General features: G+C 35.7%; 2 protein-coding genes across 12 annotated transcripts; one reads left to right on the top strand and one right to left on the bottom strand.

Moving 5' to 3' along the window:
* Nucleotides 1-94,731: 94,731 nt before the first annotated feature.
* Nucleotides 94,732-276,632, top strand: R3HDM1 (R3H domain containing 1). Of its 11 annotated transcripts, XM_045560134.1 has the most exons (27): nt 94,737-94,904; nt 156,654-156,862; nt 158,383-158,579; nt 167,721-167,762; nt 168,237-168,326; nt 172,239-172,353; nt 173,639-173,717; nt 182,536-182,595; nt 182,679-182,819; nt 186,809-186,917; nt 187,010-187,105; nt 189,591-189,628; nt 189,712-189,762; nt 189,867-190,093; nt 192,218-192,472; nt 195,262-195,413; nt 199,461-199,562; nt 201,777-202,076; nt 210,243-210,366; nt 223,035-223,189; nt 226,712-226,863; nt 266,833-266,936; nt 267,429-267,601; nt 271,278-271,422; nt 273,946-274,028; nt 274,472-274,556; nt 275,274-276,632. In XM_045560134.1, the coding sequence occupies exons 3-27, from the start codon at nt 158,409-158,411 to the stop codon at nt 275,633-275,635; spliced, it is 3,411 nt and encodes a 1,136-aa protein (XP_045416090.1). In that variant the 5' UTR covers nt 94,737-94,904; nt 156,654-156,862; nt 158,383-158,408; the 3' UTR covers nt 275,636-276,632. The 11 variants fall into 11 exon arrangements, with proteins under 11 accessions (XP_045416081.1, XP_045416090.1, XP_045416079.1 ...); XM_045560123.1 differs by lacking the exon at nt 199,461-199,562; XM_045560125.1 differs by lacking the exons at nt 167,721-167,762; nt 199,461-199,562 and having other exon boundaries at nt 94,732-94,904.
* LOC123644029 (trafficking protein particle complex subunit 2-like) lies at nt 121,783-122,391 on the bottom strand. The gene has a single exon (XM_045560136.1). The coding sequence runs from the start codon at nt 122,315-122,317 to the stop codon at nt 121,883-121,885; it is 435 nt and encodes a 144-aa protein (XP_045416092.1). The 5' UTR covers nt 122,318-122,391; the 3' UTR covers nt 121,783-121,882.
* Nucleotides 276,633-288,358: the final 11,726 nt, after the last annotated feature.

Below are 288,358 nucleotides of genomic sequence, written 5' to 3'. Positions count from 1 at the left end.
TATCAAATTATTTAGTGATAATGAAATACCATTTTTCCACTATGTTTCATACTCATAGAAATAACAATTAATGATAACCTTTAGTGCAAAATGTTTAAAGTTTAGCTTTTAAGCAAGTAGTATTATGACAGATAAAAAAAAGAGTTCAGCTTTTTGGAGGGCTGCATTTCAAAGCACACTCCTGCATCCTAGGCAACATCATAAAATTTTGGATCACTAACGTTAATATTAACATATGTTCCAGATGCATGTTTTGCAAACACACATACACACACATACTCGTTCTCATTCTCTCTCCGCCTCCCTTACCACTCCCACCTCTCTCTCTCCCTCTCCCCACATATAAACATATAGTCATATGGAAAGACAGAGAGTGCATGGAAAATAATAGACACTAAAAACAAGTTGTGTAATTTCATAAAAGACATAAATAACATGAAAACACTTACTTCATCAGCCACCATACACCTGGAAAAAATAAAAACAAAACCAAATTAATTTCTAAATTATCAAATTGAACCATTTTAAAACTTCTGATTAAGTAGCTTGCCACAAAATAGTTTACAAATGCTAAAGTACTAAGCCAGAGAGAGGTATTTATAAGTGTGCATGAGAACATGGGCCAGTGCTGATTTTATATGACTCTCCAGATGCCAAAGGCATATGGCTATGTGGGAGTGTTAGAGCTTCAGCTTCCCACGGCCTACCCATGAAGATAGCTACAATGACCCTTCAAAGATGTGAGCAAAATGGCAAGTGATTGTACCAATAACTTCCGTCCTCATCCTTAAACCCTAAGATTGGTCTCCCCTAGAAATTAGAAGAATGTTGCATTAAAATGCAGGAAAATAAGTGTCAACCACATATTAGCATAACTTAAACATATAACTATATATCCTATAGTATATATGCTAAGCCTATTTTCAAGCTAAGTTTTGATTTCTATTATTTTGCTAAACTTTCTCTTCTCTATTCTTTCTGATTAACATATAGAAGTAAATTCTATCTAATGAACATTTAGACTAGGGGCCATAAACTGAGGTCCTAAGTAGAAGAAAAAGCAAAAAGCAAAGGGAAAGACTAGCAGGCATGGTCAGGATCACCAGGGTCCTGCTGAGACAGCAAGTACATCATGGAGAAAAACTAATCTCTTAACTGAGAAGATTTCCAGGCAATCCAAAAAAGTACTAGAATACTATAAAAATTGGCAAGGAATAAAGTTTTTATTTCTATTTTATTCTTTGCTTTATTCTCAATGGTCTTGACATTATACAATTTTATAAGATTTCTTTTTAAATAAAATATAGATTAAAATTTTGGAGTAAATATATTATTAAGGAATAAGTTACAGGTAAAATGGAATTTAGCTCTAAAAAAGAAAAAAGATGCCAGCTTACATAATAAATACCTTTACAGAAAAAATAAAATACAAATACTTTAGTTGAAACTTAAAACATGTAAGAGTAAAAAATTTATTACATTCTTTGCAAAACTAGATGAGAAAGTAGAAAACCAAAAAGCAATACTTGGAAAAACATGACTTTTTTCCAGGAAGATTCATGTATATACCTACTTTTTCATTTTAAAATCCAAGTCAAATTTGGTAACAATGTCACTTGAAGTGTGTATTATTTATTGAGGACCTACTATGTACCTGGTACTGTTCTAGGTGCTGGGGATATAACAGTAAATTAAAAAGTCCTTTCCTTATGTTGAAGTCCTGTATTTATTTAAAAAAAGAAAAGAAAAGAAAGTCCTTTCCTCATGGAGAGTAACTGGAAGAAGATGACAAACAAACAAATATTTGATTCAAGTGGTGGTAAGTGCTATTAAAAAAACTAAAACAGGGTAAGGCAGAATAGGGAATGTAGGGGAGGGAAGGAACTGTTTTATTATTTATTTTTATTATTTTAGAGTGGTTAGGTGGTTGCCTTTCTGATAAGGCAATTTGAACAGGTTTGAGCAAGACACATTTAATGGGGAAGGGAATCATGAGGAAATCTGGAGTTAGAGTATTTTCAACAAAAAAGATTAGTAAGTGCAAAGGCCCTAAGGTAATATGGTTATTAGGTAGCTAGGGAAGAGCAAGGAAACTAATGTGGCTGAAGTGCAGTGAGCAGGGGAAGTGGTAGAAAATAAGGCTGGAAAGCAGCTGCGGCCCTGATCACAGAGTCTTATAAGTAATGGCATGAAGCTTAGATTTTCTTAAAACTTTTAAAAAGATGACTCTAGCTTATAGAGAATTAACTGTGGAAGGCAAGAGCAGAAGCATGGAGAGCTTCAGGAAGTCACTTCAGCAGACCAGAAGAGAAGCAATAATACACGGATGGGTGGGAGAGACGGAGATATTGAGAAGTAGTTAGTTTAGGGCACACTTTCAAAGTAGAGCCAGTAATATTTGCTGATCAATTGGGATGTGGATACAAAAGTACATGTAAAAGAGAAAAAAAGTCAAGAATGACTCTTAAGGTGTTGGTTTAAAAAACTAGATGTGAAAAATAATGGTGATACCATTTACAGAGATGGGACACAATGGAAGAGGAACAGCTTTGGATGACAATCAAAAGTTCAGTTTCAACATGTAACTACTGTGATATCTGTTAGATATCCAAGTCAGATTGTTGAGTAGGCCACTGTATATGTGAGTCAGAGGGGCAGTAGGGATTGGAGATGTAATAAATTTGAGAGGCATTAGAATGCAAACGGCGTTAAAATGAGTGCAATGAGTGCAGATTCAGGGTATTCTGAAACATGACAACCTGACTGTGGCTTATTCCTCTCTATCCCCAAATCCAAGTTCCTTAACTTTCTAAAGTTAAGCAACTTCTGAGACCTGCAAACTACTGGATAAGACTTAGGCTTCTCATGGGGTACCTTCAGAACAAATTGATATGCTGCATTGCCCTGTGGGTGGCTATGATTGAAAAAGAATGTCAGAGCCCTGGACAAAAACTGAGGGCTACAGATTACTGAATAGCTTGGTTTTCAGGTTATCTTGAAGACCCCATGAGTAAGATCAACTTTGATCCCTCTGAATATGCTGGATTTTCCTAACATGAAGCAGATAGGCCTTTCCAACTTTGGAAACTGGGAGAGTTCTATAAAAGATCAGAAAGCATTAGGCTTCCTTTAGGTATCTCCAGTGAGATTGACTGTCCTTAAACTTTAGGCACTAGGCCTGTTCCAACCTCTTGGATTCCTGCTGTTAAGAATAGTTTAGTAACCAGGCCTGATTGCCAATGAGCCATCAGAGAAAAATAACTGACCATGTAAGAGGCCCCAACATTTGAAAGGAGAGAATGAGTGAATAATCAGAGCACATACCTGGTAAAAGAGAAGGGCTAAAAAAGAAAGACAAATACCTGCACAAAAACTGCAAGAACAATTAAGTCAATCCTGATTCCACCCCCACACACAGAATTCCTAAAGCTTAAAACTATAATATTCAAACCAAAACGAGCAGATGGATTTTTTAAAAAAAGATGATTATTGACAGCTAAATAAGTAGACTGGAGGATGCAGTGCAAGGATTATCTCAAACCACAGAACAGAATGCTAAATAAATGGAAATAGTGAAGGAAGAGAAAAAAAAGACTTGAAGGACAGACCCAGAAGACCTAATATGTGGAAAATAGGTGTTCACAAGGAGAACAGGTACCATATGGATAAGAAGTAACAATTAACTCAATAATAAAGGAAAATTTCTCTTGGTTGAAGAATTACCTCTGGTGGATAAGTGAAAAGTGAAACCAAGTTTCAGGCTGGATTGAAGAGAAAAGGCAAATATCTGCTCATACACTTGTAAAACTCATTTATCTTAAGGATAAAGAAAAAAATCTTGTAAGTATCCAGACAGAAAGAACAATTAACCATAAAGGGAAAAATAGAACTGGTATGGGACATATTATCAGCACTAGAAACTAGAGCACAATGGAAGAGGATCTAGACTACTTGAAAGGAAAGCAGAAGTCTTGAATCTTAACCCAGCTGAGATACCGCCTTATTTGTAAGGGATGACAAAAAGATATTTGAGGCTAACCAAGATCTCCAATATTAAAACATTCAAGCAAACCATCTGAGGAAAAATATCTGAGCAAATAACTAAACAATAAACATATCTTAACACAGATTCAAAATAGGAGAAGATGAAAAGGGAATCTGGTAAGCAATGAAACTTGTTATGTGAGAATTTAATGGATGATGTGTATTCTAAATAAGGGCTCTAGAAACAGAACGGACACAATCTGAAAATCTGAATGTGCAAAACTGAAGGGAGGTAACGAGAGGGGAAGCTGGAAGTATTCTAAAGCAAAATATCAAATAGATGGTATTTAGTCAGAAGACTAGATGAGATCTAGGGAGGAAGGGTACAGAGAGAAGGGAGCAGGAAAAGCAGAGCTGTTTGATGGGTACAGAGTTTCAGTTTTGCAAGATGAAAAAGCTGTAGAAATCTGTTCCATAACAAGGTGCACACACTACTATACTATACAGTTAAAATGGTTGAAACGGTAAATTTTACATTATGTTTTTTATCACAATGGAAAAAATGTATAAAGAAGAGAGAGCCATAGACTGAGCCCTGCAGCACTCCAAAATGAGAGGTCACAAAGAGGAGAAGGATCCAGCAAGGGGTAATGAGAGGGAATGTCCAGTTATGTAGATAGATACCAGAAAAACATAGGGCCCTAGAAACCAAGTAAATACAACTTTCAAAAAGGAAGGAATAAACAACTGTAGCAAATGCTGCTGAGAAGTCTAATAAAACGAGGACTGAGAAATGACCATTTGATTTGGCAAGAGATCATTTGTAGCTTTGACAAGAGTAACTTTGACAGAGTGGTAGGGGACAGAGCCTCACATGAGTGAGAGAGGTACAAAGAGAGAAAGGAGAGACAGTGAGTATGGGTCACTGTCTCAGGAAGTTACCCTATGGGGGAGCAAAGAAACATGAGAATAGCTGGCAGGAAAATTAGGGTCAAAAGAAGATTTTTTTTTAAGATATAGATAACCCAATAAGTATCTTATTGATTCTGTAAGCGTGACATCTGGCAGTCAGAAAAAACCTGAATCAAGCACTTTGGAATCAATTCAAGATAATGAATAAAAATGAGAAAGAAGATGATAATAAAAATAGAAATAAATGAGCTTCTCAAGTGTAAATTGTAGACAGCGATGGGGGAATTTTTCATGGCCACAACCTTGGGAAACGTCCTCCTTTAGAAAACAAAGGAAGGAAATAAAAGTATTCAAGGAGGAGAGTAAAGTTTTGAGTTTAAGAAGCCCAGGTGAAAGACATTCACCACAGAATTAAATGGGTTGACAGTGGCAAATGCCACAAAAAGAGCTAAATGGCTACCATACTAAGTAATTAACAGGTCATTTGTAAGCATCATGCAAAAGTGGTTAAGGAGACTATGGATAGTGAAAAATGAAGGCAACAGATATAAAGTAGTCAGAAAGAAATTTTGGTAGCAAAGAAAAGATTAAAAATAGGACAGTGGCTATAGAATTTGTTGGAAACCTGAAGAGTGAGGAAGGAGTCAAGAGGGAGAAGGAAAGTAAGAAAGATGATTGATGGGCCGGGCATGGTGGCTCACGCCTGTAATCCTAGCACTCTGGGAGGCTGAGGCAGGAGGATCATTTGAGCTCAGGAGTTCGAGACCAGCCTGAGCAAGCGCAAGACCCTGTCTCTACTAAAAATAGAAACAAATTATATGGACAGCTAAAAATATATAGAAAAAATTAGCCGGGCATGGTGGCACATGCCTGTAGTCCCAGCTACTTGGGAGGCTGAGGCAGGAGGATTGCTTGAGCCCAGGAGTTTGAGGTTGCTGTGAGCTAGGCTGATGCCACGGCACTCTAGCCCAGGCAACAGAGTGAGACTGTTTCAAAAAAAAGGAAAGATGACTGATGGAGACCTGAAAGAGCTACTATTATATAATTTAAAAAGGGAAAATATGGCTAATAAAATTTCTCACATTATAAAAATTTTATATCATGTTTCATTAAAATTGAAGTCTACTTTATCAAGGGAGAACTGCCCATAATCACAGCTATCCATGGAAATAAAAATAGCTTTTCCCCCCATTGGAAAATGGCAAATATGATTCAAGTTGTAGGGACTTTAACCTACAGCTAAAAAGAAAACTTCCTTCATTAAAGACTATCCACTGTATTTGCCAAATCTGGTGTGATGTGCCAACAGCTATACAATTCTATCTGAATTTTACAAGCAGCTCTGTTTTCCATAGTTATAAAAAACAAATAATATTCTTTGTTCCAAATTCATTGCTAATTGCTTGAATTGTAATTTATCCAGCTTGGCTGCAGACATCAAAAAGCAACTTTCCATTTCACTGAGTTGTTTCCAAAACCTTGGGGCTCCTTACATTAATCTTCCACTTACAATATGAATACATACTCCAGTGTCTGCAGCACCCATATCTTGGGATGCACATGCTTGATGTTTGCTATTTTTAATCCAAATTCTGATACAGATAGAAAATAGAAAACTGAACAGCATTACACCTTTCCGAGAATCATTTTACACACCAGTTAAATTTCTATTCAAAGACCCAGAGAACTAAACAGTTGTATCCAACTTGAAGCTTTTATTTCTTTACATTAAAAAACCACCTTTTCTACAATTAACACCATATCTCTTTTGAATAAATCATATTTGTAAAAAGATAACAGAACTCTCCAAGAGAATATTTTGATTACACTGAGAATTTAATGAGGTGCACAGATACAGGACAAGCCCTCTTATTCTGTGTGGAATCTTAAGTACAGGATTCAGGACATGGTTTACGAAAACAGGATGTTAATCAATTACCATGCATGCTATAGCCTCAGAAGTAGGCTATTACCTCTAGAAGAATAGTGGCCTTTTGGACACTCATATGTAATCTGTCCATAAGTGGAAATCAGTCGCAACCTATTGTTTAATATGGTATATTTGACCAATGCTAACTTAATGTTAATTTAATAAACTTTACCCACTCTCCCTACAGACCAAGCTACAGAGATCCTGGGTTCAGTGGACCAAGTTACAATATTCTTTCCAGCCACAATATTCTTTCCTCATAACTATAAAAGCTCAACATGATAAAATGACCTTTATTTTTCAGTTTTAATTTAGTTTTTGAATTGGTGGTATATTCATATGTCCACAATTCAAGAGGTACAAAAGTATAAAGTCTCTCTCCAATACCTATTCCTCAAGGGTATAGATACTGGCCACTCTGAAGGCAAAAGTTACCAATTTCTTGTGTAGCCTTCTATAAATATTCTCTATAAGAACAAGTTATTTTATTTACATATATAGTGAAAGTTGTCAGAATCAAAATGGAGTCACATGTATTGAAAACTCTGACAAACAGAGCCAGGGAAGGCCTGAAGGAAGGGTTCTCATGCACAAATGCCTGATAACAAGAACTATCACAAAAGAGTGCAAAAACCACAACCTTACACAAAGGCCATCCAACCTTACATAAAAAAAAACATTTCTGGGAGCACATCTGCCCAGCAACTGCCTGTCCAACCTTGGACTGTCATCATCCTTGTTATTGATCCTTGTGGCCAAGGATAATTATCTCAAAACAATTTCTCATTTAGGACTTGCATATATGTGTAATTCTCCTTATTTTTCCATTAAAAACCTTTGTCTTCCTTTACTTCCCTGAATACACACATAGTTTACTATGGCACACATATTCCCATTACACTGCCTATTCCTGAATAAATATCACTTTCTTTTAGAGTCTTCCTCTCTGTTAATTTAGGTTGTCTCTCTCTCTCTCTCTCTCTCTCTCTCTCTGTGTCTGTGTGACAAATAATGATTTATACCTTTCCTAATCTTGGGTCAAACCCAAAATGTACACAAATAGTATTATAACATCATGAAAATTAAAAAGGAAAAAACTTTGGTTGAAAATGAGAAAAAAAGAACCTTTGTTTTCACTGCTTTGGCAAATGGCAAGTATTAACATATACAGTCAGGAAATCTTCAGCCTTAACTCTTATCTAGCTCAGCGTCATTGTAATATCTCAGATAGAATCACCACTTCCTGGAAAATCTCACCTGGGCCTCTCAGCTGCCTGATTCTCCTCCAAGCTTTTTCTACTGCCTCTTTTCCTTGTACCTCCTCCTCTGCCCACCCTCTTTGGTGTTTAATCTTTAGTTATTTTCACTTCTTGTTCCACCTAAATTCCTAAGCTATCATCCATTCCTATAGTTTTAAGGACCACCCACATACAAGTCCTAAATGTATCTGTGCGTTAGTTAGGCTGTCAGTGTATGCTTCAGATCCACACTGAAAACCTCCTTTTAAGCATTTTCCCCTGAATATTCTAAAGTTATTATAACATACAATGCATGTTGATATTTGAAACTAAAGCTGGTTAAGCCTTAGATTAAAAAAAAAATCTTGGCCAAGCATGGTGGCTCACGCCTCTAATCCTAACACTCTGGGAGGCCGAGGCGGGTGGATCATTTGAGCTCAGGAGTTTGAGTTCGAGACCACCCTGAGCAAGAGTGAGACCCTGTCTCCACTAAAAATAGAAAGAAATTATATGGACATCTAAAAATATATATAGAAAAATTAGCCGGGCATGGTGGCGCATGCCTATAGTCCCAGCTACTCGAGAGGCTGAGGCAGGAGGATTGCTTGAGCCCAGGAGTTTGAGGTTGCTGTGAGCTAGGCTGACGCCACAGCACTCTAGCCCAGGCAACAAAGTGAGACTCTGTCTCCAAAAAAAAAAAAAAAAATCTCTAAAGGGATTAAACAATTGGTTTGAGACTGTGATTTTTACTCTCGGGTAAGAAATTTGTTTAAAATAAAAACTACAAGACAATAATAGTGCAGTTGTCTCTTGGTATCCACAGGGTTCCATGACCCCCATGAATACCAAACTCTGCAGATGCTCAAGTATCTGTTATAAAATGGCATAGTATTTGCATATAACCAAGGTACAATCTACCATATACTTTAAATCATCTGTAGATTACTTATAATACAATGTAAATGCTATGTAAATAGTTGTTACACTGCATTTTTTATTTGTATTATTTTTTATTGTTTATTGCAGTATTATTATATTTTTAAAAAATATTTTTGGTCTGTAGTTGGTTGAATCTTGCGGATATGGAGGGCTGACTGTATTTATTTTGGTTGCATATCAAATCAGTCTGTTGCATTTCTATAAAGGCTTAAAGTATTGCTCTTATTTGCAAGCACATAATTATAAATATCCTAGATCTCTATACCCAATTTCTTAGTCTCATCTGTTAAATAACTAAGCCAAGTAAACTGAGCTGTAATCAAATAAGGTAAGTACTTTGTAAATGCAACGGTACCTAAAACCTTTATTGTTGTTATGATGGTGATATTAAGTTCTGTTCAATATAAACCAAATAACTATGTTCACTGTCACAAATAAATATTGGCAATGGATATAGGGGAACTACAGAGGATGGTAGGTTCAAATGTAACAGTTATAAACTGAAAGAAATGTGATTGACTTTAAAAACTGATCTTATAAACACTATTTCCATTAGGATGCAGTACCATAACAGAAACCCAACTCAAAATGGCTTAATCACTAAAGGGAATTATTATAATATATCACATAATACATAACAAGAGTAGGATGGTTCCAGGGTTGGTTAATTCAGCAGCCTTCTCACGTCATCTTTCTACTCTGCCATCCTTAGCAGCTCAAGACATCACATCCTTTCCCACCAATAGTTAGGAGCACATGGAAGGTATACTCAAATTCTAGAGTCTGTTTCCAGGGATGGAAGAGGAGAAAGGACTTAGGTAAAGCAACTCACGTCTGCTGCATATGTTATAACTTTGAAAAACAAGTTAAAATAACATTTAGTGTTTTGTTTTGTTTTAGTTCTTTTTATCCATTATGAAGGATCAGTCATACACAGGAAAAACATAAAAGCCTGTAATAATGTCAAGGGACATAAAAGATATGGAGTAATACAAATAAATCCTTTCTGTATACCAAAAACCTAATGAATTTTTTAAAAAGAATTGCTGGTTCTACTCATAAGCATTAAAAAAAATTAAACTAGTCTCTAATGCTTGATAATATCTTGAAAATATTATGCTTCATTAGTCTGACTCCATTAGCACAAAATTGTCCTATAACTTTTACTAATAAAGAACAAAACAGGAAATAGTCTCTGTATCTTACTAGATGGTTAGGACAAAAAGGTGTATCTCAGCCATTTTGAGAGAATTATTATTTTCAGTATGTATAATAATTCCCATTGAGCCATTATTTCACATATTAGCTTTTACACAATTATTTATTCTTATTTATAAAACTGCAGGTCAAAAAAGTTGATTATGCCTGCAGCAACTGGTGGAGAATTTTTAGGGCTTACTTAGACAATGACATTTGCCAGAATATCTTGGAGTTCTAAACAAAAATATAGTTTATATAAAAAAGCAACAAAGAATTAAGTCAGGTTTATTTGATCGAGTCTATAATGATTTCATAAGTAGTAAACATGATTTACAGTATTAAAATTACTCCACTAATAAAGATATGAACATAATTGATACTTAACTGTTGATAGAGATATGGAGGAATAAGTCAAATAGTTTTACTACAAACTGAGCACTTCTCTTAGAATATAATAGGACACCTGCTCTGTGCAGTGGCTCACACCTGTCATCCTAGCACTCTGGGAGGCCAAGGCGGGAGGATCGCTTGAGGTCAGGAGTTCTAGACCAGCCTGAGCAAGAGTGAGACCCTGTCTCTACTAAAAAAATAGGAAGAAATTAGCTGGATAACTAAAAAACATATATATAGAAAAAATTATCCAGGCATAGTGGCTCATGCCTGTAGTCCCAGCTACTTGGGAGGCTGAGGCAGAAAGATTGCTTGAGCCCAGGAGTTTGAGGTTGCTGTGAGCTAGGCTGATGCCATGGCACTCTGGCCTGGGCAACAGAGGGAGACTCTGCCTCAAAAAAAAAAAAAAAAAAGAATATAATAGGACACCAGCCTTTTCTTTACTAATCAGGCTTTTTAGTCTGGTTTTTGGATTTATTGAATTATGTGTTAAGAAAACCGAAGCATTTTGGTTATAGACCATCTTGTGGAAACATGGCGAGCAATGAGGTAAAGTCTATATAAAAAATTGTTTTCAATTTCAATAAACATCAAGTACACATTATTTATTTAGTCATTTACCAAACATACTTTTGAGCATCAAGCATAGTGCTAAGCACTTAGTTGATCAAGAGATAATCATAGGAACAAATAAGTGTACCAAATGTTACTGATGATATGGTAGAAGTTTGTTTAGAGGCAGAAGAATGGAGTAGTCATTTTATCCAGATGTGCAATAAAGGTTACAATGGGAAAGACATATTGAACCATTAAAGTATTGGCTGCATTCAAGGTTAATGCATCACCCTAGAGCAGGTCCTCATAAGGAATAATCATCAAACTCACTTCAAAGGAAAATACTCCCCAAAGGCCTCCTTGTTTGTTTAAAATGTTTTTATTATGCTAAATATGTACAAACCAAAATGAGGTAAAAAATCCATAAACATATAGCATTTAGAAAATATTTTTATTAATAAAATGAGAACACATTTACAAAATTAAATAAATGAGCCACAAAATAAAAACAGTTCAATTTAACAATATTAATTTAATATGATAGATGATATTTTGCAGAAACTAAATTGATGCCATTGAGTTTTATGTCGAAAAGAAATAGCTATGTCTATTTAATATTTAAACTTATCCATATCCTGTATTTACTTTTTTTGTTTGTTTGTTTGTTTGGACACAGGGTCTCACTCTGTTGCCTAGGCTAGAGTACAGTGGTGTCATCATAGCTCACTGCAACCTCAAACTCCTGGGCTCAAGTGATCCTCCTGGCTCAGTCTCCCAAATAGCTGCAACTACAGGAGCATGATCAGCTCATTTTTCTATTTTCTGTAGAGTCAGGATCTCTCTATGTTGCTCAGGCTGGTCTAGAACCCCTGGCCTCAAGCAAGCCTTAGCCTCCCAAATGCTAGGATTATAGGTGTGAGCCATTGCACCCAACCCATATCCTGTATTTGCTTTTGTAATGATGGGGAATTGAATTTAGCTATACATAATAATGGCTAAAACTTACATGACTATTTTCCCCTCTCATTAACAGGAGGTTTAAAGGAAGATGTCCACAAGCAGCCGCCAAGAATGTCAAAGTCATACCTGTGCAATCTTCTTGTCCTTTCCTGCCTGGTAGATCACAAGATAGGTGTTACAGTTCCAGGTTTGGCATCACTGTTTGATGCAGGAAGAAAGGAAGAGGACAAAAGGACATGTGCCAACCGAGTGAAAACTATTTTAATAATCTGTCCCAGAATCACCACCTAGTGATTTCTACTAAGGCCTCATTGGCCACACTTTGTCATATAACCACCGTTAGTTTATAGGAAGATTGAAAAAGGAGTGTTTTAACTAGTCACATAGACCTCCACAACCACAGGGTGTGTTAGTTGTGGGAAATGGGAGAAGGGATTTGGGCAAAGCAACAGCAAGTTCTGCCACAGCTTCCAAGGCCAATTTTAATGAGGATGATTTGGAAGCACTACAGCCACGTCTATCACGTAAAAATCAAGTCAGCTCTGAGGTGTTACTGGAATCTGTATGAAATAAGTATCTAACTATGTTTGTAATCAAGTAGAGAAAAATTCTTCATTTCATATTTACTACCATAGTTACTAATAAGGCAGGTTTAAAGTTTAAAAGCTAAAAAAAAAAAATCAGTTCCCTCATGTGTATGATGTTCTGCATGCATGCACCTATACATGCCAGGTGATGTCTTAATTATTCTGCTTTTCTCTAGTCCAACTATTATACAAACTCAGCATTCCACAATAAAAAGTATTTAGTGTGGGTGTATGGGGAGGAAATTCTAGTGCAATCCTAAATGCAAAAGCGACTACAAAATATACATATGCCTGATTTTAAAGTAGTTGTCTAGATGACCCAGAATATACTTACAGTAATATCTTTTGGATTTTAGTCTAAATGAAGGCCCAATACTTAATAATTAACTAAGAGAATTCTGAGTCCCTTAAAACAAGAGTTTGCAAATTATTGCCCATAGGCCAAATCAGGCCCACAAATTATTTTTATAAAGTTTTACTGAACACAACCCTGTTCATTCATTTAGATATTGTCTATGACTGCTTTAGTGATATAAGAATAGAGCTGACAGAGATTGTACAGCCTATAAAGCCCCAAATATTTACTACCTGAAAAGTTTGCTAACCCCTGCCTTAGAATATATTCATGAACCACCTTTTAAGAATTAATAACCTGAAAAAAGTTTCTAATACAGTGCCAAAGGTTCTGACTTTCGTTTGGTAATAAAACCTATTAAGATTGTACGAAGAAACAAAAATGTGGATTTATCAGAAGAGTGAACACATGGAGCCCATATCAATAGGATCTAATTTAATAGGAAAAAATTTGAAGTCCAATGCTTGGGTAGAAAAACTGAATTATTATAAGATCAGAACTGAGAAAAATGCAAAATAATTGTGAAAAAACAAATCAGATCTCACACATGGAAAGAGCGACAATGCCACAGAGATCACCAGTTAGAGAAAAGGTGGTCACAAATTGATAGAATCTTGTGTTTTACTCCCCATGGCCAAATATCAAGATCTTTCTCTTTCAAAAGAATGTTATCAGCATCCTTTACAAATAGCACTCAAACTACAACTCAATTATAAGTGAACAACATAGAATATTAAGCAATGTAATATTTTTATTATAACATTTTTGCCATCATCATCTTGTGACTTAAAATATTTAAAGAAAATAGGCTATCTAACCTTGTATGTCTCTCTTGTAAGAATATAAATTGCATATCTATAAAAAAACTGATGTAAAAATTAAGGTGTAATAGTCATCAAACTCCAGTTTGTATATGCACATCCTCATTCTTTCTTGACTACAGCTTAGTAAATAAGTTTTACTGTAAACCTTGAGTCTGCGATCTTATTTCCTACAACATGGTTCATATTTTTAAAACCTGTGAATTTTAGTTGATGGCATACTTAATATGTTACCCGTTGAATGTACACTTAAAAAAACCAATGCTATCTAAGTTTTTTTTTTTTTTTTTGAGACAGAGTCTCGCTTTTGTTGCCTGGGCTAGAGTGCCGTGGCGTCAACCTAGCTCACAGCAACCTCAAACTCCTGGGCTCAAGTGATCCTCCTGCCTCAGCCTCCCGAGTAGCTGGGACTACAGGCATGCGCCACCATGCCCGGCTAATTTTTTCTATATATATTTTTAGATGTCCATATAATTTCTTTCTATTTTTAGTAGAGACGGGGTCTCGCTCAGGCTGGTCTCGAACTCCTGACCTCGAGCGATCCACCCGCCTCGGCCTCCCAGAGTGCTAGGATTACAGGCGTGAGCCACCGCACCCGGCCCTAAGTTGTTTTTTAAAAACACTGTATTTCTGATCTACATGCACTTATGCTTATAAATTCATAGATCTCTAGAAAGATACTTAAGAAAATGAATCCAGAGGTTGCTTCTAGGAAAGGGATCTGGGAGACTAGGAGACCAGGTGACAGGGTGAAGAGAAACATTTCACTGTATACTCTTTTGTGCCTTTTTAGTGTTTGTCCATGTACATGTATTACCATTCAAGTAAATAAATGAAAAATATCTTTTAAAACCCTTATCTTCTCCAGAATCATCTTCAAACCTAGGTATAGGTCATTTTCAATTCACACTGTCACCAGAGTCACACTTTGAACATGAAACAACCAACAAATGTACCTGTGACAAACCAAAGACTCAGCAAGTATACCCAACACAACATGATTAGGTTCAAGTCACTTTAGGGGAAATACTTTAATCAGTTAGACAGGTATATGAAAATCAGCCTTTTTACATAAAAATCCAACGAGAAATTATCAGTAAAAGAAGTGACAAAAGAAAAGGTTTTTTGTTTTTTAAGAAGCGGGGTGAGAAGAATATGGGCAAAAGGATGCAATGAAATCAATAGCACAGCGCTTGATACCCTTAATAGTGGAAAACAAGAGTCAGAAACTCAAAGATGAAATTAAGAATAGATATGTAAATGGGGAGGGCAAATGGACATATCCTTAATGCTGTAGTTCTCCAAAGATATCAAATGCATATATGTGCAAGATAAGGGGGAAAAGCCACTTCTGCTACATATACACACAATGATACTAAGTCTATATGTCTTCTCTATGTAGATTTTGGCGGGGGGGGAATAAGAGAAAGGGTTACATGGTAACTTCAATGTCATTCTTGATCTAGGGCTGCAAAGCAGCAGAATATTATATCATCTTGAAAGCACAGCAAGCAAGACATTTCAAGACTAAAGCAGAGGACAGGTATGGGAAGCCTACTATACCCCTCACACGTAATCACAGTATCACAGTTACCGATGGAGACAATGGTTACTTTTAGCATCCTTCTTCCCCTCAAAATGACTTAAATTAGAACTGATCTTGGCTGAAGAAATTTAAAAAGATTTCTGGTTAAAGAGAAGTTTGAAGGAGGAAGAAAATGACATGAGCATGTTCAAAGGCCACGTTTAACTAGAACTCTTTCTTATTTCTTCAACAGAGTATACCCATCCTAAGTGACAATAAAGACATTTTTTTTAAAAGATATAAACTCTGGGACGCCGAGGCGGGCGGATCGAGCTCAGGAGTTCGAGACCAGCCTGAGCAAGAGCGAGACCCTGTCTCTACTAAAAATAGAAAGAAATTATATGGACAACTAAAAATATATATAGAAAAAATTAGCCAGCCATGGCGGCACATGCCTGTAGTCCCAGCTACTCGGGAGGCTGAGGCAGGAGAATTGCTTCAGCCCAGGAGCTTGAGGTTGCTGTCAGCTAAGCTGATACCATGGTACGCTAGCCCGGGCAACAGAGTAAGACTCTGTCTCAAAAAAAAAAAAAAAAAAAGGTATAAACCCACAAGGGCAGAAGGAGAAGATAGCAAGTAAATTCCAGAAGGTGGGAAGGAAATGAACAACTGAAAAGTGTCTTAGTAGATGTGAGAAGGGAAACCCTACTTCATTAGGGGATAGACCTGAAAAGCAACCTGATTAGCACTGATTTAACCCCCAAAGGACTTAGAAAATGGCAGAAAAAAGGTATTTCTACAAGTGGGGTAAAAATGGGAAGAAAATAGGATGATTGGTTAAAACTTTAGGTAACAATGAGACTCCCAGATCCCCTACTTGATACAAAGTCCTCTCACACCCTACTAGAAGTCTGAGTTTTTCCTCCGGAGAGGGTTAAAACTGAGTGTATTAGTTTCCAAGGACTGCCACAACAAAGCACCACAAACTGGGTAGCTTAAAACAAAATAAATTTATCTTCTCACAGTTCTGGAGGCTAGAAGTTTAAAATCAAGGTGTTAGCAGGGTTGGTTCTTCCTGGACGTTCTGAGGAGAGTCTGTTCCATGCCTCTTTCCTAGCTTCTGGTGGATGCCAGGAATACTTGGAGTCCCTTGGGCTCCTTGGTTGGTAGGTACATCAATCCAATCTTTGCCTTGCTGTTTACATGGCATTTTTCCCTGTGTCTTTCTGTGTCTAAATAGCTCTCTCCTTATAAGGACACCAGTCATTGGATTGAGGGTCCACTCTAATCCAGTTATGGCCTCATCCTAACTTGATTACTTCTGCAAAGATCCTATTTCCAAATAAAGTCACATTCCTAGGTACTGGGGGTTAGGACTTCACTTTCAGGGGACACAATTTAACCTACTTTACAGAAAGGATTTCTAGACTTGGGGCACCAGGCACAGTGGAGGGTAGGGGGACATGAACTGAAAATAGGAGAAATAGGGGAGAGCTTACAAATGAAATGTTAAAAACCTCCAGGCTTCCTTCCTTCTTTAACGTAGAGAATATTGGCAGTTAGGCTTATACTTTTCAGGCAAAAGTATGAAAGTATCTTCTCTAGGGAATCAGACCAGCCCACAGTAAAAGACCTAAATATACTACTACCAAGAGTTCCTCTAAGAGAACAGCTCAGCCAAATAACCTACAGCAAAGACCACAGTTAATGACCCTTCGACCCCATTCAGTCAGGGTGCGTCTGACCACTCTTAAACTGAAGCAGACAGAGATGGATCACTAGACATTTAAAACAGCTAATAATATGAAACACAGAATTCAAAACTCAGAAAAAAACAGTTGGAGGAAACAGTGATGATTTAAAGAGAAAAGAACTTAAGAAAAGCTGTCATTAATACCATCAGAGAAAAAGTCTCACCCATGAAGAATAGAATGCTAGTAAAAGGAAATATTCAGAAAACAAAAAAGAGCTCTTTGAAATTTAAATATAATAGCAGAAACTGAAAGCTCAATAGAAAAACTGAAGATAGAGCTGAGAAAAATTTTCACAAAAAAGAGCAAAAAGACAAATTGAAAAACAGGATTGAGAGATAAGAACATTAGAAGACCAATCCACGACATCTACTATCTAAACAATGTAGAAAGAAAGAAAACAGAAAATAGGGGAGAATATAAATGAGATTAACAGTAATAATTCCCAAACTAAAGGAAATGAGTTTCTACAATGCATGGATCCAATCAGTGTCCAGCACAAAGTCTGAAAATAACCCTAACCCCAAAGCCACCCCTGTGAAATTTGAGAACAATGAAAACAAAAAGGAGATCTTAAAAACTTCTAAGAAGAGATTTCATACAAAAGATCTTCTATTATACAAAAGACACAAACAATGAAGTATCAGAATAAGAATTTAAGAAGCTTAGAAAAATATGGAGCATATAAAGTCAATGGATTTGAATAGGAATTCATGAAGCTGGAAAATAGTGGGAACAGCACCTACAAATTCTAAGGAAAATAACTTGCAGCCTAGGATTTTACACCCAGTCAAGCTATCAATCAAATATCAGAGTAGAATAAAAACATTTTAAGACATGCAACTTGCTGTATCTTCCATACAACCTGAGCTTCCTGAAATTCACACAAGAGGGAAAGAAAATCTCCAGGATGGTGGGGAAAAGAGAAACCAAAGCAACAGTTACATAGTATATTCCGCAACAAATTGTACTGAAAAACTCAGAAGTCTCTGAGAGAAACATCTGAAAGAAGATAAAAGTGACAAAAATACCTAATGTGTCTAAATGTATTGAGAAGAGATTTACCCAAGTAGGAGACAGTTTATCATTAGTTAAACTAATGATTAAAACATAAAAAGCTAAGCAATCCAATAAGTCAATTATTAACTTCAGGAGAAACAAATATTGTATAAGAAAAAGAAAAGAAACCATAGTATACTACTACATGGCTCTACTGTGACCAGATTTTTACATGGTCAAAATACTGTAAACACTGAATATTTATCTAACCAAAATTATAATAAATCTATACTGAGAAGAGTGTATGAGAAGTAGTAGATGATGTGGAAAGCAGGGTGAAAGAGGGCAAATTTTTCATCTTCCATATTCGATAGTGACTATATAATACCCAAAACTGGAAAAACAAAAACTTGTAACATGAGTATATTATTTTGAGATATGGGAAGTTATAGAGAGAAAAGTTGAGGGAGACTAGAAGATGGCTGTTTTAATAATGAACATTATGTAGCTACTGACTCTTTATGTACATGTAAAACTCTGATAAAAATAAAAAGTAAAACTAATGATAAAAATCAAGAAAATTCCAGTGTCTAAAAATCAAACCAGTTGCAACTTAAATAAATGCAAGGATCTAGAAAGATTCATTTCTTGATTAAGACAGCCATAGTTTCTTAATGATACGAATGTCAAAAGAAGTATGTTTTTTCACTATGTTCAACTTCAGGAATCTGCATCAAAGATGCTAATGAGCAATTATTCCACACAGAGTTCAATTTGTTCCAGTTAAACAGTGTCTATTGAGTTCTTAATATGTTATAAACTATGAAGATAAAAAGACAAAAACATACTAAGATGCAGAGTTCTAGAGCACTGGTCTATAAATTGCACCAATGTGCAAAATTTATAGATAGGAAAATTTCAGTTCAATACTAGAGTTTTCTAAGTATAAGAATGATCCAAATTTCAACATTTACTGTAGCGTTACAATAATGTAAACAACGTTGTATTTGCATAAAATAGATATAGGGATCAATAGAATAAAATACAGTTGAGAAATAAATCCACCCAGGTATGGTCAAATGGGTGACTAATGATGATTCAGATGACTAATGATGTTGACCATGTTTTCTTGTGCTTACTGGCCATCTGTCCCTTTTTGTTGGTCAAGCTTCTGCCCAAATCTTTTGTCCATTTTAAAAATTGGATTGTCTTATTTTTTAATTATATTATAAAAGTTTATATATTCTATATACAAGTCCTTCATCAACTATTATATTTTCTCCTAGCCTGTGACTTGTCTTTAAAGTATCTTTCAAAGAGCAGATATTAATTTTGATGAAATCCAATTTATCAGTTTTTCATGTTTTTTGTGTTTTATCTAAGAAAAAACCTAACTCAAGATCAAAAAGATTTTATTTCCTATTTTTTCTTCTATAAGTTGTATAGTTATTGCTATAGTTTTACATATAGATCTGTGGTAGATGTCTACTTAAATTTTGTATATAGTATGAGGTTTTGTTTTGTTTTTACATGTGGAAGTCCAGTTTTCTATCACCATTTGTTAAAAAGACTGTCCTTTCCACATCAAATTACTTTGGTACCTTTGTCCAACAGCAGAGTGGTCTCTTACGAAGTTAAACATAGATTTACCACACATCCCAGCAACCCCATTCATGAGTATTTACACAAGAGAAATAAAAATGTGTCCACATAAAGATCTACATGTGAACGTTTTCAGTAGCATTATTCATAATTATCAAAAACTTTTAAGAATCCAAATGTCCATCAACTGGTGAATGGACAAATTACAGTACATCATACAATGGAATACTACTCAGCATTAGAAAGAAATGATACACAAAACAACACAGATCAATCTAAAAAGCTTTATGCCAGTGAAAGAAATTAGACACAAATCCTACATACTGTAGGATTCCATTTATATGGCAGTCTGGAAAAAATAAAACTATAGGGACAGAAATCAGATCAACTGATGCCAAGAGTTAGAGGTCAGGGGAGCAAATTAACCACAAAGGACATGAGGGAACTTCCTGTGATGGAAGTCTTCTCCATCTTGATTTTGGTGGTAGTTACACAATTGTCTAAATTTGTCAAAATTGATCAGACTGTATACTTTATTTTATTATTATTATTATTTTTTTGAGACAGAGTCTCACTCTGTTGCCCGGGCTAGAGTACCATGGCATCAACCTAGCTCACAGCAACCTCAAACTCCTGGGCTCAAGCAATCCTTCTGCCTTAGCCTCCTGAGTAGCTGGGACTACAGGCATGCGCCAGCATGCCCGGCTAATTTTTATATATATATTTTTAGATGTCCATATAATTTCTTTCTATTTTTAGTAGAGACAGGGTCTTGCTCTTGCTCAGGCTGGTCTTGAACTCCTGAGCCCAAACAATCCACCTGCCTTGGCCTCCCAGAGTACTAGGATTACAAGCGTGAGCCACCGCGCCTGGCCCAGACTGTATACTTTAAAAGGGTGAATTTCACTTTATACAAATTACAACTCTATACACCTAATTTTAAGAAGTATTTTAATAAATAAATCATTACTGTACTAGAGATAAAGATGTCAGAATGATGTAAATTATTGAAATTATTTATAAAAGTCAGTATGTTCTATATACACAAGTAATTTTTAAGATGAGATAGTCTTCTTGCCTTAAGAATTAAAAAATTAACAAAATTACAACAAGACACCACTTGGCACCCATTAGGTTGGCTACTACCAAAAAATCAGGAAATAACAGGTGTTGGCAAGGATGAAGAGAAATTGGAACCCTGGTGCACTATTGGTGGGAATGAAAAATGGTACAGCTGCTGTGGAAAATGGTAGGGTAGTTCCTCAAAACATTAAAAACAGAATTACTATATAAACCAGCAATTCCACTTCTGGGAGTATACTCAAAAAAATGGAAAAGCAGATATTTGAGATATTTGTACACCTATGTTCATAGAAGCACTGTTCACAATAGCTAAACTGAAGTGTCCACTGATAGATGAATAGATAAGCAAAGTGTCGTATATACATACAATGTAATATTATGCAGTTTTAAAAGGAGAGACATTATGACATATGTTACAATATGGATGAACTTTGAGGACATTAGGCTAAGTGAAATAAGGCAAGCACAAAAAATAAAAAAACTGTATGATTCCACTTACATGAGATATTTAGAATACTCACAATCATAGAGACAGAAAGTAGAATGGTAGTTGCCTGAGCCTGGGAAGAGGGGACATGGGAAGTCATTGTGTTATGGGTATAGAGTTTGAGTTTTATAAAATGTAAAGAGTTATGAAGATGGATAGTGGTAATAGTCGCACATTATGAATGTATTTAGTAACACCGAACTATATATTTAAAAATGCTTAAGATGGTAACTTTTGTTATACATATTTTACCATAATAAAAAAATTGAGGAAAAAAGTAACAAGAGGATGTTAGAATACAAAAATATGAAGCTGTCAGAAAGTCAAAGATATAAAAATAACACATATAAGCATTTTTCAATTACACAATTGGGATGTTTTTCAACTGTCAAAATAATCCCAAATAGACTGTAATAAAAACTAAGGACTCAAATATTTCTACAGAAATTCTAAAAAGAAATATATATTCAATCAAATATATAAAACATTATATGAAAATAAGGATTTTTAGTGCTTTCAACAAGTTATAAAAATTTTCTATTCCAAAATTTTAAGTCAAGGCAATCAATCAACATAAAAACAAAATCTAAAAACTAGGGTAAAAGGAGATTTTATATGAAAGATTTGCTGATAATACTAAGACAGCATGGATATAGAGTTTGGTAATATTTATAGTTTTAAGAGGTAAAGGCAGTTGACAACCTGGACTGATAACACTTATGAATGAATGCCAAGCATTCACAGATGGTAAACTGGGCACTCACGTAGATCTTAACCTTTAAACCAACTATTCTTCCATCCGTTACTCTCCTTTAAGCTTTAGTTAGCCCAAACAGGAATGTGTGCAATGTAGGAAAGTCTTATCTAAAATACCATAACCAAGGTTAGAAAGAAGAAGAAAAAAAGAGAGTTGGAGTTGAAAGACTATGTCTTTAATAGGAGGCCAATATCCTATTCCAGAGGCTGGCAGGAATGTTCCACGTGAACCTGGGGAAAATACTGTCCTGCCTCCTTCCCCCACCACCCAACTCCAAATAGCTGCAGATATTTCGCATTAGGAGTTTGTGCTTCTGGAAAATAAGGCCAAGCTAGACTGAAGTGTTTATTTCTCCCCTTGCTCCAAGGAGAAGCCCTGAGTGAAACAGTAGCTTTGCATATTTTACAGTTGGGGAGACCTTCTCAGGTACCCAGGATTGGTGGCCCAACCTTTGTATGCTGGCCTGGAACTCTGGCAGGTCTAGGTAAATTGAGGCAGTTCACAGGGTATTCTATGTGAATATGGATGAATGAGCCCCCTAAGATAGAAGACCTTGACATATACAAATCAGAGTCAAACAAGCAGTTGACCAAATATGGAATACACAAACTTTCTCCTTCCAGGGAGCACCCAAGATAGGTTTACCATGGGATAGAAGCTTAAAATTCTCACAGTCAAATTAAAAATATCAGATGAATTGGCAAGTGAAGACATTTTTAGGTGGAAACTGATCCAGGGCAACCACAGTCAGGCTGGTTCATGAGAAAACATATGTTAGATGCCTCTAAAATTTAACAAGTAGATGTGAGTCCCCCGCCTGTTTATTAACCACTGGAAATACTTTGACAGGGCAACAAAATCAAACAGCTGCCCCCAAAATGAAACAGGAAGGTTATGAGTAAATGATGCAAAGGCTACAGAGGTAAATTAGAACAGAACTAGGATTTGAGAATCAACACAGAATTAGATTGCATGTCCTAAAGCACTAGAGCAGGAACATAATCCACCAGCTAAAATGGTGATCAATGTATAATGGCACATCTTGAAACATAGGGCTAAAAATGAATATTTAAAGGAACAGTTTCCCTTATAGGTCAGGTATCAAAGTCAAAGCCTGTTAGTCTTTATCTTCTATTAACACCAGTTAGGCTGCTGCGAAACCTGAGGCAACAGAATTTAATTTTTATATATCTGGATTTACTATCATCAATCCTGTTTTGCCATTGAATATAAAGTGTATTTCACAGGCCAATCTGTTCAGAAAGTAGAAGATAAATTAATCTAAGCCTCAGTATCCATAAAGAAGCTGAACACACATTATAAACGCATTTTTTTTTTTTTTTTTTTTTTGAGACAGAGTCTCACTTTTTGTTGCCCAGGCTAGAATGAGTGCCGTGGCATCAGTCTAGCTCACAGCAACCTCAGACTCCTCGGCTTAAGCGATCCTACTGCCTCAGCCTCCCAAGTAGCTGAGACTACAGGCATGCACCACTATGCCCAGCTAATTTTTTCTATATAGATTTTTAGTTGGCCATATAATTTCTTTCTATTTTTAGTAGAGACGAGGTCTCGCTCTTGCTGAGGCTGGTCTCGAACTCCTGACCTCAAGCAATCCACCCGCCTCGGCCTCCTAGAGTGCTAGGATTACAGGCATGAGCCACCGCGCCCGGCCTATAAACGCATTCTTAAAACCAAACCCCACATGGGATTTTGTAAATAAAAAGCTAATTTCTTACTTATTTTCATAATCATTTAATATCTGATTGTGTATGTTTTCCTTGGCAATAGCTCCTAAACTTAAGTTTTAGGCAAATGCACTAACAGAAAACATATGCACAGAATTTTCATAGCAGTATTATTCATAATAGACTAAAACTGGAAACAGTACAAATGTTCAGCACTAGAATGGATAAATAAATTGTGGCATATTCTTAAAACAGAATTCTACTGGGTAATAGAGTAAGACCCTGTCTCAAAAAAAAAAAAAAAAAAGAAACAAAAAAAAGAAAAGAAAAAAAAAGAAAAACAATAGAATTCTATACAGCATTGAGAATGAACAATCTACAACTACATAATACAGGATAAATTTTACAAATATAATGTTCAGTGAAGGAAGTCAAACACAAATGAGTGCATAATATATGATTCTAATTGTATAATGTTCAGAAAAAAAACAAACAAAAGCATTATCCAAAGGTGTTCAAAGTCAAAGTAGTGGTTGGAAGAGGAGGGGATCGTGACTGGAGGGAGTACACCCTAAACTTCTTGAGTTTGGGTAATATATATTTCTCAGTCTGGATGTTGGTTACACAGGACTGTTCTCTTTGTGAAAAATTCACGGAGCTGTTCACTTATGATACGGATACTTTCTGTATATACAATATACTTTAGTAAAAAGTTTACTTAAAAAATCAGTAAGAGACTTCCTAAAAGGGTGGTTTTAAAATTTAGAATTATTTTTTCACACAGAGTAACCACACTCTAACTTACAGATTTCGTAATTTTGATGCTCACAAAAAACATCCTGTTATTACAAAATATAAGAGGTAATGATTAATTTAATGTGTCAACTTGGTTAGGCTAAGAGATGTCCTGATAGCTGAAAAAACATTATTTCTGGGTATATCTATGAGGGTGTTTCCAGAAGAGATTAGCACTTAAATCAGTCAAGTGAGTAAAGATCTGCCCTCATCAATATGGGTGGGCACCATTCAACCCATGGAGAGCCTAAATAGAACAAAAAGGTAGAGGAAGGGCATATTTGCTCGCTGCTTGAGCTGGAATGTACATCTTCTGCCCTGGACCATCTATGCTCCTGGTTCTTGGGCCTTCAGACTTAGACTGAATTATACCACCAGCTTCCTTGGACCTCCAGCTTGCAGATGGCATATTGTGGGACTTCTCAACTTCCATAATTGCATGAGCCAATCCTTCATAATGAATCTTTTTCTATATATCTCCATACATGCTATTGGTTCTGTTTCTCTAGAGAACCCTAACTAATACAGGGAACAATACTTTCATATCCATTAATTTTTTAATCAATGTAGTTCATAGCTATAGTTTTTATAATATTTTTAAAAAGAATATAGTATGGAAGAGCTTATAGTAAAGAATAATCATCCTCACCTTGATCCCTTCTCACCCCCATTCCCAATCCACTCATGAAGGCAACTTGATAAACTTCAATAATACGCTTATTTTGCAACTTCATTATTCATTAACTACAGACATTATCTATTCACTTCTGTGGAAACAGAAAATAATAAGCTCATATTCTTTTTTTTTTAAATCTCAGACTCAGCTCATATTTTTTAATTTCAGCCTGACTAGAAAAATATCTCTGAGGCCAAAGCAGCGAGCCCCAATTAACAGTTGTTAATGAAGAACTATTAAAATCAGGATATATGTCTGTTAATCCTAGAGCTTTGGAAGGTCGAGGTGGGAGGATCGCTTGAGTTTGTGGTTGCAGTGAGCTGTGATTGTGCCACTGTACTACGGCCTGGGCAACAGAGCAGGACCCTGTTTCTAAAAAAAAAAAAAAAAAAAAAAATAGTAACAATAAAAAGAAAAAAAAACCCACAAAACCAATTTTTTTAAAACTCCCCAGATGATTCTAATGCACAGCCAAGGCTGATATAGGCTGAGTCAGAGAATGAAAAGATTGGAATATATTCAAATTCGTATTACTATAAAATTTAAAACAGATCCATAATTATTCTGTACCTCCATTCAAAAAGTTGAGTTTCTACTTTTTTGCTAAAAAAGACAAATGACTACTGAAATACTTAAAGTTTTATTTTGATAGTTCCAAGGACTATTAGCGTATAACCTTGTTTCTAAAATGTTTGTCAGAGGAAACTATATTTGTTAAAATATCTTTTATAGAATACTTTACCTATTCATTACTAAATGTCAACTCTGTTTGCCACAGAAGTTGATTTTAACATCCAGATAATTTATTCATAATGACCTCATTGATCAAGTTTTAATTAACTCAATCTATATAAAAAGATGGTACAGATTCTTATAAAATTAGGAACATGACTAAAGAGAAACTTCCTTTTTGCAAGTAAAATAAAATGACTGACAGAGTAACTTTGAAACAAAATGTAGAATCTTGATTTGTTACCACATCCCACTAGGAAAGATTTGGCTTCCCACTAAAAAAAATCTAGTTCACTTCCAGCACCCTCCTACCTACCTCCTTCTCCTCTTTCCCAATGATGATGGTTTTAAGAATGATTCTACCACTCATCACATTTGTAACTCTAGAGAATATATTTAAGCATCTAGTGCTAGTTCTGTGAACTTTAGAAGACTCATTCTGAAATTTGACTACATACTGGAATCACCTGGCAAACTTAAAAACAAACTAATACATACCCCCTCACACCAAAGGTTTTGATTTAACTGATATGATGCAGTTTGGGGAAGTTTAGCCATCAAGACTTTGAAAGCTTCCCTGGTGATTTTAATATGCAACAAAGTTTGAGAACCACTACATAGAATGAAGATTTTAATAGTAGCAACCATGCATGTCCCTCCCAACTTCTATCACATCTACTTTTTTTCCCTTTTAACTGAATTTCTCAAATGGAATATCACATCTACTTTTGAAAAACATTTTTCAGATTGATAAAATTCAGGTTATATTCCATAATCATAATTCCATCATAATTATATTCCAAATCATAATTTTTTTTTCAGTTCAAACTCATTTCCCTTTTATTAAAGCCCAAGTTGCCATTACATGGTTTGGTACCCAATAAAGGAAAACAGTTTCAAATAAGGTAATATGTTATCATCAGTATTTCCAGGTGACTGTTTACAATCTTCCAGACTTTGGATATAAAGCTAATTCTAAAAAGTAAATAATAAATAAAATATTAAAAATAAAGATGAAAAGTAAATAAAATGAATAAATAAATCAGCATACACAGCCTCAGAGTTTATATACTGGTAGAGCAGAACCAAGCTGTGCTCTCAGGTTACATTCCTTCTTTACTATTCTACATCAAGGTCAGAAATGTCTTTTCTTATACTCCATTAATTTCTCTAAATCATATGACTTTTAGTTTACCTAATCTCTGGACACTAAATTTCTTATTTAGTTACTTTGTTTTCCTGGACTTTCTGTCTTTCTTGAGATTAAAAAACACATCTATTTTACCAGAGTCCAATATTATCCTGCCTCTTATTAATTCTAGTTAACAAATTTTTATTCCAGTCTTCTTGGACACAACAGAATTCCCACTTTCATACAGTCTGGTTGCTTTTCTTGCACGCTGCACAGATATCATCTGGTGATTGTACTCATTGGACTTTTGGGTCAGTTCTGCTGTTTGTTGTAACCTAAATCTTCTCTTGCTTTTCATCCTTGTTTTGCTAAATAAACTCCTCAACTATCTCAAAAGTAAACTTCACTCATCCTATCATTTATCTTCACACATTTTCATATGTGAAAATGACTACTTCAACCTCAGATTTTAGAATTCTAGGTTAAAATTCATTTTCCTTCGAAACTTTGATGAAATTGCCCTACTGTCTTACAGCATCCATGCCCCCACTTATAGTATCCATATTTGCTAATTTATTTTTATTGCTAATTTCCATTTGTTTTCTCTAGAAACTTTTTGAGATCTTTTTTATAACCTTGATATTTTGAAATTTCACAAGAATGTGGTTCCTTCATTCTACCTGGTACTGACAGAGACCTTTTAATCTGGAAATTCATGTCTTTTATCACTTTTCACTAAAAAGACTCTATATTTATTGCAAGCTTATGTGCTTAGCATTGTTTTAGTAATGTACAAAAAGAACAAAAATCCTGCTCTCATGGGGCTAATATTTTAGTGAGAAACACAGAGAGTAAACAAAATAATTAAATGCACGGTGCATACATTTATATTTACATTATAACTGCTTATATAGTGAAAAGTACTAGGGCTAAAAAATAAAGCAAGAAAGCAGAATATCAAATACTAATAAAGAAGGAGCAAAAATTTGGATGGAGTGGCAAAGGTAGCCCTCAGAGAGGAGGTGAATTTTAGATAAAGACCTGAAGTAAGTGAGGAAGCTAGACATGAGTATAAAGGTGGTGAAGGGAAAATAAGTAAAAAGGTTCGGTGACAGATGCATGTCTTGAGGTCTGGGGGAGCAAAGTGTGCTGAGCAAGGGAGAGTAGGAGGAGATGAGATCAGAAAGGTAATGGGGAACAAGGTTCTGTGGGATATGATGAATCTTGGTAAGGACTTTGGCTTTTACTCAGTGAGATAGGGAACCATCCATTGGGACAGTGTGAGTAGAGATATGACACACTCTCACTAATATTTAACAGGATCACTCTGACTGCTCTATTAAGAACAGATTATAGGAGGAAAGGAGAGTTAGAAGAGAATAGTTAGAAGCCTACTTAATAATCTAGGGTAGAGATGATGGTGGCTGGAAATCAGGTGGTATCAGGGAAGTTAGAGAGAGGAAGATCAAATTCTATGGATATTTTGAAGGTAAATTGACAAGATATTCGATGGTATGGACCTAAAGTTTGAAAGGAAAGAGTCAAAAATCAATCCAAGGCTTAGGAAATGGAAGAATGAAGACATCAGTAACTGAAATTAAGTAGACCGTGAAAGAAGCCAATTTCTGGCAGCAAATACCAGAAATTCGGTTTCAGCCTTATTAAGTTTGAGAAATCTATTAGACATCTAAGTGGGATGTCAAACTGGCAGTTGGATATACAGGTCTGCAGATGAAGGAGGAGTACTGGTCTGAAGTTACATATATGGGGGCCATCAGCATATAGATAATATTTAAAATGCTGAGACTTGATGAAACCTCCTAGGGAATCAGGAAAAAAAGAAAAAGAAAAAGGTCCAAGGACTATGCTCTGGGACACTCTATCATTTACAAGATTTGGAATCATGAGCAAAAACCTGCACAGGGACCAAGAAGAACAGCCAAGGAAGTGATGTTCAGTTATGGTGGCATGAAAAGATAAGTGAGTCCTCCCTACAAAAACAAGTATTAAACTGCACAGAATTTTTTAAAACAACTATTTCATGGATGTAGCCTGATAGAGAAAACAAAATGAGAAATGTTCATTCTTCAACATCTGCTAGAGCTTCAGGTAAGAACAGAAGAATTCTGTCTGTGGCCTTTTTGCCTGAGGCTGGTCCCTTCTGTACTGGCCTCCACACCCTCTGAATTCTGTTGGAAAGAACAGTCTTTTGTTTTTATTTTTAATTGTGTTCAAATAAATATAACATAAAATTTACTATTTTTAAGTGTGCAATTCAGCAGTGTTAAGTACATTCACATCATTGTTGTACAACCAATCTCCAGAACTTCTTTCATAATATAAAACTAAAACTCTGTACTCGTGAAATGACAATTTCCCATTCCTCCACCCCACCCAACCTCTGGCAATCACCATTCTACTTTCTGTCTCTATGAATTTGAGTCCCTAAGAGAGTAATTTTACCACCTTGGGGTTGGTAGCGAAAACCAGCAACTTTGATGCCAGAGTCGTTGAACTCAATTTAGAGGTTGGGGACAAAAAACCCTTTAAAAGTGGTGGACTTACATTAAAGTAGTTATTAAACTTTGGCAAGTAATAGAGTGGGATATAAAACAATATAGCAGAACAATATTTTAAAAGTTTTCGTTATACAACAAATATACTGGAATTAACATTAGACATTAACTTTGGTAATATATATGTGAGAACATGTTGGCATTCTGCCTTGAAAGTATATTATTCTTTAATTTAAAAAAGGTTTAAAAAAAGTAGTAGACAAAAAGAAATGAACAGAGGAAATCTGCAGCTCTACTCATCCAAGGTTGCAATCTTAGTAGGGGCAAGCAGCAAACAAACCAGAAAATTTAATGGGAAATCCTGGAAATTAGAGAGTCAAAGAAGGGCTGAGATAAATCCTCAGCACATTCCCTGGGAATGCCTGTGAAACTACAGACACACACATGAGGGGACTACTGAGAGCCTGGTAAAAAGTGAAAACTAAAGAAAACTTGAAAAATGAGTGCAATTTTGAATGTATTCCTCAACCCACATCATATTGATAGGCAGAAGGTGGAAGCCTTAAGGGCTTATGGAGTTCAAACATAATCTCTGCCCAAATACTTAGCTCATGACTACAGTACACAGATAACAAACCAGGTGTTTGCAACACCTAGGGAGCTAGGCTGAAAAAATAAAAATAAGAATAAAAATATTGAGCAGAGATATCACCGGCTATACACTGTGGATGAGAAAGAATATAAAACATAATTCATATCTGATACAATATGTTATCTAAAACGTACAGTTTTTGACCAATAATTACCAGACATACAAATAAACAGAAAAAAAAAATTTAATAAAAATTGAGTAGGCCCAGATGTTGAATTTAGTAAACAAATAAATGTAGCTATTATAAATATGTTCATAGAATTAAAGAAAACTATGTTCAAAGAATTAAAGAAAAATATGACTACTATTCAATTAGGAAATCTTAATAAAAATATAGAAACAATAAAAAATAACCAAAATGGAAATTCTAGAATTAAAAAGTACAATAACTAAAGTAAAAAAATTCCTAAAGGGGCTGTGGCAGGGAGAATTTTATGATGGTTCCCCAAGACTTCACCCCAGCCCCATGGACACATTCTGCTAATCCGCAGGGGTGTGAATACACTGGGTTTTACGCCTGTGATGTTATACACCACAGCTGACCTTAGTATAGGAAGACTATCCACCTAATCACATGAGCCCTTTAAGAGCAGAGAGTTTTCCCTGACTAGTGGCAGAAGACATCAGAGATACAAAGTACAGTTGACTCTTGAACAACACAGGTTTGAGCTATGTGGGTCCACTTCTGCCTCTGCTACCCAGAGACAGCAAGACCAATCCCTACTTTTCCTCTTCCTCAGCCTACTCAAAGTGAAGACAAGGATAAAGACCTTTATGATGACCCACTTTCATTTAATAAATAGTAAATATATTTTTTCTTCCTTAAGATTTTGTTGTTTTTTTTTTGAGACAGAGTCTCACTGTTGCCCCAGCTGGAGTGTTTGAACAATCCTCCTGACTCAGCCTCCCGAGTAGCTGGGATTATAGCAGTGCACCACCACATCAGCTAATTTTTCTATTTTTTGTAGAGACAGGGTCTCACTCTTGCTTAGGCTGGTCTTGAACTCCCGACAGGTGTGAGCCACTGTGCCCAGTCTCTTCCTTATGATTTTCTTAATAACATTTTCTTTTCTCTAGCTTACTTTATTGTAAGACTACAATACATAATATAACATACAAAATATGTGGTTTTTTTTTTTTTTTTTTTTTTTTTTTTTTGAGACAGAGTCTCACTTTGTTGCCCGGGCTAGAGTGAGTGCCGTGGCATCAGCCTAGCTCACAGCAACCTCAGACTCCTGGGCTTAAGCGATCCTACTGCCTCAGCCTCCCGAGTAGCTGGGACTACAGGCATGAGCCACCATGCCCGGCTAATTTTTTTGTATATATATTTTTAGTTGGCCAGATAATTTCTTTCTATTTTTAGTAGAGACGGGGTCTCACTCTTGCTCAGGCTGGTCTCGAACTCCTGACCTCGAGCGATCCACCCGCCTCGGCCTCCCAGAGCTAGGATTACAGGCGTGAGCCACCGCGCCCGGCCCAAAATATGTGTTGATAGACTGTTTATGTTGTCAGTAAGGCTTCCAGTAAACAGCAGACTATATAGTAGTTAAGCTTTCAGGGAGTCAAAAGTTATATATGCAGATTTTTTGACTGCACAGTGGTGGGGGTCAGGGGAAGCACCCCTAAACCCCTGTTGTTCAAAGGTCAACTGTACAAGAAGGATACTATATGCTATTGCTGGCTTGAAGATGGAGGAGGACACGTGATAAGAAATGTGAATGGCCACTGGGATCTGAAATTGACCCAGGCTGACAGCCAGCAAAGAAACAGGGACCTTATTCCTACAAATGCAAGGAAATGAATTCTGTGAACAAGAATAATGAGCTTGGAAGCAGATTTTTCCCCAGAGCCTCCAGATGAGAACTCATCTGGCTGGCACTTTGATTTTAGCCTTGTAATATCCTAAGCAGGGAAGCTAGCCATGCCATGCCTGCCTTCTGACCTATAAAACTGTGAGCGATAAATGAGTATTGTTTTAAGCCACTAAGTTTGTGGTAATTTGTTATGCAGCAACAGGAAACTAATACAGGAATCAAGAGTATATGTGAGAAGAAAGAACTAGTGAACCTGAATATTGAGCAATAGAAATTACACAAACTGAGGTACACAGAAAACATTGAAGAAAAATGAACAAGAGCCTCAGATATCCGTGGGACAATGTAAAGTGTACCAACCTTCATGTAACAGAAGGTCCAGAAGGAGAAAGAGGGCAGAAAAAATATATGGAACAATCATGGTAAAAAAAATTCCCAAATCTGAAGAAAAACATATACTCCAAGAGGCTCAATGAACACCAAGTAAGATAAACACAAAAAGAAGCATATATAGATATAACAGGATCAAACTGCTGAAAGATAAAGACAAAGAAGAAATATTAAAAGCAGCAAGAGAAAAATAACTTGTCATGTTCAGGGAACAATGATACTATTAGGGGCTGACTCTCATCGGAACAGAGGCCAGAAGGTAACGAAATGCCATTCACAGTGTAAAAAGAAAATACTATCAACCAAGACTCCTATATTCAGCAAAACTACCCTTCAAAACTGAAGGTAAAACAAAGACATTCCCAGAAAAACAAAAATAGAGAGAATTTGTTGCTGGCGACCTATCCTACATGGTTGGATATATATCGTACGATGGTAAATATGTTGGTACATATAAATATAAAAGACTGAATACATACATGTGCACACACATATTTTCTCTTTTCTTTATTAACTTCTTTTCAAAATATTTTAAAATCAATGATTTTTGACAGTATATCATATATATTTACAGTATTACTGTCATTATAATATACATGATAACTATACAAAGGAAAGGGAAGGAAATAGAGATATATTGGAACAAAATTGCTATATTTTACCAGAATTAAGTCAGTATTAACCTGAAGTAGACTGGGATCTGTTAAAGATAAATGTGTAACTCCTAGAGTAACCACTAAGAAAAAGAACTTTTAAAAAAGGCTAAAAACTAGCAGAATATTTACATTGGTACACAAAAAGCATTTGTTTAACACAAAAGAATGAAGTACAAAAGAAACAGATGCAAACAGAATCTCTGTGGCATTCTTCCCAAAAGTCTATAACCTCAGTCTAAAATGAAAATGCATCAGACAAATCCAAATTGAGGGATGTTCAACAAAATACTGACCAGTACTTTTTCAAAAGTATCAAGGTTATGAAAGATAAGACTGAGAAACTACCACAGATTGAAGAGACTAAGGTGACACAATTAAATACAATATAGTATAGTAGTCTATATTGGATTAAGAAAATAAAATGACAAGTCACAGACTGAGAGAAAATATTTTCAAATCTCATATTTTATAAAAGATTTGTAAACAAAATATAAAAAGAATTCTTCCAACCTAATAAGACACACAGCCCAATTAAAAACATTATGTTAAATGAAAGAAGCCAGATACAAAAGATTACACAGTGTATAATTTCATTTATGTGAAATTTCTAAAAAAGGCAAACTGTAGAGACCAAAAAAAAGCAGATCAACAGGGTTGCCTGGGTCTCGAGGTGGAAACAAGGATTGACTGCAAATGAGCACAAACTTTTTAGTGCAATGGAAATTCTAAAACTGAGTTCTAGTGATGGTTGCTAAAACTCATCAAACTACACAGTTATGTGTTTAGTTTCTATAGGTAGATTATACTACAGTAAGCTATTAAAAGGGGGGAGGGAACCAGAAAGATAAGAAGTAAACAAATGTTCCAAAAGCCAAGAGAAGTGTTTTCAGAAGAACAGGATCAACAGTATCAAATGATGCTGATAGTTCTGATAAAATAAGAAATGAGCAATGATTACTGGATTTATTCACACTGGAGATCATTAGTAGCCTTGATGAGTATAATTTTGGTGTCATGGTTAGGGGAAAAATCCAACAGGAATAGGAAATTTGAGACAACAAATACAGATATCACATAGAGTTTTGCAATAAAGAAGTAGAAAAACATAGTGGTGGTTGGAAAAGAAAGTGGGGTCAAGAGGTTTGTTTGTGTGATTGTTTAAGGGGTAAAACAGCATGCTTATACGGTAATGACAACAATCAGTAGAGAGTAGAAATTGGAGATGGGAGAAAATCTATAGAATTTCCAGGGAAATGTCCTTGAGTAGGTAGTAGAAGACAGGATCTAATGCACAGGTTGAAGCAATGGTTGGAATTAGATGGTAGGATGAACAAATAGTTCATCCAGGGTAACAGGGGAGAGGATAGAGTATAGGGGTAAAAAAAGCAGAGATGAGTAGATAAAGAGAGGCTCTAATGATTCTTGTCTGATAGCTTCATTTACTTGGAAACTTAGGAAGCAATGTCACCAGCTGGGTGTTAAGACACAGGAGGAGGTGTTAAACGTTTGAGGACAGGGGAGAAAGAAATAGTTGTCAAGGATAATGAAAGAGAATGAGTAAGAGGGCAGTATAGTATGATTGCCAGCCAAAGCATGAATTTAAAGTTAGACCAATCGGCAGGTTTCTCTCCAACCGCAATTAGAAGCAAAGTTGTACAGGTAGAGGTTTGACGATGAGTTGGATTTAAACAGAGTTGTCCCAGCCACATGAAGACAGAAAATCAAGAGAGAACAAGAAATTTGAGGGTGTATTTAAGGGAGTGATTATAATGATTAACCATGGAATTTAACCTAGATATAAAGAGAAGAGACGCTATCAGGACAGTGAAAGACAGTGAAAGATGTAACATGTGAATTATAGGTCCTGGTACAGTTGGCAAATTGTTGGAGTTGGGGTAGAAAGGGTACAAGCTGGGAAAATAAGAAGTAAAAACTTTTCTTATAAAATTTTTTTGATAATCCCCTCAATTTAATTTTTTGTCTTGATCTGTTTTCTCTTTATGAAGTACCTCTTAGCCATGTCTTTAACTTCTTGGATTGGTCTTCTATTTTTATATTTTCTCTATGTTTCTGTCTTTTGGGGTTCCTTGACTTTTTATTTCATCCCTTTACAAAAATTTCAAGAATCACAGTTTTGATTTATAAGAATGCTTTCTTATTCTCAGCCTGCTCATTTTTGATAGCCATTTTTCATTTTATAAAAATTTTATAAATGCTATGCCTTTCTCAAGGTTCTCTATGATTCTCTATTTTTTTAATAGTATTTTTTCTAAATTATCTTCTGTTCCCTGAATAATCTGTTTCTTTTGGGGATGGTCTCTCTTTCAAGAAGCTCATTTGCCTCCCATGATGGTGATCACTGGTGGCTCATTTTTAATAAGAATGAAGGGGTGAACTTATAATTCTGGGCAATATGTTCTGTTTTATCCCCTCTGCTGTTGGGTATGTACAAAAATCAGTCCCAACCTCCACTAAGTCCTCTCCTATTTTGCACTCTGGGCTGAAACTTCTCTTCTATGTCAGCTGTCTGCAGTTGTTCAGAAAGATTTTTGTTGAACATTTTCATTTATAAATGACCAAAGTCTTTTCACTGTTATAGGGTTTCTCAATAACTTTAATGATGTTTTAGTGAGATTTTGAGAGGGAAGGAAGGGAGACAACAGTGGTTACTTGATTTTGTCGTTTCGTATCAGAAGCCGTATTCCCTTTGCTGTACTGAAATTTATTCAACTAGAAAGCCCATTTAGTTATTAAAGCACTTTTGGAAACTCTAGTATACTACACAAAGATGGGGAGTTGGTATATTTTTCCTACCTGGGAAGGAAACAGACCTGACACTCCAAATCTATATGCTAAATTACAAAGGAAAAGATAACAGTTGAACTCCTTTAATATATTTAATATTTTTGAGTTCTTGTTGACTAAATCTCCTGTCTGTTGGGCTTGAGCAAGATTAAAAGAGAGATGAAAGTATACAAATAGACTATATAAGAACTAGGCATCATGATTCTAAAATTGGCACTTGAATTTTTAACAAAGATTTCCTGAGCTCTCAGCTGCACACCAATTTGAATGAAAACCATTCTTGACAATTCATTCTTGACATCAAGAAAATACTGACCTTTCTCTGAACAGCCATACGTTTACTATGAAAAACCTCAAAGGAATTTTTACAAAGAAATTTCAACCACATCAATCTGGAATTTAGTCTTGTTGGAAAGCAATAAACGTTTTAAGGCCGGGCATGGTGGCTCACACCTGTAATCCTAGCACACTGGGAGGCCGAGGTGGGAGGAACACTTGAGGCCAAGAGCTCAAGACCAGCCTGGGCAACAACAAGATCTCAACTCTACCAAAAGAAAATATATATAGCCAGGCATGGTGACACATGCCTGTTAGTCCCAGATACTCTGAGGCAGGAAGGTGGCTTGAGTCCAGGAGTTTGAGGTTGCAGTGAGCTATAATGATGCCACTGCACTCTAACTCTGGCAACAAAGTGAGACTGTCTCAAAAAAAAAAAAAAAAAAAAAAAAAGATGTTTTAGTTGAACAGTCAGGGAAATAGTAAGACATTCACTACAACACACACTATTAGCAGTCACATGCAAAACACAAAACACAAATAAAAAATAGGACTTTAAAGACCTATGCCAATTGCTAATGTCCTCCATAAATACATATGAGTGGATGAAGGGTCCATAACTGATAACAATAAGAAGGAATTTTTATATATTAGTCTCAAAAGGTGGACTTTTTATACTCTGATGAAGGACTAATGGCTCAACTAGAAGCTAGAAGAATGCTAACATCACTCACTGGACAAGGTACTTTAGATAGGGACAAAAAAGCTTACAAAAAGCACACGGAAAACTTCATAAAGGAGGGGGAAAACAAAATGTTTCCATGTATGTAAAAATGCACATGAACAATAGTTAACTGTGGCAGATTGTATTATCTAAAAATAGCTGTACTAATATCTCCCATTACATGTGCTGTTCTTGCAAGGTTACACTGACCCTCATCCCATTAAGAGAGGGGTCTATGTTACCTCCTTTTAAAATTACTGTGACTACAGTTAAAGTCATACTAGGTGATTTCTGAGGCTGATATAAAAGATGATCCTTATCCTCTGGGGATGCTTGATTCTTAGAACTCATTAACCATACTATGAGGAAGTGAAGAGACCACATGAGAAGGGTCCCCAGCACCAGCTGAGATTCCAGCCAAGAGCCTGAATCAGCTGATAGACATTTGAGTAAGAAAGCCTTTAAGATGACTGTAGCCCCTGACACCATCTTAATGCAACTGCTCAAGAAACCCAGAGTGAACCCAGCCAAACCTCTGAAACATAGAGATAATAAAACAATAACTGGTGTTTTAAGAACTGTTTTACGCCACTAAGTTTTGGGGCAATTTGTTATGCAACAATAGATAATCAGAACGGTAATAATCACTGAGTAACTAATGTGTCCTGGGCACTGTGCCAAGTGCTTTACAAGTATCATTTTATTTCATCCATACAACTATTAAATAAGTTTTATTATCGTCCATATTATGTAATGAGCAAAATGAGAGTAAGGGAGGCTAAATAAGGCCACAATAAATGGTAGAGCTCATACTGAAACCAACATCTGTCTCATTCCAAAGTTGGGATCTTTTGCATTAAAAATTTTATTTAAAAATAATAACTCGGCTGGTCCAAAGGTAGTGAGTTACCTTTCTTGATTGTTCACAGTTATAGATTGAACTCTTTGTTCTACTACTTTGCCCCTTCTCCCTACTGCACTTGACTAGTCTTAAAAATAATAATAATAATAATAACTCATTTATTGACAGCTTATATACCAGGCATTCTTTGAAGCCTTTCACATGTATTAACTCTTTTAACTCTCATAAACACCCTATGATGTACAAATTTTATTTTCCTTTTACAGATTAGGAAACTGAGGCACAGAGAGGTTAAATAACTTAATCAAGGTCAAATAGCTTATAGCAGAAGAGCCAGAAACTGATCTTCAGAGCTTTCTCATATTGCTATTACATGTTTCTTAAAATTATAGGAAGAGTTCTAGCCCTGATGGAGTAACAGAGACTAGATTTATCCCCCTACCTCAAACAACTGAAAAAAATATACAAAATATATTAAACAATAGTTTTTAAGACATTTGACACCAGGCAATAAAGGGCAGTATCCCTGAAACACAGAAATCAAAGGATGTGAGCCCTATGATAGCCAAAGCGTATGCCTAGAGAGTTTCCAGGGGGAACTCAGATGGCACTGGTAATCTCCCCAGTTTCCCTGAGTTGAGGAGATGGAGCTGGGAATCTGGGTAGGCCAAGGCAAAGTTCACACGGCAGAGTACCAAAGAGGAGAGAGCTGCCCAAAGAGAGGTCTCCAGAGACCTACAGATCCAAAGATTGCTTTGAATCATTAACCAAGTATTGATCAGTGCATGCCGGTGAGCAAACTACCCAAGTACAAAAAAAGAATCACTAGAAAGATTTGAGAAAACAATTTCCAGACCAGGGATTGTTCCTACTCATAAGTCACAGGACACTGGGTAGTCAGAAGGGTTTTGCTTTCACATCGGGGCAAAATTACCCCTAGGCTAAATACTGCTTTGATCCTACTTGACAAAACTTAAAAAGCAAGACTCAGAAAGATCAAACCATTTAAAAGTAAAGCAGCTGTGTCCTACAAAAAAGCTCAACAATATTCCTAAGAATATAAAAATATCCAGCACCAACATGATAAAATATGTAATGTCTGGGCCAGGCGCGGTGGCTCACACCTGTAATCCTAGCACTCTGGGAGGCCGAGGCTAAATAGAAAGAAATGATCTGGACAGCTAAAAATATATATAGAAAAAAAAATTAGCCGGGCATGGTGGCACATGCCTGTAGTCCCAGCTACTCGGGAGGCTGAGGCAGAAGGATTGCTTGAACCCAGGAGTTTGAGGTTGCTGTGAGCTAGGCTGACGCCATGGCACTCACTCTAGCCGGGCAACAGAGTGAGACTCTGTCTTGAAAAAAAAAAAAAATATGTAATGTCTGGCATCCAGTAAAAAATTACCAGCTATACAAAAGAAGCAGGAAACTATGACCAACAATAAGAAGAAAAATTGATCAATTGAAAACAGTAGAATTAGTAGATATGTACATATGTACATTAAAACTGTTACTATAACTGCATTCCACATGTTCAAGAAGCTAGAGAAAATGACTTAGCATGTCAGGTAAAGATATGGGAAACACAAAAAAATCCAAATTAAATTTCTACAGATGAAAACTCCAATGTCTGAGATAAAAATACATTTGATGTGATTAACAACAGATAAGAAAGTGCAAAAGAAAGACTAGTGAATTTGGAAGACATAGCAAAAGAAACATCCAAAATGAAATAGAAATGGGGAAAAATATGATATAGGAAATATAGAAATTCAAATTATGAAATAACATTGTTTAGGTGGCTTTCATAGACAGTGACCAAGCTCTAATTATTAACTTCTTGGGGCTCTCTTAATGAGCCATTACAACTTAGAATGGAGAAGATAAGCGGGGCCTATTTTCTATTCCCATTATCCAAATCGATCAGTCTTATTACTTTCTGTGATTTTAACCAACAAAGGAGGTACCAGAAACAACAGAAAAATTACATAAAGGAGGTAGAACTTAGGCTTGGTCAAGAAGAATGAATAAATAAATGAAAACTATCTTCATGTCAATTATCTGCTGAAAATCTTTCACTGTGCCCACCCACTGAGTGGAACCACAAGGACTTCTTGTACTTTCTTTCTGCCCTTTTGTCCCACTTTCTGAAAGATTTCCTTATTCAACCTTCTAAGTCACTCTTCAAATGACTCCATACTGCTATTTAACCCAACTATTGACTTTTTAAAAAATTTCAGCTTTCTAATAACTCTAGTTAATTATTGTTTATAGATAAAATATCTCACATCTCCAAAGGATTAATGAAATTATTACAAAATATTGTTTGTTTGTTTGTTTCCTTAAAGTTCTTTTATTTGTTTGGTTCACAACCTCTGTCTGACACAATATTGGCTTTGGTAATTTTTCTTCGTTTTGTCAATTTTTTGTGAGAATTACTGTGAGCCTGTATGTTGGTTAGGGTAGGCTTGGCTGTAAGAGAGGGGTGTTTCTGATTAGCAAGCAGCTCTCCTCTGTGTGATAACTCATCCTCTGCAAATATTTCATTGACTAGAACTCAGCCACATGGCCTCATCTTACTTGTAAGGAAGGTGGGGAAAAGTAGTCTAGCTATAAACTTAATAGAAAGAAGAAATAGATTTTGGGTAAACAGCTAAGAGTCTTGTCATAGCCATCCTGTTAAAGCACTATTTATGATAACATATTTTTAGAGGAGAGATGGGAGGTGCTTTGGGGCAGACTGTGTCAATAGTTAATCTTGTGGGTGAGGGAGTTCTCATTTATCCTGGGAATACCAGCCACCTGAAGCTGTGATGATTTTTCCAAAGGATCCAGAAAGCCCTCACTAATTCATCTGGAGTTAGACTGTTGCATTACTTGATGTCTGACCAAAAATTTTTTAGGTATGTGGAAAGTACAGGAGTGAGGTAAAATGGTTAATTCCTAGAGAACCTCAAATTATCACTCTATTGATTGTCTCTGGATCTCATCCTGATTTAATAATCTGCCACCTCTGACACTGAAACAGTCTTCAAATGATCCCTAAATTCTGAAATAGAGAAAAGACTGTAGGAGAGGCAGATTTGAGGAGGGAATTAGTAAATTTAATAATTTTTTAATTGAGATATAACTGACATGCCATAATATTCACTCTTTTAAAGTGTACAATTTAGTGGGGTTTAGTATATTTACAAGGTTGTGCAACTATCTGTCTAATTCCAGGAAATTTCATATAAATGCAATCATACAATAAGTGGCCACTTGTGTCTAGCTTCCTTAACTCCGCATAATGTTTTCAAGGTTCACCCATGTTGTAGAGTGTATTAGTATTTCATTCCATGGATATGTTCCATGGTATGGATATATCACATTTGTCAATTCATTCATCAGTTGATAAATATTTGGCTTGTTTCCATTTTTTGGATATCATGAAAAATGGTGATATGAACATCTGTACACAAGTTTTTGCAAGCATATGTTTTCAATTCTCTTGGGTATAAGATACCTAGAAGTAGAAGTGATGGATCATATGGTAGTTCTATGATTGCCTTTTTGAGGAACTGCCAAACTGTTTTCCAAAGTGGCTACACTTACATTCCAATCAGCAATGTATGATTAATCCACATCCTTGACAACACTTATTATTGTCTCTCTTTTTGACTATAGCCATCCTAGTGGGAGACACTAAAGATGTTGTGCATCTTTTCACAAGCTTATTGGCAATTTGTATATCTTCTGTGGAGAAATGTCTCTTCAAATCTTTTGGCCATTTTTTAATTGGGTTGTCTTTTTATTGTTGAGTTATAATTTTTTTCTTGTTTTTTTTTTGTTGTTGTTGTTGAGACAGAGTGTCACTCGGTGTCCCTGGGTAGAGTGCAGTGATGTGATTGTAGCTCACTGCAAGCTCCAACTCCTGGGCTGTCAGCGATCCTTCTGCCTCAGCCTCCTGGGTAGCTGGGACTACAGGCACGTGCCACAATGCCTGGCTGGGTTTATTGTTTTGTGTATTTTATTTTTGTTTTTCTTTTTTATTTGGTAGAGACAGGGTCTCCCTGTGCTAAGACTGGTGTCGAACCCCTGAGCTTCAGCTATAGTTCCCACCTTAGCCTCCCAGAGAGCTAGGATTACAGGTGTGAGACACCACACCTGGCCAAGAGTTATAATTTTTTAATGTATTCTTGAAACAAGTCTCTTATCAGAAATAAGATTTGCAAATATTTGCTCCTGTTCTGTAGGTTATCTTTCTACTTTCTTGATGGTACCCTTTAAAGCACAAAAGTTTTTTTATTTCAATGAAATCCAGTTTATATACATTTAACTTGGTTGTCTGCTTCAGGTGTGATATCTAAGAAATCACTGCCTACTGACAAATCATGAAGATTTACACTTATGATTTCTTTTGAGTTTTAGCTCTTACATTTAAGTCTTTGATCCATTTTGAGTTTATTTTTGTAAACAGAGTGAGGTAGGGGCTCAACTTCATTCTTTTACATGTGGATTTATATTTGTTGCAGCACAATTTGTTGAAAAGACTGCTCTTTCCCCCATTGAATTAGGTCAGCACATTTGTTGAAATCAACTGAACATAGTTGTATCCATTTATTTCTGGACTTTCAACTCTATTCCATTGATCATGTATACGTCTTTCCTTATGCCAGTACCTACAGTCTTCATTCATTATGGTAACTTTGTAGTGCTTCTGAAATCAGGAAGCATGAGTCCTTCTTTTTCAAAATTGTTTCAGCTGTTCTGGGTCCTCTGCATTTCATATGAATTTTAGGATTGGCTTGTCAATTCTACAAAAAAAAAGGGCTGCTGGAATCTTGATAGAGATTGCACTAAATTTGTAATATCAATCAATTCTGGACATGTTGCATTGAAGATATGTCTATTAGATATGCAAAAAAGATATTAAGAAGTTTATAGTTCAAAGAAAAATAATTACACTTACTATATACCGTGTTAATTACTTATGAAATTGGCATTTCAGGGACACTGAACTCTACTGATGACAAAAGAAAATGATGCTAAGAATAATAAAAATTATTTATTATGGAATCAGGAAATTTTGTAATGAGGAAATACTGACTCCTTAATATTATTAACAAGAAAAAACAAAACAAAACAAAATCAAAACCACCCAGTATTAAATTCAACAGTATCCCTAATGTTCTATTTTAAAAATTGGGTTGTAGGGTGATAAATGCTGAATTTATTATTTTGCTGTATTAGAAACAATTCAGTATTTTGAATATAATCAAGTATTTCCAAATTTAAAAAGGGATGGAAGGGGAAAAATAAAGCACTGATCAAGAGAAGTTAAATCACTTCCTCAAGGTCAGACACTTAGTTAATATTCAAACTAAAATCAGAACCCAGATCTCCTAACTCCTAGTTTTACAGACACTGTGGTTTGGGTATTATAATCTAGGTTTCTTGACCCCTCTTTTCCTCAACCTTGATATTGCTTATAATCTTCTTTTGGGTAACTGAAAAAAAAAAATGAAAATAATCATGGCTATTTCTCATACATGTGACAAATTCCCAGATTTTCACAGTCCAGAGAGGCCTAATACTGTAATGACAGAATTGGTAGTTAAGCAGAAAGCATAATCATTTTACTTTGTCAGCTCCTTCTGTCTCATTCTTCTCCCGGTTGAAACATAGGACTATTCTAATCTACATGAGATATTTAAGACTATGATGCCATCAATATGCTTATAAAATTCATCTCTTCATCTCATTTTAATACATTTTCAGCTAATTCAGATAGTGTTAGTGCCCAACTTGTCCAGAAAAATTTGAAGCTCAAATAAAAAGACAAAGAAAGAAGCTTACCATACCCAGAGAAGAATGAATATTACTATAATTTCCTCTTATTATAAGTGTCCTATTATTATTATGTCAAAGAGAGGCCCTAAAAGAAGAAACCAGGATCCTTTGCTCCACTGAGGAATTATGTTAATATTTGTCTCTTTGATTAAAACAAAAAAAAAGTTGGCTGGTCTGATGGTAGTAGGTTATCAGAACTTATTAACATTAGTGTCACTAAAGTTGATATACAAGCACCTACTGCTAAATCTGACTGGCTAAAAATAATAATAAAAATAATAAAAAATTATTTTGTATCTCTATCTGCCTTTTAAATTTGAAAAAACATAAAGATTTTTAAAAAGTAAGACCTGAACAAAGAAAAAAGTTTTCATCCAGTTCCAGGGCTTAATGTCTCTATTAATAGATATTCTCCTTACGAAGCAAATCTTATAATGTAGTCAACTTTAGAGGAACCTATTCAGAATGACAATGTACTCTTCTGGAGTACAAACTCTGAAAACAACTTAGAAAAAAGAATCTGTGGGTTGATTTATGTATACTAATTTGACAGTGGCCAAAAGACTTTTTAAAAAATAAAAATAGAATTTCAAGTAACAAATCTTTCAATGATTTATTCCAAACATTAAAGTCTAAAACCCTCACAAGTCTTTTTCTGACTTCCTCATTCTCATAGGTACCTCACTACTATCAGTAACATTTCCCACTATACAAAATCACTTGAAACAGAAAGGAGAACATATCATAATATTCAGAAGGTGGGAAGATGATGAATTCAGGGGTCATGGGTGAGGGAAAAGGGTCAGGTGTGTGAAATTTTACAATGTTTTTTCTTGACTTGGCTCAGAATTGATTTTTCAAAATGTTTTATACATGTAGCCACAAGAAGTCCCTATTCCAATGATAATTTTTAGTTTTCCTGTCTACTGCTTAAATAACAAATTAACCAAATGTCTAACAATTTTTGAACCTGAAATTTTCCACTTATCCAGAAGCATTATCAATTAAGTAATATTTTTAACTTCTTGCATGATGACATTTTACATAAAATAAACCAAAGTTTAGTTCCATGAATTTCTAATAAGACAGTTTTCTCATTTTCTTCAAAAGTATTAGGTACGGACTTTAATAAATTATGCTTATTGTCCCCGTAAGGTTCTCAGAACAAAACTCAATTAAGTATTCAATTTTTGCCCTAAAAAAAATACATTTTATAATATGTATAAATTATATCTAATACAAATATAATCCTATAGAGCTGTGCCGTCTAATATGGTAGCCACTAGTCACATGTGACTAATTTTAAATCTAAATTAATTAAAATAAAATAAAATTTAAAATCAGCCCTTTAGTCATACTAGAATCCTTTTTAGTTCTCAATTGCCATAGTAGTTATCTATATCTGCAAATATAAAACATTTCTATCATGGCAAAAAATTCTATTGTACAGCAACAGAGAAAGGCCTGAAAGTGATCATTAAAGCTAATATTTCCCTTAAGAATGAGAATGAAAAATTTATATAATTTATATCACTCCTGGATAGCTCATGTATACATTATTCATATATTATGCTATGAATAAGAATGGCAGGTAACTACTTGTTCGACCTTCACAACTAAATAAGTGATAAACAACATGCCTGTAAGATATGTTTGGTAACAAGTTCATAAAGCAGGTTTTTTGCTGAAGATAATTATAATCAATAGCTCAGTACTATAAGTATGGGTCTAAAATCGTGAGCTCATACATAAATGGAAAATACTGTTCCTGCATTAACTAGACTGCTCTAAGCAGGATCTTTGGCATTGGGGTATGACAAAAGACACTAGTTCTTAAGCAAAAACAAACAAACAAACAAAAAAACTATTCAAATAGGGGTTCTGACATTTTCTGGCTGAGAAACCTTAAATTCATTAAGCCTAGTTTCTTTCCTAGCAAAAAGTAGACAATAGTACATGTCTCAAAAGATTGTTAGCAGAATCAAATAATTTAAAACATATAAATCATTTAGCAGAGTCTCTAGGCAAAGTAAGAATTCAATAAACATTCTTAGCCTGGAAAAGACTAAATTCCAATAATATGTAAATTTAAAAGTTCTAGAGGTGGGGGACAGAGTTGGACTAGTTCTAAAGAACATCAAAGGGAATTGGATATGAATTCAAAATAGAAGGCAAATACATAGTCAAAGTTCATGTAGGGTGAACAAATAAAAAAATGAAAAACAAAAAAAAAGTGAAAAAAAAAAGAAGGCAAATACAATTTAAAGTAGAATAAAAACATGAATTGTCTTATTTATTCAAGCTTCAGATATACACACTCATACATGCATAGGAATAAACTGCTGTGCCACTAATAAACACTTTAAGAACCAGGTAAAACCATAAAGGAACTGATAAAAAATTTCCCCAACACATGGATTAGCTTAGAAGCCTTCTCTACTTAGGTTGAGTAAGTACTCAAAGCTCCTCCTTCCCTATAAATGAAACCCTGAGAGGCACTTCAAGAACTTCTTCCCAAGGGCTGCATTCAGCTATAGAAATAATCTATGGCTACATTTCCATGTACGTAAGAAGAGTACGCATATTCAAGCAAACATATATACAAGCAAACACAGTATTTAAAGCCATGGTAAATGTAGTCTATTCTCAGGTAGATTTCATGTTATAATAATCTCTCCTTAACCATGAACTTTCTGTAATTTTTTATTATTGTCTTTTCTCCAATTCATTCACAAACAAGTCTTACCTCTTCAAAGGAAATGAACTGAAATAGGCAAACCAAAGTATTTTAGGTTAAATTGATGTAAGTCTGAGGTTTGCTTTAAAAAAATATCCACACTGGCCATGGTGGTGTGTGCCTGTAGTCCCAGCTATTGGGAAGCTGAGGTGGAAGGATCACTTGAGGCCAGGAGTTCCAGACCAGCCTGGGAAACATAGCAAGACCCCATCTCTTAAAAAAAAAAGTCACTAAAAAAAATCCAGGGGCGGGGGATAGGAATTCTTCTTTTATTATATGTATATATATATATATATATATATATATATATATATATGTAAAACATTTAAAACAATGTCAACGTTTTGGAAGAATAATATTGGTAACTAGAAATTTTTATTGGGTCACCTGTAATATTCCTATCTTTCCAGAAAATGCATTAGGTCTTACAACTGCCAGTTAACCCCTATTTTTCCTTCTATTTTTCCACAAAAATGTATAAGAAAGTTTCTCTTGATTGACAGAAGTATACCTTAGAATTGGTCATAAAAAAAAAATAGAGCTTGGGAGTTATTAGCTTGGGAACCAAGTTTAATTTAGAGATAACCAAGTACTTTGACCTTGGAAGGAAAAGTTCTAAATCCATTCATCTATAAAACCATGAGCTTCTACATCTTCAAGTTTGTTGCATGTGTGGAAGATGCAAATGTGCATGACCCTCATAATTTAATTTCAGGAAGTGAAAAAAACAACTAAAAGAAGGGGGGCTGAATTGTAAAATCTCAAGGATGTGCTATGGTCTATTTCAACAGACAGGAAAGGTCAATTTTTTAAAACCAAATTGAGTTATCACTTTGACATAAGCTTACCAAAAAAAAAAAAAGTGCATCTCAGAGGAAAATGGGCCTTTAAATATGAAGAAACACTTTTCCCCTTTAAAAAGCCTAGGAGCTGAGGTAATACATAGAGCTAAATACGTTTCTACCTCCTTTTGTTCTTACTGCTTCTTAATAGACCCAGAGCTCTCAAATGTCTTCAGAGCCTGTGTAAGAATGGCAGTAGTGGCAGGTGGAACACAGTGGAGGCCCAGGGACACATGTCACACTGTTCTCCCTAACGTAGAGGTCACAAGCTGGTAGTCTGGTTTACAGAAGGATTTGCTTTGGCCCCAGAGTGCTTTTTGGAAATTCACAATAGTGGTTAACATTTAAAAATCAGAATATTTCACAAAAAATCTTTGAAAAACTAAAAAACCCAGAAATGTTGGATGGGTCCTCTGGCATGGCAATAATTGGCTGGAGCTGAGTAGCAGCTGTCCCCTTGAGATATGAGGTATGTGCTACTTTGCAATCAACCTGTCACACTCGTATGTGTTACCTGCCCGGTCCCTGCAAGTTGGTTTCAAGAAAAATTGACAGGTGGTTCTGAAGAAGATCTACAGTAAGAAAGGTAACCAAGCCATGTGCTTATTTCACAGCTTGGGCATGCCAGTCATTTGACTGCTGGCTATAAGAATCTTTCTTTCATTTAATATTTTAACAGCTGACACAAGTTGCCAAATGGGAGTCTGTTTAGATGTATTGGCACACCAGCTGTGCTTCAAAAGAAAATTACACAGACTACTCCAATGCCATTTAGTTAGAAGCTTTTGTAGTTTGGACAGGCAGAATGAACTGAAAAACAGCCTCAGCCTGGAGTACACACTATCACCAAGAGGAATTAAAAATGGAGTGGGAGAAGGCATTTCAGTCCACAAGACAGCAGAAGGAGAACAGAATCGAGGAAGTTCAGAACAGGAATGGTATACTGCAGTTCATGATGCATGGTAGGAATTCTGTAAATGATTCCTGCATGCATGGATAAACCACTTCATTCTATCAATGAATACAATGATAAGCAGACTTATCAAAGGACACTCAGGCAAAATATCTTAGACTCAGAAATTGTTAGTTCTGGTCCTGTCTTAAAGCTCATGTAAACCTTTCCCCATTAACTGACAGTTACCTAATTCTGTCATCATTCTATCTACTGGTTTCTATGACAACTTAATGAAATCTATATCTAGGAGTACAAGTCAGAGTTATTAAACATTTATTTTCAACTTCACATACATATTCAGTTTCATATCCTGAAAATTGATTCAATCAACCAAAAGAAAAAACAGGAATTCAGAAAAATATGAAATGTCATTGCTGTATTTGTTCACCAAGTTCCCTCTGGAATACCCAGTCTAATTACTTCCTGAGAATCATGATGAACTGTTACTTGACCTGAATTTTAGACTTTAAAAGGTTTTCATTAAAACATTTCTAAATGAAGAAAAGTTAAAGTAAAATTTAAAGAGGATATCCTGATATAATTTTAAAATAAGGTAATCAAAATTTAAGTTAATAATAGCATATTCACTGAGACTATTTATCTTAACACATCATAAATATTTATTGAAACAAAATAACAAAATTGATAGTTTCACCTCACAGATATTTTGCAGACCAAGTAGCTGACCATTTAAATTAGATATTTGAACACAAATATCAATTACATGATAAGGACTCAGAAGAGACTGACTAGGATAGTGAAGAATCTAAAAACTATGAGATACGAAGAATGGATGAATAAACTGCTATAAGAGGAAAACTGTTGGGAGAGGTGTGGGTCACATTTGGAGGAAACATGGTATGGTGGAAAGAACAGTAAACTTCAAGTTAAGAATCTATGGTTCAAGTTCTGACCTTGCCACTAAAAGCTGTGTTTGGGATCTTGGAAGAATCATTTAACTCCTATGGGTCTCAGTTCTTCTTTACCACTAAATGGTTAATAGTGGGATACAAGGATCCTTCAACTTTAGAGTTCTATGATTCTGTGATCTGAAAAGTCATTGCATATAAAAGCGCTTAGAAAAACTTCAGATTCTTTAAGTGTGATGCTTTTACTATTATTTTTGGTGGCAGGTTTCTTTTCCTTTAAGATAGATGAGCTATAGGAGGTATGTCTCTCTCAGTTCAATTCCTCTTCCTGAGCCATAGACCCAGGCTTGAGCCTGAGTCAAGTGACTTTCTTTCCCTGCTTCCATTTAAAAAATGGAGCAGAGCATTATCTCACTTTTCCCCTTGGACTAGACGGTCAGCTTTCTTCCTTAAGACTCCTAAATACCAACCCTCCTGTCCACATCTTTTATAGTTGTTAAGATTCCCAGATGAATTCCAAGAGAGCTTCTAAACCATATAAGGTTGTTATTTCTGGTGTATCAGAGATCAGCTAAAGGACAATGTGCGGAAGCAAAGCAACCCAAAAGGCTAATACACGAGATAAATTAATCACCTCTAATTTCCCAGTACCAACCATAACTCTGCATCTGTACCATGCTCATCTCCATCCCCCCTAGGCAGTGTTCTTCCAGGCAAACTATTAATATAAATTGGTGTTCTGGGACTGCCCCCGCCTCTGATATTCTCAGATACCTTTAGCACTGATGAGCCTTTCTTTCAGCTGTATCTTCTAATTCTCTCTTTTTGCTGGATAATTTTGATTAGTATTTACACACATTAAACATCACCCATCTTAAAAACAAACAAAAATGCCTCCCTGGTCCTCACTTTGTTGCCTCTTTAGGTTCCAGCCACTCTCACCCACCTCTTCACAGCTGAGTTTCCAGCCTCATTTTGTGCCTCTCCCACTCCCGGCACTTCAGACCCACTGAGCATTTTGCAAGTTCTCTTAGCACTGGCTCTGGAATCAAAGTGTACCCTGGCTCCTCCATTTACATTGGTAAGCTTAGGCAAATTACTTCACCTCTGTGCCTTAGTTTTCTGGCTTGAGAAGTGAGGATACCAGTTCAATATAAATGTTGAATAAATGAATCTTATGCAGAATTTATATTTTGAAAACATATTATTAATATTTCATTATAAAGCTGGCAAATAATCTAGGCATCTCATCCTTTCATTTCCCTCTTATTACCTGCTGTTCAGTTATTTTAGCATTCATTAGTGCCACCCTAATGCTTAGCAATGATCAGAGATGGACAGAAAGTTCAGATCAGTGCAAATACTGCTTGATAAATGCTCTAATTACTGTAAACTTTTACCTAAAATGCAAGAGAAACATGCTTAAAAACATCCTCGGGATTCCTCTTCTGTATATTTCCCTAAACACTGTGTCCCTTTTCCCTGAAATAACCTGATAAAATTTCCCTTTCCATATCCCACCCTGTTCAGTTAGTAAATGCATATTTGTCCTTCAAACCCCAAGTTTAGGCATTAGTTTCCTGAGAAGCATTCCCAGACCACCTTTTTTTGGTGCTTCCCTCTTCAATCAGTATGCCCTATGTACTTTGAACATGCTTCCACTGTGACGTCTATTACATCGTAATAAAATTTCTTTATATATGTTATGCAACTAGGCAATGCATTTTTTGAAGACAAGACAATGTCTTATTCATTTCTGCATTCCAGAGGCCTCTCTCTGTGGCCAAACAGTAGCCACTCAGTGGATATTTATTTGAACTGGCACTAGAAAGCAAACAAGATATTTGGACCCTAGTTTGAGGAACACTGGTTTAAGAAACAAAGTCCAAGCCTATGAAAATGTCATTCCAATGAGGGATTATTACTAAAATGAGTTTTTGCCTACAGACCTTAACTTTTTTATAATTAAGATAAAAAGACAAAATAAAAAATTCTCATAGATCTGAAAGATATATTAGCAAACAATGATTTAGTGGAGAAAACTACGGTCAATGGTCATAAATAGCTTGAATTCTACTTCTAGTTTTGATAACACTGAGATAATCATCAAGAATTATTTACTTCACCCGGGTATGGTGGCTCACGCCTGCAGTCCACTTTGGGAGGCTGAGGTGAGAGGACTGCTTGAGGCCAGGAGTTAAAAAAAAAAAAAAATTAAAAAAAAAAGAATTATGTACCTCAATGTATCTATCTACATACAGTAGGGGTAACACTTATGATGAAATCATAGATGTTAAAGTATAAATTATGAAAAATAAAGAAGCCACATAAATATAAGATATAATCTCCATAGATACAAGTATGATTGATTATAATTCAAAACTAAATTTTTTTTTTTGATACAGAGTCTCACTCTGCTGCCCCCAGGTAGAGTGCGGTGGCATCATCATAGCTCACTGCAACCTCAAACTCCTGAGCTCAAGCAATCCTCCTACCTCAGCCTCCAAAGTAGCTGGGACTACAGGCCTGTGATACCACACCTGGCTAATTTTTTCTGTTTCCGGTAGAGACAAGATCTCGAACTCCTGAACTCAAGTGATCCTCCTGCCTTAACCTCCCAGAGTGCTAGGATTATAGGCATGAGCCACTGCTCCAGGCCCAGTCTAAACTTCTGAAGAGCCTGCTAATCAAATTAAGTTCCTACTGACTAAGAAAAGGCTCAGAAAGAATTACAAATTAATATGTTTCTAAGTATGCAAAATAGCCTAATTAAAATTTGATCTGATATACACAAAACCATGCAGACACAAACATACACATGTATATTCATATATATATGATAAATATACATATCATAGAAATTAGGATTTACTTAAAATTCTTTCATGCTTTCTCATTACTAAAGCAAATCAACAATTCATAAATATATTATTTGATCACAGCTTTAGTTACATGATCAGGTGTGAAAATTCTAAGACAAATAACTAATCTAGAAATAAGGATTATTTTAATCATTATCAATTATGAACATGATTAATAACTTTAAATTCACTTTATAAATCTGGAAAATATAACCATACTAATTTTTTACAGAATTCAGTTTGAATAGCATCCCATTTTGTGAAGATGACAGGTACAAACTGCCTTGAAAGTTTGTTAGATTTCTTTTTGTACTGGAGACTGAGACAAGTATGAAATGAAATAGAAAGCACATGTATGCTACATATGTAAACACCAACAAAAGAGAGAAAGGAAAAATATTTACATACAAATGCAGATATATTATGGTTATAGCACATAAAATTGCAGATCACAGGTTTAAATCCTTAGGTTTAAATTCCAACTTTGCCATTAGGTGGGCAGATTACTTTACCTCTCACAGCCACAACTTTCTCTTTGAAAAACCAGGAATAACACCACCATCACACAGATCTTGTAGTAATTGAATACCACTAATGAAAGTACCTTGTAGAGGGCCTGTTACATAGTAAGAGCTGACCTTCTGCTATTTTCAAATGGAGTTTACATTCTTCTCAACAAAATACGATTTTTTTTAAAGGTTGAGATTCTCAGTCTAGACAAAGAATGTTGGTTGAAAGTGGAATGAGAATTCCAGTAAAACAATAAGGCTTAGTTAGCATGTGGTACAAGAACCTGGGAAGCATTCTTTCAAAAACACCAACAAAAAATTCTCCATACAAACAAAATCTGATTTGTGATATCCAATCAAAACAATATTTTGGATAGTATAATACAATTAAAAATATTTAATATTACTATGCAAAAGATTATCTTCGTCCAGGCAAGGTGGCTCATGCCTGTAATCCCAGCACTGTGGGAGGTCGAGGTGGGAGGATTGCTTGAGCTCAGGAGTTTGAGACCAGCCTAAGCAAAGGCAAGACCCCATCTCTACCAATACCAAAAGTAGAAAAAATTACCCAGGTGTGGTAGTGCGTGCCTGTAGTCCCAGGTACTCGGAAGGCTGAGGCAGGAGGATTGCTTGAGCCCAGGTTTTGAGGCTACAGTAAGCTATGATGATGCCACTGCACCCTAGCCAGGGAGACAGAATGAGACTGTCTCACACACACACAAAAAAGATTATCGTCATTAAAATTTAACTATCTAATGGACTGAATCTGAATTGAGAACATTCCCATATAATATACTGTTTTTGTCAGTAAAACAGCATGACTTGTTTATGAAGACTTGAAATACTATTTGCTAAAAGATTACTTAATTGTATTTATATGGCATTTAACAAATATTCTAAAATTTAACAAATATTCTGAAATACTCTAAAAGTAGACATGTTTTATTCTCTTTATTTAACTAATTTAAAACACTGAAACATAGAGAAGTTAATTACTTCATATACTGAGACAAGCTTTTTGTCCTATGAACAATGATTTTTTTAAAAAAGATAAAAAGTGTAATTCACTTTTTTAATCAGAAAGATATTCACTAAGGCAATGAAAAAATTATACAAATTTCTTTAATGAATACAGTTCCATTAAGCAGCCTGCTGGAACATGGTGTAAAGAGAAACTGCACATATTGGCTTTTTCTAGTGTGGGTGTCCTGGTATTCTTGGGATCTTTCACCCACTCATGAGTCAGTTTTATATAACACTGTAACATATAATTTCCCTCCTACTCACAAGCCAACACTTCAGAGATAACATCTTACCATGAGTTATTTAAAGAATATGTTAACTTAGAACATTTTAATATTTTATAAAATGTGCAAATAACCAAATTATTACTATGTCAGCAACAAGCTCCTTGGCTTCCAAAGAACCATTCCAGTGTGTTTCAGTAGTATAAGAGTTTTGGGAGGATGTTATGATTGTAACTTTATTTACAAATCTAGGTATTTTACCAAATATTAGTTATTTTTATACATAGAGAAAAATCAAGTAATTAGGCAGTGATTTAGTTACTACTTTCTGGGGAATTATTTCCATGGCTACTACAAATAGTTAAGTAATAGGGTTCAAGAAAAGCAGGATTGATTTGGGTTTTTCCACAGTACATCAAATATTCCATTTCTGAAGGGTAATTTGAAAGGGTATATATAAAATCAGTTTACCACAAATGCAAAAGGAATAGCCAGATCTTTTTTGTTGTGTATGCTAAAATTCTTTTGCTTACAGCATTACCAAAAATCAGTTGTTCCATGAATAGACTTTGGGAATCATTTTTATAGTGAGATGTTTTCCATTTAATTATTTATCATGAGAAGACAACTTCAGTTTTCTTTCACTGGAAGGAAGGAATCTCCCAAAGGAAGAAATAAAAGTAGATAGAAATGAAGGAATACAATTTACAACAAACAGATAAAAGAATGAGTCTTCCCTCAGAGACTCATGGCATTATAAAGAAAAGCACCAACTTTCTAGCTGATGGGAAACTAATTTAAGATAAAAAATACTGTAGTAGATAACCTCATGGTACATGAATCATTTCCATCTTATACAGTCTATTCAAATTAGACACAACCTGTTTAAAACCCACAGATGTTACATGAATTTTGGGATTATCTCAGGATTCTAACATTGTCCCTACATGACTCGATTTTGTCCCAGTCTTGAATCGTGACATATCAGAATCTATGGTATAACAGAATGCCATGTCAGTATTTCATTGTAACCTGAATCTGCAATATTCTCATAGAAGGCAGAGTGGCAGAACAGAAAGAGTCAAAGAGAAAGAGGTTCAAATATCAGCTACCTCTTTTATTGGCTTATAAGTTTTCTACTTCAGACAAATTATCTTGAGAGTTGAGCAAACAGGAGGCTGTTAATAAATTTGTTATAAATAACCTCAGTCCTTAGAAACTAAGGTTTGAGCCTCAGTTTCTTTACAGGTAAAACACAGCTAGTAATAAGTATACACCTCATAGGGTTGTAGCCTTATATAGGTAAAGCTTCTAGCATATAATATGTACTTTTGAAAATCACATTCTCTTACATATTTATTCCTATGCCCTAAGAAGGTAGACCATTCAATATTACTAGTACAGGTATACTTTTTTATTATGGTAAAATATACATAACATAAAATATACCATTTAAAAAATTTTAAATGCCAGTTCAATGGCATTAAGTGCATTCATTTTATTGTATAACCACCACCACTATCCATCTCCTGAACTTTATCATCCAAAAACTGAAGCTCCCCATTAAACAATAACCTCTATGACTAGCCACTGCCCCCCTGCCCCCAGCCCCTGGTAACCACCTTTTCTGTCTCTGTGAATTTTACTTTTCTAGCTAACTCATATAAGTGAAATCACACAATATTTGTCCTTCAATTACATATAAAGTGTTAATCCAATGGCATCATACTTAGTAAGAGCAACCCATCTCCTACTAAAAAAACTAAAATAAATATATGTATATATACCAACAGTATAAACACCTTTATATATATTCAATGACTTTGAGCTGGGAAAAGGATATTCATTTACTGATCAATTTTATGGTGTAAATAGGAAACTATTAACATTGCCCACATAATACTCTTTATAAGTACTAAGTAGCAGTATACACATTAAAGGACTGAGATAATGTACATTACCTTTGTCTCAAGATAGTAATACCCTAAAAAATAGGTAGAAAGAGAAAGATAGGAAAAGAAGTAATATGTAGGTACACATTAGATTTTCAAATATGTTTTCATAATATTGTATCATTCTATATCATTAGGTAAGTCAATAACATTATTCTGGTGTCTACAAATAGATAATGATGTCTTGGTATTTGCCTTAATAGAACCCAAGGTCAATGCCAAAGATTTTTGGCACTGGTTAAGACACCATGGCCAACTTTCTTTTTGGCCCCCAGGTGGCAGTGTGGCCCAGAGCAGTAGACATCATTTTCTTAGCTGCAAAGCTTCTGACCTACACAATACAAAAATATCCCCGTTTTATAAAAGAACCTTACCTTGACTGATAGACAAACACACTTATAAAAACTAATCTAGGATAATAAAATAAAAAGCAATTAGTTTCATTTCAGTTTTAATAAAGAACATAAATGAATTGGACTCTGCCAAATGTTTCACTCAACACAACTATAGCCCTGAATTTTCTTTTACAAGAGGTTAGATACTGAAATATTTTCAAGAATACCTATGGTTTGGTTTAAATATAGTTCAGTTACCATGATAAGATGAAAGTTAAATATTTAGGGGCCTAAAGTTATTTGTTTGAAGGTAGGAAAAAAAAGGTTTTTATAGATATTAGTAAAGTATCATAGACCCAAAATTGAGATGCAAGTCAAAAGCGCATTATCTTAATCCCAAACACACCACTCCTGTACTCCCATTCACACAGGGACTTTCAGCAGGATACTGGCCATGTGCCTCTGCCTTCAGGAACAGATATGAACTGTGGCATTTTTGTTCCACAGACTAAAGGGCTGTTCTACCTTATACTTCATTTGTTGGTTTCCTTAGTTTCTAATAATGGAATCAATCATTCATTCTCCCAATGGCCAGTTTTAATTGTTGCTAGAAAAGTAACATATTCTTCTGTATTTTGTCACTATTCCCCAAATTCTAGTTTCTGAATAGAAAAGAAAAGCACCCTTTCTTACAGTCTACACTTAGACATGAAGTATTCACTTAACATTGGGGGTCTCAGGTACTATATCTTCACTTCTAGAATGGAGCCTCCTCCAGCTCTCCATCTACTTCGCCGTCTGCAGTCATTCCGAAAGACTGAGGTTTGCAGAGATGATTCACCTATTTATAAATACTTCAGTAAGTAACTCACAACAATTAAATCTAAAACTTCTCGACTATCTCTTTTGAACTGGGCGTCACATTGTCATGCTCAATTTTACAGAGTTTTAAGAATATGCTCATGATCGTAATGGTAGAATGGATGGAATAGGCAAAACCTAAAGCCAGCTTTGGCCAACCCCCCTGCTCCTTTCGCTATACCCCACAGTTATTAAGTGCTTAGTGCAGTACTGTGTGGATTCACAAAAAAATACTAAGTGTTGATGGATATGTAAATTCACCATAGAAAAAATAAAAGTGGTTCATAAGGCAAACTTGCAAAAGAATCATATTCTTAGTAAGTTTGCTGATCTAACAAAAGTTAAAGAGACAACCAAATTGAATGTGTGAAGCTTATTTCGATCTTGATTCAAACAAACCAACAGCACAAAAATACTTTTAAAATAAGTGGGGACATTTTAATATGGATCAAATATGAGATATAATTCAATTTTGTTAGCTGTGATAATGACATTATGATCATAAAGTAATCCTTATTTGTTAGAGATTAAAAACTGAAGTGACAGCTGGGTGCGGTAGCTTACATCTATAATCCCAGCATTTTGGGAGGCTGAGCCAGGAGAATTACTTGAGCCCAAGAGTTCAAGATCAGCCTGGGCAACAGAGTAAGGCCTCATCTCTACAAAAAATATTTTAAATTTGAGCAAGGCACGGTGGCTCATGCCTGTAGTTCCAACGGCTTGGGAGGCTAAGGCAGGAGGATCACTTGGGCCTTGGAGTTCAAGGTTGCAGTGAGCTATTATCATGCCACTGCACTCTAGCATGGATGACAGAGAAAGACCTTGTCTCTAAAAAAATTTTTTAAATAAATAAAAGATTGGAATATTTATGAGTAAAATATAATTTCTTGAATTTACTTTAAAATACTCCAGGGAAAGAAATGTGTTTGTAGGTAGGGAACTGGGAACAGAATAACCAATAACTAGCAAAATGTTTAGAATTATTAAAGTTGTGTGATAACTACATGGGGGTTCCTTACACTTTTCTCTATACTTATGTACACATTTGAAAATTTCCAAAATAAAAATGTTTTGATAAAAGGCAGTACTGTACTTTGTGCATTTTCTTTCTAGTACAAAATACTTGGTAACTGTGTTGCCAACCTCAGTTGAGAGAAAACATGAAAATTCAATAAATATTTAACTCTCCATATTTCTAACGCCGTAAATTTACTTCACTATTTTAAACGCTTAATCATCATATTTGCTTATAAATCAACACTGTTTTTAATTAGTGGTGATTTTAAATATAGCGTTTTCATTTTACTTGCTGTGTATAAATATACACACCAAAGAGAAAGAAAGAGAAGGATGGATATGTATATGTAACATGAAAATTACCCAAAATGGAACTTCAGAGGCAAAAAGTAATAAGAGGAGGGAAATTATATTCTATACTAATTCTCTGGAAAGAGTTTTCAACAATCTAAGTAGTTGCGCTGATTATTCTACATTTGCTTCCTCCTACAGAAAATTCCTTTGCCAGTTAGCTTCAAATAGGGTTTCATCAATGGAGGTACCAACTGGTGATTACAAAGTAAGAGGCGAGAATGACACAGAAAGGTCTGGTAGTGGCTGGGTCCCTCCAGAACTGCAGGTGCTGCCTGCGGCCCCTGTTCTTTAGCTCTAGTGCTCACTGGGCTACTCTGTGTCTAGGACTGTCCTCTCAGGCCTGGGCGTGATAATGACTGGCTGCTATTGTTTGGTGTCATGGTGGCTCAAACTAATTGTTGCCTCATTTAACCTTACACCACTGATACAGTTCTTCACGCAAGTTTGTTAAGTTGAATCATTTGAGTAAATCTCTATTTCCTGCCAGAACTGACTAATGAAGTAGCATAAGAAAATAGAGCGTTAACAGATTCAGTCTAGAGATATACACACACCCACTCCCACGTGCACAAATATATTTCATTTTTTATTAGAATTTGCTTTGTTTTTGATGGAGTAGCTAAATTACAACTATATCAATAGTAGTCTATGCTTAAAATACATATATACACATGTATATATAAATATAGATACATATGTAGATACATTTAAAAGCAAAGCATATTTAACATCTTTGGTAAACTTGTTACTGTATTAAAAAATACAGAAAATTAAACAAATCTCAAGTGTACACCTTAAGAAAATTTAAGAATTTTCATAAAATGAACACACCTATATAAATAGCACCAAATTTCAAGAAAGAGAATATTATCAATAACCCCAAAAGCCTGTTTTATGGCCATGTCTTTTCACAACACCCTCAGTCCCACTGAAGGCTGGCCACTGCCTGATTTTGAACACCATAGATTAGTCTGTTATATATATTTCACCTAAATGGTTGTATATAAATTAGTATATTTTATATAAATGGATATACATGTTTAATGTGTGTATATAAGTCATCAATATATCTTTACTTTCACTCAACACTATATTTGAAAGATTCATCCAGCTATTATAGTAGCTGTAATTTGTTCAGTCTCACTGTTAAAAGTTTTCTATTATGAGAATATACCACAGTTATTTCCCATTCTAGTGCTAATGGACAACTGGGGTAGCTATTATGAATAGTGCTGCTATGAGCATTCTATTGGTAGAGATAACATATGCACCTACATACTTAGGGGAAGGATTACTGGGTCTCAGAACACATATATGTTCATCTATAGTAGATATTGCCAAACCGTTTTCCAAAGTTGTTGTGCCAATTTCTCCCTTCTACTAATAGTGTAAGAGAGTGATGTCATCTGCATATCTGTTCAATGCTAGAGGTGGGGCTGAGTGGGAGCCTCATGAAAGGCTTGGTGCTCTCCCCACAGTAAGGAGTGAGTTCTCGCTCTATTAGTTCACATGATAGCTGGTTGTTGAAAAGTGCCTGGTATCTCTTCATCTTCTGCTATGAGTGAAGGCTTCCTGAGGCCCTCACCAGAAACAGATGCTGGCACTATGCTTCTTGTACAGCACAACTGTGGGCCAAATAGTCCTCTTTTCTTTATAAGTTATACAGCCTCTGGTAATCCTTTATAGCCACAAAAACCAGAATTAAGAGAGTTACAACTGTTTCACATCTTTGCTGGTATTGTCTTTTTTGTTTGTTTGTTTTAATTTAGCCATTCAGGTGGGTATGCGGTGATACTGCAATGTCACTCATATATATCTCCAACAGAAATTAGTATATATGTTCATCAATACAACTTAATATTATTATACAAATTCACACCCTACGGAATCGTAAAAGGGTACTTCCAGACAAAAAGTCTGATAAAGTAGAAGGTTGATTTAAAATGAAAACAGCAGTTAGGTTCATTTACTAAAAAGTATACCTATTGACATATGCATCAATAACACTTTTAGACATAGGCAGCCAAGTCTCTCTCTAGACACTCTTTCTTACAGGATCCTCTCTGCTTGGAGAGGGGACAAAACAATGACAATATTCTACAACTCAAATTAATACTGTTCAGAATGCCAAGATGTGTTTCTCATAAATTAGATGAGTTAGGCTATATGAAATTAATTAGTAAATTTTTATAACTTATTTCTTCTGGATTTTATACCCTCATACTCAAGGTTCATCCATTGTTAATTAACCTTACTTCATTAAGCTGAGATGATAAGCATGGAAACTTATGCCCTAATATTAACTTAATAAAAAAATCTTCTTGTAGCAGATGTTTCAAAATTTTTATTCATGATGCAAAAATTCAATCTACAGTCAGCCAAACAATTAAGGATATAACGCTACAAAAGCAGCACACCTAAATAAGTAATAGAAAACTTTTCAATTCTAGGAAAGAAAAGAAAACAGTGAAAGAAATTAGGTTGTCATGAAGTGAAACCTTTAAAGAATACACATAATACATACTCTTCTCTTATCCTTTTTCCAAAAGCCTTAAATACCACAAAGTCTTCTCTTCCCCTCTTGGACAATTAAAACAAATTGCTCTGCTAGGATTTCCAGAAGGAATAAAATATATTTTATTTCAGAACAACACCTACGATAAAGGCAACAAAGAAAGTGTATAATGCTTAAGCCTAATAATTCATTTGATGACAGGCTTCTTACATCTCCTCAGACATGAATAAGTAAATGACAGATGACAAATCTTGTTCAACTGTATAATAAAAATTTCATGTGCTAATAAATTTGTTAATTATTCTTAGCCATATATGTTCATAAATACACATATTCAGACATAAATACATGTCCATAAATAATCATTTAATAAATACTTAAGTAATATATCTAGCACTAAGCTTGCTGGAGCAGAGATTCAAAGATTTAATGAATGGTTATTTATTATTTAAAAACTAGGAGACATCTAAAAATCTCACATGAAAAAACAAGAAGATGGGTTAACCAAAAATATTAAATATTTTAAACATCCCCCTCCCAAAATGAGGCTGTATACATAGGCTGTACTTTGGCTATTCATCTCAGGGAAGGAAAACAAAACAGCAGAACACAGTTCCAAAGTAAAAGGAACACATGCACTGCAAAGGCAAGAATCCCCTCTTTGCAGCAACACAAGATGATAGGTAGAATGGCAGCCAGTGGCTGCAGAAGGGAAAGATGCAAGGGTGAATGACAAACCATGAATGCAGAAAGTAGTCATATTGAGGCAGAGGCAGGTATGAGAACCTTTGTCTGATCAGCTACCCTGCCGTGTCAATTTCTTTTGAATCAGGAGACACAGGTGTTATCTCCAAGATAACTGCCAGTTTAGTTCCAGATCACCACAATAAAGTGAATATCAGAAAAAAGTGGGTCATACAGATTTTTTGGTTTCCCAGTGCATTTAAAAGTAATGTTTACACTATATTGTACTCTACTAATTGTGCCATAGCTTTGTCTAAGAAAAATGTACATACCTTAATTAAAAACTACTTTATTGCTAAAAAAAAAAAAACACTAACAATCATCTGAGCTTTCAGTGAGTTCTAATCTTTTTGATGATGGAGTGTATTGCCTCAATGTTGATAGCTGCTGACTGATCAGGGTGGTGGCTACTAAAGGTTGGGGTGGCTGTGGCAGTTCCTTAAAATAAGACAACAATGAAATTTGACACATTGATTGACTCTTCCTTTCACAAAAGATTTCTTTGTAGCATATGATGCTGTTTAATAGCATTTTACCCACGGTAGAACTTCTTTCAAAATTGGAGTCAATCCTCTCCAACCCCGCCACTGCTTTACCAACTAAGTTCATGTAATATTCTGAATCTTTTGTCGTAATTTTAACAATGCTCATAGCATCTTTACCAGGAGTAGATTCTATGTAAACAAACCATTTTCTTTGTTCATCCATAAGAAACAACTATTCATCTGTTCAAGTTTTATCATTAGATTGCAGCAATGCAGTCACATCTTCAGACTCCACTTCTAATTCTAATTCTTTTGCTATTTCTACCACATCTGCAGTTACTTCTCCACTGAAGTCTTGAACTCCTCAAAGTCAACCATGAGGGTTGGAATCAACTTCTTCCAAACTCCTGTTAATGTTGATATTTTGACCTCTTCTCATGAGTCACACGAATGTTTTTAATGACATCTACAATGATGAATCCTTGCAAGAAGGTTTTTGATTTACTTTGTCCAGTTCCATCAGAGGAATCACTATGACAGCTATAGCCTTATGAAACGTATTTCTTAAATTATAGGACTTGAAAGTTGAAATTACTCCTTTATTGATTGGCTTACAGAATGAACATTGTGTTAGCAGGCATGAAAGAACATTCATCTCCTTATACATCTCCATCAGAGCTCTTGGATGACGAGGTGCACTATCAATGAGCAGTGATATTTGTTTGTTTGTTTGTTTTTGAGACAGAGTCTTATTCTGTTGCCTGGGCTAGAGTGCCATGGCATTAGCCTAGCTCAAGCAACCTCAAACTCCTGGGCTCAAGCAATCCTACTGCCTCAGCCTCCCGAGTAGCTGGGACTGCAGGCATGCGCCACCATGCTTGGCTAACTTTTGTCCAGTTAATTTCTTTCAATTTTTTAGTAGAGACGCGGTCTCGCTCTTGCTCAGGCTAGTCTCGAACTCCTGACCTCGAGCAATCCTCCCGCCTTGGCCTCCCAGAGTGTTAGGATTACAGGCGTGAGCCACAGTGCCCGGCCCAGCAGTGATATTTGGAAAGAAATGTTTTTTTCTGAGCAGTAGGTCTCAATAGTGGGCTTAAAGTATTCATTAAACCATACTGTACACAGATATGCTGTCATCTAGACTTTGTTGATTTATTTAAAGAGCACAGGCAGAGCAGATTTAGCATGATCCTGAAGGACCCTAGGATTTTCAGAATGGTCAATGAGCATTGGCTTCAACTTAAAGTCACCAGCTACATTAGGCCCTAACAAGAGAGTCAGCCTGTCTTTTGAAACACTGAAGCCAGACATTTGATTTCTCCTTTCTAGCTATGAGAGTCCTAGATGGCATCTTCTTCCAGTAAAAGGCTTTTTCGTCTCCACTGAAAATCTATTGTTTAGTGTGGCCATATTCATCAAGAATCATAGCTAGATCTTCCAGATAACCTGCTGCAGCTTCTATATAAGCACTTGCTGCTTCACTCTGCACGTTTATGGTATGGAGACGGTATCTTTCCTTAAACCTCATGAACCAACCTCTGCTAGCTTTGAACTTTTCTTCTGCAGCTTCCTCACCTCTCCCAGCCTTCAAAGAACTGAAGAGAGTTAGAGCCTTGCTCTGGATTAGGCTTTGGTTTAAGGGAATGTTGTGGCTGATTTGATCTTCTATCCAGACCACTGAAACTTTCCCCATGTTAACAATAAGGCTGTTTCAATTTCTTTGGTTGTTTTTTTTTTTCTTTTTCTTTTTTTGAGACAAGGTCTCTTTCTGTTACCAATACCAGAGCACAGTGGCATCACTGTAGCTCACTGCAACTTCAAACTCCTGGGCTCAAGCAATCCTCCTGACTCAGCCTCTCAAGTAGCTGGGACTACAGGCATACACTACCACGCCTGGCTAATTCACTTTTTAAATTGTTTGTAGAGATAGTGTCTTGCTGTGTTGTCCAGGCTGGTCTCAAATTCCTGACCTCAAGCAATCCTCCCACCCTGCCCTCCCAAAGTACTGGGATTACAGGCGTGAGCCACTGTACCTAGCCCTGTTTCACTTTCTTACCATTTGTGTGTTCACTGGAATAGCACTTTTAATTTCCTTCAAGAACTTTTTCTTTTGCACTTACAACTTGGCTAGCTATTTGGAGCAAGAGACCTAGTTTTCAGCCTATCTCAGCTTTTCAAATGCCTTCCTCACTAAACTTAATCATTTCTAGCTTTTTGTTTGTTTGTTTTAAAGAAACAAGGTCTCGCTGTGTTGCCCAGGCTGGAGCGTAGTGGTGCTATTGCAGCTCACTGCAACCATGAACTCCTGGGCTCGCACAATCCTCCTGCCTCAGCCTCCCAAGTAGCTGGGACTATAGGCACACACCACCATGCCTGTCTAATTTTTCCTTTTTTTAAGATACAGTGTCTTGCTATGTTGCCCAGGCTGGTCTCAAACTCCTGGACTCAAGTGATCCTCCTACTTCAGCCTGCCGAGTCTAGCTTTTGATCTAAAGTGAGAGATATATGACTCTTTTTTTCACTTGAACACTTATAGGCCATTGTAGAGTTATTACTCAGCCTAATTTCAATATTGTTGTGTCTCAGGAAATAGGGAGGCCTGAGGAATGAGAAATAGGGAACAGCCAGTAAGTGGAGCAGTCAGAACATATACAACATTGATCGATTAACTATCTTATAAGGGCACAGTTCATGGTGACCCAAAATAATTACAATAGTAAAGTCAAAGATCACTCATCACTGATCACCATAACAGACATAATAACAATGAAAATGTTTGAAACATTGAGAGAATTACCAAAATGTAACACATCAACACTTAAGTGAGCACATGCTGTTGGAAAAATGGCACCAACAGACTTGCTCAATGCAGGGTTGCTACAAACCTTCAATTAGTAAAAAGCACAGTATCTGCAAAGCATAATAAAGTGAAATGCAATAAAATGAGGTATACTTAGATAATAAAAGGAAATCAATTACATACAAAAATAGTGTCATAAAGAGAACAGGTGTTAGTCTGTAACACTGCTATGGCTCTCCTGAGATGATCTTTTGCAAAGACCAGGCTCCAGAAAAAATATTCCTCATTGAAAAATGAGCAGTAATTTTTTTTAAATACTATAAATAAAAAGAAGGAAACAAAAAGGAAAATCAAATGGAAAAAAAACGTAGAAAAAATGTTACCACCAAGCAGATGAAAATTATGTTCAAACATTTTGCCACAAATACAAACTTAAAGAAGCAATCACTTCTATAACACAGGAAACATAAAGAGGAGTTACAGATGCTCAGGGAAATAGTAGCCAAAAGGATAAGGAAATAAAATGTGAACTGACAAGTCAGAGAAGAAAGGAAAGAAAAGAAAAAGGAGGAAGGGAAGGGAAAGGAAGGGAAGGGGAGGGGATAAGAGGGGAGGGAAGAGAATGGGAGGGGAGGAAGGAAAGGAAGGGAAGAAAGAAATATTGAAGACAAAATAGAAACAAAGAGAGAACAGGTACTGCTAAAAACAGCAAAGTACACATAGGACAAGATTGAAAAGGACATTCAAAGGGAATTAAAAACCCCAAAAAAGTTTTACAGAAAAAATAAATTAATAACTAAAAAGGCAGAAAAAGCAAATGATGCAGATAATAGGCCAAAATAAATCAACAAACATAAGCATACTTGGTATTCTCAAAGAAGAAAACCAAAATAAAAGAACTTAAAAACTGTTTTCAATATAATTCAAGAAAAGTTTCCAGAAATAAAAGAAAAATGTAAACTAGAAATAAAAGAATACAGCACATCCAGGGAAAAGAGACTCATATTGGTCAAAACCAAGACATATTCTATTTCCAACTTGCTACAGTGGATAGTGAGACAAAAAGTCAATCATTTCTAAGGAGAAAAAAAACAGGGAGCCCTCAGACTCGTCTACAGGAAACAGTGGAGCAATGCCTACATCATCAGCTAGAAAAGAAAGCAGGACTGAGAAATTTCTTACCCAGCAGATTGGTCATTCTAGTACAAAGTCAGTGGGAAGAACTTTTTAAATTGAAAGAGAGAAAATATATCCAAATTATCCATTTGACAAGGAATTAATAACCAGCGTATAAGAGACTCAAACAAGTCAATAGCAAAAAAAAAAAAAAAAAGAAAAAAGAAAAAAAAGAAAAGAAAATTCCAATTAAAAAATGGGCAAAAGGTCTAAATAGACATTTCTCTAAAGAATACACATAAATGGGCAACAGGTATATGAAACAATGCTCGACATCGCTAATCATTAGAGAAATGCAAATCAAAATCACAATGAGATATCATCTCACCCCAGTTAAAATGGCTTTTATAAAAAAAAAACAGGGAATAACATATGCTGGAAAGAATGTGGAGAAAGTAGGACCCTTGTACACTGTTTATGGGAATGTGAATTAGTACAGCCACTATAGAAAGCAGTATGGAGGTTCCATAGAACTAAAAATAAAACTATCAAATGATTCAGCAATTCCACTACTGGGTATATATCCAAAAGAAAGGAAATCAATATATCAAAGAGATATTTACAATCCCATGTTTATTGCAGCACTATTCACAATAGCCCAAATATGGAATCAACCTGAGTGCCAATCAATGGATAAATGGATAAAGAAAATGTGGTGTATATATATGGAATGGAATGAAATGTGGTGTATATATGTATATAATGGATATTATTCAGCCACAAAAAAGAATAAAATCCTGTCATTTGCAACAACATGGATGGATGGAATGAGTAGAGACAGACAGAGAGAGAGAGAGATTGATGAGGCAGAGGTAGGGCTCTTTTTACAGTAAAATGTCAATTAAAAAAATCTTCATTTTATAACCATCATGACAAAATTTGGTTTGAACAGGAATCATCTATAGATGCTAAATCCAAGAGGAGGAAAATTGAATAAGGAACAATATATTTGCATGGTCTTACTATCTCTTCATGTTAGTTGTTTGTTACATAGTCAATAAATGTAAGAAGAAAAAATAGTAACTATATAGTAGTGAAACTGGACCAGCAACCAAAATTAACATTACCAGTGACAGGCTGAAGGACTCAAAATAATACCTTCCGAAGGACAGGACCTCAATCTCACTTATGTACTAATGTAAAAAAGATTGCATAATCTAAATCCCATTGTGAAGAAAGATTAAAAAAATAAACTGAGGAACATTCTATAAAAGAGAATGGCCTATATTCTTCAAAAATGCCAGTGTCATGAAAGCTAAGAAACTTCCCCACATTAGAGGAAACAAAAAGATATCAGTAAATGCAATATGTGATTCTGGACTGGATCTTAATGCTGAAGAAAAAAATATGCTACAAAGAACAGTATTGAGAATAATTGACAAAATAGAGGTCCATTAAAGTATTGCATAAAAGTTAAATTCCTGGCTATGTGCACTGGCTCACACCTGCAAGGCCAAGGCAGGAGGGCTGCTAGAGGCTAGTTAGAGAAGACCAGCATGAGCAACATAGCAAGACCCTGTCTCTACAATAAATAGAAAACAGCCAGGTATGGTGGCACCTGTAGCCCCAGCTACTCTGAAGCTCAGGAAGGAGAATCGATCAAGCCCAGGAGTTTGAGGTTGCAGTGAGCTATGATGATGCCACTGCACTCTAGCCCAAGGCAACAGAATGGGCTGTGGCTATGTAAGAGAATATCTTTATTTTTAAAAAATACATACTATACTATAGTATTGCAGGTTAATGGAGCATGACATATGCAACCTACTATCAAACGGTTTGTAAAAACATAAATACTAATGGATGTACATACTTGTGTGCATGTGTGTAGAGAGAGAGAATAATAAAGTAAATGTGGCAAAACGTTAAAAATTAGTGAATCTAGATAAAAGATACATAAAAATTGTTTCTATATTTTTCTTGTAACTTTTCTCTAAGTTTGAAATTATTTCAAAATAAAAGGTTAAAAAAATAAAGATTGTATCAGGTAACTATAAAAAATTTACTCTGGTGATAGATGTCAGATCAGTGCTTGCCTAATTTAGGACAATGGACTTGCTCAGAAAGAGGCCTACCCTGGGTGATGGAAATGTTCTAGATCTTGACTGAGGTATTTGAAAACACAGAAGTATATAGTATATCAGAACCTGCAGAACTGTGCACCTAAAGCCTGTGTATTTTATTAAATAAAATTATGCCTAATTTTTGAAAGCCAACAAGGAAACTTAAAGCTTGGCATGAGATAAAAATTAATGATCAAAATTCATAAGAAGCCTACCTGAAAATGAATTTGAGATTTGAATCTACATTACCTTTGTGACCTGGAAAACCCCAAGCCAAGAATCTAATTTTACAAATCCTCCCTACAAGAATTCATTTATCATTTAGGTCTCTCAAGATTCCCACAAATTAAGATTACCTAATTATTAAAGTGAAACTTAAAACATTAGCAAATACACTGGGAAATAAGCCATCATATACAACAACAACAAAAGAGAAATTAGCCTCCAAAGGACTTCAAATATATAAATAAGTATGTTCTAAATATTTACAGAAACAAGAGACAAAATTAAAACAAGGCGAAAAACAAGATACTATCAACATAAGAACGCAGATTTGAATTGGATATTCTAAGACTTAAAAATATGCTAACTGAAATTAAGAACAGAAAATAAAATTTCCCTATTCTCCAATTTCAAGAAAGGAAAGGACTACCTTGTTTTTTGACATCAGTTAGCTAGTCCCTTAACTATACACTCCTGTTTTTGAAAGTCTCCAGGTTTCCCAAAGCCCAATACAATTACCAACTCCTTGCTTTGTTTAGAGTCATGTCTAATAAGCACAGTTTTCCCTTGCTTTGCAAGAAAGAAATTGAGTGGTTTTTGGTTTCAAATATATTGAGCGATGGTCTCTTCCATAAAAGAATTCAATAAATTAATTTAATAGCAAAAGATAGAATTAGTAAATTAGAATATAGATAAATCAAAAATATCAAAACCAAAACATAAAAAGGAAGATAAGAGACATACAGTTCACCAAAAAAGGTCTAATGTAGGTATAACTGGAGTCCATGGAGGTCAAAAGAATGAGGCAAAAATATTTGAAGAGACAAAACTGAAAATTTTCAAAAACTGATGAATGACATCAACCCACAGACTCAAGATAATAAATGCAAAGAAAAATTACACCTAGGCACATCATAGTAAAACTTTTGGATAGTCAAATGAAGAGAAAATTTTAAAACAGCTAGAAGGGCAAAAGGCAATTTATAATAGCATCAAAAATATTAAATACCTAGAAATAAATGTATTGATATTATTGATATATGTGATAGATATATTTATTGAAAATTATAAAACCTCATTGAAAAAAATTAAATAAGTAAAGGAATAATTGAGATGAAAACAAATCGAGAGCAATTAAATAAGTAAGAATAATTCAGATTGGGCATGGTGGCTCACACCTGTAACCCCAGCACTTTGGGAGGCCAAGGCAGGAGGATCACTTGAGCCTAAGAGTTTCAGGTTATAGTGAACGCTGATGGTGACACTGTTCTCCAGACTGGGTGACAGAGTGAGATCCTGTCTCTTAAAAGAATAAAAAGAATAATTCATGTTCATGGATTGAAATACTCTGTAAAGATATAGTTTCCTCCAAACTGATCTATAGAAACAATATAATTCCATTCACAATCCCAGTACTTTTTTTGTGACAATAAATGAGTTCTACAATTTACAGGCAATGCAAAGAGCCAATGTTGCTGAGATAATTTTGAATAAGAGTGAAGCTGAAAGATTGATACTATCTGATACCAACATATTTATTATAAAGCTACAGTAATTAAGAAGGATGGTACTGACACAAAGATTGCAAACATACAAGTAGAACAAAGAATCTACAATGGTACTATCCTATGTGTAGGCACTAGACACATGTGACTACTTAAATTTAAATTTTAATTTTAATTAATGTAAATTAGTGAAAATTGAAAATTCAATCCTTAGTTGCACTAGCCATACTTCAAGTACTCAATAGCTATCTGTAGCAAATAGCTACTGAATCAAACATTACATATACAGAACATTTCCACCATGGCAGAAAGTTCTATTAGCACTTACCTATTAATAGAAAGGTATACATGTTACATTACTTGATTTATGACAAATATAACTCTATAATGCAGTAGGAAAAAGTTTTTCAATAAGTTGTATTGGATCAATCAGACATCTCTATGTAAAACTAAATAAATAAATAATCAATCCTGATGCCTACCTCATACCAATACACAATCAATTCCAATGGGATTATAAATCTAATTAATGTAGAAAGTAAAAATAAAGCTTTTACAAGAAAACACAGGAAATTCTCTTAATGACCTTATAGCAGACAAAGACTTCTAAAATAGGATGCAGTAAATGCCAACCATAGAAACAATACTGACAAAGATTATTTAAGATGCCATTAAAATTGAGTACTTCAGCTTATCAGAAGACATCATTAAGACAGCGAAAAGGCAACTTACACCCTGAGAAAATTTATTTGCAATACATATACCTGATAAAAGACTCATATCCAGAATATAAATCTGACAAGGTCTCCTACAAAACAATAAGAAAAAGGCAAGTAGACAACCCAACAGAAAAATGGATAAGGGCCGGGCATGGTGGCTCACGCCTGTAATCCTAGCACTCTGGGAGGCTGAGGTGGGAGGATCACTCAAAAGAGGTCAGGAGTTCAAGACCAGCCTGAGCAAGAGCGAGACTTCATCTCTACTAAAAATAGAACGAAATGATTTGGACAGCTAAAAATATACAGAGAGAAAAAAATTAGCTGGGCATGGTGGCACGTGCCTGTAGTCCCAGCTACTCGGGAGGCTGAGGCAGAAGGATCGCCTAAGCCCAGGAGTTTGAGGTTGCTGTGAGCTAGGCTGACGCCACGGCACTCTAGCCAGGGCAAAAGAGTGAGACTCTGTCTCAAAAAAAAAAAAAAAGAAAGAAAGAAAAATGGATAAGAATGGGCACATAACAAAAGAAGATGTCCAAATGGCTAATAAGCATATGAAAAGATATTAAATTTTATCACCAGAGAAATGTAAATAAAAATCTCAATGTATATCATTATATACCTACCAGAATATCTAAAATGACAATAAAGATAGGCAATTATGAAGTGTTGGTGAGGATGGGGTAGAAGTGGAACTCTTAAATACTGCTGATACAAGTAGAAATTGGTATAATCACTTTGGAAAATGTTTAGTGGTGTCATGGGTTGAATTGTGTCCCCGCGAAATTCATATGTTGAAGTCCTAACCTCCAGTATCTCAGAATGTGGTCTTATCTGGAAATACGGTCATTGTAGATACATTAGGTTATTAACTATAAAATGTCCAATTTCCTTAAGTACTAAGTTTGACAGTTGATATCTCTAGTATTTCACTTTGACACTTCTTGTTTTATGTTTATTGTGAAAGTATGCCCTCAGTCTTGCAAACACACGTTTTGGCTTGTGATTATCTTTTAAATGTTTTTTTAGAGCAATTTTTGTCAAACCATGGATAAGTCAAAAATTCATGTTATTTTCGAATATGAGTTTCATTGTGGAATCAATGCAGTGCAGACAGCTTGAAATATCAATAAATTGTTTTGGAAGGATGTTAAACGCACAGTCCATCAATGGTTTGAGAAGTTCTATTCTGGTGATTTTAGTCTTGAAAATGAGCCACATGGATGACCTAAGACCAACATGGATAATGATGAGCTAAAAGCTGTAGTGGAAGTGAATCCATCTCAACCTATGCATGAATTAGCAGCAAGGTTTGATGTTACTATTCCAACAATATTGGACCATTTGAGACAAATCGGCAAGGTAAAGAAGTTGGATAGATGGGGTTACGCATACATTAAATGAGCATCAGAAGAGAAATCTTGAGGCTTGCCTTTCTTTGCTATCATGACATAAAAGCAAACCATTTCGACATCATATTGTTACGTGTGATGAAAAATGGATTCTTTTTGACAATCACAAACATTCAGCACAATGATTGGATAAAGATGAAGTGCTGAAACACAGTCTAAAAGCAAATATTCACCAAAAAAAAGCTAATAGTGTCTGTTTGGTATTATCCACTACAGCTTCATGAAACCTGATCAATTGATTACAGTGGATGTCTACTGCAACCAATTGGATGAAATGATGAAGATCCTTGTGATCAAGCAGCGGAAATGGGTTACTATAGACACACAAATCCTCTTGCAAGACGCTTGACCACATAATGCACAGCTGGACTTGGAAACTCTCTGTCATCCACGGACCTTGCACAAACTGACTACCACGTCTTCCAGGCTTTAGACCACTTCTTGCAAGGAAAAATATTCAATTCTCTGATTTCATCACCACTCACTCTCCAGGTTTCTTTGCTGCTGGCATAAACAAGCTACCATTAAGATGGCGAAACTGTGTCAATAGTTTAGGCACATACTTTGATTAAGTGTACTGGTTCTGTTTGAGATATAATAAACTACACTTTCGATTCAAAATCAGACATTTCATTTTTAATGACTTAATAATTACTTAAGATGAGGTCATTAGGATGTCGTAAAAAAAGTATGACTTATGTTCTTAAAGAAAGGGAAAATGAGGACTCAGAGACATAAATGGAGAGAAGACAATGTGCAAAGAAATAGGAAGAAGACAATAGTCCACAAGTCAAGGAAAGAGACCTGTAAAAGATCCTCTTTCATAGCCCTGGAGAAGAACTAACCCTGCCAATGCCTTGATTTTGGACTGCTAGCCTTTCAAATTGCAAGATGCTAAATTTCTGTTGTTTAAGCTACCCAGCTGTGGTGTGTTTTTATGACAGCCCTAGCAAACCCATACAGGCAGTAACTACTAAAGTAGAATATATACATACCCTATGACCCAACACATCTTCTTCTTAGTAGATACATATCAGAAATGTGTATTTTTGTTTACCAAAAGATTTGTATGAGAATATTCATATCATTACTATTCATAAGAGCCCAAAACTAGAAATAACGCAAATGCTTGGTAACAGTAGAATGAGTAAGTAAGTTATGGTATACTCACAGAATAGAATTTATGTGGCAATGAGAATGAATGAACTACAATCACATGCAACAACATGGATTGATCTCACAATAATTTTGAATAAAAGAAATCAGACACAAACAAGTACATAATAGATAATTACAATGATATAGTTGAACAGGAAAAAGTAATCTATGGTGTCAGAAGTCATTATAGCGGTTATTTTTGGAGAGGAGGGAGGGAGTAGTGACTGGGAGGAGGTAAAAGGAAAGTTACAGGATACAGGCATTAACCTATTTCTTGATGTTGGTGATGGCTATACTGTGAAAATTCCTCAAGGTGAACATTCATAATCTGTACACCTTCACCTTTCTCCATGTATGTTACTACATCAGTAATAAAAAAGTACTTTTTTTGAAAGTAAGAGATGAGGTCTTACTATGTTGCCCAGGCTGGAGTACAGTGGCTATGCACAGGCAAGATCCCACTACTGATTAGCAAGAGAGTTTTAACCTGCTTCATTTCTAACCTGGGTAGGTTCACCCCTCGTTAGGCAACCAGGTGGTACCCACCTCCTGGGAGGTCAACATGTTGATAGAGAACTTAGTGAGGACACCCGATGGGCATAGTGCACTATAGCCCAGAGCTACTGGGCTAAAGCAATCCTCCTGCCTCAGTCTCCCAAGGAGCTGAGACTAGAAAGGCATACCATGAACCTGGCAGAAAAAGTACTTTTAAAAATTGAATAGGTGGACTAAAGAGCAAATTAAACCAGCTGATCATGAAGAGAGAATTTTGATAACAGTCATAATGTAGCACGGATAGAGAAAATATAAAAGACATTAATGGAAGCATAGGATAGAGTAAAAAGGCCAAGCATAAATCTAATTAGAATTGCAGAAGAAGACAAAGAGAATAGGAGAGAAGCAATATTTGAAAAGGTAATAGCTGAGAATTTCCTAGAATAAGACACAAATCCCAGATTTAAAATGCACAATAATCTTAAGCTGGATAAATAAAAAGAAAACCATACTGAATAAATTACAGTAAAATTGCAGAACTCCAAAGACAAAGAGAAAATCTTAAAATCAGATGATGTACAAAGGAACAAAAATTAGACTGCTTTTTACTTATATTTTTAAAACTTTCCAAATCACAGAAAAGGCAAAAAGAATAATACAACAAATATACTCACCAGATCAAACCACTCACCAGAGTCACGCTGTCAACATATTGGCTAAACTACTCAAAGTTTCTCTGAATATATACACATTTCCCTTTTGGGAAAATATAGAAAGTAGGCCTCAGATAGCACGGTTCTTCCTCTGAAAATTCTTTATCATTGCATTTCTTAGAAACAAGAACATTCTTCTATTCAACCACAACACCATTACTTCATCTAAGATAATCGACTTTAATCCAATAACATCATCCAAATAGAGTCCAGATGAAATTTTCCCAGTTATCCCGAAATTATCCTCTAAAGCTTTGTTTTTTAAACTGATCCAAGATCTAATCAAGGCTTGTACATTACTTTCAGATGTTGTAGTTCTTAGGTCTTTTTCAATTTAGAATATTCTCTCTGCTTCCCTTGGTTTTTCATGTCATTGAATCCTTTGAAGAGTCCCACATTCTAGATTAGTGTGACTATTTCCTCATGATTACCAGGTCAAATATTTCCAGTAACACCATATAGGTAATATTATGTCTCTCCTGTGTACCACATTGTACATGTGGCTGCCCCACTATTAGTAACACCAAGCATGACCATTTTGTAATTTTTCTTTTGTAATGAACAAGTCATCTGTAGAGTGATATTTTATTAATACGACTCAAGAGTATACTTAATGACAATTACACAGGCTAGAAGATAGTAGGATACAACCTTCCAAGTGCTAAGAAAAAAATAACTAATAAAGCAGACCTATATTGCCAATTAAAATATCATTCAAAAAAGAAGAAAAATAAGATATATCCTGAAATTATTTTTTTAATCCTGAAATGATTATCTCATGGTCTAGTAAAAAAAAATTTAATGGGAAACAATACAATATCGTCAACTTTTCATTTCCCAAATGATATAACAAAAAATTTCAGCTACTAACATATTTTCATAAAAGGATAATTCTAACCTCCCAAAAGCAGGGAAGATCTATTAATAAGTCCAAAATAAATCAAAGTTGTTTAGAATGAATAAATTTCACTTTATAAACAGAATACTTATTTTCTTATTTTGCTACATACATGCACATTTGTTAAGATTAGTTAACAGTCCAAGGACAAATGTTTGGAAATTACTAAATTTAGCTAAGCAAAAGGGAGAAGGCATTTTATTTGAGCATTATGAGGAACTCAGTCTTATTTTGTAACTGCAATAATTAGGATTATAATATCAATTTTATAGTTGATGAATCTGAAGTTCAAATTGTCAAAGAACCATGCCCAGCATCACAAAGATAGTAAGTGACTCAGATTTAAACAAAGTCTGACTCTAAAGCATATGTTCTTTCTACTCTGCCACACTGACAAGCCCCACAGCTCAAGTACTAAATACCTAAAAGAAGCTTAAGATGGCAGTTTAAGATGGCATTTGTGACTGAAATCTTCAGGAATTTGAGGACCACTGACATTGTGAATATAGGATGGAATAGTACAACTAGTCTAACTCCATAAAAGCAATGGATATCTACAGAAGTGATGTCCAGGCTAGAAAAACTGGGTAGATGTAGGTATAAAGTAAAAAGCATCAGATTTATAAACTGAGGTATCAATTAATACCTGTAAATACAAATGCATACAATAGGAACAAACTACTAATACATGAAAAAACAGATGAATCCCAGTAAGATTACAGTGAGTAAAAAAAGCCTTTCAAAAATAGCATATACTGTATGATTCTATCTATACAAAGTACTAAAAAACAGGCAAAATAAACCTATGGTTGAAAAAACATTGGGTCGATGGTTGACTGTGACAGTGATGATTGATTGGGGGGAAAATGAGGGAACTTTCTAGGATGGTGGGTTTGGGTTACACAAGTATATGCATTTGTCAAGATCTGTGCATTTCAATTTAACTTCAACAGAAAAAAACCAAACAAATATGAACTCTGGTTAATCATATACATACTTAAGTATTTAGGGGAAAGTACAATAATGTCTGCAATTTACTTTGAAATGAATGAAAATGATAAAATGGATTGATGTGATGAAAGGATACAGGGATGGATAAACAGATAAATATACTCACCAGATCAAACCACTCACCAGAGTCACCCTGTTAACATATTGGCTCAACTACTAAAGCAAGCATGGCAAAATGTTAACGATGGACTGTGGGTGATGGGTCTACCAAGCGTTCACTTTAACATTCTTTCAATTTTGTTTTATGTTTGAAATTTTTCATAATAAAATGTTGGGGAGAAAGTATATGATACACTTGACTACGGAACCATGACAATACTATCCTTAAAAATGTGGAAAAACATGTAATGGCTTGATTTAATGGAAGAGATCATATAACCATTATGAAGTTTGAAAAGAAGAAATATAGACAGTGGTATAAGGTACTAGTAAGACACACCCAGAAGTTGGAGATCTAAGTTGGAAAATGTAATGAATAAAAATGCAATGGAAATTAGATATGTCAATATTTGAGATGCTCAGACTATCTGGTAATTCAAACACTTAGGGTAACCAAGCATACTTTCTTAAGAAATCAGAATTGGTTCAAAATATTTCAACTTGAAGTATAAGTCAATCATAGTAAATGGAAGAAGCTAACTTAGACACAATCAATTCTACTAACGAAACACAATGGATACATGAAAAGAATGGTCTGAACAGAGCTTTGTCAGGAATTTAACATTTTAAACATGTTTTAAAAGAGGTACTTTACCTGCCATCCCTTCTGAGGGCAAAAGTGATGCCATCTTTCTGGAATGGAAGAAGCTTTGCTCTCAGTTTGTCAGGCAAAAAATCCAGCTGTTTATAAGATTCACTTGTCAAACAAGAAATCTGAGGTGTAAGAGACATTTTTATGTTTTCAACTCTAGGCATGATGATCCTAAAAACAAAGAAATCACAAAAAAAGGGACAGGTGAAAGAAATAGATATGACTAAGTATATCACAAAATCACATATGAATAATAATATTAATGTACCTATAAATAGCTTTGACATACCCTCTACATACATATAAACTAATTATTAAAATAAATCATGCTCCCAGAGTAAGCTACAAGGAAAATTCAAAGCACTAAGTCCAAAAGTAATTACTTAATGCACTCTTTAGGAACTCAGCATCCTCTATTTCATTTTGAGCCGTAATATAGCCATATCCCTGCTTAATGCAACAAACGTATTACCAAAAAATTATAAAACAACTAGATTTTCAATAAATTGAATAATGTTTAAAATAAGGGATGAATTTGCTATAGAAAGATGAGTCCTTTTATAATTGATCCTGTCATGGATGCACATTTTCATATCATACCAGATTTTCTAAGAGTGAGGCAAACCTGCATTTAAAAAATTATAAAATACAAGACATTACCTCCAAACTTATAATAATTAAATTAATGCAATATTACTAAATGAGATTGATTTTTAAATATTAAAATTAATTCTTTTTAATCAGCTGAATCCACAGTATAAACTCTCCCTGATCAGCACCTTCCTCACCCACTGGGTTTCCACAGGTGTAATTTTAATTTTCTACCACATAAAAATTTCATGTATCTGTAAATTCTTAGAACTCTGCAAGATTTGTATGTAGATGGCACTTTGCCATCTGTTTATATATAATCTCATTCCATCTTTTTAAAAAGTTTGCATTTTTCTCAATTACATGCACACTTATAAAACCTTAGCTCCCCTTCCCTGCAAAAAGTAATCAACCTCTGTGTCTACTAAGACTCTCAAGAATTTATCAAGTATTTACTTATTAATAACAAATAGGTACTACATGTCACAATCTAGAGCAGCAGGGCCCACACCCTCACAGGGCTTACATTCTTGAGAGGGAAATGAAAAATAAATAAACAAACAAGATGATTAATTATAATATGACACAAATATTACAGGGAATTTAAGAAGGTACTGGCCACTTTAGGCTGACCAGGAGAGGCCTGTCTTAGGAAGTGCTAATTGGCCTATGGTCTGGAGGATGTACAAAGCCAGCAATAGTCAAAATTAAGAGAAGAGCACTTCAGGCAGAGAGCATCAATGCAAAGGCCCTAGGATGAGAAAGGTCTTGGTGTTTTCAGAAAACAGAAAAAGGGCCATGTGACTGAACCAAAGAAGGAAATGGTACAAGATGAAACTATTGAGAATGGTACAAGATGAAACAAGATGAACAAGAGCCAGATCACATAAAGCCTTGATAAGGACTTTGGATTCTATTTTAAGAAGGAAGGAAAGCTAATGGAGTTGTGCTGTCCAATACACCATTAGCCACATGTGGCTATTTAAATTTAATCAAAATTAAAAATTCATTTCTCCAGTTTCACCAGCCATATTTCAAGTGGTCAGTAGTCACATATGATGGTAGCTACCATGTTGAACAGTGCAGACAAAGAACATTTCCATCCTTACTGAAAGTTCTATTGGATAGCACTTACTGGAGAGTTTAAACAGGGGAGTGACATACTGACTTACATTTCAAAAACTACCAGTGGGGAACAAAGCTACCCATAGGAAGGCAGGAGATGAATGTCTCTATAGGCTCTGGCCAGTCAACAAAGCCCCATGGCTTCAGTAGGCAATTCGGTTTAAAAATGATTCAGAACTCACACCTGTCTGAATAAGGTCCTCATAAACACCAGTGAGTGGGCATCTGTAGAACCCTCTCAACACCACCACCACCCACAACAAAACTGAGCAAGGAACAGAGAATGGTGCAAAAAGGGGATAACATGAAAGTGGGAAAACTGTTATCAGGTTGCAACAGATGAGGGAAAAATCATTTTTAGCAGTGAAACTGGAAAGATTCAGGAAATGTATCAGAGGTAAAGCAAACAGCTCTTGCTGATGGAGTACATTTGGAGAATGGGAGAAATGCAGAATCAACATGTGGACCTAGAGCTATGGAGTTAGTGATGTAATTGACTGAGATAGTAAAGACTACGGAAGAAATGAATTGGGAAGAAAAAAAATCAATAATCTTTTAGGAATATATGAAGTCTGAGATAGCTGTAAGATATGAAGTGGAAATTTCGAGTAGGCTTGAAAATACATGAGTCTGGAGCTCCTATAGGGAGAGCTAGATACTGGATACACTGGAAGTATTAGACGCTTCCCCACCCTGCCTTATGGCTACTGGGTTTGCTAATCAGATTTACCCAATCAGGACTTTAATCTAGAAAGTCAAAAGTCAAAGGAGTAGGGATAAAATGAAATCCATTCTGGCAAGGGTAATGGCAGGAGAAAGAGACATGTCCACTTTCCAGAAGTAATAGGAGTTTCAGAGGTGCTTTTCAGGGCTAATGATATAAGGGCTATAACATTTTAGGGTGGAATACCGGCAAGAAGCTAAATTAAAAAAAATTTTTTTTGCTATTATCTTTAAGACTCCTTTATACTTTATTTACTTTGTAATAGCTTCTCTGTATTTTGGCTACGATCAAGTGTAGTATTCACTTTGTAAAAAAATTTAATGGACACCCCAAAAAAAATTGCTAATTGAGGTCACTTTGCAACTTACATGATTTATTTTATGAGTACTGAGTCAGGCACTATATTTGTAAAAATAAACAATGAAACTAAAGTTACCTTAATAAAAAATGTGTTTTAATAGAGTTATAAATAAGAGAAAAAATAATTATCCAAATACAAAAATGAAAGAAGTCTAAAATAGTATGACAATGTTCAGAGAAAATTTCAGTTGAACTTGAGATTACAGTGTGGCTCATTGATGATTCAAGCATATATTTAGATACATAAAGAAGTTAATATGTAGTGGTACAATCTAATTAATAGAACATGAATGTTTCTGTTAACACTAAAAATGTAATAATTTTTAAAAAGCTCTTTCCATTTATATGATCTAAAGTATTACAATTACATTATAATAAAAAATATTTCACGTAGGTTCAGCCATATATAGGTTCAACTGCTGCAAAAAATCAATTGTAACCAACATGACTTTAATAATAGAAGATTCAGATTAAGTCTTCTTTCTAAAGTACCAAGAAACTAACAGTTACAATAATGTACTTGCCTCTCTAGTCATGAAAACTGTATTTAGTTTAGAGATTTAGCAAAAAAGATTTTATTCAATGTATATACACTAATTTACTTTTACAAATGGGGGGGCTATGAAAATAGAACTAACAATGTACAATTTTAAAAATCTTATTAAAACCAAAATAACTATTGGCTAGGGAAATCTAGTGAAAGTAAAATCTAGAACTCATTTTCTAAGCAAGTCTCTTAATAAGCAAGCCTTGAGAAGAGAAAGAAGGAAAGATTTATTTTCAATCTTTTAGGTCAGGATGATGTTTCTGTAATCATTTGGGAAATTTAATTGAGACATTCTTAAGTAAACAGTAGAACTGTATTGAGGAGAATGAGAAATTATTAAAATATACTAAAATATACTACCAAGAGATTTATTTTGGAAGCAGTAAGTAAATGGCTGGTCAGGGAGGTTATGTACTTTGAAGAAATAATTTTGTTATTTTCATTTTTCTTAATTAAGAATTTACTGGATGGGATTTACTGTAGAACAGATATAAACAAAGAATTAGTGTATTAGAAGAGTTGCTGAATGTAAATAGACTAAAAATGCCAAAGAAAAGAAAAAGATACTCATAGTGGATTAAAAATACTTATTTGCATGCTGCTTTAGAAAGGCATACCTTAAATAGAAGGATTCATAAACACTGAAAGTAAAAGAATGGAAAAAACCATATTATACATACCAAAGTATAGCTGGTATTGCTTTATTAACATAACACAACTTTAAGGCAAAAACCTTATTAAAATAAAGAAGACCTTTTTATAACAATAAAGGTTTATTAGAAAGATAAACATAGCATCAAAATATATAAATATATAAGGTAAAAATAAAAATAAAAGGAAAATTTGACAGAAACAAATCTATAATCATAGTAGGAAATTTTAAAACCCTTCTCTCAGTAATTACTTATGCAAGCTGATTAAAATTCTTTATGGATAAAGATGATCTGAAGAACACTATAAACAAACTTGACCCATTTGGTGCAATGACAGAAATATTATTTTCAAGCTCAGTTATGAAGCCAGCCTAAACTTGACCTGATAACCATACTATGAGAAAAAAATATACCAGCCAATCTCTCATATTCACAGGTAAAGAAAATATTAGTAAACCAAAGATAGCAATAAATTAAAAGGCTAAGATATTAAGACTAAAATGGGCTTAATTCAGAAATACAAGGCTGGTTACATATTTAAAGTTCAATCACTGAAGAGCTAATCCTAAAATTTATATGTAAGATAAAAGGACTCAGAATGGCCAAAACCACCTTGAAAATGAACACAGATGGAGGACTTACACATCCTGGTTGCAAAACTTAATACAAAGATACAGTAATCAGGGCAGTGTAGTAGTACTATTAGTATAATGACAGCCAGCTAGATTAATGCAACAGAATTTAAAGTACAAAAACAAACTCTTACATTATGGTCGATTGATACTTGACAAATGTGCTATGAGAATTCAATAGAAAAAGAATAATTTTTCAACAAAGAGTGCTAAGACAACTAGATATCCACAAACAAGAATGAAATTAAACTCCTACCTCATACTGTCTATAAAAATTAACTCAAAATATATTGAAATGTAAGATCTAAAACTTCTAGAAGGAAATATAAGGGTAAATCTTTGTGATCTTGGGTTATGGCCTGGTTTCTTAGATACAACACCAAAAGCCAAAACAACAAAATAAAAAATAATTAAATTGGATTTCACCGAAATTAAAAACATTAGTGCTGCAAATGATACCATTAAGAAAGCAAAGAAAACCCATAGAAGAGGAGAAAATATTTGCAAATTATATCTGACAAGAGATTAGTATCCAGAATATATAAATAATTACAACTCAATAATAAAAAGACAACCTGATTTAAAAACAGGTGAAGGATTTGAATAGGCATTTCTCCAAAAAAAATAAACACATGGCTAATAAGCACTTGAAAAGGTGTTTGACATGATTAGTCATAAGGGAAATGCAAATCAAAACCACAATGAGATACCACTTTGTACCTACTAGAATGGCCAAAACAAAAAAAGACAGATAATAACAAGTGTTGGCAAGGATGTAGAGAAATTAGAACCCTCAAACACTGCTGGTGGAAATGTATAAAAGGCAGCCACTACGGAAAACAGTCTGACAGTTCATCAAGATGTTAAACAAAGAGTTACCATGTGACCTAGAAATTCTACTTCTAGGTAGACACCTAAGAAAAGTTAAAACATACATTCATACAAAACCTTGCGTACAAGTTTTCACAACAGCATTATTCATAATAGTTAAAAAGTAGAAACAACTCAAATGTCTATCAACTGATTAACTGGTAAAGAAAATGTGGTATATCCATACAATGGAGTATTACTTGACAATAAAAAGGAACAAAGTACCAATACACACTACAGCATGAATGAACCTTGAAAACATTATGCTAAGTGAAAGAAGCCAGTCACAAAGGACCACATAATATATGATTCCATTTATATGAAAGGTCCAGAATAGGCAAATCTATAGATAGAAAGTAGATTAGTAGCGGGCGGGAGGTAAGAAAGACGGGGAGAATAGGGAATAATTGCTAATAACTCTCAGAGTACTGGGTTTCTTTTTGGAGTGATGAATTGTTCTAAAATTAGATTGTGATGAGGTTCCACAACTCTGTGAATATGTCCCAGAGATGTAAAATGAATTAATTAAGCAATTAAATTAATCAATTAAGCAATTAAAAAATATTTTTAAAAACTCAATGTAATTCTCAACAATGACAAGGTAGAGAAGAAAATTCCTATGTTCATCTCAATAGTGGGGGGAAAAGCATTTGATAAAATTCAAAATCCATTCAAAGTAAAACTCCATGGCATACCAAGTATAGAAGAGAACTTTCTTCATATGATGAAAGGCTTTACCAAAAACCTTCAGCAAACATCATACTCAAGGTAAAATGTTGAAAGCTTTCTATCCAAGATTAAAAAAGACACAAATATGTTATTATACTATCTTCAATTTTGTTTAATACTGGAAGCAGATCAGTTCAATAAGGCAAAAGAAAAAGGTGACAAAAGAAACAACGAAAAAAGAGAAATGAAATAAAATTTTAACAGATGACACACAAGACTATGTATATAGAAAAATAATCTACAGATAACTAACAGATTTACAAGCAAATTTAGTAAGGTTGATGAATACAAGATCAATATACACAATCAACTGTGTTCTTATATACCAGCAAAAAATAGAAAATAAAATTTTAAAATTGATACCATTCTCAAGAGCATTAAAAAAATTAAAAAAAAAGAAATACATCTAATAAAAAAGATGTGAAAGACCTGTATATGGAAAGCTATTAAATATTTTTGAGAAAAATTAGAGAACATCTAAAACAAAGAAGTGGTAACCCTATTAATAGATCAGAACCGATTATAATATAAGTAAACATGTGGTATGATGCCACATGCCACTGAAACAACATGAATACCAGTAAAAATAGGACCAGTTACTAGTATACTTTCTGAAAGGTAAAGAAAGAACTAATATTTCTGGACTGTTTATCATATAATAGTGTCTATTTTGAGCCAGGAACTTAGACATATGCCATATCATTTAATCTTCCTAAGAACCCTACAAAACAATTACAATACCATATTCTTGTTCACTAATGAGGAAACTATGACACAGTGGGTGAGAGAGACAGGATTCAAATGCAAGTTGTTATGGCTACAAAGCCTAAAAAGAAGTAAAGTTCACCCAAAGACTTAAAACACAAACAAAAACAAAACAAACACACAAAAATTCTGGCTTGGCTGGGTGCTGTGGCTCAAGCCAGTGATCCCAGTGACTCAGGAGACTGCAGCGGGAGAATCACTTGAACCCAGGAGTTCAAGGATGCAGTGAGCTATGATCACACCACTGCACTCCAGCCTGGCTAATGGAGTGAGATCCTGTCTTTTTTTTAGGCTAGTTAAGTGAAGTAGTGGGAGTGGAGAAGGAACAAAGGAATCTGTAACTGCTTGTGATGAGACCCTGTCTTTAAAAAGAAAAAGAATCCTGACTTGATGTGTGCTTCCAGGAAGATGGAATATACTATACATACAGTCATGGTTTAAGAAATGGTTTCATAATTGCTGAAATCACTAAACATACAACTACCACACGACCCAGCAATTGCACTCCTGCACATTTATCCTAAAGAAATCAAAACTTCAGAAATCTACATATAAATGTTTACAGCAATTTTATTCATAATAGTCCAAAACTGGAAACAACCCACATATCCTCCAATGGGTGAATGGTTAATCAGACTATGGTACAAACCATAGCACAGAATACTACTCAGCAATAAAAAGGGCAATTTATACACACAACAATCTGGATGAATCTCCCTCCAGAGAATTATATTATGATGAGTGAAAAAAGCCAATTTCAAAATGTTACATGTTATTTCACTCCACTTACATAAGGCCCTATTTGAAAGGATAAAATTTTAAAAATGCAGAACAGATTAGTGGTTGCCAGGTTAAAGTAGGGTGGGATAGAAGAGGACGTGGCTATAAAATGGCAACATGAGGAATCCTAGCAGGATGGAAATGTTCTCTATCTTGACTGTGTCAATATCTTAGGATGTGACACTGTACTTTAGTTTTCTAAGATGTTACCATCGTGGGAAACTAGGTAAAGGGTACATAGAATCTCTCTACATTATTTCTTAACAACTTCCTGTGGATTTACCATGAACTCAAAATAAAAAGTTTGATTTTAAAAAAAGAATGAAAAAAACAAACACTGTGTCTTAACACATACCAATGAATAATGAAATTTGGGATGATAAGGCCCAGAAAGATAAAAAACTCTACTAGCAACAGAGGTAAGGCATGTATGTGGGTCTTTCCTCCCTTTTCACCACATGAATGCTCTATCTCTGCATCAGGGATAAATCCCAGGGAAAATATCAATTTTAAATAGTCAACATATTTTCCCTAGAAAGAATTACAGATTAAAAAATAATTAAATACCCAACTGCCTGAATTTCATTCTTTCATACGTATGATTCAATCAATATGTATTTGGGTGATCACATGTAGCACACATTAGGTGAGGCTCTGGATATATAATAGCAAATACAGATGCAGTTCTGAATAAATACTATAAAGGAAGTACTGGGTGCTATGGGAGCATATAAGAGGGACTCGTTTTTCAGATTTGGGCATTTGGAAGGCTTCCTAGACATACATACATCAAAGTTCAGGCTTGAACAATAAATAGGCATTAACCAGATAAGAAGGGATCAAAGAGTATTTTAGAAAGAGGGTACGTTATATGTAAAAGCCCTGAATTGGAGGTAAAAGGAAGAGAGCAGGAAGGAATTCTCAGTCTTCATCTTACTGGACCTATCAGTAAATCATTCTCTCTTCATTAAATCATTTTTTTTCCCTTTACATTCTAAATGACCACATCTTCATGGTTTTCATCCTACCTCACAGGTTATTCCTTCTCTGACTAAACTTTTGCTGGATGTTCCTCATCTCCTTGTCTTCTTTAAGGCTGGAGCGTACCAGGAGCTCAGTTCCATCCTCACTTCCTAGAATCTTTTCTGAAATATTACTTCCTCAATGTAAACATAACTTGCCCACCTTACTTAAAATTGCAAAGCTCTTCCCTGCCTTACTTTTTCTTTCTTGATAGCATTTATCATCTTGTAAAATACTGTACAATTTACTTACTTATGCTTTTTGTTTGACTGTCTCTCTCCACTAGAGTATAAGCTCCATAAGGGCAGAGATTTTTGTCTGTTTTTGTTTACTGGTGAACTCCATGCACCCAGAACAGTGTCTGGCACTAAGTACTCAACACTATTTGTTGTATTAAAGCTTCAAAGGATGGAGGAACCATGATTAGAGACTCCAGAGGTAGAACAGTTCCTAGGGATGAGAAGGTATAAGGTATGACCGTAGGAGTGCATAGCTGAACTAGTGTAGAAATAAAGTTCACCTGAGAAAGCAAACCAAGTGCAAGCTATAGCAAAAAGATTAGGGGAACATTTTGCAGAGTGATTAAGGTTAGAGAGATGTTTATTAAATATGAATTTGGGCTCCAAGGAATATCCTAGAAAGTTCCAGGATAGAGAAGAGTCCTACATATGGAAAACTCTTCTAATACATAACATCAAATAAATCTTATGTCCAATTTAAGAACAAATTCTGTTAATCTAGTAGCCAAATTTTATGAATTCATCCTAGTCAAACAAAAATTGCCAGTGGAATTGGTCCTAATTACTATGGCAATTTGGTTAAGGACATACAAGCAGTAAATGTAAAAATGAAATATCTTAGGCAAATTTTGGTTGACCAATGATAACAAGATCTGATTATTACCTTTCCCCAGATAAAGTGGAGTGAGGATGGTAGTCATCATGTAATAACATAAGTAATTCCAGGTTCCTTGTTGGAAATACAAATTTGGCTTGAAGAAATTGCCAGTTCCTACAAGTGTTGAATATGGGAGGTCTATTGGATACCACTGCTTTAAAGTATATGGATTCCAGAAACCACAGACTCACACAGAAATCAAACAGCTATGATTATGAGTTGAAAATGTAGTCAATGAAGAGTTCTACTAATCTACTCAAATATTTCTAAGGTGTTATACATAAAGTCATTTACTCAACCCTAGAAAACTCTTCAGATTTGATCAGGACTTGGAAATGTACTAATTCATATTTTACATACTCCATACTAACATAACAGAGTATATTCCATTTACATATTTATAACTATATATAGAGATTATCAGTAAATGATAATCTAAATTGGATAAATTGAAATCACATTTTGTCAGTAAAACTGACTATTACAATAGGTCACTTTCAGCAAATTATAGAATTACATAATATTTTTTAACTCACTTATTACGGGGTTTTTTAAACTACCATACCTAATATCCAATTAATTTAAAAGCAAGAACATTATAATCTTTCATCCCACAGGCAACTGTTTTCAGAATAATGATAAAATAACTGCCACTTATTGGTGAGCTCTTTCTGTGAGGCACTACACAAGGAAATTTTAGAAGATCTCCTGTAATTCTTTCTTTTTTTTTTTTTTGAGACAGAGTCTCTCTGGGTTGCCTGGGCTAGAGTGAGTGCCATGGCATCAGCCTAGCTCACAGCAACCTCAAACTCCTGGGCTTAAGCGATCCTACTGCCTCAGCTCCCCAGTAGCTGGGACTACAGGCATGCGCCACCATGCCCGGCTAATTTTTTCTATATATATATTTTAGTTGACCAGATAATTTCTTTCTATTTTTAGTAGAGACGGGGTCTCGCTCTTGCTGAGGCTGGTCTTGAACTCCTGACCTCGAGCAATCCACCCGCCTCGGCCTCCCAGATCTCCTGTAATTCTCAAAACAACTCACAAAGATAAGTATTATCATCCTGATGTTAAGGGCAAGAAAATTGGAGTTTAGAGACATTAAATAATTTACACAAGATTTAACAGTTAGTAACTGGTGATATTAAGTCTGGAACTCAGATTGGGCTAATTTAAAAGTCTGAATCTTTGCCATTATGCAACACTGCCTCTCCAAAACAATCATTCAACAAATACTTAAGAAGTGCCTATTATGTGCCAAACACTGCAGAAGGTATTGGGCATACAAAGATGAATTTGTACCATTGTAGCTCCATTCCTGAGCCCAACAGAGGAGGGAAATGAGAGGTGTAGACAAATAATCACAACACAATGCAATAAGTGCTATGAAAGAAGTACATATGAGGTACTGTATCTAAGTGGGAATGTTGACTCTGTAAGGTAGCAGGCAATTAAAAAAGGCTTCACTTAGGAGAAAAAAATGCTTAGTACATAGTACCTTTATTTAAATATTTGATGTAATTCTCTAAGCTGATACTTGAAGGAAGAGTGGAGTGTGCAGATGGAAAATCAGGATAAGGATATTCTAGGGAGAAAGAAGCCATATTTGCAAAGGCACAAAGTTTTAGAAAATCTTAAGCAGTTTAGTATAGCTAAAGAATAAGGTGCTTATGACAAGTGATAAACAAGTAAAAACAAGACCAGTTAGGGAGGTCTTTCTAAGCCATGCTAAAAGAGTTTGGACTTTATTCTGTAATTAATTGGAAACAGTTCCGAGAGTTTAATCAGACTGTGATTTTACAAAGATTACCTTGTTAAGTTTAGAAGAATGGATGTGGAGGGCAGGTATAACCTTTTAGAAGGTTACCACAAATAGTCCAGGTAATACAATTCATAATCTCTTGGTTTCAGACTCCCATATCTAATTACCTACATGACATTTTGGATGTCTCATAAACATTTCTAGCTTAGATATACAAAACCAAAGTCTTGATATCTTCACCACACTTGTGTGCTCCCTGCACAGTCTCTTTAATAAACAGCACAACCATGCAAGTTACTCAAACCAGGTTTCATTCTTGATTTCTCCCTTTCCCTAAACCACAAAGTTGAATACACTTATTATTCATTATTCCCAAAATATATCTTAAACTTTTCATTTTTTTTTCTAGTGCCATTGCTATCACCTATCCCAAGCCATTACCACCCCTCAACAGTAATACTGCAGTAGCTCTGAACTGAACTCCCCTACACTTTCCTTAATATCAGCTGGTTTCCTTACAGTACTTACTGTAATTAGTAATCATTCTTATCTGTTTTACTTGAATTATGCCTCCTGTCTGATTAGAATGCCATCATAAGTCAGAGACAACAGACTACCTCGTTTAACATTGTTTTATTTCAACACTCTAGCTTCTAGCATCAGCTTGGTTAACAGAAATAACAACATTAATAAAAAAACAACATACATTTACTATATGCCAGGCACTATTTTAAGTGTTTTACATATATTGAGTCATTTAATCCACATAAAAGCCTCTGAAGTAGGTATTCTTATTATTTCGAGTTTATAGATAAGGAAACTGATACACAGATGTTCAACTAATCTGCCCAAAATAACACAAGGAGTAAATGGCACAACCAGGAATCAAACCCAGGCAGAATGGAGCCCATCCCCTTGATCATACATCATCTCTCTTAATAGATATTCAATAAATATTTCTTGAACAAATAAGTGAATGAAATAGAGAATACAGAGAGGAGGAACAGATTTAGGGGTAACTATTATAGGATAAGATTTGGAACATGTTCAATTTGAAGTACTTGAAGAAGGCTATGAAGTAGAGAGGGATAAATAGTTATAAGTTAGAGATAAGCATTTGGAAGTCATCAGGTTCTACTGGAAGCCACCTATAAAATGCAAGCCTCTGTATTAAAAAAGTGATCATATAATTTAAAAAATAAGACATGCTCTTAAACCGTAACTATTTTGATCTAACTCTGTAATAAATACATGTTTTAACAAAGCACAGAATGACCCACTGAGGCTGATTGATACCTATGAAAAATTCTGTATTGATAATATGAAAAGGAATACTTATCTCTCTATAAGAGGTTTTATTTCTCTATATAAATGTTGAACTTGAATTTTGTTAAAACACAAAAGTGCAGAGATTTCTGTTGTTGTTAAAGAAGGGGTCTCACTCTGTTGCCCAGACTAGGGAGCAGTAGCAGGATCATAGCTCGCTGAACTCCTGGGCAGAAGCGATTCTCCTGCCTCAGCTTCCTGAGTAGCTGGGACTACAAGAGTGTGCCACCACGCCTCGCTAATTTTTCTTTTTCTCTCATTTCTTTCAGAGTCAGGGTCTCTCTATGTTGCCTAGCCTGGTCTTCAGCTCATGGCCTCAAGCAATCCTCCCACCTCAGCCTCCCAAATCAAGTCATTGAGATTACAGGCTGAGCCACTGTGCCCAGCAGAGATTTATTTTTAACTTGAAAAAATAATTCTAAAATCTATCTAACAGAAAATGAGAATGACAGGAAAAGGTCATAAAAGGAGAGTGGGAATACACTTTACCTACTAGATATCAAAACATAAAGTTATAGAAATTAAGATGAGTATGGTACAAGTCAAAGAAAAGACAGAACAATGAAAAAGAACAGTGTCCAAAGAGAACCAAGTATATCTGAGAACTGTGGATTTGCTAAAAGTAGCATTTTGAATCAGTAGTGGGGAAAGATGAATTATTCAATACATAGTATTGGGACTAGCCTTTTAAAAAAACAAAGATGGGTTCTTATTTTGTTCCTTATACCAAAGAAAATTACAGGTAAATTGTAAAATACAAAAAAATATACTTTACATAACACTTTTTATTAATCTGTGGTAGGGAAAGCATCCCTAAGCATCACAAATAAACTATAAAAAAGAAACTATAAAAAAAGACTAACAGGCCAGGCGCGGTGGCTCACACCTGTAATCCTAGCACTCTGGAAGGCCGAAGCGGGTAGATTGAGCTCAGGAGTTCGAGACCAGCCTGAGCAAGAGCAAGACCCCCATCTCTACTAAAAATAGAAAGAAATTAGCTGGACAACTACAAATACATAGAAAAAAAAAATTAGCCAGGGATGGTGGTACATGCCTGTAGTCCCAGCTACTCGGGAGGCTGAGGCAGTAGGATTGCTTGAGCTCAAGTTTGAGCTAGGTTGACTCCATGGCACTCTAGCCAAGCCAACAGAGTGAGACTCTGTCTCAAAAAAAAAAAAAAAAAAAAGACTAACAGATTTGAACACTAAAATAACTTAAACTTCTATTTCATAAAAAATAGTATTAAAAAAGTTAAAAGAGAAATTTCTTTTTATTTTGAGAAATTTCAAATGGGAATAAAGACTTTTAAAAAATGTAACAAAGAGTTAATAGCCTATGAAATAATTTCTTTAAAATTATTAAGAGACAATGATAGATACCAATGGGATACTCAAAAGTGATTAAATACCAAAGCACAATATACATATAAAAGAGGTTCAACCTCAATAGAATTCAACTAGATACAAATTAATGAGCCATCACGTTTTACAATTGGATTAGATAGAGTAAAAGGTGGGAAATGTGTGCTCTCAAACACTATTAGTTGGAAGAAAATGGGCCCATTCGTTTTGAAGAGCAACTTAGAAATTACAGAATATCTGTGCCTAAATAATCCTACTTCTAAAAAGTTAGATTCAAGCGATAATCAGGCAGTGTACAAACAGAGTGCTCATGACAGTACTGCCTATAAAACTTAATAACTGACTCAGCAATCCTACTTCTGGGTGTATTTCCAAAAGAATTGAAAACAGGATCTGGAAGAGGTATTTGCAGTCACTCCCATGTTCAATTCACACAACCCAAGAGATGCAAGAAAACTAAATGTTTATCAACAGATGAACGGAAAAAGACAATGTGGTATATGTATAACATGAATTCAGTCTTAAAAAAGGAAATCCTATCATATGCATCTACATGGATGAAACTTGAAGACATGCTAAGTGAAATAAGCTATCCACAAAAAGTCAAATACTGTACTGAATGAGTCCACTTACATGAAGTACATAAACTATGTAGTCAAACTCTTAGAAACAGAAAGTAGAATGGTGGTTGGAGGGTGGGGGTTGGTGGGGAAGAGTTGTTCAATGAGCATAGAATTTCAGATTTGCAAGAAGAGATCTGTTGCACAACAAGTATATAATATAGTTAACACTATGGTACCATATGCTTAAAAATGGTAAACATAAAATTTATGCTGTGTTTTTACCACAGTAAAAAAGTAGAATTGAAAACAATGTAAATACCCATCGGCAGGGAACTGGTTATGCTAGAGCTATACAATGAAATAAATACAGGCACCCATCAAAATGATAATATTGATAATTATTCAGTCATACCAAGAGACAATTGTTGAGTATTTTTTTTAATTTACAAAAAAAGCAAAGCAGTATATCATTAAAACATGTGTCTGCACCTATAAGATAAATATCTGTAAACAGTGGTATCTCTGGGTAATAGAATTGCAGATAATCTTTCCTTTTCGTAAAATTTTCCTGTATTTTTAAATACAATGAATCTGTATTAGGTTTATGGCAAAAGAGGGCTTAAAAGAGGAAGTGACTGCCACCATTGGTTCTAGAATCCTAGGATGGAATTTTATGTTACTCACTATGTGTCTGGAACATATTGAGGGATTAATGAATTTGATAGGCTGGATAAGCAGTGGTTAAGAGTTCAGGAATCAGACAAACCTAGATATGAATCTCAGTTGGAAAATTTATTGAATAGGGGTCTCAGGCCTTAAAGTCTTACTTTACTCCACTGAGCCCCAATTTCTTCAGCTATTAAATGTCAGGTAACAAGACTTAACAGATTGCTGCAAGGAAAATGTACTTAACACACAACATCATTTCTGGCACAGATGAAACACTCCATAAAATGATGGCTATCATTATTATTTGTTGACTTGATTTGATTTACACTGAAATACCTCACGACAAAAAACAAAAAAACACCAAAATTAAAAATCTATAAAAGACTATATTGCTAAATTATCGTTGAATATCCTAACTGCCTTAAAAACCAAGAGCCACACTTTGCCTGGTTGATCCGCAAAACCGTATGGCTGAAAGGTATCGTTACATCCCTATATCCAGGATTACACTACAAAATTTATCAGCTAGTTGGTGCATGAACACCACTCATGAGCAGTGGACAAAGACTGATTCGTGCTTCAGTAAAAATAATGGAAAGAGAAAAATATCCTGATTTTAATCCAAAGGAAGAATGGAAGGAGGAAACCAAAGACACAAAACGTGACTAACGAAGAGTTGACTGAATTTAGAGAGAGATTAAAAGAACGAGTAACATTACCATTAGTTTTGTTTAGCCTCTCTCTTCCTCATGACTTTTGGACCAGAAGCCTGTCCTTTTTGGCACTGCTCTACCCCCAAAGTCTGGTATAGTGCCTAACACGGTGTAAGTACAAACATTTACAAGAGGATATTCACAAGTCTCCGTAAAACCATGGAGCAAACTGAATTAGAATTTGTCTGAGAAAGTATCAGTAAAAACGATGGGGCAAAGAGTTTAAGAATAAAGGGCATCAGGCTTGGGGAGGGAAGGCCTTTACTGTAACTCCTGCCTGTCCTTTATTCAATCAGTTTTCCTGGGGACCTCAAATGGAACGTACGACAGTATATTAAAGCATACAACCTTGCAGTCCGAAGGGGTAATAAACCAGGGCCTATTGTACTAAGCTTAATAGGCTATGGGCTCCTAAGCTTTTTTAATGATGCCTTTATTCATCGGTGTATTACAGCTGGCACCCTGTCACCATTTATTTGATGGATGCGTTACTCAAAGAATGGTGAAGGGACTATTCTTGATTATCAATCCTGAGCCCTTCTACGGCTTTTGTCCTTCAAAGCAGACTTTAGAAGGGTGTTTGTCTAAGTAGAAGAAGTTAGTTCAGGAACTCCGTTCCTTTTAGTTAAACTACAGACATGAAGACTTGCTTCACGCAAAACGGCTAAAAGTATGAGAGGCATCCTTCACAAATACATACGTGCAATCTAACAGCTAGCAGGCCGAGAGACAAGAAAAATGTGACTCCGGGATTGAAGACTAGGGCAGAATTACCTTCATCCCATTTCACCCACTCTTCCTTAAATGTCATTAAATTCCGTTCAACTTCCTATCTCCCACTCAAGAAACTAGCGACTTGCCCGCCACGCCACTCCCAGACCACCACACCTGGTGTATCCGCTGTAGAATCTCCAACTCCCGCCACAGGTTTGGGATGTGTCCGCCCCTAAGCGGAAGTGACGTTCAATGGGACAACCTGAAAGTAGGAGAGTTCAAATACGTACTAGCAATGTAAAACCCATATGGTGTTCTGAGAAAACTCTTCTGGTCACCCTTCGATTCCTTCTCTCTTCTGTTAGAGTTTTGAAACGGACTCGCTACAGCCTTGACACAACTCGTTCCCTGCCCCAACTCCAAATCATTCAAAACTTTGTCCCTTCCCATTGGTCGAGGAGGTGGAGGCATGTGTACCGCTCAGAACTACAATTTCCGTCAGGCCGCGCAATAAGTAAATGGAGGAATGGGTAGGAGTGGGGGCAATGCACGCTGGGAATTGTAGTCCGCCTGAAAAGAGCGATCACCCCGCCCTCCGCCAGTGAAGCTGAAGAAACCAGGTGTTCGACTTAGAACCCGTTACTGCTAAGGGGAGGAGCCAAACCCTTAAGCAGCGTGCCTCACTTCGCCCCACATGGAGGATGAAAATTTTCCTTTACCTCTACAAAGCACTATAAATACTCCATGAGGAAATACGGTTATCTCTTAAATATCCCAGGTCAGTAAAAACTCCCGAAACTCCCCCACCTCAGGCTCCAACTCGTGGGAAAAGGTGGCTCTTTTACAAGTGGGCAAAATGGCTGTCCTCCTAGTTTTACTATTGGTTGGCTGTTGCGTCCTTCAAGGGCGGTTACTTACCACGGATTGGTTGTTTTTCCCTAGAGGGTGGAGAAAGACTTGGCAAGGCTCTCCCGCGGCCCGGGAGGAGATAAAGGGGTGGAGAGAGGGCAGTTTTTTCAAGCGTGATTGGGTAATATTCGTGTCACTCCATGAATGTACAACCTATGATTAGTCGTCTGCCCCTCAAAGAGAACGAAGAGGCGGGGCTAGTGCGTGGTGGGAAGGGGCGGGATTCTGCCAGCCGCGGCTGCCGCTGGAGCCGGTGTCCGGGCTGGTGATGGGGTTAATTCCCTTTCGTAAGACTCTTACTTGCACCCACCCAGCCCCGCCGTCGCCCCGCCGCGCCGCGCTCCAGCCGCCTCCTCCTCCTCAGTAACGCGGGTAAGAGATGCCCTCCCCTCCCCCCTTCAGCTCCCCGGGAATAACGCGCCTCGCTCCCCTCCCCCGCCCGCCAACCGGTAGCGCTAACGGAGAAGGAGGCAGGCAGGGGAGTGATGTGTGTGTGAAGGTGGCCTTCCCCGCCGAGCCGTCTGCGCTCCAGTCAGGGCCCCGCCGATGTCCCGCTGCTGCCAGCCTGCCGGGAGGTCGGGTTCTGAGGGAGCCAGGCTTGCCTGGCGGGCTGCTTGAGGCTGTAGCTGCAGTCACTACCTTGTGCCCACCGCCCCCACCCGGGGCCATGTGAAAAGCAAACCCCTCGAGGCCTAGCGGAGGAGGCAGGGGAAAGGTTCCCGAGTCCCTGCCATGGCTGCTGCTGCTGCTGCTGCAGCTGTTCTTGCAGCCCCAGGGACTAGGGAACCAGCTACAGCAGGCCTGCCAGGAGCGGGTGCCGTGCGTGGTTCTTACTCTCTCGGTGGTTGGCGCCGGTGCCCCGGGCTCCCCCAGCCGCCCCACGGCCGCACGCCCTGGCCTTACATCGGGAGAATTTTCAATTCCGACCAGTTGGTAAAATGTAGGTACATTTTGCGTGTGGTACCAGAAAAAGCACAATGAGAGTATTGGAAAGTTGAATGACTGTCAGTGCCACGGTCCCCGGGGATCAGATTTACACACGTTTTTATGCTTGTGCCTTAAGTTGCCCCCAAAATCCCTGGGTGTTTGAAGGTTTTTGGTGTTTTTGTTCTTTTCTATTTTTTGTTGTTATTAGTTGCAACCAGGTGCCCCTGTCCTTTGAACTTTTTTAAAAAAGAAACTTAAATTGTTGAGGCTGTCATGCCCCAGGTATAATTGTCCTGGGATAGCAAGTCAACTAAGTAAAAGAGGTGCTTTCTAAAATAGTGAGGATTAGTAAATAGCATGTGCTTTTTATAATAAAATTTTCGAAAGAATATCTCAAAGGTTATATAGTTGGCCTAATTGTAACTTTGAAGAAACCTTTTGCTTTTAGTTTAAATGTCATTGATAATAAGAAGTTTTACATAGTGAAAAGATGATTAAAGTCAAACTGGGAAGTTCACCCATTTATAATACTTGAAACAAAATCTGCGAAGTATTTAGTAGGATACCAGTATGACTAAAGTAATTGGACATGCCTCAATTTATTAAAATTTGGTATATTTAACTATATTTTAGGGCATTCTGTTATAACTTCTTCACCACATTTTGTTTTAAATGCTCATCTCTCCAAGTAACACTCTGCTTTTTTGCCTGGGAGAATATGTCTTTAAATAATGATTCTATAATGTGTGGTAGACATACTTATAATCAGAGATAAAATTCTAGGCCCATTTCTGAGCTTACTTTTAGAAGTTAAACTTAAATTATGAAAAATTATCTGAGTTTTGACTAAATGTTAGACCTTTCCTTCAGAGTCTGAGAAGACTGCTGGCTTAATGATTTATATTCCATATCTAATACACCTAGATACAGAATTGACATAGATCTGTAGATTCAGGACCTGGGAGAAATTTGGATATGTATTAAAAAATGAAATATGTAGCCTTGTAAGGTAAGTCCCTTCAGCTCCCCACAAAGTTCCTGTAACAATCATTGCCAGCATAGTATTTTCCAAAACTTGTCGGTTGATTGATAAATTATACCATTGATGCTTTCAAATCTGATGATATTTATGTACATTCAGGGCTGTTGAAAATATAGGAGGCTTCTCCATTCTCTTACTGGCTGTTGGACTCCCTCTATGATCCTCAGTTCAGTTTCCTCATCTGTAAAATGAGGATGATAGTGCTTAACTTACAGAGTTATGAGAATTAAAGTATGTAAAGCCCCTAGCATTGTGCCTGATTGATGGTTTGTGTGATTAAATATTAACTATTGTTATTTTCATACATGTTATAGAGAAAGAATTTGTTGTTCATATGTGCAAGGTGGTATTGCAGCCTGAGAACATGTTCTGTTAAAAAGGAGTACCATGGGAGTGTCAATTTATGTAGTTACTTAAGTGTAGTTTGCAGCTAGTCATTTTTGAAGCAAAAAGTACATGGGAAATTGGTCGTAAGGTACAGAAAAGTTCTTTAACTTACAAGGGTTTTTTTTTTGCCTTTGAATTAAAATGCAAGCATTTGTGGAATATATTTGAAGAGGATTAGTGTGCTTCTTGTTGTAGTGGTAAACTATTGTAATATCTTTCAAATTTAGTTAGCTGATGTATGTTTCAAGATCTAGTTTATATAGTTGCTATCTATATTCATTGTGCTACTGCATGACAGTTGAACTCCTTATAGTGTTAAGATTAAGCAAGTCATTTGAATTCATTGTGGCCATATGCTAACTACAGTTTTGGTGCTGTTCTTTTTAATTCTCATTATTTATCAATACTTGAGTACTTCTTTTCTGTGAAACAACACACCAGGCATTATTGTTCCTTTCTCTTCCCTGGGTCTTCACCATGTCTTTGGTGTTTGTACAGTTAAAACAAATTTAAGGTTAGCATGAAAATAGTTTTATTATGAAGCCTTTCTGACAGTAATGCCTAGGTGTGAAGAGCCATTATGCTACACCTTATGCTGAATAATGAGCAGCGATAAATAATGTTATGGCAGGCCTCCCAAGTTTTTGAACCCAATACAATTGGGTGCTCCTCTCAGGAGGGATTACATGGCAGCAGCAGTAGAAAATCTTATAAAATCAAAATAACCTTTGTCAAATTTTATGCAGAAGACATGTGTTGTCATGCCTTACAAGTAATAAGAGTATTTTCGTTGAACTGGCATTTTAGAATACCTAATTATATCCATTTGAGTTAAGATTAAGTTTTAATTCTTCAGAAATAAAGTAGTGAGAATTGATAAGAGTTTTATTTTTTCCATTCTTGAAAATATTGCAACAATAAACATTTAATGTTTGATGGGTTTGTTATTTGAATTATAAATTTCATTATTAACACTTTCCATGATCTATTGTAAATATGTTGGCACTCCATATGTCAAGGAGATGTGGTAACAAATGGCAATGAAATTTTCAAATAGCTCTTGCAGTGCCAAACCACAAAATCAATAGTCTCTTTTTTAGTCACATTTGCATGTAGTTATAATAATTTATTGCTTATAACTTAAGATATTAACAACTAAACTGACATGGCTGTTGTAGAGCCAGTTTTTTCTCAGTATTTTTATCAGTTATTTCTCAGTTTTTTCTCAGTATAACAGTAAACTTTATAAAAACTTAAATCATCTTCCACTTAATCCCTAGGACTTCCTATGAAATGTTTACTAATAATACAGACATGTGCAAAGAATGAAATCATGTGATTAAAATTTTGTCAAGTTAACTTTGCTTCTCAAATAAGGAAGTGTTACATAATTTAAAAAATTTGCTTGTACCTGATAAGGCATTAGCATGGTCATGAATGTATATCATTTCCAGAATTTAATTCAATTAGTTATTGGCTGAGGGTTGAAATAGAGATGAGCTACTAAGTCCTGGCTCAAAGCTAATTCTTGGCTTTATTTTCCAGCAATTTGGTTTTGTGTTCTCAGATTTTATCTTTTTAATATTTTGCCTCTTCTTACCTGTTCTTAGTCTCCAGACACACACCTATTAATTTTTTTCTGAGAATTTTGAAAGCGTGTACTTTATGATCTTTGTTGTTCTCTCTTTGCCTTGTGAATTTTAGATTTGTGATGTTTTTTAATTTCTACCTGTAAGCTCACTTTTCTAGGCAAGCTGTAAGGTTTTTGAGCCTTCTTATTTCATAAATTAGATTATCCAGCATATTTAAATGATGTCTGCTTGACTGTTTTCACCTACAACTCCCTAAAACTACTTTCTACCCCCAAAAATTAGAGAAAATAAACTACATTTGTAAAAATATTCTTGACCCTTCTTCTCAAAAGGCAATAATTTGCTATTATCTGATCTAAGGGTTTAAAGTACTAAATTTGACATCTTCTAACATTAGTTTGATAGATAACAATTATAAATTACTTTTGTGGGCTACTTGTACAGTTAACTTCACTAACCTGTCTTCTACATGAAAGAAGTTCCGTAACTGGAATAAAATATCACTTTACAGTCTAATGGAGAAGTTTCACTAACTGCAGATTTACCTTGCTACCTTGGCCCTCACTGGGGAGAGAAGCTCTGGAATTTAAAAATAACAAAGGTCTTACTGTTACAAAATCAAAAATCTCTATATGTGTATGGAAAGCAATAGTTTAAATGAACATTAGGCCCTCATCGTAATTGGACCCTCATTTTTAAAATCATCTTGGGAAAGTAGCTTGCTTATTACAGAATTGCTTTGTTTAAAAATAAGCATCTGACTGGAAAAAACCCAAATGTCCCTCACTGAGTGGCTAAACTGTAATGCATCCATACCATGGAATACTACATAGCCACAAAAAGAAGTAAAGTTTAGTCATGCCTTGCTTAATGATCAGATAGGTTCTGAGAAATGTGTCATTAGGTAATTTAACTGTTGTGTGAGCATCATAGGGTGTACTTATACAAACCTAGGTGGTATAGCCTTCTACACACCTAGGGTCTATGCTGTAGCCTATTGCTCCTAGGCTACAAACCTATATAGCATGTTACTATACTGAATAGTGTTGGCAACTGTAATACGATGGTAAATACTTGTATATCTAAACATAGAAAAGGTACAATAAAAATATGGTATAAGAGATAAAAAGTGGAACACCTGTAAAGAGCACTTACCATGAATGGAGCTTATGGAACTGCACGTTACTGTGGGTAAGTCAGTGAGTTAGTTGTGAAGGCCTAAGACATTACACTACTATAGCCTTTATAAACACTGTACACTTAGATTCCACTAACTATAAAATATTTTTCTTTCTGCAGTAATAAATTAACCTTGGCTTGTTGTAACTTTTTTACTTTATATAAACTTTTTTATTTTTTTTAAGTTTTTCACTCTTCTCAAGCACTTAAAGTACAAACATGTGCAGCTGTACAAAAATGTTTTTTCTTTAAGCATTTTTTGTTTAAAATTGTTTTATTTTTTACTTTTTAAATATTTTTGTTTAAAACTAAGAAAGAAACACGTTAGACCTACACAGTGTCGAGATCATCAGTATCACTGTCTTCTGCCTTCACACCTTGTTCCACTGGAAGGTCTTCAAGAGCAATAACACATGGAACTGCCATCTCCTGTGTTAATAACACCTTCTTCTGAAATACCTCCTAAAGGACTTACCATAGTTGTTTGACAGTTAACTTTTTATTTTTTTAGAAGTAGAAGTGTGCTGTAAAATAATGATAAAAAGTATACTATTATTAAATACATGAATGAGTAGCACACTTATTATTATCAAGTGCTATGTACTGTACATAATGTATGGGCTGTACTTTTCTACAACAGGCAGTGCAATAGGTTTGTTTACACTGGTATCACCACAAATGTGAGTAATGTGTTGAGCCAGAACTCTTCGATGGCTGTGATATCACTAGGCAATAGCAATTTTTCAGCTCCATTAGTCCTATTGGACTACCATCATATATGCAGTCCATCATTGACTGAAATATTGTTATGTGGTGCATGACTGTATTGACACAGCAACTTAGATGGATCCCAAAGGAATTATAGGCATACCTCAGAGATGTTGCAAGTTCAGTTCCAGACAACTGCAATAAAGCAAGTCACACAGAATCTTTTGGTTTCCCAGTGCATATAAAAATTATGTTTACCTTATATTGTAGTTGATTAAGTGCCATGTCTTTGTCTAAAAAAAAAATGTACCCACCTTAATTTGAAACTACCTTATTGCTAAAAAAATGCTAACAATCATTCTGAGCCTTCAGTGAGTTCTAATCTTTTTGGTGATGGAGTGTCTTGCCTCAATGTTGATAGCTGCTGACTGACCAGGGTGGTGGTTACTGAAGGTTGGGTTGTCTGTGGTTCCTTAAAATGAGACAACAATGAAGTTTGACACATTGATTGAAATCTTTCACAAAGGATTTCTCTGTAGCATGTGATACTGTTTAATAGCATTTTATCCATAGTAGAACCTCTTTCAAAATTGGAATCAATCCTCTCCAACCCTGCCACTTCTTTACCAAGTTTATGTAATGTTCTGAATCCTTTGTTGTAATTTCAACAATGCTCATAGCATCTTCCCCCGGAGTAGATTCTATGTCAACAAACCATTTTCTTTGCTTATCCCTAAGAAGCAACTACTCATCTGTTCAAGTTTTATCATTAGATTGCAGCAATTCAGTCACATCTTTAGGTTCCACTTCTAATTCTAGTTCTCTTGCTGTTTCTACCACATCTGCAGTTACCTCCTCCAGTGAAGTCTTAAACCCCTTAAAGTCATCCATGAGGTTGTAATCAACTTCCAGACTCCCATTAATGTTGATATTTTGACCTCCTCCCTTGAGTCACCAATGTTCTTAATGGCATTTAGAATGATGAATCCTTTCCAGAAGGTTTCAATTTACTTTGCCCAGTTCCATCAGAGAAATCACTAACTATGGCAGTGTTAGCCTTATGAAGTGTATTTCTTAAATAATAGGACTTGAAAGTCAAAATTACTCCTTGATCTGTGGGCCGCAGAATAAGTGTTATGTTAGCAGGGATGAAAAGAACATTCATTTCCTTGTGCATCTCCATAAGAGCCAATGAACCAAGTGCATTGTTAATAAGCAGTTATATTTTGAAAGGAATCTTTTTTTTTTTCTTCTTGAACAGTAGATCTCAACGGTGGGCTTAAAATATTCAGTAAACCATGTGATAAATAGATATGCAATCATCCAGGCTTTGTTGATTTATTTACAGAGCACCGGCAGAGTAGATTTAGCATGATTCTGAAGGACCCTAGGATTTTTAGAATGATCGGTGAGCACTGACTTCAGCTTAAAGTCACCAGCTGCATTAGCCCCTGACAAGTGTCAACCTGCCCTTTGAAACTTTGAAGCCAGGCATTGACTTCTCCTTTCCAGCTGTGAAAGTCATGGATGGATGACACCTTCTTCCAACAGAAGGCTGTTTGGTCTCCATTGAAAATCTGTTGTTTACTGTAGCTACTTTCATCAGTGATCTTAGCTAGATTTTTCTGGATGACTTGCTGCAGCTTTTCCATCAGCACTTGCAGCTTCCCCTTGCATGTTTATGTTATGGAGATGCCTTCTTTCCTAAACCTCATGAACCAACCTCTGTTAGCTTCAAACTTTTCTTCTGCAGCTTCCTCACCTCTGTAAGTCTTCAGAGAATTGTAGAGTGAGCCTTGCTCTGGATTGGGCTTTGGCTTAAAGCAGTGTGGTGGCTGGCTTGATCTAGACCACTGAAGCTTTCACCATACCAGCAGTAAGTCTGTCTTGCTTTCTTATTATTTGTGTGTTCACTGGAGTAACACTTGTAATTTCCTTCAAGAACTCTTCCTCTGCATTCACAACTTGGCTATTTGATGCCAGAGGCCTAGCTTTTGGCCTGTCTAAGCTTTCCACGTACCTTCCTCAGTAAGCTTAATCAATTCTAGCTCTTGATCTAAAGTGCAAAATGTGTGACTCTTCCTTTCACTTGAATACTTATAGGTAGGTTTATCACTTTGCATAATTTCAATATTGCTGTGTCTCAGGGAATTAGGGAGGCTGGAGGAGAGGGAGAAGCGATGGGGCATTGGCCGAGTTGGTGGAGCAGTCAGAACACACAACATTTATGGATTAAATTCACTGTCTTATATAGGTGCAGTTTGTTAGTACTTCAATTACAATAGTAAAATCAAAGATCACTGATCTCAGATCACCATACAGATATAGTAGTAATGAAAAAGATTGAAATATTACAAGAATGACCAAAATGTGACACAGAGACAGTAAGTGAGCACATACTGTTAGAAAAATGGTGCTGTTAGATGTGCTCGACTCAGGGTTGCCACAAATCTTCAATTTAAAAAAAATGCAATATCTGCAAAGCACTATAAAGCAAAGTGCAAGAAAATGAGATACTGTTATATGCAAAGTAAAATAAAAGTCTTGAGAGGTTACATACCATATGATCCGATTCCTGTAATATCCTTGCAATATGGTGACAGAGAACAGATTAGTGGTTGCCAGTCATTAGGGATGGGTCAAGGAGCTGATGGGTCTGACTGTAAAATAGTAGCATAAGGAATTGTTTTGGTGGTGAAATGGCTCTGTATCTTGATTGTAGTTGTTGTTGTTACTTAAGTAAATACATGTGATAAAATTGCACAGAACTACACACACACAAATGAATCCATGTAAAATTGGTGAAATAAGAATAAGGTTGTGTCACTTTTCTGGTTTTGGTATTGATCTATACTGTCGTCATGTTATCATTGGGGGAAATGGGATGAAGGGCACCTGGTACCTGGGACCTTGCTGTACTATTTTATGCAACTTCTGGTGAATTAAATTATTTTAAAGCTAGAAAGTCAAGTAGAAAAGAATATCCATCATATATAAGGTTGAATATCTTTTATCTGAAATGCTTGGAATCAAAAATATTTTGGATCTTTTTAGTTTTATTTTTATATTTTTGGAGTTTGGAATATTTATAAATACATTATGAGATATCTTGGGGATGGAGACCCAAGTCTAAACAGAAAATTCATTTACGTTCCTTATATACATAGCCTGAAGGTAATTTTATACATTATTTTTAATAGCTTTGTGCATGAAACAAAGTTTTGACTGTATTTTGACTTTGATTCATCACATGAGGTCAGGTGTGGAATTTTCCATTTGTGTTGTCATGTTAGTGCTCAAAATGTACAATTTTGGAGCATTTCAAATTTCCAAATTAGGGATGCTCAACCTCTGTATGTATAGTATTGGTGGAAAAAGCACATGTTTTTAAACAAATATCCTCTGCAGAATAACATTTGCATATTTCATACAGTTCATTTGTGTTATTTTTATTAAGCCATGTTAGCATGTATCTGAGCACAATAGAAATATTTGTACACCAAACATATCCAAGTTACAGTTTTTGTTTTCACTTGGTATACCATGCCTTGTTTTCCCTAAATGCCAGTTTTTTCTCATTCTCCTTTTGTTAGGTCTTGCTGCTCTTTCACTTTTTAACCCCTCTTCGTGTAAACTAGAAAGACTCTGATATCAGTAATCTATATTTTTCATTGTCCAGTTGCAATAACATTTTGTGGTTCAACAGGATATTTATATTTTGAGCCTACTGACTATAATATGAAATAAAAGATTTTATTCCCTATAACAACATGTCAAGCATCAAACCAGCAGATGAGAACTAATTTGGGAGAAGAGAGTAATAAAAGTGCTCGTTAAGTTACACTGTGGTTACTGTATGATGATATACCTATTAAAAGGTATGCAAAAAAACACTTTAATACAAAAGTAACACATGTTCTAAAGCAATAGGCAAGGAATTTGAGCAGATCAAAAGTAAAAGTGTAGACCACTAACTTGGAAGATAAGCTCTTTGTAATATGTAAAATGAATAATCTATTTTTTGTGTTTGGTATGAGGTGTAGGGGTCCACATTCATTTTTACATGTGAATATCTAGTTTTTGTGTCAGCACCATTTATTCTTTGACCCATTGAATTGTTTTGGCATTGTGGCTGAAAATCAGATGTTATCTTTGTCTTACTCAGGGTGATACGACCATGGAAAAGAAATGTTTTGAAGGACATTTTAAGAACTTATTTTTAGACCATTTTGATAACAGTCAAGTTGATTGAGGAAAAAAAGATGTTCAGATTTAAGTGTTTTTACTCAGTTAATTTTGCTAACTTTTACCTCTATTGAACTCATACATCGTCATGTTTACCCTTCAATATGCTCGACACCGTATGAACATTTGGGGGCAGTAGGACTGGGTTAGAAAACTGAGCCAGTGTAGAATTGACTGTATTTCTAAAATTTAACTTTTTGGAAAGTTTGCTTTCTTTTTGAATAGCTTTTTAAAAATTCAAAACATTACATACACGTAAAAATCAGTACAGTGGGTCTATAATTGATTGTCATTCCCTTATCTGCTGTTTTATTATCAGGATTCATGAGTCATTTGAAGAGTGTTTCAGCACCAAAAATCAAATGTATTCTTTTTTATGCTTCCATCAATTTATCAAAATCATGTCACATTGTTATTTGTTATACCTTAGGAGTATGACTTTATTCTAATTTTCTTCACTTTTCCTGGAGTGAAGAAAATTGTCTTTTTTTTCTAGTTGGCAAACAATAATGTACCATCAACATATCCTCAAGATTATGCAGCCTCTGTTTCATGGAGTCCTCTTTCCCTCAGACAGTTTCTCTTGGATTCTTATGTCCTGCTCAGAACTCTCATTTCTTCACTGCCCTCCTAGGTTGAATCAGCTGTTTGCTCAATGCTATGGATCCTTCCTCTTTCTTGTTTTTTACACTCATTTTGCTAGGTAATAGTCTGAGATGTTTTCCTAAGAAAGGTTGCTTAAGAAGTAAACCTGAGACATTACATATCTGAAGTCTTTCTTCTGACATCAGACCTGATTGATAGTATAGAATGCTAAATTCAGGGCTGGGCATGGTGACTCATTCATGGTTGTAATCCCAGCACTTTGGGAGGCCAAGGCAGGAGGATCACTTGAGGCCAGGAGTTTGAGACCAGCCTCAGCAACATAGCAAGACCCTATCTCCACGAAAAGTTTTAAAAAATTAGTTTAGGCATGGTGGCAGGTTCCTGTAGTCCTAGCTGCTCTGAAGGCTGAAGTGAGAGGATCACTTGATCCCAGGAATTGTAGGTTACAGCGAGCGATGATCAGGCCACTGCACTCTAGCCCAAGCAACAGAGCGAGAGTCTCTCTCAAAAATAAAAATGATTTTGAACTTAGCATTGTATTTATTTATTTATTTTTTAAGAGACAGACTCTTGCTTTGTTGCCTGGGCTAGAATGTAGTGGCCTCATCATCGCTCACTGCAACCTTGAACTCCTGGGCTCAAGCGATCCTCCCACTTCAGCCTCTGGAGTAAGGTAGGACTACGTCAGGTGTGCACCACCACACCTGGCTAATTTTTCCATTTTTTGTAGGGACAATGTCTTGCCATGCTGCCCAGGCTGGTCTCAAACTCCTGGCCTCAGGTGATCCTCCCACCTTGTCCTCCCAAAGTGAAGGGATTATAGGCATGAGCCACTGTACCCAGCCTTTAGTGTCATCTAACATCTTGATTGCTGTTGAGAGATCTGCTGTTAGTCTGATTTTTCATTTTATTTTGAAATTTTCCAAACATTTACAAAATTTGATAGATTACTCAATTCTACAATTAAATTTGCTCTTTTGCTTTATCCCATATCCATCAATCCATCTTATTTTTTGATGCACCTTAAATTAATTTGCACGAATTGGTATACTTGACCCTTAAACACTTCAGCATTGCATATTATTAGCTAGAATTCAGTATTTGATTAGTTTTTAAAGGTAGATATGCATAAAGAAAAATGTATAAATCATAAAAGTACCATTTGATGCATTTTTGACAAATTGTATACATCTCTATAACCCGTACATCCATCAAGATATAAAGCATTACCATCACCCCAGAAAGTTCCTTCATTTTCTTTTCCTGGTCAGCTCCCACTCCCACAGCCCAAGAAGCAACAACCAAAAGTTCTAATTCTCTTCTACTATGTATTGTATTTGCTTGTTCTAGGATTTATATAAATGAAATATTACAGTAGATACTCTTATTGTATAAGGCTTCTTTCACTCAACATGTTTCAGATTTATCCATTTTGATGCATGTATGAATAGTTCCTTTTTTATTATAGAATGGTATTATATAAATATATACAGTTCATTTTACCATTCTGTTAATGGCCACCTGTACTGTTTTTGTTGTTTAGTTATTTGAAAGTAAGTTTTAAATCTTCAACTAAGAAATGCCTGCTAACATGCAATATAGTACACAAAAATCCATTTGTTTGTCCTTCATTTCGTCTTCATTCTTTTCCTAGTTCTTGAAATTTTGTTAATATAAAATTAAGTCATAACACAGCTGGGATACTGTCAAACTTTTGATGATTTCTTGCTATTCTCAGTAATATAAAGAGTAGGTAGGAAGATTCTTTAAAATCATCCCTCTTTTTTTTTTTTAAAGTTTTGAACATTCTTATTGAAACTTTAGAAATTAACGTGTTTTTCCTAGTCCATTGATTAACTTTGGGTAACTAAGCTTTTATATTAATTTGATGTAATTGTGAATCTTTCCTAGAATGTGTTTGTATGCATTTGCAGCATATAAAGTCATTGAAATTTAGAAGTAGAATTCTTTAAATATTGTTAGTCTACAGAGGTCACATATTATATGATTCCTTTTATGTGATATATCCAGAATATGCAAATCCAGAGACAGAACAGGTTAGAGTTCACCAGGACTAGGGGGAAGGGAAGAAGAGGGAGTGATTCCTTAATGGATGATGGGGCATTTTATGGAGTAAGAAAAAGTTGAAATTAGAGACAACTGGTAGTTACACAACATTGGGAGTACACTAAATACCACTGATTTATACCTTTAAAATGGTTAATTGTATGTATTTCATTTTCACCTCAGTTTTAAAAAAGAGTATGTTAGTTTGACATTAACTTTATTTATGAATCACCTTTGTTCTAGAGATGCATGACTTTTTTAGTTATGAATGGATTTGGGGGGCAGTTGTTTTGTTTTTTTCCTTTTTTCTTTTTTTTTTGGAGGGAGGAGAGACAGGGTCTTGCTCTTTTGCCTGGGATAGAGTGCAGTGGTATCATCATAGCTTGCTGCAACCTCACGCTCATGGCCTCAAGCGATCCTCCTGCCTCAGCTTCCCAAGTAGCTGAGACTACAGGCCGCACTACCGCGCCTGGCTAATTTTCCTGTTTTGTTTTATTTTTTGGTAGAGAGGGAGTTTTGCTCAGGCTGGTCTCGAACTCCTGACCTCAAGTGATTTTCCCTCCTCAGTCTCCCAAAGTGCTAGGATTACAGGTGTGAGGACTTTTGTTTTTTCATAAAGATTATTGTCACTTTTACTTGTCATGATTTTTGGAATGGCAGTTTATATTTGTAAAACCCAAGTTTAAAATCTTATATTCATGATCTGGAGGGTCTTTTCCAGCTCTGAAGTTTTAAGTCCATATGAGAAATTAGAATGAAATTTTCTGGTTGTCATTCTGCGTTACACAAAAGATTGTATCGTGGTATATTATCCAACATACACATTCCATAGTTTTTTGTGAGTGTTGGTTTTCTTTTTAATGAATGCTGATTTTTAAATTAAATTAAAGCAAGAAAAGAATAAAGTGTTTTGAGTTTAGTATTCAAGCCATATTTTTGGTATGTGAAAATTATATTATGCCTTAAAGAACTTTGTACAGCTGCTGTACAAATTTTTGTTGCATGTAGCTTGCTACTGAAATGAAGAACCAATAATAAATAGGTGACAGTGCAATGTTAAATGCAGGTTATATCTGGTCATACTTTATGAACATCTAACACCTACACTGTAATTTTAGAAAGGACTTAACTTTTCTCCTGTTATTTTTTCTTGGTTTATGTGGCATTTGTGAAAATGCTTACAGAAATGCTGGTACTGAGATAAAGGATAATTGATGTTCTTGTTTGTGAAAGTCACACTAAGATTACAGAAATAGCTACTAATTATTTCCAATCTTAAAGACATACCTCTTCTCATGACTTAATGGGGATCCATTGTAATCAGAATTTCAATATAAAGTTTCACAGCTTCTGCTTCTTTTTCCTTTTTCTCCTCTTCCGACTTGTCCTCCTTTCTCCTTATCTTTAGACAAATTTACTTGAAGATAGGGCAGGATAAATGGGACCAAGAAAAAGGAGCAATAGGTCTCAATGAGTGGTCTTTTTAATTAAGTATTAATATATGAAGTCCCAAGGATTACATGGGGTTTGTCTTCTAAATCCATAATAGTAAAAGTTAGTAACTCCAACTTTATGCTGTACCAAGTGCAAATCATTTTAGAAATCAGGTTGATTCTGTGCCTTTCTTTAGCCCCTCAATTTAATGGAGTAAAGTTTATTGGGGGATATTTCAAAATATAATAGATAGCTTTTCAGGCATGCTGCAGTTAAACTCCGTATTTTGTTCTTCAAGACTTTGTAATGTTGTTCTTAGAATTGCCAGTTGTCTACAGGAAATTACTTAAGTACTTGGAAGACCTTTCCTATTGACTCAATTAGGTCACTTAGGAAGAAAACTATCCACCCTTACTGGTGGACAAGTGACTATGGCATGTAGTACAAATTTTAGAGTTAATTTATAGACAGATGACTGAGGTAATCTCTAATTGACTCACTGATCACTATTTTTAAGAATAAACATAGACAGAATAGTGATTCCCTGCCAATCTATCATTAAAATTTTTATCTAGCCAATGTGATGGCACTAGATTAATAGGCGATTGGGGCACACAGTCTGTTTTTCCTACTAGAAAATTAGAAACAAAAATAGAAAGTGGAAGAGGCTGCCTACTATAGGAGCACTAACAGCAAGAACTGACAGCTGAAGTCAAAGAAGGAAATGGAACTATAAAAAGTATTTATTAAGTATAATAGGTTAAAACCACCACTGTTTGGAGCCTGTTAGTGTAGGAGTAAATTGTCCACGTACCTACACAGAAAAGAAAAGAAAACCCACAAAAGTTATTTATTGTATTACAGTGTTACAGCCATGTATATTGTTTTTAAAAGAATAATGAAAAAAAGAGTGCAACAATCATCTAGAAAATTTACTCATTCTTTGATTGTGCCAAGTAATTAAGATATTACCAAATAATGGAGTATAGATTAAAAATAAATCACATTGAATTTTTGCATATGAGCACTGATGTTTCTTTCAAACTCACCTTAACGAAGTTCTGTGTACTTTACAGTTTTGTCCTTTTGCATTGTGAGGTACTAGGAGAACCTCTTCAAATGAAATGCCTAGAGTGGTGGTTCTTTGAGATATTCTTCTGGTTATATAGCTTTTGAGTTGAGTAAAACATGTCAAAAATGATTGTGAAACTGACTTGAAAATGTTTTCATTATCTCACTCGTTAAGCTTCAGATTTTGTTTAAGTAATATTAAAGACAAATGTATGTTTTCATATGACAGTGATGGCTCATTTGTTGGTGCTAGTGTTTATGAGTATATTTTAAATGAACCTGAGCTGCTCAGAGTCTAATTGCAAAATTGAAAAGTTAGCATAAATTGTCCATGATATAATTGAAAAATAATTTCAGTTCATTTAGTAAAGAGAGGTTTTTTTTGTATCTACTACGCAAGGGATTTTGCTTTCAGCATTGTGAGATTTAATAGTAAGAGAATATACATTGTAATAATTATGAAAGCAAACCTCTATCTCTTAACTTGATGGCTTGATCTAATAAAAAATTTAAATTCTTTACGCTATGGACTAAGTCAATCAGCCATAGCTCCAGAATTTCTAAGTGTGAGTAGCTTGAGAGTGACAGTCTGGTTGCTCACACTAGCTACTTTTTCATGACAAAAATGCTATATTTATTTAGACTGTGTATTAATTAAGGGTATCTTGAAGGAAGTAGATAGAGATATTGGCCCTTAAAAAACCCAGGTCACAGGCCGGGTGCGGTGGCTCATGCCTGTAATCCTAGCACTCTGGGAGGCTGAGGCGGGTGGATCGTTTGAACTCAGGAGTTTGAGACCAGCCTGAGCAAGAGGGAGACCCCGTCTCTATTAAAAATAGAAATAAGTTAGCTGGACAACTAAAATACATACAAAAAACTTAGCCAGGCATGATGGTGCATGCCTGTAGTCCCAGCTGCTTGGGAGGCTGAGGCAGAAGGATCACTTGAGGCCAGGAGTTTGAGGTTGCTGTGAGCTAGGCTGACACTATGGCACTCTAGCCCAGGCAACAGAGCGAGACTCTGTCTCAAAAAAAAACAAAAAAAAAAAAACAAAACCCAGGTCATTATTTGGCAGTACTGTTGAAGTTAGCTTTCATGACTATAATGACTTGAAGGAGTATTGCTTTAAAAAAATAATTTCTTACTCATTTTGTAAACCAGGATATATTTTTTAAATGAAGTAAATTTTGTGAAGTAGATCATTTTAATGGTTAGTTTGTTTTTATGTTCCTTGACATCCGTTCTAGGAATAGTTTCTTGATTACCTAAATTTTTTTTTTAATATTCGAAATAGTTCTTCTGAACTAAAGTTCAGGAGGAAATTCAGTGTATTTCATACTGAAATGAAGTACAATACTTAGTTCCTTTTTTATTTGTCCTTTCTAGGATCACGGTAAATATGTTACAGCAAAAGCCAAATAGCAGTGATTTGTATAAATTTTTGACAGGTCTAGGTTAGCAATAATATTTCCAAATCCTCACCATGAAAGAAGTAGGCAGGAATTAAGATGTGCAGCAATTGCAGAAATTCAGGGATTTAGGAGCATCAGAATATGGTTCATTATGATCCCAAAGGTAATGAGGAATGGACTTGGCTTCCATAAGCAGACATTTGAACATGCGTTAATCAGATGCTCTTGATCAAGCACCATTATAAATTTCTATAAGAAGATTTCAAGATGTAATGTGGGATTTTTTTTTAAGAGTTTTTATATAACCTGACTTATATGAATCATGTTGCAATTCGTTGGCCAGTGTTGATTTTCTTCCTCTGGTTTTTTAAACAGCTTTATTGAGATATAATTCACATACCATGCTGGGTGCAGTGGCCCATGCCTGTAATCTCAGCACTTTGGGGAGGCTAAAGCAGGAGGATCGCTTAAGGCCAGGAGATCAAGACCAGCCTGCATAATATAAAGAGATCTTGTCTCTACAAAATACAAAAAATTAGCTGGGCGTGGTGGTGTGTGCCTGTAGTCCTAGCTAGTTGAGAGACTGAAGTGGGAGGAGTTCTTGAGCCCAGGAGTCCAGTTATAGTGAGCTATGATTGTGCCACTGCACTCCTGCCTGGGCAATAACAGCAAACCTTGTTTGTAAAACAAATAAAATAATTTACATACCATAAAGTTTATCCCTTTAAAGTGTACAGTTCATTGGGTTTTAGTATGTTCACAAAGTTATGCAATCATCACCATAATGTCATTTTAGAACATTTTCATCTCTTCAAAAAGAAACCCTATACCCATTAACAACCCCTCCCATGTTCTCCCCTTTCCCAGCCCTAGGTATCTATTAATCTTTTTGTCTTTATAGATTTGCCTAGTCTGGACTTTTAATATACATGGAATCATACAATATATAGTCTTCTTTCACTTAATGTAATGTTTTCAAGGTTTATCCGTGTTAAAATATGAATCAGTACTTCATTCCTTTTTGCGGCTGAATAATATGCCATTGAATGGATATACCACATTCTCTTTATCCACTCCTCAGCTGATGGATATCTGGGTTATCTATTTTTTGGTTATTATGAATATCACCGCTATAAACATTCTTGGACAAGTTTTTGTGTAGATGTATGCTTTCATTTCTCTTGGATATATACCTAAGAGTAGAATTGCTAGGTTATATGGTAAATACGTTTAGCCTTTTGAGGAACTGCCAAACTGTTTTTCAAAATGGCTGCACTGTTTTGCATTCCCATCACGCTGTGGATCAGGGATGAGTCCTCATAAAAAGGGGAAATGTAGAGACAGCTATTTATACAAGGAAAATGCCATGGGAACATGAAAATGGCCATCTACAAGCCAAGGAGAAAGACCTGGAACAGATCCCTCACAACCATCATAAGAAACCAGCCCTGCCAGCACCTAGATTTTGGACTTCTGAGCTTAAAAACCGTGAGACAATAAATTTTCTGTTGTTTAAGCCAACCAGTTTGTTACGCGTTGTTACAGAAGCTCTCACAAACTAATACATGAAGTGATCCATGTCCATTCAGACTTAGCAAATAGACAAACTTCCTCCTTTGTGCTGGTGACACACTTCTGCTGTGACATACAAGAGTAAATTTAAAAATCAAATAGAAATAGACATAATCAGCCATGAGGGAAATGCATATCAAAACCGCAGTGAGATACCACTTCACACCCACTATAATGTTTATAATCAAGAAATCAGATAATAAATGTTGACAGGATGTAGAGTGACAAATTGGAATCTTCATATACTACCAGTGAGAATTTAAAGTGGTGCATCCACTTTGGAAAAAGTCTGGCTGTTCCTCAAATGGTTAAACACTTAAAAGATTAGATATGAGTTACCATATGACCCAGGAATTCCATCCATAGGTAAATAGCCAAGAGAAATGAAAATATTAGGATCACACAAAGCTTGTATATGAATGTTCATTACAGCATTATTTATAATAGTGAAAAAGTAGAAACAACCTGAATGTCCACCAGCTGATGAATGGATGAACAAAATATGGTATATCCATATAGTGGAATATCATATGACAATGAAAAGGTATGAAGTACTGTTATAATGTGGATGAACCTTGAAAACATGCTAAGTAAAAGAAGACAGTCACAAAGGACCACATACTATATGATTCCAGGTATATGAAATGTCCTGAATAGGCAAATCTATAGAGATACAAAGTAAATTAGTAGCTGCCTAGGGCTGGAGAAATAGAGGGGATTAGGGGGTGATGACTGAGGGTAGTAGGGTTGCTTTTTGGGGATAATAATGTTCTAAAATTGATGTGAGGGTCGCACTGCTCTGAATATACTGAAAGCCATTAAATGGCTTTCATACCATTCAATACTATACCATTGTATGGTATGTGAATTATATCTCAGTAAAGCAGTTTAAAAAAAAAACACTAGAACATACATCAAAAAATAAATCAAACTGGTTATTAGTGGTCAGAAGAAGCAACTGATTGAGTGATCATTTATTACATATGTGCTATATGTCAGGTTCTTTGTTAAATACCAGATGTGAAAAGATGATTAAGAAACTTAAGTTCCATCTTAGTTGGAGAGACAGAATCATTAACTGACTTTAATAAGCCAAAAATCAAAATTGTCATTTTGAAGAAGCACTTGTTGAAATTCATATGGGGAGGAAAAAAACTTTTAAAATTCTTCTACTTGGGTTCTCTAGATCTTAAAATTTTATGAGGTACCCAATTACCTAGATCATACTGCTCTAGCCTCCTTTAGAAATATATTTACCCTTGCTTGTAGGAAAGGTGCCACTGTTTGAAGATTGAAGAGCATGTAAGTATATCTTTAGTATTTTATTCTCCTTCCCAAACAATACCAAGGGGTTTAGAACTCTTCATCTCTGATGATTGTACTCCTGCTCTTTAAATTATAAGTGATAGAAGTCCAAAGCATAGTAATTTAACAAAAGGGGAATTTACTAACTCATATGAATGCTAGGTCCAGAAGTTAAGGGACAGTTAGGTCCAGACCTCAGATAGTATAATCTGACTCTTATTTCTTTTCTACAGGTATCCTGTAGACAGCTTCATCCATGTTGCCAGGAAAAACGGTTGCTATGAATCCTGGCTTACTTGGTCCTTATGGGTCTTGATCCCAATAGGAATGAGCCAGTGGCAAGGAAGATCTTATGGCACATTCTGAATGACCCAGTTTAAGTCACATATTCAACCTTGAACTGTGGTATAGTTCATGTCTAGGTCATGACTCTCCTTCCTGAGCCTGGAATTGCAAGTTAAGTGTCAGGCAAGGCTGCTGGACAAGAGTGATACTATTACCAGAAGTAGAGGAACAGAGAGCACTCAATAGACAGAGAAGAAATAACAGAAGCCTGTATGTATTGTCAGTATTCATTGAATAAAATACATGAGCCCACGTAAAAAGGAATGTACAAAACAACTTTTTGACATTGGATCTTAGAATATATTAGACCTATATAATTCTTCATATTGAGGCATGGAGTCCACAGTGCTAGAGAAGTACATATTTTAAGAGATACAATGTGGTGGATAATGATAAATGATAATGAGTTGGGAGAAAAATATAAAATATTGAATTATAGATTAATTGATTCAAGTGTAATGCCAATTCTATAAATAGGCACACATCAGAAACAACTGATGTGAATACATTAGTTTTCACATGCTTATAAGGTATAGTATGTCATGGCCAAGCAGAGAGGTCAGTATTATGTAATAGAATTTTCTACAGTGATGGAAATGTTCCCTGTCTGCGTTGCTCAGTGTGGTGGCCACTAGCCACAATATGGCTACTGAGCAATTGAAATATGTCTAGTGTAACTGAAGGTTTGAATTTTTAATTTTATTTAATATTTAATTTAAATAACCACATGTAACTAGTATTAATAGCTACTTTATTAGACAGCACAGCTGTCTAAACTTGGAATACCTTGATTAACATCCCACCTCCTGTATTTAGTAGCTTTAAGACATTTGGCAGTTTATAAAACCTTCCTTGCCTTCCTTTCCTCACATCTGTAACATGGAGATAAATATATACCTATCTCAATGTTATTTTGAGGATTAAATGTCTTAATGCATGTAAATGTGCTTAGTACTCATCAGGCATAGAGAGCACTTAAGTGTTTTTATTGTCATTGTCATATGACCACCTTGGAATAGGAGTTAAAGAAATGAAGGGCCAGTAATCCAACAGTTAAAATTTTTTATTGAATGTCTTTGGAGCTGTAGCCCTTGGGCCATTTATTGATAATGTATATGTTATTATAGACTCAGTACAGAAAATGGGGTTAAAATGTAGTTTGGGGAGATTTAGGGACAAACATTTCAGTGGTAGGTGTTGTCAACTTAGAATTGGTTGTCAAAGGAGATGGGGAAACTTTTATTTTTATCAAACCAGATCTCTGATTATACTTCATGGTGATTTGGTCAGTATTTTCTGTATTTAACGTGGCTAAATGTATTTTTTTAAACTTTAAAATGATAATCATATTTTTAATAATTCTCAAATTTTTAAAGTTCTTTGTCTGTAATATCTGTGGCCCACTAATTGACATTTTTAGCAGAACTTTTCTTCAAGGATTTTTCTCTGAAAGGCATAATACAATTAAACTAGACTTAGAGGTTACTACTTTTTAATCTACTTTCACGTTTTAATTGTTCAGTGAAACCTTAGAATTAAGATACCTTTATCACTAGTGTTCATAATTTCATATATTACTTGTCATCTTTTATTCCTTAATACTACATTGCTATTTTGTCCCCCTGAAATGTTTTGGGACGTTAGAAATCACTAGCTTCATCTTGCATTTCTTCTGATTTCTTTAGATTTTTGTGGTTTTTTTCTGTCAACTCTTGACTAAACATAGATTTCTATGCCTTAATCACTACATTATCAATTGTTAAATACTTCACTGAGCCCCGTGTGGCTCTCTCATTTCCCTATCTCCCACCCTATGATCTCCCTGTGTACTATCTGCAATGTAATATATTGGACAATTGTTTAGTAGTTGGGATCTCTTACCACTAATTGCTTAAAGGATCTGTCTGTTCCTATGAATGTTTGAAGTATGCCCTGATAGAGAGTTATTTATCTTTCTGGAAATCTGGAGCTGACTGTAGCTTTTTCATAGTAGTAAAGTCTTCTTACTACGTAATGAAACAATCACTTACTAAATTAAAGGAAAAAGAGATACTCTAATTTATGTCCTTTAGTGTTCCCAGTAGGTATAATTGAACAAACTATAAAATATTTCACTATCATCATGTATAATTCGGTTTGCATCTGTTCCATTACTTACTAAATCAATTCAGTGAGAAGGGTTGAGATTTTGAAATGACCAAATGCCTAATCTTTCTTGCACTGATGACACAGCAATTACATGATCTTTATTTACAAAGTCAGTGCATGTACATGTTTTTCTGCCAGATCTATCGATTTTTCTGTTGTAAATCACTTAATGTTTAAAATTTCAAGTTTTTATGATTCATTAGGAACATTGTGGACATTCTAAAAATTTAAGGCCGTGTAAAGTAAAGAATTTAATCTAAACATGCTGGAGATATTTAGATTCTTTTGTCTTAGTTCTAACCCGAACATAAAAGCATTTTTACTTTACTGTGAGCTGTGGTGTTTTATGCATTTCTTTCTGAATCCATTTTATTAAAACTATTTCACTAAAATTTTTGCTAAAAGTGAAAAATTATAGTTGAAATATTTAGAATCATAGAATATTTGGCTAAGAATAAAAAATGTACAAGTTGTGGTAGAGACTAGCAATGCTTATGCATACTCAGTACTCTTCTGCTTCCTGGGCATCTGGAAGAATGCACCTTGCAGCCCCATTGCAGTTTCGTAGTGCTACATGACTCATTCTAGACTGTGAGCAGAAGAGACTGTCATGGAGGCTATGTGTTAAGATGGCAGAGCCACTTAGAGAAAGAAGCCAGAAGCCACAGGTTGGAGGCATCCTGAATCTCTGAGTCATCACATAGAAGGCAGATAGTAAATATTTTAGGCTTTACAGGACACATACCATTTCTGTCACATATTCTTTGTGTTGTGGTTCTTTTATGTTGTTTTCACAATTCTTAAAAAATGTAAAAACCATTCTTAGTGCAAGGGACTACACTAGTTTACTAACTTCTGTACTAGAGAGTCACCTGAGTGGTAACAAATGTGTGGTGCAAGTGAGACAAAGTCTTTGTATTAACCCAGGGAGTTTTAGGGGTTAGTTATCACAGCATAACCTGACTAATACATAGGTGATCTCACCTGACTCCCCGACCAGATTTCTGAAGATTGCTTCTGATGTCAGGAGTCTGCACTGCACATGCCTATTTCATTGTAAGTCAACTCTGTCTAAAAAAATTTTTCTCTTTTTAGTGAGCCAGAGTCTTGATGCCATTTTATCTGTTGGCTTCAGTTCTGTATTTAAATAAAGTTTACACTTTATGGCAACTTTTCGTTATCGTAAGACAGTTTTTAGTTCTCCCCTGGTCTGCTAACTTAGGAGAAAACAATATCAAGTGGCATAACAAAACAAAAGACATGAGGCTCAAAATAAAAGTTTTTAATACATTAACTAGAATATAATAAGTTGCATTTAGGTTTGGAAAAATCAACTACAAGATCTGGGTAAGAAGACTTGACCCAGTTCATGAAAAAGGCTATCAATTTAGTATAAAACAACAAAATGACAATTAAAAGTTAAGTGAATTATAAGCTTGGCTTTTTGTTTAGGGTAGGTATCTTTTTACTATATTGCTAGCCAGTCCAACTGCATCAATTTAAAACAGGCAACCAAGTTTTAAAGGAAAAACTGACAAGATTGGTCTAGAGGAATGGCCTTTGAATGGCTAGACAAAAGGCTAGAAAATCATATCATAGAGGGAATGGTTGAATTAGGAATATTTAGTTTTAAAAAGAAATAGGCCAGTGAACATTATCTCATGATCCTCAGGTAGTTAAAATTTATCTTGTATTAGTTTTCTTTCTCTGTCTTCACAGCAGGTGACTAATGGCTGTTTGTAGTAATGAGGCATGTAGGTATCCAGGCTTTGGGTGAAACTAAGATGAGATTTTCAAGATTTGTGAGCTTTTATGTGTAATATTCACTTACTCCAAAAAGTAAATATTACTTTTTGCATTTGATCTTGCTAGCCAGCATCTTCCAGTGTGTGTTGGACCATCATTCCCAAATATTCTGTAGGATATTTAGTCAAGAGTTATTCTGAAATCATACAGCATATACTCTGTGGTGTATTAACATACCCCTATCAAAATAAATAATATGATGTTCAGTATTAGATGATATGATTTACTGTCAGTACTAGTGCTTAGCAATTGGTGGTCATATATTTCTTTTTTAGTTGCATTTCTTCTAATAATCCAGTCTGTATTACCAAGCAGCAAGTCTTAATCTTACAAATTAGAAGATTACCTACGAATATCTAGACTTTCAAAAACTTTTATCTGCTTAGTTGTATAAAATGTTCCTTCTCACATTTATTTATACCTTCAGGTTCATGAAGACCCGCACAGTTGAACTGAGTTTAGGTGGCCAGGTGCTTTCACCTTTTCATCCATACCTTAGTCCCATACTTTTAGCAGGTAAAAGCCTAGTGTGCTTAGTAAACTAACCCTGTCTGGCTGGGACAAATCAGCTTTAGGGAAGGTAAACTTCCTGTTTCAACTTCAGTAAGTGTTAACTGTTCATTTCATTTAATTTCTTCAGGAAATAAATAAGTCATTCTTTCCTTTTACTTTCTACCTTTACCATTTGCTGTCAAGTAGATAACTAGTGTGACCACACATACCAGTTTATACCTGTTGCCCAACAAAAATAATAGCATCCTCTTTCACTATGAAATGTATCTCAGTTTGGACAATAAATTATTTGGTCATCCTCTCTATCATTTATTCTTTTGACAATGATTGGCAGAAATATCTTAAATTCAAGTGTTTTGTTTGGCAGATAACCTGATTTGTAAGGAAATCCTTTAACAACCAGCAAGTTGCCTATGGGATGATACTTGGGCTATCTGAAATCCTTAGTATGGGAGATTATTCATGCATGTATTTTGTGCAGGGACCATATAACTTAATTTTTGTTTATACACTGCCAAAGCTAACTTAAGAATTGCCTTTTAATGTAAAGCAAAGAAAAATCCTCTTTGTTCTAAAGATGTTATATATTTTCTCATGTTCTGAGAATGAGAACTGTGTGCCTATCTTGTTTCCCTTTTGCTCTTGCTGCTATGACTATGAGACTCAAATTTGATCCTCGATCAGGTATCTGTATCAGTGATTTTGGTTAACATATGTCTTCCTTTTGGTAAGGGTGATTTATGTGATTTTGTTTTGTACTCTTTGGCTCTTTGTTAGCCATTTAAATTTTTAGCAATGTATTTGGTATAAAATGATTACAGTTACCTTTTTGGCACTCAATAATGTTAGCTATTACTGTTTTTTAAATAAGTTGGAGCTGGGCGTGGGGTAAGTACCAAAGCCCAGTGGACTACTTTTATCACCCTAGTATAGATAAGAAAGACCAATCACTAAAAATAAACTATACAATACCAGTCTTAATTTTTAATGCTTACAGTTTGGCTCTTATGAGTTATTCTGTATGTTTTATATCTCTACCTAGGCAATAAATTAGTTATGAGCAGTTGCTTACTTACTATATATGAAATATTATTTAGAAGTGAGATGAATGAAATATCAGTCTGCAAATGGTGGATTAAAATGGTACAGAAAAATTTCTATAGTGCAGAGCAGAATAAGGTAGTTCTCAGAAAAGAGTCACATTTCCCACAAGTATAGGTCCTAGCACATAGATTTTTGTTGATATTTTTGTAAATGTATAAGATATGTTCACAGAAGACATATAACACAGATAAGCAAAAATATGAAAATTAGCCACCAGTAAATTGCTATTTAACGTTAACATTTGGTATATGCCCTTCCAATCTTTTTAAAATTTATTTTCCACATTTCCTGGCAAATAGTTATCACTAAATGAATATTATTTCTTTTTTATTTTAACTAAAAATTGGATCATACTGTACATACCGATTTGTGGTCTGGTTTATTTTTCCTTTCACCTAAAATGTTATCATCCTTTTGGATGCCACTAAATGAATTTCTGATTTTATTGAATGTACTGCATTTCCATTTACACAGCCAGTTATATAGTGTATACAGTTTTTCAGTCTTTTAAAACAATGCTTTGATGTATGTTGTAACTTTCCTTTTGCTTAAAATTCTTCTAAGTGGTCGTCCTGTGTATGTTCAGTATGAGGCTTTTTTTTTTTTTTTTTTTTGAGACAGAGTCTCGCTGTGTTGCCCGGGCTAGAGTGAGTGCCGTGGCATCAGCCTAGCTCACAGCAACCTCAAACTCCTGGGCTTAAGCGATCCTACTGCCTCAGCCTCCCGAGTAGCTGGGACTACAGGCATGCGCCACCATGCCTGGCTAATTTTTTCTATATATACATTTTAGTTGGCCAGATAATTTCTTTCTATTTTTATTAGAGACGGGGGTCTCGCTCTTGCTGAGGCTGGTCTCGAACTCCTGACCTTGAGCGATCCACCTGCCTCGGCCTCCCAGAGTGCTAGGATTACAGGCGTGAGCCACCACGCCCGGCCAGTATGAGCCTTTTGGTACATACTGCTAAATTGACTTCCAGAGAGTTTGGACCGTTTTTTACTCTTTTTTTTTTTTTTTGGACAAACATCTTTATTTAAGAAATCAAATAAATAGGGTAAAAACTGATGGTAGCAACTTCACATAAGTATACATGATCAAGCTTAGAATTAATTACTTGCTCAAATTCAGAATGGAACAAAATTCATCAAGTTATCACAATTAGAAAATACCTGATTACTTGTTTTTCAATGGACATTTGCTGTTTTGCTAGAAAATCACACTTACCATAGTACTAAAGAGACCACTCCCAGCCCACTCTGGTGTACAGCCTAAAAGGCTAAGAGTGCTCCAAGCTTTTCTTTGATAGCAACTATAAAATTCCCTTACAACTTTTTACAAGTACAGATACCAACAGGTTCACTTAATCTTTAGTTTATTGTCTGAGGGGAAGGAAATACAACAACAAGGTGACAGAAACAACACAGTTCACTGTAACTGGTCCCAGTCTCCCAAACATGGATCCAGGACTCTAAATGGATAAATAAATCAACATGTGCCATTGATTTCATGCCTTACTGCAGAATCTTTTTAGTTTTAAATCTATCAAACCATGATTATGACATTTGTTTCTAGACTGTCATATCAAGATCAAGCTTTCTGAATTAAGAAAGTCAAAACATTATTCTCAATTTTTAAAATAAAAATGTTTCAAGATTGCTGATAAGGAGCTCTTTATCAATACCATTGTTTACAAGCAAATATTAATCTGTTGATAAGCAACATGAAACAGAATGTACTATTTTTAAATATACAGGAATTTCATTAAGTTTAGATACATTGAGACTACAAGTAAAAGTTTTCCAGGCTATTTAATCACATTACTTACAATGTACACATTCCTGAGTATACCCCATTGTTGTAACATTGTTTATTTCAGAATTTTTCTGCATTCAGCTTAAAAGGTGTTTCTTCCCAAGAAATTGAACTTTTCTGTCAAATGCGCTTGATCGAATAGGAGAATTGGGTTCATAAAATGGATTCATTGCAAACTTTATATATAAATCATAAACATCAGTAAAGAAGTTCTTTATTCCATCTTCTTGCCTTATGTCATGAAGCATTATAAATCTCATATGCCCCGCAGTGACAAATGCTGACACAAACCACTCATTGAACTTGTCCACAGTTTTCAGGTACATGTTGTTCGACAGCCACATGTTCTCATCTACCAGGTCGAGAGCAGCATGAGCTATGAACTGGTTCAGATGACGGTGGTCGTCTTTGGATTCCGCTTTCCCAGCTGGCAAAAACTCCATTTCAAAAACTGGATTATCATGGTGGCCGACAGTTACAAAATAGAAGCTTCCAGACATTGTCTTCAACATATGGCTCCTGCCGCGAGATTCCGACAACGGAAACGCCCAGTCCGTAACCACGGCGGAGACCCGCGCTCCGCAGCTTTAGCTGCGACTCACGGAGCAGCCCTCGCGAATGCACTCCCCCCGTTTTTTACTCTTATCAACAGTATTTGAGAATGCACATTTGTCTGGGTGCTCCTTACACTTGGCACAATTCTGTCCTTGCCAGTGAAAAATGCCACCTTTTTTTTTTTATTATTATTTGAAGACAGGACCTCCCCGTGTGGCCCAGGGGGGGACTCAAACTCCTAGGCTCAAGCAATTCTCCCACCTCAGCCTCCTGAGTAGCTGGGGCTATAGGCACGTGCCACCTCACCCAGCTCAAAAATACTCTTTTTAAAATTGCTTTTCTTTAATCAAAAATCTTTAATTTCTTTTTTGTGAAATAACTGTTTCTTTGGCTATTTCTCACAGGTATATTCATCTTTTTCTTACTTGCTTACAAAATAAAGTATATTCCTTAAGAGTAATTAATTAAATTTTCATTACTAGAAATTACTGTTCAGAGCTCTTTTCAGCAATAAGAATAAACTAAATTACTGCCTTATAAAATAAAAAGATATATCTGAAACTTAAATTCAGATATGCATATAGTAAAATTGAAAACTTTATTAAATAACTTAGGATTCATATTATCACTCTTGCATCTTATTTTATTGCATTGACTACTCTGAACAACTTCTACTCTCCCTGAGCTACACACACCCTACTTAAGTAGATAGATTTTTTGTGCAGTTTTTTTGTTTGTTTGTTTGTTATTGTTTTGTAAACTTGATTGTGGTTTTGGAATATTAATCTAGGTATCTGTAAAACTCTTGATATTATCATACATAGTCTCTTTATTTGAAAGGGGATGATTAGGGGTAAGAGTGGTAATGCCATGAGATGTCACAAGATACAGTGTATGTTATTGAAATCTAATGTTTGAAGCCTCAACTTTGAGAACTCAGAAATTTTGTTTCTGTAGACTCACATAAAGTAAAGCAAGTACTGAGGTCATACATGTTAGTGAAGTTTGCAGAGACTGAATAAATCTGAATGCCAGATTATTAATTTACTGTGACAGTTGAGTACTGCTTCTGTCAGCATTTCCAGTATATTCTCTTCTTCAGGTTAATCTGCATGGGAAGACAAATTATAATTAGAAGGCTGTTTGGTGAGCAAGAGATTCAAATTAAGATAAATTAGTTGATTGCATGGTCTGGTAGGAATATACCTGTCCTAGGGAAAGAAACAGTCAAATCTGTAAACCTAGGTAAGATGCTTTCAACCTTACTAGGATCATCACTGCTGGCTCTACTGCTTGACTATGTGGTCAAGTTCTCAGCTTTTTCAAGTGTGAAAGAATTTCTTTTTAAATTCAAAAAGGTCAGAAGTAGTGCTTGAGATACAGATGGATGTATGAGTCCCTTGCATTAACTCAGCAGTTCCCTAGCAATCTGCAGCTCATAGGCTGGTAATCCCTGTTGCAGCCTAACAATCTGTTTCTCTTTGTAGACTTGGTCCAGTTAGAGACCAGTATAATTAATTAGTACTCCTTTGGTTTATACACCCAGTTACTTTGGGTGCTGTTAAACTCTTGAGTCAGTAACTTGACAAGACAGTAACTTTGATTTACTCCTAAAGGTAGATGATTACATTGTGAGTGTGCGTACACATACATACATAAGCTTTACTTTTCACTTGCAAAGTGTGGTCTTTTTACCTGTGCAGCAGAGGCGGCTAGGGGCTCACTGCTTGACTAATGTTCTGCCAAGAATGGATAAGCTGAGTATCTCACCTGCTCACCTTCATAGCTGAATATCTTATAGTATATCAAGATACATGTATTATATCTTCCCTTTAAAAAAGTAAAATCTTTTTTTTTTTTTTTTTGAGACAGAGTCTCCCTTTGTTGCCAGTGCTAGAGTGCCGTGGTGTCAGCCTAGCTCACAGCAACCTCAAACTCCTGGGCTCAAGCAGTCTTTCTGCCTCAGCCTCCCGGGTAGCTGGGACTACAGGCATGCGCCACCATGCCCGGCTAATTTTTTCTAGATACATTTTTAGTTGTCCAGCTAATGTTCTTTCTATTTTTAGTAGAGACGGGGTCTCGCTCTTGCTCAGGCTGGTCTCGAACTCCTGAGCTCAAACAATCCACCCGCCTCAGCCTCCCAGAGTGTTAGGATTACAGGTGTGAGCCACTGCTCCCGGCCTAATAAAGTTAAATCTTTTTAATTAAAAATTAAACTAACATCATGTTCATTACAGCTTTTTTTTTTTTTTTTTTATTGAAGGGCTAAACTATGCCCAAGAATCATCTGTTGTTCTTATTTCAGAGTTTATTCCTGGATGCAGTTTTTCTATCTTTTTCTTTTTTTTCCTTTGAAATGGAGTCCAATATTGATACAAGTTTAACAGTACTTTTTCAAAAAATTAGTTTTTCATTAAAAGAAATCCTATTTGAAGGGAATATTGGTGACTTCTTGGAAGAAAGGGATAAGGAGTCATGACTTGGCTGCTAAGGGAACAGCCTCCACATAAGAAACAGGCTCAAGTGGATAAGGGATCTAACCATTCCGTCCTGAGATTTCTCTGCCTTAAAAGCCAAAGAATGTGCAGGGGGACAGCAAAGGGAAGACTTCCCCCTCCCTTATCCTTACCTCAGGACATCCTGATCTTAAACTTCACTTCTGCATACACAGTCACTCAAGCTGGAAACTTAGGTATCATATTTATTTTCTCTGTCTCCCTCAATCCAATCATTTACTAAGTCCTGCAGATTTTACCGTGGCTTATTTAATGTTTAATATTGGAATACATGGACTGGACTTGCCCTACTCTGTACCATAGAAAGGAATAAATCAAAATAGATAGTAATGTTTGTCAATTAAACCTATTAAGACTGTAGAAGATTTTTTTTTTAATTTTTGCAATCACAGAGAAAAAGGTGGATCAAAGAATGTGGTTAAGCACATGGACTCTAGAGCCATACTGCTCACTTCAAATCCTCACTCTACTGCTCCCTGGTTGTGTGAGTGTGGACAAGTTGCTTAACCTATCTGTGTCTCAGTTTTCTTAATCAGGAATAAGGATATCAATAATACTTGCCTCATAGGGAATGCCTGGAACATACCTATTACACAAAAGACCCTTTTTAAGGATTAGCTCTTCGTCCATTTGTTTTGTTTTTGTTCAGAAATTAGAAAAATCTATTTCCTCAGTTGATGAATTTGAAGTATACTATTGACTATAAACAGCTATTTTATTTAATAGGGTATTTAAGATGAGAATTTTTTTTTTTAAGAGACAGGGTCATGCTCTGTCATCCAGGCTGGAATGCAGTAGTGTAATCATAGCTCACTGCAGCCTCAAAACACCTGGGCTCAAGTGATCCTCCTGCCTCAGCCTCCCAAAGTGCTGGGATTCCATGTATGAGCTACTGCGCCCAGCAAGGAATTTTTAAATTTAAACAACTAAGTTATCCCTTTTCCTCTGCCACTTAAGATTGTGTTCCACTACCTGCATCTAGAATGATTCTCTGACCTTTTGTTATTTGCTACACAAGTTAAATGATCTGGATGTTAAATGTCATGTAGGGTAGTAAAGCTATGTCTAAGGTGTTATTTTACTTATGTGATAATGTTTCTATAATTTAGTAATGCATGAGCAAATACTGCTTTCTACTTTGTGTCCCATGTACTTGCAAAAGAATTATCTTTCATTTGTTTTCAGTGAGTGATTAGATGACTGCACCATTATTGGTTACCTTCAGCCTCTCAGAAATCTGTTTGTATAGCTGAATTAATTATCAGCTAAGAAGACAATGACCAGCAGTGGGAAAACTGGTTTATATACTCAAAGGGATAGAAAACTTTTTTGGGGAAAAAAAATTATGATTACATTATACATCCCACACCTAGTTGGAGAGTCAGTTCCCCTTTACAGCTATCTAAGGACCTAGGATAAAAACTAGTTCTTCCAAAGTTATAGAAATGAGCATAAGAAGAAAGAAATTAAGTATTAATTCTTAGACATTGTTGTAGAGATTATGTATAATAAAGCTTCTGGCCAGCATTACCAAAGGCCTTGCTGCTCTTGCAGACTATCAGATGTACATTTTTATTATTCCAGGTCCTTTGGTTTTTGATTTGGCTTTGTCATATTTTCCAAACTGTTTTTAATATGTGTGTCCTTTGTAGCCTAATGGCAAGGAGACTCATTTAGGCTATGATTTTATAAAAAATTGTCTTTTTACCCCTCAGAAAAGTCTATATACATTTTATTCACATTTTTTGACTTCTCTTCAGCCCAAAGATAACTATGCATCATATTTTTAAAAAACATGTACATATACTTCAGAAATTCCTAGTTAGTACATATTTTTTTAGTTAATGAGTATATAATATTGTAAATTGTTTTGAAGTTATGTCAGATACAAATTGAATTTCATCAAATTAAGTTTTATATTTCAAAGGATGTTATCAAGAAAGTGAAATATTTTCACAAATGGCAGAAAACATTTGCAAATTATTTATCTGATAAAGAACTTGGATACAAAACACATAAAGAACCCTTATGACTCAATAATAAAGACACAACCCAGTTTAATAGTGGGCAAATGATCTGAATAGATATTTCTCCAAAGAAGATATACATATGGCCAATAAGTGCATGGAAAGATAATTCAACATTTTAGCTATAGAGGACATGCAAATCAAACCCACGAGATACCACTTGATGTCCACTAGGTTGGTTGGTTTGGTTTAGCTGTAACCAAAAAGACACAAAGTATTGGCAAGGATATGGAGAAATTGGAAGCCTTCACACTACTGGTGGGAATGTAAAATTGTATAAACACTTGGGAAAACAGGGTTGTCATTGGACCCAACAATGTAACTCCTGGGTATATAACTAAGAAAAATGAAAGTACTTGTCCACACAAAAGTTTGTACAGTATGTAAATGTTCTCAGCACCATAGTCATAGTAGTGAATAGATGGAAACAAGCCAAATGTTTATCAACCAACAAATGGGTAAACAAACTGTGGTATATCTATAAATGGAATGTCATTTGGCTATAAAAAAGAATAAATTACTCATACATACTACAGCTTAGATGAACCTTAATATTATTGTACTAAGTGAAAGAAGTCACAAAAGGTCATATCGTATGATACCATTTATATGAAATGTACAGAGTAGGTAAGTGTATAGAGACAGATTAGTGGTTGTCTAGGGCTGGATGGGGAATGGAGGAATTAGGAGGCAGTAGCTAAATAGGACAGAGTTTCTTCATGGGGTGATGAAAATGTTCTAAAATTGATTGTGATTGTTATACAACTATTAATATATGAATATACTAAAAGGATTGAATTGTATACTTTAAATGGGCAATTAAATGATACCTGATTTATATGTCAATAAGCTGTTACAAAAAAAATTGTCAAGGAGGAATTCCAGATAACTGAAGACCCATCTAGCTCCTGCCTACCAATTTTCCTCCAAAAAAATACAAAACCATAAGAAGGAAAAAACAAATCTCTACAGAATTTGAAAATGTTGCATAATTTGAAGAGAATTTAAGACTTCAGTATAACTGTAAGTAAAAAAGAGAAAACTCCCCAAGTCTTTCAAGCTCTCATTTGGCTCTTGCCTGCCATAAGACTTTCTGGCAAGCATGGGCAGAGAAAGGTGGGGACAAAAGAGAGAGGGAAACTTAGCTTTATCTAAACACTTAGCGGGAAAGAATAAGCCCACCCTAAGTCTGAAAATCCTTTTTTTAAAAAAAAGTACCAAATAGATAATATGAGGGACCATTAAAAATGCATACAGTTCTAAGAGGCAGTCTTTAAAATGCATAGCTTCTAGGGGAGAAAAAGAAGGTACCTAAGTAATGAGAAGCATCCTTTGGCAGTTGGATAGTGAAGGGGAAATAAACTGAAAGAGGAAATTCAGAATCCAGCAAAACAAAGAGAACCACAGAATTACATGATTCATACCCAGCCTTTCCCCCCAGAACAAAAAACAATTAACTGAAATATCTGGACTTTGCTATACTGACAGAAGAGGGCACCATTAAAATAGGAATCTTTTAAAATGTCCAAAATAAGTCAAACTCACAAGAAAAGAAATAATAGACAAAAGCAGAAATTTATGAGGTAGGGAACAGAAAAAGAGTAGGCTTAATTGAATCTATATTCTGAAATTTTTAAAATTATCAAAATAGACAAATCACTAGCCAACCTAATCATGTAAAGGAAAGGAGTTAAATGCAAATATGCAAAATTAGAGAAGATAGGGGAAATAACCATTGAAAATAATTTTTTAAAAAAAATTTTAAATTACAAGAGACTACTTAGCAGACTTCATAACAATTAATTTGAAAACCTAGATGAAATGATTAATTTTCTAGGAAAATGCAGATTGCCAAAATTGACTTAGAAAGGTTACACTGACTAATTTCCACAGAAGAAATAAAGAACATTATTAAAAAACTATCCCAGCAAAACTCATTAGGTCTGGATGGTTTCATAGAGCAATCCTATCAAATCTTAAAGTGTAAGATATTCCTGCTATTTATAAATTGTTCTAGGGCATTGAAAATGTTGGAAAGCTTCTGAACTCCCTTTACGCTACAAAAATATAGTACTGATACTTAAACCTGATAAGAACAATACTACAAAAAGAAAGAAAACTACAAACTAGTATCCCTTATGAATATCGATACGATACCAAATAAAATAATGGTATTATTATTAAGTAATATACCATGACCGTGTGAGATTTATTGTAGGAATGCAGGGCTGGTTCAACATTAGGGTACCCATTAGTATCATACTCCATATTAATAGATTTGCAAGGAAAAATAATTATCTCCAGAGATACTGAAAGAGCCTTCAGCAAAATCCCCCCATTCATGATAAAAATCCCCCCCTTGAGAAGTAGGAATTACAGGATTAGTTTTAAAGGATAAAATATCCGTATCTTAATCTTAAAGCCAGAAATTTTATACCTAGACAAGGCGAAGTGCCTACTATCTTCACTGCAATTTAACATTATAGTGGAGGTATCAATCAGTATAGTTAGATAAATCAATTAGAGGCATAAGAACAGGTAAAGAAGTTAAGACTGTCTTAGCAGATTATATGATACAAGTTGAGTATCCTCAATCTGAAATTCTCCAAAATATGAAACTTTTTGAGCACCAACATGCTCTAAGGAAATGCTCATTGAAGTATTTCGGATTTTGAATTAGAGATGCAAGTAGTAACTATAATGCAGGTATTCCAAAATCCAAAAAAATGCGAAATCCAAAACACTCGTGGTCCCTAGCATTTCAGATAAGGGATACTTGACCTGTAGTATAGCTGGAAAACCACAGGACATTACTGGTAAAACTAATCCAGGTGATAAAGAGAATTCAGTAAGATAGCCAGGTATAAAATTAACTTACAAAAATCAGTAGTCTCATATACACACACCCTAGTTATCAGTGATAATGGTAGAGAAAACTCCACTTACAATAACAAAGATTAAATACTTGAGAATAAGTGTAAAAAGAAGTGTACAAAATCTATAGGAGGAAAATTTTTCGACACTTTTAAAAGTCACAAAAGTAGACTTGAGTAGAATGACTCACTATTATAAAGATGTCAGTTTTTAATTTCTAAATTTAATGTAATCCCAGCAAAAATACCAAGTTTTTTTTTTGTTTTGTTTTTTGGTTTTTTCTTTAATGAAATTGGGCAAGTTGATACTAAGTTGTATGGGAAAACAAACAGAAAAACAGCCAGGAAGAAACTAAAAAAGTAAAACTGCCATTGGGGCTAGCCCTACAAGATATTAAAACATATACTATAAAGCTTCTATAATTAAATCCATATGCTTCTGTCACATAAATAAACAAATATAGCAGTGGAATAGAAAACCCAGAAACACCCAGTTACAAAGGGACGTAATAAAAAGGGTATTTCCAATCACTGAAGCAGAAATGGACTTTTTAAGAAATGGTACTGGTAGCCATTTGGAAGGAAATAAAATTAAATTCACATCTTGCTCCGTGCATAATAATAAACTCAACACAGAAACCTGCATACAAATATTCATAGCATTATTCATAATAGCCCAAAATGCAAACAATTCAGATGGCCATAAACTGATAATTGGATAAGCAAAGTGTGGTATATCCATACAATGGAATATAATTCAGCAATAAAAAGGAATAAAAGTACTGATACATGGTGCTACATGGATGAAGCTTGAAAACATTACGCTAAGTGAAAGAAGGCGGTCACAAAAGACCACAGATTGTATGATTTCATTTATATGAAATGTCCATAACAGGCATATCTATACAGCAGGTAGATTAGTGGTTGCCTGGGACTGAGGGAGTTTGGAGGAAAAGGGAGTGATTCCTGAACGGTACAATGTTTCTCTTTGGGATGATGAAGATGTTCTAAAAGTTACTGTGATGGTTGCACAACTGTGTGAATACACTAAAAGGCACTGAATTTGACACTTTAAATAGATGAATGTATGATATATGAATTATATCTCAATAAAGCTGTTACCAAAACCCCACAACAAACTCCAAATGGATTAAGGATCTAGTTTAAAGAGAGGGAGAGACTATATAAATACTAGAAGAAAACATGGATTTTCTTCTTTGACCTTTGTGTGTGGAAAAGACTTTTTTATATGACTCAAAATACAGAAGCTATAAAAGAAAAAGTTTAAGAATGTGACTACATAAAAATAAAATTTCACATGGCCCAAACTACCATGAAAAAAGTCAAAAAGACAAGCTGACAACCTGGGGGGAAATGTTTTCAACCTATACTACAGGCAAAGGCCAATATTCCTAATATATAAAGAATGCCTAATAATTAAAGGACAAATAAAACTGAGGAACAAAGGACCAAGACTTGATAGAAAAATGAGGACAAGACATAAATAGACAATTCTCAAACAATATAAATAATGGACCTTAACCTTGAAAAAATTTTAAGCTCATTCAGAGGAATACCAATTAAAACAGCACTAAGATACCATTCCTCATCTGCCAGATTGGAGAAAATTAAAAAGAATGACAGTACATTCTGTTGCAAGACTATGGGAATAGGCATCCTCATGCACTGCTGGTGGAAATGCACATTGGCATAACCCTTCTGAAGAGCAATACCTAACAAATTTATTAATACATATGCACTTATCTTTTGACCCAACAATCCCACTTCTAGGAATCTTCTCTAAAGATGCACTCTATATGCACAAGTTTGTTCATTTAGGAGTGTGTGTAATTGCAAAATATTACAAATAGCCTAAATACCCATACAGGAGAATAATTGAATAAATGATGGGACAGCCACACAATATTGTGCTGCTATAAGAATGAGGAAGATCTCTGAACTGTCATGGTGCAATTAGATGAAATAAGTAAAGTACAAAGAGTATCTATAGTATGCTGCTCTTCATGTAAGAAGGGAAATACAGGAACATGTACCTGCTGATGTGTGCAAAAGAAATAGAGGAATAATAAACTAGAAACTAAAGTTGAGCCAGAATGGAGTAGAAAGATTGAGGGTAATTGGAATGAGATAGTAGAGGTGAGAAGGGAGTGGCACTTCTTCGACTATATTTTTTGTATTATTTTGACTCTTAGAAACCTGGCAATTTTTCACACAGCCTCCAAAAATAAATAAAATCAACCTGGATGTTGGGGGATAGGGAGAAAGGAACCCAAATAGAATACAAACACTAACAAATGAAACTTACTGTATTATAAACTAAGTTATGGACTGAGTTCTGAAGTCAGTGAATAACACTGACTTGAATGGGGAAGAGGAGAGCTAAGTAACTTTGGAAAACAGTATTTTGATTTTTCTGGGGGTGGGGGGGTTCTCCTTATGTTACTCAGGCAGGTCTTAAAGTCCTGGTCTCAAGACAAACTCCCGCCACAGCCTCCTGAGTAGCTGGAATTACAGGCATGTGCCATCACACCCAGCTGATAATGTATTCTAAGACTAAATACAAAAAGGCAAAAAAAAAAAAAAAAAGGAACAAATATATTCTAAGTAGGAAATGTGTTTATCACAGAGGTATTGGTTAGGAATTCTGAAACTGCCTTTTGTGTATAGTAAAATTAAACAAGTAAATACATTGTAGATAATAAAAGTCAAATTTCTCACTGTTGGGTAAAGAAGTTATAGATAAAGATAGGAGTAGGCTAGTATGAACCATGTTTTCTTTGACTGGAGTTGGAGGTGGCCATATGAAGTCATGGTCTTTAATACATATATAGATGTTTAAATGCAAAAATAAATATATAGATGCATGGATATGTCTGTTAGTGTACTGTACATATATGCATGTCCTAGCTCTGTCCTGAGAGAGCCAAAGAGCATGAGACTCTAGTCACAATGAGCACATCAGTGCTCAGATCTTCTCTAAATACTATTCTCCAATAAAAGGAGCCATGGATTTTTGGAGAAATGGTTGAGTCTGGGCTTGAGGCAGGAAAAATATAAGTTGTGCCATCATGTGGTGCCAGGTGCCAGAAAGTAATTCAAAAAATGATGGGAGTATGTTGAAAGGATGCAGGAGCCAATCTGTAGGAACTTTCAATGGCCAAAACTGCTATAATTTGAGAAACAAAATAATAAGGGTATTGAATTATAACCCAAAGAGTAAAACACATATACAAGCTTTCAGTTAGATCGATAGAGAGATGGACAGATAGATGGTTAGGAAGGACAACTTTTCCTTACAATAGAATTCCAATTAGTATAAAAAGAAGGAAATAAAAATCACCATTTAACAAATACCACTGTAATAAATATTGCATGCAAGAACCATCAATGGGTATTATAATTAGTGAAATTATGATGAGAAGCAATATGTTTTCAGAGGTCACAAAATACCTCCCCACAAGATGCTTATGAATTACAAAGAGAATAATGATAACTGTATAGGAAAAACATGGCAGACACTGCCCTAACTAAGTAAAGTAAAAATCACTGGTAATGAGACATGTTACCATCATGTATACTCAGATAGGACAAACTGAGAAAGGCATAGTTTTGACTTCCATGGAATTCTCGCCAAAAATGCATGAGCTTAGTCTAATCATGAAACTGGAGAAATTTGCTTAAGGTATTTAAACAACATCTGTAGTTTAGGTAATAGAGTATCAATGTTAATTTTCTGATTTCAGTAAGTGTACTGTAATTGTGTAACATGCTGTCATTAGGGGAAGTAGAATGGATTATATGCAGGAAATCTGGGCTATTTTTGCAGCTTTTCTCCAAGTCTAAAATTATTTCCAAATAAAAAGTTTTTTAAAATAGGTAAAGGTTTCAAGGTACCAGGTGTCTGTTGCTACCTAAACTCTTGTTACCTGAAAACTCAGAAACCAGATTCATTTTGATAACACAGTAACCATTGCTATCAGGACTGTCACTATTTAAATTAAGACTGATAGATTCACAGGAGATACTTCTATTTATTATAGATATTTTTATTGTAATATTATTGGAATTTATTCTAAATAGAATTTATTCTTATTCCCCAGGAGTCAACCTTGAACTTCTTGCTTATTCTCTTTATGTACTCTCCTTTAGAGGGTTCATTCATTAAGTTGACATCAGCTGGCACCCTTTATGTGAAAAATCTGTTCGTGTCACTCCCTTGATTGTCTTCATTAACCCTTACCCTTCCTTGAGCTTGAAGCTCTGGCTTTGCTGAGCTACTTTCAAATTCATTCATCCTAATGCTTTTTGGGTCTTGCTCATATTGTTCTTCTCCAGTTTTTTGTCTTACTCCTTTGCCTGGCTAATATCCTACAAAAGATATTTTAAATATTACTACTTCCACAAAATGTTCCTTGACCCTCCAAGTCTGACTTTTAAAGACCGCTTAGATACTTTCGTAGTATTATTTAGTTACCCTGTCCTAGCACTTATTGCCCTATAATAATAATAATAATAATAATAATGTTTATATCTTAAACCACCATCTGTGGTATAAAGAATAAATTAGAAGGAGGCAAGATCATTTTAAAGGCTAGAGACCAGTAAGAAGCCTCTTGGGGAAATGCAAGCAGGAAATAATGGTTGCCTATATTAAGGTATAGTTAATGGGAATGGAGTCCAGAGATACTGTATTAAGAAAGTGGAGTGTAAGATCCTTGAGGGTAGTGTTTATCCTGTTTGCCTTTAGATCCATAGCTGGGGAATTCTCGTGAATCCTGCCTTATGCTCATGGCTCCAACTTCATTTCTTGCCTGTGGAGCATTTCATCTGACTCTTAACCCTTTTTTCTGTAATTATCTGTGGAATGTCTGAGGCTGGAACTTTGGATACCCCTTTGGTTGTAGAATGTTGATTCAGTTCATCTGACTAACTGGGAAATATCTCAATCCTTCCTCACCACTCTAGAATCTTTTCTCTGTGTTGAGTCAAGGAGAATGAGTTGGGGTTGTTTATTTGCTTACTGCTTGTTTATTTGCTTTTGGTGGGTAGTGGGCAAGGGTAGATAAGAAATTAATAAACTTTGCACCACACCAGTTTCCCATGCCAAACTTCCTCTACTGCTTCTTCTAGTGGCACTGACATTCTTTTAATTATCCAGGTTTTAGAGTGTTTGCATTATCATTAATTTAGCTTTCTCTTTCGTCAGTCATTTGTAACTTTTTGAGTTTTGCCTTGAAGTGTTTCTCCATTGTCTTCGTTTTTCTTTCCCAACTAACATTCTGACTCTAACCAATGTCACCTTGTATCTAAACTATCATAAGAATCTCCCAGTTTACTTTCTTTTAATTTCTTTGCCTCTTTATCCTCAATTTAGATTCACAAGAATTTTGTTGACACTAAACCTTGATATTAAATTATCTTGGCAAAGTGGATTTTTGCTCAGAATTGAAAGTATTAAATGAGATAATGGATGAGTGCTTTGTAACTGTGTATTCCCTAGCTCTTGATTTATCCCCTCCTTTTTAAAATCTCTCCACTTTATACTCTTAACTTTTTCTGAAAGTCTTTTATAATTGAGCCAATATTTGTTTAACCTTAATTTCTATGTAAAGATGGAATGGTGTACTAATTAATAGTAAAGGCTGTAGAATTTAAATCTAGCCTTACATTTTGGGTCTAAGTGATTTCCCAGGGCAAATCACTTAATCTATTTATACTTCTGTCTTTTCAACTTTAAGATAAAGATAATAATATCTCTGAATTTCAGAGTTGTTGTCATGAGGACTAATTAAATTATTAGTCTCAAACTACTTACTACCTGGCATAATACATATGATATATTGTTATGACATATTGGTAGCAAATTTAAAAAGTGTATTAACATTAATCTTAGGTGAAAAGCACTGAAACACTCAATACATTTTTTTAATGTAACTGCACATACGTATTAATCAGACAGGAAACACTTAAGTCATAAAGTATTTTCACTTAAGGGTGAAAATCTCAGGTGTGTAGCACATGCTAAATATTGTGTGCCATGTAAATATAAGTAAAAAGACATGTGGAGACTCATTATGACAGGACATGGGGGAAAAACAGTCTAGGAATGAACTTCATGGTTCACAAGGTAAAAGGAATCCACCCCATGTGGGACGTAATCCCTTTGTGTTTATGTTCTCCATCTTTGCAATTAATCAAATTCTGTGACAAGCCAACAAGTTAGGCCAGGTTCGTGTTTGGGCTGTTTCCAAGTAATGTATAGTAGAAACTATTGTTACAGAATCTGATTGACTAGTTTAAGATTACTAACCAGTTTACTACTATAATACAGTCAGGGGATCCTGTTGGTTTACTTCTGAGCTTTAGTTTCTGGAACTATAAAATAAGGTGTGAACTAGATAGAATGATTCTGAGATGCTTTCCAGCTGTAAAATTCTTTTATTTCGTAAATCAAAGAGAGCAAGCACATTACTGAAGTTGTCTTTAGTACAACTTTAGAAATATCCTGACAAGCCAAGACTCAAAATATTTGTACTTTTATTTATTGACAGTTACTGGGTATTTCTGTTTTTATTGAGGGGGTTATTCTAGCTGAAAAATAAAAATAGGCCACAGGAAGTGAATTCCTTACTTCCTTTCAGATTATTAGAAATTTATGTTCAATAAAAGCACCTGAATCTTAAAAGAATGAGAAAACTTCCAGGGTTCAAATGCTTTTGTCATTTTGTGTCCTCTAGGCTGTCGACAGTGTGACTCTATCACAGAATACCACTTGGAGAGACTAGACTGGCTTACTCAGTTTGGGGCGGAAGGGACGTGGAGAGTGGGGAGGACTGGAAATCCACACTGCCACACTGCTTGGCATGGACTAGTAGGAAGAACCCTCCCTTAGCAGGATAATGTCCCCTGCATCCTGTTTTTTATACTTCAAAGTGAGGCATTTTTACTTGAAATTACAGTACTGTATGCAGTTTTCAAAAGAAGAATGTATTAATAGTATATTTACTATTAGAGAGGTATTGCTATATAATAGTCTGCCTGCTCCCCATAACGTAAAAAAAAAAAAAAATCCTAATGAAAGTACTGTACTGTCCACGGTTTAAAAGATGTTCTAAATTCTTTTTTTTTTTTTTTTTTTTGAGACAAAGTCTCACTTTGTTGCCCGGGCTAGAGTGAGTGCCGTGGCCTCTGCCTAGCTCACAGCAACCTCAAACTCCTGGGCTTAAGCGATCCTACTGCCTCAGCCTCCTGAGTAGCTGGGACTACAGGCATGCGCCACCATGCCAGGCTAATTTTTTTTATATGTATTTTTTAGTTGTCCAGATAATTTATTTCTATTTTTAGCAGAGACGGGGGCTCGCTCAGGCTGCTCTCGAACTCCTGACCTCGAGCGATCCACCCCCCTCGGCCTCGCAGAATGCTAGGATTATAGGCGTGAGCCACCGCGCCCGGCCAGATGTTCTAAATTCTTAATAAATAAAAAGTGCTAAGGCAAAAATAGGACTTTTTCTCAAGAAAATGGAAGGATGCCTTCTGGAAAGGGTTTTATAGAAAAGTTTAAATATAGTATATAGTGGACGCCCAAATAGCTTGCTGGCTTTACCAGTTCTTAACATTTTAGAACATTTGCTATCTCCCTTTTTCTCCCTCTGTCTCTCTCTGGCTAGTGTATTTTTATCACACCCAAGAAATTTAACATTTATAAGATATAATCATCTAATATACTAACCATATTCATACTGCCTCAGTTGTTTCATAAGTATCCTCCATAACCTTTTGAAAAATCCAGAATCTAATCAAATATATCACTTTACATTTGTGGACATGTCTCTCTAGTCTTATGTAATTTTTCCTTATTTTTTTCATAATATTGGTATTTTTGAAGAGCTTAAGCTGTCTTGTGTAATGTTCTACCGTCTGAATTTGATTGTTTCCTAATGATTAGATTCAGATTAAATATTTTTGGATGAATACAGCATAGGTGATTTTTTTTCCCCTGTTGCATTATATCAAAAAACATGAAATGTTAGCCTGTGTGATTACTGATGATGTTAAATTTGATCATTTGGTTAAGGTAATCTGGTTGTAAACATACCTTTGAAATTAAAAGTTATCAGTAACCAAAGAATATCTTGTTCAACAACAGTCTCATCTAATAGGTTTTGTCATCTATTTATGATCCTTGCCAGAATCAGTTACTGCCTTAGTGGTTGCAAAGTATTGATCTAAGAAATGTGTTAAATTTCTAAAAAATCTGTTATCATAAGATGGTCCATAGATATAGTAATCATTTGTTCTTTTTATTTAGAATGTCTTAGGAAATATGTGAGAGAATTAGGTTCAAATGTTTCTTCACCTTTAAAGGTCGAGTATTTTAAAAGTTACACAAGAGCTAAGGCACCAGGAAAATTAAGAAGAAAGTTTATCAGCATTGTCAGTAATTAGATTTAGACAATTAAATTTCTCATATTAGTCCTGTAGTTGCCCCAGTTCCTATGATTCAGTTGGGAATTATCTTTTTACCTTATAGTTAAACCCTATGCTTCTGTTTTTGCAGAGGAGGTTACCAGACATTCTAAGAAATATAGCACAAGATTTAAGATGTAAGTGTACAGTTAAATCTCATTAACTCAAGTTTCTGTTATTGAGTATTTATTCTTTGAAAGTTTTCTTCGTTACCTGATGTTGGTAGCATGTTTTAAGCACAGTTCCACAACATCATCAGAAAGCTTTCTAAATCTGTTTCACTATTTGTGTTAAATATTTGTAGGGTAGAGACAGAGTCAACTCACATAATTAATGGTGTACCAGCTATAAAGGATATTGAAATTAAGGTTCTGTGTCTTTATTAGCAAATTGTAGGTTGTTCCTAAATTAAAGGTTTATTATTGCTGGAGCTCACTATTAACAGCTAAGTCCTTTCCATTCAGTAATAAGGGAGGCCTCTACTTGACAGTGATAAAACTACATTTTAAGATGTTTTTTATTATGATTTTTCACTAATTCAGAATTACTTGAATTTATAAGGCCTAACAGTTTCTAAAACTTAAAGAGAAATAGAATTATTTCATATGTAGAAATATTCGTTTTAGTTTTTGCCACAATGTAAGTGGATTGCTTCATTATTCTGCATATCAGCTTTTCTGTTACACAACAAGAGTTTCTATTACACTTTTTAAGGAAAGCTGCCTTGAAGTTATGTTTCTCATGAGTAACAAAGATTTTCTTATCTGAGAAAAAGCATTTGCACCCTTTCGTAGCAGCAGTAACTTGGGTATTTGTTTTATGGGTACTTAGGCTAGCACTTGATTTTTACCTCTTAAAAATATCTGAGTACTGGCTGAGTGCAGTGGCTCACACCTGTAATCCTAGCACTCTGGGAGGCCGAGGTGGGAGGATTGCTTGAGTTTAGGAGTTCGAGACCAGCCTGAGCAAGAACAAGACCTGGTCTCTACTAAAAATAAAAAATTAGCTGGGCTTTGTGGCACATGCCTATAGTCCCAGCTACTGGGGAGGCTGAGACAGGAGGATCACTCGAGCCCAGGAGTTAGAGGTTGCTGTGAGCTATGATGATACCACTGTGCTCTACCTAGGGTGACATAGTGAGACCCTGTCTTTAAAAAAAAAAACAAAAAACCTGAGTACCAATAGGTGTGCAGGGCATAGTAAAGGATGGCACGCTGGGGAAATTTTAGGTAAATTAGCATGAAACCTCTCAGACAAGACTCACTGTTATTAGCTCTCTTATCACTTTTTTCCTGACTAGTCAGGGAAGATTTTGTGGATTTATATGGGTTTTTAACGTAAATCTGTAGGGCTGAAATAAAGCCTATTTTTGTAAAAGCAATAACAATATCTTTTGAAATTATACTATAATGTTGGTATTTTTTAGTGTTTACCTAGCTGATATAAAGAGCACTACTGGTCTGTTAGGCTGTAGGGTTATATAAACCCTAGATGACTTAATGTTTTAGTGGCTGAGAAGTGCAGTATTTTTAGTAATATACATATTGTCAAATAACACTGGTAATTTATGAGCATTGTCTGATTGGATCCTTACAGCATTCCTGTGTGCTTTTGGAAAGTAGGATCTTTGTTTAACAAAATGGGAAACAGAGGCACATGCTTTACCCAGCTATTACAGAAAACAATAATAGAATCCAAAAAACAACACTTATCTGATTATTCAGTGTTTTACCCAATGGACACAATTAGTTTTCTGTTTTCATCATTTTATTTTGTCTTATCATAGTTATTAAACATTTTTTAAAATTTGGTTTTGGTTTATTCTTTTTCTTGTAAGTCCTCCACTTGAGCTAATGTAGCTAACAAGCATCTGATACGAGGCAGAATTGTCCTCTGATCGTAGCTCTTTTGCTATCTCCATCTGTTGGTATGAAGAAGAAATGCTTTTGCCAGAGTAAGCAAGCTCATTTTAATTTTAGCAAAAACAGTTTAAGAAATAAAGAATCGTGCTCTTAATGCATTTTCTTTCTTGGTGACAAAGACGGTTGGAAGATGCAAAATTGTCATGGGAAGTCAGCTATTGTGACGAATTGCCTTTTTTTTTTTAGGCTTTTTATTAGTGATATTAGAAGTGTCAAAAAGAGTTATTTAAAAATTGATGTATTAACCGTAGCTAGATTCCTTATGTTTTGTTCTTCAGGGAATTATAGAAACATAATTATCTGAACTTTTTTCATCAGTGTAGGGTCAGACATCATTGTGCAACAATATTTTAATAGCGAGAAATCTCAAAAATCCTGACAGTCTTGCACATTCACAGTTTCATGGGCTTTTGCATCATTGCTTCTGAATTGCTAATGAAGAGCTCAATATAGCTTCTGATGCATTTCAGATATTCTGGGTGGTGACTGGCTAGAGTGTTACTGACATCACAACATACAGCTGTTGACTTTCTATTGTCTCTGAGTCCTCCTCAGCAAGTGCCTTAGACTGCTCTAGCGAGCTTTCCTAATGCCTGACTGACTAATCAGCTAGATGTGTTTGCAGTGAGCTCTGTAGAGGAGCAATGCAGAGCATCAGTTTACAGATACTATGGAAAGTACATCTTCATTAACTCTATATGATGAAGCAAATACCAGTACAATGAAGGTATGTGACTCTTAATTCATTTACTAAATTTGTCGATGTGTAATCGAGTATAAGAATTATTCATGTTCACTTAGTACCATAATTTTTGTTAGAGGTATCTGTGACAAAATCCTTACCATGTCCAAAATGAGAGCATTTCTAAAATGGTTTTTGTTTATTTTTGCAAAGATATATTTGTGTAGGTTTATAGAATAAAGAGTAGGAGTCATTTACTTCTCAGTTGTATCACCCATTTCTTCTCCCCTTCCTCTCAAATTCTCAATACTTTTTGTATCTTGCCGATAGGATGGCTTACCTGTGTGCTAAGTGGTATTTGTGTATAGTAGAACAAATTGTCAGTTGGGAAAAATGACTTCTCTTTCAGATTTATCATGAAATAGACATGCTGCATGGCTTGTTCAGTTTTTAAAATTTTATTGTGGAACAAATACAGTGAAAGTGAGATTGTTTTCTTTTAGAAATTAAAAAACTAAGAACCTTAACTTTCAAAACTCAGGTTAATTTTTTTCTACCTGTTTTTGGAAAAGAGATGGAATAATTTTTAAAGTGCTTATAACAGAGCAAAACCTAGATTTGTCATTGTTATGATTAGTATAATCAAATATCACATTGCAAAAGAGAGCAAATGCTAACCAAACTCTGTAATTTTTAAGGAGAATCTAATATCTAGTTGTATAGTCTGAAAACTTTGACATATACCTTGATATTTTGATTCTTCACAACTAGAATCTCACCATACAGGTAATATTGAATAACCAAAGAATGTCCATTAGTGTGTAACTGAATTATTTGGAAGGTTTTTGAGAGTTTTACATGCTTTTACCTGGAATTAGCTGGAATTTTAACAGGATTTGGAATTGCTATGATATTTTGAAACCTCCCCATATATGAAATTATTTTATTCTAAAGAAATAATTTACCTCCTTTTTAGAAGAGATAGGAGGAAAATCACTAAATGGCCTTTTATCAATGCTGAATATCATTGCTCTTTTCTTTTGTCTATTTCTGATTCCCAACTGTGTAAGTAATTAGGGTCATGAAAATATTAAGAGCTATTATTAAAATTAGGGCCTTTTATCAGATGCACAGTTTCAACCTAACGCAGGAGAATTTCACCATCATTTCCTTTTTAAGCTTTTGATTTTAAGTTTTATATTGAGAACTAGGAAAAAAATTAAAATAAGCAACACATACTCTCAATTATTGCCCACAACTGCTTTTATCCATCCTTTGTCACATTCTACTTTTTTCTTTTTTATATCTTTTCTCATTTTCATTTTTTCTTTTCTTTCCTTTAGGTTTCTGTTTGTTTCTGTCTCTTCCTCCCTCCCTTTCTCTTTCTGTTTGACTTTCTGAGTATTTGTCTCTCCTCTCTGTTTCTCTCTTCTCTCCGCCCATCTTCCTCTATCCCCCTCTGTTCGTTTACCTTTCCTACTTTGTCTCAGTCTCTCTCCCTTTCTGTCCATTTACCTGGTGTCTCAGGGTCTATGTCCTTTTCTCTCTCTGTAACTGAATCAATCTTAATGTCTCCTCTCTCTCCTTCTCTCGTCTCGTCTTTCTTTCTTATTCTGCCCATCGGACTCCCTCTACCTGTCTGCCTCTGTAACTCCTTTTCTCTGTCTCACTTTCCCTCTCTGTTTGCCTCCTTCTCTCCCTTTCTGTTAGTCTCTGTTCATCTTTCTGTCTCCCATTGTCTGTTTCTCTATGTGCCCATCCTCTTTTCTTTCTGTCTGCCTCCCCTACCCCTTCCTTCTCCCTCTTTCACCCTCCCTTTGCTCCTTTGTGCCTCTTTCTCCCTACCTCTCTATTTCTATTTGTGTATCTCCCAGTCTACCTGTCTGGTCTTCTTTCTATCAGTCTTGCTTTCTGCCTCCATCCATCCTCTCTTGATACTTGGCTCTGTTTCCCACCCTACCTCTAGATCTTTCTCTTTCCTGTTAGCTTCACTCACACACAGACGCGCTCCAAATTTTCGTTCTCATATATGTTTCCAGTTTCCATTGGAACCTAGATATGTACTTGACTTTAAATTTTTTTGGTTAATTAATAACAGTACTGATTCCATTTTAATTTATGTTAAACCCTGCACTTTCTAAAAGAAATTATTAGGTAAATAATTAAATACTATATTTTAAACAAACACAATTTACCCTTTGCTCACTTTTTTAATATTTAGAAACTTATGCTGAGAACTTATAAATGAATTGAAATTATCACATATTAAAATCATTATTTAAAACATTTTGTTTGTCTCCCAAATATATACATGTTAGGCTATTTAAAGGTACTTCATAAGTATTTGGTTTTCTCTTAAAGGATTTTTCTATTAATTTTTCAGATTTATAGAAAGCAATTTAAAATTTTTGCTTTTTCAAGATACTTAAGATAATATTCCACTTTGTAATTATATTCCATATTATGGACAAACTTGTATTTTTTGCATTTGTATTGCCTTTTTATACCATCTATATTTTTCAAATGTGTGAACAGTAGATATATGCAGGGATTGTCTTGTTTTTAACTTATTTTGAAATATAGATTCACAGGATGTGAAAATAGTACAGAGAGGTTCCATGGTGTTTTTTAAATAAGAGCTTTAACATTTAAAAATGTTTGCCTCAAGATCTGTGGGCTTAAAATAAATCTTTAAAAGTTCACTTAGCATTTATCTATTAAGTAATCACAAAACTAGCAACTATCATTGTTTTCATTCCATTTTATAAAGCAGATTAAGATAGCACTTTGATGAAAGCATAGTATATATTAATAGCACTGTGGCCTTGTGATAATTAGCATAGAGCTATCAGGGAAGGATTTACAGGTAACAAGTTACATATGTAAAGCATGTTCAAAAAGCAAGCAAAGATGTATATGATGGTTACATATGTAAAGTGTGTTCAAAAAGCAAGCAAAGATGTATAAAATGAAAACCTTTCCAGAGCTGAGTTAAATGTCATTTTCACATATAGTTCTCTCTCCTCTGAAATTATGTAGCACTTCTTTTTTTTACATTCTTTTGGTGTCTCTACTGCTATAGTTAGTTATCTTCTCTGCTCTATGATCACACCTCTGATCGCTGGGAGCATTGGGGTTGAAGTACAACCAAAAAATTATCATCTCTTTAAATCTTGCCATACCTCCATATGAGCTGACCAACGCTCATTCTAATTAATATCTGATATCTTTAATACAGTTAATGCAATAATTTTCATTTTTTCTTAGCTAAGTTCCTCTGAGTATCTTTGTGGTACTTCAAAAATATTAACTTCATAAGTATTAACTTAAGTAAATAGAGAAAAGCCTGAAGTTCAGTTAATATCTCTCTACCTAGCCCCACCTTCTCACTTGAACAGAACAAGTTTATGTAAATATTTCTGGGTTTTTAGTTCTCCAGAAGCCAGTAGTATATGAATCCCAGTTAACAACCTTTATTTTATATCTTACATATGTATGTTATATAATAAAATGACATGGATAATATGTATTACATAAATCTATCACATTCTATAATATATAATGCAAATCTGTAATATTATATAAATCTATATCATACATGTCACTTTATTATACATATGTTTACATGTCTGTATGATTAGCATACATATAAAACATATATTTACATACAACATACAGAGATAACATGAAACAAGTGTTGTTGACTAGAATTCATGGATAGGTTTCTAGAGAACCAAGAAACCATTAAAAGCACATGTAAAACTGTGAAAGTGCATTTGTGAGTAAGCATATATATGAGTGCTGCCTTTCTGAGGAGAGGATCCTTGGGTTTAATAAGATTTTCAAGAGAAATCCTTTCATGACCTAAAAATAATTAAGAACTACTGCTTTATGGTGTTTATAAATCATTACTCAATCTGCTATGTTAATTTTAAATTTCCTCTCAATTTATTTTCAAATGTTTAGAAGAGTATATGGCTGCTTCCTGCAATAGCAGGCATGTCCACAGGCATCACATGCAGTTTCTCTTCAGGTAGTTTAAAAATATGCAATGACTGATTACCAAGCATGTCAAATGTCAGACTTCAGCATGGGATCACCAGAGAGAGAGCGAAACATTTTATTATTCCCCATACTTTCAGAGTGCTGGCTAAATCACAGCTTCCCTTAACAGGTAGAAAATTAATGACAATAGAAATTGAAGACTGTATGCCCCCATTGAGTTCCAATGATACAATTGTAAAGAAAGCAAAAGAAATGTATTAAAGATTAATAACTACTAAAACAATTTGATGTGGTAGACATATATAGAAGATAATGAAGGCAAGCCATAAAAAATCAAATCTGTAATGTGTTAGACCCTTTGAATTTACTCATTTTGTGCAAAACCACAGGAAATTGAGCCAATTAAATTGGACAGAATCTTAGGTACCTTAAAGAGAAGTTATATCTGCTAGCTCTACACATACGGTGTATAGTGTGAACTTCGAGAGACAGAGACCGTGAGCTTCTCAGCAGTGTTCACCTATGCCCAGCAGCAGCACCTTCTAGCTGTAAAATTGTTTGCGCTTTGTTGTACACATCCTTTTATAGAGTATGAAAGTAGATGATGGCAACTGAAAGACAACACCTGCTCTACCTCAAGCTGTTTTTAAGCTATTTTTACTGACCATGAAATGCTCTCTGACTGAAAGAACAAATAAAATCTTTTGAGCCTTTTTTCCCCTAACATAATCCCTAGGTTCTTTCTTGAGAGAGGGCTGTGATCTTTTGTTAGAAAGAATGTAGTTGGCAGTTCAGGAAGTGAAGGGTGGTACATTAGTAGTTATAAAACAGAATGTCTGCCAATTGTAACCTAAATCAAAATCCTATAAAGGAAACAGATTTTTGGCATAAGAAGGAAATGGGTCATGTTAGATCTACTGATTCAAATGCTAGAGAATGTGAAGTTTCACATGTTAAGCCATCAAAGAACAGTTGGATGGATTAGATAAATGTGCCAGGAGCCCAGCATGAGTTTTGCTAAGATTCTTTGATGGTAGAGCTTTGTACCTTTAAGACTTGTAAAGGATTTTCATTGTGACTCTGTGATAAGAATGAAACATTAGTCATGGATAAAAAGTACATAGAGATAAATTCATTTAGTTATATTAGTAATACAGAGAAAATGTCAAATGAAATAAAATTTTGAAAGAGTAAAGGGAACACCACATCAAAGTCTAGCTAAAAGGCTGTAAAGACTGAGAGTTTCTTATAGGTTGGCCCAGCACTTGCCACAGTCTGTGTAAAGCATATGCCTATTCATTGAAGGCATTAGGAATAGCTGAATAAAAAAACTAGAATTGTGCTCATGATGATTTCACCTTTATGAACTATGAACTACAGACATTATCATGCTATGAACATAGCACAAAATACATTAGTAAAGAGTGTAATGAATGAGACTAGATTATGCATAAAGTTGATACCTCGATGACTTTTGATACCAGCTAACCTGGAATTAGGCCAGACAAGTCCTACACAGACTGCCTTTACTTCAGACACCAGGCCACCCTTACTTCTGACCAGCTGGCTACAAATTTGGAGGTTCCCGCTACTCCCTTGGGTTTGATTGCTAGAATGACTCACAGAACTCAAGAAAGCACTATACTCACAGTTACAGTTTTATAGTAGCAAAAGGATACAAACAAATCAGAACTAGCCAGAAGGAGAGACACATATAGGGCAAGGTCTGACAGGGTCCTAAACGCAGTTTTTGTTGTCCTCTCCCCATGAGGTCAGGACATGTTGTCTTTTCTGCACATGGTGTATGACAGTATGCAGAGTATTGCCAATCAGAGAAGCTCACCCAAGCTTCAGTGTTCAGAGTTTTATTGAGATTTCATTACGTAGGCTTGATTAATTGAATCATTGACCATGCAATTGAATTCAGTCTCCAGCCTCATTTCCCTTCCTGGATTATCATAGGACTGATTATCATAGGATTATCACGACTCAAAGCCTCAACTTTCTAATCACTTGATTAGTCTTTCCAACCAGTCCCCATTTTGAATCATCTCCTTAACATAAGCTATGTGTAAAGGCTCACCATGAGTCACCTCATTTGCATAAGCTATCAGGACCCACCATGAATGACAAAGACACTTCTGTCACTCCAGATATTCCAAGGATTTAGAGGCTACCTGCTAGGGCTAGCCAAATTCTTTATTACATAATATCTTCTTTGGTGTTCTCTATTAGGGAAATTATTTACTTTTCTGGTTGTTATTATTTATACAATAACTCTGAGATCAAGCAGAATATATGATGTTTCTGACCAGTTTGCCTCTCTAGCTGGTTTCGTAGCTTAAAAGCCTCTCTAAGCAGGTAATGTACTATTTAATATTTAAGAATGAATTATAATCAATTCAAACTCAATATGGAAACAAAAAAATCTATATTCTCTCTTCTCCATGCCATTATCTTAAGCTCTCCTCTCACATCCTCATTACTATCTTAAGATCTCTCACATCTTCATTACTCATAGCTCAGTTTCCAGGAATCTAAACCTTTTGAATGTTCTTTGTTGTTCATTTCCCAAAGCATGGTGAGATGGTCAGACCAGTCTTCCCCCCACCATGTAGTCTTTAAAAGAGATTTTACCGTATGCCAAGGGCTCTTAATTCATGGGAGCTCTCAGTATAATCCTGGATTATGATAGGTTCAGAATTAAGGTAAAGCACATTTTACCCTCACTAGCACTATATTAGGAGGTAATTAATATAGCCTTCAGGTATGGGGTTACATTAATGGTCCTGAATTTATTGCATTGTCTCTTGCCTTCATCTGTCAGTATCTAAACCCTTTCAGAATCTCACCAAAGTTAACTCTCAGGATTCTCCAAGGTCTCTCCCATGAGCTTATGAATAGCCCTTTCATGATCTTCCAGTTTTGTCCTTCTCTGGCCCACTGCCCACTACCATTTTTACTAGTACTTGCCATGAATTTGTTCACGTCAGTACTAAAGGTTGTATCTCTTAGAGTTCCCAACATCATTAGTCTTCAGGATACCATATTCTCTAGAATTTTCTAGCACCAGCACCATGACATCGTCAGAGAAATGGAGCAAGCCCTTGACCCACTTCTGTGCAGGGCTTGGTCACCTGAGCGCCATGAACTGCTTGTTTCCCACTTCTCCCCTGCTTTGGTTCTCTAATAAAGGTGCTGTGGCACACGCCTATAATCCCAGCTATTCAGGAGGCAGAGGCGAGAGGATCTCTTAAGCCCAGGAGATTGAGACTGCTGTGAGCTATCATAATGCCACTGCACACCAGCCTTGGCAAAAAGAAAATATTTCCTTTGGATTCTGCTTTGACTCAAACTAGGACCCCTGCTACATAAAGATAAATCTAGATTTATTTTAGTACTCTAGCATTCCTAATTTCCAAATTTTATGTTTTGATTTGTCATTTTTAGTTACATTTCTTAAGCTACTATGATACCACCGAGTGATATAAAATCAGACCTGGAAATGGCTATGAAAGGACATTTAGCCTGTTCTGTAGCCAAGTAGCTCCTGAGCTGTCTCATTTAGATTATTCTCATTATAATGACTTCAGTCAAAGAATCAGAGAAACCCCCAATTTTGTAGTCTGCAGTCCTGGATATTGGTATTGGCCTTGATGAAACCCCCCTTAGTGACTCACCCACCATTCTCCCTAAACCCTGTAGCCATCCCAACTTCCTCACTTCTAGCAGATAATGTTCTAGGTAAAATAGAAAAGGAGTTTATTAGGTATGAATTCCCTCAGTTTCCTACCACCTTCCCTTCAGTTTCTGAGGATAATGAGTACTTTTAAGTTTTATGTCTTCATTTGTCCTTCTGACTCCATTTTCTCATTTCTTCCCATTTTATATTTTCCTTCTCATTCTCCTTTTTTCCTTCTAAAACCCCAGACTCTCTCCCTCCTTTCTGTACTAGCTTCTTTAGCCTACACATTTTCCATTCTAACAGTCTTCCTATAACTTTGCATCTCCTGCTAACCTTGTTACCAAATCACGTAGTTTTTGGTCCTCCACTTCCTTACTCGGCTCTTAAGGGTTTAGTTTTCCTTAAGGATTCTATCCCAAACCCACTTTTTTTTTTACTCAGTGAAGGCTCCTGGGCAACTTCATCTAAATTGATAATTCAAAACTTCAGTCTATACAGTGATTCTTCTCAAATAAATATCTTCAGCCCTGACTTCTCTTCTGAGCTCCAGGTGTAAATACTCAATTTTCTGTTAGATTTTTCCACCTAATTGTCAGGAAAATACTTAAACTCATCGTATACAAAATTGAAATCACTGATCTGCCAGGAAATCCTTTTTTCCCCTCATATCTTTCCTTATCAGTGGGTAGCACGTAGCACCTGTACCTTCAGTGTGTCCTCTCATACTCTTCCAACTATCACAGCCCTAACCTTTTCCCTGACCTCTCCTGTATTGAGTTGGCTTCTCCCAGTTAGTTATTATACTTTATGTTATCTGTTCATTTCTAGATGCAGTATAGGTAGTGGCTAATAACATGGACTCTGGAGGCAAACTACCTGAGTTCACATCCTAACTCTACCTCTTAATAGTCTTGCTACCATGGGCAAGCTGCTTAATGTTCTCTGCCTCAATTTCCTCATCTGTCATTGGGGATAATAAGAGCACCTACATGGTGTAGTTTTGGTGAGGATTAAATGAATTAATGCACTTAAAGCATTGGGAATAATGCTTGGTGAATAAGTATTTAAGGGTTTACTGTTAATAGTATTGTTTTCAAAACACATACTACAATTGGCAGTTATCTCGTGTATTTTTTCTCTGCGCTAGAACATAAGCAGCTTCGGTTCTAGAATCCTGTCTGCTTGGATTTTCCTGCTATATCCCTAGTACCTAGACTGGTGCTTAGTACATAATATCCAATCAGAATATTAGAATAAATGAATGAAATCTCTTTTCTCCTTTTCAGCTTTTTTTTTTTTTTTTTTTTTTTTGAGACAGAGTCTTGCTCTGTCACCCTGGGTAGAGTGCAGTGGCGTCATCATAGCTTACTGGAACCTATAACTCCTGGGTTCAAGTGATCCTCCTGCCTCAGCCTCCAAAGTAGCTGGGACTAGAGGCGCGTGCCACTACGTCTGGCTAATTGTTTTCTATTTTTAGTAGAGAGGCATCTCTGCTCTTGCTCAGGCAGAACTCCAACTTCTGAGCTCAAGCAATCCTCCCTTCTTGGCCTTCCAGAGTGTTGGGATTACAGATGTGAGCCAGCTTTCATCTCTTAATCCTTTTTCTGAGCCCTAGTCACTTTCCATCACAACTATCAACATTTTGCTTGCTAGAACAAGGTCCATCTATATTGTAGCTGAAATCATTCTCCATGGCTTCTCTTAAAATACATTCCTCTATTTTTCAAGCTTTCTATCCCTCATGGGATCAAAACTAAATTTCTAGTCTTAACTTCAAATATATCCACATTTTTATATTAATCTCTTGTTTATTTTTAGAGCATTTTTAATGAAAAATGTCCAAACCAAAAAACAAGCATTACAGGGTGTCCCAAAAGTCTCCATACAAAGGAAAAATTTTGTAACGAATATTTTGTAAATAAAGGTACATTTAGCTACAATTTCCCATTTTCCCTATGTATGGTGACTTTTGGGACACCCTGTATAACACCCAGAATTGACAATTACTAACCTTTTATTATATTTGCTGCAGATCTTTTTTTAAAATAAAATAATAGACATGACTGAAGTCCCTTTTCCATCTCACCTGAATCCCTTTCCTTTCCCTCTCCAGAGGCAATTACTAACATGAAATAGGTATGTACCCTTCCCATTTATGCTTTTGTGGTTTATGGCAGAGATCATTCTGCTTTTTCACTAAACGTTCTGACGTTCTTCTTGGATCTTAAATTGGTACTAATATTGATAGCTTTAGCTATTCATTTTAATTGTTTTATGATATTATACAATATGAGAATGCCACAGTTATTTTTACTTTTTAAAAAATCAATTTCCCTATTAATAAATTTGGTCTTTCCCATTCTTTGCTTTTAAATAAAACCATGCTTTTGAATATCTTGGTACATGTCCCTTCATGAACAAGTGTGAGTTCCCCTAGGGTGTAGATCCAGAAGTGAAAACATTGGGCCATAGGAATTTAAAATTCATTTTATATTACAAATTGTTTTCTGAAGTGTGTGAGAGATCCCATTGCCCATGTCCTTACCAACTTAGCATCATCAAATGTTTTGTCTTCAACACCAATTCATACGTTCTTACTTAAGTGGGCTTCTTTTTCCTATCTTCCCCATTTCTTTGCTCAGAATATAACACATTCATATAACACCTCACTTCTCCATATAAATCTTTCCGTAATAGTAATTTGTCTCATAGACTATTAAATTATTCCTTCCCGTTCTTCAGCTACCAAAAGTCTTTCCCCCTCTTTTACAATATCCTTTTTTTTTTTTTTTTTTTTTTTTTTGGAGACAGAGTCAGTCTCGCTTTGTTGCCCGGGCTAGAGTGAGTGCCGTGGCATCAGCCTAGCTCACAGCAACCTCAAACTCCTGGGCTTCAGCGATCCTACTGCCTCAGCCTCCCGGCTAACTGGGACTACAGGCATGTACCACCATGCCCAGCTAATTTTCTATATATATTTTAGTTGGCCAGATAATTTCTTTCTATTTTTTTTAGTAGAGACGGGGTCTCGTTCTTGCTGAGGCTGGTCTCGAACTCCTGACCTTGAGCAATCCACCCACCTCAGCCTCCCAGAGTGCTAGGATTACAGGTGTGAGCCACCACGCCCGGCCTACAATATCCTCTTAAAATTATTTTATTAAGTGTCACCATTAACCTCTTAAGGGTTTAACAAACTCTTTCAGGTCAAGGTAGTTCATTCTCTTCATTCTTTTTAAATATAGCCAATACTCATTGCAGTTATAGTCCTTTCTGTGGTTATTCAGTAAATTTTTGTTGGATGATAGTGACTATCTATAAATCACATAGACATTTAGCATTTTGAAATACCATTGCTTATATTCTTGTTCAAGTGACTGAGGAGAGACTCTGAGAATATGAATTTCCCCTGTTTCTAAATACGGCATAAACCATTTTCTTTGCCTTTCTTTCTGTAGGCCTCTGACCAATTTGGTTGTTCCAATTTATAACCTTAAAGAGAAGCTGGTATGTGTTGCTTTTGTGCATTTGATTTCTTTTATAAATGTGCCTGCCTGAATATATTTCTGTCTGTAAAGGAAGAAATAGCATTTTATCCATCTAATGAAATAGGATCAGAAACTAAGTAGTGATAAGGAAACAACAACACAGTGTGCTTTGCCAGATTCTATTCTGATAATTTCAGTAATGTAACTCTTTTTCCCTCATCAGTATTCTCTTTTTTGCCCCCTCAGTATTCTTGTGAAGAATATTTTTAATTTTAGGAGCCAGATTTCTTTCCCACAAATAAATTAACTTAAATTATTTTTTTTTATATTTTGTTAACCTAGAGTAAACTGGGTTTCACTGTGTGAAATTAGAGTATTTCATTTTTTTGGCTACCTAACTTTTCAGCTCTTTTGTGCTGTGGACCCAAAAATTAGGCCCCAGGCATAATGAAGTGATCGTTTGAATTATCAGTATCAATATTGCATTTTTTGCTGAAAATTCTTTCTGGAATTTTCACTAGAGAAACTACTCCTCTGTGCACTATGTACATATTAATTTGCCTTTGCAAATGTTCATCCTAATTCTGCCATATTTTGTTACATTGAGGAAGGTACTTAACTGCTGTGATCCCCAACCTCCGGGCTGCCACTGCCCCCACCCCCATTCATGGAAAAGTTGTCATCCATGAAATTTAGTGTGGGGGAGCACACAGCAGGAGGTGAGCAGCTGGTGAGCAAGTGCTGGGTATCATTCCCATCACCGCCTGAGATCCGCCTCCCCACCCTCACGCCTGTCCATGGAAAAATTGTCTTCCATGAAACTGGTTCCTGGTGCCAAAAATGTTGGGGACCACTGCAAAGTTAACTATGTGAATTTATCATTTATAAGCTACTAGGCTTCATATTGTTCATTAGCCACAAACTCTGAATCCTTACTGGGACTCAGGTTTGCATAGTTGGTACTCATCATCACAAGTGATAGGGAGATTCAGAGAAACTGGATGGTTATATATTTTCTGGCAGTTCTGATAGTTCAGTAGTAAGTAGTCCTACTGACCATTATTACAAAGTTAATAGTGCTGTCTTCCTCTGCACAAAAAACAATACATAGCTCCTATCCATGTGAAAAGGATAAATTTACTCTCTATCTTAAATCCAGTGTTAAGGAGTTATCACAAGTCATAATTGTTCTTGAAATAAAGTTACTATATAAACACAAATTATCCCTTTTCTTCTTGAACACAAAATCAGATAATACATGTGAATAATGATACAGTGTTGTATCTAAGAGCTTGGAATGGTACACCAGTGGGCTCAGTTCAAATTCTGGTTCCCACACTTACTAGCTGTGTGACTTTAGACAAATTACTTAATTTTTCTGTGCCTTAGTTTCCTAATCTGTTGTAGGACAGGGGTAATAATAGGACATAATTCTTAGAATTGTTATAAGCTTTAAATGAATTAATTATGAAAGGTATTAGAACAGGGCCAGGCACATGATAAGCTATATATTAGTATTAGTTTTTGGTTGTAGTTATTTGTATTTCTTTTGTAACTTAGCTATTCCTGTCATTTCCCTATTCCTCTTTTTTTCCCTCAATTTATAAGAGCTTCTTTACTTTCAATATTCTGACCCTTTTATATAAAGCTGGAAAAATTCATTTATATCATTTGCCTTTTACTGTTTATTGCTTTATCACAGAGAAATTTTAAAACTTTGTTCTAAGTTCTATAACTATTTACCTTTGGTTTCTAGATTTTTGTGTTGCACTTAGGAAGGGCTTTCCCACCCTTATAAAAATTTTGTAAAAAGATTTCCTATACATCCTAGTACATTCATAGTATTACTTTTTTTAGGTTATGATCTTTAATTTTACCTATAATTCCCTTTTGTTTATGGTGCCAGGTAGGTGCCATCCTTTTTGGGCATATGCAACTAAGGGTTTTATTATATATACATGTAGGTGGCATTTCTCTTGTCTATCTTGTAGCACAGAAATTGTACTAATCAAATCTCTGACTTGTTTCTAAAAAGTAACATGCATGTGTTAGGAACTGGAAGAATGTTTTTCCAAAGTTGAATATGAATTTAGAGCACATATATCCGTCTCTTTTAGGTTGAAATAGATTTGAAGAAATTCAGTTTTTAAATATCAGTAACAGTAGGGATTAAGATTTATACACTTAGTAAATGCCAACATTGTGTTCATTTTTTTCTCTAAGTTGTCTATTATAGAAACTTCCCAAATTTTTGTCAGTTTCTTGATCTTTTTCACTTACTGTACAACATTTATTATATTAGGGTGATACATTTAAGTGACTACTAAATGTTGTAGCAGAGACATGATGTGCCATGTCTGTCTTGTGACTTCCTATACTTAACACACACATGCCCACACAACGTTTGGTAAGCTGAGAAATAGAGACTTCTTGCCCAGATAAAATGATTTTTTTTTTCTTTTAGTCTCAAAAGTTGGAGCATCCGTTTTACTTGAATATTTGGAGAGGAAAAACAAATTAGAAGCCCCAAAATGAGAGCCCATTGAGGCCATGCCCCCAGGCAAGCACACACCCTCTGCCCCATACATACACCCCACAGACTGTAGTGTTTATTCTCCTTTATTGAGCTTTGTAGGGTACATACACAAGTGGAAAGCCACTGTGCACAATAGTGGGCCTTTTGTCAGTCTACTGTGATGCAGATTGCAGGGCCAAAACACAGCAAATTCAGCCTTGGCCACATGGTAGCCTAGAGTGATTCTGACCTTGGAAGAGAACTAACATATTCTGAGAGGCTGTGGTGGATACTTTACATTTAAGTCAGTCAATCCTCACAACAAACCAATGAGCTAAATATTCTTTTTTCCTACTTTACAGATCAGAAAACTGCAGCTCAGAGAGAATTAGTATTAATATTTTACTGAAGATGTAACTGGCAGAGCTGAGATTTAAACTCAGGTCTAATACTAGTGCGCTTGTTCTTTCTATTATGCCATTGCCTCCTTCCCAGACAATTGATTCAAAAGTTATTCATTTATTTAGCCTTTGTCAAATGGTGTCACATATTAACTAGTTTTAGTCACACATATTGATTGTGTGACTTTGGACAAGTCATTTGACTTCTGGGCACTAATATTAATAACTTGCATGCTAAATTATCATATTGAACTAGGTGATCTCTGAGGTTCTTTCGGATTCCATAGGACCCTGGGATCTTCTGAAATGTTCACCTCTTCAAATTGTGCCTCTTCCTCACTCTCCCCTGCAGCTATTGCCTTATCTATGCCTTATTTGTTTCCTAAATGGGTTAAGCCTTTCTTTTATAGAATTTCAAATTTAAGGTATTCGTGATTAAATCATAAAGTCACTTTACAAAGAGCACGTGAATTTGGTTGTTTGTTTAGTTAGTGCTGCCATCTTGTGTCTACCGTTTTATGAGAGAAAAAGTTAAAATTGAGAAAAATTATGTTGAAGGATTTTTTGTTTTGTTTTTGGTGGAACTTGAAAAAATAAAAGAGTCATTTGCTCTAGTGGCTGATCAACCTGGGTCAGACTGAGATGACACTGTCAGTTAAAAAAACCTTTGACCTTTGTTTATGATGCTCCTTTTTTATTTATTATCCCTTTGTCAAATGTAGTGAAATAAAGATGCAAAAACTAAAGTGAAGAATATTTAACTTGTAGGTATCATGAAACAACTCATATCAAGGTTCTGAATGATTATATTTCAAAATCATTTTTCTTTTTTGTTTTCTTTTTTTTTTGGAGACAGGGTCAGACTCTGTCACCTGGGCTAAAGTGAAGGGGCATCATCACAGCTCACTGCAACCTCAAACTCTTGGGCTCAAGCGAACCCTCCTGCCTCAGCTTCCCAAGTAGCTGGGACTACAGGCATGCGCCACCATACCTGGCTAATTTTTTCTATTTTTTTCTAGAGGCGGGGTCTCACTCTTGCTCAGGCTGATCTCAAACTCCTGGCCTCAAGTGATCCACCCACCTCAGCCTCCCGAAGTGCTAGGATTACAGGCGTAAGCCATCACACCTGGCCTCAAAATAGTTTTTGAAGAGTTAGTGTTAATGTGAATTGCTCAATGATGCATTTTCAGCTGTATTGGTGCTAGATCTCTTGGTACTCATTATGCTGTTATTCACCTTAAAATTGTGCTGTTCTGTTGATTGCCAGCAAAATTATTAAGAAAGAGAGCTACATAGTCTTTTTAGAGTTGTTTACTTGCTATAAGGGATTCACTTACACCAAATAAATAAATTGAAACTGACTTTCAAGATATGACACGGAGAGAATTTTGGCATTGATCTTTCAAATGTCATTAAAAAATAGTCATTCCACCATTTATTAGACATCTTTTAACAGACAATGTGGGTTTCATTGAAAATGTTAAATGGCTTATTAAAGCCTTTTATTCTTTTGTACTTTTAAAAATCTAGGGGATGATTATTAGTCAAAATTATAGTCTTGTCTTTATTAAAGAGTTGTAGCTCTGGAAAAAAACACTGAAAATCGTAGTTCTAATTTCTAAATTACTGTGGAGCATTCCATTTCCCTTGGCTATTTTGCTAAGGTGGGTTTTTTTTGTTTGTTTGTTTTAATTTTAGGGCACTGAAAGTTATGATATATTTGATCCAAGACAGTCCATTCCAGTCCAGGAATCTACAGTGGTGACAAGGACATGGGACTCCTCCTGCCAGATTACAGATGGTTCAATACAATTGACATCCTGGCTGACAACTGTGGAAAGGAACCTTGGATTATTTTATTTTATTTTTGTGGGACCCCACAAACCCAAATCCATAGGATACATCAGGTAATACTCTTTGGTCACTTCAGGAAAACACATCCCTTTTTCCTTCAAAATCATAATGTGTGAAGAGCAAGGAGCCAGAGTATTTTAAGTATCCTCCCTCCCTCCATACCCCCCCCTTTTCAAAAACCATTATTATTTCAGAATGAACCATTTAACTTTTGTATAGAATATAATTAAAGAAGACTTTTTTATTCAGTTTAGTCTATGTGTGACTTTAGAGTCATTTCTCTTTGTCTTTTTTCTTTTAACTTTTCAGATGTATTTATCAATTCCTAAAATCTATTTAGATATTTAATTGCAAAACATTCAGGAAATGAACTTTTGGATTTTCTAAATTGATATAGAGTAAATCAGTTTTACTGTTTTTTTTCTCCCAAGATTTTATTATGCAAATTTTCAGAAATACGGAAAAGTTGAAAGAATTTTACAGTGCATACCCATTTAACCACCCCTTGATTCTACCATTAACACTTTACCATTTACCATTTCTGCTGTAACCTATATTTGTCTATCCCTCTGTCTATGAATCCATTGATTTTAATTTTTTTGATACATTTCAATATAAGTTGTTCATATCAAGTTCTGGTGTTTTGCTACATGTTCTAAAATGATAGCTATCTTTAGATTTAATCTCAATAGGACACATTCCTATTTGATATCCAATGTGAACTTCCCAGTGTTTTTCATAAACTCACTAGTGGCATGAAATATATTGGCATCTTATGTACTAATATTGTTCTGCTGTAGATTCCATATTCTAGAGTGTCTGATAATACATGTTGTATGACATTAAATCACATAAGTCAGAAGAGTTTTCAATGCTTTTTTCATATTGTTGAACATATTAATAGTTGTTAACCCAGGTTTACAACTGTGTTTTGTATAGAATGTTACTATTTTTTTTTTATTTTTTTCCTTTTGGAATTCAGGGTAATTAAAAATTTTGGAATTATGGAAATCCAGATGAAAGCTATGATAGGAAAATATTTTTCTCACAGTATAATAGTCATAAATTTCTTTAGAGAGAAAGATTTCTAATGTCATCTAACTATATACGTATTACTATCCAAATGTCACTTTCCATCTTGATCTGACTCATTCTTCAGTGTTTCTTAAGAACTTTCATGAGTAATATGTGTATCAGAATCACCTTATATTCTTTTTGTGTTTATTATTTTTTAGAATCAGGATCTCGCTGTGTTGCCCGGGCTGGCCTTAAACTCCTGGGCTCAAGCAGTCTTCCCCCCTCAGCCTCCCAAGTAGCGAGGACTACAGGATCCCAACACTGCCCCCTGCTCCTATTCTTCTTATAGCTCTTTTCTCACTGTATTACAATTTTTTAAAAGTTTGAACATAGCTGCCACAAAATTATGTATTCTTTGAAACCAGGAATTTTGTTTCCATGTATGTATATTCAACATTATTCCTGGAACATAAAGGGTATTAGGTCAATATTGTGCGAAAACTGAATGTAAAAAATGTTTCAAAATGAATTAAAATTTTTTTTCTTTCTTGCTAAGGCTTCATTCTAAAATAACCTTTGCTGATGAGGATGTCTGATACTGTTACTGTAAAAGATGAAACTGAAACAATGAAGGATTTGGAGGCAGAAGTGAAAGATACAACCAGAGTTGAAAATATTATCAAATCAGAAAACTATGGAAAGATTTTGGCAGAGAAGAATGACCGTTGTATTGACAACAATATTGATTTGCAGGTAAACAGGATTTTTTCCCCTGACTATAAATACTAAATATTTCAATACATAGTTATGTTTCTTTTCATACAAAACTCACTTTTCAAAATTCTAAAAGGGTAAGTTGACCCTTCACGACATAATCACCAGCTGGTTTTTGAATTAGCTTACTGTGAATCTTAGGTCTTTGATTTGCTTATATTAATATAATTCTTTTCATTTGTATGAAGCTAGTGCATTTTTATTGGCTTTCTACTTTTTCATTCCTTGCCCTAACTACCAGTGCTGTGAGAGTTGGGAATTTAACCTAAGAGCTCTTAGAGGAGAGGGAAATGGAGAGATTGAAACTGCAGAGATCTGTTGGCAAAAACAGCCTCCTGGGGGTTTCTCAAGTCTATCAACCTGACTGAAAAGAGAGGTTGGTGGATAGGAAAAAGTCACTTGTTCCATTTGATGCTGCACATATACAATGACTTAGAACTAACCACTGAGAACACTTTTAATTCCAGGCATAGATGAAAATGGAGTTGACCAACAGATTCAAGATAAATAAAAATGGTTTCAAGTGGTAGTATTTCTAGTAGTATTCATTTCTTTGATAAGGTGTTGCAGTTATCTTTTATGTCAAAATTAAGGGCTAACAATTTTAAAACAACTTTTTTTAATATCTCATGATTTGTGGGTTAGGAAATGGAGCAGAGCTTGGCCAAGTAAATTTTCTATTCAACAAGGTATTCACAGAGGTCCCTCACCGATATTTCATTGGCCAGTGTCCTGGAGGTTCTAAGACAGCTTCCCTCACGTCTGGCAGCTTGGTAGGAATGGCTGGAATGCTGGGTTTTTGTGGTTCCTCCAACATGGTGGGCCCAAGGTAGTCAGACTTCTTATGTGGCAGCTCAGCAGTCCCAGAGAGAATGTTCCAAGAGAACCAAGCAAAGCTGCAGGGTTTCTTTTGACCTAGGCTTCGAAGTTCTGGAACATCACTTCCACTGTCTTCTTTTGATGACACAAATCAGTAAAGTAAGCCCAGAGGAAGGGGAATTAGATCCCACCTCTCAGGAGGAAAGAATTTATAGCCACCTTTAATCTACCACAAATGTTATCCTAAAATATTATCTTTAACACTAATGTTTTATTTTGGCCTTGTGATTAAAGAATTCTATTGTTAGAGAAAATATTCTATCATTCTTTCTATATCCCAAAGACTTTGATGGGTACAAGCTAAAAATTATAGCTTCACTTTTCTATGATAAGTAAAGAAAACTCTTTTAAAGGTTATCTCATTCTTCATTCAGTCAAAAACTTTGTTTATTCCCTGTTATGTATCAGACACTATTTAGACAATGATAGCAATTCCTATAGCTATAAAAAAGCATGTAAGCCTCACTGATTGAGTATAGTCAAGTGGTAATTATCTAAGAAATTGGGAGGAACAACATATATTTTTCTAGTCATTTTTAGTAATAGCACTTTTTAAAACAACAAAAAATTGCCATGCCTGTAATCAGTACACTCAGTGATGGCAGTGTGCCAGCATCCTGATTGCATCAGAGAAAATCAACTAACATTCTATTGCATTTGTCATTGAAATAATAAAAGATTTCATTTTAGCCTCTTTTCTACACCTAATGTTCATTCTCCCAGGTCATGCTTATCAACAAATGATTAACTTGGATTTTTGCATTTCTTACCATATCTATTTTGTTGACCTTGGCAATAAGCACAAGACCATTCTGATGACCACTGTCGTGTCATGGCCCAGTTGTTTGTACTGTAGGCAAGTTTCATATGTTACCTGAATATTTATTGAAAGCCTATTGTTTGCCAAGGAAATACCATAGTAAACAACAATGGGTCTGGTCTTTGACCTCTTGTTTCATATATTAGTGTAGTGACTATAAAGATTGGGAGGAGGAAAAAGAGAATATGAGAATTCATTTTATGTTAGTTCGTTGAATGCTATATTCATTGGTTATTCGAATGTTTATTAAGAATTTACTATCTGTAAGAATATTGGTTCTGCTTTGAGCTTTTGAGGTCCAAGATACCTCCGTCCAGGACGCCTGGCAAGGGACATACGGTGAAAATAACTTGTACAGAAGAGGTTTAAGTAATGGAAATTGGGAATTTGAAGTAGATAAAACTGAAAAATAATTTTTTATGTTTTAACTTAATATAGAGTCAACTGTTTTAAGCATATACAGGGAATAGAGTGTTTTATTTAAAAGGGCCTCGTTAATACAGTTACTTTTTAACTTAATGTGGAGTTGCCTATTGTAGCATACTACTAGACATTTCATCTTCCTTTGGTACCTTTAAGATACTGCCTAAAGGCTGTCATCTTAAATAGCAACTATTATTTTTACTCCTGAATCTGATGTATGTAACAAACAATGTTGAGAATTTTGAGTAAACCGTTACTTTATTTTAATAGAGTAATAAGATACTCTCCGCTTTCATCTCTCATTCTGAAAATCAGCTACCGTGAATATTTTATGTCTGTTGTGTTGCCAGCATAGTGATATTTAAAGTGAATTGGGAAAAGGGAAATGTTTACCTTCCAAAAGAAGCATACATATTGCATCCATTTATACAAAAAAACTACATATTTAATATATATAATTTGATGAGTAAAAAAGTCATTTTTAAATGAAGGGGTGTTATAGCTTCTTTCATACTGTGAAAAAAATCTTAAGGTTTTCTACTATCTGTTAAGGATAGTATTTACATAAAAAAAATAATTTCATCAAACTGGTGAGAGAGGCCAGCAGACATTAGACACCACCTCAGATGGTTCCACACAGAGATTTTCTCAAAAGAGTTCTTTTGCCATTTCTTTTTCTTTTATAAATATTGTTGCTTGTGTGGCACTCTTTCTACTTTTAAAAAAGGTTAGCTGTGTTTTTTATTCAAGATTTTGTTTTGAACTGTAATCTTAATAGAAGTTTTAGGATTTCTTAAGAATTTTGTAATACTAATACTTTGGAGCCAATTCAAGAAATCTGTATGCATTAGTAATTTTTCTACCGCCACACACTGTTCCTAGTGAGAATCTGGAGGTATATTTTGGACTTTATATGATTATAAAATATTTGGAAAGTTGGGGTGGTGGGTGTCAGGTTTCTAAATCCAGAAAAATGTATTTTGTTAGACTACTAGTCTCTCTAATCTTTAAAATGGGTTTGAGAGACTTGTGTTTGCTTTGATTTCATGTATGTAACTCACTTATGTAGCTTCCATTGTTTGATTTTTTTCACAGATAGATTTTTCAGATTAAATTTAGGGTAAATTATTTGTGTTAATTTTTCCAATCATTTATTTGAAATGTGAAATTAAGAATCCTGTGCTCTGTTTACTTATTAAAGATTCAAATTCAACTTTTCCATTCTTTTACAATTGTATCTTTGTACTTGACAAATGCTTTGTCCAGGGGTGTTCATCTGTATGGGTGTATATGTAGGAACAATTGAAAACAAATTTTGGAACAAATGCCTTTAACTATTGTTAACAGTAGGATGGCCAATCCAGATTGTGTTGGTAACCCTTATTGTGGAGGAAATAAGAGAGCTGATTTTTGTTAACAAGTAGGTCTTGTGTGTCAGAGTGTATGAATGACTTCTGATATATATGAGTGAATTTTCCACACACAGAATCAGTTAAAGTATAATCTGTATTTAGTATATTCTGTTTCTGTAGTAAGCTCTTTGATGATCAAGTTGAGAATCTTGCATCTTATATCCCCTAGTTTAGTTCCAATGCATTTCTTTAATAGGAGATGGGGACAAAATAAGGGACAAGAAAACAATGGCAATCTAATAAGGCTGTCAGAAAAGTTCAAGGCACAGAGCCACACTAATGCAACAATGAAGGCAGTGGGTAACCAATTCCTTAATTGATGAAACATGCAAAGAAGTTTCTTTTTAAAGGATTGAATAGGCTGGCGCAGTGGCTCACATCTGTAATCCTAGCACTCTGGAAGTCCAAGGCAGGTGCATCAGTTGAGGTCAGGAATTTGAGACCAGCCTGAGCAAGAGCAAAACCCCATCTCTACTAAAAATAGAAAAAATTAGCTGGGTATGGTGGTGCGCACCTGTAGTCCCAGCTACTCAGGAGGCTGAGGCAGGAGAATCACTTGAGCCTAGGAGTTGGAGGTGACAGTGAGTTAGGATGACGCCACTTGTACCCTAACCAGGGTAACAGAGCAAGACTTGGTCACAAAAAAATAATAAAGAATTGAGTAAAAGTCTCTGTATATATAAAATCATTCAAGTCATAATCTTGACTGTTTTCCTATTTGTCAAAGAAAGATAAAAAGAGTGTAGATAATGTACATAGTACATAGTACCTAACAAATGGTAGGTGCTATTAATAGTATTATTATAATCATCATAATTGTAACTATTAACAGTAGCACAACTATATGGCTTCTCAAATTTGTCCTTTTATTGTCATGCAAAATAGATTTTTTCTTTAGTAATAAAATAAAAAGTAAAACTTATTTCTTTACATAAGCTCCCATAATTTCAGTGCAGTAGTTTTTGTTTCTGTCTATTAAGTTGTCTATCTGTATGCTGTACTTTTATTAATATTTAATGAGTTCAACTTTTTAAAATTTAAGTTTTCATTTCCCATAGTACACTTTACTTTTTAAAATTATTCTTTACCTTTTGAACCTGTTTCAAAAAAGAAAAATTAAAAAATAATATAGGCCGGGCATGGTGGCTCACCCTGTAATCCTAGCACTCTGGGAGGCTGAGGAAGGAGGATTGCTCGAGGTCAGGAGTTCTAGACCAGCCTGAGCAAGAGCCAGACTCCGTCTCTACTAAAAATAGGAAGAAATGATCTGGACAACTAAAATATATATGTATAGAAAAAATTAGCCGGGCATGGTGGCGCATGCCTGTAGTCCCAGGTACTTGGGAGGCTAAAGCAGAAGGATTGTTTGAGCCCAGGAGTTTGAGGTTGCTGTGAGCTAGGCTGACGCCATGGCACTGTAGCCCAGGCAACAGAGTGAGACTGTCTCAAAAAAATAATAATAATATAAAATTATTTCTAGGACTTGGTATTCTATTGAACTTTGATTATATGCACATATGATGGCACTTGTAAACATGTTTGTTTTTTGTGGTACTTTACTATGACATGTATAAAGATGTTTGCCATATCTTATAGATGTAGAAATGCTTTTACATACTATTTTTACTTCCTTGGATGATTTTCACATATACATCGCCAGTAGGATGAGGAGATCCTTTATCTTCATTTAATATAAGGAATAACTGTAAAGCAGATAGTCTGTGACTTTCTCCAGGGACTTTTCTGTAGGGTCTGAGAGGCCGGCCTTTGGATGTTTAAGTCTATGCTTTATGGCCCAGAGGGTTAAATGATAAAAACAAATCAGTGATTTGTGTTTGGTTTGTTGATTTTTTTTAAAAGTCAGTTCTCCCAACTCAGAAAATATTGTTATTTTCTGTTATTTCATTAGAAATTAGCAGCTTGGCATCTGTTATTTTTACTGCCCCTGACCTTTAGCTAGACATTGAACATGTTAATTTATTATCTTCTTCCACGTAATTACCATCAATCCTTACTGTTACCTAGAAAAGTACTGAGAATTAGTAAGCTCGGGTCTTAGTTGAAAGATTTCAGTCGTTACAGTTTATTTTCTTTATAATAATTATTAATTACAAATAAAAGTAATCCCTTTTTTTAAATAAGTCAGATTTCCTCTTTATTGAGTAATATTTGATTGGTTATTTTTATGCTAACACATATTTAGCTCATAAAGATTGTTCAGTTCTTTCTCAGTTTTCCTCCAAAATGCTGTAGCTGGTAGCTCTGACAACATATTGATATTAGTTTCAAACCGAAATTCTATTAAGGATGCTTTATATTCTGCACTCATTTTTTGACCTAGTTACTGTACATCAGTATAAAACAAATAAATTGGGAACTTTGTTCTAAGCTTTCTAAATTCTAATTTAATTAGCATCTCTCTGGACTAGTAAAGGTCTGTTAAACAAGCTGCTAAACTTTTACTGTGACAATGAAATTCTGCTTAGGATGAAAAGTGTGCTGTAAATAATAAAACCCATTTTTAAAATAATTATATCAAATAGAATTCCACTTAAAGCCAAATATGGCTGTCATATAAATAACAAAAATATGAAATAAAGGAAATAATAATGATGCCACTTTGGCAATTTATAGTTTACTTATGTAGTAGTGTATTAGTTTCCTATTACAGCATAAAAATTACCACAAACTTAGAGACTTAAAACAACACCCATTTATCAGCTCACAGTGGGTACAACTGAGTTCTCTGCTTCAGGTTTTATAGGGCCAAAGTCAAAGGTGTCAGCCAGGCTGGGCCCCTTTCCAAAGACTCTGGGAAAGAATTTGCTTCAAGGCTCATTCTAGTTTTTGACAGACCTCAGTTCCTTGCAGCTGTCTGAGGTCCGTGTTTCCTGACTGGCTGTCAGCCAAGGCCACTCTGCTCCTAGAGGCTACCCATGGTCCTCCTCTACACATCACCCCTCCATCTGCAAGGCCAGCAATGATGTGTCAAGTTTTTCTCACACTTTGAATCTCTCTGACTTGCCCTTTTGCTTCCAACCAGAGAAAACTCTCAGCTTTTATACAGCTCACTTGATTGGGTAAGACTCACCTCAGTCTTTATCTTAAGATAAACTGATTTGGGGCTTAGGCAGTACCTAGATTAGTGTCTGATTAAATAAACAGAGGATGGAAATCTTGGGAGCCGTCTTTAGAGCTCTGTCTACCACAAGTGGTATTTAATCCAAAATAAAAAGGTTTCTTTTGTTTTGGTGTTTTTAGAGAGGGAATCTCGCATTGTCACCCAGGCTGGGGTACAGTGTTGGGATCATAGTTCAGTGCATCCTAGAACTCCTGGGTTCAAATGATCTTCCTGTTTCAGCATCCCAAGTCACTGGGATTACAGTTGTGAGGTATCATGCCTGGCACAGAAAGGTTTTTGTAGGTGCAATGTAAAATGTACTAGACTAAGATTCTGAAGATACTGAGTTCTGCTTGGCCATGTAGTAACTGATCCTGGACTGTGAGGTCCTTAAGGACAGGAACTGTGTCCTATTCATCTTCATACCCCCATTGCGTGGCACAGTGTCACATGTATAGCAGGAACCCAGAACATAGTAGTTAAATGAAATCAGATTAAGATAATTTTACCTCTCTGTCTTTCTTCATCTTTATCAAAGGGTCCTTGTAAATTAAAACTGAGACAGTTAATGCATGTATAAGTCTATGAATATTCTAAACTATTACTATAGGGGCAAGATACGGCATTACCATTTTATAGATTAAAAATTAGCATCTGATATATTAAGTAATTTAATCTTATGGCTAGTAAGCAGCAGTTAGGACATTGCTTTTCGGACATGCTTAGTTCCTAACCTTTAATAATCTATTGCATTTATATAGTGCTTTAGGATTTACAAAGTCCCTTTTTTATCTACCTTTTCACCAACTGTGTGAATTAATACAAATATTATGAACTTTATACAGATAAAAGTAAACTGAGATAATTTGACCTGGTCACCTACTAATAAGTAAAGACAAGTTTAAGTTCAACTCTCCTACATATGAATACAGCATTTACTTTGTCAGTTAATCATCACTTTTATTTTAGAGATTTTAATAGAAGGCTTTATACCATTAATACTTAGAATTGCAAAGGATTAAAGCAGGGGATGGGAGTAAATCAAATTCTTTTCCCTTCGGATTCCTCAGAACTCATTTAGTTATTTGCATTGGCTAGTATTTATCCGTTGCTTTTCTCCTACTTTTTTTTCCTATAAGCCATTACTTGATGGTAGCATAACTTCTTTTACCTCTGTTTTTAGATGTGAGTTACAGATAATTAGAAATCCTATTGAGCAAATTAAAGAAAAGATAAAGTAGAAACACAAGACAGTACAACATACCGAAGCCCTCTTAGGCAAACACTTGCACATGTGCACGCACACATACCATTTTCTTTGTAAGAAATGGAAAGTCATTTTTCTTCATTGTATTCTATTTTCTTTTTGTTATTGTTGATTTGTAGTTTGTGTAATCCAGGGTTAAAATCCCAAGAATACAATGTGCCTTATCTTTGAAGAATGTTGGATTCAAAATGAGGGCAGAACATACTGGTACTGTGTACTCTTTTCTGTCGGCTCTATAAGGAAAACTTTTTTGGATGTTAGAGTGAAATGGCCTTTTTTTTTCTAATGTGAAATGTACTAGTCTTGGTATTAAGGACTTTGTATCTGTTTTATGTTTGGTACCAGACTAGGTTCCTTGTGTTAGTGAGTAAAAATGACAGATACCTGGACCCTGTAGTATTTGGGGTTGGGTTTGGAGAAGTACATTGGAAGAAGTGGGAGGAAAGAGTATTTAAAACCTATCTGGCTCTGATTAACAGGTGCTTCAGCTGGTTTCCCTAACCAAAGCCTGGTATCACAAACCAGAGCTGTTTGCCTCATGCCTCACATGTTCCCCAGACATGTGACTGATGATCTGCCAGTCATGCTGAAGATTCATATTGGAAATCTGCCCTCTTTTCTTCATTTCTGCTTCATTGCTTCTCCCCAGACCTGGCGCATAGGGTTCTGTCACTAGTAAACTGATGTGCTTCATACAGTGTTGAAAAGGCTTAGTAGATAGGTGGTTGGACTCTGACTTGGCTGTGCCTTTGAAACATTTTCCTTATTAAGTTTGGAATTTTTCTGAGCTCAGCTACTTTAAATTGTTGAGGGTGTGTGTGTGTGTGTGTGTGTGTGTGTGTGTGTGTGTGTGTTTCCCCTAACCTTGGCTGAAGTGTAATATGCTATAAAATACTGAAGAAGTATATTTTATTTTGCTGCTAGGAAGTCACCTTATGAGTTCCATTGAGCTCAGTTAACCCAGAAATTGTGGCGATTTGCTGACTTAAAATGCCAACCCATACAAGGATTTTAGAGAATCTTCTGCAAGTGTGCTTCTGGGAGGAGGAATCAATACTCTTTTACTGAAACCAACGTTGATTTCCTCATTTTCCATTCTTTGTGCTTAGTTTTTCTGTGGTTTAGGTTTATGAATTAAGAAGCAAATTTTCTGTTTCGATATGAAATTTAATACAAATCTTTCTTGTTATATGTTCAGCGGCCATTGCAGTCATTTGGACAGACAGGAAAAAGGTCTAAGGTATAGTAAATATTTTGGTGTGCTGGCATGCCAAGGGCCTTCCTTCATGCTTGACGAATCCTTATTTTCATATAGCACTACATCCAGTTTAGTTTTTTCATATTTTGTTTGGGGCAGAAAGCTTATTTTGTTTTCTTTGGGGTTTTTGTCTTGCCTAGTCGCTTTTGTGCACTGCTTTTTTATCTTTGATGGCTCTTTGTAGAGAAAATTGCTTTCTCACCATTCTTTGGGTTTTGAAGTTGGAATTATTCCCATTCTTGCTATTGCTATAATTTTCAAAACTGCAATTGTTTGTTTTCCCTCTTAACACAGGGTTTTGGTAGTATTTAATGATATATTTAACTTGCACATTTCATCTACTTTTATACGGTGCAGAAACTATTTTTAAAGAAACTTAAAAATCTCTTTCTAGGGGGCTTTGGATATGCCCTAGATTTGTGAAATATAGTGTTAATTTTAAATACTTCTCTTTAGTCGAGCTCAAAGTTAAAGCTAGTTCGGAGCCTTGCAGTGTGTGAAGAATCTCCACCACCCCCTGCTGCAGAGATATCACAGGAGAACCAGGTAAAAAAAAATAAAAATAAAAAATCGTTATTTGAAGACATGGTGGAACTGGAGAATATTTTTGCATATGGTGAAATCAAAGCTGTGTGTGTTATGGTTATTTGTTTTATTTTTACTAAGTGAAACTGATTTGATAATACTTGCCACCCAAAGATACAGATAAAAAGTTGGAAAAACTCTTTGCTTCAGTCTGAGATTTACGGCAATGATTTCTCTTCTGGAAAAACTTAGGGATCATATAATCAACTGGGAATGTGGCTTTAAGACAGTTATTATTGAAAAGTTATAAAATATTAAAGTAGTACTTCCACTGAATAGAATTGGATGAAATTTGTCCTTTTAGTTTTGATTTTTAGAAATTTGCGAAATACTTAGTGGTTGTGAATAAAGAAACTCTCCAAGATGCTTGATAGGTTATTATACTTAACCGGAATGCGTGGTGAATCCAGTTTTCATATTAGCTTGGCTCCTTGATAGTTGTCTAATATTTCTAATTTCTCTTCTGTCTTAGAACAATGAGGTTGGAGCAAATAATTTAGTTTGCCTCTTATATTCTTTATAATGCTGTAGCTTTACTTTCTTTTAATCTCAGGTATGGATTGATCTTTGTCTCATGTTACATTTGGACATTTGTGCATAATTATTTTTAGACCCTTTACCAATGTTTACCAGCATGATAAGTTTGGCTCTTGGTGGCTTGTTCTACTTAATAAGAGTTTGAGCAGTTTAAAATGCCCTTGTATCCAAACAATCAGTTTCCAAGGAATTGAGACAACTTTGTGGTTATTTTAAGAAGCTATGACTGACTTTAGAAAAAGTCATGACATGTACAATTTTTTCTTAAGAATAAATACCAAGTATACATTTGATGATTCAGGCAAAAACTGTTGTACTTCTTGATTTAGATGATGCCCTCAAAAGCCTGTCATAAAATCTAAGGATAGTTGTCACATATTTAGAGTACATCCTGTTTTTAAAAAGCACTCTATACTTTTTGTTTCCAAAATGCAGGGAAAAGAAGGCTTTCAAATAGATTATTTGTTGTCAATGAAAAGTACTTAAAAATCTGTTTCCTTTGATATTTTTTGTGTCAAAAACATAATCAAAATTCATTTTTGATTTTTTTTAATGTAGCTACATAAGAGATAGCTGTATGTTTTCAATAAAATAGATGCATTTTCGTAATAAAATAGACTATCAAAAGCAGAAATATATTCGAAATATTTTAATACTATGTGCTGTTACTTGGAGAACATTTTCAAACATTAACCTTTGGGTTTTATGTGGTTGTTGATAAAGCTGTAGAGTTACGATACACTGTGGAAAAAAATTGGTAAAATTATTTTTTGAAATAGCAATTTTTAAAAAGTCTTTTATTCAAGTCAAAGTAAAGAGTGTACCTGTTCAGAGCGGAGCAGTAGGCAGTAGAGTGTTTTTTGAAAATTCGTTTCTTTGTCCTATCGACCAAAATGTTACATCATCTTAGCCTCATGGCATAACAGTCAAAGGAGATTGAGGAAATGAGAAAAAGGGTCAGGCATTTGTAAGTCTACAAATGCAGAAAAAAGGCATACTTTTTGAGAAAAACCATAACATAATCTTGTTTTTTTCAGTACATTTTACCTTATTTGAAAAACGTTGAGGTAAAAATTCTTATGGTACTACATAAATTTGGCTAGTGGAAGTTTATATGAGCAAAAGAATAACAGCAGGAATGTTACATATTAATATATACATTATTGATCATAGATAATTTTTTTGTGTTTACAGTTCAAAAAGATAAGTTATGGATAATGAAATAAGGGAGCTACATCAGAATTGTTATTCCACTTAATACATTCTTTCTTAGTTTATCTTGGATACAGTAATTTTTTCTTTTTAGTTAATAAGCTATGAGTAAAACCCTCTGAATAAAAGATACTTCTTTTAGTAGAAAGTCTTTTTCCAAGCCTTGCATTAACTAAATTGGACCTGAGTGGGAATTGGAAAATAAATTATTTCTCATGAAATGTGCTAGTATCTAATCCTTGATGGTAGAGACACTTTCCAACTAATTTGCTTGATTCAGAAGGTGATTTTTGAAGAATTAATCTGGAATAAAACTCATTATTCAAAAGGTTGAGAGGCAATTAAAAGATGTCACTTGTGTCTGAGAGCTTATGAGAGGGAAGTGGCCTCAATAACAGATGTCAATGACAAAGTGAAGAGTAACGGGAATTGCAGCTTCCTATGGAGAGGTGGCTATTATTCCAGTTATTTATAGTCAGAAGAGTTTGTGTATAAGGACTTCAATGTTTAAAATATGTCTTGTTGATTGACTGCTGAAAACAGAGCCAACTGAAGATAAAGCGTCAGTATATTAAGCCTACTAGATTTTTAAATTGCAGTTAAATATTTGTCATTAAAATGTATGGCTTTAGGAGGAGAACTTAGAAATGAGATTTCCTAGTCATTGGAAGTGCTCATTAGTGAAGATCTAAGTAATGTGAAATCTTTTCTCCCAACCTGGATTCCATTGGGTTGCCTTTGAGTAACAAGCATAGAAGCTACAAGTCAGGAAAACTTCTTAACTATTCTAAACTTCTGAAAAATAGTTCTGGGATTCATTTCTAGATATCTGTTTTACAATTATGAAAAGAATAAGGAAAATGAGTAGGAAAATGAATTACATTTAGAGACATGACTTATACTGATTGATGAATGTAATGAAGTTCCTGGTGTCTTTGGTAAGCAAGGCAGCGTAAAGCAAATGTTCATCATCCTGGCGAAAATTTCGAGTACATTGCATTTGCCCTATGTTCTGAGCACAAATTTGAACTGAGGTAAATTGGGAAAATTGAAAAGAGAAATAGCAGGTAGCAGTCTTACTGGAGTAAAAACTTTGATCAAAATTTTGCTGAAGATTATTTTGAAAAATTTATGTGGGGAAGAAAAGAAGCTTAATAGAAATCCTGCTGGCTGCAAATTTGAGAATACTAAAGATTTATATCACATTGGTGCTGACTTAATGCCCCTACCACCAACACTACCACCAAGAAAAGCTAAGTAATTATCTGATTGATGGCTTTTGTCACTAAAAGAAAAACAATAGTATAACTTAGTCTAAAAATAGGCTGCAGCTTTATCTTTAGTAAAAATGATCTGGAATTTATTATACCTTTCTTATAACTTTGACTGAGTAGGCAGAGCTACATAATTTTTACCTTTCAGACTATATGAATTAATTTCTAGTAATTCCCTTGGGTTCTGAAATTGCATGTAATGACATTGTTTTTCAAATAAAATGTGGAATTTGTTCTCCATTTCAGTTTTATAGAATGTCATTACTTTATGATTAAACATTACGTGTCTGTAAGATATACAGTCTTGTTTGAAATCTCTCTAAAACAACTTTGTGGTGATTGAAAAAGGAACAGTCGTATATAAATCTCAAATAGGTCATGTACAATTGGTTTTGGAAATTTTTGTACTTAACATTTTTACGTGGCAAGAGAATTAAGGAATATGCAATTAAATGGATACTGAAAAACCTAATTTTTATTAATCATTGACTTGATACTCATATGTTCCTAGTGTCATGATTGATGGTAATTGTCATGGTTTTATTTGATATCTCCATTGCAAAAATAGGTTAAGAAGACTTTAGTTCTGACCCTCCAGGAGTTTTACAAGTAGAAGCACTTAAACTGTTATAAAAAACATTAATTTTACATTTTAAATCAAGACTTTGATTAAAGTGGTAAAATATTTTATGTAGTTTTCTATTTTGAAGAATCTAATTGGATAAAATAAACATCTTTTTTCCTTTTTTTTTCCTCTGTACAATTTTGTAATACTCAAAAACCATAAATGTGTGGTATTAAATGAGTTGCTGTATGTTTTCATTGAATAACTTATTTTGCCTTCCAACAGGAGAAAATTCAGATCCCATTAACACAATCATTTGAAAAAGAGGAGAAGCCCTCAAAAGATGAAGCAGAAAAAGAAAAAGCCAGTGATAAGTTGCCCAGAAAAATGTTATCAAGAGGTTTGCAATTTATTTTTGTGTTTTTAAACAAAATTTTAGTTTCACTATCAGTAATTCCATTCTTTACTCCTCAAATAATTATGTATAGTGTATCTGTATTAAAAATGATACAGAACAGAATGGAGGGATGATATGATATTTATTCAATCTGGATAAAATGGTATAACAGTTCTGTACATCAGTAAAAAGCTTCAGTCAAAAATTGCAACATATACCAGAGTCACTGAGGAAGATAAATGTCTTGTTTTTGTTTTGTTTTGTTTTGTTTTATTTTAATTTTTTAAAGACAGGCTCTGGCTATGTTGCCCAGGCTGGATTTGAATTCCTGGGCTCGAGAGATCCTTCTGCCTCAGTCTCCCAGTTAGCTGGGACTACAGGCATGTGCCACCGTGCCCGGATTAGATAAACATCTTAATCTCTTTCTGGTCTGTCTCTCATATTGAAATATTGGAATCATTATAATTTGTATATTGATTCCACTGAAAATACTACTTTTTAAAAAATTTTTTCCTTTTTTACTCACCACTATATAAATGAGGAAAAATATTATCCTTTAATTCTTTATGATACAAAGAGCTGATACCATAATATTCAGTATCCAATAAGAATATTCTTGGAAACTTAGAATATTTATTTTTCACAGTAAGTTTGAAGGGTCTTCACCATCATCTAGCATTGCAGCTCAATACAAATGCTTTTTGTTTATAAACCCAGTTATGTTGATCAGTGTTATAAACAGCTAAGGATATTACATTTAAGGGGAAGAAAAACATGAATATTTGAAAAATATTTTGAAAGCAATTCTTTAGTAATAGACCTGATAAAAATCTAAGTAAATTATTCTTTCAGAGCTAAAATTCCTGTCTACCTCCAAATTGCCTCCATTTATAAATGAACTAAGCTGTTTTAAATTGCTACAAATGTAGTTAATTCTCTAAATCATTTGAATGTTTCACCTAAGGAGGCATTTTTGACCATGAGGATGTGGTAAGTATATAAAAGGATCTTTAAAGAATTTAGAGTACATCAAACTAACATATGTGAGAGATTAATTTTTTTTAAAGAATGTACATGGACATGCAGTTATATAAACTCACGCACATTGTAGGAGAGTAGAAAAATTGTGGTCATCTGGATTCATCATAAATTGCCTTTTCTTCCTATTTTGTCAGTTTTTTTCAATGTGGGACATCTCGTTTTATTTAAGATATACATCATGTGTAAAAGGGAAAGGGATTTGTTTTCAAACAACTTTATACTGGGTTTTTGTGTTGTTGTTTTTTAGATTCCAGTCAAGAATACACTGATTCAACTGGCATAGATCTACATGAATTTTTAGTAAATACATTAAAAAACAATCCCAGGTAACAATTAAATTTATAAGGTTTACATTGCTTCTAGAGTACCATAATTTTGCTATATATGTTTTCATTATTGAGTTAGAGTATTAGAATAAGATTGCAAAGATTTGAAGTACACCAGAAACATTTTAGTTTCTTAGGGCCTAAGATATTGGTCTACTATAGGCACAAGTATAAATATATTTTTGCATTATGCATGTCACTATGATGTAAAAATAATTCATACTCTCTGTAGGAATTTTGGGAAGTAGAGAATCACCATGATATTTAGGCTTTTAACTGAGAGAGCAAGAGATACCATTAATCATGAAAAGAAAAATAAATATCTCACCATAATGCACTCAACCAAATAAGAAGTTAATATATTCAGAGTGAGATTTTGAACTTAGTTAAATGCAGAATTTTTGTTCATTTTTGCTGAGTTAATAATATAAACCTTAAATGCAAAAATTGTTAAGGTGCTTATTTGAGTCAGTACTTTCACTAATTGTGGAATCCTTTGTTTTGCCAACGTACTAAATGAGTAGTTTAGTTTAGTTTGATGACTTTTTGGCGGGTGATCAACCACTTTGAGGCATTCTCCCTACAAAAAGGCTATCCATGAACTATCTGAGCAATGCTTTCGTAGGGTAAAACACACCAGGTTAAGTTAAGAACCCCTTTTCTAGATATTAGCTTTCCAGAGTGGTGGTTATTTGACATACATTGAAATAAAAAGAAAATAATGTCACTAGGTATGTGCATATGGAAGATAACATGAACAATTTTCTTCAGTCTCACTGAGGCTTATTTCATGTCCAGTCTTGCTTCAGGATAAACTTCATTTTCATTCAGGATTTATTGTATTCAAACCCATCTTGATTTTCTGTTTTGCATATAATATAAACCCCAAAAGGAGAACCACCAAAATGAAAAGTGGTCTCCTTGTAATAGGAATTAAAGAGGCTGATGGCTCACGCCTGTAATCCTAGCACTCTGGGAGGCTGAGGCGGGTGGATCGTTTGATCTCAGGAGTTGGAGACCAGCCTGAGCAAGAGCGAGACCCCGTCTCTACTGAAAATAGAAAGAAAATTAGCTGGACAACTAAAAATATATATAGAAAAAATTAGCTGGGCATGGTGGTGCCTGTCTGTAGTCCCAGCTACGCGGGAGGCTGAGGCAGGAGGATTGCTTGAGCCCAGAAGTTTGAGGTTGCTGTGAGAGAGGCTGATGCCACGGCACTCTAGCCTGGGCAACAAAGTAAGACTCTGTCTCCAAAAAAAAAAAAAGGAATTAAAGGATTACAGTTATGGAGTAAGAGGGAGGATAGGCAACTCTGCATAACTTTTTTTTTTCCCACTTCAAGTTTATTCCTCAGTAGTCCCAGCAGATAGATGAATTCATTAGTTCATTGAACAGGCATTTATTGAGTGTCTAACCATGTGCCAAGCATTGTAGATACAAAGATGAACAAAACATAATCTCTGACACTGAATGAAATCTTCACCATCTCTGTGCTAGAAAAAGATGTGATAAGTAATTAAAATTAGAACAGATGTTGTAAAAGAGGTTTATCCAAGGTGCTATAAAAGCCAAGAAGAGGACCCCAACCTAGGTTTGAAAGGATTTGGGAAGGCTTCACTGAAAAGGTAGTGCCTGAGTTGAGGCTTGAATTCAGAGCACTTCAAATGGGAGCTGTCCATACAGAGAGACACGGAAAGGGCATTCCACATAGAGACAAGAGCATTGCCAAGACAGAGTAGTGTGAGAGGGGAAATGCTGTATCCAAGGGAAGACAAGATTGTATCCTTTGGCTCTCGCAAGGAGGCATGTGGCAAGTGATTCTGGAAAGTGATAGGGAAGGTATTGGTGAGGTATGAAGCATAGATCATATCCAGTTGTCCGAGGACACCCTGAGGCACTAAGGAAATGTGCTGGGACCTTTCGATTGTCCCAATGAATGTAGAGTGCTACTGTGAAGCTAGGGATGCTTAAAACAAAAAAAAAAAGTAAGGCAGCAATGAACAATGAAAACTTGTCTTACTTGAAATGCCAATGGTGTACCCCTTGAGAAATACTGAGAATGGCATACTAAGTTGAGGAGTAATTACCATGGTCAGATTTGTGTTGTAGAAAGATTACTTTGGCATTTTAGAAAGATTATTTTGGCAAAGAAGACTGTAAACTAAGAAAGTGGTTAAGAGACCATAGAAAACAATAGAGGGGAAAGGACACATTTGAAGGATATTCAGGAAGTACCACAATAGGACTTGATGATCATTTATATATGGAAAGGTAATGGGTACAGTAGGGTAGAATAGAATGGCCACTACATTTGTAGCTAGACAGGCAGCTAGTCCCCATAACTGAGAAAGTAAGTAAGGGGCAACCAAGACTGGAATGGAATATACCCAATAGGGAGCCAGGAGATGAGGTCTGTGATCAGTTAAAAGGCTCTAGTTTTCAAGTGAATGAACGAGGCTGGAGTTACACATTCATCACTAGAGATGAAGCTTGCTATGGAAGGGTTTGCCCAGAAATGAAATAAATGACAAGGACAAAACTCTGTGGAGAGACAAATTTGTAAGGTAGATGAGAAGGGAAAGACTTGAGTCCTACAGATAGCAGAAGAATCATGAGAACACTTGTCCTAGAGTCAACCAACCAAAGGGTAAGTGCTTCATGGAAAATAAAATAACAAAGGGACATGAAACTAGAAGTACCAAAAACAATTAGATTTGGAAATTAGGAAGTTGTTGGCTATTCAACAAGTCATTTCATTTGGGGTTGAATGATAGATATTAGAATTCAGCAGATTGAGGAATAAGTGGAAAGGCAAGAAATACATAGCTAGTGTAAGTAAAACAAAATAGAAACCTAGATAGGCAGAGTTTTTGTTCTTTGTGAACCTATAGGAAAGACATCAGCAAGGGACAAAGATTAGGAATCCCTTTTTTTTTTTTATTTTTCAAAGGATCTGGTTTTCCTATATTTGCTTATTTTTGAAGAAATGGTCACTTTGATGCATGATTTCCAGTACAATATGTATATTTAAAAAAGTGATTATTCTTTCTCATTTCCAGCTTGAGAAATGATTAATCAGATTTTACTTTTAAAGACTATAGTCATAACAAGGCTTTATCTTTTTCTTTTTTTAATTTCAAAATATCAAGGGAGTACAAATGTTTTACATGGATACCTTTTATTAATATAATGCTTAAGTTGGAGTTTTTAGTGTGCCTATCACCTGAATAGTGTTCATTGTACCTGATAGGTAAGTTTTTACCCCCTCCCCTCCCTCCCTCCTTGATTTCCAGTGACTTTTGTATCTCTTTGTGCCCATGTGTGCCCATCAGTTAGCTCCCAGTTGTTTACATGTGGTATTTGTTTTTCCATTCCTAAGATACTTCACTTAAGATGACAGCCTCCACTTCCATCCAAGTAGCTGCAAAAGACATTATTTCATTCCTTTTTATGGCTGAGTAGTACTCCATGGTGTGTGTGTGTGTGTGTGTGTGTGTGTGTGTGTGTGTGTGTGTGTGTGTGGCATATATATGCCACATTTTCTTAATCCACTCATGAATTGATGGGCACCTAGGTTGATTTTACATCTTTGCAGTTGTGAATAGTGCTACAATAAACATTTGAGTTCACTAATCATCCAGGAAATGCAAATTAAAACACAATGAGATACCACCTTACCCTTGTTGGAATGGCCATTATTAACAAGTCAAAAACCAATAGATACTGACATGGGTGCAGAGAGAAAGGAACACTTATAAACTGTTGGTGGGGTTGCAAATTAGTACAAGCTGTATGGGAAACAGTATGGAGATTCCTCAAAGAAATAAATATAGACTTAACATTCGATCCAGCAATCTCACTAATGGGTATCTACCCAAAGGAAAAGAAGTCATTTTATCAAATAGAAATCCATGTATATGCATTCTAAATTATTTTTCAGTAGAAAATAATGCACAATAGGACAGTTATGTTTTCTTTAACAAATGCAAAAGTTTTTAAGTTATCTACATGGACATTTAATGTATAATTTAATGGTTTTCAGTATATTCACGCATATGTACAACTGTCACTACAGTCAGTTTCAGAGCTTTTTCATCTCCCCAAAAAGAAACACCATACCTTTTTGCTATCCATATGCTAATAATAATAATAGTAGTAATAATAATAATAATAATAATAGATTATCCCCAGACCTGATCTGTTTTCCATTTCTGTAGATTTCTCTGTTCTGGACATCTCATATGATTGAAATTATGTAATATATAGTCTTTTGTGACTGGCTTTTATTCACTTAGCACAATCTTTTCAAGATTCATCCATATAGTAGCATGTATCAGCACTTTATTTCTTCTCTGTGTATATGCATCTTTATTTGAGTAAATATGCAGGTGAATAATTCATGTAATGGCTAATGTATTATTACTAATGTCACTGTGGGTCTGGGAAGTTCAAGTTAATATTAAATTTTATGAGAAATAAGTGTTGCTTAATAAATGGCTCAGTATTCTCTCAGTGAAGCACACAGGTAATTGCCAGATATACATGGCACACAATTAGTAAGAGGTATGACAGATTCCCACTAAAGCTTTCAGGATTGATTATTGCCTAGAGAATTCCACTAGATGTTAAATAGATCTATTTTTACTAAAATTTATTCAGTCTTTCCTTTCTGGATCATTTTCATTTCAAATTTTTTCTTCAGATCATTAAATCTTTATCTTGTTCTTAGTCTAATAAACAAACTTAATTTCAGATTTTAAATAACTAGTAACCTGGACTGTTGTTTGCAAGAAATATTTTCAGAGGCTACACTATTAACTACAGTCATTACTGAATTAGAACCTAGGAACCTGAAGATATCCTTGATGGAGATTTCACTCGCTGACATAATTTTATACCTATTTTTATGTTGATTTTTTTAGCCATGTTGTGTAAATTTTATATGCAGAAAAGAAATATGAATAGTACATACAAGTATATTAGGTAACTAATGAAGGAGAGTAATCCCATAGATTAATGTTGAGAATGGATTATTTTTAAAGTAATCTGTTTTGCTCTAGGAAACATCATGTGATTGTCCTGTTTGAAACATCTTCTAAAAATCACTTTTATTGGAAGTAATGTTTAAGTCATTTTATTTATTATCTGTTGCAGAGGCTTTATCAAGCGCATATCAAACATTGGGTGGAAAGTGATCGGATAAAAAGAAGCATTATTGTCTTCTGCTTTTTTTATTTGCCACTGGTATACCCCTATACACTCTTTCTCTAAAGTTACTTCTGATATAATCACTAGAACACTAGTAACTAAAAGATTGTTACCCCCTTTTTTTTACTTTTTATTTTTATTTTATTTTATTTTATTTTTATTTATTTATTTTTTTTGACAAAGAGTCTCACTCTGTTGCCTGAGCTAGAGTATTGTAGCATCAGCCTAACTCACAGCCACCTCAAATTCCTGAGCTCAATCAATCCTCCTGCCTCAGCCTCCTGGGTAGCTGGGACTACAGGCATGCATCACCATACCTGGCTAATTTTTTCTATTTTTAGTAGAGACAGGGTCTTGTTCTTGCTCAAGTTGGTCTCAAACTCTGACCTCAAGCTATCCTCCCACCTAAACCTCCCAGAGTGCTAGGATTTACAGGCATGAGCCACTGTGCCTGGCCTGCCCCTTCTTTTTAACTTTAAGTAGTAGTTTATTGGTCAATATGGTTGAGAATCCTTGTTTTTATTAGCTCTCTAATAAGAGCATGTATTGGTTCGTTTTAAAGGTTATATGATAGCATTTTCAATAAGTGTGCCTACTTTTAGATGTTTTAGTTCACATGCTAAACGTTAACATTGCCTTAAGAAAAGTAATTTATGGACCCATTAGTTTGAGTCCCATATGTAGTGCCCCTATAAAGGATTATTAACTTTTAACTTATGACCATTACCAAAATATGTCCTCAGTTACAGATTTGAAAATCTGGAAGCTTAGACTAAGTTACAAGGCATAAAAGGCAGGAGGTGTAAATCTTAAGATGCTAGGAAAGTTATCACTCTTATTTATCTAAAAGTTCTACTAAAAGCAGAAGAGCTTAGTTTAAATATTAATAGTACATGGTCCAGATAATGATAAAAAATCCTCTGTAATCTATAGATTTACATGTTATGGGGGCGAAAGCCTGAATTTGTACTAATGGCTAGTAAAATTTTTAGATTTTATTTTCTTTCATGAAAACAATAAAAATTTCTTTTCAATGGCAGCACACTCACTGAAGAACATTTGAAATATCTGTTTTTGTGTGTGACAGTCTTACTCTGTTGCCTGAGCTGGAGTGCCATGATGTCATCATTGTTCATTGCTACCTCCAACTCCTGGGCTCAAGCAATCCTCCTGCCTCAGCCTCCCTCGTAGCTGGGACTACAGGTGCACCACCACACCCAGCTAATTTTTTTTTATTTTTGGTAGAGACAGTATCTCGCTCTTCCTCAGGCTGGGCTCGAACTCCTGACCTCAAGCGATTCTCATGCCTTGGCCTCCCAGAGGGCTAGGATTACAGGCATGCACCACTGCCCACCCTTGAAATATCTTATACCTGCTGTTTAGTTCAAACACAGAAAACCAATTTAAATGCATTGTTTTGTAAACTCCAAATAAGTTGCTTGCCTTAGAGTCTCTCTTTTTTAAATATATATGAGAAATATATCACAAAAATTGCTAAAAATATTATCTTAAGATAAATTGACCCCAAAAACTTAGATGAAAGAGGATTTTATAGTTAAGTAAATAAATCTTTTTGGGGAGGTTCTCCTTCATAAGGTTACTTCATAAGGTTCTCCAAAAATTTAAGGAAAAACAGAATATTAAAAGAACTTCTAGATAAAATAATTTTATTAATTTATTCCATGCACAATATATTTGTTGAGCTCTTCTTTATATACAAATAATCTGAGTAACTATGTAATGATAATTGTGTTAAATACTATTAAAAGTATGAAAGAAACGGGTTCTAAGAAAGAATATAAGAGGGTGTTTAGGCAAAGGAAATAGCATGTTTAAGGAAACTTAGAAAGAAGGGAGCTTGGCAAGTACAGAGATAAGACAGGCTGATAGGAATTTTGTGAGGTAGGGTCAGGAGAAGAGGCTGGAGCTGGATCAAGACCTGCTTACGCCTGTCTTGTAGGCCATGTCACAAATGTTTAGTTTTAAGGGAAACCCATGACAAATTTAACCAAGGGAATGATGTGTGGTCACATATGTGTTCCTAAAAAGTTATCATGCATGCTCCACCTAAAATTAGAAGGGAATGGGAAAGATAAAAGGAGATAATATGCTGCTGTTACATCGTAAAGCCAGAGATCCTGATTGCTTGGGTACAGAGTTGTGGCAGTGGAAAAATAAATAGAAGATAGATAAAATTTGTAGTAGTAATTAACTGATAGGAAGATTAGAAAAAGGATGGTAACAAGCCTAAAATTTTCATGGTTCTGGTATGGTATACTAGGTAGAAGGTAGTGCCACTTCCTGAGATAAGGAATGCTAAAGGAGAATCAGATTTGAGGGCATAATTGAATGTTGCTAGAATTTGTGTTAAAATGTAATCCTGTTTTCAGTTTTGGGTTTGAAATCACCAGGTAGACATGTTTTTCTCTTGATTTTTTTTAACTAATATAAAAATGTATGATTAAATATTTGTTGAATGAATGGGAGGAAGGTATGACTTAGTTTTATGAGACTTCTTTTGCAATATAGAGGGAGGATCAAATTCAGAGCTGATGTGTAGACTTTCAGGGGCTACCAACTCTTGAATTAAAATGAGAAAATCTACTGTATGGTATTTATTTTAGGAATCATTAACCTCTTTGGCCTTGTTTTCTTGATCTATAAAATTTGCAAGACAGAACTGAATGATCTATAAAGCTACTTCTAGCTTTAAGGTTCTTAGTTGTATTTTTTATCACATGCATATGGAATTTCCAGTAGTATAGGAAAACTCTGGAGCCATGTTCTTGGTGTGTGAGCAAGGAGGTCCTTTGGGGAGTGAGACTATTAATTTGTTACAGCCTAAGTGCACTGAATAGGACCCTAGTGATCTAAAGGATCACATGCACATATTCCCTGGAGTCCTTATTTATTTTCTGTGTTGGAGGTCTTCAGGTCACTTTGATTTTTATGAGAAATTTTCCCCAAAGACTTCAAAATACAATAACAATTAACAGAATGAGTTGAGAAGACCTCCTTTTCTAAATTTAGAGTTAGTAATGTCGTTCATACTTCTACTATTGTCCCATCAATGTACTAGCATGGGATTCCCATAGGAGTATTTCTGTTGTTAACTGGCATTGCATGTTCTTTAGAGTACTGTTTCTGTGGAGTTCAGCATGATAACAAAGTCATGAGCTTAACCAAAGATGTCTGTTTTCTTGCTACCTCTCAGCTTTATTAAATGAAGAAATAAAATCTGATATGCTTTTATTATCCGTATATTTACAGAGCAAACTCTAATATAGTGATACTTAGCAGATCAAAATGTATTTAAGAATGGCCACATGTTGATAATTGCTAAAGCTGGGTGATGAGTACATCAAGGTTCATTACACTATTCTATACATTAGCGTATGCGTGAAAATGTCCATAATAAAAGCATAAACTGAAAATTATCTCTTATTCTTTTAAAACATTACTTTTATAGAAAAACATAAATATTCTTATATCAAGCTTGTGGTAGTCCTGAATGTATGGTTTTTAGGGGAAAAAATTAACATTTAAAGTCATAACATGTTGACATTTGTGATTACTTCAACGTTGTGAGAGTCTTCATACTTTGTTTCAGGGACAGAATGATGCTGCTGAAATTGGAACAAGAAATTTTAGATTTCATTGGTAATAATGAGTAAGTCCTGACATTTAACAAGAAAACAAATTGTCATCATAGTTCTCTTTGGCTTACTAAATTGGTTTTTCTTCTACTTCTAGGTCTCTACGTAAAAAATTCCCCCCAATGACATCTTACCACAGGATGCTGTTACACAGAGTAGCTGCTTACTTTGGATTAGACCACAATGTTGATCAGAGCGGGAAGTCTGTCATAGTAAACAAAACTAGCAATACAAGAATGTAAGTGTCGAGATATAGGTAAATGTTACATATCTATGTCATAATACTTCATCTTCCTACAGCACCCTTCATCAGAGGTTTTCCACATTAATTTTAGCAGTCTAATTAAGTTTCATGATAACCTTATGTGTGTGATAGGACCAAAAAGTACAGTTAGCTCACTAGGAAGAAAATGTACCAGCCTGGACTCAAGGGAGGTGAATGAGGACAGGGCACATGGTGAAAAAACAAAAACTCAGAGGACATAGTATCAGTGATGTTTGACAACCACTATCTTATGGATTTTTTTTTTAATCAATGTAATTTAGATAGCTATGGTCATCCTCAGGCACATTTGTTTAAAAACTAGAGAGAACAAGAGCAGAATTTGTCTTTGACACTCTCACATTTAATTAATTGTCTATCAATTTACCATTCTTTCCAAAAGCTTCTGGTTTGGCTCCTTTTCTCCCACAAATCTCAAAATGTGGGATATGGGCTGTTGGTTAAAACAGTATCATCCATAATGCTGTTGCATAGTCCCCTTCTGTGCTATGTGTAATTTACTGAGGAAAAATTTTAAAGGTTTAGGAGGAGCTGTTTGCTTTACAAAGCAACTGCTTTATAGTGTGGGTGAGACAGATCCTCAGTGCCATCAGTGCTTGTTATTTGGGAGCAGAAGGCCCAATGCAGAGGTACCCAAGTTATAAAATGTACATAGCACCTCTTCTGCCTATTTCTAAGGCTAATCATAAAGCAACTAGTAGAGTTCAGGTAAAATTTCTATTTTGGTTTTTCAAAAGAATTTTCTATGTCTGTTTCATATGTGGCAGTAACAGTTCTGTCATAATAAATAGCAGTCATGCTTTTTGGTTTATTATTTTTATGCCTTTCCTGAAGCCAGATTTCTCTCGGGGTCTTGTCTATGAACCATTTGGTTTGCATGGTTATGTTTAATCCTTCTATGTCCCTTCTGTTATAATGGCCTTTTACCCTTACAGCTGCCATATTGCTTGCTGGAACTAAGCTGGTTTTCTTCCATTTCAAATAGTCTCTTATCAACTAAGTAGATATATATATTTAGTATTTTTAAATGATTGTTCCTATAATTAAATTAATAAAAGAAGATGTCTTGGAAAAGGGTCCTCTCTTTCTTTAGGAATTAAATGTTACCTGAAAATGCAAGTCTGATAAAATTTTCATTAAAATTTAAATGTTCACATCCCTTAGTCTTTAAAAAATATCCTTATCAATTAGTCTTTCTCTAATTAGTTATATCATGGCTGAAGTAGGATAGTGACCATTAAGGTATGATCTGAACTATAGGTGAATAGAACTGTAGTTCATTTAACCAATACCTTTCAACATTACTCAGAGCTGCTGGATACCCAAGAACATGTACATTAGCAGGCATTTTGACTAACATTTTGACTGATGACTCTCTAAGGTTTTCAATACAGTGTAACCTCAGTTATTTGAATTCTCTGAATGATGTCAGAAAGCTTTAGGGTTCTCTTTATCACAGTAATCAAAAATCAGGCTAAACAGAAATGTTCATAACGTACTTAAAGAAGTATGGATAAATAATGTAATTATTACTAGACATTTCAGATCATTGAAGTTACACTGTATTCTTATTTTATATCTTCTGGGATATGAAGAAGGTTGCAAATCAGAAAACCTTAGAGATCTGCTCCACATTGAATAAAAACAAACTTACCTTTTCCTCATAGGGAGATTACCCGCTCCAGCCTTGAACCAGTGGTGTTGTGGATGTCAACAACCCGGTGTCCACTGGGGTGTCTCAATGGAGCGGGAAGTTGGCGATTGCAGGGCAGTAAATTCAGGCATCTATAAAAGAAAGAGGTAAGACAGTCTTAAGGTTAGCTGAAATGCCTGCCAGTGCTATTTGGTGTGGTAATCCAGCTGCTCTTAGAAAAGTTGCCAGGCTCTTGGTTAAACCTTTTATAGTTCACTTTGGAATAGCAAGCAAGCTCTCACGCAAATACAGACTCCTTGAATAAAAAACTGTGACTTTGAACAGCTACGAAAATAGATGATATAAGTAAGTGGGGGGCAGTCATGTAACAAAAATAACATTGTCAGAACTAAATAGAGAATCTTTCAAACCCCTGACGAAAGCAGTCTTTTTCTTATTATTTTGGTTGCAAAGCTGTTTTTACTCTTTTATATTCCTTCTTCTTTAATTATATATATAGCTTTATGTGGATATCTGTTCTCTGTTTCATTAATCTATTTTATGAGAGATTTCTTTAATTTAGATGATTCTCATTTTTAAATCTTATTTTGCATAATTTGACAGCAGGCTTTTACAGTACTTTATTAAAAATTAACCAGGTTAAAACAAATATCCAAAAGTGTTACTTGGTCCTATATATAATGAAATTTGCTGAAAATGTCATTGCTGAGGTTTATTTGGATTAGAAATTTTCTTAGGGTATTCACATATATTATGTAACTGTGTAATAGGTATTTGAACTATATGTAAAAAAGTAATACTTAGGGGTTCAATTAGATTTATTTATTTATTTTGAGACAGTCTTACTCTGTTGCCGAGGCTAGAGTGCCACAGCATCAGCCTAGCTCACAGCAACCTCAAACTCCTGGGCTCAAGCAGTCCTTCTGCCTCAGCCTCCCGAGTAGCTGGGCCTACAGGCATGTGCAAGCATGCCTGGCTAAGTTTTTCTATATATTTTTAGTTGTCCAGCTAATTTCTTTCTATTTTTAGTAGAAATGGGGTCTCGCTCTTGCTCAGGCTGGTCTCAAACTCCTGAGCTCAAACGATCCACCCGCCTTGGCCTCCCAGAGTGCTAGCATTACAGGCATGAGCCACCGCGCCCGGCCTAGATTTTCTTTACAGCCATTAAATATATTTTTGTATACCATATATTTCAAAAGAGTAATTCTAATTTTGTAATACAGTGATATTAAGTCATAATAATGTTGATTGAATTAATTTGTTGAAGCTGAGACTATATTTTGGGAGGTAAAATTTTATCTAATTGTGATTTTCCAAGGACACAATCCTGTGTCTGTCCTCTAGATCTCAGTGGAACTTGCCACATGTCCAGAGAGGAAAGACCAATCCACTATAAAATGTATTGCTAAGATTTCATAATCATTATTTCAGGTTATAACGTTAACCTTCAAAAAAGAACTTCTCTTTTCTAACCTGTTTCAGTTAAAGTAAAACAAAGTTGTGCCCTACTGTAATTAAGAATTCTTGGTAACTTGAATGCATTTTGAAGTAATTGCTAAGTGTTTAATTTATTCAACCACAAAATATTTGATTATTTTCATTTTGTATGTCACCAAACTAGGAACTATAGGAGTGATAGGAAATACAGTGCTGTACTTTCTTCTTTGTCCCAGAACTTTTTCAAAGAGTAAGAGGAGGCATTGCAAAAAGGAAGTATAGGCTTTGGGTCTTACTGACCTGGGCTCCAGCTATGGCTCAGTGATGTGCTTGCCCTTTGACCTTGTACAGTTGCTTAAGCCATTTGAACCTCAGTTTTCTTAATAATGTTTATAGTAACAACAAACTTCTTAGTGTTTATTGTTTTATGTGTTGTTGTTCATGTATTATTACGACCTTTCATCTTCAGAGTAATGCTATGAAGTAGGTACTCTATATAAGTCCCATTTTACAAATAAGGAAACTGAGAAATAGAAAGGGTAAGTAACTTGTGCAATTCATAGAGCAACTAGAGTGGTAAAAGTGGTAAAAGCTTAATATTTGAACCCACACAGTCTGACTCCAGAGCCCATGCTGTATTTGATTTGGCCTCTCAACCATAACATGGAATAGTTAATATTTTCTCATGAGATTATTGTGAGGACTAAATGAGATAACATAAGTTATCTATGAATGTCACTAATAAGTGGTAACTTTTATTACGTACTACTTTCATAAAATGTTATGTTTGACTTTTCTGTAAATATTGTACGTTATCTTTTTTTGTTCTTCCTTTGTTTTGTGTTTTTTTTAGACCTGATCAGAAATTTAATGAACACATTAAGGATGATAAAGGTGAAGACTTTCAGAAACGGTATATCCTCAAGAGAGATAACTCTAGCTTTGACAAAGATGACACCCAGGTAATCTAGAACAATTATAACATTTTTACAGGTGCGAGATTTATATACCAGTAGTTCATTTTCCTAGTAATTAATTATTCTCTTTTCTTTAGATGAGAATACGTTTGAAAGATGACAGAAGAAGCAAATCTATAGAAGAAAGAGAAGAAGAGTACCAGAGAGCTAGAGACCGAATATTTTCCCAAGATGTATGTACTAACCTATATTTAGGTTTTTATGTTAGAATATATTCTAATTGCATTGGAGGGTCTCATTGCCTGTATAGATTATTAATCACTTTTTTTTTTTTAACTGAGACACAGTTTTGCTCTGTCACCCAGGCTGGAATGGGTGGCCTCATTATAGCTCATTGCAACCTTGAACTCCTGGGCTCAAGCAGTCCTCCTGCTTCGGGCTCCCAAGTAGCTGGGACTACAGGCATGTGCCACCATGCCTGGGTAATTTTTCTATTTTTTGTGGAGACTGGTCTCGCTCTTGCTCAGGCTGGTCTCAAACTCCTGGCCACAAGTGATCCTCCAGCCTTGGCCTCCCAAAGTGCTAGGTTTACAAGCATGAGCCACCATGCCCAGCCTGATCACATTTATTTCTAATCATATTTATTACATATAAGGTCATCTTTTAGAAATAATGAGATCTGTCTTGTTTTTGTTAATAATTTAATAGTTTATAAAATACTATATTGCAGCAGTTATGTAAAATTTTATAAAAGTTGGAAGTGGATGTACTACAAGAGTCATTGAAAGATTATTGGACTGAGCATATAGTTTGTGTGTTTTTTTTTTTCTTTTTCATACTTCTGATAGACTTGAGATTTTTTAGAACATTGGTCTACTGTCTACAAAATCATATCTCTAAATCCTACTTGTTAGTGGACTTTCCTTAACAAATATCTTATTTCTTTTAAAATAAAACTAATTGATTTTTAGTTTAATATTTCTTTTCTACTTTACAAGTGATTATATGAGAGAGGTCTTCTAAATGGTTAATTATTTTATGCATATATACCAGAAGGGAGTTAGTTTTGTTTTACCAACATTTGTTTAGCATCTATTCTTTGCAGTACTAGGTACTATTCAAGAATATACAAATATATGCAGTGTGTGTTAACACTGCCACAGATAGAAATTTCCTCTGTGTTAGAAAGCAGATTAAATAACCTTAAAATCCAGACCATCAGTTAATAATTTATAGCATTCATTCAACAACTCTTATTGAGCATGTTTGGTAAGTGCTATACTGGGCACTGGAGAACATATCTATAGATAAATATAATAATTTATCCCCAAAACAACACTGTGTAGTAGATACTATCATTGTTTTTATTTTACAGATGAGGAAACTGAGATTTCAGGAGGCTAAGTAAAATAGCCAAAGATCACACAGCTAGAAAATGGCAGTGCTGGGATTTCAACCCAGGCCTGCTGAAGTACTAGATGTACTTCTGTTTGTCTAGTTTAGATAGATGAGGTCTCTGCCCTTGGTAAGTTGTCCGGTAATGACAATATGATGTATATTTTATATAGAGACATGAAGGTATATTAGGAGACACAGCAGAAAAGCACCACAAACCCATGGGACATGGCAGAAAAGCACCACAAATTAGAACTGGGGAGGGGATGAAGAGAGTTAGCTTCCAAGAGGAGACCTACGGAAGTGAAGAGTTCTAAGTAGAGGGTCAGTATTTGCAGAGGTCCAGAGGTGAGGGAGAACTTGACACATGTGAGGAATTGAAAGATTCAGAGTAGTTAGATTATAGCCTGGGTGGTGCAGGAGTGACAAAAGTTTAGATTGGAAAAATAATCAGGAAACAAGTAACTTGGCCCTGAAAGTTTGTTAAGGTGGTTAGACTTTTGGCTTTTTTGGACTTTTGGCTTTTTTTTGGTCAACACACTTTTTTCTATAAAGGGCCAGATAATAAATATTTTAGGTTTTTTGAGCCATATAGTCTTTATTTTCATTACAATTACTCAAATCTGATCTTTTAGTATGAAAGCAGCCATAGATAATTCATAAATGAATGGTCATAGCTGTGTTCCAGTAAAACTTTATTTATAGAAACAGGTAGCTGGCTATAGTTTGCTGACCCCTGTGCTATAACATCTGGGAGCCATTGAAGAGGGAAGAGGCATAATCAGATTGACATTTTAGGAGACATTGCTGTGGCTTCTGTTGTATAAAGTGGATGAAAAAGGCAAAAATTGCTAGCTGGAAAACTATTAGAAGACTGTTATAATAAAACAAACAAAAGGGTCATTGCCTGACCTAGGTTAATAGTACTGTAGTTTTACTATAAGCTCCATTAAGGCACAGCTGCTTATTCACTGCTATTTCCACAGCACTGGTGATCAGATATTAAATGAATGATATGGAATCTGCAGACTGGCATATGCCTTGAATATATGACAATGAAAATGGGTTCTCTTGTTTGGTATTGGATATTTGAATTTCAAATTAATTTGGACCACAAAATGAATGGCTTTAAGATCTATCTGTTATAAGTAAGCATAGTGTCTCCAAGGCAGAAAGAAATTCCATTTTCACTTATTTGTGTACCCTTATCACCATTTTGGACTTTTTAAATATTATTACTCATATTGTTGTCATCATTGGTTTATAGATAGCATTATGTATTTGACAAAAGCTCAACTTTATGTATCTATTCTTTCTTTCTAGTCCCTGTGTTCCCAAGAGAATTATATTATTGACAAAAGGTGAGGGAATTTTTAAAATCTGTTTTGGTAACTGTCTGACCAATGCTAATAAAAATTAAAATATCTTACTAAAATGCCAACAGACTTCAAGATGAGGATGCTAGTAGTACCCAGCAGAGACGCCAGATATTCAGGTATTAGAAGCATGTTTTCAATACAGTATTGAAAAATTAAAGCACTTTTTCTTTATTCTTTTCCCTCCCTATTAGCTTTTCAAAGTTCTACTTCTAAATTGCAGAGTTAATAAAGATGCTTCAGGAAGATCAACAAATAGCCATCAAAGCAGCACTGAGAATGAGTTGAAGTATTCAGAACCACGACCCTGGAGCAGCACAGATTCAGACAGCTCTCTCCGAAACCTGAAACCTGCCGTAACCAAAGCCAGCAGCTTCAGTGGAATCTCAGTCCTGACAAGAGGTGATAGTTCTGGAAGCAGCAAAAGCATAGGCAGGCTTTCAAAAACAGGTATAAATATCTACCTAAACCTGTGCAGTCAAGACATTAGTTTCCCTAGTGTTGTCTTAGCTCTGTATTTATCATACGGCTTCGAATTACCCTAAAATGTAAAATCACTACCAGAAGTTCATTGACAACCTCCAAAGTAGTTAAGAAGTAAGTAATATGTTTATTGACATTAGGATTCACTCTCTGTCCTGGAGATAGATTTACAAACATCAATTAAAATAAAAATACTCATCTGTGGTGATATAAACTTAATCAGGTAGGTTTGGTGAAATGTCCTCTCTTGTTTGAATCCCCAGTGGGTGATTGGAACTTCTTAATTGCTTATGTATAGTTGGAAGGCGTGGTTTCTCACCTAGGATTACTTAACATTGATTGCGTTTTTCGTGACAAAGTCCTTTATTTGACATTCAAAAAATGAATAAAATGGCTGAATTTTTTGAGGAATTTAAAAACCAAAGAAAAGCAGTATGATGTAACTATTATAAATGATGGGAAATTTCAATGATGTCCTCATTCTCCTAAACTGCTTTCTTTTAGAGTGCATTGGCTCAGAACATTTTCTCTTTTCATTGTCACTAACTGGCTTCAATACTAAAGAAGCTTATGTGTCTTTTAGGACCTTATAGATGTTTGTTTTTATCCCAAAATAAGCATGAAAAGTCAGCAACAGTTGTTTCTCCCTAGCTATTGGGATTAGCCTAGACATACGGTATTGTGCAGATAAGAATTGCAGGGTATGTTTCAAGGTAACGGTATTTTTTAATACCTAACCAGAATCAGTGCTTTAAATTGTTAAGGCTTGTGAATGATAGTTGCCACCTTTTTAATGTACAACATGGTTATATCAAAATTGTCTTAGTGTTTATGTTAGGATAATATTATAGATAGGTAACTTTTGGGAATATAAGAAATCTGCATATGTTTTAAATATGCATTATTTGAAAAATTGTCACTGTGTCATCATAACAGAAAAAACTACTCATATATCATGAGGAAACCATTTAGACACATTGCCGAATTAAAACATTTGAAGAGCATGTACTATTTATTATCTGTATGATCTTCAGATATGAAAAGAAATTTTCTTTAACCCTTCTTTTGATAAGTAAAAAATGATTTTTTTAAAATTCCTAGGATAAATTGATACAGTTCTTGTCAAGAGTCAGTTTGGTACAACTTAAAATAGAAACTGTCTTTCAAAAGGCAATCTGTATAGTGTATCATAGTTGTTTATTTCATTCACTTAAAGTTAATTCTCCATCCCAGCATCAACTCCCTTATTTAAAACCTAATTAACTATATACATAATCTAGATCTTTTCCCTTTCTTCATTGTCTCATTGGCCACCTTTTTTAGCCATTATGCTGAAACTGAATAACATTTTTGGTCACTGTGTAATAGAAACTGAAATAGATTGCAGGTGTGAACGGAATTAAAAATCAATTATCAAATTAGTTGATTAAGTACAGTGAGAAATAAATTTTAAGCCGATGCTAATATAAGTACTTGGAATATTTTTCATGTTGTCTCTGTCCCTTGATAAGATAAAAAACTGAAAGTTGATGCTTTACAGGAAGATGCTATGATTGTAAACTAAGAAATGAAATTCTACAATGAAACTTGATAATTGTTTCTTTTAATACAGAATTTATCATTTCTGTTATTTCCTACATTACTCTTAATCTTTCTGTGTTCTTATAGATAAGGGGTTTCTGATATAAGAGGTTTTGGGCATTTCGCTGTGCTAAGTTCTTTTTCCTGGGGGAAAATTGTAATCTGTATATTCCTAGGTGTTAATCTAAAAGGTAAAATGTACATGACTTTGTCCTTTTGGGAATGTGGGTAATGTGCTTTCTGTGACTGTCTGTGGCTGGTGTTATTATAAACTTGCTTAAGTTGCATGCTTTGGCTATGACTTCTCTGACAACTTATGTGATCAGTTTGTTGTATTAAACTTGTTCGTGATGGGGAGGGTAAGCAAAATTGGACAGTAAATCAAAAATAGCCGATGCTTTTATGTGGTAACTGCATGTTATGCAATGTGAATTTTATTGTTACATTTTTAAAACCTGTGTTTTTATATGAGGTTTAAAAAATCCATATTTTTCATTACTCCTCTTCTAGGTTCTGAGTCTTCTGGTAGTGTAGGGTCATCTACAGGCTCTCTTTCTCACATCCAGCAGCCTCTTCCAGGTACAGCTCTCAGCCAGTCTTCTCATGGCGCACCTGTCGTCTATCCAACTGTCAGCACTCATAGTTCTCTTTCCTTTGATGGTGGCCTAAATGGGCAAGTCGCATCTCCTAGCACTAGCTTCTTTTTGCTTCCCTTGGAAGCGGCAGGCATACCACCTGGCAGTATTCTGATCAACCCACAAACAGGTTGGTATCCAGAAAAAGTTGTTTCAGGAATTATCTGAAAATTAAAGGATACTTACTAAATGTATTTTCTGTATATGTGTAGTCAGCTTTTTATTTTTCATGAATAGTTAGTATTTTCCCAAGAACTTTAATAAAAACACTTAATGCTAGAAAATGTTAAAAGACATATTTATATCAGAAAGCATGTTTTCCCTTGTGTCATCTGTGACAGCTTCCAGGCCAAATAATAGCCTAACTATATTTGGAGAGCAATTCATTTTCTAGAAATAAGACAACCACCTTTGAAAGAGCTTTATTTGATATAACAGTTTTATCCTGAGGAAAATAGTATGTATTTTATGAACAAGGACCAAGTAAGCAGCTCTTCTTCATTATACAATAAAGTGGCAAAAACCTATAATTAGTTACCCTTCAGGATGTGTTGTTTGCTTTCTACTGAGGGAAAGCTAAAGGACGTATTATTAATAAAAGAAAAAGGGTAGTCATGAATTAATATTGATAATCCATATTCTTTATGGTTAGCTAATAATAATTTACATTTATTGAACATTTACTTGTACCATATACTGTTAGGTACTTTAAATACTTTATTTATAATCTTTATAACAACTCAAGTAGGTGAAATCCTTATTTACAGATAAGGAAACTGAACCTCAGGTAAAGAAACTGCAGTTATAATATATTTCACTATATAGTTTGACAACAATGATTTGTATAGAGAAAATATGATCTTTTAAAAGATCACAATCTTCGTCTCTATTCAGAGTAACATAGCCCAATCATTTGGCAAGGTAATGAAAGCAATCTTTGATCTTTTGATAACTTTACTTTAAAACTCAAGGACTTAGCCAGTGGGGTCGCATCATAGTGGCATAATGGCAGTAGCTGGGCAAGGCAGATACAGGTGAGAGTATCAAGCTTCTGAATATCCCTCAACTTTTTGTTTGTAGTAGACAAAACCATGATTTGGAACTCATTACTTTTAGGTTTTCTTCACATTTCTTTTTAAGATAAAGTATTCAAACATTTGTTTCTAATATAAGAATTGAATTAGCATAAATAACTGATTTTTCAGAAATTAAATTCCATTTTTGCTTAATATCCTTATCCTTCAGGTATTTGTATTACTTAAACTTTCTGTTTTTCTGGAGTAGTATATAAGATGGTTTAATATTTTACTGTTTCCTATGATTTTTCATTTAAAACACATTAGTTAATATGGTTTTGGTAACATAAAAGATTCGATTCCTTACAAAGTGAGAGAATGAGAAATTGATCGACCTGAAATTGAATTGTATGCTTAATTTCAAATGAATCCAAAGGTGACGTTTTTGGTTTTTGAGAATAGTGTTAAAACACATCCAGCTTTTTTCAGACAGTCCTTAAATTACTTTTGAACCTGCCTTTGCCCACATTTGCTGTACCACTTTTTTCAAATTATTTAATAATCAACAAATACCCAACATAACACGTTTTTAGTTATCTATAACCATCACATAAATTATCAGGATGCTAACTGATCAAAATAATTGTACTTTGGAAGACTTTTTCTGTTTGAAAGCTATAGACTAGTATAGTCTTCTCTCCCAAATAGTATTTTATTATATGTCACAATTTTCCTCCATAAAAAAAAAAAAAAAATGGGGAGGGTTTACCATGGAAGAAACGATGTTTTGAAGGCAATTTAAGAAACTATTTTTCAGTCATTTTCCTGTCTTTCTCACTCTAAGTGGATATCAAAAGTCAGAGAACAGTTTATTTCATGTAGTCCTTTCTTTTTTCTCTTTTAATAATCCAGTGTATAGTAAGGAAAAATAATAATCTTTGAATGTATTTACACCTTCATTGAAAAGATATCTGGAAGAAGGTGTCCAAAATGTTAACTGTAAGATTATGGGGGATTTATTTTCTTTCTAATTTCTATTTGTTGGTAATTTTTGTGTGATAAAAATGTTACTTATTATAACAAGAGTCAGTTGTTTAGAATATATTTGTAGAGAGAGAAAGCCATATTTATGTTTCTTAATTACATAAAATACCCATTTTTTCCCCTTCAATAATTAGTGAGGAATAAGGACAAAGCCTCAAAATCAATACTAAAGCTCTCTCTAGTTTTATCTCTTACCAATGAATAAAGCTTATTGGAATTTTAAAAAAAAAGATATTGTAGAAAATTATTTAGAAATAAAAAGAAATTACAACCTTTAACAAATTGGAAGTTATAAAATAAGGACAGTGCCATCAAGTTCACAATTTGAAGTTTGAAGCTGTCAATCACTTCAGTTTTCATTCAGTTGTAATTTTATTAGTGAAATACATGCAGTGTGGCCTAAAAGTCAGGTATTTCCCACCCTCTAATAAAACTAATGAGTAACTTTCCAGTATCCTGAAGTCAAACATTTTTTCTTTAATATAAATTTTGTTACAGACCTATGGGACCACAATCCTATAACTGAATCCCTTGGGCAAAATGTGTTTCATAATTCAGAGTTTTTCAGAAAATACTACATATTATAATAATAAGCTCAGTAGGGCCTGAGGCAGCACCCCACATAAGACACTTCAGTGAAACATTTGAATGTTTAAATGAAAAAAATAAAGATTACAGATAGTCTCATATCAGATCAGGCTGCTTCCCAAGCTAAGAAAATCTTTTGGTTTTCAAAAATTTGACAGTTTTGGAATTGTGGGTAAGGGTTTGTGGACATGTTTTATAAATTGTTAGTAGTATGACTTGTTTTCAGTCTCTATTGTAAATTGTTTTTTTCCATCCTCTTTAAATTTTTCAGGTCAGCCCTTCATAAACCCAGATGGGAGTCCAGTTGTGTATAATCCTCCTATGACTCAACAACCAGTTAGACCCCAAGTGCCTGGACCTCCACAGCCACCTCTGCCACCCCCACCACCTCAACAACCAGCAGCTAATCACATTTTCTCACAGGTGCACATATCCACGATTACATAATGCTAAAGTTTACTGCCTTTACATATTTGAGACTAAATTCACTAATTATAATTGAGTTACCCCAAGTAAGTATCTCTTATAACTTTAGTTTCTGCCACCAGTGATGTTCCACTCGCTACTCATAGAAAGAGAGGGTTAATTTCAAGAGCTTTTCATCTAATAAATACTAACTGTATATTGGAAAAGGGAATTTTTTTAATCCCGTGAGGCTTTCTGGTGAGTATTTTATCCCTACTTCACAACAGCAAGAAATGGACAAGAGGAAAAATAAAAACAAAACTAATAAGATTGTTCATTGGCCTAGTGAGCAAAGTGAGTTGTTCTAAGATTCAACAGATTGGCTAGGCGCAGTGCCTCATGCCTGTAATCCTAGCACTCTGGGAGGCTGAGTTGGTAGGATCACTTGAGATCAGGAGTTCAAGACCAGCCTGAGCAAGAGCAAGACCCTGTCTCTACTAAAAATAGAAAAAATTAGCCAGGCGTGGTTGTGCGTGCTTGTAGTCCCAACTACTAGGGAGGCTGAGGCAGGAGAATCGTTTCAGCCCAGGAGTTTGAGGTTGCTGTGAGCTAGGCTGATGCCATGGTACTCTAGCCTGGGTGAAGCGAGACTGTCTCAAAAATAAAAAAAAAGATTCAACAGATTAAGCAGTTAGAAGAAACTGAGATGGGTTACTTATGTTCTGCAAGATACTCTCTATTCATTCCACCTACATTATGAGGGAGCGAGACAGAGACAAAGAAATTCTATGCGTTAGAATTCCCAAAAGTACTCTTAATAATATACTGAGTTTGTATGAATATTTAGAGTTTACACATACATCTTCACATTTAGTCTTTTTCCCCTCAAGATGTGTTATCCATCTTTGGAGAACTTGATCATACCAGTGTAAACTCTTTTATCTTTATTCTAATTTTTAAAGGTTGTATAACATGTCAAAGACAGTTCATACAGTTAGTTACAACTTTTTTTCCCCACAAGACTATCTAAATATTTCACTGGTAAGAACATGCAGAGTAATTACTTATAAAAGAATTATAATGATAAACTTGAACTGGAGAAATTTCATTAGTTTGGCTCACAAATGATATCATTTGTATTGCAGAGTTGAAGAACATATGAGCAGTTTAATTATGTTATCCAATAGTGTGAAAGTCATGAAAATAATTGTACCTCTGACAATTAAGACTCCTAATACTGGGCAAGGCAGTTTTTTTTGAAGTAGAAGCACAGATAAGTTTTTGATACACTTCTAAGATCATACAAATGGGTTCATATATGTAGAAGAGATTGCCTAAAGCAATTTCCAAAGACTCCCATATCCCCTTCCCAACCCCATTTTGTTATATACACTAAGGCTACATAAAACTCTTTCTCTGGCCTTCTCTGCCTTGGCTTCATTCAACTTTGTCCAAAAGAATTTCCTTTTTTTTTTTTTTCTTGAGACAGGATCTCCCTCTGTTGCTTGAGCTAGAGTGCAGTAGCATGATCATAGCTTACTGCGACATCAAACTGCTGGGCTCAAATGATCCTCCTGGCTCAGCCTTCTGAGTAGCTAGAACTACAGGAGGTTCCACCATGCCTGGCTAATTTTTTTATTTTTTGTAGAGATAAGGTTTTACTATGTTGCCCAGGCTGGTCTTAAACTCCTGGCCTCAGATGATCCTCCCACCTCATCCTCCCTAAGTGCTAGGATTACAAGCGTGAGCCACCATGCCCTGCCAAAAGTTTACTCTTTATTTTGCTATCATGTAGTTGTCTTTGCAGTGCTATGTATTTCACCAGGAGCTTTATAAGACTGATTTTCATTTGGTTTCATTTCTATTTAATTCAGTGGAAATAATGTTAATCTGGCAGCTGCAAAAATTTCTGAGGATTTATTGGTGAATATGTATTTCAGATTATTATCTCAGAAATGACTTTGATTTAATTATGAGACAATTCTAGATGAGGGTATAGGCAGCCTAGTTGAGAAACAGATACTTTAGTGAGCACTAATTTGAAGTCTTGACATACGTATCAAACTCCCTGACTGATTTTTCTGGCGTTGCTTCAAATGTTTTAGGTAATTTTTCATCAAACCTAGAAACAAAGAACAAATGGTGCTCAATAACTGTCTTTTACACACGCTGAGATAATTCATCCATGGGATTTCAAATAACCAAACAGGATAATGCTCTGATTTCCAAAGCCTTCAGATAGCCTACATTTCTTGAACATACAGTATAGAACCAACTACTTTAGGAGGATGTTGTTTTGCAGCCCGTTGCAATTCAAGTAGGAAAAGGAAGTGCTGAGGCTTTTTCTTTTCTAAGTGGTGTCAGAAATTTAGTTTGATCAGTCAGTCTTCTCCATTTTCTCATTACTCTTTGATGCTCCGGGAGACATTAATTCATACTCTTGGTACTCATAGTTCTCTTTCTTTTATCCCCTAGTAGACTAAAACTTTTGTTTCATCTGACATTTATATAGGAGGTCAAGTTGTCTGGAAGAAAGTTATGTCTTAATGGTTATCTCACTTAATGAGACATCAAATAGCCTATTCTTAGAAGTTCTAAAGCTGCTACACCGCATTTAGTGTAATATGTGCCATCATCCCTCAGGAAACTCACTTATTTCTAGTCAAAAGGTTTGTCAGGGACCAGAGACCACTATATAGATCTTTCAGCTTTTACTTTTTGTAGTGTTTACTTAATTTTAGATTTTTTTTTTCTGGATTCTAAGCTAATCTAGGCCCTTTGTTTTTTTAGAAACTAGTGTGTTGATTTTTGTGGTAAAAGTATAACTCATCATTATACATCTTTGTTGTCATAAGAATTTCCCTGTAAATGTATTCTCTTCAGAGATATTGTCCAGAGGGAGATTCATATATATGCATTTTAACCAAAAGTAAGAGTTTTTATCAGATAATATTACCTGTGGTCCTTATCTGCTTGCTTACATGACTGTCTACAGGTCACTTAATTTACTTTAGTCTGATTGCCATCTGTAAAGTAGATTACTATAGTCTTTAAACTGATATGGATATTAATTACCTTTTCGTAATAAACTATTAAAATATAAGATTAGGAGATTAAATTGGGTACCAGTGCTAGTTTATGGCTGGCCAGCTATATTCCCAGGATTGAGAAGGGATTAATACTGTTTCTATTTTTAAAATACCTGTTTTTGAGGACCTTCAGACATTCTTTTTAAAAAAGAGTTTTTATAGCCCCATATAAAGACTCTTTTTCCTTGAAACTCAGGAGTATTTCACTAATGGCCAAAGATTTCATGTAACTAGTTTCTCAGCTGCTAATATACACGTTCTTAATAAAAATGTGTTTAGTTACAAGAAAGTGTTTAATCTTTTTATATACATAAAAGAGGTATGTTCATGTGTGTGCATGTGTCTGTATGTATGTGTGTATTGTTCTTAGACTGTTAGTCTTAGTAGTAGCCATAGTCCATTTTTCTTATAAAATTGCTGAAATTTTGGTAGCCATAGTCCATTTTTCTTATAAAATTGCTAAAATTTTGGGACTTCGGCCCCAAAAGAGTATGTAATCATACTTTATCAAATAGGGTAATTGGCATTGATATTATGTAAGTTATTAGTTGGATAATAAGAGGGAATAATGTTTTTCATTTATAATTTAGTATTAAATATTATGTAACTAAATAAGGCAGCCCTTTCATAAAACCAGGAAATAAGGATAAGCAGTTTTGCTTTTACTGACTTAACCCAGGGGGCTTCATTAGATGTAGGGTTTGAAGTGCCTAAATTGCCTGTTTCAGTTCATTTGTAATAAAGAAGTATTTTTATTGCAAAAAAATTGTCCTAATTATGTATGTTTTCAAAAGTTTTACTACGTAGAATTTCTTCACTTAGTATTGTTTTTGTTGTTTCCTGTATTGTTGTATTTTAAATGACTTTCTAAATGTAATTAAAGCTATTGCAAAAAAAGTGTAAATTTCCATTTTATGCAGTTTTTCTAAGTTTTTATTCTGACATTAACATTGTTTGCCAACCTGTTATTCTTTAGCCTGTTCGTCCTCTGCAGTCCTCTTCACAGCCTGTTCAGTACTCTACAGTCCCTTACCCATCCCCGCTCCTGCCAGTCTCACCCACCCAGCAATACTCCGTGGTACTATATCTCTATTCACCTCCTGCATTGTTTCTTTGGGTGGATGTGTGATGAATGCTTATGACCTTTTGTGATTTTTTTTAAAGTCAGGAATACATATGTGCCAAAAAAATTGTTTCTAATCCATATTAGAAATAAATTATTCTCTTCCATAAAAAATTATTTATGTTGGCTTATTGTAGTTATTGTTTAAGCTATAATCTTTTTCTGCTTTTTCATAATGAAATAATTTCCAGGTTGACTAGTCCTAAGATGTTTTAGTTATTTTTCTCATTGAGATCATAGCAGGATCTGTGCTGTCCTTGGATGGTAGCTGTCATCTGGGTTTAGGCTTTCTATTCTCTCCCCAGCACTGTAGGTCTAGTAAACTCAGTACAAGTTATTAACATGAATTGTAGCTTACAGTTACAAAGGACTTCCTTCTGTTTCCAAAGATCTCTAGATATTTAGTCTATGTTTGTAAAGTAATGGTAGCTCCTTTAATCCAAAGTGTGCCCCAAGCTATAACTCTCAGTAAGATCTGACTCACTCTGCTATGTTTTAACTGTTTGACCTTCTACGGTTACTAAGCATATGAGACAATAATGTAAAGTACCTTCTGAGTAGTGCCTAAGGTGAAGTAGATATTCAAGAAATGTTAGTGTCCTTTCCTTAAAATGAATTTCCCTAACATCCTATATACTTTTCCCAGTGATACTGTTATTTTTCAGACTATATGGCTGTCACATTTTGAAATTGCTTTCCAAGTCAGATTATATGCTATATATGAAAATCTTTCTTAACACTTTTTAGAAACATTTTCTTTGTGAGAGGTGTTTTTGTTTATTTGTTTTTGAGCTGGGGCAACCTATTTACCAGCCTTGGCTCTGAATGATTTTCAAAAATCACTTCCAGTCTGAAAAAATGAATTTTTCCAGTGTTGAAAAGATTGAAAACATACAGAAAAGAATAGCAAAAAAAGCCTCAAAAATATTTTGGAAAATGGAATTTTTATTGGAATAAGAAAATGACTTTTTTCCAATGTGACTCTGACAGTGGTATACAGTTATGGTATCTCTTTTAAAAACATTTGGCCATATAACTTTGAAATTACAGCTAGTGGGTAAATTTTTTTCTTTTTGAAACCATTCATTGAATTAGGCTAATAGTGCTAGAGTGTGTCAGAGTGACAATTTGGAAAGATAAAACCATATATTTTCAGTCATTAAATCAGGTTCCCCCTTTTCAATCCTTTATCTTTTCCACAACCTTAATTTATTATACTTTACAAAACAAGCAGACTCTAGAAACTGTAGACATGTCAACTTTGATCTGACAACTCAATTGCCACAATGTTGTAAAGTCACTTTTTTGAATGTTGACCTCAACAAAATGTGGTATATTTTGTTGCCAATTTGTGGCTCTTTAGGAACAGAAGAATTCCATTTTAACCCCATATTGTCATTTTAGTGATAATTTTCTAGAACAGTAAGAGCTGTTCCTTCTGCTCTTGAGTCAGAGAAATGTTTATCAGATGACACATAAATCATAACCTGTATCTTGGCAGGGCACCATTAGTTACTGCCAATTAGCAAAAGCAGTAGGAAACTATCATTTAGATTACATTTTTCTAATGTCTGACTTTAGCAACAGACTGAAAAACACAAGGGAAGAATAGAATTTATGGCAAAATTATTTTTGAGATTAGAGAAAGGACTAGGTGGTTGGATTTTATGTATTTAATTTCTACAAGTAATTTTGATTGTTAGAGATACAAAGATGCCTAGAACCTGAATCTTGCCTTCTAGGAAGAGGGGAAATAGTTTCACATATAAAGTAATTAGCACCTTGCTCATTGCTTGTTCTTTGAAGTTCTTTCAGAAAATGTCAATATGTCCAATTTCACTTCCATATCCTAATGTGCCTTTAATCTTTATTTAAATACATGTCTTTTGATTTTTTAATGTGAAATGTTGTACCCTACTGTTTTCTGCATGCTATACATTTCCATTAGATATATTTTATAAATAATTTATAATGACATGTAATATTCTTGCCTTAGAGTTATCATTTTCTTGAAGCTGTTCTTCTATTACATCATTTCTGTTGTGAATATATATAATTTCCATAATATATGCTACTGCCACTCATTGAAATACATAAAGCATTTTTCTATGATAAGTTTGGCCTATTGTAGAAGGCTTACTGATTTCTGACTTTTTTCCTTTTTAACAGGATAATCTTGGGTCTCAGTTTAGCCACATGAGTCTTGCCCGCCAGCCATCCGCTGATGGTTCTGACCCTCACGCCACCATGTTCCAGTCCACTGTTGTTCTTCAGTCTCCACAGCAATCTGGTTTTATCATGACGGCAGCCCCTCCACCACATCCTCCTCCACCGCCACCACCTCCTCCACCTCCCCCTCCCCTACCACCTGGGCAGCCAATCCCTACTGCTGGCTATTCTGCCTCTGGTCATCCTGTCAGCCAGCCTGTGCTCCAGCAGCAGGGATATATTCAGCAGCCATCACCACAGGTACATTACTTTCTCATCTTTTCTCCCTACATTGGCTCCTTCAATGTAGTAATATAGTATCTCGTTCCACTTACTTAGATCTTTCTTAATTTTTCTCAATAGTATTTTGCAGTTTTCATTATACAGATATTGTACCTATTTTATTAAATATATCCCTAAGTATTTAATATTTTTAGATGCTATTCTAAAGGGAAATGTTTTTAAATTTTGTTTTCTACTTGTTAATTGCTAGTATGTAGGAACAAAGTTGATTTTTGCATATTGATCTTGTATCCTGTAGACTTTTTAATTTGGTTATTCTAGTAGGGTTTTTTTAGTGGACTGCTTAGGATTTTCTACATACAAGATTATTTCTATATACATGATCCTTTCCAATCTGTATGCCTTTTGTTTCTTCCCTCATTGTGCTAGCCAGAAGCTCCCCACATACAATGTTGAATAGAAGTTTGAAAATACATATTCTTGCCTTGTTTCTCAGGGGAACATATTCAATCTTTCATCATTAAATGTGATGTTATTTGCATAGTTTTTATATATATATATCCTCTATCAGGTTGAGGAAGTTTCCTTCAATTCCTAGTATACGGAGACTCTTTACCATGCTTGGGTGTTAAGTTTTTTTGAAATGTTTTTTTGCATCTATTAAGGTAGTTATGTGATTTTTCTCCTTTATTCTATTAATAAGGTGAATTGTATTCACTGACTTTTTTTTTTGAATGGTGTGGCTCCTGTACTTTATTCATTTATTTATTTATTTATTTATTTTTATTTCAGCATATTATGGGGGTACAAAAGTTTAGGTTACATATATTGCCCTTGCCCCCCCCACCCCCCAATCACAGCTTCAAGTGTGTCCATCCCCTAGACTGTGCGCGTCGTACTCATTATGTATGTATACACCCATCCCGTCCCCTTTCACATCTGCCTGACACCCGATTAGTGTTATTCCTAAATGTGCTCTTAGGTGATGATCAGTAAAACCAATTTGATGGTGAGTACATGTGGTGCTTATTTTTCCATTCTTGGGATACTTCACTTAGTAGAATGGGTTCCAGCTCTTTCTAGGAAAATACAAAAGGTGCTATATCCCCATTGTTTCTTATAGCTGAGTAGTACTCTGTGGTGTATACATATACCACATTTTGTTAACCCACTCATGTATTGATGGGCACTTGGGTTGTTTCCACATCTTTGCAATTGTGAATTGTGCTGCTATAAACATTCGGGTGCAGATGTCTTTTTTATAGAATGTCTTTTGTTCTTTTGGGTAGATGCCCAATAATGGGATTGCTGGATCAAGTGGTAGGTCTACTTGTATCTGTTTAAGGTATCTCCATATTGCTTTCCACAGAGGTTGCACTAGTTTGCAGTCCCACCAGCAGTGTATGAGTGTTCCTATCTCTCCACATCCACGCCAACATGTATTGTTTTGGGACTTTTTGATAAAGGCCATTCTCACTGGAGATAAGTGATATCTCATTTTTTTTTGATTTGCATTTCCCTTATGATTAGAGATGTTGAACATTTTTTCATATGTTTGTTGGCCATTCTTCTGTCTTCTTTTGAAAAGTTTCTATTCATGTCCTTTGCCCACTTTTTGGTAGGGTTGTTTGATTTTTTTCTTGCTGATTTTCCTGAGTTCTAAATAGATTCTAGTTATCAGCCCTTTATTGGATGTGTAGCATGCAAAAATTTTTTCCCATTCTGTAGGTTGTCTGTTTGCTCTCGTGACAAGTTTCTTTGGCTGTGCAGAAGCTTTTTAATTTAATCATGTCCCATTCATTTATTTTTTGTTGTTGCTGTGATTGCCTTTGGGGTCTTCTTCATAAATTCTTTGCCTAGACCAATGTCTATAAGAGTTTTTCCCACATTTTCTTCTAGAATTCTAATAGTTTCACACCTTAGGTTTAAGTCTGTTATCCACCGTGATTTGATTTTTGTGAGAGGTGAAAGGTGTGGGTCTTGTTTCAGTCTTCTACATGTGGCTATCCAGTTTTCCCAGCACTATTTATTGAATGAGGAATCTTTTCCCCAGTGTATGTTTTTGTCTGCTTTGTCAAACATTAGAAGGCTATATGAGGATAGTTTTATATCTGGATTTTCAGTTTTGTTCCACTGATCTGTGTCTCTGTTCTTTTGCCAATACCAAGCTGATTTAATAACCACAGCCTTGTAGTATAGTTTGAAGTCTGGTAAATTAATATCTCCCATTTTGTTCTTATTGCCTAAAATTGCTTTTGCTAAACGGGGTCTTCTCTGGTTCCATACAAAGTGTAAAATTATTTTTTCTATATCTGTGAAAAATGATGTTGGTAATTTAATAGGGATTCACTGACTTTTCAATGTTTAACTAACTTCTAATTTCTGAAACAGACCCCACTTGGTCATGATATAGTACTCTTTTTATATATTGCTGTATTCAATTTGCTGATACTTGTTAAAGATTTTTGCATCTATGTTCATGAAGGATATTGGTCTGTAGTTCGCTTGTAACGTCTTTGGTACTGGCCTCAAAATGTGCTGGGCATTGTTCTCTTCTTCCTTTATATTCTGAAGGAGTTTGTGTAGGATTGATGTTATTTCTTCTTAAATGTTTGCTAGAATTCACCAATGAATTCATCTGTACCTGGAGTTATTTTGCAGGGAAGGTTTTTAAATTATAAATGCAGTTTCTTAGCAGATACAAAGCTATTCTGATGTCCTGTTTATTTTTGGATCAATTTTGGTAGTTTGTATTTATTTCATTTTGTAAGTTTATTGTCATAAAATTATTCATAATTTTTTATTATACCTTTAATATCCTTAGGATCTGTAATTGTTCCCCCCCTTTAATTCTTGATATTGATAACTTTGATCTCTTCTTTTTCCTTTATCAATTAGTTTAGCTAGAAATTTGTCAGTTCTATTGATGTTCTTAAAAAAAAAATTTATGCTTTCATTAATTTTCTTTATTATTTTATTTTCTATTTTAACTATTTCTGCTTTTATTATTAGTTCTTCTACTTTGGGTTTAATTTGATCCTTTGTTTCTAGCTTAAGGTAGAAGCATAGATCATTGATTTTAGATTTTTCTTTTTTTCTAATATAAGTTTTTTAATGCTATAAATTTCTCTCTAAGCACCATTTTAGTTGCATCAACAAATTTGGATATGTTGTGTTTTTGTTATTAGTTCAAAATATTAATATTTTCTTTTTGTGACTTTTATTGACCCATGACTTATTTAGAAGTGTGTTAATTTCCAAATATTTGGGAGCTTTCTAGTTACCTTATTAATTTTTATTTTAATTACATGTGGTCAGAGAACCAACTCTAAGATTTCAGTGTTTTAGATTCTGTTGAGTCCTATTTTGTGGTCCATCACAAATTCTCTCTTGGAATGATACATGTGCACATGGAAAAGAATTTGTATTCTGTCATTTTAGTTGTATGTGGCTTTTTGTTTTGGAGTTTGGAAGTCGTGGGATTTTTTTTTTTTTTTTTTTTTTGCATTTTTTAAATTGAAGTGAAATTAACATAACATAAAATTAGCCATTTTTACATGAACAATTCAGTGGCATTTGGTATATTCACAATGTTGTGCAACCACCATTTCCATCAAGTTCCATAACATTTTCATCACCCCAAAAGGAAACCTCATACCTATTAAGCAGTTAGTACCCATTCTTCCCTCTTCCCGGCCCCTGGCAAACACCCATCTGCCTGTGGATTTTGTCTCTGGATTTACCTGTTCTGGATAGCTCATATTCATGGAATCATGCAATATGTTACCTTTTGTGTCTGGCTTTTTTCACTTAACATAATATTTTCAAGGTTCATCTACGCTGTAACACGTATTAGTACTTCATTCTTTTTTAAGTATGAATAATATACCATTGCATATATATTAATACTACAATTTATCTTTTTATCCATTAATGAAAATTTGGGATGTTTTTACTTTTTTGCTGCTATAATCGTACTGTTTTGAACATTCAGGTACATGTATTTTTTTGAGTATCTGTTTTCAGTTCTTTTAGGTATATATTAATACCTGGGAGTGGAATTCCTGGATCATGTGGTAATTCTGTGTTTAATGTTTTGAGAACTGCCATGCTTTTTTCCACAGTAGCTGCATCATTTTACATTCCCACCAGCTATGTATTAATACAAGGGTTCCAATTTCTCCACATCCTTGCCAAAACACCTGTTATTTTTGGTTGTTTGATAGTAGCCATCCTAGTAGATGTGAAGTGGTATCTCATTGTGGTTTTGACTTGAATTTCCCTTATACTTAGTGATGCTGAAAAAATCTTTTCACTATCTGATGATCATTGACCATGTGTATATCTTTGGAGAACTGTCTACTCAAATCCTTTGACTATTTTTTAATCATATTATCTGCCTTTTTTTGTTGAATTGTTAGAGTTCTTTGTATTAATGTATTCTGGATACTAGACCCTTATTAGATATGTGATTTGCAAATATTTTCACCCATTCTGTAAGGTTCTTTTCACCTTCTTAATAACATCTTTTGATGCACAAAAGTTTATAATGTTGACTTTATTCATTTTTTCCTTTGTTGCTTGTGCTTTTGGTGTCGTATCTAAGAATCTGTTGCCAAACCAAGGTCATGAAAATTTATCTCCATGTTTTCTTCTAAGAATCTTATGTTTTTAGCTCTTATATTTAGTCATTTATTCATTTTGAGTTAATTTTTGTATATGGTATGAAGAAAGGGTCCAGCTTCATTCTTTTGCAAGTATATATCTAGTTATTCTGGCATCATTTGTTGAAGACACTTTACTTTTCCCATCGAATAGTCTTGGTACCCTTGTCAAATATCAGTTGACCATAAATGTAAGGGTTTTTTTTTGGGGACTCTCACTTTTACTCCATTATATATTTCTATCCTTATACTAAAACTGCATTGTTTTGATTACTGTAGCTTTGTGTAGTAAGTTTTAAAACTGGGAAGTATGAATCCTTCAACTTGGCTTTCATTTTTCAAGATTGTTTTGAGTATTTGGGTCCCTTGCAACTCCATATGAATTTGTGGATGGGGCTTTCCATTTCTGCAAAAAGGGCCATCAGAATTTGATAGGTATCATATGAAATATGTAGATCTCTTTATTATTGCCATCTTAACAATATTAAGTCTTCCAATCTTAAAGAACATGGAATGTTTTTTCATTTACTTAAGTCATCATTGATTTCTTTCATATTCTGTTATTTTTGGATTTGTCTTTTTCGCCTTTAGATTATGTCAATTTTGATAGTATTTGAAGCTATATTAGACAGTTTACATTTATCATATCTTCCTGATATATTGACTTATATCATTAATGAAATGTTTTTCTCTGTCTATAGTATTATTTCTTGTCTTAAAACCTATTTTATCTGACATTAAAAGTGTCTTGACCAGGTACAGTGGCTCACACTTGTAATCCCAGCTTTTGGAAGGCTAAGGCGAGAGGATCACTTGAGGCCAGGAGTTTCAGACCAGCCTAAGCAATGCAGTGAGACCCCACTTTACAAATTTTTGTTTTTTTTTTTTTTGAGATAGGGTCTCTCACCCAGGGTAGAGTGCAGGTGGCCTTCATCATCATAGCTCACTGCAACCTCAAACTCCTGGGCTCAAGCAATCCTCCTGCCTCAGCCTCTGGAGTAGCTGGGACTATAGGAACAAGCCACCATGCCCAGCTAATTTTTCTATTTTTTATAGAGATGGGGTCTCACTCTTGTTCAAGCTGGTCTCAAACTCCTGGCCTCAAGCAATCCTCCCACCTTTACCTCCCAAAGTGCTAAGATTACAAGCGTGAGCCACTGTGCCCGGGCTTTACAAAAAAATTTCTTAAATTAACCTAGCATCTTGGAGTGTGCCCGTAGTCCTAGCTGCTTGGTGGGCTGAGGCAGGAGGATTGCTTTAGCCTAGGAGTTTGTGGTTGCAGTGAGCTATGATGACGAACGCCACAGTTCTCTGGCCTGGGCAACAAAGCAAGACCTTATCTGTGAAAAAAAAAATATATATATCTTAAGCATTCTTTTGAGTAGCATTTAAATAGCATATGTTTTTCTGTCCTCTTATTTACAACCTCTGTTTTTAAAGTGTCTTTTATAAGGGCCAGGCACAGTGGCTCACACCTGGTGCCTGTAATGCAAGCACTTTGGGAGGCCAAGGAGTTCGAGACTAGCTTTGGCAACATAGTGAGACCCCCGTCTCTACAAAAAAGAAAAGAAAATTAACCAGGCATGGTCCCACCTGCTTGAAATGCTAAGGCAGGGGGATCATTTGAGCCCAGGAGTTTGAGGCTGCAGTGACCTGTGATCATGCCACTGCACTCTAGCCTGGGTGACAGTGAGACCTCGTCTCTAAAAAATAACAAAAATGGTATACCTACATAGGCCACTTACCAACCTACCATGAATGGAAGGAAGGTGCACTGCATAAGTCAGTGAGTAACTGATGAGTGAATAGGAAGACCTGTGACATTATGGTACACTTAGCCTACATTTAGTTTATAAAAACTTTATTTCTTACTTTGATATTAAATTAACTTTAGGTTAAAGTAATTTTTTACTTTATAAGTGTTTTAATTTTTTAAATGTTTGACTCTTTTGTAATAATACTTAGCCTAAAACAAACACCTTGTACAATTATACAAAAATATTTTCTTTCTTTATATCCTTATTCCATAAGCTTTTTTCTATTTTTAATATTTTTTTGCTTTTCAAACTTTTTTGTTAAAAACTAAGACACACGCAAATTTGCCTAGGCCTGCATAAGGTCAGGATCTTCAATATCACTATCTTCTCCCTCCACATCTTGTCTCACTGGAAGATCTTCAAGGACAGTAACACACATGGAACTCTCATCTCTTGTGACAACAATGCCATCTTCTAGAATACCTCCTGAAGGACCTACCTATTAGTCTGTTTTATAGTTAACTTTTTTTTAAATAAGTAGAACAAGTACACTCTAATAAAAACAATAAGATAGTAAATACACAAACCAATAACATTATTATCATTATCAGGTATTATGCACTGTACATAATTGTCCATGCTATGCTTTTATATGATTGTCAGCACAGTAGATTTGTTTATACCAGTGTCACCACAAACACGTGAGTAATGCATTGTGCTATAATGTGACTAGACAATAGGAATTTTTCAGCTCCATTATCTCATAAGACCACTGTCATATATGTGGTCTGTAATGACCAAAACATTGTGATGTGGTATGTGACTATATGAGAAAAATTAAAGAATGGAACCAGTACAACTATACATTAATGTGGGAATGAGTAAAATGGTTTATTTGTACAGTGAATGCTGTTCAGTAGTTAAATTGAATGAGCTAGGAGTATATTTCAACAAAATTAAGTCTCAAAAACAATGTTTATTACAACTTGATTTTCATGAAGTTATATATAGGAGAGTACAGGTTGAGTGTCACTTATCTGAAATATTGTGGACCAGAAGTTTCAGATTTCAAATTTTTTTGGATTTGGGGATATTAGCATATACATACTGAGATACCTTGGGGATGAGACCCAAGTCTAAAAAGCAAATTCATTTATGTTTCATATATATCTTATAACCTTAAGGTAATATAAGCAATATTTTTATTAATATTGTGCATGAAACAAAAAGTTTTGACTTTGTTTCACTTAAGGTCACATGTGGAATTTTCCACTTGTGGCATCATGTCAGCACTCAAAAAGTTTTGCATTTTGGAGCATTTCAGATACTTTCATTAGGGATGTTCAGCCTGTACCATAAATGTTAGTTTTTTAAATACTCCACAATACATACCTGGATAATAGATGTATAGTAAAAGTCACCACCTATCGGATAATGGCTTTTCTGTTGAAAGTAGAGTAAAGGAAATGAAGTGAACCTTTAGCTATTTCAGTAATGTTTGATTTTATAAAAGGAGAGAGCGTGCTAAAATAAATATGGCAAAAAAAATTAAAATCTAAATACGATTGGTAGGCACGTTTGTAGGCATCTCTTTTTATGCATACTATGTTTGAATTTTTTTTTCAATTAAATTTAAAAATAAAATCAGTCTTCACATGGTTGATGCTAGAAAGATTTATTCATTAAACTCCAATACTCCTGACAGAAAAAAATTTCTATTACAAGTAAATTGAATTTTTTTCCCTCAATACTTATGGTCCTAGATGCCAGCCTGTTACTGCGCTCCAGGCCACTATCACTCCAGTCAACCTCAGTATCGCCCAGTCCCTTCTGTCCATTACAATTCACATCTAAACCAACCACTGCCACAGCCTGCACAGCAGACAGGTGAGTAGAGTTTCTGATGCTATAAATTCTTAGCCATGGGCGTTGCTTTTTTCATCTTACTTTATTTCAGTCTTTCTATTAAGATGCTATGACATTCAGTCTGTCCTGTATCTCAAATATGTACATATATATGAGTATGCAAACTCATGAGTTTAAAAGAGGGGGCAAATCTTAGCATCCCCCAGAAGATACTCTCAAGTCTATATGCTAAAGGGTTGGGAGCCATAATGGGAAGATCCTACTAGGCCACGCAGTATTGAATGGCTGCTGGTCCTCAATACCATTGTAGTTGAAGCCCTCTTTGCAGCCTGATAATCCACCTGTGGTAACAACCAAAGAGAGGCAAGGCAAGGTACAAGATATCTTCTGAATGGCTAACCAGAAGCAAAGACCAAAACTACCTTTGATTGAGAATTGTAGCCTAGGGATGGTATTTTGATGTCTTAGTAGGAATGCCTTTAAAAGAAATGATGTTCTTAGGCATATTTTCTGTTTTGTTTTTCACTTTGTTGATGTATAATGAAAAGTATTTTTAAATGAAATTATAATCCAATACTAGACATATAAAATATATTAAAACTCAACATACTTTTCAAATTTTTTTCAAGCATTCAGTGAAAACAACTGTGATCTCAGTGTAAAAAATCTATCTTACTGATTTTAATGAACTCATTTCTCTATATGCTTTCCATCTAGATGTGTACTTCTGTCCCAGATGTTTAATAAGGTATTTATCCTGCCTTTCGTAACTCTAGGAGTTGAGGTAGAATTTTACTATTGGTTTCTTTAGAGCTTTTTTAGCTGCCTATCACTAGTGAAGGCTCTCAAGACAATGTGAATGTGACTCACTATGGCACTGTAACCTCCACCTCCACTGAGACAGTTTATTGCTCATGATATTGTGTGGAATGCTTAAGGGTTACCACCTTTTCAGGAAAAACATCTCTGCACTGGCCCGTCTGATGAGAAGTGTTCTTGCTTCTCCTTACCAGTACAGAGTCGTCAGTGATCATTGTGACTCACCAGGTTCATCCCATAGGAGAACTTCCTTAATCTGTTACCCTTCCAAGTTGTCTTATACTTAGCATGCAGGTTCTTCCCTGTTTTGTATGTTACTACCTCTGTATTGTACATGTGACAAATGTTCTTCCAAAGGATGTTGAGTACAAACATTGGTCATTTTAGCCAAGTGAGAATTTTTTCTCTGTCTCAAATATAACTTCTTTTAGTTTCAGGTTTACCTGAAGTTAAATAATACAGTCTATGTCAAATAACATAGACTAGGTATGTGCTCTAATTTCAAAAGGCTTCAAAAGTTGTTCTTTATACATGGGCACATTGGTTGTCACACTGCTCTTTGGCTTTACATACATTGTTGTTTTATTCTAATAGAAATGATTTTCTGGACCTCAACTGACTGCCTTTTCATATTGTTTTCATCTTTATTTTTTCTTCCAAAATTATAACACAGATTACAACTGATGTCATGATAATAAAGAAGGAAATTTACCTTCACGCTACTCATTTAAATATCTTGTGTGTGACTAATTAACTTAGTTCATTAGTATACCCTATTAATGAGGCAAGCAAAGATTCTTTATTCTATATTTGTCTGAGCTTATAGTTTTATTCTTTTCCATGGCAAAATTTTTATTCCTGTCCATGGTCAAACTGCCTAGAAAATAAAATATTTTCATCACAGGTTGGGACTGGTGTGGTAGTACAAACATATCTCTGCAAGAAAATATTACCACTTAATAGAAAACAACTAAAAATGCCTAGTTGGGGACCAAAATATCTGTGTGACAGTATGTGTTTATCATCAGGGATATTTTTAATTGTGGGGTTTTCTCTAATGCTAGTTATGATGAGAAGGAAGGAAACAATAAGTCAAATTACATCTGGATAGTATAGGCACAGAAAAAAGAATCATATCTTTGAAGAGTTTTTGACATTGTGTTTGACTCTTATGAGCCAGTCATAATGCTTTATATTAATAACCTGGCTGCGCCCTTTCAGTTATTTTATTAGTGTACTCAACTTGGAACTTAAGTTAGTTGAATCTCATTCAGTTTGAAGAATAAAAGGGAAATAAATCCTCAAAGCATCCTTATCTGAAATGGAAAGAAATTTTGTTATGCTAATAAGTATAATAGAAAGTTTCTCTTTAAAGAAAAGTTCAGCAGTGCCAGTGCCAGCTATTGTGTTGGTAATCATATTGAACCTTTTTACAGAATTAGTAGGAATTTGAACTCTTTTAAAAGTTATAATCTAAAAGACTGTTTTATAGTGAGCTAATGGTTATATTTTAATATCAAAACTTACAGAACAGTGTACAGTTATGTTTGTGTCTTAATAGAAAAGTAAAATGTACTGGGAAATGAACATTTTATTATTTCTCTCTCTTTTTTTTTTTTTTTACAGATTTATAGCAATTTCTCTCTCAGCAGTTTACATTTTTGTATATAAACAATACTTTCTGGGTTCCCTTTTTGATTTTTTTATATTTCCCTACATTTCACATCCCAGTCTGATTAAAATGAGAAATGCTTTGTCATGTCTCTTACATTTTTATGTCTTGTCAGACAATACTTGCTTACCCTACAAAGTGGCAAGAAGCAAAAAAGGTTAAACTAATTATTCCAGCAAATAGTGAAAGCATTGGTAGTGTTGGAACAATTTTTCTTCACTGTAGCACAAATGTTTAAATGTTCATATATAAAGAAATTTTACCCTAAATTAACAAACCCAATTGAGCCAAGTGTTCTTCTTAGAGCAGGTAGGGTATCGACATAGAAATACAGGATTTTCTGTAATTTTCCCTTTTGGAGGCAAGGAAGAAGTTGGTAAAATATCTCAAGAGTAAAATGCCTTGGGTCTTCTATCTGTGTGTATGCCAGTGGAGCACAATAGTTTTGATCTCCTTGATGATAAACCTCCATCTATTATGGGAACAGAATTGAATTCAGTGCTAACGTTACTGCTGGGGAGCAAATGTGCTAGTCTTAAGAATGTGAACCTACTAACCGTCATTCAAAACAGAGTTGAATTTACCCCTGTCAACAAAAAAGAAATTCTGGCTGTATATACATTAGGCTTTTTGGACAATGCATTGTATAACACAGAAGAACAACAAAATAAGAGTCAGAATCCTGACGGCCCTTAGTCATTTTAACTGATGTTAAGTGTATCACTTAAAGCCTCTGGGTTTCAGTTTACCCACAAAGTAAGGAAGTTTTACTGTATTGTCTATTGAATGAAGCCTCTGTGTACTTTAAAATTCAATGATTCTGTGTGTCTCATGTGAGTCATTTCTAGTTCAGAAAGGTGGAATATTAGAGAATTTGTTTGTAATAGCTTAGCAATTTATTGTCAATAACTGGAGTCATATAAACAACTATTTCAAAAGATCTGGTTACTTGCCAGTTGTAATAATGGAGATTTATTATCTTAACCTTTTATCATAAAATAATACAGTTTGAATACTATAAAGTACACTACATGTAAAGAGTTTGGTAAACTATTAATATAAAGAAACTTTTCCTGCTTGTAGTAATTATAGCAAAGATTTTAGGTGTTTGAAGCCCTGGCTCTTTTCTTTGTAGCTGCTTTTATTCTTATGACTCTTTTTAAAAGTTTGCAGCTTCACCATATATGTTTAATATTTTGCAATAATTGGCCTTGTTCCTGAGCTGTTGGATTCGGGGCCGTAGCACTGTCTGAGAGGTTTACATTTCTCACAGTGAACCGGTCTCTTTTTCAGCTGCTTCCTGGCTTCTTTTTACTCAGGTTTCCACTGCTTTTTTGCTTTTTTTTTTAATGCTGTATTAAGGTGTTTACATTTGGTTACATTTTTTCATTAATTGTAATGCCTTTTAAGCATGCCAGACTCATTAGCAGAAGTCAAATATGTCTCTTTCCCTATTGCTACATAACTTTTTAAGAACACTATTAATCATTAAAGCAGGCCATCAAATGGACCTAAGACTCCTAAATGTATTTGAAGCTACTTGAGCTCCTACCAAGGATATGATTCGATTTTTTTCCCCAAACTGTGATATTACTGCACACCTGTGGGAACCAAAGTGATTCTATGATGCTAAATATTTTAGTTTTGCAGCCAGTTGAAAATTTCAAAAAATATCAATACGTTATATCTTTAGTCTTAGCTTTCCAGATAACTCAGAACCATGTCATTCCAAATTGATTAAGTTTCATTACCAGCAGACTATGGTAGGAGCCTGATGAACCACACTGTAGGAGGAACATTTTAGGATGAATAATAGTCTTTAAGGTACACAGAACATTGGCAGCATTGCAAGGCAGAAATTTGAGAGTAACTGGATGTAAAAGGCAAGCAAGGGAAAAACGACATTATTGGGTAAGCAGAGGAGAGGGCTTATTGAGAGGAGAGTCAGTTGTGTCAAACAGGGACTCAAGGCACAAAAGTCAATAATTTCTTCATTGACAACTTTTGACCCAAGTAATAGGAATTTTGTATTTGTATTACTAGGTGGTGGCCCTGGCTTTGTTTTTTCATTGATTCTGTGAGCATTTCTTAGTATGTATTGTGTGACCAGCACAGATTTAGACATTGTATAATACCTACAAATCCACCTATTTCCCTTTTCCCTTCTCCATTAACCTGCCGCCACTGAAATCTGGAGCCAAATATATCTGGTAAGTACCCATAGATTTCCTTGAGTTGTATAGACTCTTCCATGAGATAGTTATTAAGGAGATGTGAGCTATAACCTTTGTGTGGCTGTTTTTATAGAATTGTTTTTTGTTTGTGTATATGTTTATTTCAGGCACAGGAGTAGGAGAAGAGAGGATGATAGAAGAGAAAGGATAGTGAAGGTGTGATGGCACCTCTGTCTCCTTCCAAATACACCTGCGGGGCTAGCCTTAGTTGAACTTGCCTGCCCACTAAAGTAATGTCACAGACAGAAGACTGACCAGGATTATAAGATGAGGTTTTGATGATTTGGAAACAATTCTTCTAAATTGTCTTGCAGATACCTAGTTACAAATAAAGTTAGATTTAGTAAAATGGCTCATTTAAAAAAAAAACTGCCTTCACAGTGCTTCTGTTGTACAAGTTCATTCAGTCTTGAAAAAATTTAGTAATATTTTTAAGTGAAATAACCTTAGATTTACGTGTATTCTGACTAAGCAATTCTTTAATTCTTTTTATTATTTTTCTGATTATGTCTAATCTGTGTTGTTAAGAATGCTTTCCTTTATCACAAATGCTAGCTCAGGTCACCTATATAAAATAAAACCAGCCTGTTAAAGCTTGTTCAATACTTTTCTGCTGAGCACTGCATTTACTTCTTGTTCTCTTCTCTGTTGAAGTGAGAGTTAAAAATAGAATATTCTTTGGAGCCCTCCGGGGAAGTGCCTGAGCCATCAATTTATATTGTCCTAGTTCTCTCAGCTTGCAGAATTGATTGTGCTTTCCTCTGAAAGTGCTAGAAGAAATGGGATAATATTGCAACAGTGCATTTCTTTACCAGGAGAATGGTAGTGTTAAAAAACACCTATGTTGAGATCCAGATGTTTATTCTGTTGTTTGGTGTCACTTACTATTGCCATTGCTTGCTTTACGTAATGGAGGCTTTCCCACAATTTTGACACAAATGTCTATAAAAGATGCACTGTTTTCCTCTAATGTCCAGGTTAAATTCAGATATATTACAGGAAGAATTTTTTTTAATTCTAATATGCTGAAACATGCTTTTTAATGAAGAAAGAATAATTTATATGGTAGCCAAGTTGGTGATAAACTGAGTGTCAGAATACTGGAAATACTCTTGTAGCATTTTAAAAACCTAATGGTACTTTTCATTCTCTAGGAATCTACTTCTCCTTCCTAATCCTCAACCTTCTCCCTCTTTTCCAGGTCATTGGATTTTTTTTCTCTTACTTGGCAGTCTTCAAACTATGCTTTTGAAACTATCAGAACTATGTATCCCCTCTTCCTTTTATCTGAATAATTAGATAAGGAACCTGAATCACAGTGCCACTTCTGTAGGTGCCATTCTGTAACAGTCCATGCTCAGCAGCCTGAAATACCTTTTTGTGTGAACAAAGGTTCAGAGGAATTTGTGAGCAACTCAGTTTTTTCAAGGTGTAAATTTTATTAAGCAAGTGTATGTAAAGTGAGGCATGCTTGTAATTAAATGATTCTGTTTTTTATGTTGATAATTATTTTATTAATAGTTTTGTCTTACACAGACAATAATATTCTTGCCTTTGATTGGATTAGTAGAATGATGGGTGGAAGGTGTTTTCAGTGCTTTCCAACTGAATATTTCTAGTTTTGCTTGTGACTATAATAATTTTAACCAACATAGATTCCACAGTCTTCTTTCATTAAAAGAAAAGTCCAACAGTGTTTTAGTAACCTTTAATATCCTCCTCTTTAGAGAGCATAATCCAAAAAGGATATACTTTTTAGCCAGTTGCTATGTTGTGTGTTTGTTATAATTATCAGAATGAGTGATAAAATATTTCTTCATGACTTCTGGAATAAAACAGTTCAGGTACTTGTCCTAATGCTAGTAGAATTTCCCTCCTGGGGTACCAGTCATACACAGCATCAAATGTTAAATGACACTTTTAGTTGTGACAGTTTAGAAAGGTTCCTCAGGTCTTGATGATGGCTTCCTACCCATTGTGGTTCAAACCTGGTGGGTTTTCCTGCCTTGAATGTCAAAAGAACAGAAAGCTACTCAGTAAATGGAAAAAAGCCTTTGTTTCACTTCACCCATGCAACAGAACAGCTCCCCTTGCACACAAGGTATCCAGGTTAAAGCTGGCATTGCCCCACTGAGTAAAGTCTGACTTCCTGGCAAAGCAACCTGACTTTGTGGACAAGACAGCCAACATTTTATGAATATTCTGCTAGAGAAATCATCTGTTGACTCATCTGGAATATGGCAATAGGGTATATACATTTTGACCAAAAGCAGCCTCTAAGGCAAAACAGCCAAGCTGGAAAAACAAACACCGCAAGTACTCACCACGAAATTGGAACTAATCAACCAACACTTATATGCACATATGGAGATCACATTAACCAGAAATCAAGCCAGGAGGGAGGGAGGAGGAGGGGAATGGATACATTCACACCTAATGGGTACAATGCACACTATCTGAGGGATACACACTCTCTGAGAGATGGACACACTTACAACTTTGACTTAAAAGGTACAAAAGCAATTTATGTAACCAAAATGTTTGTATCCCTGTCATAGTCTGAAATAAAATTAAATTAATAAAATAAAATAAATTAAATAACAGCCAAGCTAAAAAACATTGGAGATTAACATGGAAATACTTGGGGTGAGAGACATAGAACCATGGCATGTGGAACCTGAAATACATCACCATTTGAGCTTCCTCTTGCACTTCCCAGTTTTATACAACTTATATATATAATCTAATTATAATAGGAAAGGAAGTATAATTCTGAAATATGTAGGTCACATAGGTGTCAAACCATACATCTTGGGAGTAGTGGACAAAACAAGTGAAGGAAAATCCCTCTCAGGGAAAAGACATTATGGACTCATAGTATAAACTCTTACACCTGCTCTTTTTTTTTTTAGCTCCCACATTCATGTAACTACCACCTGGACAAACTACTCAGCAGTCTTTCATCCTGATTCCTATTTTGAATAATAATACTTATACTCATAAATAATCATTAACTCAGATGAACAGAGTTTCCTGGTTGATTGAGTTTTATTTACAATAATTCTGTGTTTTCCTGCAATTAAATTTATCTTGCAACTTAGGTATATCAAACTACAGTATAAGTCTTCATTAACCAAAATTCTCAGAATATGGAAAAGAGGCTAGGTTGTGCTTATTTGATAAGTATTACCGTAATACTTTTTCTACTTCAACATTTGTCCCTGAGAAAAGTAAATTTTAGAATCAAACAGCTGTGTGCGGTTCCCAGCTACACACTTACAAGCTGTTGACCTTGGACAAGGTATGAACCTCTCTGTGCCTTTGTTTCCTCATCTGAAAAATGGAGATAATAATTATACCTATTTCATAAGATTGTGAGCACTAAATGAGTTAACTTACATAAAGTATGCAGTGCCTGAAACCTAATAAATGTTGTATGAGTGTTAGCTATTAATATTACCTTGTGGTGCCATTGAAGCAATAATAATTATATGGTATTTTAAATGAAAAGGCATAGGAATTTTGGGCTGCATTCCAGGCCAGACACAGGGAGCTGACATAATTTGTCCTAAAAAATTTAGTCTTTTGTCTTTTTAGCTTCTTGACACATGCCTTCATCTTGAAAGTACAGCAGAGATCAGTTGAGTTCATTTTTCATCCTTTGATTATTAAACTTGAGGTATAAATATGTTTTGAGGAAATTGCTTAAGTACTTCCTTCCCATAGATTGTAAAATCTCTATTGATCAGGTGTGAAAACATTACATGAAAAAAGGCTTTGAAACAGTATGTGTCATATAATCTCATTTCTGTAGATAAAGTAAATGAGTATATATGTTGCTCTCTGCATAGAAAATGAGGCTAGCCATGTATACAACATGTAAATGGTAATTATAATTGATTATTTTTTCACTGTGGCTTTTTCTTTTTTGTGTTCTCTAGATTTTCAACAATGAAAATCTTTTTTATGATCAAATAAGGTTTTTTAAAAGGTGTTTTTAATGTCCACATTTTTAGAAATATGCTAATAATACCTTCATTTCAAGCTTTATATCAATATTAGATATAAATTGAAACAATTTTGTATTCTTCCTTATCAAGTAAGCACTTTTAGCTTAATTACATAAGATCTGTGATTTACTTATATAATTTTCCAGTAGACATTTAATGAGTGATCCATGAATTCCAGACTGATGTGATTTGTATTCATGGAATTTAAGTGTCATTTTAATGAAAAGGTGATTAAATGTATTTAACCTTCTAAACTAATCTTACCTTAAAATTTAAATTCAGCTTTTCTTATGAGAATCCATTCTCTGAATGTGAACCGTGAGAAACTGGCCATTCTTAGCCTGTCAGCACATAGTAAGCTTCTGGTTTTGTGTAGAAGCATATATTGTTTTGGTTCCATTCTGTTAAGAATAAGTTTTTCCCTGTTTTTCACTCACTACGTATAACTATTAAGTGCCTACTTTTTGGCTTAGCTGTGTGATAGTTGATGTGGGTTGTTTTAAAGCGGGGGAGTGACTGTTAAAATTTCTTCCTTTACTTTTAAAAAGCATACCATTTGCATTTTTTTAAGGCATACACAAACAATGAGAGAACAACTGGCAAGAAAACATTGATATTACCTGTAGAGTTTCATGAGATGTGGTATAAGGAAATAGACAAAATCATGAAGGGATTAATAAGAGAGCTTATTAGGGAAGGTATTTTCTTTTAAAGTGTTTGGCATTCTTGTTTTTAATAGCTCCCCTATTGTTCAGGGACACATTCCTAGTTTATGTTACTTGTGAAGGAAGTACTAATGTTAGTGTTTTTTCTACTTTCACAATCTTTAAAATCTAGAACTTCCTGGTAATTTTCACCCCTCTTCCACTTGTAAAACCTTGGTTCTCCACCAGTATTCTATTCTGCCTTCGTCTTTCACTTTTCACCCCACATACCTTGTCCAGACACTCCTGACTGCTCCCTACTCCTCAAACATATTATTCCTTTTTTACTTTTTCCAGGTCTTTGCTTTTTACTGGAATGTTCTTTTCCTTTTTCTTTACGTCCAAGCTCATATGTCACCACCTCCATGAATATCAGTCAGGATTAATTTCTCCCTCTCTATTTATACTCTGATCTTCATGTGGTATTATAGCTAAGAATGCTTTATTTCAAAGACAAGGACCCAGCACTCTGGGAGGCCGAGACTGGTGGATCATTTGAGCTCAGGAGTTTGAGACCAGCCTGAGCAAGAGCGAGACCCCCTCTCTACTAACAAAATAGAAAGAAATTAGCTGGACAACTAAAAATATGTAGAAAAAAATTAGCCGGGCATGGTGGTGCATGCCTGTAGTCCCAGCTACTTGGAGGCTGAGGCAGTAGGATTGCTTGAGCCCAGGAGTTGGAGGTTGCTGTGAGCTAGGCTGACGCCCGGGCAACAGAGTGAGACTCTGTCTCAAAAAAAAAAAAAAAAAAGACAAAGACAAGAACCATGTCATACTCATCTGTATATAGCCCAGCTGGCATATCCTGGTCTCACAGTATCCTTTTTACTACCCTCTGTAACAAATGACCAGATGCTAGATCGCATGCTAGATTTCATGTTGTCATATTTTCAAAATGTGCATGGTGTTTGTATATGTGTATGGCAATTAGTAGGCATGGACATTAATGGAGGTTGGATGCATTAAGAAATCTAAAATACCATTGGGAATTTAATGATACAAATTCCACGATGTAGTGTCCAAGTGATCCTACCTTAAACCACTATGACATGGTTTCTATAGCTATTCACTGAAAGCCTTCTGTCTCAGACCTTTTATCATAAGAAAGAATTTTAGGCAGGAGACCTCCAAGATGAGTCTCCCAAAATAGGTAAATTTAGGTAAATAAAAATTTCAGAACTACCTTTACACATGAATTGGCTTTGATTTTTATAAAGCTTTCAAGGCAACCTATAACCTTGCATATATTTGAATAAACTGTAAAAGATATGTAAAACATTTGAGTTTCTTAAGGGGATGTGACTGTTTAAGTCAGAAGTATTTTAAGTCAGATTATATTACAGTGAATTCTGCCAGATATCCATAGTTTGTTTGTTTGTTTGTTTGTTTTCATTTTAGTAGACTGTAATTCTACCAAGACTGTTTTAAGAAATTATTATCCCAGTCTATGGTAGAACCCAAATTCTGATGCTACAATAGATGCATGGGGGGTGGGGGAGTGTCTGTGTGTCTGTGTGTGTGTTGAAGAGGTGACACTTCCAACACAAGAAAATGTCTCATGTTCAAATCCTATTTCTATTCCTGTCCTTTATCTTCATAGGGGTGGGAATTTGTCAGTGTATATTTTGATGGTGTTGGGATTTTGAGTGTGAATTTGAAATACTTGTCATTTGATGAACTGAAAATAGGGTTGAATGTTAATTGTTAGACTAAAAAGCAAAAAAGAAATGTCTTCTGCTCTCTTCCTTTACATGCCTAAAAGTTCAAGTAATACAGGAAATTCACAAGGGAGAAAGTTTTAGCAAACAGTGTATTATCAGTCATTGTATTACAGATAAGGACTAGATTATACGTTTTTTGTACAAATTTAGATTGGTGGGAAGTCATTTGAAACATGGCCATAAAGCACTGTTGCCATAGAAATAACATCATTTTACAAAAACCTTCACTGGTAAAGAATTTACTGTGACTGCATTTTTACTTTGTTGTTGTTAATATGTTGCTTGGTTATCAGATATACTTTGTATTTATATTTTTGGAGAAAGTTGGTGCTAGATTTTATTCAATTATTTAGTCCTTGAGCAGAATCATTACAGTAAGGATACCAGACAACCACAGTGATACTGTTGTCTATAATCAATACTTGAAATTGCAGTTTGTGTTGCTTTAGGGATTAATGAAGATGTAAATGAAAAGTGGCTATTTATAAGATAGCAAAATATATTTATGGTTATCAGGGAAATAATTTCATTGCCCTTTATCTGTTGATGTTTGTATAAGCAGTGCTGTAGTTCAGTTTATCTTTATAAAAACTTTTTCAATGCCCTAAAGCTAGATGATTATTTTTACCTGGTTTTTTAAAAAGAGAATTTGTGATAGCTTCTAGTAATTTACATGAATGTTGAGCTCATTAGTGTACCTGAAGGAATTCTCTTAGAATGAGAACACAAAGTACAATTCATATTCACTACTCAGAGCTTATCATGGTAGATTCTTATTTAAATAAATAAGTTCACTTGATAAAGGTAAATTTATATGCTTAATTTACTACTTAAATTATCAATAGTGCCTTTAGCTTAGGGACAGTTGTCTCTTGGGAAATAATCTAAAAAATTATTGAGTAACTCAATTTGATTTTTATCTTTGACACATTCCTAATATAAAGAGTCATATCTTAGTGTGATTTTTCAAACATGCAACCTTTCTGTAAAAGTGGTTCTCTTCCCCCATCTCTTTTTTTTGATCCTTAGCAGGGCAAGTTTCCTGGCAGCCTTTGCAGTTGCACAGGACCCATGCCTGTGCTAATGTGTTTCTGCTACCAACTTGAAATGCTTAATAATTTTTTAACAAGGGGCCTTACATATTTTTCTTTTGCACTGGGCCCCACATATATGTAGCCAGTCATGCTCCCCAGAAACTAGTTGTCATAACAGATTGTAAAACACACTGAATAGTAATTTCCTGTGTTAACTAAGTGTGCGACCGTATAACTTTCCTCAACTGTAGAAGAAATATTTGTACATAGATTTTGTTTGAATGTATTTTAGAGGGGGGAAGTATAGCTGACTTGGGTTACCTACCTACATAGTAAACTTTTTGAATGTCATCTAAGTGTTTTGGGGGTATTTTCCCTTTAATAAAAATTCTGTCATTTGAGAACATAAAAGTACTTGCTTAAAATTTTTAAAAAAATTTATTAGATGAAATAAATTAAATTCAAAGCAGGATTTAACTCATTGTGCTATTACAGGTTTTCAAGTTATGCCTAACCAGCAGCAAAACTACCAAGGAATAGTTGGAGTTCAGCAACCCCAGAGTCAGAACCTAGTCAGTGGCCAACCTAACAGCATTGGAAATCAGATTCAAGGAGTAGTCATCCCCTATCCCACAGTGCCAACGTATCAGGTATGTTGTCTCTTTTATCTACTTTGGGTAGAGATAATTTTGAATAAATTAAGTGTGTAACTACCATACATCTTTTATGTTCTCCTTTTAATACAGGGAAAATACTTCTGTAATATGCAATTTTATAGTCTTAACAGTTATATTAGTCATAACAGCTTTGTTTTATCCTCATTTTATTGCTTTATTCATTCACTTCATTAATATTTAGAATATCTGAACCACATTGATATTGGCAAGTAAGTTTTGTCTGGCATTGTCTGTAGTTCCAACAATATATGTATATAAGCAAGTGTCTTACTCTATTCTTCAGTTCCTTAGAAAGTCTTCATTGGCAGGGAGGAGAAGAACAGAAAGAAAAACAGACGTGGGGGGATAGGCATTTGAAATAGTGAATTATTATAGTATAGATCATAAATCATTATTTATAGAATAGGGAAGTATGTGCAGTTTCCCATGCTGGGGGTGATTTTTTCCCCCCATCTCAATCCCAGAAAGGCGTGATATGTCATGTATTTAAAATGTCATAGGTTTTAATTTATACTTCTAAAGCAGAAATATGTATTATTTCCTAAATAAGCAGATATCTTTAGTATAATAGGACACATTTTCAGAATTTGTTTTACCTTATTTCATCTTTATGGAATAACTTACAAGTGGATTCATTTCATTAGCCTCATGGTTTTTCGTAGCTGAGTCTAATTTTAAGAACTCCAAAGACCATTTTCATTCATCTTAACAAGGAAAAAATAATCTAGTTGGGAATATAAAATGCATATGTATTTTATCTGGACACATGTAAACAAATTAGTGGTAGTATACAGACCAGTAACTGAGAGGATCATGAAATAAAATAGGTTAGGTACTTGATACTGAAAGCTTCTGGGAAGTGAGAAACCTTTAACTAGCTCTTAAAAGAAAATTATGGGCATAAATTCGTTAAGAAGACATTCTGGATGTAACCAAAGGTGCAAGCATATTCCATATAGTTCCAGAATATTCAAATTAAAATGTGGAATTGTGAAGTGTTATTGATCATTAAGAGTATGCCTCATTTTTGAAGCCTCTTAATAATAGAAAGCAACTACAAAAAAAGAAAAGATACGTCATGAAGCTAGGCTTTGCATCTTTCCTTTCTCTCATATCCCCCATATTTTTTACTCCTTATCCTCCATGCTTACACCTAGGTACTCGAGCCCACCCTTCCTGTTTCCCCCATAGCTAAACGTTAGAATCATCACTTCCTTCTCAACGATCCTGGTCATGCAGTCTAATCCAATATGTTGACCATCTGTTAGATGCCCAGGCACTGTGCTAGGTGCTAAAGATTCAGTTAAGTAAAATCTGCCTTTGATCTTTAAGGGCTCACAGTCTAGTCAGAGAAATGTCATTTTTAAATAAATTATAGCCTCATTAGTATAGTCTTTTTAAATGGAGCTTGATATTGAAAGTATTCCAGAGATAAGATAGTTACAATTTCTATAGCATACATTTTTACAAATTAAAATTTTTTTCTCACGGTATTTCATGTAATACTCACATTGAGTGAATAATTGTAGAAAGTGTTGCTCTGACCAGCAATGAATGACTCACCTGCTTTATAGTATGCTCTGTACCATGTTTGGTAGACAAGCTGGGTAGTGATAAACTGTCATCTAGAAAATAAGCCAGGAAAGTCATCTGTCCTTAGTAGTGAATTCTGTGGCTGTGTATTCTCAAGAAACAGCCACTCTCTCGTTTTTGGTGCTTCATATTTTTTTCTTTACCTGGTTATAAATTTATTCCAATAGTTTAAGTCATCTAGATTGAGCTATATCATTTGTCCCAGATCTGCTTTGCATATATATTAACTTAGATACAAATAGAAATAATAATCTCAGAAAGTTACACTGCCTTAGTAGACAAAAAGTCTGAAATATGTTGTATTGTACAGACTTAGATAAATCAGATCAGTAATTTTCGGCCAGGCACGGTGGCTCACGCCTGTAATCCTAGCACTCTGGGAGGCGAGGCAGGAGGATCGCGCAAGGTCAGGAGTTCGAGACCAGCCTGAGCAAGAGCAAGACCCCGTCTCTACTAAAAATAGAAAGAAATTATCTGGACAGCTAAAAATATATATAGAAAAAATTAGCCAGGCATGGTGGTGCATGCCTGTAGTCCCAGCTACTCGGGAGGCTGAGGCAGAAGGATTGCTTGAGCCCAGGAGTTTGAGGTTGCTGTGAGCTGGGCTGACGCCATGGCACTTTAGCGTGGACAACAGAGTGAGACTCTGTCTCTAAATAAATAAATAAATAAATAATAAAATTTTAAAAAATAATTTTCTATTTGAGATAAATGAGCCAAAGGGAAAGTAATTAAGAGACCACTGTATATTTTGAGAAGGCTAGTGCATTTCAGAAACATATAGGCAAGACTTTTAAATCACAGAGCTCTAGGCATACAGAATAGTGAAATGGTTAAAGAACTGAGGCTCTGGAGCCAAAGGGCATGGTTTTGAATCCTTACTTTCCCACTTACTAGCTATGCAATCTTAGGCAAGTTACATAACCTCAGTTTACCCATCTGTGAATCAGAGATGATAAAAGTACCTTCTTAGGTTGTTAGGAAACCTTAATGATATAATATACCGAAAGCACTTAGAACAGAATCAGATACATGGTAGTAAGTATTCAGTAATGTTACCCCTCATTATCATTACTGTTGCTAACATCATGTTCATCAGCACAAGTTTTTATATTGGCTTTATTTTTTTAAATCATTATAATCCAACTCTAATATCGTGGTACATGTGCAAATTAAGAGCCCTTTATGCCTATGTGGTTTCTATTTTAGAAACCGTAGAAACTAGAGAATTGAAGGTCCATTATGTCCATGTAGTTTCATGTAGATAATAAAGAAAACAGAATTGAAAGACTCATTCACTGAATGCCTACTATACTAGATTCTTCAGATGTGCTGTCTCATAAGGGAGATAATACCTCCTCTGTAATGGAGGTGTTGTTTTCATTTTTTTCAGATAAGGAATTGAAGGGCCTCAGAATAGTTACATCATTTGCCCAGTGTCACGTAGTAAGGTGACAGAGCTGCCATCACACCTAGATACCTTAAGCTCCCAAGCTCTCACTGTCACTGATCCATTATACCTCACTGATACCCTGCCTGAGTCTTACGTAGCTCTCCCTGAGGTAAACTGTGTTACTTTTTCCATGACAGATGGTCATCCCTATGCGGAAAATTTCTTTTTTCAAAATAACTTACTTAGGTACATATGTCATATCCTTTCATAATCTAATGCATCTAGCCTACAGTGTGTATAGTTGGTAAATCCTAGCCAAAGATAATAGCTGGCTCAAGGGACTATAGAAATAAAGTGATAATGCTGTGGCTAACTTACCAGGAAAGCCTTTTGGCAGGATTAGCTTATCCTGAACTGCTGGTGCTTTAAAAGTTAATGGAGGCTGGACACATAAACTTTTGCAAGGCTTCGAAAAACGTTTTTACTTTAAATTGTCTTTCAAATTTTAGGTTTCACTGCCTCAAGGTTCTCAAGGAATTGCCCATCAGACTTATCAACAGCCTGTTATGTTCCCGAATCAGTCTAATCAAGGATCTATGCCCACAACAGGAATGCCCGTTTACTATAGTGTCATTCCACCTGGCCAACAAAATAATTTAAGGTCAGTATGCTAAGAAACGTAATCCTCCAACTTTTCATTGTTTACCAGGATTGTGATCTGTTGCTAGTTTTAAAGTTGACTAAGGGACATTACCTGAGATCATTCTCTAATGTAGTGTAGAAAAACAGTCTATTTTTTAAATATTTATTTTAGCAAAATCAGTATAAGCAAAGCATTTGCTATGTAAACTAAAGGAGAGTCAAATCTCTCTTGTGCCTACAATTTAGGCCAATCTCCTTTTACTCACCCAAATGGAGTAATAGTTGGCCATCGGCCTTGGAGATTAGAGTGTTTATTTATTGATAGTTAAGATTTTTGTAGGAGTCTGGAGAGATTGTGTTCCCTGTACATAACCTTAGCAGCAAAATATCTTGCTGGAATTTTTCAGGCTCTGAGGAGCTTGTTTTTCATCAGTAGGGGGGGAAGGCATATAAGGGAAGTAAATGACAAGTCGTTTAGCTCTACATTAAAGCAAGTCATGAAGTATTCCATCAGCTACCTAAAGTTGGAAGAGCAGAAGCTTCTCTGACAAGCCTAATGTGTTGAAAATATTATACTTCCCTTCAATTGGATCCCATTAGTCCATTGTTCAGAATGTGTTACAAAGCCATTCATTTATTCTCATGACATTCCCTGAAGTTGCCTGTCAACCAGTTGTGGTTACGGATGGCATTTGGGGGTGAAGAAAGGATTGACACACCTTGCTGTATTGGAATCTGCTTTAAAGATGGGAGCTTGGTTCTGATTTTGTTGTCAGACCCCTCTATCCCCCCAGAGAAACTCTCACATTTCCCCTCTCTTTCCCTGTGTGGCTGCCAATTTTTTGGCAAAGGGGAATGTGTTTGAAGAGACCCAGGCTTTTTAAATGGCAGGTTGTTCGGGAATCTCACAGGCAACTTTGTAAATTTATATAATTTTGAGGCCCAGTTCTTTCGAGGTAGAGCTACTATATGATGAAAATAGAAATGTGTACTAAGTTAAATTTCCCATTTGTTGTGTGAGTTTAAATTCTATAAATAAGGAGAAATACTCTCAATCTGAGGCTCTTTTCCTTATGTATGTAAGTTTTGGATCTAGAATGTCAAATCAGTTTCTGAATTGCCAATTAGAGGCATAATTCTATGTGCTAAGGTAAGTGAAATGAAAGGTGAGAAAATTGCCAAATTATCTGCTTTTTAAGCCAAAGTTTAACCTTTTATTTTTCAAAGAAAATTACCAAAGTAATCATTCCTATGTAGAGCAGTGGCTGAGAGAAATAGGTACTAAGTTAACCTCTGTAGGCCTACATACTGGGAAGAGGGGCTTTCATGGAGGAAGGAGATCAAGCCTGTAAGAACCTGTAAATGGCTTATGGTTTAAAACTTTCTCCTGTCAGTTATATTTGTCAATCCCTTGAAACAAAAAAGATTTTGTATGCTTGATTTCTGAGGGAGCTGGCCCTAGGAGTGTGGATACAGGTGAGAGAGCACAACTCTGTAACCTGCCTCTACAATCAGCCTTATTTTAATCATGATGGTAGAATCCAAAAGCTGTCAAGTGGATGCTGATGTGACTATACTTTGAGAAACTATAGATTTAGTCCCTCAGCCTGTTTCTGCAAAGAAGATAAAAATTTGGAGAGCTAGCCTTGGCCTGAGAAATAGCCTGGAGCATAGCAATTAAAAGATAGATGAGGTTCCCCAAAAACCTCCAAAATGAATCTTGATAAAAAGTCTTTGGAATTCCTCACAGCTTAAGGCCAGAACCCAAATGAGGCAGATAAACTTAAAATAAGGTAGTTGTAAATTGGCAGTAGAATTGGCCACCATGTAGCAAACTGGCATTGATCTCTATTCCAACTATAGATTACTGATGTGTGAGGAATGAAATGGGTTGTACCTAAAGTAGGGAATGTGTGTTCTGTCAGACTTGTATCCTGGTACCTTTTGGACTAGTTACTTGGTAGGAAGTCAAATCATGTACAGAATTAAGGATCCCTTTGGGTGAAAAAAATTTGTAATTAATTAATAGTACTTTTCAAAATTTAACAGCAGTCTTTACAGAAAAATCTTATTTCTGCTTCTGGTCAATATTTAATAGACAAATCACCACAATATGATATATTTCAGCACTTGGAACCATCACTTGAAAAATTGACTATTGGTGTTTTTAATTAATCAGATAATTGAATTACCATCTAAGGTCTAATATATAGAGTCCATTCCTTCATAAATTTAGATTTAGTAGCTTATATAAATTATATTTCATCTTTCACATTTTAGTATAGTTACATGAAAAGCAAAAGGTTGTTCTGAATACTCGAGGCACCTAGAACCAGGGTCTGGCACAGAGTAGGAGCTTGGTACATCCATACTGACTGAAATCCATACTGACTGAACATATTTCTTTTTTTTTTTTGAGACAGAGTCTCACTCTGTTTCCCGGGCTAGAGTGAGTGCCATGGCGTCAGCCTAGCTCACAACAACCTCAAACTCCTGGGCTTAAGCGATCCTACTGCCTCAGCCTCCTGAGTAGCTAGGACTACAGGCATGCGCCACCATGCCCCGCTAATTTTTTCTATATGTATTTTTAGTTGGCCAGATAATTTCTTTCTGTTTTTAGTAGAGACAGGGTCTCGCTCTTGCTCAGGCTGGTCTGGAACTCCTGACCTCGAGCGATCCACCCGCCTCAGCCTCCCAGAGTGCTAGGATTACAGGCGTGAGCCACCGCGCCCGGCCTTAACATATTTCTTAAATAGCAAAGGCCTGCTTGCACATGTGTATATTACATATATTTCATTAATTATTGGCCTTCATTTTGTTTCCATAACCTCTATATACTTTTTAAATTTTTCCTCGGTGTTTTTTAAAATTACAAAATAAATACTGCTGTTTATGCAAGTGAAGCAATTCAGAGATGAGTAAAAGGAAAGCTAATCATCGTGCCCCACTCTGCCCCCATCCCCTGGTCACCAGCATTCACATGCTAGCATGTGTTCTATCACATTGGCCTCCTGCCTGTACAAACAATGCACATATAAATATACATACATATACACATACATAGGAATTGAGTGGTAGGTTTAGTGAAATACATATTATCTTACATTTTTCCCTCCACCTATTGTGCATATCAGGTTAGTAAATATTAGTCTAAAATATTATGTTTTTATTTCTAATTTCTTGATAAGCATAATTTTATCTAAATGGAATCATGTCATACAGGCAGTATCTTGTTGTTCTAACCTCCCTTTCTGTCTGCACCCCTGCCACCTGGACCATTTTCCAGGTACACACATGCTGGGTAACCCATGTTTCTGTCTTACTTTGTATCTTGCCTCACTTTTCTTCTTGTACTTAATCGTATACTAACACAGATATGATGTGGAAACATGAGCGAGATTGATTAGCACACACACATATGCACAGGAAATTGAGTTTATAAAGTTTTGAATATAAAATGTCTATAACTTGGTTTTGCTTTTTTAACATGACCACTTTTATATATCTGGGATGTGGTGAGAGAATTTAATCCATTTACACTGAATGTTACAACTGAAGTACTGGATTTTTTTTCTGCCAGCCTGCCTACATTTGTTTCTTTACTTTACCACACTGTACTTTTAAGTGCATGACTGTTTACTCAATCTTCTGTTGTTTTCTCAAATAAATATCTGAGTAATTTCTCCCAATATATGCTATACTCCTTGAGGCTCTCCATCATGGAATCTCACTGATCTGATATCAGGACATGAGGTGGTCGAAAGCTAATTTTTCAGATAACTGAATCTTACACATTAGGCTTTAGTTATTGGGTAACATTATGTGGTTAGAACCAACATGGGCTTTGGATTCAAACAAACCTGCCCTTCGGCCGAGGTGACCTTAGGCAAATTACTTAGTTTCTTTGTACCTTGGTTTTCTTATTTGTAAGATAGGAATAATACCTCACAGGACTAGTGTAAGGAATTATGTGTCCAGAACTTTGTGTATTAAAATCACAAATTTGCAAGCCATATATCTGATATTCAAAATATATAAGGAACTCCTACAATTCAATAGCAGAAAAACAAGGAACCAGACCAAAACATGGGCAAAGGACTTGAATAGAAATTTCTCCAAAGAAGACATACAAATGGCCAACAGGTATATGAAAAAATGCTGGACATCACTAATAATCAGAGGAATGCAAATGAAAACCACAATGAGACATCAGTTCACACCTGCTAGAATGGCTGTTATAAAAAAAAAAAAAAGATAATAAGTATTGGCAAGGATGTGGAGAAAGGGAACGCTTGTACACTATGGGTGGCAATGTAAAATGGTGCAGCTGCTAAGGAAAACAGTATAGGGATTGCTAAAAAAATTAGAATTACCATTTGTTCAGCAATCATAAATACTTTTGGGTATGTATCCAGGATAATTGAAATCATGATCTCTAGATATTTGTACTCCTGTGTTCATTGCAGCATTATTCACAATAGCCAAGAAGTAGAAACAACCTAAATGTCCATTGATGGATGAAGGGATAAAAAAAATGTGGTGTACATATATTACAGTGGGACATTATTAGCCTTTAAAAAGAAGGAAATCCTGCAATATGTAACAACATGATGAACTTAAGGACATGATGCTAAGTGAAATACGCCGATCACGGATGCACAAATACTCCCTTATTCCCTTTGTGTGAGGCATCTAAAATAGTCAGACTCTATCACTTCTTGGCCTTTTGGCTAAGATCAAGTGTAAAATAGTCAAACTCATTAAAGCAGAGAGTAGAGTGGCAGTTGCCAGGAGCTCTGGGAAGAAGAGGAAATGGGGAGTACTATTCAGTGCATGTAAACTTTCATTTATGTGAGAAGAGTAAGTTCTAGAGATCTAAGAGGGTACATCTCATGTTAATTTTTCTTACTACAATAAAAAAATTGTGTCTTGAAGGAATTTGTGACATCTGTTTTAATAGTTCATATCCCTTTAGTAGTTACCTTGTTCTGCGCTCTGTTCTGAATCATTGTGGTGACTGGACACTTTCCTCCAAAAAACAAATATGAAAGCTGGAAGAAACCATAAAATATCATTAGTTTATTCTTAAAGCAACAAATACTATTTTGGTTGGTATTACCCCCAGTTAGACTAAAAATAGTAAGATGTGAATTTCTTTAGTGTAATTTTTTTCTTTTCTGATTTACCTATGTCTTCTATGTAATCTGAATCAACATCACTGTTCTTTTCTGGTGTGCCAAACCAATACTTCTTCAAAGATACTACCTTTTTTGGATTTAAAAAAAGTATCTTGGCCGGGCGCGGTGGCTCACGCCTGTAATCCTAGCACTCCGGGAGGCTGAGGCGGGTGGATTGTTTGAGCTCAGGAGTTCGAGACCAGCCTGAGCTAGAGTGAGACCCCATCTCTACTAAAAATAGAAAAATTAGCTGGACAACTAAAAAATATATATAAAAAAAAAATTAGCCGGGCATGGTGGCGCATGCCTGTAGTCCCATCCCAGCTACTTGGGAGGCTGAGGCAGAAGGATCACTTGAGCCCAGGAGTTTGAAGTTGCTGTGAGCTAGGCTGACGCCATGGCACTCACTCTAGCCTGGGCAACAGAGTGAGACTCTGTCTCAAAAAAAAAAAAAAAAAAAAAATATATATATATATATATATATATATATCTTTTTGTTTACCTTACTGAATTTGAAGTCTACATTTTTACAAGAACACTCAGCTGAGAAATGAAAAATACGTCACGTTAATTCTTCATAGTTATATAAAGAAAATTATGTATAGCAGATCATCATTGTGGATTTTGTATTTGCAGATTTGCCTATTTGTTAAAATTTATTTGTAACTATAACATTTACACCTGCAGCACTTTCTTGTTCATTTGTGCACATGATCAGAGTGGCAAAAAATTTGAGACAGGCATGTTCCCACCTGAGGTCAAACAGGACCCTCTGCTTCCCTATTTTAGTTCTCATATTGTAACCAAGTATCCTTTTCACATTCTTATTTAACTTTGTTCACATTTTTGTGCTGTTTGTGTAAAATGGCCCCCTAGCATAATGCTGAATTTCTGTCTTGTGTTCCCAAGCACAAGAAGGCTCTGGTGTGCGTGTTCCAGGTCTTATATTGCCATTGGCCATCAGTTTGGTTGTTAATGGACTCAACAATAGGGTGCATCCAGAAAAGGGAAGAGAAAATTCACAGATGTTACGTGAGGGCACTCTGGAAAGTGCCAAAGTAACATCCAGAATGTATGATGAAGTTATGGAGAAAAGATGGAGAAGTGGCTAAATTTATGGATTCATGAGATGACTACTGAGTTTTCAAAAAGCATAGTGGACAGCATTGTTAAGAGACAGAAGCCAAAGAAATTTAGTCATATTACCAAAGATCAGGAAAATGTTAAAGACTTCTCAGAGTGTTTTATTATCAAGAAATAGTGCATATAATTAGTTATAGGAAATATATATTAATGAGATATCTTTAAACAGAAACATACATGAAAAGGTTATATATTGATCAGTTGGCAAAATATTGATTTGAGGATTGCAGGAACCTAACTCTGTATTTCCCCAGGGGCAATGGCTCAGTATTTGCTGCTTCAACGTATGTGCAACTTTATAGAGTGTAACTGCTGCAAATACCAAGAATTGATTGAATTTTGTGTCTGACACTGTGTTAGGTACTATAAAGGTATGCAGAATGCATTAACAATATTAGAGTTCATATTGTTACTGGGTTTTAGTCATTTCCATTGCTAAAACCTGCTAAATCTTACTAAAGCATGGTGTTCGAGTGAAAGGGATAACATATGTAAGTGTATAGCCTTTATCTTTCAGAACACTAAAATGTTTGCCTTTCTCTCTAATGCCAGACTGAATCCAGCATGAAAATACATATTTAAATATATTTATGTATGGAAGAAAGATGGGACACAGTCTTGTCCTTAGGTAGCTACAGTTTTTATGGAAAGCTAAATTTGTGAATATGAAACAGAAAATAATGCAAGATGAATATAAGGAAGGGCTAATTTGAAAGTAATAAGGAACAAAATAGGCCGGGCGCGGTGGCTCACGCCTGTAATCCTAGCTCTGGGAGGCCGAGGCGGGTGGATTGCTCAAGGTCAGGAGTTCGAGACCAGCCTGAGCAAGAGTGAGACCCCGTCTCTACTAAAGATAGAAAGAAATTATCTGGCCAACTAAAAATATGTATACAGAAAAATTAGCTGGGCATGGTGGCTTATGCCTGTAGTCCCAGCTACTCGGGAGGCTGAGGCAGTAGGATCGCTTAAGCCCAGGAGTCTGAGGTTGCTGTGAGCCAGGCTGATGCCACGGCACTCACTCTAGCCCGGGCAACAGAGCGAGACTCTGTCTCAAAAAAAAAAAAGTATTAAAAAAAAAAAAATAATAAGGAACAAAATATATGTCTAGACACTAGGCAGTTTTGTAACCTGATGATATGTAACCTTAGCATTAGAATCTGAGCCCTACTGACCTGGTCAACATTTTCTTTACCTTCAGATTTATTTATTCCTTCTAAAATGGTGCTTTTACTACAGAAAGCTTTAGAAATGCAAATGAAACTTTTCTTCTAAATTTTTTTCTGCCCAAAATTTTTACATTTCCAGAACCTTATTTGTCTTCACAGTGTCCTTTTAAAAAGGATAAGAATATGTGTTTATTTTTGGTTTATATATAGATGCTATGAAACCCAGAAAAAGTTAAGGATAGAATTGTACCTGATGGCCTGAACCCTTAATTTCTTGATTTCTAGCACCCTGCCTTATTGGTATAGCATCTAAAAGTAATTCTTAATCTTGGGAACATGTTATAATGGCCTGTGGAGCTTTTAAAACATAGCAGTCATGGGCCAGAAGTGGTGGCTCATGCCTGTAATCCCAGCATTTTGGGAGTCTAGGGCAGAAGGATTGCTTGAGGTCAGGAGTTCAAGACCAGCCTGGGCAACTTAACAAGACTCCTATCTCTACAAAAAATACATTAGACAGGCATGGTGGCATGCACCTGTAGTCCCAGCTACTTGGAGGCTGAGGCAGGAGGATCACTTGAGTCTAGGAGTTCAAAGTTACAGTAAGCTATGATCATGCCACTGTGCTTCAGCCTAGGTGACTAAGTGAGACCCTGTCTCTTAAAAAAAAAAAGTCATATCCCCAACCATATATATTCTGATTTAATTAGTCTGGGCCTGATCTCTTGAGCCTGAACATCATTATTTTTTTTTTTTTTTTTTTTTTTGAGACTGAGTCTCCCTCTGTTGCCCCAGCTAGAGTGCTGTGGCATCAGCCTAGCTCACAGCAACCGCAAACTCTTGGGCTCAAGAGATCCTTCTGCCACAGCCTCCTGAGTAGCTGGGATTACAGGTGCATGCCACCATGCCTGTCTAATGTATTTTTTGTAGAGATAGGAGTCTAGCCACCATGCCCAGCTAATTTTTTCTATATATTTTTAGTTTTCCAGCTAATTTCTTTCTATTGTCAGTAGAGACAGGGTCTCGCTCTTGCTCAGGCTGCTTTCGAACTCCTGAGCTCAAACAGTCCTCCTGCCCCGGCCTCTCAGAGTGCTAGGATTACAGGTGTTGAATATCATTATTTTTTTAACAACCTCCAGGTGATCCTAATGGGCACCAAGCACTTAATGGGACCTCCACTTACCAGCCCTCTAGTTTTGTTTTCATCTATGACTTCAGCTGTCCATAACTAGCTGGTCCAGTAATACTTTACACATTTGGAGAAAAGTCGTCATGTCTGTCACTGTTAATTAAATTTTCATCCAAAACCCAATGTTCCGATACAAAACAGTGTAGAGTACTATATATCAACAAGTTAATAAATCTCTATTTGTTAGATTAAAAGATTTTCTTAAACTCTAAGCTACAGAGTCCTGATCTAAATAGTCTTATGTTTTAGATACTAAATGGATTGTAATAGCCTTCACTCCATTATAAGAAATAAGAACACTAAGTGAGCCTTTGTTTTGAAAAAATGTCTTACTTAGCTTGGGTTGCTTAGCAACCTCGTTTTCTTGCAGAGGCTTCTGTGTAGAAAAGTAGAATTTGAATTATTTTTACTTTCAGCACACCTTTCAGTTATCACTGAGGCAACTTTGTGTTTGGATTAGATTGTGTTGTTAATGTATCACTATGAAGATTGAGCACAGCCTGATAGAAGTCACGTGTCCTGTCACTTTCAGCGAGCAATGTACTGGTCAGGGATACTAGTTTTACAACAACTCATCATGAGATTTTTCTGTCTTTATGATGGAGAGAAAATTGTTTGATACCTGCAAAGTCTTCAAAAGTGGCAAATGAGTTGGGTATCTTCTCATTTTTAGTGGTTTTTCTCCTATTTTACCTTTCATTTTCCCCATTTTTATCTTGAAACTCAAAAGGATAATATACCTTTATTTTTGATCTGTAATCTTAAAGGACTAACATTCATAGAGAGGAACTTCAAAGACTGTAACCTTTATTTTTTAGAACTCTTTTTTAAAAAAATATTTCACAGAATCTTTATGAAATTATGAAATGGAAAATCTACTTTTAAGTCTTTTCTCTTTTTCCTCTCCACAGTCTGTTTTTCCTCATTTTTGTATCCTAGTATTCCTCTAGTGTCCTCTTTGTCCTACTTATGGTACCTCTCCCGGATTCATTTTGTTTCTCGTAAGCTTCTAGTTTTGCATTTTTAGTTTTTTACTTGCCTTAGCCATCCTTTGAAATAATTGTTAGTAATAAAGTCTGACAGTCTGAGCCATATCTTTTAGTGACATCTCTCTTCTGTTACTATTATCAAGGTAGTGAATAACACCAGCTTAGAGAAGTAAAATGTAGTGAGGAATAATTTCAGTTAGGAGAGATGAATAAGTTCTAGAAATCTGCTGTTCAACAATGTGCCTACAGATAACAATACTGTATTGTACACATAAAAATCTGCTGAAGTAGATCTCATGTTAATTGCTCTTTCCACAATAAAATTTATTTTAAAAATTAGCAGACCAATATACTCTATAGCATGCCTGTACTGATAACCCATGTGTGATTTTGTAACATTAATGGAGTAGAAGAAGAAATATGTAATTGTTGAATAACTAAAATGCAAAAGAAAAAAGTTACACTGCTAAAATACTGTCTTTTCAGAACATTCATTTCTTCTGTAGTGGATATAAAATTTTACCATTTGGGGTTTTTTTTATTTTTAATTTTTTTAATTTTTAATCATTATGGGTTCATAATATTATAGTTGTATATCTTTATAGGGTACATATGATGTTTTGATACAGGCATACAATGTGAATTAATCAAATCAGAATAATTGGAGTGTCCATCACCTCAGGCATTTGACATTTCTTTTTTTTTTTTTTTTTAGTAGAGACGGGATCTCGCTCTTGCTCAGGCTGGTCTTGAACTCCTGAGCTCAAACAATCCACCCGCCTCGGCCTCCCAGAGTGCTAGGATTACAGGCGTGAGCCACCGCGCCCGGCCTGACATTTCTTTATGTTAGAGACATTCCAGTACCACTCTTGGTTATTTTAAAGAATACCCTAACTTTTTATTCATTATAGTCACTTTGTTGTGCTATCAAATATTGCTCATTCTATCTAACTATATTTTTGTGTCATTAACCATCACCACTTTATACCCCTCTCCCTGCTACCATTCCCAGCCCCTGATAACATTCTACTCTGTCTCCATGAGATCAATTGTTTTTAATATTTAGCTCCCACATATGAGTGAGAACCATGTGAGTTATCTTTCTGTGCTTGGCTTATTTCATTTAACATAGTGTTCTCCCTTTCCATCCATGTTGTTTCAAATGACAGAGTTTCATTCTTTTAGTGGCTATATAATATTCCATTGTGTATATGTACCACATTTTCTTTATCCATTCATCCATTGATGGACACTTAGGTTGATTCCTTATCTTGGCTATTGTGAATATTGCTGCTATGAACATGTGAGTGAAGATACCTTTTCAAGGGAAGGGGGAGCAGAGGGGAAGAAAGAAGATAAAAAGAAGATATGTTTTTGATATACTAAATTCTCCTCCATTGGATATATGCCCAGTAGTGGGATTGCTGGGTCATATGGTAGTTCTATTTTCAGTTTTTTGGGGAACTTCCATACTCCATAGTGGTTGTACTAATTTACATTCACACCAACAGTGTACGAGGGTTCCCCTTTCTCCACATCCTTGTCAGTATTCATTATTGCCTGTCTTTTTGATAAAAGCCATTTTAACTATGGTGAGATGATATCTCATGGTAATTTCCATTTGCATTTCTCTTATGACTAATGATGTTGAGCATTTTTTCATATATCTGTTGGCTACTTATATGTTTTCTTTTGAGAAATGTCTATTCAGATCCTTTGCCCATTTTTAATTGGATTATTTGGGTTTTCCCTGTCTAGTTGTTGGAGTTCCTTATACATTCTTGTTATTAATCCCTTGTCAGATGAGTAGTTGCACATATTTTCTCCCATTCTGTGGGTTGTCTCCTCACTTTGTTGATTGTTTCCTTTGCTTTGCAGAAGGTTTTTGGCTTGATGTGATCCCATTTGTCCAATTTTGCTTTGGTTGACTTTGCTTTGGGGGTATTACTCAAGAAGTCCTTCCCCAGAACCAATGTCCTGAAGCATTTCCCCAGTATTTTCTCTCAGTAGTTTCATAGTTTCAGGTCTTAGATTTAAGTCTTTAATCCATTTTGATTTGATTTTTGTATATGGCAAGTGATAAGGGTGTAGTTTCATTCTTCTGCATATGGATATCCAGTTTTCCCAGCACTGTTTATTGAAGAGACTGTCCTTTCCCCACTGTATATTATTGGCAACTTTGTTGAAGATAAGGTTACTATAGATGTGTGCATTTATTTCTGGATTCTCTATTCTGTTCTATTGATCGATGTGTCTTTTTTTGCCAATACCAAGCTGTTTTGGGTACCCTAGCTCTGTAGTATAATTTGAAGCCAGATAACATGATTCCTCCAGTTTTGTTCTTTGTGCTCAGGATGGCTTTGGCTATTCTGGATCTTTTATGGTTCTGTATAAATTTTAGGATTATTTTTTCTATTTCTGTGAAAACTGTCATTGGTATTTTGATGGGGATTGCCTTGAATCTGTAAATTGCTTTGGGTAGTATGGACATTTTAACAATATTGATTCTTCCAATCCATGAGCATGGACTACCTTTTTATTTTTTTGTGTCCTCAACTTCTTTCATCAGTGTTTCATAGTTTTCATTATAGAGATCTTTCACTTCTTTGGTTAAGTTTATTCCTAGGTATTTTATTTATAGCTATTGTAAAAGGGATTACTTCCTTGGTTTCTTTTTCAGATTGTTTACTATTGGCATATAGAAATGCAACTGATTTTTGTATGTTGATTTTGTATCCTGCAACTTTACTGAATTTGTTTATCAGTTCTAATATTATAGGTTACCATGTTCATAGGCATGTATTTATTAGCAAAATTTACTAATAAATTATTTCATTGACAAAATACAATGTTGAAGGAGAAGGGAGGAGGATGCCGTAGCTATTTCATTTTAGTGAACTCACCAGAAATGAGTGATAATAGTTATACTTTGGATTAAACTTATATTATTTAAGTAGGTACCTGTAAGGAAGAGGAGAGAGAGGTGACATTTCACACAAATAGCTTCTCATTTTATGCATAAAGAAACTGATCATACACAGTATTTGTGGCACTTCCTCAGTCTCTCTTAATGAGTTTGTGTTGTTGAAATATACCTAAAATATTTCTCTTACATCTGTATTTTGTCTATTAAAACGGTCTTCTCTCCATTAACTTTATTTGAGTCTTTCTGATTATGTATGTGATACATAATCATTGTGGAAAATTTTTAAATGTTAAAAATTTTAAGTGTAAAAAACGAATCAACTACAATCTCAACACCCAGAAATAATCACTGATAAATTTTGATGTCTTGAATCATTTTTCAGTGCACACATATATATGAATTATATTAGAAATCAAAGTTTTTAAACATTACAGTTTCTACTTTTTAAAAATTGTATTATTAATTTATAAGCTCTACTTTAAAACTTAAACCATATAAAAATACATGGAGCAAAATATTAAAATTGTGCCATATTAATCTATTGCCCTTTCTGGAAGGCAGTCACTGTTCACCAGTATAATTACTATTTGGAGTATGGTGTGTATCTTTCTAACACTTTTACTACTTTTAAATAGATGTGTGGTTTAGGGAGAGGGGTTTGGTAGAGTTTGTTTTGTATTTGTGTTTGTTTGTTTGTTTGTTTTTCCTGAGGAGAGATTAGTGATTTTCTGTCGGGGAATCTTTTTATGTATGTTTCATTTTGCAACTTTTTTTTCATTAAAACTTACACTTGAACATTTTTACATAGAATATTTGAATTTTGCCTTTTAGAGTGGAATAGAAAGAAGTGAGCTTGAGTAAGAGCAATTAGTCCACTGTCAGTCTTTGAAATGGATTTGAAGTGGGAAGAGACACAGGCAGAAGATGTCATAATATATGCATCAAGTAGTGACATCCTCAGTGTGGTGGTAGTGGTAGAAAGGGGATTAATCTAGGAGATACTTTGAAAGAAGAAACAAATATTTAGTGATATTGTAAATGAAAATTAAAGAAAGATTTGAGATTTCCAGTGTTGGGATTGGAAATGAATATAATTATAATTTGGATGCCATTTACTTAAAATACCTACTAGGTCTAAGGGCAGCAGACTTTTTCTTAATAGTTCAAATAGGAAATATTTTAAGTTTTGCAGGCCAAGATACAAAATTGTGGGTACTATTTTGGTATTTACATGACATGGAGAAAATTAACTCCCACAGATTTTTACCACTAATATTCAAAATATAACTGAACATGATTTTTAAAAAATACAGTTCTTCTAATAAGCAGAATGGGTTTATTTGGGGTTGTGGATGACATTTTACTTAATTGAGGTACAAAGAGCATTCTTTGTCATCAAATTAATTGCAAATGTTCATCTGTAAAAACCATTCTTAGCTTGCAGGCAATACAGAAGCAGGCAGTGAGCTGGATTTAGCCCATAGGTCATAGTTTGCCTTCTCCTATAGCAGGTAATTGATAGCCCGCAAAAAAAGACCAAGAGGAAATGGTCAGAAATGAAGGCCAATAACATAGGAAAAAGGGATATGGAAGCCAATCTATAAGGAGATTTCAAAGATTAACAGTCAGTTGTTGTTGGCTAGGAAGAGGAATGAAGACCATAAAGGGGAAAAGACATTGGATGTGACCAGAAGAGGTCGTTTGTAACCTCTGAGATAGTATGTGATAGACCAGCAGTCCCCAACCTTTTTGGCACCAGGGACTGGTTTCATGAACAATTTTTCCACGGACAGGGACAGGGGCAGGGGCAGGGGCTCAGACAATGATGCGAGCAATAGGGAGCAGTTGTATATATAGAGGAAGCTGCCACTCACCTCCTGCTGTGTGTCCCAGTTCATCAGTTTCATGGAAGACAATTTTTCCACGGGGGATAGGGGAGGTGTGCAGAGCTTAGGTGGTGATGAGTCGCCCAGTTCCTAACAGGACACAGACCGGAGTTCAGGACCACAGTGGTAGAGGCCTCTTAAGAAGAAAGTAAGTTTAGATAATGAAGTCTTGTAAATAAAAGGTTATTTATTCAAAAAGAAGAATGGTAGGACTATTTTGAAAAATAGAAGGGGCCCAGAGTGGTGGCTCACACCTATAAACCTAGCACTCTGGCAGGCTGAAGTGGAGGATCTCTTGAGCTTAGGAGTTCGACACCAGCCTGAGAAAGAGCAAGACTCCATCTCTACTAAAAATAGAAAAAATTAGCTGGGCTGGTGGTACACACCTGTAGTCCCAGCTATTCGGGAGGCTGAGGTGAGAGGATCGCATGAGCCCAGGAGTTTGAGGTTGCTAAGAGCTAGGCTGATGCCATGGCACTCTATCCCAGGTGACAGAGCCAGACTCTGTCTCAAAAAAAAAGAGAGAAATTAAGATTAAATATTTTTAAAATATTGGAGGAAAAAGAGTAATTCTCTAAATCTTCCCTACCTACTTTTCAATTATTCTTCAGTATAGTTGTTTTTTTGTTTGTGTGTTTTGTTTTTTAAGGCTAGTCAAGTGAAGCAGTAGGACTGGAAAAGGAACAAAGGAATCTGTAACTGGTTGTGATCAATTAGTTGTAAACACCACTGCACTTGGACCAACTCAGTATAGGTTTTTATAGCTTTTATTCCTCAAGTAAATTTTAAGCTTTTCCAAATCGTTTTTTAAAATCCACAGTGACTTTTTTACTGTCCAGGATTTTGAATAGCTATTCCTAAACTTACCATTTTAGATATATCTTCAGTCTGTTAAGTAACCTAGATAATAAGCAGTCCCCTGAGATAGGCCAACCCAGTTTATGAAGCAGAAGTGTGTATTGGAAGTGTCCCCCTGGCATATCTTCTGTATTTTATTTTGTGAATAATTTCTCAGGCTTGAGAGTGTACTGACTTCTGTATCTAACTTGGTATAAGGGACAATGTGAGGTATCCTGAAGAAAGGATCGTAAAAACCTGCATCCTCCTGACTTCTGTTTCTAGCCAAAATGCAGTGGTAGAGACTGGATTTATCCTCCTACCTTCCTTAACTAAAAAGCCAGAAAAGTATATGAAACAACAGTTTTCAGATATTAGACATTAGGCTGTGAAGGACAGTAAGCCCTGAGAGAGGGGAAACAAAGGAAATGAGTCTTAATGATTGCCCCAGCTTACTCTGCCACAAGAGAGTTTCCCAACCACAGCTCAGTCAGAGGAAACCCAGTCTCTGAATTAGGAGATGGAGTTGGGACTTAAGGAACCCAAGATGGCTAGAGTTTACAGGGTAGAGTATGGAAGTGAAGAGAGCTGCAGAGAGAGCTCTGGAAATCTATAGACGAACCCTTTTTGAATCTCAGTTGAGTACTGGTGTGTATGTGTGTGTGTGTGTGTTTTGAATCTCAGTTGAGTACTGGGGGTGTGTGTGTGTGTGTGTGTGTGTGTGTGTGTGTGTGTGTGTGTGTGTGTGTGTGTGTGTGTGTATGTGTGTGTGTATGTGTGTGTGTATGTAGAAACTACCTAGGCCCTGAAAAGGACCATTCAAAAGGAGGGACCAGGCATAAACAGTCTCTGGAGCTTACCCAAGGGCAAAAATAATTTATAGTCCTACCAGCCAAAGTGTCAGAACCTCAATACCTGAGGCATCAAGTAGATGACTTAAAAGGATATTGTCTCAAGAGTGTAGAAATTAACTCTAGATTAAAGTCTAGTCTTGTCCTACCTAAAAAAGCATGAAAGCAAGACCCAAAAGGATTACATTGTTTCCAGGCAACTTTAACTGTGGCCCAGAACAAAGCTCAAAAACGTTACAGAATGCAAGACTATCCAACGCCCAACAAGGTTGAATTCATAATTTCTGGCATCCAATAAAAAATTACCAGTAATGCAAAGAAGTAGGAAACTAAAGCTGATAATGAAGTGAAAATCAATGAGTTGAAACTGTGAAACAATGCCAATATAAAAATCAGAGGGGGGGAAAATGAACAAAGCATCATTGCTCTTCAGGGGGCCTCATAAATGTGTAATTGGCATCCTCAAAAGAAAAAAAAGGAACAAAAGATATTTGAATAAGTGGTGGTTGAAATTTTTCAAAATATGATGAAAATTATAAACCTACAGATCGAAAAAGCTCAACAAACTCCAAGCAAAAGAAGTGTGAAGGAAACATCTTAAAAAGTTGTAAAGACATTCCCTTCTTCACTTGACCAGCCTAAAAATTTTAAATTTAAAAATTGTAAAGAGGCTGGGCGTGGTCTCACACCCGTAATCACTCAGGGAAGCCGAGATGGGAGGATCCCCCTGAGCTTAGGAGTCTGAGGTTGCAGTGAGCTATGATGATGCCACTGCACTTTACCCAGAGTGACAGAGTGAAACTCTGTCTCAAAAAAAAAAAACAATTGTAAAGAGAAAATCTTAAAAAGCAGCCAGAGTTAAAAATGACACGTTACAAATACAGTAACAAAGAGAAGAATGTCAGCAGGCTTCTTGGTAGAAACAATCCAGGACAGAAGATAGTGAATAAAGACCAACATCTTTAAATAAAGTACTGAAAGAAAAAAACTAGCATTCTATACCAGTAAAAATATTTTTCAGGAAAAAGGTAAAATAAATACAATTTCAAATACACAGAAGCTGGAAGAATTAATTACCAGTCATCTTACACTATGAGAAATGTTTAAGGGAGTTTTTCTGACAAGGAAAATGATACCAAATGGAAATTGGCTGTATACAAGAGAATAAAAATGAAATGGCAAACAATATACAGGCTTAAAAATCAAATATCTAGCAGTGGACTTTCCTGGAGAATATATGAGAAATTCTCAAACTTTAATAATAAAAAAAAAACCTTGGGAAACAGTTTGTTTTAAAAGTTAAACATACACACCATATAACACAACTATTCCACTTCTAGGTATTTAAGAGCAATGAAAACTGAACCAATCCAAATGTTCAGCGACAGGTGAATGGATAAACAAATTGTGATATATTCATCAGTCAAATATTAGCAATGAAAAGAATGATCTATTGATAAAATAACATGGATAAATCTTGTAATTATCCTGAGTGGAAAAAAGCCCACCAAAAAAAGTATATATACCATATTTCCATGTAGAAAATGCAGCATAGGCCGTGCGCGGTGGCTCACGCCTGTAATCGTAGCCCTCTGGGAGGCCAAGGCGGGTGGATCGCTCGAGGTCAGGAGTTTGAGACCAGCCTGAGCGAGACCCCGTCTCTACTAAAAATAGAAATAAAAATTATCTGGACAACTAAAAATATATATAGAAAAAAAATTAGCCGGGCATGGTGGTGCATGCCTGTAGTCCCAGCTACTTGGGAGGCTGAGGCAGTAGGATCGCTTAAGCCCAGGAGTTTGAGGTTTCTGTGAGCTAGGCTTACGCCACGGCACTCACTCTAGCCCGGGCAACAAAGCTAGACTCTATCTCAAAAAAAAAAAAAAAAGGAAAATGCAACATAATCTCTAGTGCCAGTAAACAGATCAGTGGTTACCTGGTGCTTATGGGAAAGAAGGGAGGGTGGGATTACAAAGGGGCACAAGGCAACTTTGGGGGTTGGTGATGGTTTCATGATGTGCACATATACCAAAACTCGTCAAATTGTATGCTTTTTTTTTTTTTTTTTTTAAAGAGACAGGGTCTCACTCTGATACCCAGGCTGGAGTGCAGTAGCACAATCATAGCTTACTATAAATTCCAATTCCTGAGATCAGGCAATCCTCCCACCCAAGCCTCTTGTGTAGCTAGGACTACAGGCATGGGCCACCATGCCCCCAACTAATACTTTGATTTTGATTGTTGTTTTTTTTTTTATTTATTTTAGAGACAGGGTCTTGCTATGTTGCTCAGGCTGGTCTCAAACTCTTGGCCTCGAGCCTCCCAAAGTTGTATACTTTATGTGCAGTTTATTTTTTCTAGTTATATTATTAATAATATCTCAGTAAAACTATAAAATAATCTTAGTCTTTTCTAAAATTTTAAGCATAGACTAATTTTATTTACAGTGAAGAGCAAAGTTGTAAAATTAACAAATCATTAAAAACAACAGTATTTGTAAGGAAAAATATGCCACAAGGCATTTAATACAGGGATTAAGGTAGGCTCATACTAATTGATTTTAAAACCTGCTAGGGTCATATTGAGAATGAAATATTAATATCTAATTTAAAAGTTTTTAAAAGCAAATGCCTAGAAATAACTCTAACAAAATATTTGTAAAAAATTTATTCCCTGAACCATCTTGCAATGTTCAAGGTGTGTACCCCCTATGTTTAGTAGTTTTGCTGCTAGGTTTATGTCTTAAAACAGAAGTGAAAAAACTATAGCCCCCAATCAAAAAATGGTTTTTAAATTTTTAAGATTATTCTTGTAAAAATCAAAGTGACGATATGTGTTCCTTAGAGCTAAAATACGTGCTAGCTGGCTCTTTAAAGAAAGTTTGTCGGCCTCTGCCTTTATAAAAACCTTGACAGAAGTATATCAGGGACATGTCCATGAATGTATGTAGCAACAATGTTATACTGGAAGCAACCCAGATAAAATGGAATCGAATGGATAAATATATTATGGTGTATTTATTTCAGAACACTACAGTACCCCAAAGAAAATACTAAATTGCAACTGTGTATATCCAGATGGTTGAGTCTCACAGATAAAATGTTGAATAAAAGAAACAAGTCATAAAATCATACGGTATGACCCCATTTAGAATCAAAAACAGGCAAAACTTAACTATTTTCCGTCAGGATACACGTATAGGTTGTAAAACTATAAAAAGAAATAAAAAGCAAATAAGTGCTTATCACAAAACTCTTGATAGGAGGGAACTATCAGTTAGAGGTGCATGGTGGGGGAAGGTGGAGAGACTGCTAAGATACTTGCAGTATTCTGTTTCCCAATCTGAGGTTACAAAGGTGCTTATTTTATAATTAAATTATGTAATGTATTTCTAAGCACTCTTGTATATATATTTCAAACCAAAAAAAGAAGTAATAAAGTCACTTGAAGATAGATTTAAGGAGAAAAAAGCTAAGACAATGAGAAGAGAGGAATTGGAGACAGTAAATAGAGACAGCTTTTGAGGATAATTGCTTTCCTAGGAGGAGCACTGAATTGGAGTGGTATATGTGGGTGGGGGAATGAGATCAAGAGAGAGCATTCTCTTTTAATTGAAAGAAGATGTGTGTGTTTATATGCTGAAGGGAAAGACTTAGTAGAAAGGGAAGATTTGCCACTGCAAGGGAGAGCGTTGTAAATCCCCAAGGAGGATGAGATCATACACACAAATGGAAGCAATGGAAGCAGGTTAGACTTAGATAAGACTGCAGAGGATTCATGGATAATATTAATAAATGGAGGAAAAGCAGAGTATAAGGGTACAGATATGGGTGGGTGGATAAGTGTGATGAAGAGTTTATAAAAATTCTCTTCTGATGGCTTTGGTTTTTTCAGTGAAGTTTTAGGATTCAAGATATGAAGTGCATTATCAAAGAGTAGTTGAATGTGTTAAAGCTTTTTTGAATATAAAGATCCATTGCAATTACATTAAGACATATATCCAAAGGACAGAAGCATTATATGCGGGAAATGTGGCAAATAATGGCTGATAAAACCTCATTATATAAAACATTTTTATCACTTCTGTATGTTCTAGAATGACAACAGTGAGACTCTACAAATAAATAATTCATAGAGATAGTTTACTGACTTGGGAAAAACTGATAATAGGTATCACATAGGAAAATGTTCAGTCTTACCAGCAATCCAAGAAATGAGAATTATAGCAACTTTAACCAAAAAAAAGGAGAAGGCTGGGTGCTCTGGTACATACCTGTGATCCTAGAACTTTGGGAGGCCAAGGCAGGAGGATTGCTTGATGCCAGGAGTTCTACACCAGCCTGATCAAGAGCAAGACCCTGTCGCTACAAAAAGTAGAAAAATGAAGGCCAGGCTCGGTGGCTCACGCCTGTAATCCTAGCACTCTGAGAGGCCAAGGCAGGAGGATCACTCGAGGTCAGGAGTTTGAGACCAGCCTGAGCAAGAGCGAGACCTCATCTCTACTAAAAATAGAAAGAAATTAGCTGGACAACTAAAAAGATATAGGAAAAAAAGTTTAGCCGGGCATGGTGGCACATGCCTGTAGTCCCAGCTTCTCGGGAGGCTGAGGCAGGAGGATCACTTGAGCTCAGAAGTTTGAGGTTGTGGTGAACTATGATGACACCACTGCACTCTAGCCTGGGTGACAGAGCAAGACTCTGTCTCCAAAAAATAATAAATAATAATAATTTGAAATAGCAACCATGAACTGTCTCCAAACCATAAAGAGAAGAGATGTATGATGGCAATAATATTTCTCATGTAGAATTTCCCATGCTATTAATTTTCCCAAGTCTCAACCTTTTTTTTGTGACCTCTTATAATAGGACTTCTTTATGAATACCTTTTACATACAGTAGTAGTCCCCCCTCACCCATAGTGTATGCATTCCAAAGCCCCCCAGTGAATGCCTGAAACTTCAATTAGTACCAAATCCTGTATGTACTATGTTTAACAATATACTGTATTAAAAGTTATATTAATATGGTCTTTCTCTAAATACTTTAGTGTACCATATACTCTTCCTTCTTTTGATGCTGTAAGATGGTAAAGTGCCTACATGATAAGATGACGTGAAAAGAATGACATAGGTGACGTAGGCTTTGCAGTGTAGCATTAGGTTACATTTCACCTTCTGGCAATACATTCACAAGGAGGATCACCTGCTTCAGGCAATCCTGGATCATTGAGCAGTGATAATGTCAGTTGTTGGATGTCAGGAGCCGATGATGTCAATGACTGACGGGTGGGCACATTGTGCAGCGTGAATACCCTGGACAAGGGGTGGGACAGTGCGAGATTTCATCATGCTACTGAGTTTAAAACTTACAAAGTGTTTATTTCTGGAATTTTTCTTTTAATATTTTTGGACTGTGATTGACTGAGGGTAACTGAAACCATAGAAAGTGAAACCATGGGTAAGTGATACCACGAATACTGTGTCACTTTTTTTTTTTTTCCTTTGAGACTGGGTCTCCCTATGTTACCCAGGTTAGTCTCAAACTCCTGGACTCAAGCAATCCTCCTGCCTCAGCCTCCTGAGTAGCTGGGACTACAGGCATGCGCCACCATGCCCAGCTTATGTGCACCATTCCTGTCCACTCTGCCATGTCCTTATTTACCTTGTTTTTAAACAGTCTTATTGAGATAATTTAGATACCATGCAATTCACCCACTTAAAGTATACAATTCAGGGTTTTTTAGTATCTGTATAGATATGTTTAACCATCACCACAGTACTTTAGAACATTTTCATCACCCTCAAAAAGAAACCCTGAGGTGGAAGCAACTCAAGTGTACATCAGCAGATGAATGGGTAAACAAAATGTGGTATATACATATAATGGAGTATTATTCCGCCTTAAGAAGAGGGAATTTTGAGACATGCTGTAACATGGATGAACCTTGAGGACATTATTCTTTGTGAAATAAGCCAGACACTTACCATCCAATTCCACTTCTATGAGGTACCTAGAATACAGTCATGTACTCAGTAATAATGTGCAACAGTGGATTGCATATACGACAGTGGGCCTAGGTGTGTAGTTGGCTATACCATATAGGTTTGTGTAAATACACTCTATGATATTCACACTCTATGAAATCACCTAATGACACATTTATTAGAATGTGTCTCTGTTGTTAAGCAACACATGACTATAGTCAAATTCATAGACAGAAAGTAGAAAGGTGGTTGCCAGAGGCTGTGGGGAGAAGGGAATGAGGTAAGTGTTTAATGGGTATGGAGTTTCAGTTTGCAAGATGAGTAATTCTGGACATGGACAGTGGTAATGGTTGTACAGCAATATGAATATATCTTAATGGTACTGAACTATACATTTAAAAATGGTTAAGATGGCAAATTTTATGTATATTTCGCCACATTTAAATTTTTTTAATGTGAATATACTGAAGAAGAAAACAGGGAAAAAACCCTGTACCCACCCGCCACACACACACCACCACCAGTACCACCATCACCCAGTCCTAAGCAACTACTACTCTACCTTCTGTCTCTGTAGATTTCTCTTTTCTGGACTTTTCATATAAATGGAATTATGTAATATGTGGTCTTTTGTAACTAGATGTCTTCACTTAATGTTTTTAAGGTTCATTCATGTTGTAGCATGTGTCAGTACTTCATTAATTTTTATAGCTGAATAATATTCTATTTTATGAATATACAACATTTTGATGATCCCTCTGTTAGTTGATAGACACTAAGTTGTTTCCACTTTTTGACTATTATGAGTAGTACTGCTATAAATGTTAGTGTCCAAGTTTTTGTGTGGATATATGTTTTCATTTCTCTTGGTTGTATACCTAAATGGAATTGCTGGGTCATGTGATAACTTGGTGTTTAATTATTTGAGGAACTGCCAAATGGTTTTCCAAAGGGCTGCATCATTTTACATTCCTCTAAGCAGTGAAGGAGAGAGATCCAGTTTCTCTACATTCTTGCCAACACTTTTCCCAATATACTTGGGTTGTCTTTTTGTCATCAAGTTGTAAGATTACTTTGTATATTCTGATACAAGTCCTTTATCAGATATATGACTTCCAAGTATTTTCTCCCATTTTATGGGTTGTCTTTTCACTTTCTTGATGCTGTCCTTTGAAGTACAAAGTTTTCAAGTTTGAGGTCTAATTTACCTTTTTTTTTTTTTTTTTTTTTTTTGCCACTCTTGCTTTTGGTGTCATGTTGACAAATTATTTGCCAAATCCAAGATCACAAACAATTATATTTATATTTTCTTCTAAGAATTTTATAGTTTTATCTGTGACATTTAGGTCTTTGATCCATGTTGAGATTTTGAAAAAAAAATATGATGTGAGGTATGCATTCAACTTCATTCTTTTGCATATGACATAGTGTTGTCCCAGCACCATTTGTTGAAAAGACTATTCTTTCCCCATTGAATGGTGTTGGCACCCATGTCAAAAACCAGCTGATTATAGATGTGTTTATTTTTGGATTCTCGCTTCTGTTCCATTATTCTATATGTCTGTTCATGTGGCAATACCACACTGTTTTGATGAAGTTTTAAAATCAGGAGGTCCTTCAACTTTGTTCTTTATCAAGATTGTTTTGGCTAATCCGAGTCCTTTGTAATTCCATATGAATTTTACAGTCATCTACTCTGTTTCTACGAAGAAGTCAGCTGCGGTTTTGAATGGGATTGCGTTGAATCTAAATTAATTTGGAGTATTGCCTTCTTAACTATGTTAAGTCTTTTGTTCCATAAACATGGGGTGTTTTCCAATTATTTAGATCTTCAATAGCTTTCAACAATGTTTTGTCATTTTCGGAGTATAATTTTGCATTCCTTTTATTAAATTTATTCCTAAGTATTCTATTCTTTTTGATACCCCTGTAAATGGAATTGTGATTTCATTTTCAAATTGTTCATTGTAAGTATGCAGAAATGTAATTTACTTTTGTATATTGATCTTGTATCCTACAACCTATTGAACTCATTTATTAGATATACAGGTTGAATATGCTTGGGACCAGAAGTGTTTGAGATTTTTTTCAGATTTTTGGAATATTTGCATTATACTTTCCACTTGAACATCCCAAATCCAAAAATCTGAAATGCTCCAGTGAGTTTTTCCTTCGAGTGTCATATTGGCACTCAGTTTCAGGTTTTGAAGCATTTTGGATTTTGGATTTTCGGATTAGGGACACTTAACCTGAACTTGTTTTTTAGTGGATTTCTTAGGCTCTTCTACTTATAAATCTGTAAAGAAAAATCATGTTATTTCTTCCTTTTCAATCTGGGTACATTTTATTTCATTTTCTTACCTAATTGTCCTGGCTAGAACCTGCAGTGTTAAATACAAGTGGCAAGAGCAGACGTCCATTCTTGTACCTGATGAAGTGTTTATATCATCAAAGGATGTTTTATTTTGTCAAAAACAAATTTCTGAACCTATGAAAATGGTCATATGATTTTTGTTTTTTATTCTATTGATACATTGTACTACATTAGTTGATTTTCAGATGTTTAATGACCCTTACATTCCTGGGATAAATCCCACTTAGTCATGGTATATGATTCTTTTTATTTGTTGCTACATTCAGTTTGCTAGTATTTTGTTTGAGGATTTTTGCATATGTGTTTACAAGAAATATTGGTCTGTCGGGTTTTTTTGTGGGGGAAGTGTCTTTGGTTTTGGTATCAGGGTAACATTAATACTTGCCTTATGAAACAATATGGGAAGTATTCCCTCCTCTTCTGATTTTTGGAAGGTCTTAGGAGGATTGTTGTTAATTATTCTTTTGCATTTTTGGTAGAATTCAGTGAGGAAGCTGTCTGAGCTAGTTTTGGGGGGTTTTTTAATATTTTTTATTTTTGGTGGATTGTATTTTTATTACTACTTCGATCTCTTCACTTGCTATAGTTCTATTCAGATTGTCTTTTTTTCCTTGAGCCAGTTTGGATACTTTGTATCTTTCTAGGAATTTAATTTGTCAGTGTACAGTTTTTTGTATTGTTTCTTTATGATCCATTTTATTTCTGTAGGGTCAGTAATAATGGCCTCTTTCATTTCTGATTGTAGTAATTTGCATTTTCTCTTCTTTTACTTGGTCAATCTAACGAAAAGATTGTCAATTTTGTTGATCTTTTCAAAGAACCAGCTTTTAGTTTAATCATTTTTCTCTATTGTTTTTCTGTAATCCATTCTGTCTATTTCCATTCTAATCTTTCTTATTTACTTCTTTCCACTTGCTTAAGTCTAGTTTGCTGTTTTTCCCTCCCAGCGTGCTACAATGTAAGTGTAGGTTATTAATTTGAAATCTTTCTTCTTTCTTAATACAGGAATTTGTAGCTATAACTTTCCCTGTAAGCACTGCTTTACAGTTACGATATGTTATATCTTCATTCTCATTCATTTCAAACTATTCTCTGGTGTCCCTTTTTACCTATTGGTTATTTAGGATTGTGGTGTTTAATTTCCACTTATGTCACAGATATTTTCCTGCTATTGATTTCTTAATTTCATTTGATTTCTTGGGGAACATACTTTATATTATTTCTATCCTTTTAAGTTAATTGAGGTTTGTTTTATTACCTAGCTTATGTCCGTCATAAAAAAATGTTCCAGGTGCACTTGAGAAGATTTTGTATTCTGTTGGTGGTGGTGGAGTGTTCTATAGATGTCTATTAGGTCTAATTCGTTTATAGTGTTATTCTAGTCTTCTATTTCCTTGTTGATCTTATGTCTAGTTGCTCTGTTATTGAAAGTGGGGTATTGGCCGGGCGCAGTGGCTCACGCCTGTAATCCTACCCCTCTGGGAGGCCGAGGCGGGTGGATCACTCAAGGTCAGGAATTCGAGACCAGCTTGAGCAAGAGCGAGACCCCGTCTCTACTAAAAATAGAAATGTTATCTGACCAACTAAAAATATATATAGAAAAAATTAGCCGGGCATGGTGGCGCACGCCTGTAGTCCCAGCTACTCGGGAGGCTGAGGCAGGAGGATCGCTTAAGCCCAGGAGTTTGAGGTTGCTGTGAGCTAGGCTGACGCCACGGCACTCACTCTAGCCTGGGCAACAAAGTGAGACTCTGTCTCAAAAAAAAAAAAAAAAAAAAAAAGAAAGTGGGGTATTGAAGTTTTCAACAATTATTGTTAAGTTGTCTATTTCTCTTCATTTCTGCCAGTGTTTGCTTCCTGTATTTTGATGCTCCTTCATAAGCTGCCTACATGTTATATCTTCCTGACAGACCCTTTTATCATTATGAAATGCTTTCTTTATCTCTAATAACATTTTTTGTTTTCAAATCTGTTTTATTTGTTGCCCAGGCAAGAGTGCTGTGGCATCAGCCTATTTCATAGCAACCTCAAACTCCTGAGCTCAAGTCACCCTACTGCCTCAGCCTCCCCAGTAGCTGGGACTACAGGCATGCGCCACCATGCCTGGCTAATTTTTTCTATATGTTTTTTAGTTGTCTGGCTAATTTCTTTATATTTTTAGTAGAGACGGGACCTCGCTCTTGCTCGGGCTGGTCTCGAACTCCTGAGCTCAAACGGTCCTCCCGCCTCAGCCTCCCAGAGTCCTAGGATTACAGGCATGAGCCACCGCGCCCAGCCTGGATCATATTTTCTAATCCATTTTGACAATCTGTCTTTTGATTAGATTGTTTAATCCATTCAGATTTTTTATTTTTTATTTTCTTTAGAGACAGGGTTGTGCACTGTCACCCAGGCTGAGGTATAGTGGTGTAATCAGAGTCCACTGCAATCTCTAACTCCTGGGCTAAATTGATCCTCCCACCTCAGCCTCCCAAGTAGCTGGCACTACAGCCATGCACCACTATGCCCAGCTAATTTTGTTCATGTTTTTTAGAGACAGGGTCTTGATATGTTGCCCAGGCTGGTCTCAAACTCCTGGCCTCAAGCAGTCCTCCTACCTTGACCTCCCAAATTGCTGGGATTACAGGCATAAGCCACTGGCTCCAGCCCCATTCACATTTAATATTAATATTATTGATGTAAAACATATATTATTGATATAATTGAATTTATATCTGCCATTTTACTTTTTGTTTTTTTATATCTCTTATGTTGTTTTTGGTTCTCTATTCCTCTTTTGCATTAAGTGAATATTTCCTAATGTAGCATTTTAGGTTTTTTTAAAAGATTTACTGTTGTTTTTGTTTATATTTTGGTGGTTCCTCTAGGATTTACCATATATATCTTAATTTATCTAATTCTACTTCTGATTTATACTAGCTTAATTCCAGTGATATATAGAAAAGGTACTTCTATATATCTCTATTCCTTTTTCCCTCTTTCTGTGATTTCATTGTTATACATATTGTATCTATTAATGTTACAAACACAACAATGCATTGTTATAATTATGACTTTATCATCTGTAGTCACTTCCTTAGCCCAACACAGCTTTGTCTCACCCACCTCCTTTTGCTATTATTGGCAAATATGTTATATTTCCATACGTCATAGGCCTAACAATACATAATGTATATGATTTTATACAGTTGCTTTTAAATCACTTAGGAGAAGAAAAGAGGAAAACTGTGCAGTTCTGCTATCTTTTACAATTACATAATTACCTTTACTGGTTATATTTGTCTGCTCAGGCTGCCATTGCAAAATATGATAAACTGGGTAGCTTAAGCAATGGAAATTTATTTTCTCGCAGTTCTGGAGACTGGAAGTCCAAGATCAAGTTACCAGGAGTGTTGGTATCTGGTGATGGCTCTCCTTTGTGCTGCAAACAGCCACCTTTTCACTTTCTGCTCATATGTCTTTTCCTTGGTGTGTGGACATACACAGAGACAAAGTAAGCTTTCTCATATGCCTTCTTATAAAGCCACTAATCCCATTGGACCAAAACTCACCTTCATGACCTGACCTAATCCTAATTACCTCCCAAAGGCTCCATCTCCAAATACCATCACGTTGGAGGGTAAGGCTTTTCAGCAAATGAATTGAGGGTAAGAGGTACACAAATATATAGTCTGTAACACTGGTGTTCTTTGTCATTTTGTGTGGGTTTGAATTAGTATTTTTGTAAGGCATGTCTCCCAAGAACAAATGCTCTCAGTTTTTGTTTACCTGGAAACGTCTATTTCACCTTCATTTTTGAAAGATAGTTTTTCTGGATATAGGATTCTTGGTTGATAGGGGGGTATTTGGTTGGTTGGTTGGTTGGTTGGGTTTCTTTTTGTTTGTCTTTTTCTTTTCCTTCAACACTTTGAATGTATTATCCTGCGGCCTTTGGCCACCATCTTTTCTGTTGCAAAGTCAGTTGTTAATCTTATTGGAGCTCCCATATAAGTAATGATTCATTTTTCTCTTACCACTTTCAAGATTTTCTCCTTGGTTTGACTTTCAGTGTTTTTACTGTGATGTTTCTATGGATATTTTTGTGTTTATCCTCCGTGGAGTGTTTCAAGCTTCTTGGCTGAGTAGGTTATTATCTTTCAGTAAATTTGTGATACGTAGAGCCATTATTTCTCAGAATATTTTTTCTCCTCCTTTGTCTCTCCTCTCTGGTACTCCTGTTATTCATATGTTAATGTGCTTATGTTATGGTGTCCCACATTTTTCTGAGGCTCTCTTTGTGTTTTTTCTCACTGTTCTTTGATTTATGTAATTTCTATCAATTTATCTTCAAATTCACTTATTCTTTTGCCAGTTCAAATCTACTGTTGAGACCCTCTAGTGACTTTTTTATTTTAGCTATTATACTTTTCAGCTCCATAATTTTCATTTTTTTAAATAAATAATTTCTACCTCTTTGTTGATATTCTCTATTTATTAGTGCAACATTGTCATCATTCCTCCTTTACTTTCTTAATCATGGTTTCCTTTGATTCTTTGAACATATTTATAATGGCTACTTTATCTTTTTCTGATAAATGGGGAAAATCTGTTCTCTTTCAGAGGTAACTTCTGTTCCCTGCTTTTATCCAATGTTTATGTTAATACTTTCCTGTTTCTTTTCTTTCTTTCTCTTTTTTTTTTCTTTTTTTCTTTCTTCTTGGAGGCAGGGTCTTATTCTGTCACCCAGGCTAGAGTGCAGTGGCATCATCATAGCTCACTGTAACTTTAGACTCCTGGGCTCAAGTGATCCTCCTGCCTCAGCCTCCTGAGTAGCTGAGAGTAGGACTACAGGCATGCACCACCATGCCCAGTCAATTTTTCTGTTTTTTGTAGAGATGGGGTCTCGCTATGTTGCCCAGGCTGGTCTTGAATTCGTAGACTCAAAACAATCCTGCCTCAGCCTCCCTAAGTGCTAGGATCACAAACATAAGCCAGCACGCCCAGCCATAGTTTCTTTTTTATTAGACATTTTAGATAATATATTGTAGCAACTCTATGTACTGGCCTTTCCCCCTTCCTCTGTTACTGTCATTTGCATGTTTGCATATTTAGTGACTGATAATTTTCATTTCTCTAACCACTACTTCCCACTCCCAAAGTGTTCAGCTTTCGATGTTATTCCTGAGGGTGGCACAGCTTTGAGTATTCCCACCCTGGAATGACAGTGGTTTTGGTAGGACTGTGTTCCTCTCTTTCTCTGACAACACCTAACAGGTAAACTCCACTAATTGCCAGCTGATTGCTCTATTACTTTCAATAATGCTCTGTAGCACAAATTGTTCTACAAACTAATCCAGTCAAATTCTGGCTCCTGGCCAGGTGCAGTGGCTCATGCCTGTAATCCTAGCACTCTGGGAGGCTGAGGCCAGCGGAATGCTTGAGCTCAGAAGTTCAAGACCAGCCTGAGCAAGAGTGAGACCATGCCTCTACTAAAAATAGAAAATTTAGCCAGGCATGGTGGCACACACCCATAGTCTCAGCTACTCGGGGAAGCTGAGGTAGGAGTATTGCTTGAGCCCGGGAGTTAGAGGTTGCAGTGAGCTGCGATGATGCCACTGCACTCTATCTGGGCAAGAGAGAGTGAGACTTTGTCTCAAAAAAAAAAAAAAAAAAAAAAAATCTGGCTCCTTTGAAGGAATAAGTTCTGGGGTTAGTCTTTTTTTTTTTTTTTTTTTTTTGAGACAGAGTCTAGCTTTGTTGCCCAGGCTAGAGTGAGTGCCGTGGCGTCAGCCTAGCTCACAGCAACCTCGAACTCCTGGGCTTAAGCGATCCTACTGCCTCAGCCTCCCCAGTAGCTGGGACTACAGGCATGCGCCACCATGCCCGGCTAATTTTTTCTATATATATTTTATTTGGCCAGATAATTTCTTTCTATTTTTAGTAGAGATCGGGTCTCGCTCTTGCTCAGGCTGGTCTCGAACTCCTGACCTCGAGCGATCCACCCGCCTCTGCCTCCCAGAGTGCTAGGATTACAGGCGTGAGCCATGGCACCTGGCCTGGGGTTAGTCTTTGATTTCTGTTCTCACCACAGGAGGGCTCTTCCCAGCTAGCCTGTACCCTATTTCTCTCCTCAAGCTAGGGAGTCTGCCATTTAGCCTGAATCTTGAATCTCCTCCCTCTTGTCCTTACTGCAACCTCTGCTGTTCTTAAGAGTACCTGTAGGCTTGAACTTCCCCACTCCCTTCCTGTTGCAAAGGAAGACAGTTTCTTTGGGAAGATATTAGGAGCTGTTTTACGGCCTGTTTCTCCCACTAGCAACATCTCTGAGCAAGGGATGGGAACTGGGGGTGACGACAATAACAAGCTTCTCTGAGTGACACCCTGTTGTAGGACCTGAACAGCTGGTTACAGTTAGGGAACCACAGCCTCTGGTCTTTTCAGCTTACCTCCTGGCGTGGAATCACTGCTTCATCATTTAAGGACAGAGTGATCAGCGCACAGGTGTTCTCAGTGTGCCACACCCAAGGTAGAGTGATATTGTCATTGCTACAAGTAGAGACTAGAGGGGAAAGGGAGCCCCCACCTAACAAACTTACTTGCTCTGGACTTCAGCAAAAGTCTCCTGGGAGCAGGAGGGGAAATGCTGATTTCTTGCTCCTCCTAGGAAGAAAGCTCTCTATGTGGTGCTGTGGTGAGAGGGAGCCCTGTATTTCTGGCAGCAATCTGGAGTGGTGTCTCTGCCTTGCTATGCTGAGAGGGGAAAAGAGGGAACAGTCTTGATTCAAATACCAGACCCTTGAATTTTCTACCAAATTTCGTAGACGTTCTTGAACAGATGTTTCCTATTCCTGTTCATCCTTAGGACCATTTCCAGAGGCTTTAAGTGGTTGCTTTTTTATAATTTTCACAGTTTCACTAGGATATAGGTGTCACTCAGAGAATCTTGTTATTGTCGTCACCCCCAGTTCCCATCCCTTGCTCAGAGATGTTGCTAGTGGGAGAAACAGGCCGTAAAACAGCTCCTAATATCTTCCCAAAGAAACTGTCTTCCTTTGCAACAGGGAGGGAGTGGGGAAGTTCAAGCCTACAGGTACTCTTAAGAACAGCAGAGGTTGCGGTAAGGACAAGAGGGAGGAGATTCAAGATTCAAGATTCAATATTCAGGCTATAGGATATAGGTCAACAGAACTCCTCATGCTGTTATGTCGCATATTCTCCAATAGATGAAATTTTTATTCAGAAAGTATGAAATGATACTATTCTGGCATCTTTTTTTTTTTACGTTTTACTTAAAAGATTTGATGAAATTTTCAGGGGAACAAAATGTATGTTCTTCAGCTGTATTGTATGAACAGATAATCATCATCCCCAATGCCAATGGCAGTTTTAGGATTTCAGTCTAGGAAGCAAACTTAAGTAGCTAAATTATTGCTCAAAAGACTAGCGTAGGATGAGCTATACTAAAACTAAAATTATTGTTTGGTAAATGTTTCCCACCACTTCATTGAAATGCTAAGGTAATATATCGAACAGGTCCACTAATGGAGCTGCTTGATGATGACTAGTTTATCTTGGTGGGCTGGCCGACATAGGGCCCATCGCAAAGTCATTCTCCAGGAGCACCCGAGACATATTTGCGGTGGATTATGTTTGATGATACCTGCCATACAGTTTCTCAAGCCAAAGGCATTTTTTCTATTAAATGTTTAACGTAGACTCTCTTTGGGGTTTCATACAAGTGCTTGTTTAAATACTTGAAAAGTTCAGAGCTCCTTTTTAGGGAAAATATTAGCCCTACTTGCACATACTTCTGCATCCTACCTATTTATTAAATGGGAAATAATCCTCTTTGGGCAAGATTTCCAGTCCAGCTCCTAAGTTTCCTTAGTAAGATGTGAATTGTGTCTCATACAATGTGGTATTGAGAGACTTGATTCCTCTATAATTATAACTGCATGCCTTAAATTTATAATATAATAGAATACAGTTATGATATTCTGCAATCCAGTACCTGCCAGAGGCTTAACTACTTACTTTCCTTATCATCCTGACAGAGTTATATAATCCTCTGGGTTCACCATTTTGTCTTAGCTGCCAGGAAACACAGAGCCATATTCAGTGCTCCATGAAAGCAACAGTCTTAGGCCAGGTATCCCTGCTCCTTTTTCTTTTTTTTTTTTTTTTTTTAATATTTTCTTTATTTTTTAGTCATATTCAGTTTTTTTTTAATTCACATTTGAGAATAAGTGAGCTATAAATGAATATTTCTATAAATGAGGACTTGAAAGCCAAGAGAAATTAACTGTTAGCATTTAAAGGAAAACCCAATTTTTATTTATTTATTTATTTTTAGAGACAGGGTCTCACTCTTGTCACCTGGGTTAGAGTGCAGTGGCAAGGTCATATCTCACTGCAGCCTCAAACTCCTGGGCTTTAAGCTATCTTTCTGTCTCAGTCTCCCTAGTAGCTAAGACTACAGGCATGTGCCACCTCATCGTCTTTGTAGAGATGGTGTATTTTTCTATTGCCTACGCTGGTCTCAATCTGGGCTCAAGTGATCCCAACCTCCTCAACCTTCCAAAGTGCTAGGATTATAGGTGTGAGCCTCCACACCCAGCCCCAAAATATTATACAGTAAAAGTTTTGACATTTATTTTCATTAACTGAGCATAGTTTAATCAAATTCTGGTTAGTTGCAAGTTTATTTATATTCTCCTAAGTATATGCCCTCATCACAAAAATGTCTAAAATGGGCATCACCTTGACTTGCAGAAAGCTTATGAGACAGAAAGCTAGTATTTTTTTCCAGAGACAACAAGCCTGGCCAAGCATCTGACCCTCAAATGAATTGGAGTTTTATGTTGCAAAATATCAGTATAAACATATCCAGATAGCCATGCTCTGACATCTGCTAAAGATTTCTGAAGCAGATTCAGATAGTTAGTTGAAAATAAATCCCGTATGCAATTTTTTTTTCTTTTTTTGTTTTGAGACAGAGTCTCGCTCTGTTGCCCGGGCTAGAGTGAGTGCGGTGGCATCAGCCTAGCTCACAGCAACCTCAAAATCCTGGGCTCAAGCGATCCTCCTGCCTCAGCCTCCCAAGTAGCTGGGACTACAGGCATGTGCCACCATGCCTGGCTAATTTTTTCTGTATATATATATTTTTTAGTTGGCCAGATAATTTCTTTCTATTTTTTTAGTAGAGATGGGGTCTCACTCTTGCTGAGGCTGGTCTCGAACTCCTGACCTCGAGCGATCCACCCTCCTTGGCCACCCAGAGTGCTAGGATTACAGGCGTGAGCCACTGCACCCAGCCTCCGTATGCAATATTTAAAAGCCAAACTTTTCAGTCAATTTTCAAAAGCATAATTATAAAATTCATATATCCTTTTTTGGAAAATACAAAAAAGTGTAAATGACCAAGAATCAGCCACAATCCCTAAACTGAGCAGTGTTGGTCTGTTAATACCTTTCTCTCAGTACTTTTTCTTTTCATATGTAGTTCTAATATACATATGTAGTTATGATATAGTTGAGATACTACTGTGTATATTTTATTTAATGAGCATAGTAACATTTTTTCATACTAAAATTTTATTTATAAATATAATTTTTAGTGATTACATTATTCCATTGTGAATACACGTTAATTTATTTAGCCTGCTACAGAACATTTTAGATCATATCCAATTTTTTTATTTTATTGAACCATCTTGTGAGCAATTTTAATTCCTTCCTTGGTGTGAGTCCTTGGAGGGGAATTAATAAGTCAAAGGAAGCTGGGCACCATGGCACATGCTTATTTGTAGTCTCAGCTACCAGGAGGCTGAGGTGGGAGGTTTGCTTGAGCCCAGGAGTTTGAGGCCAGCCTGGGCAACATAGCAAGACCCCATCTCTGAAATTAAAAAAAGGTTAAAGGATATGACTATTTTTAAGGTCTTTGGTACATTTTGACAAAATCTTTGATTTATAATCCCAGTATCTACTGACTCTGTTTTATTAGTTTTCACGTTTCATAAATGGCAATATATCTCATATTAATCTGGGTCCTTGATTATTAATAAAGTTGTACATTTTGGCATTTATCTAGTTATATTTTGAATTATTTGGCCAAATCTTATAGGTTGGTAAGACAGGTATTAATCATTGATGAGAGAGAACTGAAGTTCAAATAATATGTTCAAAGTCACAAAACAAATAAAAAGTGGAGTTTGAATTCAAACCCATGCTCCCTTTGACACCCAAATCCAGGTGCTTTGTGCTAGGTCAAATATTAAATGTCAAAAGCCATTTAAATATCAGTGTAACATCACTTGAATTTGCAAGAATATCTAGTGATAGTATCTAATGGTTGATATCTTAATATCAAGCATTAATTTCCATTCATACTATGATGCATCAAATAGATTACCATAATCTAATCAAATGGCATCAATTGGCCAGGTGTGGTGGCTTAGGCTTGTAATCCCAGCACTTTGGGAGGCCGAGGGAGGAGGATCACCTAGGAGTTTGCAACCAGCCTTGGTAATATGGTGAGACCTCATCTCTACAAAAGATAAAAAAAAAATTAGGCCAGCAGGGTGGCATGTACCTGTAGTCCCAGCTACTCGGGAGGCTAAGGCAGGAGGATTGTTTGAGCCCAGGAATTTGAGGCTGCAGTGAGCTGTAATTGCACCACTGCACCCCAGCCTGGACAACTGTGCGAGACCTGGTCTCAAAAAAAAAAAAAAAAAAGGCATCAACACTACCCCATAGAAAACCAATTTTAACCATTCATAAAGAGTCATTCATTGGGTGTCAGGCAGGTGGGAGGGAGGTGGAGGGCATGGGTATATTCATGCCTAATGGGTACAGTGTGCACCGTCTGGGGGATTGACACACTTGAAGCTCTGACTCAGGTGAGGCAAAGGCAATACATGTAACCTAAACATTTGTACCCCTGTGATATGCTGAAATAAAAAAGAGTCATATAAATTTTTTTCATACTTTGGTAGACTACAATAGGTTTCTGATTGTAAAAATATATAATACATTTGTCTTTTTTTTATCATTCCTAAACAGTAAGAATGAAGAAAGAAATAACTGGAGAAGGCTAGGCATGGTGGCTCACACCTATAATCCTAGCATTTTGGGAGGCCAAGGTGGGAGGATTGCTTGAGGCTAGAAGTTTGAGACCATCCTGAGCAAGAGCAAGACAAGACCCTGTCTCTACAAAAGACAGAAAAATTAGCTGGGTGTGGTGGCCCACGCCTGTAGTCCCAGCTACTTGGGAGGTTGAGGCAGGAGGATCGCTTGAGCCCAGGAGTTTGAGGCTGCAGTGAGCTACGATGACACTACTGCACTGTAGCCTGGGCGATAGAGCAAGACCTTGTCTCAATCAATCGATAAACAAATAAGCTGGAGAGAAAGGAATCTGTACCTATGAATTACCATAGAATGCTATAGGAATAAGGTAAACACTATAGAAACGCAGAAAAAGAAGCTTTGGTTATCTTGTAATGTCATCGATCCATCTACAGTGATACCGTAGAGGTATTTTGCAGCAATTTGGCCATACCATACACCGAGAAGAGGCAGCTCCTAAACAATTTGGCAAAAAAAGTTGTATAAACAAGCAGACTAATTTTTGTTGCAGTGCCATTAATACCTTTGAAAGTGGGTATTATTAATTATTTTTAATTTACACATTCATAGTTTTATGTCAGGACTTCCCAGGAAGTTGGAGACTAAACAGCTTCATGAGATTAGTGGTTTATTTTCCTTCTCAAGGGTAGAATATGAACTTCTTCAAGGACAAGACCTGGTGTTGTACTTTAAAAAGTCCCTCTCGGGCCGGGTGCAGTGGCTTACACCTATAATCCTAGCACTCTGGGAAGCTGAGGTGAGAGAATTGCTTGAGGTCAGGAGTTTGAGACCAGCCTAAGCAAGAGCAAGACCCCATCTCTACCAAAAATAGAAAAAATTAGCCAGGCATGGTAGCACCCACCTGTAGTCCCAGCTTCTGGGGAGGCTGAGGCAGGAGGATCACTTGAGCCCAGGAGTTTAAAGCTGCAGTGAGACTCTGTCTTAAAAAAAAAAAAAAAAAAAGGAAAATTGAACCCCCCTCCTCACTCCACCTTTCATTAAAATATATATATATATATATATATATATATATATATACACCCATAAGCTATATTCTCAGTTTTCTAATACATAAAGTAGCAGAAATGGACAGAAAGTTACAAAGTGACCTCTATCACTTTGTAGGGCTGCTAGACTTAGGAATATGAATATGGGCACAGGAAAGAACAGCACACTTCATTAGGAGACAAAGTCCCTTTCTATTCTGTCTTCCAAAGGAGAAACTTTTGAAGTTACTGCAGAGCTGATTCCTTTCTGATATATTAGATAAGTATTCATATTTTTAAAGAAAGAGAGTGTAGGCCGGGCCCGGTGGCTCACGCCTGTAATCCTAGCACTCTGGGAGGCTGAGGCAGGTGGATTGCTCGAGGTCAGGAGTTAGAGACCAGCCTCAGCAAGAGCGAGACCCTGTCTCTACTAAAAATAGAAAGAAATTATCTGGCCAACTAAAATATATATATAGAAAAAATTAGCCAGGTGTGGTGGCGCATGCCTGTAGTCCCAGCTACTGGGGAGGCTGAGGCAGTAGGATCGCTTAAGCCCAGGAGTTTGAGGTTGCTGTGAGCTAGGCTGACGCCACGGCACTCACTCTAGCCCGGGCAATACAGCGAGATTCTGTCTCAAAAAAAAAAAAAAAAAGAGAGAGTGTAGAGACTGAATTCTAGTCTAAAGTGTTTAAGTGATTTAAGAGCGTGGCTCATTGCCTAGTCTATGTCACTTGAATTGTCCATCTGTCTCTGGGGGGAGATTAGTAGAGGCCTGGAACTCAATTTTATAATTCTGAAACTTGATTTTTATTCATTTACCCAAGGCAGGGGTGGGGAACCTGCAGCCTTAAGGCCACATGTGGCCTTCTAGATCCTTAACTGCATGCAGCCTTTTAACTGAATCCAAATTTTACAGAACAAATCCTTTTCATAAAAGGTCACGGGTTCCCCACCCCTGACCTGAGGGGTAATCTAGTGCTAGAAAACTGTTTAATACTAACTATAAACTAAAACCCACTACAGTGGTAAAATGGAATAGCAGTTTGTAGTTTTAGTATTATAGGATATATCCTTATTTCAGTGACCTGAATATTCTCTTCCTTTTGCCATGTGGCTTCCTGTCACCCATGTGCCTCAGAACTTGGGTAAGTCATTAGAATGTACATAGTGAGCAAGATCAGGGTGAGAGGTATCACATGGCCCAAGGGAACTGTGTGCATAGGTTAGAACAGAGCCTAAAAAACCTTACCCCCATGTGGACCTTTCTGTTTTCCTCAGTATGGACACATTTACAGACTATCTCTTAAGTTGTATTATTCCTACAGGTAACTAGTACTCAAAAAACACATTCCAATCATAACTAACATCAATTTCAAAAAGTACTATTTTCACATATGATCCAAAACCACTTTCTGTGAAATCCTCCCGTTAAATCACATTCTTTTTCCTTTTTATTGAACTGCACTGAGTTACTGCCACTGGGGGAAAAAAAAAAAAAACAGCAAACCTTTACTAATTCTTATTAACTGGGAAATTGTCAGCCTAAAGTACAGAATTTTTTGTTAACTTATTATTATGAAAATTTTAAAACATATATAAGTATAAACGGAAGGATACTGAATCCCCATGTGCTCATCATTTCAGTAATTATCAACTAATGATTAATCTGTTTTCATCTAAATCTCAGCCTCTTCCCTTTCCATATTATTTTGAAGTAAATCCCAGGTATCATATTAATAGTATTTCATATTCATGAGTATTTCAGTATAGTATCCCTAAAGGTTTTTTAAAAGCCCAGGCCGGGCGTTGTGGCTCACGCCTGTAATCCTAGCACTCTGGGAGGCCGAGGCTAGTGGATCGCTCAAGGTCAGGAGTTCGAGACCAGCCTGAGCAAGAGCGAGACCCTGTCTCTACTAAAAATAGAAAGAAATTATCTGGACTACTAAAAATATATATAGAAAAAATTAGCCGGGCGTGGTGGCGCATGCCTGTAGTCCCAGCTACTCGGGAGGCTGAGGCAGTAGGATCGCTTAAGCCCAGGAGTTTGAGGTTGCTGTGAGCTAGGCTGATGCCATGGCACTCACTCTAGCCCGGGCAACATAGCGACACTCTGTCTCAAAAAAATAAAAAAATAAAAGCCTATATAACCATAGTACCATTTCATATCTTTAAAAAATTAACAATTAATTCCTTATCCAGTTGTTATTTGTATTTCCATCTACCTTGCAAATATTCCTTAAGTTTTACACATTTGTCTTACAGAGTTTCCCATAGTCTGGATTTTACTGATTGTTTCACCATGCTGTTATTTAACATGTCTCTCTGTATTCTTTGTAACTCAGTAGTTGTATATAAAGTTGTATTTTTAATGCAACCACATAAATGCAAAAAATTGTTTAAACTAGGTTAAGAAATACTGCTTTATAAAGGGAGTTTATTTTTAACGATGATAAAAGACTGATAATTAATAGGGTTTTTAGATATAAATTAAGGTTCCTGATTACTTGAGAATTCTCAGAAAGAATAAATAATATTCCATGATTTTAAAGTATTATTCTGAAAGAATTTGTTAAACAGAAAACTTCAGAGACATATTATGACAAGCCCTATGTTAATTTGTGTCTCAAAGATTGTTCAAAAAGACAGCAGTAACTTAACCAAACAGCTTTTTATTTTTGTCAGTATTTTGTTATAATATGTCACAATATGTTCTGTTATTTCCTCTATTCTTAGTACATTTTCTAAGATATAAAATTTTTTTTCTGGGTCTCATCATTATCAAACTGCATATTCTCTTTTTTTCTTTAGCCAGTCAAATTTAGCAGTGTGGGGGTTGTATACCAACTTTAGTGACACTGATGTTAATAAGTTCTGATAACCCACTACCATCAGACCAGCTGCATATTCTGTTTTCTAAAATGTAGCCCTATCTCAAAAAATATTATTATTATTATTATTTAAACAATACAAAAGACATTTAGAATAAGTTGAAATTTAGTGATGGAATTAGGAATTTTTTTTTCTGATCTTTAAAAATCAGAGATATTGCCATAAACATAAAATGATTTTTATGCAATAAAGTAATTACATATAATTCACAGAAAAAAGTTAAGTTAGATGTGACTTTTACTGCTAACCAATTTGCAAAATAATTTTCTTGGTTTTTAAAAATCAGTGTTACTGTTATAAGCATAAAATTATTTTTATGCAATAAAGTAATTATAATTCAGGTAAGAGTTAAATTTGACTTTTACTGCTAACCAGTTTGAAAAATAATTTTATTTAAATAAATTTGTAGGACTGTTCATTCAGAGAATCTTTACAGCCATCCCCATCTCATTGTGCTGTGTTTTTGTGTTTATTTGATTTTTCCCCACATAGCTCTTCAGTCAGTTACTTGCAGCATCCAGGATCAGAACAAGTACAGTTTCCTCGAACTACTTCACCATGCAGTTCCCAACAGCTTCAAGGCCACCAGTGTGCAGGTATGAATCAATCACTGAAAAAAAAGTAATGATTTGTCCATGTGATAGTTTGGTGAATTTCCTTAGGCATTCCTACAAAAAGATTCTCAACTCAAGATGTGTGAGATATACCCAGGATATTTAAGGTGCCATGCTGAATCAGAGTTACATGTGTAGTCCACTTCTTCCTTTTCTACTACTGCTATCTGTATTCTCCTTTCTCATAAGTATTGATATCCTCCTTTCCTAGACCCTCCTCCTCATTACCCTTCCAGTTCTTCCTGAGTGATCCAGCTTATTTTAGGATAAGTGAGACGTTTAGGACCTTAAGGTTTGTTTTAATGCCTTTATAAACACACAGCACTTGTAGCATGATGCACTAGGGCTTAAATCAGATTTGCATATCTAATAGTAAAAGTTTGTTCAGAAATGTAAAATTATTGGTGTTATCCTAATGTTCAGAGATACGACTTAGTTGGTGAAATATACTGATTTTACTGTCCTGATTTTCAGCTGTGCCACCACCGCCACCTGGTGGAGGAATGGTGATGATGCAGCTCAATATACCAAACAATCCACAATCTCGTGCTCACTCACCCCCCCAGTGGAAACAAAACAAATATTACTGTGATCACCAGAGAGGACAGAAGTGTGTGGAATTTAGCAATGTAGACAGTATTGTCCAGGTAAGATGCTTTTGTTCATTATCATTTTGAAACTTAACATTTTTGACATATATTAAGACTGACCTGTACGGCTTGACACTGAATTTGAAATCCCCCCAAGCAGATTAATAAAGAAGTTTGACATGGGACCAGAAAGAAGTAAAAATCATTGGAAATCAAGAAGGGAGGGAGGGGTAAAAACCTACTGAACAGGCACAATGAACACCATTCAGGTGATGGGCACACTTACAGCCCTGACTGAAGCATTATAAAGGCTATCTATGTAACAAAAACATTTGTACCCCCTTAATATTTTGAAATAAAAAGAATTTTTCTTAAAGTTTGAACATTCTTTATATTCAGACAATTTATTTCACTATTTAAGTATTATTTCCCAACTTCTGCGTATTCAAATTTTTTTTAGCTTCAGAAGATAAAAATCAAAAGATAAACTACAACTAAAATTTGGAAAGAAAAAGACTCAAGCATTTATCCTGCCTTTCCCATATGAACTGTACTTCAGTGTAACCAAATAGTTGATGAGGGAACATTCCTCATTCATAATCCAGTTAATCAATGCAGAAGCAATGATAGAATTAGAAAAATCATCATTTTGGAACCCTATTAAAATAACGAATCAAGAAAAAATCATCAGGAAATGCTAAAAATGTTAGGTAAAAAATTTACAGGGGGGGACTTTGAAATGGAGGACAGACAGCCCTGAACCCACTGATAAACTGTAGCATCACTAAAAGTGGGCCAGTCAGACATTATTTGCCTCTTTATGTGGTATAGAAGAAAGTACACAGCATTACGTAGGATGTACTCTTATCAGAAAAATTGAATCTGAATCTAATCAAGTCTCTAAGTCTAGCTACTCAGTTACAGTAAATATAGGAAGAAAACAAACAAATTAAATGGTACCAGTGGGATATTTTACTGGACAAATTGGCCCTGTTTCTTCTATAAATAAATGGCATTTTGAAATGGGAGCTAGGACTGTTTTAGGTTAAAAGAGACTCAAGAGGTATAATTATCAGATACAATATATGGATTTTGTTTGGATACTGAACAGTCAAAAGATTTTTGAGCAAAAGATATTTAAATATGTTACTCTTGCTAGTATGGTAATAGTATTGTGGTTATGTTTAAAATAGATAGATAGAAATACTTATATACTGAAATGTTTACAAGTAAAGTGCTGTACTATCTGAGATTTGCTTTAAATACTTTAGGAAAAATAAAGCAGGGGTGATCACAGTTGAAACTGGATGAAGGGTACATGGAAGTTCATTATACTTTTCTATCTACACTTTTATATACTTCAAATTATATAGAATTAAAAAGTTTTTAATTTTTTTTTAAGATACTCTAGAGAAAAAATATTTCCAATACACATGACAAAATCATAGTGGAATTAAAAGGACAAAGGCCATTTATAGATCAGCTCCAAAATATAAGTGGACAATGGCCATCAAACAGATGAAAATATAAAACTACTTTTTATCTGTACAATTGGGAAAATTCAGAAAGATCAATAATTTGCAGTGTTTGCAAATTATTACATCTATTTATAAGCTCTCTAGTACTCTCTTGGTGGCAATGTAAATCAGTACAACTCTTTTTGGAATGTGGTTTAGTGACATTTTTCAAAATATAGAAGGTACAAAGCCTTTGATCCACAAATCCACTTCTGGAACTTTATCCAGTAAAAATTGTGGAACTAGGCTGGGTGTGGTATCTCATGCCTATAATCCCAACACTTTGGGTGGCTGAGGCAGGAGGATTGTTTGAGGTCAGGAGTTCTAGACCAGCCTGGGCAACATAGCGAGACCTAATCTCTACAAAACAATTTTTTTTAATTAGCCAGGCATGGTGGCACGTGCCTGTAGTCCCAGCTATTTGGGAGGCTGAGACATGAGGATCGCTTGAGCCCAGGAGTTCAAGGCTGCAGGGAGCTATAATTGTGCCACTGCACTCCAACCTGGGCAACAGAGTGAGATCCTGTCTCTATAAAATAAAAAAAAAATTATGGAACAAGCATACAAAAATGTGTGTATAGTGATATTTCTTTCTTGCCTGTTGTAACACTGAAAAATTGTAAACAGTCTTGACATTGATCAATGGGTAACTGATGAAATAAATTACTGCATTATTTAGGAAAATAACCTTAAGTGTATAATACTGAAAAGAACGAGGTACACCTGCTACCCAGATGGTAGTTCCTAAATACCATTCTTCACTAAAAGGAACCAGGGCTCCATAGAGAAATAACTATTATCAGGATTGTTCAGGGAAGACACAAGATGAGCCTAGACCATCTTGCTAAGAAGGTAAGGAAGGGCTAGAAGAATGATGAGGATATATCAATGAATACAAGATCAGGCTTGAAGATTTGGGCATAAAAGAATAATAGACATATGAATGACCACCCATAGAATAAAATAGGAATCCATGAGTCCATAGTGATGCAAATGAATAAATACAAGACAGAGTCAAACTCTTTCTTACAGTAGAATCTGAAACAATACATATAGAAGGAATCATAGAATTGCAAAACCACCACCAGGAAACCACTAGGCAAGGGTCATCACTAGATGCTAAAACTAGTGGGTGAAATTTTGATGAAAAGCAGGATATTTTTATAAAGTATCTCTCCACAAGATACTTATAATTACAGAGGAAAAAATCGTAACTTGCAATGAAGAAACCTGGCAGGCACCACCTTAACCAAATGAGGAAAGTAAACATCTCTAGTAATGTGACAACAGGTAAACAACAGGTTCCTCATCAGCTTTCTGATGAGGAGTCAACAGACAAACCCAAATTGAGGGACATTCTAAAAAATAACTGATCTTCAAAATGATCTTCAGAAACAGATCTTCAAAAGTGTCAAAGTCATAAAAGAGAAGAAAGACTGAGGTTCATTCTGTTCCAGACTAAAGAGCCGTGACAACTAAATGTAGTTCTTGATTCTGGTCTGGATTCTTGAAGGGGAAAATTTTTCTTCTCTTTTGCTATAACAGGCATTAGTGGGACACTTGGCAATTTGGAATAAACTCTGTGGATTAGATAATAGTATTGTTTTGTTAATTTCTGGTTTTGATTATTCTGCTGTGGTTATGTAAGAAAATGTCCTTGTTTTTAGCAGATAGACACTAATTATTTAGGGTTAAAGGAGTATCACGTGCAACTCACTTTCAAACAGTTCAGAAAAGAGAAATAATATATATAGAGAGAGGATAAATACAATAAAATGTTAACATCACTTCAGAAATCTGGAAATTCTTTGTATTATCTTTGTAACTATTCACTAAGGATGAAATTATTTAAAAATGAAATGGCAAATATTTAATATTAAAAAAAGAATGAAATAGAGGTATATATTCTCTCACACAAAAGTTATCAACAGGATTATTGCCAACTTACAAAAGCAAGTTTCAAAAATAGGATGTATGGTCTGTTCCCATTTTTATAAAAAATGGATCTGTGAATGCATATGCATAGGAACAATCTGTTATCTGTTACCAATGTTTATCTTTGGAAGTTGGAGATTATATATTCCTATAATGTTTGAATTTTTTTCTGACAAGTATATATTTGTAATCAGGAAGAATAAAAATTTTTGTCCAATAGGAAATTTGCAAAAAGCCTGGCCAAAATGCTGACCCATTTTCTTGACATATTGTAATTGCAGCACAGCCCTCAACTCAGTAGCCCCATTATCTCACCAGCTCAGTCGCCAGCACCAGTTCAGCTGTCTACCCTGAAAACTGGACGTCCCTCTGGACCACCACTTTCCATCATGCCCCAATTTTCTAGACCTTTTGTCCCTGGGCAAGGTAAGTGTACATGAAACTAGTCACAGCTCCGGAGAATTTCAGACATCCATTCCTAATCACTTGGTAATTTATCTTGATATTAATACTACCTTTTGGCTGGGTGCAGTTCTCATGCCTATAATCCTAGCATTCTTGGAGGCCTAGACAGGATTGTTTGAGGTCAGATCGTTTGAGAACAACCTGAGCAAGAGCAAAACCCCATCTCTACTAAAAATAGAAAAAAAATTAGCTGGGCATGGTGGTGTATGCCTGTAGTCCCAGCTACTCGGGGGGCTGAATCAGGAGGATCACTTGAGCCTAGGAGTTTGAGATTGCAGTGAGCTTTGATGACATCACTGCACTCCAGCCTGGGCAACAGAACGAGACCCTGTCTCAAAAGAAAAAAAAATAATAACTCAAGTTGGACATGGCCCATATGTCCATTAGCAGGACACTGCATAAACAAATTGTGATATGTCCTTACAGTAGAATACTACTCAGTGATAAACATGAGCAAAGCAAACTACTAACACATAACAACATAGATAAATCTCAGAGTCATTATGTTAAGCAAAAAACATAGCAGACAAAAAACCGAATAATATATACTATATGGTTCTAATTATACGAAATCCAGCTACAGACAAGTTAGAAATCAGATAGTGGTGGAGAACTGGTAGAGTTGTGGAACTGACCGGAAAGAGCCTGAAGGGAAGTCTTCCAAGGATGGAAATGGTTTTTATATTGTATGTTAACTATATCTCAATTTTTAAAAGAATTATAAAATACACACACACAAGTATGAGCACATACATATATGGAACAAAGATATGTACCAAAATGTTAGAAATGATGGAATTACCACGGTGGTTTTTATTTTCTCCTTTGTAATTCTCTATTTTCAAATTTTCTACAAAGCCAATAACCTTACTAATCTAGAAAAATAAAGCATATTATAAAAAACAAATTGAAACAGTATGTGGCATGCAGTCTGAAATGAATGCCCCAAGAGCAACACCTAGCCTGGCCTGTAAGGAGGGGTCTTTGGTTATTGCTGAGTACAGTCTCATCTCCATATTTGAAAAAATAACATTACATATGACTAAGTCTTGGGTTCCAGGATTTTTAAGCAGCATTCTCTTTATTCTGCTGATCTAAGTTTTTGAGCCTTAATTATTTTCTTTACATTTCATTATTTTTACACTTAACTCTGACTGCTTTACAACTATTTTTTATGCATCTTCACACTTCACATTACATCCTCAATCTCAGTACTAAGTCCTCATGTCATATCTGACCTTCAGCTTAGGAAGTTGTGAGTATGTCATGGGTGTGTCTTGCCGAGGAGCTGCCCCAGCGTCTTCACAGTGATCGTCAGAAAGGAGTTTTGTGGAATGGCAGGAAGTCCGTGCCTTGCTTCTCTCTGTTACAAAACTCTTGGGAGAAGGGGTGTAAGATTTCCTGAACATGCCCTTGTCTTCTGCTAGTCTACCTACTGATAACCCTACTCCATACACAGAATGTGCTAAGTCTGGGAACTTATGGTTAAAATAAAATGAGAATGTAACACAGCTGAAAACCTTATTCTCTGAGACAAAATTTTTGCAGTCAGCATTTATTAAGCCCCTATTCTGTGATGACTTCAGACTCTACTGAGTGAAAGAAAACAATTGCAAGACCTTTATTCTGACTACCCTACACTTGTTGATGTAGGAAGGGGGGATACTTACTCATGAATGACACTTAGAAGCTGTACCACTCTTTCTGAGCAAGTTCAAATTATAAATACAGGTTGTCATTTAAAGAGAGATTAAGAGCAGACTTGAGACCTAGAACATACATATATACTCTTTGGTTAAAACTATAAAAATGTATCGTGAGTATATTAAATGTATACATGCATATATTACATGCATATGTTTATAGTAACTAATAGTGATTTTGGGAAAATATAGAGCTTAATGTTTATCCAGACTTTCATCCTTCCTCTGAAATGTAAGTTTTTATTAATAATCATCATAGAAAGGTGTAGATTTTAGCATCAGAAGTGGTTAGAATGAGTGTTATAGTTTTTTTTGGTGGATTTCATATAGAATGTTAGGATTTAGTGTCATAGTTTTCTTAGATTTTCTCTTCCATATCCTCAATTTTTTTTAACATTTCATTTTCATCCACTTTTTGGAATTTATTTACTTTTTTTAATACATAATATATTGACATGGTTCAAAAATTAACAAATAGTTTTAAAGTATACAGAGAAGTTTCTCTCCATCCTATCCCCTGTCCACCTAGTTCCTACCACTCACCCTCCTTCATAACCACTGTTGTCAGTCGTTAATCTTTTCAGAGGTTTGCCCCAGCCCTTTAAAGAATATGTGAAATTTTTAATTATTTTTAAAATATGTCAGTTACCTATACTTGTTTTATTCTGCCAAACATGTTTCCCCTGTTCATCTTAATCATTTTGAACAATTTAAAAAACTCTGGCAAGTACTGGTTAACTGAGGAGAGAAAGATGCAAAAATGTTTTTTATTGACTTTCAGGAGATGCCAGGTATCCATTACTTGGGCAACCACTGCAGTACAACTCTCCTGCTGTTCTGCACGGACACATTCCAAACCAACAGGTATGAAAGGCTGCTATCTGACCTCCTGGGCTTTGTTGCAGAACATCATACTTCTGTTGCTGAGAGTATAGGGGGAACCTATGAGCCCACCTGTTGGTGCTACCCAACGAGAGCTCTATGCCTCAGCCAGCTGGTTTATTCAGTTCATCACTAGCTCAGTGCTCTGCTTGGCGGAGCAGTAATTCACTAGTGCCACCCAAAGATGGGTGGTGTCTGGGATTTGGCGCACCCTTGCTAATGAAGGATAGTCAGTGAGTAATTGGTCGTCGTCAGGGGCAGAGTGCCCCTGCTGCAGAGGCAGAATTCAGAAGGCCTGGGACTGGTTTATTTCTGCCAAAGTGCAGAACCCAGATTAAGTGTGTTTAGGTGTTAAATTTTTAAACGTTACAGACACATTTTTCAGCACTATTAACCTTATTTCTGAACTATTTGTGGGTATTCAGAGTCAGCCTGGCAGCAGGCATGGAAACCGAGGAAGAAGACAAGCTAAAAAAGCTGCATCCACGGACCTTGGAGCAGGAGAAGCAGGTGTGTGTCCCTGAGGGGCAACTGGATATGGATCTACAAACTGGTGACAGTCTTTAAAAAAAACTACAGCACAGAAATGGGTTTTCCTGAAGTAATAGGAAATTTTGTCATCTCTACTTTAGGGTTCTTGAATGTGTTCTTATCAGTGTCTCATTTCAGATGTGAGAGTATGTACAGTCAGGTTTAGGTGGGTTTAGGCAGGTGGGTTTAGGCAGGATGCAGGTGCCAAAGGGAGAAACGTGTGTGAGAGGAGCAGGGAGAGTGAAACTCCAGCCTCTGTATGCGCTGAGGAAGGAATTGTCCTTACAACTATATGGGAGAGAGTTTGAACACACAAATTTTAACTTTCTAATCAGCAGCTTGAGGGTGGTTAGAGCAAGTGCTATTATTTTATTTTACAATGGGAGTGTGAAGTTCAGAAAGTGTTTGCCCAAGATCACACTCCTAATTTAGAGAAGCCACTGCACAGTGCTGCATTTTTTATGTACAACTCTCAGAAGTCGGTGGCTTAACAACGTGAGCTCTATACTCCTTGCCTAAGTGGAGGGTACAGGTAGGAAGGATTTAAAAGATGGCTCTTACATTTATAATTTTGTTGATTTGAATGATTTCAAAAAATCTGTTTGTTTCTTATGTCTTATTTGGTATTTGCTGCACTTTTTTACCCAACTTTTTTGGTAACAGGGATATATTAATTGTGTACCATTTTCATTCTAGTTGTTGGGAAGGTCTTGGAAATAACTGAACTACCAGATGGAATAACTCGCATGGAAGCCGAGAAGCTTTTTGGAGAACTCTTTAAAATTGGCGCCAAGATCCGGTGGCTCCGGGACCCCCAGTCCCAGCCCCAGCTGCGTCGTCACCCCCTCTGCTGTGGCAGCGGGGACAACACTGTCAACCCTGAACGCTCTAAACCCAGTGACTTGGCCTCCACATACACCGTCTTAGCCACATTCCCCTCCATTTCAGCTGCACAGAATGCACTGAAGAAGCAAATTAATTCAGTTAACAAGTTTAAGCTGAGAACAAGCAAGAAGCACTATGACTTTCACATTTTGGAAAGGGCAAGTTCTCAGTAACAGAGCCACCCTTGGACTCTTCACCTCTATGATTCCCCTGCCCTCTCCCATGATTGGCTTGATATTTGGAGCTTCTGTTAACATTATAGAGACTCCTAGGATATGTGGTCATGGCGTTATAGCTTGCGAAGAAATGCCAGTGATCCAGCAAAGGGGCGATGGGCGTGGGGAAGATACACATTTCACCCCACATGACTGTAGGAATCACATCGGAATGATACAGAGTTAGCAGGTTTTTCTAAGGAAATGCTGTTAAAATGCCTCCTAACTTTTGTAGTTATTTTGTTTTATATTTCTGAATTCTTGTATCAGATCCAAAGCTCTATTGTACAGCAAATTATCCTTCAAAATGATTATAACCAGTTGCAACCTGTATTTCTTTTTGCAGCCAGCACAATGTGACCCAACTTAGAATTTGGGGGAAAAAGAATGCAGGAGTGGAATAACTAAGTCAAAACCATGTTCTATCTTCTTTTGGGAGTTAGAGGTGCTAAGGAGAGCCCAGAAATAGAAGATTACTCTTCCCCTGAATCTCTAAACACAGAAATAATTTCCAGAAAATGCAGAACTCCTCCCCCATAGGGTTCTTTCCTTATATATTTAGGTAGTATGAACATTAAGTATAAAGTAAATTATGTTCTTAATGCCTTTTAATCAAACTACTTAGATTCAAAGGGGAAAAGGAATCATTCTAGGCAAGAAAATACTTCCACATTTTTTTTTTTTGTATCCCTCCAATAACTAAATGCCACTTATTTGCATTCTCCTCCTTGTGGATTTTTTGTCAGCTAAGGAAATGCATTTGGTAAGTGCTGGAAACTTCTTAAGTGGTTTACAATTTGTTTTCATTGTTTGCAGCGGATCACTGGACATCAAAGATTCATTGCACTTATGAACAAGGAACCTTCTTTTCAATCTCTGTGTAATTTGCAAGGCTGTACAATGTGTGCTGATGCAAGCCTTTTTCAGTTCAAGAGAATAAATGTTTACAAATATAGGCCCACTTTGTTTTTTTAATTAAATCACCTTTTAAATGAGTGTCAGTTTTGAAGACTTAATAACCTGCCTTGAAGATTTAAGTCAATTTCAGACTGACGGAAGATGGAAGACAGTAAATCCTCTCGTTTTACAAATGTCCTCAACGCGTTCCTTTCTCTGTGGGAGTGATTCCTAGGGGGTCCGATTCGTGTTTTTCTTCTTCTCTTGTAAAGTTATTAGTTATAGATAATTTGGAGTATGAACATACTTAGGCAACTAAAAATAGAACATTATGTATGGCTAAATAATTTGTTTTTAGCTTATATATTACATACCCAATTGCCCAGTTTAGCTCAAATGCTTTATAGACATCTTTCCCCATTGGTTAGCCAAGCAAAGTCAAACTGCTGGGAAATCTAAAAGGGCGCATCTGACAGCTGCAGCTTGCCTGGAGCCTGGTTTGCTTCCAGCCCAAACTAGGGCTTCACTGTGAAACTGAAAAGCACCAAGTATTACCCAGACTCTAGGGCAGAAGTGCATGTATTCTAGAGCACTTGCAAAGTCCCACTTGACTCCAGGGACTACCAGGCCTCCCCAAGAGCTTGCATGACCCAATTGTGAATATTGTACTCCCGGGATCAGAAGTTGGAGCCGACTTAGAACTATGTCAGATTAAGGAACCATACCCAGGGGAAGGAGTAAGAGTGAGGACTATGAAAATCACTCACTTCCAAGGCCTGGTGAATTATTATTTTTGACCGACAGAAGAGTCAAAGATGGAGAGGACACTCATTAGGGCCAGCAATGCAGCAACAGATAAGCATATATAGGGATGGAAACAACCCACAACCTTGTAGTTTCTTCAAATTAATTTCTCTGAATATTCTCTTTAACTCCTGGAGTAGGAATTCTGGTAAACCCAAGTTTTTGCTTTAGACTCTTGATTCACCCTGTAGGAGTTGAATACTGTGGAAAGGAAATAGGTGATATGCTAGAGCTAAAAAAAATGAAAGGCTATTGTAGAGTCAGCTCTTAGCCACCACCACCTTGTTCCCTGACAATTACATGGGAATAATAATGAAGTTGCCAATCTCCCCACCATTAGAAAATATGCACACTTTCCATTGTCTGTTTCCCTGTTCATTTTGATCTTTTAGAATCTGATTTCACCTATATAAAAGTGGTAGGGTCCCAGCTACTTAGGAGGCTGAGGCAGGAGGATTGCTTGAGGCCAGCCTGAGCAACATAATGAGACCCAGTCTCTCTAAAAAATAAAAATTTAAATAAAGTTTAAGAAATAAATGTTATGTCACTTCCAAGATTAAACAAAGTGAAATATATATATTAATATAAAAATAGTGGGAGGTAGAAGCACACAAAGGCACTTTAGATGTCATTTGGCTCATACTTGAAACCTTTCTAAGGACAGCCACAGCGCTGGCAATAATCCTTATCATGGGTTTTCCCAGAGAGAGCACTGACCATATTTAGTTAGGGACAGATGTTACGTTTACCAATAAAGTGTGCTGTGCTGTTCTTTCTGTGCTAACATTCACAGGTCTAGAAGCCCTTTCTCTGTGCGTGTGAGAGGTTACAAAGTAACTTTCTGTCCATTTTTGTTACTGTATGTATTAGAAAACTGAGAATACAGCTTATGGATTTTTTTTCAATTTTTTCTATGAAAGGGGGGAGTGAGGAGAGAGGTTCAATTTATTTTCTTTTTCTTTTTTTTTTTTTTTTTTGAGACAGAGTTTCACTCCCTCACCCTGGGTGGGGGCAGTGGCTGAGAGCAGTGACATCATTGTAGCTCACTGCAGCCTCAAACTTCTGGGCTCAAGCAATCCTGCTTCAGCCTCCTGACTAGATGAGACTACAGGCACACTCCACCACACCCAGCTAATTTTTCTATTTTTAGTAGAGATGGGGGTCTCTTGCTCAGCCTGGTCTCCAACTCCTGAGCTCAATCCACCCGCCCGGCCTCCCGGAGTGCTAGAATTAGAGGTGTGAGCCACTGCACCAGCCACAGCTTATGGTTTTTTAAGCCCTTGGTTCGCAAAGAACAGGTATACTGGGTTCATGTTTGTGGATCTAAAGTACAAATTGTGTTTGCCATGGTACCAAAAGTCATTAAAAATAATTAGCTTGGCATCAGAGCTGACAACAAAAGAAGAATCTGAACCCTCCCCCAAGCTAGAAAAATGTTTTCCTGCTCGCACTAAGGAGGGACCTGTAGCCTGTGAAGAGTGTGGAAATACAAGGCTCTGAATTGAACCCACAATTCGAGTGGCTTGGGAAGGGTCAAAGTAGCACATCTGCAGCTACCTCTGGAAACCGCTGCGTTGGATTCTCCATGTGTTGTCAGCAACAAAAAAATGCAAATATAAAGCTTCAGCAGAGGCCAGGCACTGCTGTGTCTCAAGCCTATTATCCTAACACTTTGGCAGGCTGAGGAGGGAGGATCACTTGAGCCCAGGAGTTCAAGGCCAATCTGAGCAACATAGTGAGGCCCTGTTGTGACAAAAAATTTAAAAATTAGCTGGACATGGTAGCGTACACCTGTAGTCCCGGCTACTTGGGAGGCTGAGGCAATAAGACTGCTTGAGCCCAAGAGTACAAGGTTGTGGTGAGCTATGGTTGTGGCCTGCACTCTAGTCTCCACAACAGAGCAAGACCCTGTCTCTAAAAAAAAAATAAAAACTTTTGCAGAGGCCAGATCTCACAATCCCAGCCCACTGCCTGCCCAACAGATGATTAGATTTTTTTTTTTCCCATTTTCTGAAGTACTGTCAGCCCTCCATGGATTCCACATCCATGGATTCAACAAACCATGGATCAGAAGTATTTTTTAGCTGCGTCTGTACTGAACATGTATAGATTTTTTTTTCATTATTCCCTAAACAATAATACAGTATAACAACTATTTACATAGCATGTACATTGTATTAAGTATTATAAGTATCTAGAGATGGTTTAAAGTATACAAGAGGATGTGTGTAGGTTATGTGCAAATACAATAATATTATACCATTTGTATAAGGGACTTGGGCATCCATGGATTTTGATATCTGCCAGTGTCCTGGAACCAATCCCCCACAATACCACGAGATGACTGTACTGTTTCAGTTATCTCTTGTGCTTAACCAACCACCAAGAATTTAATGGTTTAAGACAGGAATTTGGGCAGGGCTCAACAAGGATGGCTTGGCTCTTCCCTGAACTGATATCAGCTGCGCTTTGCTGAGGCTGGGCTGGGCTGGACTGGAAGTTCCAAAAAGGACTCACACACATGACTGGTATCCCACATGTCTGGGGTCAGGTCCAAGGTTCTGGTTCCCTTGAATCCTCTCCTCACCATCATCTATAGCCCTTAATTTTTCTCATCCAAACCACTGCAACAACTTTTTGTCAAGTAGAGCAACTTAGAACTTAAACTTCCTTGCTTACAAACCTTTAGTAGTTCCTATTTTCCATAAGACGAAGCTCAAATCCCATATAATATGACTCTTTTGGTCTCATGTCCCACATTCTGCCACTTCCTACATCTCTACTGGGTATTCTGACTAAATCACACTTCTTGTTTCTCAACCACACCGCATCCTCTCATGCCTATTACTCAGTGCCTTCACTTATGCCAAATGAAGGCCCATCCCTTTTCTGCTTAGAAAATGTCTACAGCACCTTCAAGACCTAGCTTGAATGACTCTGCCTCTACACAGCCTTTCTGGCTTCCCAGCCTCCTGCAGAACTCATCCGCCTTTCATGACACTCCGTATGACCATGGGTTCTAGGACCTGTTGATTTGTTTCTTTTAATTATACTTACGTGTTCATGCATCTGTCTCCAAGGGGCTGTATTAGTCAGGCAATGAGGAAGCTTTTGTACACATTATGTACAATATGTACACATTTAATGTCTTGTGTGCCTAACCAATAGCCACACTCTGTAATTAGCAGTGTGTTATAAATACAGGTAAGTCTCTGGACTAAGATCTTGAGGATGGCACAGTTCCTACACCACGATGTCAAATCCATCCTTTTTGGCTGGACAGTTTAACCACATGCTTTTCTGGCACTACAGTGGGAGCTTCCAATGAGGAAGCTTTTACCTGCAAATAACCAGAAAGCCTTAAATAATGACATTTATTATTCTATATAACACAATGTCTAAGGTGGGGCCCTTCCAGGATTGGTTAATGCAGCAGTTCAAATACACCACCAAGGACCCAGGTTCCTTACACCTTTCTACTCTGCCATCTTGGGCATATTGGCTTGTCCTTTTGGGCTGATTTCTCATAGCTACTGCAGTACTGGGTGTTACCTGCAGGTGGCACCATTTGGAAACAAATGGGAATAACTCTGCCTTTATGGCTTTCACAGTTCCAGCAGATTACTCTTCACCTCTCATTGACTAGAATCATATCATATGCCTCTATCTAAAGAGAGTATTTGGTAAGGGGAATGAGAGCACTATCAAGATTTGCCTTATTAGGTGAGGAGGGACTTAGGAGGTTTCTGTGAAGGACAAGGCCACTTGAAGAAGACCAATAAAAACAGTTGTTAGCAAAGAAGAAGAAAGGGTAGGTGGCTGTAAGATAAGCAATCACTTCTTTACCTCCAGTGCTTAGTGTGGTGTCCAACACATAGTCGGTGGCCAGCAAATGTTTACTGATTGAATAAATGAATGAAGTACCAGTGGATTATGCCATGACCTCTGAATTTCTTAACACATTTCTTTTTATCCTAACTGCCACTCCTCCAGTCTAACCCCTTAGTATTCACTCCTTGATTACTGAAGTAGCCTCCTAACTGGTTTACTTGCCTGAAGTTTTCCCTTCCCTCTCTCCACTTCACCTATCTAAATCCTGTGCTTGCTTCATCCATGAAGACTTACCTGATTACTCAAGTCTACTGAAATAAAAGCCATAATATCTAATGCTTATTGAACACCAATGTGCTAGGCATTGTACTAATGGTTTTATTTATGATGCTTAAACGTTACAAAGACCCAGCTCAAAGAGGCTAAAGCAACCAAGGGAATTTATTAGTTCACTATAATTGAAAAGACCAGGGAGAGAGGCTTCAGGTATGGCTGGACCCAGAAGATATTCAATATCATCAGGATACCCTCTGTGTTCATCTGCAGGGTCTTCTGTCCTCTGTATTGGCTTTAAATAGACAGACTATTAGGGAACAAGATAGCCACCAGCAGACCTACCTTCTATCCTATTCTTTTAGCAATCCCAGTGAAAGAGAATGGCCCTCTTCCAAAAATTCCTATGAAATTCCTGAAATTAAGTGTCACTGGTCTGGCTTGGGTCAAAGGCCCTCACTGAACCCATCACAGTGGTCACAAAAAAAGTGGGTTTGCCAACCTGGGTCATGAGCTTACTTCTGGAGGACAAGGGTGAGGGCAGCCCCACACAGACCACATAGACTGAGTGACTACTTGAAGGAGGATTGAAAAGCTGTGATCACAAGGTGGAAGAATGAACACCGGACAGGCAGAAATACTAGATATCTATATTGCATATTAAATAACAAGATAATAAATCATTTTGTCAGGTTTTAGAACTCCAGAGACTGCCCTCAACTCTCTATCCCTTTCGTAATTTTATATAACACAGTTTTTACTATACTATGTGATTTGATCATGTGTGCCTAGTACAGTCAGTTATCTTTCATGTCAGTATTTTATCTCAACTCCTGAAGTTATGCTATCCAAAATGGCAGCCACTAACCACATGTAGCTAAATTAATAAAATAGGAATTCAGTTTCTCAGTCGCACTAGCCGCATTTCAAGTGCTCAACAGGCACACATGACTAGTGGCTATCATATTGAACAGAGCAGACACAGAACAGTCCCTTCACGGCAGAAACTTCTATCAGACAGCACTGTCCTAGAAAACTGGGATAAGGTCCTGTATCTTTGATGTCCAGTGGAGTCTTCTGTACAGTAGATGCTGAATAAATGTTTGTTGATCAAAGACTACAAATACAGTGACGATCAAGTGTGGATTGTATGATGAGATACAGAGAGATGGGCTAGAGCAGTCAGCTTGTCATCTCACCTACCTTTGGTAGCACAAGAGAACTGTGTAGTGTCTAAAGTACTGTCACTTCTCACCTGGACAATGGCAGTAAGTCCTGAGTGCTCTTCCACTCACCCGCATTCCGCTCACCGTCCGCTCTCCACACTGTAGTCAGGGTGAACTTTCAAAAACATGAATCTGATCACATCACTTTCCTTTTTAACACCCTGCAATGACTTCCCATTGTCTGTCCAAAACCCTCCCAGGGGTCTGGGGCTCTGGCCCTTCTAACTCTCCAGGCTTATTTGGCATTTGCCCTCTCCTTGCCTAAATTCTGGTCAGACTGGACTTTTCTCAATTCCTCAAACATGTCATGTTCTCTTGTCTCTGGAATCTATATAGTGGTGAGCTTCTACTTCAAACTACAGTGTCCCAATCTGTAGCAGAGATTGGTTCATTTTTTCATCAAACTGTGAGGTGGGAAGATCTCTCTTCCCCAGCACATTGCCAGACTAGGTTTTCCAGCCCCCTGAACCTACTTGGACCATGTCTCTGAGGTTTGGCCATTGAAATGTGAACAGAAATGATGTGTACCTTCCCGTGCCTGGCCCCTAAAACCTCCTGAGAGATTCTCTGTGCCCTTGCTAATGGGAGTGGTGACTAGAAACCAGCAGTTGTCAGTATCACCAAAGAGCTTGACACAAATGCAGAAGCTCAGGCGCCACCCCAGACCTCCTGAATCAAAGTCATCCGCGTTGTTCACAAGGCCCCAGGTGATCTGTAGATAGACTGAAATGTGCTTGTTGGCTGCACTTAGATCTAACGGAGATTGCTAGGATGCTAAGGAAAGGTTCTTTTTTTTTTTTTTTTTTTTTTGAGACAGAGTCTCACTCTGTTGCCCGGGCTAGAGTGAGTGCCGTGGCATCAGCCTAGCTCACAGCAACCTCAAACTCCTGGGCTTAAGCGATCCTACTGCCTCAGCCTCCCGAGTAGCTGGGACTACAGGCATGCGCCACCATGCCCGGCTAATTTTTTTCCTACATATTTTTAGCTGGCCAGATAATTTCTTTCTATTTTTAGTAGAGACAGGGGTCTCACTCTTGCTCAGGCTGGTCTTGAACTCCTGACCTCAAGCAATCCACCCGCCTCGGCCTCCCAGAATGCTAGGATTACAGGCGTGAGCCACCGCGCCTGGCCAAGGAAAGGTTCTTGAATGACTGACTGCATGGAACAGTGCCCTTTGCACCAATGCCCCCTTACACCTCTGATTGGCTTTAGTCTGTGAAGTGAATGAGAAGTAAATCTTTGTTGTGTTAAACCACTGAAATGTGAGAGTTGTTCCTTTTCCTGGAACACTTATCTTCCCAGCCTGCCCTCCAGCTTCTCCGGGTTAATTTGGTTAACTCATACTTCAGATCTCAGCTCAAATATCACTTCCTTCAGGTGGTCTGCTCTTCCTCCAGGGCGCCCCTACTTCAGTCCTCCAGACTAGGTCATTTCTGCCAGTAATAAACACTAATGATATTCTGTACTTCCTCCTCAAAGCATTTATCACAATGGTAATTACATGAGTAATTGTCCTGTTAGATGCTAAATGTTTCTCTACTCATCAGAATGTAATCTTCAGGACAGGGGAAATGCCTATTGCTTTTATTACTAACACATCCCTGGCAATGGTACCACCAGTGCCTTTCTCAGTAAATATTTGTCCAGGGATTTTCTTTTTTTTTTTTTTTTTTTTTTTTTTGAGACAGAGTCTCACTTTGTTGCCCGGGCTAGAGTGAATGCCGTGGCATCAGCCTCGCTCACAGCAACCTCAAACTCCTGGGCTTAAGCGATCCTCCTGCCTCAGCCTCCCGAGTAGCTGGGACTACAGGCATGCGCCACCATGCCCAGCTAATTTTTTTTCTATATATATTTTTAGCTGGCCAGATAATTTCTTTCTATTTTTTTTAGTAGAGACAGGGTCTCGCTCAGGCTGGTCTCGAACTCCTGACCTCGACCGATCCGCCCGCCTTGGCCTCCCAGAGGGCTAGGATTACAGGCGTGAGCCACCGTGCCCGGCTGTCCAGTGATTAAATGAAGAAATGATCTGATGGAAGCAAAAGCTTTGAATCCTGAAAAGGTTTTTTTTTTTTTAAAGTATGATTTTGGCAGGTAGTCAGAAATAATAGTTAACATTTGTAAAGCAGTTAATTACTATGTGCCAAGTACTTCCTAAGCACTTACAAGGGTTTCTTTGTGATCATCATAATAGCCCTAAAGGGTAAATTCTATTTACCCAGTTTATTTAGGAGGCAACTCAAGTGTCAGAGAGGTGAGGAAATTGGCCCGTGGGCACTCAGCTAACAAGTGATGGTGGTAGTCAGGAACTAGGCAGGCTGACTCAGAGGTCAGACACTATAATACTTAATGTTACTGCCTCTAGCCTTGCTAATATAGCGATTGACATTTTTTATTTGTCTTATTCACCTGGAGCTACATGAGAAGCCAGAGAGGAATGCCATCCTATCTTACACGTGAAAATTCAATTGTTGTGAATGAAGCTTGGAACACATTCAAATGTTCCTTATCAATTTTATTATTTTATATGTATCCATAAACTTTATAGAGTATCTAAACTATTCTACTGGTCTACTGGTGAGTGATTTTGCTCTATATGATCAGCTTACTCTTTTTTTTTTACACCTCTCACTTTCACTCAAGAAAAAACAAAAACAGAGAATAATATTTTTCCTTTATATGTTTTCATATAACTAGTTTTGCAATATTTAAGTCATAGAGTCTTCTGTGGTGGTAAACAGGTGCAGGCTTCTGTGAGATAAAAAAGTGTTTTTTAAAAAAAAGCGTGGTGTGGGATTTTATATTTCAAGGTGATATTACCAATTCAGCTTCAATAAGAAATGCACTTTGGTTTCTTTGTCAAACAATGGTCATAGGCTGATACTGAACCATTCACCTTCTTATGAATACTGGAATATATTTGTGTGACTAGAATTAAGAATGCAATGTGTAGTGAGTTCTCTGTGCAAACTGAAATAGAACTTAGTGGTGCGGAAACTTCGGCCTCAATCACGCTCAATCATTCGGCAATGACACAAGGCACTTGGGGATAGAAGGAAAATTAAGTACAGTCTTTGCTTCTAAATGAGTGGAGGAGAGAAGATATAAACCCAGAAATTTAAGTTAACTATATAAAATAAAATTCTCACGGGATATAAGTGACCATGAGAAACTACATTCTTCCTCCAGACGAGATAGAAGCTGGTACTGAGGTTAGGGAAATACTGGCCAACTCTGTTCATACACTTAGGCCTGTCTGATGCCAGCTGCACATGTACAGCACAGGGATGGCAAACTCAAATCCTTGGTATAGCTGAAGTATTAATATAAGTAAATGAATAGAGCTTAGTAGTGGGAGGGGCTGTGGCCATGCGTAGTGAACACAGGCTTTCTAAAACCCTGTGCAGGCCCAATAAGAACATCAGGGGGCACGTGTGGCTCACGCCTGTAAGCCTAGCACTTTGGGAGGCCAAGGTGGGAGGATTGCATAAGGCCAGGAGTTGGAGGTTGTAGTGAGCTATGATTGCACCACTGCACTCCAGCAGCCTGGGTAAAAAGCAAGACTCCATTTACAAACTAACAAACAACAAAAACAAACAAAAAAACCCCAAAGACCCCACACTGCCAAGGTATGAAGAGCGTTAGGGGTCTTGTGTCAAGTAAACAGCTTGCAGGGCCTCTGTCGAGCAAATCAGAGGAAGTGCATAGTGATCAGTCATGGAAGAAAATGGGTGTATTTCAAGAGGTGGAAGGCCAGAGGATTTCTGTAAGCCAAATGGGACGGTTCCCCATCTTGGCCCAGGACCTCCATGGACAAACCCCTCTCTGGCTTGGAAGACAACGCACACTGGGGTGAAGCAGGTGGGTCGAGCTGTGGTGGCTGGGGCTCTTCCAAAGGTTACAGAGACACCAACTGAAACCTGACCTTCCTCTTCAGTGGTTCTAGACCCGGTAATAGGCCTGAGCACTAAGATCCCTCAAAGAAGAGCTCATTGCAATGAAATCCCTCCTTTTGTACCAAAGAAGTGCATGAAACCTTGGGACTCAGCTCAAGGGAACTCTTTTATCTCCAGATCTGAGGGGTGGTGGGGGAAGGAAAATAACAGAGTATAACCCATGTCATATTTTGCCTGCTGCACCCCAACAAACTTCTGTTTTAAGGGCCTGAGTATAAAAAGGAGCTTAAGTTTGTGATTGAGGTTTATTTAAAAAATAGCCTTGATGCCACTTCCCCCAAGAGGTCATCCCTGACCCTCCCTTCTGCTCGACAGTAACCAGTCCGTGGCTTTTTCATTTCATCCAAACTAAAGTATATGGTCACCTATTTCTGTATTAGTCTTTCCCACTGTCTGACTACAAGCAGCTTTTTGAGGACAAAAAATAGTGTCTATCAATCAACAAATAGTTCTATCCCAGCACCTTGTCTACCGCCTGTCCCATAATAGGCATTGAAATATTTTTTTTTATTTTTTTTTTTTTTTGAGACAGAATCTCACTCTGTTGCCCGGGCTAGAGTGCCATGGCATCAGCCCAGCTCACAGCAACCTCAAACTCCTGAGCTCAAGCAATCCTCCTGCCTCAGCCTCCTGAGTAGCTGGGACTACAGGCATGTGCCACCATGCCCAGTTAATTTTTTTTCTATATATTTTTAGTTGTCTGGTTAATTTCTTTCTATTTTTTAGTAGAGACGGACAGGGTCTCGCTCTTGCTCAGGCTGGTCTCGAACTCCTGACCTCGAGCAATCTTCCCGCTTCGGCCTCCCAGAGTGCTAGGATTACAGGTGTGAGCCACCATGCCCGGCCCAAATATTTTTTAAATGAGAGAAGGGAGAGGATTCCATGCAAGAGTCATGGTGTGAACAAAAACAGAGATGGCAAGGAGTATAAATAAAACAGTATTATCGGCCTAGTGAGCCCAAGCAGGGAAGGAAAAGAAATGAATGTTGGAAAAGTAGGTTAAAGCCAAATTGTAGAGGATTCTGAATGGATATAGAATTTGTACTTTATTTTTGGAGGCATTACAGAAGCACTAAAGATCTTTAAGCAGGAACTAACATGCTAAAAATAATTTGGGGAGGGAGCCGGGAAGATGGATATGACATCATTATGTGAGACGGCAGAAAGAGCAGTTAGGAAAGTTGTGTGGATCTTTCAGGCATGAGGGTCTGTCTCAGTTGAGTCCACAGAAACAGACTGAAAGATCTGCCCACAGGAGGTTTATTAGGGAGGGCCGTGCGTTGGCAGCAACATTGGTGAGACAGGGAGGGCTGGAGATGGGAGCCCCACAGAAGCCATAATGAGGAAAGGAGCCCAGGCCTTTGTGTCCTCAGCTGAGGACAGCTCCTGAGAAGGACACAGCTCTGGATACTCTCAGCTGCCGGGAGAGAGAGTGCGCTCAGGTTCTGAAGCAGGGGTCTAGATGGGCACCACAGTATCCATTATGGTAGAAATTAAAAGAATTTAAGATTAACACAAAAGAACTGAAAGATTGCTGTGGCTGGTTTCATACAAGGGAACATTCTAGCTTCACGTGTGTTGAAGGGGCATGTTCTAACCGAGTTGGACAATACCAGACTTCAAAACCCAAGAATCTTTTTCATAATTCCTAACTGGCTCCCCACCCACCCCCACTCCGAATTTAACATCTTAAGATC

The sequence above is a fragment of the Lemur catta genome, chromosome 8 (genome assembly GCF_020740605.2).
Source record: "Lemur catta isolate mLemCat1 chromosome 8, mLemCat1.pri, whole genome shotgun sequence".
In the NCBI taxonomy this organism is placed as follows: Eukaryota; Metazoa; Chordata; class Mammalia; order Primates; family Lemuridae; genus Lemur; species Lemur catta.
Note: the sequence above shows the minus strand (reverse complement) of the source record. Positions and strands in the feature narration are given on the sequence as shown.

What these genes read in the sequence shown, in the direction of transcription:
- LOC123644029 (XM_045560136.1), bottom strand. Translation starts at nt 122,317, where the DNA reads ATGTTGAAGACAATGTCTGGAAGCTTCTATTTTGTAACTGTCGGCCAC.
- R3HDM1 (XM_045560134.1), top strand. Translation starts at nt 158,409, where the DNA reads ATGAGGATGTCTGATACTGTTACTGTAAAAGATGAAACTGAAACAATG. An exon ending in GATTTCATTGGTAATAATGA is followed by an intron (nt 182,596 to 182,678) that starts GTAAGTCCTGAC and finishes TTCTACTTCTAG; the next exon opens with GTCTCTACGTAAAAAATTCC. An exon ending in CTAATCACATTTTCTCACAG is followed by an intron (nt 195,414 to 199,460) that starts GTGCACATATCC and finishes GTTATTCTTTAG; the next exon opens with CCTGTTCGTCCTCTGCAGTC.